The sequence below is a fragment of the Crocodylus siamensis genome, chromosome 6, assembly GCF_052110815.1.
Source record: "Crocodylus siamensis isolate JL-2025a chromosome 6, ASM5211081v1, whole genome shotgun sequence".
Lineage (NCBI taxonomy): Eukaryota > Metazoa > Chordata > Crocodylia > Crocodylidae > Crocodylus > Crocodylus siamensis.
The window spans coordinates 87,626,651-87,915,008 of record NC_143400.1 but is presented as its reverse complement, the minus strand read 5'-3'; the positions used below and the strand labels follow the sequence as shown (position 1 = coordinate 87,915,008).

General features: G+C 43.9%; 1 long non-coding RNA gene across 3 annotated transcripts; it reads left to right on the top strand.

The window, feature by feature from the left end:
- The first annotated feature begins 103,384 nt into the window (after nucleotides 1–103,384).
- Nucleotides 103,385–207,740, top strand: LOC149863119 (uncharacterized). 3 transcript variants are annotated; one of them, XR_016443242.1, is made up of 6 exons: nucleotides 103,385–104,414; nucleotides 127,898–127,965; nucleotides 140,905–141,061; nucleotides 201,670–201,726; nucleotides 202,258–202,384; nucleotides 206,197–207,740. It is a non-coding gene; the product is annotated as an uncharacterized LOC149863119 (long non-coding RNA). The 3 variants fall into 3 exon arrangements; XR_016443241.1 differs by lacking the exon at nucleotides 127,898–127,965; XR_016443243.1 differs by lacking the exons at nucleotides 127,898–127,965; nucleotides 202,258–202,384.
- Nucleotides 207,741–288,358: the final 80,618 nt, after the last annotated feature.

Here is a 288,358-nt window from a genome sequence, read left to right as displayed (position 1 = left end):
TGGACTCAGCAGGCTTTGAGTTGTATCTGTGCTATTGATTTGTTAATAAATGTACAAGCAGGGAGCCTGAGTTAAGACTTTCTGTTATCCTTGTTACCCAGTCATCCTGTAAATCTGCACATATACCCAACAGTCTTAGTTGACTGTTTGATAGCAAGGGTCACATTTTTAAAGGTGTTTAGGCAAAAAAAGAATTTGGGCATTTCTGAAATTGCATGAGGCCTGTAAGTCTCATTGAAATTGATGGGACTTGGGTACCTGGACACTTCTTGAAAATCCTACTAGGAACCTATTGCTTTTTTTAGGTGCCTAACTACTTTTAATAATCAAGCCTTAAGATCTTTGGGGGGAAAATTGTCACATGGGGAGATATTCAAGATTGAAATGAAAAGTTTGGCTTCTACTGACTTTCAAAAAGTGTTGGATGGCTAATTCTTAGGGATCTCTGGAATTTGCACTGGAAATGCATGATGCAGCACCTTTTTTAATCTTGGAGTTTTCCCCATGGGCCCCTGTGCTACCGGGGCCCCACTGTTTGCCTCCCATGCCTGATGGCCAGGAGGCAAAACCTGCAGAATATTTAAAACTGCGGTTTTCACCTCCCAGATATGAGGTGGTGTTGCCGAGCAGTGGTGCCCTTCTGCCAATCAACGGGTGAGGTGCGCATGGGGGAAACTCCAAGATTAAAGAAGCCGCTGTACTGTGCACTTCCAGCACATATTCCAGAGATCCCGTCTAATCATGTATCGCACCTTTTGGCCCCATATTATATTTGTACGCCTGGCACAGTAAGTCCTTATTTGGTTCAGATGCTGCTTCATTATCGACAGTGCATTATAATATAGGCAAATGTTAATGTGTTATGCACTGTTAAGACAAAATATGAAAGGGAGTGAATTGGAGAGAACTAGATAGAAATATCTAGGATATATTAACTTACGTTAGGATATATTAACCTTTCTTTATCCTTTTCCACCCCTGCACTATGAAAAAAATCAATGCATCTTTTAAAGTAACAACCTAAGTTCCTAAAAATGAATAGATAAACTTAGGCTTGATAGTGACACTGTCCTCAAGGCACTTTGCAATTTAAGAGCTGAAATGTGTCATGGTAACAAATACATCAGAGAAATGCTCTGATTGGAAAGGAGTCGCACCTAACTTCATCTTAGGTTATCCAGGAAAAATCAGTCATTCCTCATTCATATTAAAATAAGTATAACTTGATTACAGTGTGGTCCTTTCTGGTGTAACTCCATTCTCCTAAATGGAGGTAACTTCCCAGTTAAACTGATATAAGAAGAAAACTGGGTTCATTGTTCTTTAATACCAGAGTGGAAAATTCACTTTTGCATGTTGTGCAATGATGAGTATAACTCAAATAATCTGGATGTTCAAGCAAACAAAATATCATGCTGTTTTTATTTGTCGGTTGGGCAAAACTGGGCTGTACCTTTTGAAAAACAAACATCTGTCTTGTAAGAATGTATATTATTTCTGGTTTATGAGCTGGCAGCAGGAGTAAAAGGGGAAAAAAATAACCTTTTGCATAATCTTACCCCAGTCTCTCCCCTTCCCATCTCCATATCTCCCAGTTTTTTGGATGAGTAATATTCCTATTAACTCTTGTATTAGCTTCTCTTTGGTATTGAACTGCTCAGAGCACAATGAGTGGGGCAAAGCCAGGGGCAGCATGACAAGATAGACTTAAAAATGCACTATTTTTGTTGGTAGAAGATGTGGTGCTGGCCAGCAGGACTGTGGGAGAACAGCCACTTGAGCTTGAGTAGGAAGACTTTTCCAAACTGAGGAGTTCATTGGGGATCCTAATTGGAAGTGATGTTAAAAAGGGGAGGGCTGAGCATTGTTTGAAAAATCAAGGCTGACTGGAGTTCAGACTAACTACACATCAAGCTAAGGCACTCCTCATTGGCGGTTGCTCTTGATGTGCTTTGAGCCTTTGTTTCAGGGTGCTGGCTGAGTCAGCGAGCAATGCTTCTTGTACGGCATGCAATATTTGGTACGTTTACCTTCCTTGACACCGCCGTGGTCTGGCAGTGATCCACTCCACACCATTCACTATAATGACACGATACAACAAGGAATATGCCACACACTTAGGCCAAATAAATACATTTTTGGCTGGTTAATAATTTTGTGGCTGGTTCCTATCATGCCATAAATTATATATGTGGCCAAGCTGAGGGCTTCTAATGACATAAGGATCAGCTGACAGGGCTCCCAGATGCCAGGACACGTGGTATGCTCCTGAAGCTCGCAGCCCTGAGAAGCTGGGGCTCCCAGCTGCAGGAGTGCATGGTGCATCTCCATAACTGGGAGTCCAGAGTAGCTGATGGCGTTCCTAGCTAGGGGACCTTACCACTTGCTGGTGCAGAACGAGCCCAGGATGATTATTCTTGGCTCCCTCTGCACCGGCAATAAGGCATGATGGGATCTAATGCTAGATCCTGCAATCATACCTTCTGCTATGCATATGTCATGGCAGGAAGTATGATTGTGAGGATCCCACATCAGACCCTACTGCAGCTTGACTTGCATGTCTGTCATGGGCTTTAGAAGAATTCAAGCAAGCCTATTAAATAGGGATGTGACAGAGGCCAGATGTGATGGGGAGGGAAATATTATTTTTGGAAGCCTCTCTTTAATATACATACAGGCTTTTCAAAGGCTTCTAACTTTGTCAAATTTAGGCAGATTTTCCCGTGGGGAAATAAAGGCTGTCACCTTGCAAATTTCTTGTTTTAAGGATGAGCCTTTGCCCCTTCTGAAAATCTGCCTACGTTTGACAAAGTTAGAAGCCTTTGAAAAATTACAATTTGTTTGTGCTCACTAGGGAGTTGCTAGAGCTTAACACCTAAACTTCCTGAAGTCTCCCACCCCAACATCTAAATGCCATCCACCCCTTACATCTCTGGTCTGTGACCAGACTGTGTGTGCACCATTCATAGATGTCTCTCCACTGGCTGCTTGGTTCGTGAGAGGGCTGGGCACTAGACCTAAGCACTGTCTCTGTCTCCTGTATTATCAGTAAAATACTGTCCCCACATTAGCCCCAAGGATATGTGGAAGAGGAAGTTGTGTATCAAATGTAAAAGGGACAAGAGCTAGGAAAGGGGAAGAAAATAGAGTGGGACTAGATGGGGGCAACAAAGCTTTGGCTGGGAGTTGGAGAAGGAAGACTGAGGCTAGGCGGGCAAGGAGATAGGGGCTGGAATCAGAAGTTGAGAATCGGAGCAGAAGAAGGTGCCAAAGGTGGTAAGAAATGGGACTGAAACCAGGTTGGAGGGAATAGGGCAGAAGGGGGAAGGGAGATCAGGTTTAGGGGAAATGGGCGCAGAAGTCGCTCCTTGCCTACCAGAACACAGTCCCCTCCCGAAGGCAGAGCGGAGCTGATGTCTTGCCATTCCTCTGCTGCCCTCACATACTTCAAATGTACTCAAGAAACCAAAGTCATTCCCCTCTAGGGCTGGTCCATGCAGAAAACAAGCGGTTGTGTTATCGGTTATTGCATGAGCACAACCAGTAGAAGTCTATGAGGTGGAGCTAAAGGCTCCAGTTCTGTTAAATGACCACCGTTGGTGTCATACAGTGATATTTTGTGATTTTTTTCTGTTTGCTTGTTTGTTTTCAAGTAGTTGTTTCCCAGGGAGGAAACTGTATGTGTGTGCACACGCATACACACAAGGTTAAAAGGTCACTAGTAATAGTTAGAAAATGCCAGCCTTCATTTTCTTGTACAACCAGGATCCCTTGCAGCATGCATTAGTCTTCAGCTGCATGATCACAGTTTATTTGGCTTCCACAGGGTTCCCAGTTGTCTTTCTTTTTTTTACCTTGTTCTGAGCAATATTCAGCAAACCTTGGAGAGATGAGCTGTACCTTAATGCCTCATCCTTAATGCACTTCACTTCCATTGACCTCTCTGGAAGCGGAGAATGAATAGTACTCGGTCTCTGGCCTTCAGTGAACAGCTCTAATGAAATTAATGGGACGACTCATGGAATTGGGCGCTAATCCATGTGAGTAAGGGTAGCAGAATCTGACATTGTGTTTTTGAAGCCATATTGCTGTGTGTATCATTAATGTTCCCTGCCAGCAACAGAGAGCGGCTATAGGATGAGGAAAAAGTGCGCGCGCGGGGGGTAGGACATAGGAAACGCTGCTTTGACTGCCTGCCATTTCCCAGTGTCTGAACGTTTGAGGCTAACGCTCTTGATCTGCTTGTCTACCCACTTATCAAGAGTGTCTGTCTCCAAAACATTAGGTAGAGGAAATGAAGAGAAAGTAACTTAAACTATCAAGGGTTTGAAGATTTAGCTTTTTGATTCTGGGGTCCTGTGATAGCCTGTGAATATATAGCCACATTTATTATGGACTCTGGGTGGTATCATTCCTAGCTGGGGAAGGAATCCCTAAGGGGGAAGTAGTTAGGTTGAAAGTCTGCCCAAATGCCAGTTCAATCTATTTGCTTCTCTAACTACGTCACATAAACTTTAATGAAGCAAAATGCCTATCAAACTTTGCAACTCACATTAGGCTCTGTAAAGGGAAATGATTGTAGATTCAGAACAGGGGCAGCTATCAAGCTTGTTCCATTTTATTATTATTATTTTTTGTCTTGCTGTGTTAAGGCTGGATACTTTTTTAAAAAATAGATTCTTCTTCCTCTCTGTACTTCATAGCCTACCCCTTCGTGAAACCTAGGGAAAAAAACCCCTGTGATTAAAATTTTAAAGTGGAATGTTTTCAGAAACCAGGGGAAGTAATGATTGGGGGAAATGATGTGAGATGTCTTTTGACAAGAAGATGACAGCAGGCTAGGCAGCAAAGATTTATGCATACTCTTGAAGAAAAAAAAATCTAAACTGATACATCTGATAGCTGACTTGGGATGAGTCATTCACTCTTTATTTGCAGTGACGAGCTACTTTAATGATTTTAACATTTATCCATTAAATTTTTCTTCTTGATCTATAATTCAAAACTCTATATCAACCCCTTGAAGGTTAGGACATACTTTTATTTTAATATGGAAGTGGATTGTCAGATTTTCAGTCTTTTGTGTCGACTCTCCCTGTGTTAACTCAGTGTTGGGTGTCAGCAGGGGTGGAAGGTTTTTAGAAGAGACTTTGTATGGAGAAAAGTCTGTGCCAGGGCACTTGTGAAAGAAGATTTTGAAACGGTGACTTTTAGTGGTGATGATGATAGACAGAAAGAACATTGGATTTGCCATATGGCTATACAATCCAGTATCCTTCCTCTGGTAGTAGGCATCATTATTGCAGGAGCCATGTGTGAGAGCTCTTGTCCACAGTCTGTCTTTTCTTTTTTTAGTGCCTGGCAAGTTGTAAGACAGCTTGCTTTTCTGCCTTTAATATCTCTTCTAAGGTAGATTAGTTAGACTTCATTAAACCCTTGTGTATATTGCATATACATCCATATTTGACATTATGGATTTAAAATGACCTGATTCAATTTTAGTCTAATACATTCTGGAAATGAAATAAGCAAAATTGAATTAAAGTCACTTTCGTTTTAAATATATGCGTCCACATAAGGTTTTAAAACCATTTACATAATCCACTTTGAAAGTTAATTCAGATTAACTTTCCTGAGCATTCCTATGTGGGTCCATCATAAGAGCGGTTCAGAACAGCTATTTATACAGAACCCTTAAGGAGTTGAATCAGAACCTGAATTTACAGGTCTGTCTAGATTAGAAATTTTGGCCGAACTATGACCAGAGGCATTTGTTGCCCATCTGTATTGGGTTGGGTGGGTGAATTGGAGCCCCCTCTCCCCCCCAGCAAGGTGTGTATGGGGGGGGCACCCTCCAGCAGGGGCTGAAAAATTCCCAGACTGAATTCCCTCTACTCACTTTCCATCCTCCCAGTCTGAAAACAGTGGCAGGCTGGCAGCAGGCAGACAGAAGTTACAGACAGTAAATATCATCTGTTTTGAAATGTCTTCATCTGACCCCTCATGCAAATGAAGGTTCGGATTTTCACCCAATCAGCCATTTTTAAAGCGGAGTGCAGCCGTGCACTTGTATTTGGTCATGGCCATAGACCGCTTTCTGTGGCCAGATTGGGTGAAAATGGTCACTTCTGTCTGTGCCCAATTTATCCCTATGTAAAATGGGTACAAGAACTGCCTGCTGCTCCCTTAATTTTTAATCAAATACAAAATTCATGGACATTGAACTATACACAGCCTTGGAAGTAATGTTATGTTGTGCAGTCCATTCAGCAGAAGAAACCATACTATGAGAAGTGAGCATAAAAGCAAGTCTTCATGATAGGATTCACATAACCACTAAAAGCAAGCAATGCTGTTCCACCAGTCATGCAAAGACAACCTTCAAACCACATTATGGATTAAATCCGTGATTCTCAACCTTTTCTTGGACATGAGGCATTCCTTCATAACTTTTGTGAATTGACTGGCACCGACTTAAAAAACTAACATTGTGTATTACAGTGCTTACCTCCTTGAAGAGGGGCTGGATGGTGGGGGGTGAGGGATCATTCAGGCAGGGATAAGCCTGAGCCTGCATTGATCTATTTTAGCTTATTTGCTTATCTTCTCATAACTTGCAGCACCCTTCAAGGGATCTGGCTGCACCTTCAGGTGCCCCAGCACTCTGGTTGAGAATAATTTCATAGTTTCATAGTAGCTAGGGTCAGGAGGCACTTGAACAGATCATCTGGCCTGACCCCCTGCCACAGGCAGGAATGAATGCTGGGTTCACAAGACCCCAGACAGGTGATCATCCAACCTCCTCTTGTATTTGCCCAAGGTAGGGGCAAGGACCGCTTCCCTGGGAAGCTGGTTCCAGATTTGGGCCACCCTAGCTGTAAAATATTGCCTTCTGATCTCTAACCTAAACCTGTTCTCCATCAGCTTATTACCATTGTTCCTTATCACCCCAGGTGCTGCTCAGGAGAAAAGGGCTCTACCTATTTGCTGTTGATCTCCCCTGATGAGTTTGGAGGCAGCCACCAGGTCCCCCCCCAGCCTCCTCTTGCTGAGGCTGAACAGGTCCAGGTCCCTCAGTCTCTCCTCGTAGGGCCTGCCCTGCTGCCCTCTCACCAGGCAGGTGGCCCTCCTCTGAACCCTCTCCAGGCTGGCCACATCCTTTTTGAAGTGCGGCGCCCAGTTCTGGACGCAGTACTCCAGCTGCGGCCTGAACAAAGTTGCACAGAGGGGGAGGATCACCTCTCCGGACCGGCTTGAGGTGCATCTTTGGATGCATGACAAGGTATGGCTGGCCTTGCTGGCTGCGGTCTGACGTTGGCGGCTCATGTTCATCTTGGAGTCAATAATGATTCCAAGGTCCCTTTCCGCCTCTGTGCTTTCAAGAGGGGAGCTCCCCAGCCTGTATGCATGCTGTGGATTCCTTCTCCCAAATCCAGCAGCCTGCATTTGTCTGAGTTGAACCTCATCCTATTCTCGTCTGCCCACTTTTGTAGTCTATTTGCCCCCTCTCTCTCCCTTCAAGTGTGTCCACCTCACCCCACATCTTAGTGTCATCAGCAAACTTGGACAGTGTGCTTTCGACCCCCTTGTCCAAGTTGCTGATGAAGATGTTAAACAGTGTGGGCCTGAGGACCAAGCCCTGGGGTACCCCACTGCTCACATCTCGCCAGTTTGAGTACAACCCATCCACCACCGCACTCAACTGAACTACTGTACTACCCGGGTGTTGGCGTCCTTTAGCACACTTCTGCTGTTCACTTGACATAGATACTCATACAGATCTTAATATATTTCTGTTCCAAAGAAATTCAGGCATATTTAAATCTGCTCAATTAGGTTGTCTTTCCAGATAAACATCTCTGTACCATTTCTTCCTGAGTGCAGCAGCTCCAGAAAACATTCACTTACCAGAAAACTTATACCAACAGAATATCTTACGTCTTCAATAAATGTGGCTACTTCTGCTTTTTAGGTGCCTTGTGGGGTTTTTTGCCCTTGATAAGGACAGCTTTGTCAATCTCTTCATCTTGCCCCTGGAGGAAGATTTAGTTTCCTTTCCCACAATATTTCTATCTCTACATTTCCCAATAGCCTGCCTCAGTACTATTTAGGTGCCAAATATATTAATATATTGTAACAGTTTTTCCATATAACATTCTGCTTTCCTGGTGGTTTGGTCACTATCTTGATATAAGATAACTTGAGTATTGCCAGCTTTCGCTATCAAAACGCCTTAAAATAATGAAGAATGCATTTGGGCAACATAGCAAGTAAAGCAAAGATCTAAAATAGAAATGCATTAAGGATAAGGTTGCTTTTCCCCTCTTCCCCCCCCGGCCTTTCAAATATGATTGTTAAGTGGCTATTCTGACAAATTCTAAAATACTCCTTGTATTCTTACAATGAGACGAGATAAAGGAGATAGATTTTTAAATCAAGGGATTTGCCTTTCCCATTTTTTATCATCGCACCCTCTTTTTTGCTGATATTTTAGATACCTCTGCACAATATAATTAGAACACTACACGTATAGTTGAGGACTTTAGCATCCCACCGCTGCCAGATTTATTAGATGTGAATAAATCTAACTTCCATGTCTTTGGAAATCACTAGTGGGAAAACCTATTAAAATAAGGTTAGCTGAATTAGGATTTTATGATGTCTGAGAAAGCTGCAAACCAGAGATAAAGAATTCACATTTTATTCTGAATAGGCACAACATGTAGTCTCGCCCTGTGATACATTTACTTGAGTGAAATATGGACTTAAATGACGGTGGATGGGAAATTGAAAATATCACCACTTCAAATCATGCTGCCGTCTCATTACCCTTACTCATTAGTGATAGACAACATCCTGATTCTAATTGAGAAATCATTTATTTTCGGTTGCAAAAGTAAGAATGTGCAGTCTGGATGAATGAAATTCTCCTTATAAGAATACTTCAGTGCTGACGATAATAAGGAAACTGGCAATACAGTACTGGAGGGTGCTGCTGAGGCAACATTGACATAAGGGCACATAATTAGCACCTCTGCTTCTATTAAAATAAGAAAAAAAATCAAATTGAATCACTGGAGCAAACGGGCTTTTAAATTGCAAAGAAGTCTTATTTATACTGTGAATCCAGCTGAACTAAGTAAGCTAATCAATATGATGGGCAAATTCTATTAATGGTACAAAAACCTCCTGAATGAATAATTAAACTACAGTAAAAGAAAGTAAATATTTTGAGAGAGGAAACTGAGCTGACACAATCTGCGTTGGTCAGTGAAGCAGAGCTACTCTTCTTCGCTTCCCCCTGCTTCCCCTATGCAATGGAAGATATAATGCTATGTTATACTGCTAGCAGCGCAGCACCATAGTCTCATCTGGAGCGCAGTTACTAGGCCTGTGCAAAGCGGCTAGTATTTGCTTCAGATTCGGCCGATTCGGGGGACAGTGATTTGATTTGGTGATTTGAATCACTGTCCTGATTCGAGCTGGCCGAATCTGGTTTGGAGATTCGTCAGCAGTCAGATCTCTGAATCAGCCAGGCCAGGCCCATCCCCTACCCCTCTCCCAGCCCAGGAATGGCTGCCTCGCCCGCCCCAGATCCCAGCACTTGTGGGGAAATAAAGCCCCAGTTCAGCAGGTGCTGCCAGGTGGGGGGCGATCCCTGCTGCCGTCCACTGTCCTGCACTACACGGGGGGCTCTGAATGAGTCCCCTGAAGCCCTGAGGCTGCACCAGGAGCGGTCCTGGACTTTTCTCGGCTTTTTTTTTTCTTCTTAAAGGGCCAGAGCCCTGGCTGGTGGGGCAGCCGGGGGGGAGGGGCAGGGGAGTAGGGGGGGCTGAGGGGCCTCATGCAGAGCCCCCCCATGCAGCTTGGGGCAGTGGGGATTGCCCCCCACCCAGAAGCACCTGGTGAGTACTGGAGCTTTTCTTTAAAGTACTGGGAGCTGGGGCAGGCAGGGGCAGCCATGGTGGGATCGGGGGGGCTGGGGGAGCAGGGGACATTGGGGGAGCTGGCAGAGGTCCCCCCACAGTCCCCTCCCTCAGCCCCCTTTCCCCTAGTATTTACCAGCTTGGAGTGGCTGCGGCTCCCTGCTGCAGCCACCAGGGACTGCCCAAATCACTGAAGCTCTCCAAATCTTTGCTGAAGATTTGGAGAGCTTTGAATCAATTTGGATCTTTAAATTGTTCCCAATTCGATTTTGGATTCGGAAATTTGGCCACCGAATCGGGCCAAATCTCCCCCAAATTGAATCGCCACCTGAAGCTTTGCACAGCCCTGGCGGTTACCTAGTGCCAAAGTATCATGGGTGGCTTACAACTGGCTCTGATCCATGGCTGCCCTAACCTGGGCAAATGAGGCAATGGCTAGAGCAGTTGGCCTTTGTGGCTGTGTGGGAATTGGTCGTCTATGGGAATTGGCTGGCTGAGAGCTGTTCTTCTGATTTTGGGTGTAGCACTTGGCAATGGGGCTTGGGCTCACTAACTTGTACCCATCCTGCTCCTGACCCAGTCTTTTTGTTCCACTTGATTTTGATGTTTGACTGTTTCTGTGGCTTGTTCCTTTGGCTCAGCTTTTGGCTGGCTCTGGCCTTTAAATGCCCCTATGTTCTAGTCTGTTGTAATTGTTTTTGGCCCTTAGGTTGCATCTTGTTCTTGCAATATGGCTCTAGCCAGTTGGCTTGACAACTTACTCACTGATCTTATACATGCAAGAGAGATGGGGAAGAAGAAAAAAGATTTGCTTGAACACTACTGAGGATTTGATTCAGTTGAGATTTGAGGGAAATTTCAGAAGTGGCTTGTGGATCCTTGGCAGATAATTATAAAAAGAGAGCACGATGGGCATGCCCACATCTTCAAAGGGCCCTTCCTCTTCCCTTCATGGATGTAGTGTGGGTGCCTTAGTGTGTCTGTCAAGATGGTGGGTTTATTGGTGTGTCCCCAGTATGCAGGAAGAAAGCTACAATTTATTCATTCTGGCATGTAATATGTGTGCTTCGAGATGGAACTCCTTAGAGTCTTTTTTGGTATAAATTAGTAAGAGTCAACCTTTTTGGCTATCAATCCCATTCTGATCCTCTTTGCAATCTGCTGCTCTACTTTCTGCTCCCTGCCTGATTTCTGTTCTTCTTTCTAGTTAGTGCCCTATCTGCTACTGTGCTGCCTGTCTCCTTCCCAGCCCACTGTGTGCCACACGCACAGACTGCCCATGCTACTTTTGGCACATGAACCACTGTTCAGCCACCACAGGTATAGGCATGTCCAGGGAATTAATTTTTCCTCTTGTGTAACACAGTTGAAGGTAAGGGAATTACATTAGGTCTACACTCCTGAATGAGTTTATATGGTGTTAGCAAACTATTCTTTTCCAAGCTTCACATATTTATGTGAGGGAAATACTTTTCTGTTTCTTGTTTAGAAATACAGCTTTGTCCCATGTTTCGTAAGAAGGGATGAGACAGTCCAATTTTAACTGGAGCTCTTGATCTCCTTTTCAGGGCTGGCGTAGTGCTTAAAACAACTGGGTTGCTGACCTTAAGTGAAGCTGGCTTGTATATCGGACAACCCAGAGCCGGCTTTCTTATTTGAACATTTTCTCTGTGTAACTGAACAACTGGCTGTGTCTATCACTGCCTTTGGCAGTGGTGTAACTGTGGTAGCAGCCTTGGTCACCACCTCTTGGGGGGCAGGGGAAGGGGGGCATGCAAAAAAGGCTGCTGCCATTTGCCCTGTAGTGGCATGCTGCACCACTGCCTTGGGTGTGGAGGGGCTCTTATGCCTCTGAGTATTGGTACCAAGGTCCAAATTCAGTGTTCTACAGGGCTGAGTGGAAGGAATTGCACTAGAAAATTGAGCATGTATAAGGGAAGGTGGCATTTGGCTTTACAACGTTCACTGTCAGCGAGCGAGAGGGAGAGAATCTACTTAGTATAGTCTCTTTCTCAATGTCTTTCTTGCTGCAATCAAGCAAAAAGGGATTTAGTTCCGTGTCTGCTGCAAATTAATTAGCATAAATTGTAAACCCACTCTTTTTCCGAAAGCGGTATACTTTCTCCTTATTTCCCTTTTAAATGGAATCCTGGGGGACGGGGGAGAGAAATCAGATACTTTGGCATAAATATTGCATTATACTTAACTGATTTATATTTATAAAGCTAATTTCCACTTCCTAATGCAATTCAGACAGGAAAATGAATCTCTGCTCAGGCTGTTTAAAAGTTGGACGGCGCATGCCGATACAATCAGGATGAACTGGTTGCTCTGGCTTGATTGCCTAATTTCTACATGGCCTCTTCCTATTCTCTCATGTTGTTTTTCTCATCTCTACATATGGAGATTGAGGAGCTTTTCACACTGTAACATAAATTGCTAGCACAACAAGATACATTGTCTGTAGTCGCCCTGGAATGAGATATGTTAGATAGGGTCAAATTTATCCTCTGGCATAATCTGAAGTGAGTCAGACTACATCAGGGATCAATGAAGCCTCAAGAGGGTTTATTTTTCTATTACCTCTTCCGTTCCTAAATGGAGCTGTTAATACGTTACAGTTTCCTGAGATCAAAACAGGAGAAGCTGTAATTGATGTATGTTGTATTTGGAGCCACTGTTGAGTATGGAGTAGAGCAAAATGGGTCAAAATGTTCATACAAAAAATTCTTGAACCACCTGAGGTAAAGGCAGCATGAAAAAAGCTAGATCAAACTGATTTGGCAGGGATTTCATCCTTATCAGTTCACAGGAAAGATGCTAAATTATAAACATGACATTAGAATAAGATGTGATTTACTCACTGTTGCCAGAAGGAGCGTAATAATGTCTTCTGTGTTTGCTACCGTTGTTGGGGTGCAGTCTGTTTCCTTACAGCAGTTTCAGAATACTGTTCCCAAAATTAGGACAAGCGGATTTGATTTGTGTTTAATTGCTCACGGTGCATATTGCTGGGTTGTAAAGTGAAATGAATTAGAGCTAGAACCAAACGATCTGCTCATTACAGAACCTGAAGCTGGCAAAACTATAGTTTTTTTGTACGGCCCAGAGCCTGAGGAGCACAATCGCTGAGAACTGTAGATACTCAGGGCTTCTGGAAATCCTGCCACAAACCAACATGTGTTTCCAGTTTTCCTATATAGTTCATAAGGCTGCTGAATGAATTCATCTTTGTAAAACAGCTGAGATCTGCTGGAACTGTGCAAAGTATCATAGATGATAGGAAAACAACACGATGTCTTGCTGTTCTTGCATTCGACGTCCTAATGTCCAGTCGTGCCTTGATTTCAAGGTTCTCAAACTTTCCCAACTGTACGGTCTGTATCATACCAGTGAGAGTGTTGGGCAAACCTTTCTTGTCCTGCTTATTATCCCAAAACATCCAACAGACAATGGTGGCAATTCTTCACATGGAACGGTATCATGAAGGGTGTGCTTATTTCTGGTGCGGCTGCTTCTCATACAATGCCTTAGTCTCCATGTGGCCTTCCCGCTCTCAGCTGACCAGAAGCAGATGCTCTATAGACCCAGGAGCATCACCGGGCACTTTCACCACTTAAATTTACCATTTGGATAAGCTACTACATTAAGGCAATCTTTCTGTCTGATAGCAGTCCTCTTTTCCCATTTATAAAGAAAGAACCCCACCCCCCAGCTAGAATGGACTGCATTGTTAGATTTATAAATCACTGAAGGGTTTCTTACCCTTCTCAAATGAACATGTATCATCTCCAGGACTCACCTGATTATGCCATATGTGAAGACAAATCGTAGATCCTCAAAATTCAATCTAATCAGCAGAGCTAAAGGTACCATTTGAAACCCATGATCCTCGTGGTGTTTAAAATCTCCAGTGATACAGGAACTAGCTGTTTGAAATCTATTTTCTGATCTAATTATCCAGTTGCTAGACTAAACAGCTAATTTTTCTGTTATTGGCTGAAGTGTGTTACTCTTGGATTATGTGTAATAATATGGTGGTTTGAAGCTTTTACTAGGCATCACAAAAGTAGTAAAACAATTGTCACAAATTGGCCCATCTGTTAGCTGCTGCAGTAGAAAGACGAGAGGTAAGTGAGCCTGGAAAAGCTGTCTAAGGAAATTAGGTGCCCTGTTCCCATTAAAATCAATGCAACTTGAGCAGTTGATATCCTCAGGCAATGTTGAAAATCCCAGTTTAAATGAGCACAAAGACAAATAGACACTTTAGCAATTACTTCATTCAACAATCATTTGCAGACAATTACTTGAACCAGGAAAAGACTTGGTTGACTCATATTCTACAAATGATGTTTGTTGTGACTCTTAATAGTTTTGTTTTCATTCAGTAATTATTCATTGACGAATTCATATTTTCCCTTCAACTACCTCTCTCTCTCTCCCTCCAAATTTAGTATATATTGAAGAAAAGTTCCCTCTTCCCTAAGGGCACGATTTTCAGGGCAGTACATTGCCTCAGGCCATTAAGTTGACATCTCACTTTTCTCAGTCCAGAATAGCCTCTTCTCCGTTACTGGCTGGACACGGTGCCCATTGATCTGACAACGAACAATAAGTGTCTAAAGACCATGCTGTAAGTCGAGTGCTTCGTTGAGCACTGGATCTTTCTGTAGGCATGTGCAGCATGCTAGCCTCCGGAGTGGCTGGACATGCACCCTGTTTAACTTCGTCTTTCCCCAAAGTGCAAAATGTCTCTGCCCACCACTCGGCTCCTTCTGGCCACCTGTGGCAGGAAGGCAGAGCTTCAACTTTCACTGTCTGGGGGTCTTTTAGTACTAGGATAGTTAGAGAAATATCTATCCCGGAGAGCTATTTTCTTCTTTTGTATTACACGTTACTCTGTTTGTTTATGCTACCTAGCCACTTTTTAATTTTCATTTTTAATCTCTTTTTGGTGCCACCTGGCTGAATCTCAATCACATTCTCTATGTATGCACTGCTTAACATACCCACCATCTCTGGTACTAATCAAGAAGAGGTCTGCCTTTCCTCGTTCTTATATTTCCAAAGGAGCTTCTTTCAAATTAGGTTGGCACTGTGTCCTCTTTGACAGTACCCTGCTGTCCACCCTGTTGAAAACAAGGACGTTTGGGATGCACAAACTTGACTGGCAAGGGCTTTAGTTGGTCTTTTGTTTTTATAAAAAAAAATAATGCTGTTGTTTGGAAACAATTCAAATAGGTTTTTAATCAGGTCAGAGCGGGGTATGATGAACTTGCTACCAAACACAGCTGTACATCTGTCGAGCATAGGCCTGCTAGGTACCAAATTCAATTTAGGCTGTTTAAACACAGGCATGTTGTTCCAGAAAATAGTGAGAAACCCCAAATAAGGGATAGTTAAGGATAGACATACCTCAGATTATTGTTACTAAAGATGTCAGGCAGACAAGAACCATCTGTTTTGAAGCAGGGTAGGGCTCCTCTGGGCCTTGCAAGAAGAGAGGTTTTGTTTGGCTCACTGCTTGTGGGTCCTCTTGGGTCTCCTCTGCAATGTGTGCGATTGTGTGGTGGATTTGGTACCTTCTTGTGCTGTCTCTGATCCTAACTAGAGCAGGGGTGCCTAAAAACCTCACAATGATAAAAAGCACCTGGAACCTTTCTGTGCTCCTGAATGAACTCCTTTTCCATTTAAAGGTCCAAAGTTGTTCAGTTCATCGTCTTTCCAGGCCATCTGCCCACAGACCTGTGATATCTTGCCCTGGATTACTTGCTTCCTCTCTAGGACATAGAGCCATTAGCTTCAACTATTATTAAATCATGCTTTTGCTCTACGTAATGCTGCCCAATTCATCCCTAGGGTTAATAGTTAACTAGGCTTTTGTAATGGTTTATCCCAATCACAAGTATGAGCTATTCATACAGATAACATTTCACAAGTGTAATATAAAAGTCAGAAATCAGTTATTCAAGAATAAGTACCTAACAAAGCCTCGGCTGCTGTAATATTAGCTTAGCACAGCCTTTTTGTCCAAGGTTACACTAGCTGTTGCCTTTTACTTATAACATTGCACCAGCCAGAGCATCATTATTTCATTTTCCCATTGCAATTTAGAAGATATTGGAGCCATGGGACCAGGGCATACACAGCAGTGGCTTGGTAATGATGTTTCACCTCCTCTACTTCATTTGAACTGTAGCATGTTCTTTAGAGAGTTCCAGTGTATAGTAAATCGGGGGAGTCAGCACTGATGGGTTACCCATACTGAGAAAAGAGCCTAATGCGCCCACTCCGGGTTTAGTGATGTGCAGATAATGGCTGAAGAATCCCAAATTCGGGTCAGAGAAATGTCCTGCCATTTCAGATCCCAGATATTGCTGCATGGTTTGTACTTAGTGCTTGTCTTGGAATATTCCACAGAGAAATGCAATTTAAAAACAAATACACTGATAAGGAAGGAGGGGGCTGGATGGAGTCTCTGGCCTTGGCTCTGTTTTTGATAGTTGGCCAAAGGCCAAGGACTGCATTCTTTATCATTTGTGGGTGTGTAGTGCTCAGTGCATACCAAATTCAGTACTTGGCTGTTTTGTCTAACCATTTATTTTGTAGTGGCTGTGCAGTATATTGGATGCATCTCACATTTCGGGTGTGTGTCATTATGAAACACTCTGTGGACTTGCTCCTGCATGGCTCTTAGACCTCATCTCTTCCCCTCTCACCTCCTGCCTCCCTCTTCTGTGCCGGTTCGCTCTCCTTTTTGTCCACGCTGCCTTGCTACTGTTAGCACGGGAGTCTTTACCCCTGCCATACCTGTCACCTGGAGGGGCCTGCGGGTGTGTTATTCCACCTCATCAACCTTAGAGAAAATCTCAGCTGTAAATATTTTTTCTCTTTTAAAGGCTCTTGGTTTCTCTTTCCATCTCTGTTAACTCTATTATCCTTATAATTGTATTATTTAACTCAATTTGGAAGGCTGCTAGTGTCATATAAAAATTCAGCTGTGTGGAATTTCAGCAACATTTTAAAAACAATTTAAATGAACACAACTGATTTAATTCTTCATCCCACAAAAGCTTTTCCAAATGCAGAGCCAGCCTGCAGTAGTGTGGAGGAAGGCAGAAATGTTTAACTGCTTCAACACCAGAAACCCATACTGCATTGTTTTTTAACTGTTTCACCGGGCTTTGTAATATTTGCATATCAATTTTACTTCCAAATGAGGGATAGCTCCTTTGTGGTTAAGGCAATGGATTGTTGTCAAGCTGTTTTGGGCTGTGTATAGAAGTTTAAGCAGCCTGTCACAGAGGAGCTCTAACTAGGGCTCTTTATACAAAGTGCCATGAGTTAGAGTGCCATTGAAGCCAACAGAAGTTCACCTGTTAGGTCGGGGGGTGGGAGGGAGCTTGCAGCTGGCTTGCAGTACCCCAGGCCAGCAGGCAGGGGCTCTCCAGTAGCCTCTTCAGAGGCTGATGTACTGCCCCTCTCCCCAGCCACACCCCTGGCCAGCTGAGGTGTTGTGGGGAGCCTGGGCAGCTCTGTTTCCACTCCCCACCCCCCACCCACTCCAGGTGTGGCAGCCAAGACACTACCATGGTCAAGATGCTCACCTGGGGGCCAAGGGAAGGGAGTCCCCTCCTGCCCCGTGGGCCTTGTCCAGCTCCCCCCCCAAACCCCAGCAGGAGTATCTGGGGGGAGGCACATATGGCAAGCGGGGCTCCTTTCCCAAACCCCCCTCCTTTTGTATGCACAGGAAGGGACAGCCCTGGGGGCCGGGCCTGGCCGATGCTTGCCCATGCAAGAACCAGCCCAGCCCTGCAAAGCCTCATGGGATGTAGGTGGAATTGCCGAAAATTAACCTTCACAGGGAACCCGTACATAGGTTCCCCAAGGCAGTCTGCCCTAGAGCGTCTCTATCTGATATTACATCAGACGAGGGTTAAATGTTCGTGTAATTGGCCACTTTAAAAGTGCCTTGAAGTTTGAACGGTTGTTGCGTTACAGCTGCAGAGTGCTTTCGGGGGCTTCATTGTGAAATAAAATGTAATTTGTGTACACACCCTTGGATTCAGTTTTCAGCTTTGCTACAGACCTTGGGCAAATCATTTGATCTATCTGTATCTCAGTTTTGTATAGGTGAAATATAACTTGTCTGTTCAATACAGGTGCTACCTTTTAGACTTCGACCATGGACACACAAGCAGGTTTACCTGTGGTAAAAACAAGCTGCCCTGACTTAAAACTCTGAACATTTGATGCCGAAGTAATGTCATTCCAACCCCAATTATGGTAAATTTGCCTCTGATTTGTCAAGGAGTTTCATGTTTTGTGCCTTATTGCTCAAGTGATTTGCTCCAGATTTCTGTCTCAAGGTTTACTTTCCATTCGCATATCTGTATCCACATCCATAAACAAATCTAAAAGGTATGCTTACATAATGCCTAGTATAGGGGGACCCTAATTATCTTTGACATGTTAGGAATTCCTGTAGTATAAAATGTAAATATTACTTTTCTAATTTGATACTAAAGGGCTGCCGAAAATGCAGCTCCCAAACTGAGACTGAGATATGCAAATACTGAAACTGAGAAAATAATTCACGATGAATAATTTGACAAATTTCTCTTTCTGTTTTCAATCCACAGATTTTGTCCTAACAGGGTTTTTTTTTGTTTGTTTTAAAAAATCCTCTCATTTTTCAATTATTTTTTTAGCTTCTTTGATGAATAATTTTAGGCTACAGGTGATCTGTGAACAGTTACTTAAGTCGCATGGCATATTTCCTGTTCCCTAAGCTATAAAACTAAGACATTTAGCTGGAATGAGCAGATATCACCTTCAGAAAGAGACAGAATTTACCTTTGAGCTAGTTTTTAGACTGTTGCATTTTTAAGTGTTCATGGTAGTAAATACCAAGTGCTCAGATGTTTTGTATTGTATAATTTGAAATGGCCCCAAACAGAGTCTAATTAAAATGTGCTTTCAGGTTCACCCAGTATCCTCAAGACCTCCTTCCTTCCCTCCAGCCCCCACACAGATGGCTTGGTTATAATAAAAGTTCACCAGCTGAAAAAATTGCTGCAACCTTCACAGCCTCCCCATGTAATGATCTGGGCTGCCACAGCCATTGTCTAAAGATCCATGTCTGAATAACCACTTCTGTACTGTCAATAATGCACTTCCGGATGCTAACACGGTCACAGCTGCTACAGTGACAAAGACCATCATTACTGTAGCTCCCAGTACTCCATCCTTGGAGCAAATGTGTGTCATATTCTTGGGTACAGCAGCCATCGGATCGCGCCGCTCTTCTTTAGAGCCTGAGATGTGACAACAGCTGTTTGCAGCCTGTCCAAGTTCAAAGCAGGCAAGAGAAAGTTGTGGAGTCATTTATAAACTTCTCTCCTGCTGGTCAACTCAAAAATGGTACAGCTGTATGTTGGTTCTTCAGCTATTCATCTGAAATATTAACCAGCATCAGCTGAAGCCAGGAAGCCCATTGAATTAATTATTCCTCTTCATCTACTATGATAGCCTAAATTCCTGGCCTCTGAGTTAGTTTTGCTTAGTGAAATGAGCTGAAAGAAGTGTCGGCTTTTTCCATCTCATTCATTTATCTCAATTAGAGTTGTGCGGAGCTGTCCAAAAGAAACCTGAAACTGGCATACGGGAGCAGTATCGCTTTCCTCTCCCTTCTGTGTCTTATCCATGTACAGAGTGGACTGACAAAGGGCTTACAAGGTAGTGTGGGTAACTGATTTCTTGTTTGGCTACCAAACTGAAAAAAACAACAGAAACTTTCATTCAGCGGCCACCTTCAGCGAATGGTTTTTTCTTTTGGCAAATCTCCTGACAGAGGAAATTTGCCTCATTTTAGTGCTAACTATAAATTAGGATGGCAAACTCACCCCCTGAATAGTGAAACATCTTGCCTCACAAGCATTTTGGCTTAAATACTCTTCTGTGATGCGCCCAGCATGGTTTTGTCTCAAATTTCAGATGCATTGGCATTTCTGATTCCCCGCCCCCAGCACTTTACTTGGATTCAAAGAATGATAATTTGTGTCAACAATTCCCTACTGCTTCCCTTGAATTAAACTCAGCACATCACTTTTCTTGGCACTAAAGGTCACATTTTTGATTTGATTATTTCACTGGAGTTATCTGACATCTCTCTCTTTCCACAAATGCTTACCGATCACTCTTTAATTTCTTTCCCTCTGCCCCTTTTTCAAAGTCAAGACTTCGGTGGGATCTCACTACCACGACCCCTGTTGCATGTTAATACTTTTTTACCCCAGCTAGAAGAGCTCCTAGTTTCTCTCAGGGTATGCAGTCACTTGACACTGCACTTGAACTCTGCGAATACTCTTTCACACGCGAATGCCTGTTTACATAGCAGAATGCTAAATACTGTGAAAACCATCCCAGGGTTCAGTCCAGAATGACAAGATCTCTAAATTAATTGCTGCCATTTTGAAAATCAGTAACTAGAAACTGGCGGTTCTCTCTTTCCAGTTTTTGGAAAATGAACTGTATTATTCTAACTTAATTGATATTCTTCAACCATAGGAAACCTTCCTTGCCTAACTTATTAAATATGGAAATGCATCTCCTGGCTTTTATTTTTAGAATAAAACACACCCACCAGCCGTATTCATTTTTTGTTTTATTTTACTCTCATCTGCACTAGCACGGTGAAGAATTTTATTCCTTCCTGAATATTAAGTGGTCACTCTGTAAAAATATGCTTCTATTTCCTTGTTCTGTGTTTACCAGTGCTACTTGTCCTTATATCAGTAACCACCGCTGAAGATAACTTGATATGCTTAGATGACCTCAGATACCAGATGACTTCAGATTCATTAAGTACCACTGAAATTTAGTCCTAATACTAATTTAGTACTGCATACTTATTTAATACTAATTTAGTACTAGTGAAATTTAGCAGCTATTTAGTATGTAAATAAAGAAACCAAGGCACTAAAGCTGAACTGCTTGCTTAGATTGCTGCTCAGTGCAGTGATGGTAATTGAATTAAACCATCCACTGGACCACGGTAGACCAATTGGACCTACTGGATATATCGCATTAGTTGGTGTTCGTTGTTTGTTTTCGTGTTAGATCGTGGGACTGCAGATATACTTTTTCTTGTTTCATGAATTAGAACAGCCTTAGTTATCTCAAATGTTCTCTGACCATTCTCTCCCCTCTTTCCTGTCTAACTGTTGTTCCTTTAGAGAAAACGCAGTTTTAGCCAAAAATGACTAGCTGATCCTTCATGCAATTCGAGAGGCAATGATCTTGCAAATAATTTTTAAAAAATGTTATCGCCTGCATGAACCAAACACTGGGACAATGTTATAAGGGCGGGGAAGAGGGATATGAAGCTGGGTTGCTGCAGATTTCACTAGCACTCGTTATTTTAACATGGAATTCATAAACACTTAAGGCTGAGTTGCATGGTTTTTTCTGTTTCTACTATACTATGACTATCATAATATACCAGGAATTCAGGCTGCTTACAGATGTGAAAAAAAACCCCAAAATGGTTCTTTACATTCAGCTCAGCATGCCCCTGCACCAAGTGCAGCACATGCCCGCAAGAGGCATAGCGTTAGTTTGAATCAGCTATTACATAAAAGTACTAAAAAGCCCTGCTGAAACAACTGATCTGCACAGATGCTGGTGAGCCACGTCCAAATAACATGCTTTCTCTTCCAGTAAAGCGCTGTTCTTGGTTTTGTTTTCCCATGTCTGTCTGTGGCCTTAAACGAGTAATAGAACTGTAGGGATCCCAGTTTTCACAAGCTTGGGATCCTAGATTATCATACCAAATTAATATTTTGGAGCACCCAGAAACATACTAGGTGCTTAAAAAAAGTAGTATGTTCAGCAAATGTGTCGCTACTTTTACAAATTGTGAGAGGTGACCAAGGGATGAATGTCATTTCCACGCATACAGTTGGGTGCTCCAACTTGGCTGCCCAGATTTGAAAAATATAGGCCCACAAAGACGTCTGCCGATTACTCTTTATCATCAGCATTCTGCAGGGTTAGACTTTAACTTCAGTGGGATTGCTCACTGACTGTAAGATATACACATGCTTAAGTAGCCAACTAAATTAAGGCTCAAATGAGGATTCCTCTTTGTAAAGATCAATGTATTGTAGTATCTAATTATCTTGACTTTTTATTGCCCTATCTCCAACAACTTAGAATTTGTTTCTTTTACTGATTACATTTGTAACAATGTCTTGTAGGTTTGTCAGACTGAAGCCTGCTGTTAAATCTCTCTATTTATACCATTTGACAGTAGTTCTGCTAGTACTTAGCTCTTCTGTGTCTGCTTTTCTCCCAGAGGCCTGGGGAAGGGGATGCTACCCGAAAGCTTGTCTGTGTTCATCCCAAACTTGCAGCTGGTTCAGGAAAAGATACCACCCACAAGATTGCTTGCCTCTTGCACATTTTCACTATAACTTTAGCACTACCAATGGTACTTTGTGGTAATTTGTTTGGGTGTACATACCTAAGATTTTGTAATTCAATCCAAGTACAATGGAAAAAGTTCTTGCAGTCCAAAACTTCTTCAATGACATTTCCATTTCCTCAATGTCTTTACAGCCTTGGGTTGATATTTGACTTTATTTAATACATAGCACTAAACCATATCAAATATCTATTGGGTTAGAGACAAATAATAGCAATAAGCATGCCCTTTACTTCAAGCATTTGTGTTATCCCATTGAAACCTGCAGAGGCAGAAAAGGATCTTGGAGTCATCATTGACGCCAAGATGAACATGGGCCGGCAGTGTGGAGAGGCAGTCAGGAAGGCCAACCGCACCTTGTCATGCATCCACAGATACATCTCGAGCAGGTCCATGGAGGTGATCCTCCCCCTCTGCGCGGCGCTGGTCAGGCCGCAGCTGGAGTACTGCGTCCAGTTCTGGGCGCCGCACTTCAGGAGGGATGTGGACAACATGGAGAGGGTCCAGAGGAGGCCACTCGCATGGTCAGGGGGCAGCAGGGCAGGCCCTATGAGAAGAGGCTACGGGACCTGAACCTGTTCAGCCTCCACAAGAGAAGGCTGAGAGGGATCTAGTGGCCATTTACAAACTAGTCAGAGGGGACCAGCAGGCACTGGGGGAGTCCCTGTTCCCCCGAGCACTGCCAGGAGTGACTAGAAATAACAGTCACAAGCTGGCAGAGGGGATATTCAGACTAGACATCAGGAGGCGCGACTTCACTGTCAGGGTGGCTAGGATCTAGAGCCAACTTCCAAGAGCAGTGGTGCTGGCTCCTGCCCTGGGGGCTGGATGAACACCTAGCTGGGACTTTTTCCTGCCAGGGCAGGGGGTCAGACTTGATGACCTGCTCAGGTCCCTTCTGACCCTACCAACTATGAAACTATGAAACCAATGGGATGATGCATATACTTAAACTTTAAGTATATGTTTAGTGTTTCGGTGGAATTTATGGCCACAGCACTCAACACACTGGGCAAGATCATGCCCTTTATGAACACAAGTTTACACCCTGTGAGAGACAGGATACTAGGTAAGATCCGACCCAGTAAATGTTAGTTCTTATATATTCCCTTTTACTTATGGGAAATATGGTCGGTCCTCTTGCAACTGCAACATTGCATAATTTTTTGCTCATAATTGAGAACAATGAAGGCTACTGAGCATGGTTTCTATATGTATCCTCTCTAAAATAAGATGTATACATATATGAAAATCCTATTAAAAGAATTTGGGAAAGTAACTAGCAATTGGAAACCCCTTGTATTTAATACATTATTTCTCCCTGATCACCCCCCCCCCCACACACACTTTTCTTTTTCAAAATCATAATTCCCTTACACTAAAGGAAACCTTCTGCTTTGTAACTCACTGGGCTTTAGTAGCTGGTTTAATATAATATTTTTGTTGGTGAGCCATACTATTACTGGCTAATTTGTAAAATGGCACAGCTTGTCAGGCTGATCAAGCAGGGCTAATTTTGGACACTTACATTTTCAACTTCAATGGCTTCTATTTCTTGATTGCAAAAATTAGTCTTTTTAAATAATGGAGGGTTTCTGCCCTGTAGATGGCAGTGTTACACTGGTATACAAGCTGATAGGAACCAAATATCCCTTTAATTTCAGTCTTTACTAAGCAGTTAAAAATTGCATTAATACCAATTCAAGGTGAAGCTACTGGAGATGTTGTGCAGGTAAATATCTATAAATGTAACATTTACATGAAAAAGTGGGTAGGGAATATGTTGGATCACTTATTTGCTCTCAGCTCGGCTCATTGGGGAGAAAGTGTTGACTGTCTACTATGACTTTTCACGTTAGGGTCAGCAACAGTAATAACAAATAGGGCCCAATTCAGAGCTGGTATAAGCAGGTAGAGTTCCTTTAAAAGCTCCATTGCTTTCAGGAGAATCTTAGTATATTAGTTAAGGGGATGGCGTCTTCTAGTCCCAGCTCTGGATGCAGGCTGGAAATGCATCTATTTCCACAAGAAGGTACCAAACATTAAGATCCTTATGAACAAAAAGCAAAGAATATTCATAACTATCATTCACACCAAAGCACTTTGACCTTTTCAAGGGCATATTTCCTTGAGATTTCCAATCCTATGTACTTGGGTTTTTTTTATGTAAACAGACATTGATATCATCTAATTTGTGTATTGAGGCAGGGGCTTATATACTCACGTATTAATTAATCAATCTGTAAACAAGAAACAATGTCATCAAGCCTGTAAATAGTTCTGTTCGCTCCAATGTTACGGGCTAACTTGAGTACTTTTAACTTGGGCCCTACACTCTTATCCAAAGTCCTCTGAGATTTTGAATTAGGCTGCTAACAAGGTCCGTACCGTCAGTTTTCATGCAGCCATTCTGTGGATTTGGGAATCATTTCAGTCAGGCCCCAAAAACAATTGTCACGTGATGTAAGAGTTCAATCACAGCACGTACACAGTAAATACTTGAAGCGTTGGCCCTGGCAAATAAATTGCGAGTGATCATAAGGCAGAAATATATTTGAATAGACCATCTGTTCAGTAACTTCAAATAATGAACAAATTGGTGCGGCTGGGGGGGGGGAGGGGGGCGGAGTCTGTGGAAAGGAAATATGTAAACCAACAAAGGACCTAAATTAATCAAATAAATTATTCACTGTGAAATGTTCATCCGGCTCAACAAGCATAGAACTAAAAAAAAATATATTTCTGAAGGCAAACATTTCAAAACTTCATATAAATTGGCCACCACAGTTCTTCAGGCATCATCACGCTGTGCCATGGTTTGCAGGCATAAATATTAAACTTTTGACATCTAATTATTTTATTTGGCGGCCACGGTGTTATTTTGAAATGGGGGAAGCTAGAAGTGAATAGTCTAATTGTTGTGCCTATACATGAGTGCATTCAGGAGAGTATGAGTACTAATTTTACATCTGAATTTAGATCACTGTCTGAAAATGTAATCCACAGGATATATACGGTATAGCGACACCTATACACCAGGAGGGAAAAGCCACTTTTTAAAGTGACCTTTTATAAGTATCCCAAGGGTTTCTGTTGCAATTTTATTTGACCTTTAGTTAAAAGCCAACCTTTTCTAGGCAACTGATATTTCACAAGGTGATTATTTAAGAGAGGTTTCATTGGGAAAGGTTTCTAAAGGGGAAAAATATTTAAAGGGGATGTGACTGCGTAAAGAAATAAGGAACAAACAGAACAACTACCACTTTGTGACGTGCTTCACTGTATATTGGGGCAACTTATTTCAGCCTATCAAAAAGTGGGGGGGAAAGGGTGAGTAATTATGTATGAGAGTGACAGAGCCAACCGCTCAGCTGGAGAGATGACGGGAAGACAAATTCTCAGATGTCTCACTGAAAGCAAACAAACACTGAAGTGTCTTACATGTGGATAGCTGAGGCGACAAGGAGTTGTAGCATCTCCGTCTTCCCTCTGGGAACCATATTTGCTTCCATGTAAGCTCTGCTAGAGATAACGACCCCCTAATACAGCCAGATATTATTACTATAAAGGTTAATCTGGACAAATGAACCCAGTGGGCCTATCATTTGGAAGTGAAAGGCAAATACGTTGAATATTCAGCAGCTAAAACTGGAAAAATAAAAGAGAAAGAGAGAGAGACTATGAATCCCTGTGACACTGGATATAGTAGCCTGGTGCCCAGGAGTCCAAGGATGCGATAGGGCTATGCCATCTATGATCAACTTCAGTCGTTTTTCCATAGGATGACATGGTTCTGCTCCAATTAAAGTAGATGAAAAGACTCCCAAGGTCAGATTGCCATTTATACTAAGACCCTTTTTTATTCCACTCTGGCATTGTGAAAGGGTTAAAAGGTGGGAGCAAACTTTGAGGCACCCATATGGTGACAAAATGTTGTATGGGAGATTTAAACAAACCACCTTCCCCCTTCCCCCCCCCCCGCCCTTACAATATTTTTATTGGAAGTTGAATTCGACCCACATTAAAGCAACAGCCAGTCGAGACACGACTCTTCTTGAAGAGAGGGGAAGAATAAGACAGTGGGGAAATCTCTCTTCTCGGTCGACTCAAATCATGATTGTTCGGTTACAAACGAATTGTTTAATTATGTTCACGTGCAAGCCAGTTTGAGAGAGGTCTTTTAAAATAGCAATTGGACCATGTAAATCAGTTCACAATTAAACTGATTTAACCTAGTCCAAAACTTGGGGCATCAGACTTGGAATATAAAAATGACTTCAGGGTTAGACAGCATTCAGAAGCCCTGAGCCTCAGTACCAAGGAGAACCATATCCACAGAGAGAGAAGCAATTGGCTGCCAATTACCCAAATAACTCTTCACAGAAGAGAAGTACACTTTATATTTATAGACTCTAATGCAGATGATAAAGACAGGATAATTTCTTCAGCAGTAAGAAATGCTACAAAAACTGTATAATAGTGGAGGTTGTTGAAATCTGTTGCCTACCTGCTTTTCATAATGCATTAATGCACTAAGTTGTGTTCAGAGGAGTTATGCTTTCAAGAAGTATGTAAAGATCGTGTTTTACCTGATTCAAAATAGTGTAGGCACACCCAACCCAGCCTACCTGATGAGCCAATAGGAGCACGGCCACATCTTCAACATTGAGTTTAGCTTACGCCTTTGGAGTCTGCAAAGCCATTTGTTCAGGAGGAAAATAAATCCTGTTTGGAAGCTGTTGGCAGGTGAAAAGTTAGCACAAAATTAACGGTGGCAGTAGCTTGTGGAAGTGTGAACTTGACGGGAACGGTGGCTGATGATCCTAATAAGGGAATTCAAATTTTTTCAGATTATAGATTTTATATCCCGATAAGAGTGTGTTGAGTCATTGAACTGTTGCTTCTTCACCTGAAATCCTGCATTTGGAAGAGCTGCATCAGATAGCTAGAAAGGCTCAAATATGGACAGATAATTCCTTTTTTGCGGGAAGGGGGTTTCCATTCCCTGCTTGTGTAACTCGTGACACCCTGAAGTAGGTTTTCAGAAAATGTCAGTGCCCAGAGCTCCAGTGGGGTTTGCTTAGCGCCTCTGAAAACTAGACATGGAGCATATAGAGCAGTCCAAATGGCTTTTCTGAAACTAGCATGTATGTCAGGGGTATCAAACTCCTGTCCTCACGGGCCAGATCTGGACAAGGAGACAATGTGGTGAGTGGCAGTGGCAGAGTGGGGGTTAATACAGCCATCACTTTCTGCCCTTTGCTGCTGACATAGATCCTCAACACAACTCTGGGCCCTGGATTTCAGTGGTGGGCCCTGTGCCCTGAATTCCTGGTCCCTCTGGGAGCTCTTTGGGCAGGTGACGTGACTCTGTGGGCTATATCTGGCCAATTGTGGCCATATCTAGGCTACAGGCATTATGTTTGACAGCCGTGATATCCAGTGCAAAATTAGATCCAGATGTGAATGAACAATATGTGTCATCTGTGTGCTGTGAGTCTTCACACATCTTGGGGTTGCTGCCAGGGACTAGTGGCAGTCCCTATCCTCTGCTCCCTGCAATCCACATGTACCCTGACAGTGGAGACGGGTCACCTGTATGGAGTCTGGAAGAGGCATGCTCATGGCCTTCTCTGTACAGCAGCTACTGAGGCGGCCTGGCATGTGGAGCTATCCTTCTGAACATACAGCATCTCAGGGGATGTGCCGAGTAGTTTGAAATACCCTGCAGTGGCGTAAGTAGAGCTCTATACTGCTGTTTGCATGTTGTTGTTGGCTAAAAACTGTTAGATCCCTTGGTTGCTACAAATAATATGTGTATGTATGTCTGAGAGAGAGCGACTGAAAGGGGGCTCGAGATAATTAGGCAGCCGGTCTTTCACTCATGGCCTCTGGCTTCATAGATTCATAGATGTTAGGGTCAGAAGGGACCTCAGTAGATCATCGAGTCCAACCCCCTGCCCTGGGCAGGGTCAGACGACCCCAGCCAGATGCTTGTCCAGTCTCCTGTTGAAGACACACAGGGTAGGGGAGAGCACCACCCCCCTTGGGAGCCCATGCCAGATCCTGGCAACTCTTACTGTGAAGAGGTTCTTTCTGATGTCCAACCTAAATCTGCTCTCCTCCAATTGTGGCCATTGCTCCTAGTTACTCCAGGGGATGCCCTAGTAAATAGAGCATCTCCTATTCCCTGCTGCCCGCCCCTGATGAATTTATAGGTAACCACAAGATCACCTCTCAGCCTTCTCTTTCTTCAGGGCTAGCGAGTCTCATTTTTGGGATAGAATATTTTTTAGGCTTTTTTTGTCTTGAAATTTGAATTGCTATTCACCCTCCGCAAGAAAACCTACCCCAGTGATGCTGGGAGCACAGCTAGCGAGTCTGTGATTAAACATTGATTCCTGACAAAATTAAACATCTCTTCTTTCTGTAACTCTGAAAAGATCTAGGAAATAAGGCAGGCACTTTTTTGCAACTTGGAGGCTTGTGGCTGATTCCCTTATGCCTTTTGCTTGTTTTACTGTGTTGTATCTCCAGTTTCCTCAGTGGACTTATTTCAGTGCAAGCTTGGGATTCAGACCCTTTTTTCCATTTTGTCTTCACCTTTTACTGTTCTTATGGAGATATGTTATTGTTGGAAGCACGTGGAAAAATGTAAGGTTTCTGTCTATGATAATGCAAGTATCTTTCTCTCTCTTGATTACGTTACATACTTTTGCATCTAGTGGATTGACTGGTAGGAAAAAAAAAAACTTAGCAAACTAAAAAGGTTTAAAAAATTCACTAAACATTATTTAGTTCTCCTCTGTGATCTGACCATTAATATTATTCTCTTGTTGCTAGGAGACCTCCTAATGGAGAGAAAAAAGATGAACCATGAGCTGTTGTCATGATGTGCCAGCAAAATACCCATAGGCTATGTTAAAGGTGGTGCATCTTATAAGTAATACATTCAAAGTGGTGGTTGGCCGAAGTCTGGTCAGGTAACAAGAATACAATGTATGTTACTAGTTTAAAATTTCTCCATTTACCTCTTCCCCCCACCCTCCCCTCCTCCTCTCCCCCACAATGTTGCAATTGTCAATCAGTTCTTTTTGGATAAGTATTGTATAAGAAACCAAGCCTCTGTGGATTTTGGGGCATACCAGTGCTCAGTGAGGTTGATACAAATCTCTGAATCTGAATTAAATCAGGAAACCCTTTAATCTCTCTAAATCGAATCAGAACCCTCCAAATTGATTCGGAGAGATTTGGAAAGATTCCACAATTTAGATATAGACACAGCTTTAAATGTTTTTTCTGCATACCTCAAGGCACTAGGTAGGTTGTGTATACAGTGATGGTGGGAGAGATGTAGTATCCCACAGGAGCATGGGAGGCTCTCCAGTGTGCTCAGCAGCAGACCCAGAAGTGGACCAGAAGCATTTCTGGTCCACTTCTGGGTCTGTCGGGGAGCATGTGGGGGTCCCCTCAACCCCCCGCTCGGTGACAAGTGCCTCCTGGGTCTGGGGGGGCACTCAGGGTCCCCCCGCAACCAATCACTGAGCAAGTGAGACATGGCGGGGCCCCCCAGCACGCTCTCTGGCGGTCCACTTCCAGGTTTGCCACCAAGCACGCAGGGGGCCCTCCCACACTCCCGTGGGATGCTCCATCTGCCCCAGCATCACAGCATTCACCAGCCATGGCTGGTACCTCAAGGTATGTAGAAAAAACATTTAAAGCTGTGTCTATGGCCAAATCACTGATTCTCCATATCACTGATTCAGATAAGGCTGAATTGAATCGGGGACAATGATCTGAATCAACGAATTGAATCACTGTCCCTGATTTAGGTCGAATCTGAATTGAATAGGGCTCATTTTTGCACACCCCTTAGTAAATGACTTCGTGCATGTGACAGCCCATATTTGACATGTACTAGCTGTGATTAGTTTTGTTCTGCTTCTGTTCCCTTACCAGATAATATTACTTAGGAGGGTCTGGATTAGTCATGGGGACTCTGAAATACTCAGGGAGAGATAACAGCTTGGAGAAGGGACAGGGACATTTAGAAAACATTAAAACCACCTTCTTCTCAGGACCACATAGACATTGCCTGAGGCATAATTCCTAGAAAAATTGCTACTGCAGAATTTATTGGCTGGGTGCAGAGTTCATACTTAATTTTTTCTTGTCACATTACACATAATAATTGCATTTGTGAGTGCTCTCCTCATGAATGTACAACAGGCCCAAATCTGGCTCATTTAATTTCTGGCACAGTTCTGGTGCCAACTTCTGGAATGCTGTATTAGCTTGCTTGCTTCTTTCTAGGTCAAATATACCCCGTGTGTCATCTGTACTTGTTTGTGTGGGTCTAAAGGTAATCATCCAAATTTTACCATGGAGGAAAAATCCACATTTTAAGTCATTTATCCTCACTTGTTAGTTAAAATGAAACTGTATCTCACAGGAAGCAAAAAGAATGCAGATATAAGCATGGGGAAAATGAGATTACTTTTTGAATATGGGTAAATGCTCTGGGAAAACTTGCTGGTTGCAATTCCTTTACAAAGCACAAAGATGCATCAGCTGCTCACACAATGCAGATAAACTGATCCTATGATAAATGGACACGAGAGCAAACTTCAAGTATGGTGCATAATGGAGCCATAGGTAGGTCAGAGAGCCATGGCAATGAAGGGCTAGAAGTTATTGTTTCATTAAGCCCCTGTACCAAGGCACGATTAATTAGATTATATAAACATCTGTCAGGGAAGTCTAAGTAATCCTGCCTCAGTTGGAAGTTATATAATCTGTTTTTTAAAAGCCTCCAATGAAGGAGATTCCAAAATAGTCATAGGTATGGGCTGTCCTGGTACTTCACTATCATTCTCTTTAAGAAGTTTTTCCTAATGTCAAGCTTAAATCCTTTTATTTTTGCTGATTTCTTCTTGTCATTCCTCACACTAAATGTGGAGAACCATTGTCCTGTTACGGAAACCTTTAATGAGGGAAAGACTGCTACCACATTTTTCAAACCCGTGTTCTTGTTGCTCTCTTCTGGACACTCTCCCATTTTGTCTACACTTTTCTTAAAGTGTGGTGACCATAATAGACATCATAATTTCTTTTTGAGTATTTATGAGCCAAGGCCACTTTAAGGTCAGTCATTTTAGCCTATGAAACCAGGCAAGACTCCTTTATAGGTTTCTTAATTGACTCATCAAAGTTATGTACAATCATTAGAGATTTCATAGACATTAGGGCTGGAAGGGACCTTGGGAGATAATTTAGTCCAGCCCCCTGCCACAAGGGCAGGAGGTCAGCTAGGGTCAAAGGATCCTAGCAAGATAAGCGTCCAAATGTTTCTTAAAGGAGTCCAGAGTAGGTGCTTGCACCACCTCTGGAGAGGAGCCTATTACAGGCCTTGGAGGCTTGGGCAGTAAAGAAGTTTTTCCTTATGTCCAGCCTAAAATGGTCTTGAAGGAGTTTGTGACCATTGGTCCTTGTCATCCCTTGGGGTCCTCTGGTGAACAGACGTTACCTCAGATCCTGATGCACACCCCTGAGGTACTTATAGGCAGCCAACAGGTCCCCCCTGAGCCTGCGCTTTTCCAGGGTGAAGAGTCCTGTGGCTCTCAGCCTCACGTCATAAGGCCTGTTCTCCTGCCCTCTGATCATGCACGTGGCTCTCCTCTGGCCTTTCTTAAGCTTCTCCACATCCTTCTTGAATTGTGGAGCCCAGAATTGGATGCAGTACTCCAGCTGTGGCCTCACCAAGGCCGAGTACAGCAGGAGGATGACATCCTGAGATTTACTTGAAAAGCATCTACGGATGCAAGCCAGAGTTTGGTTTGCTTTACCAGCTGCAACATCACATTGGTGGCGCATGTTCATCTTGTGGTCAATCATGACCCCCAAGTCTCATTCGGCCTTGGTGCTAGTGAACGTAGCTGAGCCTCTAAGCATGCTCTGGGTTCCCCCCCCCAAGGTGGAGTACCTCACATTTGTTGGTATTGAATATCATCGGGTTTGTATCTGCTCACTTTTTCAGCCTATCCAAGTCAGCCTGGATCACCTTCCTATCCTCAGGTGTGGACGCTGTACCCCAAAGTTTGGTGTCATCAGCAAACTTGGCCAATCCACTTCTGACACCAGAATCCACATTGTTGATAAAGACGTTAAAGAGAACACATCCAAAGATGGAGGCTTGGGGGACACCACTGGTCATGGAGCACCATGATGATTCACTTCCATCAACCACCACTCTTTGAGTCCAGCCTTGGAGCCAATTCCCCAGCCATCAGACTGTGGATCACATTTAGATTTACTTGGTTAGGTATATGTAAATACACAGTTGTATGAGCATTTGCAGGACTTATATCATCCCCAGAAATGGCATACCTGTTCTAAGTTAGTTCACCTCCTGATTCTTAACATATTTAGATTGATAGGGTGCATCTCCATGTGCCATTAATGTGCAGCAATAAAGTCCAGAGCTTATTGCTCCTGAGTTTATTGCACAGTTTACATATGCATTTGGACCATAGCACTTTGAGCCAGGTTGGAGCAGCCTCGGCTGGCAGTGAGCCCAGGAGTTCAGCCTGCCAGCCCAAGGCTGCTCTGACCAGATCCAGTGTGCTGTGGAGGTGCTGGCTGGGGCACAAGGGTGCTTCAGTATGGGGCTAGCCAGCAGGCAGCCCCTGCACTGAAGCACCTCTTGCCCCAGCCAGCCGGGTCAGCATCTACACATGTGCTGCTATGCACAAGAAAAGCTCTGCAACAGGCTAGTACTTGTAAATACAAGTACTACCCTGCTGTGGAGTTTATTAGTTTCCTGTGCCCTAATAGGGGTGCATATGTAGACACTGAGACATTTACTGCAGAGCTAATTAATAGGCACTGCAGTAAACTTGTAATGTAGATGCTCCCATAAATGGTTAACCCAATCTAGTAAATGCCTGCATGCATTCACAGCACAGCCCTGCGGCTGGGAATGTACATCCATTCATCCCAGCCCTGGGGCTGTGCTGTTTCTACCCTCCAGCCCTGGCCTGGCTTTCAGCCCTCTGACTACCCTCCCTGTAAGACTGGGGAACACCCACTTGTGGCCCTAGCAGCAGCCCCTCCCCACCTCCTGAGCCCATTAGCCCTTCCCCTTCCCCTGAGTTACTTAACTCAGGCTGCTCGCTCTGTTCCTGGCAGTGGCGAATGCTTACGTGCGCCTCTCCTGCCTTAGTTTTAGGCGGCTTAAAGTAGCCCACCTAAAATGAGACCAGGTATGGTGAACACTTGTTCACACCCCAAGATAACAAACGTCACTTGTTTAGACTAATGGACTAATAGGTTTCAGCTGCTGAGGTCTCTCATGTCTTTTGCAGGAAACTCCTTTTAACAAATCCTAGAATGAGATTACCTGTTTCTACCAAAGCATAGTAGATTGATGCATATTTAGTATGTTACATACTGTAACCCCTAGACCTTTTTCTACTATGCTTCTCCCTAGCTGGATATTTCATCTTTGTGTATTTGGTTCTTCCTTGTGGGTTGCTTTGCCCCGGTCTTTGTTGAATTGTGCCATGTTGATTTTTGGACAGTCTCTCCAATTTGTCAAGATTCAGTTTTTGGATTTTTCTTTAGTCTTCCAGAAAGTCTACAACTGCCACCATCTTAGTGTCATTCCACGACTGAAAAGGCCTCTCTATCTGTGCACGTAAAGGTGTGATGGGATCTAATGCATGATCTATACAATGGCATCTCCTGGCATACCACAATTGTGAGCATCCCACAGCTGATGAGACTGTCAGCCTCGGCAGTCTCTCATGGCTTCCAGGGCCGAGAGTCCCATCAGCACCCTACAGCTGCCAGGGCTTAAAGTCCTGCAGCTGTAAGACTCCCAACTCTGGCTGCACATGGTGTATCCCTGCAGCTAGGATCCCCAATCAGCTAACAGGGCTCCCAGCCACAGGATAGTATGAATTAGTTATCAATTTATTACACATTTTCCAGTTCTAACTTTATAGCTGAATGGACTTTTTATGGCATGACAGTTAATTTGCATGTGTAGCCAGTCGAAATTAGTCACACAGTTAACTGGTTAACTGAGTAATATATGTAACACATAGTGGGGGGGTCAGAGGTGCTAGAGAGTTGCAACTCTTGTATTGCTAGCCATGCCATGCCAATAAAGTTCCACTCAATCAAACTAATTATGAGCCCAGTTAAGAAGTATTTATAATCTAAAACTTCAGTCCTACAAACTGCTCTCCTCCAGGCTGGAACTCTACCGGATTCAATGCAGTAGCTGGAGTCCAGACACCTAGCAAACTTTTAAGTCAAACATAGATTCATAGATTTATAGATGTTAGGGCTGGAAGGGACCTCAATAGATCATCGAGTCCAACCCCTTGCATAGGAGGAAAGAGTGCAGGGTTCAGATGATCCCAGCCAGATGCCCATCCAACCTCTTCTTGAAGATCCCCAGGGTAGGGGAGAGCACCACCTCCCTCGGGAGCCCATTTCAGACCTTGGCCACCCTAACTGTGAAGAAATTCCTCCTAATGTCCAGTCTAAATCTGCTCTCTGCTAGCTTGTGCCTTGGCACTGTTAGTAAAACTCCATTTACAAAAGTCTTTATTTGCAAGCTTTCAGGCACAAGCAACCTTTTTGAGGCATAGGAGAAAAGACTGGAAAAGTTCTCCTAGGTAGAAATGAAAATTCATATTTTACAGGAGAAATGAAGGTGTGGTAAAATCTCCTGTTTGGGACAGTTCATTTTATTCAGGTTAGGTTTGGAAAAAAGTTGGAATAGTCGGTTTACCTCAAAGTTGTTTGGTGGCAAGCAGGGTGTAGAGTCATATTTGCTTCTGGTTATGATGTTTCATATTTCACAGAAAGGTAAAAGATGGGCTGCTCTTCTGGGCAGGAATTTCTTATGTGGTAAGGTATCTCTGGGCTCTGTGATAATGCAAATTACCTTGAACAAAGGCAGGAGCAGGGTCTCAGGTTTCAGGTGGTAAAACTTGCTTCCTCCTTGTAAAATTATAAAGATTTGAAGTAAAAAATCAGCTAAAATTTGATATCCTCCATATGACAGGTATGCAGGTTGTAGCTGTCTTCGTCTTTCCCCAAGACGCTGTTGCTTCTCCCCACCATTTTGATTTGTTATTTTTCCTGTCTGATGTAAACTTCAGCCTCTCTCTCCCTAGCTGAGAAATATAAGATCAAATTGAGCTGGGGTATGCACAAACTTGGAATAGACTAATGCTCCTAAAACTATTTTAAGAACCATAGTAAATCCCCCAAAAGGTCTCCTGTTTATTTGCCTGACTCGCCTCAAAATCACCTTTCTGGATTTGGGGTCTTACCTTCCCAAGCAGAATCAAGGTATAATCAGGCTTATAATCAGGTAATTTATTCCAGAAAGTAAACTGTAATTAATGCAATTGAAATGTACATTTTGTATCCAATGAGCTGTAAATGTTGAAGTGCAGTCTTCTGTGTGAATTCATCACTATGGACCAGGCTAAAAGATAAAAACCTGGAGATTAACTGTGTAGGGTGGCCACATCAAGTGAATCTATTAAAGATTCAGAATAATTTCTCATGCAAGCAATCCTGTTACATACTGTGTGAATCGTGAAAATTTAATATACTGTAGATGGAAACTCAGTGAATAGCTTGCAACAAATAATTTATGCAACAAACTTAGCCTCTTTTTCTGCTCAGTGAATATCTGTGCAGAGATCACCATTTCCTCATCTGAAACTATTCGGTGAATCTTTCTGCATTTTTTAATTCCCAGAGGCACAGTGTCTCACAGGCCACTGTGGATAAATGATGATTTTAATGGCAGCTACGCAGCACTTCTGAATCTGACCCATTGACAGAATCATCAGATGGAGATCGATGACTGATTTCAATTCAGTTGCACCCACTTCAAGGCTGATTGTAGTCCTAAGTGGAATGTTATTCTTGCAATTAAAGTATAATGCATCTTTTTTATAAAAATAGAGTACTTTAAGCATGCAATTTACTTGCGATGCATGACATTGGCATACATAACAGTAAAGCTGTAATGCATTTTTGTAAGGGCTGTTACTTAAATATATGCGTTTCTGATTTTATTTTTCTATCCCTTAAATTACTGTTTTATTTACTAGCAACAACTGGAGAGCCATGAAAACTATATTAAAAAATCCATCTGGGCTAGTGAGTGGTAGAAATCTAAATTACAGTGCTGAAAGACCATATATAAGTAAAGATAGAGGAACAGCAAGGCATTAGGCAAAAAGACACCATCTGAATAAAAGATATGGCTCACCTTGAACCAACTCTCATTGCTGGATTTGCTTTACATTTTTGTTGTTTGACTGTAATCTACTGAAGTATTGCATGCATTTTTAATTCAGGGTTTTTGTCTGGAGACTGTTCAAGCCCACTGCTGAGAGAAGGCAGAAATTACATAGTTGGATTTTCTGCTTGACTTTGTCTACACATGGCAGGAATCTAAACAGTTCATGTTTTGGAAAGTTTATTCAACCTGGCTTTATTTTTTAAGTCTCTGGTCTTAATGGTTCATGGCAATGGTTCAACTTCTCAACTTTGTTAAACTCTCAAGGCAGAGACTCCACGTATGCATCAGAAAATGCTACCTCCTAATTTTCATTCATTTTTTACTATAGAAATATGATAGCACAATTCTTATGTTGCAAAGTGGTGAGAGAGACCCCAACAAGTTAGAACTGGTTTACTTTTTAGGAATTCCTATTTGAAATCTCTGGGTTTATCTTGTGAAACTTATCTGCGCACCAGTGCTAACATTATGTGGCAAACTGGGACACTCTTGAAAGGATCTCAAGGCACCGCAGGGCTCAATGGCACCCTGGTTGAGAATCACTGGTCAGTGGCTCAAAAGCTCCATGATAAGAACATCAACTGAAAGGCGATCTTCAGTGGATTTTGGCTCAGATCCCTACCTCTTTTCCTAGCCCGATACTTCCTTCACCCTTTCCCTTCTCTCTCTTTTTCTCTTTGTCTTATCCCCAGATTTTATTCCTGCTGCATGGAGAACAGCGGTCTCTCTCTTTGAGCCTCCACTTTAAGAACAATGAGGTTGCAATGTTGGCAAAGTGGCCTGAGCATTTTGGCTCAAAGCCAAACAAGGAGGCTGGGTTTTGATCCAAAAGCCAATTTGACTCAACAGACACATCTCTGATTGCATTTTGTCTGCACTTTTTTTTTCTTTCCTAATGTTCAGAATTTGAGGATTGTGCCTTGGCACTGTTAGTAAAGCTCCTTTTAATAATGCGAAATCTTTAGACTAGCCCCCCCCCACTTTTTTCTACTGATTGTACTATTTTCCAGTTAATGATGAATCGGCCTTGCACGGGGGAGGAGGCAGTAGGGGGCCAGATGATGTGGGGGTTGGGAAGTGGAGGTTGGGAAGCGGTGGGACAGGTGGTAGGGTTGTCAGATGGTGGGGGGTAGGTGGTGGTGGATTCAGGCAACTTGCCCCTTGCCCCCTCACACCTTGCCCCATGCTGCCTTCCCCCACCCAGCTTTCGGCCCCTGAGCTCCCTTCCCTGTCTCCTCACCCATCAGCCTCTGCACCCCGTCTGCATCCCTGTCCTTACCCTTGCTCCTCTTGGGAGCCTCCAGCTCCATGCCAGCCTTGGACATGGAATATGACCCCAACCCAGCCCAGCAGCAGCAACACGGGTGGGGGGGGGCAGGTAGTCATGCCCAAAGCCACAGCAGCTGCCTACCCTGCCATCACCTTGTACTCAAAACCAAGACAAAGGGCTTTCTTCCACATGTTAAATGGGAGTGCAAGCGGGCAGCTCATAGTGGATTCAAATAAATATGGTATATATAGAAATGATGTGTGCTATCTATTAATGACCTTGTAAAACTTGATCAGTATAGCAAATGGATAATAAGATGTGCTTAGAAACACTCAGAGCTTTACCAACACACTTGAATCTAGAAAGCCACAGGAATAATTACTCATACACACAGCACAATACTTGGAAAGCATGTTAACCTAGAGAATGACGGGTTCTGGAAAGAAAAAGCCAGCAAAGAAACCAATGGTCCAACAAAATAATATGCTTTCAATACCAACAAAAGCTTGACTAAACCCTTGGGTTTTCTTTTCATATTTCTTTTACTTTCATACCTCTTTGTAATGCAAGAAAGGAATTTTTTTTTTCTGTAGAAGAAAAAGTGCCTGTGATATACAAAGATCTCCCACATGAATTTCCACTCCTTAATTTTATAATATCCTATAAACAAATACCCAGGTTTGTCTTGTACTTCTTTGCACTGGCTAGAAGGTGATAGCTGTGTCCAAAGGTCTGTGCATCTCAACAGCAAACAGGACTGGATTGGCATAAAACTTTATAGTAATAAGGGTGTGAAGCACAGTTCTTTCTAGGCTTGCAGTCTCATTGACACGATCATGGTTACAAAAGAGAAAGCTCCTATTATATGCCCCAGGAAAAAAAATCAAAAGTAAATAAAATATTGCTACAACCAAAAATGGTCCCCAAACCTAACACAGTCATTATTAGAACAGTTATGTCAGAGGGAGATTAGGGCTAGGACCCTTTAGCTATACCTTTATCATCTCTGGATCTCAATGGCTTTCTAAGTAAACATTATTTTGTGATTCCCTAAATAGTTCTTTCCCCTGTCTGCTGTTCGGCTGCTTTAGCAAAACTACTCACTTGAACTAGTGTTTGAGGCTTCTGACACTTTTAATATCAGTGACTGAATCAGCCGGTGCTATTGCTTTGTATTGGGGATATCTTTAGGAAACACAGTCACTATCATCCTTCCTTTTGTTTCATAGGTGTCCTGTCTTCCTCTTGGCTAGGGGCAGACATTACACATAAACTGGTTTAAGTGATCAGAAACTGGTTTAAACCTGTAACGGAAGAGAGATTCAGTGCACATAAATCAGTTTGAAAATGGCTGAAACTGGTTTGAGATGAACCTGGGTGAATGTAGTATATCAGACTTAGCTGATTTGGCTCAAACAGGTTTATGCAATGTCTCTCCCAGACCCCTGGCTAGTTTAAGCAAAATCAAACTCTCCTAGCATCCCGATGTGCTCTCTGGGATGGGTGGGGCTGTCTGGTCCACAGCAGCCCTCCGCTCCCTGGCTGCAGCTGCAGCAGAGACTTGCAGGCATAACAACATTTGCCTGGTTTCCTCCCGCTTTCCCCTTGCTTTCCCCATTGCCTCCCCACGCCCTGCTAAGCAGGGATTCCCCCCATCCCCTCTGCTTTACACAGACACAAAGCATTAGCTAGCAGACCACATGCTGGCTATGGTCCATGCTGTGGTAGACAGCAAGGCTCAGCTTAAGGCATTTTGGAGCTAATCAAAGCTCAGCTGGTAATGTCTCTCCATTCCTTCTTTGTTTAGGAAGAGTTTGAACTAATGAGAGAGGCTGTTTGTTTTCTGATGGGGGTGATAAGTGCTGATAACAGGGGTGATAAATGCTCTGTTATCAAGGAGGGGGGGAACCCCTCCCTAATCCTGCGGGGGGGGGGGTTGGTCACACCCACCCTCAGCTCAGCCCTGTGGAAGGGAAGCGAGGGCTGCTCAAGTGTCCCCCACTCCTTCCAGCTTCTAGCCTGAGCCACTGCAGGCATGTGCCTGCATTTCTGGGATGTCTGTGCAGTTACAAAGTGATTCAGCCTAGCCAGGTTAGACTAACCTGCATAGGTTGAATCATTTCAGGCTCAGGCTTTTTGAATGTCTGTCTCTAGCCCATAGGGCTGACCATTTGGGATGATTATGATGTGCTATTTGACGGTTCAGGTAATAGAGATAATACCCAGCCACTTTTTGTTTCAAAGACCCTCACTTACTTTCAGTGGTGGTAACTGTTTGACAGTTCTTTCAGGCATTTATTCTGTTTTGAAAAAATGGGTGCTGAGGCGTGAGGCAAAGTCCTTCCTTGTTCCCTCCTGGAGGGTCTCCTTGATGGCCGCATAGAGCTGAAACGGGTGCATGGATGCCTTAAAGAATGCTGTTGGCTAGCCAAAATGTTTTGTGTTTTGGGCTGCTGTGGTTATGCTGATAGCCATACCCGACCCAGCTAGCTTAAAGCTAATTCATGTACATGTACACAAGGTGAAGTTGCTGCAGTGTAGACTTAAAGGGAAATGCTCTAACTTGATGTGACCACCAGATTGGTTTGTCACAACGTTCTCAGTTCTTTGCCTCAAAATATCTACTGCATATGGCCATAGTGGGTGCATCCAGGTCTGCATGGACATTTGGTTCCCCAGGCACAAGTAGCAGCAGTGCACTTTGCACCACTGCTGCTTGTCTCTGGGGAATGCCCGTGCCTGCACTCTTTGGCACACAGCAAGTTGCCTGAGGTGGGTTAGGGGAGGCTGGGGCCAGCCCAGTGCTGGCCTCAGCAGCCTTACCTGGGGTCCTGAGGGCCTCCTGGGGCTGCAGCCACAGCAGTTCTTCTGTGTGGAGCCTGGCTGGCAGTAGAGCACAACTACGGGCAACCTGGCTCCACTTTTCAGCAGCAGATGCTGGCTGAGTGTGCATTGCTTCATTTTCCGCCTCCCCCACCCCCCATGGCTATCCAGGTATAAAAAAAAAACCTGCAGGAAGAAAACCCAGCAAAGTGCACGCTCAGGCGGTGCACCCTTGCAGCACAGAGAACCCGAGATTGTGTGGTGCTACAAATGCCCCCAATGTGTCTGCGGCTTGGTAGGTCCTGCAAGCCCTTAGATTTTTGGAATGAATGTTACTGTATTATTGAGGGGTAAGCAAAGTAAGTTTTCCAGTGATCAAATTTGCTTCAACTTCCACAGAGTCTTGTAAGTGCAGGTTGTTAGGATCCGAGACCATAGGGTTAATGCGTTCAGAAAGACAGCCATTCATTTTGTCCCTTTCTCTTGGATAATGCAATCTCATTTTTTAAACTTTTATGTATGCTAACGTACTGTCATTACTTCCTTTCTCAAAGGATGATCAGTGTCATGTGCATTTCCCCAGTTGTTTACTATTCAGCGGCTCTGAGACTTTCAACTACCACAACATCTGGCCTTTTATATCGCATTTCACACTTACATAACAAACTGTGATTCTGTATGTTTCAGACACTACAGTCTCAAGCAGTGATCAAGCCCAGGATCTTCTCTATCAGAAGTATAATGCTTTCTAGCTGAGTCAAGAATAAATTATTTCAATACTGAATATGTATCGGGCTATTGTATTTGCCAAGACTGGGATGGGGATGGGGATGGGGATGGGGACGGGGGCTGAAAACTTTGTTACACCTTATGCTGTGAGCCACATAAATATTGACAGGTGTTAGTGCCAGCTTGGAGTTTGGAGCAATCACACCCTTCATCTGATGGTGCCCCACCTGCACAGCTGTGAGTTGCCACTAGCAGGTTGGTGAGCAGGGGCAGGACTGGGTGCTGTAGCTGTGAGTTGCCACTAGAGGGGCTGGTGAGGCAGGACAGGCTTCTATCCCTGCTCCACGGGAGGGACGTGAGAGATCCTGGGATACTGGAAGACTTCAACTTGAGCAGCACATCTGTGGAGGGTGGCTACACATTAATGGAGCAGGAGCTGGGGAGTGAGGATCCAAAACAATCCTGTTTTGGAGTGATGTAACTTTCAGCTGCATAATGAGTGCTTGAAACTAATTTTGGTGTTAATGTGCAGGCAATCCAGGGGTTAAGAGCTCCAGGACCTGCCCAAAATTACCATGTAACAAGGCCCTGAGACTGAGACAGAGGACCTTGTTGCACCCATTTTGGGTGGCTCCTGGAGCTCTTAACCCCTGAATAGTCCACATGTTAACACCTGAAATTAATGACAAGAACTCATTGTATAGCTCAAAGTTAAACCGCTCCAGGGCAGGTTTACTTCTGACCTGTGTTACCCAATTTATGTAAACAACCCCTTCCTTCTGCTGGTCTGGATTGGGCTCACTTCCCCCCAACACCCCAGATCCCTCCTCCCTCTTCCTCCTGCCCTGCTTACTTGTAGCTGCCCATGCTATTTGTCCCCAGGGATCGGGCAGGTAAAGATGAACCTGCCTGCCTGGCCACCACCTCCGCTGCTGCTCTCTGGGAGCGGGGGCAGCAGTGGCAGGGCAGCATCCAGGCAGGCAGGTTAACCCTTCCCTGCCTGCTCCCCTGAGACAGACAGATGGGCAGCCACAAGTAAGCAGTGGGTGGGGGAGGGGAATCCTAAGGCATGGGGGCAACTGGGAGAGCTGTAAGGGGGAAGCTCAGAATGGGAAGCGGGTAGTTCTTGCCTTTCAGTCCTCCAGGCCCCTGCTGGCCTGAACATATAAACTACTCCAAACTTGAGCTAGCACTAATACTGATCAACATTTTGGGGGTTCATGGTACAAGGTGTAACAAGGCTCTGAGATTGACGCTATCATGATCCAGTGTACTACATTTTTTTGCGGGAGGAGGGGGGGGAATTGGCCTTCTACTTTCAGGATAACATTTATGTAATCTAAGCTTCAAATTTAAAAAATGGTCGCCTTGAGGAAAATGGTCAGTGCTATCTATACTTTAAAGGTACAGTGTCAATTTGACTTTTACGCTGTCTAATAAAAGAATCCATGTTACGATATAGGTCCCCCATACGCTCTGCAGTTAAAAAAATGCATAACCTTTTTTACAATTGTTTTCCTGCTCCTTGGTGATAGTTATTTTTAAATACTTTATATGGGGACCCCTGGAGCAAGAAAACTAGACAGTTTAGACCCACCTATCCTAACTCTGCTTTGTGTACATGTCTACTTGTTCTTTCCTGGTGTATTTATTTTGTCAGCTTTTGAGTTGCTCCCTTTGGCACTAGTTAAATCTCTTGCCCAGCCTAAGTAAACACCCGTGAGTGAGGTTGATGTTGTCAAGCTAATACCTGATGATCAAAAAATAGTGAAACTAACCAGACACAAAATAGTTAAATACATCGGCAAACCCATCAGCAAAACAGAGCGCCCAACTCAAATCCAGTTATCTCACCACGTAGGTACAGTGCATTCTGAGGAATATGTGATTTTCAGGTTGAGGAGTTTCCCTTAAAATGTGGGCACTGAGCACTGTTTCATGTTGATTTTCTGTCAGAAAAGTATTTAATTACTTTATTTCTTTACAGGAGGATCAATTAATAGGACTCTATAGCAACAGTTGCTTACTGGCTTATATGGTCTGTTACTGAGCCATTTGAATGAAGCTGTGGTAAGAAACTCTGAGTTTCATGTAATTACAGTTCCAGGCAGGGCATTGCTCAGTTATTTGACTTTACTAATGCCCTTCACGTTCTCAGATTAGTGTTACTGGAGTGTGTGCTGTTCTAGGAGAAAGTTGAAATAAGGATGTTTCTAAGAATTTTTGCTAATGGTTCTTATTGCCTTGTTTAACTCAGCTGTTATGTTCTTTCTTGGGTGGTAGAGTAGGTTTGGCTCATTTTTCTTCACTCCAGAAGTGTTAACAATTGCTTCTCCTTTTTATTGGACTCAATGCTCCACTAACCAAGCTTTCTTAGGGAAATTTTGCTGTCTGCTAGCTGTTTCTGGTCTAGAACTTCTATTCTGTAGCCTTGGAAACTCTCGTTTTTTTCAAAATCATAGACCCAGCCATAGACACTAGTCTTCAGCAACACCTAAGGTTTGAACTTTAGTTAAGCAAGGAAGAAAAGATGTGTCAGCTGAAGATTAGATGCTATGCTCTAGAAACATCTTTTTTTCTTCATTCTGCCTTTAAAAACCAAGGTGCATATTACATTCCAGGGTATGTTGTATGTGAGAAAATACAGCATTTCAGAAAATACGATCTTCTTGCATCCACTGAGTCTTTCATGCATGGCCTTCTCTGTATAATGTAATATCTTAAAACATTAACAAATATCACAACAATATCATCTAATGTCATCATGACTCCTGATTTAGATGTGTTAGATCAACTTTACAACCACTGCAAGAGAGATGTCCATTGCCATCAAATTACCATTCTAAATTAGATCTGCCCTAAATGTTCTGTGCAGATTTATATATAATGGTAGATATTTTGGAAATCGGGACACTATATATAAACTTTAATTATGGAGGAATCTGAAAGCAATTCCGAACTTCCATACCAGTGATAAGTAGGAGTCATTAAAGTGCTTTATTTTCCATGCACTGAGGCAAACAGGTGAAGAAAGAAGATGAAACCCTTTAAAATGAAAACCTAGAAAAGGAGAGAAACCTTTAAGTGCATGCTAGGACTTAATACAAATGGAAAATTGACCCAGGTGTTTCAAAATGAATACAATTCCCATGTGCAGATATACTCCCTAAAGTAACAGAAGAGAAACTTTTTTCCCTATTTTTAGTACAACTTTCCATTCCTCAAGCTTCTACTGTGTGTATAGTATAGGGATGCTGAAAAGGAGAAGCCAAAATTATATCCTGTGTCTTGACTGTGGCCATCTTAGCATCTAAGCTCAAAAGCATTAGCATAAATTTGTGGCTGAAAAGAAAAGTGCCATGTTATTCCAGCACAAGTTCAACTACTAGAAAGAGAAGTTTTGAGAATAAGCGGTGGTTATAACAGGTGACCTGCTACCCTGAGGATCTGGTGTAAACACTAGGCTGAAACAAATCTAGTCATTCATGTTGGGCGCGTCTACATGAGATGCTGACTGTGCAGTAGCCGAATAATACTGCACAGTAGCACTGCACAGTATTATTAGGCTACTGTGCAGTAGCATCACTTAAAAAGTGTTCCCTATTGCTACTGCACAGTAACTGCAGTTACTGCACATTTATTTAGTACTTGATTATACAAGTTCTAAATAAATGCACAGTAACCAGTGCACAGTAGCATCTTGTGTAGATGTGCATAGTGTCTACACAAAAAGAAAGAAAGAAACAAGAATAATAGAGAAAATGCATGCAGTGGACTGGGGTTAATTAGAAACAGGCAGCAAAGGCAACAAAAATAGCATGAGAGATGGGGAGGATCATACAGAAACTTATGTAACATTTAAGCTGTTGGCCATTTTTAAAATGGATCACTCAGGCAAAAGGAGTTGGCTTTGGCAAATTAAGACGACTGTTTGCACTAGTCCTTGAAGTCCGGGCCTCTTGTTCCTTTAAAGGGTAATCCGTCTCCATCTCCTCTTCCTCTTCCTCTCCCTCTCTCTTTTTTGGGGAAATGGGAGTTTGGTTTCAATATACAATAAAATATTTGAAACTTTTCATTCAACTATTGCTTTCTCTGGTTTAATATTATACCATATGTGCATTTCCACAACCTATTGCAGCCCAGGACCTCACTTCATTTTGCTAATGTTAACCTTAGGTTGTAACTTGGACTATACACCTGTGGTGGACAGTGAATCTGGGTAAAAATTCTTCTTTTGCACAGCCAGGTCTTGAGTGCCTGCATGCATGACAATTTACTCAGCTCTGCAAAATGTCTAGATGAGGATGAGCATCAGACCTCCAGTGCTGTTGCAAAGATTGTATACTGAAATCGTGAAGCTTTCAATGTAGCTGAGTGAACTGGGTTTGGGACTGGACTGGACAACTAGGCCCTTATTCCTGCCACTGACCTGTGGGGTTGTGGGCAGTTCAGTTCACCTCTCTGTGCCAGTTATGGTTCCTGCTTCTGGTCTGAATTTACATCGTAAGCTTGTGCTGTGACCTTCTTTTATCAAATTTACTGTGCCTAGCACAAAATGGCTTCACACCCATTAGGTTGTGTAGATGCTATTGTGATGCAAGTGAAGTGCACATAGAATGACTTATTATAGCAAAGGTACAGCTAGCACTTCTGCCTTTCAGGCTGGCTTTGAAGAGGAACTTAGGACTGAAAGACCTTCATTGTAAGTTAAGGCAACCCCTGCAGTCTCTCACCATGCTTTCTTTTCTTTTTTTTTTTATCATTCCTCTTCTTTTCTCTCCACAACTTTCCATTGTTTTCTTCCATTTTTAGCTTCATTTTGCTGCTTAGCATTGAAGTGTATTTGTTTCCCCAAGACTTATGGTCTTAATACCATGAGCAACATTTTATAAACAGAATATACGATTTCTGTTCTAAGTTTAAACAGTTGTTTAAAATAGCTTCTATTTTTAGAAAACACATGCCACTGCTAATGGAAAATAACAATACTTCATTTCCACCCCAAATTGAACCCTTTTGCATTTCTATATTAAAAAAAAATTCTTGTATCCAATAGCTTCATAGAGAGACATTTTACTTTTCTGTGTAGTTATCTATCCCTGAGCAAATTATTACTGAATGCTTTATAAAAGCAAAATTAATTAACAGTTTGTATAGTTGTCTTGGCTCCTGGAGCACCAGTAACGACTTCACTTTTTTTTTTTTTAATAGAACTGTGTCTATTACATACATATTAGACAAGCCTGGACAAAATTTCTTTGCACTTATTACTATTATCACTGCCCACGATTATGTTTTTTAGTGACCGCAGAGAAGTTGGATGTTCAGACTCTAATCATCAGAATCAGAATATGGTTGTCTCTTTGCAGAAGAGCTTATGATTTCAGCCCATCTCCATCAGTTATCAAAGAACCAACAAAATGAATGATAATCACATTTTGGGGGTTAATAAAAACAATGGAGGAGACTCCCGGTTCCCAGCGTGGTGCGAAGCTGCCCAGGCAGCCCCACACTGCAGCTTTTGGCTGCCATTTACAGGAGGGTTGGGCTGGGAGGAGGCAGGGGAAGGGAGTCTCCCTCCTGCACGGACCTGTCCTATCCACCTTTGAGACCCAAGGTAGCAAGCTGTGGGGGGGGCTCCCTTGCCCCCTACCCCAGCCTCTTGACAGCTGCAGGCAGAAGGTGCAGCATGGGGTTTCCTGTCCAGCTTTTTGCTGCACCAGGAACTAGAGTCAGGGGAAGGGAGCCCCCTCTGCAATGACAGTCTCCCCTCCCATCCCCTCAGCTTGCTGGCTGGGGTCTCAAGGTGGGGGGGGCAAGTCTGCAAGTCTTCCCCCCTGACTTCAGTTTCCCGTAGAGCAAAAAGCTGGTGAGACAGCCCTGTGCTGCAGCTCCTGGCATTGAATAGCAAATGTCTGATTCATTCCCACTGTAATTTACAGCACTTTAAGTAAAGTGAGAAAGTGCTTCCACCAGGGGCTTTTTGAACATCTGTACTTAGTGTAAATTCCCCAAGAACTCCAGGCATATCATGGTAACTTCCCTGGCACTGCTGCTCCAGGCGCCTTAGTGCCTATTCACACAGTCTTGAGCCAAGTAGCAAACATCCAATTACCTAGTACTTTTGAATACTGATTCATCTTTGAATACCGATTCATCTTCCCTGAGATCTTATCTAGGATCTCAGCTCCCAACCCGGCTTATACAGAGCTGCCAAATTCTGACCAACACCATGTTTCACCCTGCTGCTATTTGACTATAAGTTACAGGAAATCTTTAGTCACAGGCCAAGAGAGTTCAGTTATCAGATACCAGGAGCTTGCTTCTCTCTTACAGATGCAGCAGCTTCTCTGCTGGTTCTTTAGGGAGGTTCGTTATGCTCCTCTGACTTTGATGCAACTGAGAAAAACCCATCAAACTGGAACTGGTCCAAAAATTTAACCAACCCCAAGAGCAAGGGAGAGATGGATGTTATGAATTGATGGTAAGATTAGGGGACCACAAATGCTCATCCAGTGGTTCTGCAGAGCTGGGTTGTAGCCGTGGCTCTCTTGACTGACCTCCTCGGTACCTGCCACCCACTGAGCCTCACTCTTTCTATAGAGCCCAGTGATCTTGACCCAATGTGCTGCTTGGTTTCCTACTTCTGCACCTTCATTTCCCCTGCCACGGCTCTGCTGGTCTCAATATACAGCTCTTGCTGGGGCGAGGCATATAATTTAGTTTGCCTATGCATAAATGAAGAATAATGATTCTACTTTTCTAAATCACTGTGAGAGTTACAGATGAAAAAACTCTATATAAGAACGAGATGGTAGTAACATTTGTGAAGTACACACTGGTGTGATGAAGGCTATGTAAATATGTAGTTAGGTATTAAGGAACACAAAGACAAGGCAAATTGAATTTTAAGCCCCTTTGACTTCAGTAGGAACTCTGATGAAAGTTGGTAGGATAATTTACTCTGTGTAAATTGTCCTATACTGTATTGAGTGGGAAACTGTATCTCATTCTCTGTGTCTGGTGCGGGAAAAACAGGCACAGGGAGAATGGCAAAAGCTTTCTCTGTGTTAAAATTATCCCCCCTCATTTCCTTTACTGTTCTGTGTTAAATTGTTTCTAAAATGAATCTTACATAGCTGAATACAGGTAAGCTTGGACTCCTGCAACCAGCTAGAAACTAAATCTAATGTATACACTTGTCCAATAATTCAGTCTTCCTTGTTGCTCAGAATGTAACAATAGAAGGAGAGGATTGTACACGTTCCTTGAACCTTTTTTGTTTTTAATGCAAATAATAGCAAGAACCTTTCATATTAGCTTTGATGCTATCCTGATAATGAGGTCTATTATGCAATGTAATCCTCCACAGAAATTATATGAAGGAACTAATTTGTATTAAAAAACCGAAGAATTTCACTTGCCTGTTTTTGAGATTTGGGTTTCATTTGGCTTCATTTGGAAGAGTAGCAATTCCATTTTTAAAATGTGGTGTTGTTATTAATATTTAAACTTGTTGTTTAAAGAGTGTAGGGCATCTGTGTGCATGAAATTCAAATAAAACCACAAGTCTGGGACAATTACTCCTTCCAATTTTTAATTTTTGAAGTATAACCTTCATCAGACATCAAGGGGCAGATCTTTGGATCCCACTGAACTTAATGGAAGGAGGAGACTGATCCACAGCAACTAGACAATATGGCTCCTAATTTCTAAACAGGACAGGAAGCTTAAGGTTATGTGATTGTGGGTGCACAAGCAACCACCCGTTAACCGTCAGTTAAGCTAGATTTTGAACTTCCAGCATATCAGTGACTAAGTGATAACTGTCATTGTGTAAACTTAGGCAGGCAAGGGTCTTTGCGTAGAAGGGATATCTTTTATTAGACCAACTGAGTAGTTGGGTGGGGGGCAAAAGTTCATAGCAAGCTTTTGGGCACAATCAACCTTCTTCAGGCAAAGGAAGTCACTGCTGTTCTTCCTATGCCTGAAGAAGGGTGATTGCGCCTAAAAGCTAGCTAAGAACTTTTTTCCGACTACTCAGCTGGTCTAGTATAAGATTTCACTTCTACTCAAAGAACTTTGTCTACCTATGTCCTTAGACCAACATGGCTACAAGCAAAAACCCAGCATTGTATAAACATTTACATTTACCACAAGGTAGTGTGCCCCACTTTCACTAAGGGGAGACTTTGCCTTTTTTTCACCAGATAGGTGCACACACACAGGCAAAATACACTATGAACCTAATGCTGGAGTTCTCACTCAATGACTTGAGTAAAGTGCAGGTCTGGACCTTTCTATATATGCTGGTGTCTTGCATTTTTAATTCGCGGGTAAGTTCCCTTTGTTGTCAATATATTACACTGTTATTTGGCTACCGTGCATTTGGTTTTGTCCTGTTGTGAGAGGTGCACTTAAGATTATTCTTCATTTCTGTGCTGTTCTGAGGAAAGGTGATAAGTGTCTTTCATACTCTCTCAGGCATCTGGAAGAGTGGTAGTGTAAGGAGCTGTGTTTATCTTTCTGTATCTTCCTAACTTTATAGGTGTGCATAGAAACGGCATACAGCTGTAAATCTCTCAATACGGCTTACTGATTCTTCTTTATCCTTTGCCTCTTTCTGTCTTGGGAAGTTCACAGTTTCCACTCAGTTACCTCTCTCTAAACTTCTTAGAGACAGAGGTTCTTCCCAGGGCAAGAGTCACATCGTTGAAACAAATCAACGTCCTCCTCATGGGCTCAGACTTTCCTATTACCTCGTATATTCAAGGTTGCCCTGACACTCCTATAGCTCCCTTGGAATTTTTGGATCCTATTCTATTAGAGTATTGCTATTTTAATGGGTGCTTTGAAAGAGAAATAACTTCTACGATCACAGCACGGTGCCTGCTACTTTGGTATCAGACCGACGGTGACTTTTACCCATTTCAGAGTTGACACATTATTATAAAAGATTTCTTTCTAATTCCCATACCAGCTATGTTACCCTAGTGTTAATGTTAGTATTGCCAAGAATCATTAGAGGTGGGATTTGCTTTCTTTGTCTTCTGGTTTCTATGCCATTAAAGTACTGTTCATGTTTTCATGCTATTCTAGGATTGAGGAGAAATTTCTTCTGTATAAAGCATATTTGAGAATTTCAGCTTGATCAGTCACCTCCTGAAGAGAGGGCTGTACTGTCTGCATTTGAAAATAACTGGGGTTTTGAATAGTATTGTCATTTGTTTGGTCTTTTTGTTTGTCAGATTAAATAGCCCGTCTCTGCCTCTTGTAACCCACAACAGCTGGTGACCCTAAAAAAATAGACCTCATCATTAGACTTAGATGTCGAATCTCAGATAGGTAAGAAGTCTGCCCTGGAAGTGGTAAGTTCAAGTTAAGGCTGACTTATATGAGCATTGGTATTATAGAGAAGCTTGCGCAAACCTCTGTGCCTGTTTTGTCAACCCATAACTTTCTCCAAAATCTCCCCAGAAAATTTCCCCTTCCCAGACACTACAGTCCCTCCCAGTTCCCTTCAACTGGCCTGCTGCTTTGGCCTCCTTGCTTTTCTCTTGTATCATGCTGCTAGTTTTCCCTTCTCTAATGATTCAGGGACAAGCTCTTCTCCTTGCTTTTAAGGCTCTTCATCATTCAGTCATGTGAAGAAGAAGACATGGCTGATTTCTTAACCTCTTGTCATCCCTGCCTTCACGCAGCCAGTGACACTGGGTTTGATTGGCAGACTGTCAAGCCCCACATTTCCCCGGCACTTCTGCTTTATCCTGTGCTTCTGCTGTTGCTTATACCTTGGGAGGACGTGCAATCACTATTCATAAACCATCCTCACTTTCAGCTCTCCTAAAAACCCAACTGTAACAGGGAACCTATGGCTCCTGGTCCTGAGAGAGAGAAAATGAGGCAAACTGTGCTCAGGCAGTCATGAGGATAAGCAGCCAGAGCCCTTTTAATGAGAGGTGTCTATTGCTGTGCTAGGCTGGTAGCACAGCAATAGTACAATAGGAGAGTAACCTGGGGAAGCAGCAAGAGAACTAGAGCAGTTCTAGCTCTGTTGCTATAGACCATCCTGAAGGATGCTGAGCTGAGCATGTTAAATGGCACCTGCAGACTGCCCAGGGAGTTACAAGACTGGAAGGGGGCAGGGCTCTGGGGGCATATAAGCCCAGGTCAGAACCAGAACAAACAGTCTGGCCTTGGAGACAAGGGAAAGTCTTCCCTCTGCAGGGAGATGCCTGCTGATGATAGGTTGAGTGAGATCCTGCTATGCTTACTGAGCCACAAGTAAGAAGCTGAGGCCTGGCAGACGTTTGGCACTTCTCTGGTTAATGATTGCATTAGAAAGCCAGAAGGCTTAGGATGGTGGTCTCCAACCTTTTAAAGTAGGATATCATCTTTGGCATTTAAAAGCTACCCAAGATCTACCGTGTGCCACCACCCCCTCCCTCCCTCCTCTCCCCTGCCCAGCAGGTAATTCTGTGGGGAGGGAAGGGTAGGGGGAGGTAGATTGAGGCAGAAGGAGAAAAAATTATTTGGGGGCATGCTGCTCCTGTGTCTGCAGCACTGTCCCTCACCACAGGGTCCTCGATCTAGCCCTCACCCCTTTCCTCCCCCACAGACTAACCTTCAGGGCTGGGGTGCATGTGTGCATGCACACAGGCACTAAGCCCCCCATGCCAGCCTTGGATCAATTCCAAAATGCTCTGAGATCTACTGCAAGAGGCTCCAAGATCTAGTGGTAGATTGAGATCCACTGGTTGGTGACCACTGGCTTAGGGGATTAAGTTACAGCCAGTGCATTTAGGTTTTTGGTTTAAGTTAGATCAGTGGTTTGGTAGGACTAGAAAGGATGAGAGGAGGTCCCAGTGGTGCCTAAGGGGCATGTGGCTGTCTTGAGTCTTGCCAGAGAGTAGGGGCTTGATAGCGGCAAGAGAGTAATAGAAGTCTGGAGAAGCAAAAAAAGCGCTGAGGACCCATATCTTATGAGGGGCAGGAACAGGGCCAGGGGCCCCAAAGCTAAGAGCGGGGTGGACCAGCAAGAGCAGTTGGGGTGGAAGATGGGAAGGTCGAGGCCCCAACAACAGAATTATTCTGGTACATGTTCATGAGGAGCCAGCAGGGGAGATTATGCTTAGGGGCAACCAACACGGGTTCATCAGTGGCAGGGCCTGCCAGACCAACCTGGTGGCCTTCTATGACCAGGTCACCAAATCCTTAGATGCAAGGGTAGCAGTGGACATAGTCTTCCTGGATTTTTGGAAGGCCTTTGACACTGTCTCTCACCCCATTCTCATTAAGAAACTGGGGGACTGTGGTGTCGACACCCACACAGTCAAATGGGCCACCAACTGTCTGGAGGGCCACACCCAGGGAGTGGTGGTGGATGGGTCATTTTCGACCTGGAGGGATGTGGGCAGTAGGGTTCCGCAGGGCTTGGTCCTCAGGCCCACACTGTTCTTCATCAGTGACTTGGATAAGGAGGTAAAAAGCACCCTGTTCAAAGTTGCTGATGACACTAAAATGTTGGGGGATGTGGGCACACTAGAAGGAAGGAATTGGCTACAATCAGACCTAGACAGGTTACAGGGGTGGGCAGATGAGAATAGGATGGGATTCAACACTGACAAGTGCAAAGTGATGCACCTGGGGAGGAAGAACCAGCACCATACCTACAGGCTGGGGAACTCCCTTCTCATCAGTACAGAGGTAGAAAAGGATCTTGGAGTTGTCATTGATGCCAAGATGAACATGGGCCGGCAGTGTGCAGATGCAGTCAGGAAGGCCAACAGCACCTTGGCATACATCTACAGATGCATCTCAAGCAGGTCCAAGCAGGTGATACCCCACCTCTATGCAGCACTGGTCAGGCCACAGCTGGAGTATTGCACCCAGTTCTGGGTGCCGCACTTCAAGAGGGATGTGGACAACACGGAGAAGGTCCAGAGGAGGCCACTCGCATGATCAAGGGGCAGCAGGGCAGGCCCTACGAGAAGAGGCTATGGAACCTGAACCTACTCAGCCTCCACAAGAGAAGGCTGAGGGAGATCTAGTGGCCATTTACAAACTAGTCAGAGGGGACCAGCAGGCACTGGGGGAGCCCCTGTTCCCCCAAGCACTACCAGGGGTGACTAGGAATAAGTCATAGATTTCATAGATTCATAGACATTAGGGCTGGAAGGGACCTCGGAAGATCTTCGAGTCCAGCCCCCCGCCCAAAAGGTAGGAGGTTGGGGGGGAAGGAAGCTGGGGTCATAGGATCCCACCAAGATAAGCATCCAATTTGCTCTTGAAGGTGTTCAGAGTAGGTGCTTGAACAACCTCTGATGGCGGACTGTTCCAGACCTTGGGGGCTTGGACAGTAAAGAAATTCTTCCTTATGTCCAGCCTGAAATGGTCTCGCAGCAGTTTATGACCGTTCAACCTCATCATCCCCTGAGGCGCTCTGGTGAACAAACGTTCCCCCAGATTCTGGTAGTCACTCCTGATAAACTTATAGGTGGCCATCAGATCACCCCTGAGCCTGAGCTTTTCCAGTCTAAAGAGCCCCATGCTGGCAGAGGGTAGATTTAGGATAGATATCAGGAGGTGCTACTTCACGGTCGGGGCGGCTAGGATCTGGAACCAACTTCCAAGAGAAGTGATGCTGGCTCCTACCCTGGGGGTCTTTAAGAGGAGGCTATATGAACACCTTTCTGGGGTCATTTGACCCCAGTACTCATTCCTGCAATGGCAGGGGGTCAGACTCAATGATCTGCTCAGGTCCCTTCTGACCCTACTAACTATGAAACTATGAAACAAGGGAGTAGAGGCCTACTGTGGCCTAGTAGTGTGGGACAAGGTGCCCACCTAAGTGATGATGACTAGAACACACCTGTAAGGCATAGTCATGGCTGTAGGGAAGGTTCAGAGGCCATGATTAACTTATTAGGCAATGGGTGCCTTTGGGGCATGTGTAGGTGAAGAGTGTCCCTTCTAGTGGGAAAGAGTGATTGGGAACAGTAGGGTTCAAGAGGGTTCCATGGGGAAAGAGTACAAGTTATGGCATGCTCTAACACCCTTGGGCAGTCTTTCTTTTAAAAATTTGATAATAAGATCAAGGTGTGGCAGGAGAGAGCAAGGGAGGGTACCTTAGTGTAGTGCAGTAGTAGAATTGCCATGAAGAGGGTGTGATGGCCACCCCTGAGCACCAGTCCTGTTACAATACCTTTACCATGTTCCTTTGCAGTCCCTTCTATCTGACAATGCTAAGTCAGCAACTGAGATCCCCAGCTATGTATTTGTTGGCCAATTATATTTGCCTCTCCTCGTCTGTCGACTTGCTGCCCATTTGTCTATTCTTTTTTCTTTTCTAAGTCATGTAAACTTCTAAAAACCTAGATCTCTATTTTCCATTAAGTTGTATTTGAGGGCTATCTATTAGGGCTGTGCAAAATTTTGCCAACATTTTTTTTTGACGCTGTTTCAACCCGTTTCAAGGTCAAAATGGCAAAATCAAAATGGAACAGATATGGTTGAAACAGCCTCAAAACAAAACAAGGCAAGTTGAAACATTTTGCTGTTTCGATGTTTTGCCCATAGGCTATAACGGAGAAGGTTGAAACAGCCTATAACTTTGTCATTCTGGCCAGATTTAGACAAAACTTGCAGAAATGGTAGCCCCTTATGAGGGCATGAAGCCAGCCAAGTTTCAAGAAGATAGGTGCAGGGGGTTCAGAGAACCTGCACCCCAAAGTCTTGAGAGCAAAACTCATGTCATGTGTATGTGTTAAACCACAGTAGAGTCAAAACTTCAGGGATGGTAGCCCCTGAGGAGGCACCAAAGTTTGCCAAGTTTCAAGGAGATAGGTGCAGGGCTTTGGGAGAAACTATACCTCAAGCTGTGGACAAGCAAAACTTGTCACATGGATGACACTGTGTGTGTGTGTTAAGGTGTGGCAGGATGAAAACTGCAGGCCTACTAGCCCCTGCTGAGGCAACAAAGCCCACCAGCCTTCAAGGAGATAGGTGTAGGTGTTCTGGGGCCGTGCACCTCTAGCTGCTGACAGGCAAAACTCGTGTCATGGGTGCTTGTGCAACTGTGTCCGTCTTGGGGCGGGGGGAGAATTATGGCAGGCCTAGCTGCTAGGCCCTCCTGCAGTCACAAAGCATTCCAGCTGTTAAGGAGATAGGTGCAGGGGGCTCTGGGGCCCTCCATCCCTAGCTGCTGACAGGCAAAACTCGTGACTTGGGTGCTTGTGCAACTGCTGCCTCTCATCAGGCAGGACTGAAGATTCCCCATTACTTGCCACCACAGACCAGGGGGTAATAATTGACCATAATATGAATATGAGCTAACAGTGTGATGCTATAGCCAGCAGGGCCAACACTATGATGGCCTGCATCAATTGATGCCTGTCCAGCAAAACCGTTGCAAAGAAGAGATTTTCCTACTCTACTTGGCATTGATGAGACCACAGCTGGAGTACTGCGTCCAGTTCTGGGCACTGCACTTTAACAAAGAAATGGTAAAGCTTGAGAGAGTCCAGAGAAGAGCTACCCAAATGGTTGGAGTCTTGCACGGCAAGCCATACAAGGAAAGGCTGAAGGACCTGGGACTCTTCAACCTGAAAAAGAGAAGGCTGAGAGGGGACTTTGTAGCAGCTTACAGCTACATCAAAAGTGTACATCTAGGGCTCGGTGAACAACTGTTCACCAGGGCACCCCTGGAGAAAACTAGGAGTAATGGTCACAGTCTGGACACCCTAGTTGTGAAGTAGTTTTTCCTAATGTTGAGCCTGAAACGAGCCTGAAAGACAGACACAGTTGCACAAGAACCCACGTCATGAGTTTTGCCTGCCTGCAGCCAGAGGTGCAGGGCCCCAGAACCCAGAACCCCCCTGCACCTATCTCTTTGACAGCTGGCAGCCTTTGTGGCCTCAGCAGTGGCTAGCAGCCCTGCAGTTTTCACCCTGCCGTGCCTTAACACACACAGTGTCACCTATGTCATGAGTTTTGCTCGTCCGCAGCTTGAGGTGCAGTTTCCCCAAACCCCTGCACCTATCTTCTTGAAACTTAGCAAGATTTGTGGCCTCACCAGGGGCTACCATCCCTGCAGTTTGGACTCTGCTGTTGCTTAACACATACACGTGACATGAGTTTTGCTCTCAAGATTTTGGGGTGTAGGTTCTCTGAACTCCCGCCACCTATCTTCTTGAAGCTTGGCTTGCATCATGCCCTTAGAAGCGGCTACCATTCCTGCATGTTTCATCCAAATCGGGCCAGAAATGACAGTTACAGGCTGTTTTGATCTTCCCCATTACATTCTATGGCCAAAACGTTGAAATGGCAAAACGTTTTGATGGAAAGGAGTGGCACAACCGTTTCAACTCAAAACAAAAGTTGAAATGAAACACTGTTCTGTCCTAATGTTGAAAAACTGGTCAAAATGGAACGCTTCGCGCAGCCCTACTACCTACTGCTGAACTTAAAAGTAGAAAAAAGGCTGATGTTCATCTAAATAGTCCAAGGCAAATAGTTGGTATTTTTTTGCTTATTTTGAATGGTTATTTTACTATTTTCGGTTTTTGCCACGCAACTTCGAGTAAAAAAGAGCGTTCCATCTAAATTTCAATTTTGCTGATTTTTCGATTGGGATTTGTGAGTTGTGTGTGTGCGTGGATATTAATTGCTAGCCAACTAGAAACCCAGCCCTTACTAGTAGTATCTTACTAGTAATGATAATGATGGTTGGAAAAAAACAGTAATTTTGCAAATCACTGGATGTTTTTATGTAAACTTTCTACATCTGTACCTACATAAATCCCTCTCCAGCAAGTAAGCAAAGTGACAGATGCATCACTCTTCAGAAGAAGCTTAGACGGCTCTGTAAATAGAAGTTTCTCTCTGTACGAAAGACTTTTTTCTTATTTAAGACTCGGAGAGGTGGTTTATTGCTGTGCTGTAGCATTGTGTGTCTGTTCTCTCCTCGGTAAAGTACATAAAGGACTCCCTGTACTCTGATTCTCCGGTCAGACCCTTTCATCTTTTGCCTCCTCCTAGTCTCTCCCCCACAAAGTCCTTACCATACAACTAAGGGTAACTTAGAGGGGATAGAAGCTTCACCTTTCTTTGAAAGGCAAAGATGATAGATAGCAGGCAGGAGGGGATGGATGGAAGCTTGCTTTGATGTCATGAACTCTGCCATCAGCAGATGTGACAAGTGAGGAGTGGAGAGTCAGACATAACAAGAGATCAAATGCTTGGCTTGCACGGCCTCCCACTGCACATGCAAACAAACTCTAAACCTATGGCAAAATGCTACCTGAAGGAAAAGCTAAGCCAATAATAAAAAGATATTGCCCATAATGAAAGGGAAGCTGAAGGGCACAGCAGCAGCTCACTTTATACATATACTTAACACTGCTGGAAATATGCATTAGAACTAACTGATTTTAATCCTACCTTTACTGTGTACACAGTAAAACAGGAAGATTTCAGGTTTGCAGAATGTGTCATCCTTTGCCAGAGATTTAACACCATCTCTCCATAATTGAGACCAGACATTGGAACCCCTCTAAAAATTGATAATTTCGGCAAATTCTGCTCCCCTGGGATATGTGTAGAAGTTTGCTACTCTGGGTCTACAATCATGCGGCATACTTTAAGCCACGTGATTGTAGATTGGAAACTGTATATGTAGACGTTTTCTGGTTTTAGAAACGGTGCCAGGAGCCTGGTGTAAGTAAGTTGAGGTGTGGGGGGGCCTAGCAGGTCTATAGGAGGGGGTTGGTTTGGCAGGATTGGGGAGGGCTGGTAGGTCTTGGGTCAGGGTAGAGGGCTTGGTGAGTCTGCAGGGGGTATTGTCCATCCATGGGTGGGGAGCTGAAACTAGCCCAATCAGGGTTGAGTGTGGGGGTAGAAGAGCTCAGCCCTGGGGCTGAGGTGAATAGCTGAGGTTTCCCAGGCCCTGGGCTTCGTTCCAGATGTGTCTAGATGTTCAGAAGATCAGGCTAATCTGCTCCCAATATAAGTTCACCTCCCAGGTAAATTAATCTGGATTGAGCCCACCATTTTTTTCTGTGCCTAATTTAACCTCCCTGAACATCTGCACGTATTAGACTTAGCTCAATCTGATCCCAGTTAGGTTGATCTAACTGTAAGGTCTGCACGTACCCCTAAGGTACAGCACTGTTGCTTATAGAGCACCCCTTTGCATACAGCAAATTCAGTTTTCCAACCATCTGTAAGCAAAGGCTATCTTTTACTATTTGTGTAAAGCCCGGAGCTCGTAAGGCCAAATCTTTGTTGAGGACACTAGGAACTACTACAGTGCAAGTAATGACAAATGTATCCAGGGTATGACATGAAGCTTAAAAAGTTGCAGTTCCTGCCCAAAAAACCAACAAAATGAATTAATACTAGAAGTCTCTGAATGACTAGCTATTTGTTGATCATAGCAGTGTCTGTTTTTTTGGTTTGTTTTATTTATTTTTGGTTTTTTCATCTGTGAATTAGTTTCTTCCTTTGGGAAGAGGTGAGAGACCTTCACATAACAGATATTAGTCGTGCCCGTTAGCGCACTGCTGGAAGATGTTCATGTTACAGTGATGTAGACCTGATAAATATCAATTTAGACTAAAATTGCCTGAATTGTTTGTTGGTTGCAAGTAGTACTAATCCTAATGATGAAAAACTTAGTAGCAGCACAGCGGGGATAAAAAAAAAAAAATCTGATTCAACAGGATTGACATTTTTCACAGGAATGTTTTGATTTCCTCAGCTTTCAGCAGAAGTCAAACAGGTAGGAAGACTAGAGCAGATAGAGAAGGCTTGTCTGCTGCCCTGGGATCCCATACCTGGTTACTGGGAAGCAGGGGATCCCAGGGAGCTGAAAAGTTCTCCCAGTATGGGGTGACAAGCCTGGGAGACAGAGAAATCGTTGTGCTAGCCTACTGCCTGCTCTGCCAAGCTTTCCGGGGACCAGCTGCCCAGCTGACACATGGGGGCTTGGCCTGCAAGTCCTGAATCTTGCCAGATATTCCATTTTGAGGTTTCCAAAACAGACTTTTCCAAAACTCTGTCCTTACGGAAAAGTTCCCTTCCTGATTCAAGATGGGAAATGTTGGGAATACGGGCATTCCCAGAGGATGGAAATTCCTGTTCCCACACAGATTTTTTTTTCCTCATGCGTCTAAACTGCTTTTCCAAAAATGAACATAATTTCAGATTTAAATGGATTTCAAACTCACGTATAGAAATGAAAATTGTTTTCCAGAACACCGAACAGTATAACATTTTGCTTCCATGCATGTACTAAAAGAGTGAGATTCAACTACACGCAGAGAGAGCTCACAGGGGTTATGTATCATTTCAGCCTCCCTCTAGCCCTATTTCAAGGGGTGAATTAAGAATAAAGTAGCACACAGTACTGATCTTCTATATCTTGCCCAGCTCTGGCTAATAAGCTAGAGTGCTGATAACAAATGGTAGGGGTGGAAGGAAGCGGACATAGAGCAGAAGCAAAAAGCTTATGTAGCTAGTTGCTTTGATAGATAATGGATATCATTTCAATGGGAATTATACATGAGGAGTTACAGCAGAATTTGTAATAGAGATCCACTGTGCAGAATAAGTATTTGAAGTTACAACTACTAATCCAAAACTGATTTCAGTGCTGCTTGAAATTCAATAATGTTAATGTTGACTGTAATATATGGGAACATTAGGAAATGGAAAATTTGCACTATATTTCTGTTCTAATAGCACCAGGAATGAATGAGCCTGAAAGTATGAGTGTAAATGCCTTGGCTAACTAGTCTTCATGATGTATGTGGAAAGCACTTTATGTCAGGAGCAGAAGTTACAAATGAGTAATCATGATATGCTGACAAACTGAAATGCCACAATGACACCATTATAGATAGTTTCCTTTTAAAACAGGTGTTATACTTTTCTGTAAACTTGATGATAGTTTGCTAATATTAGGATGACTGTTAGGAATTGAAGGGCAAACATGAATCTGATGAGATTCAATAAGGACAAGTGCAAGGTCCTGCACTTGGGACAGAACAGTCCTATGCACTGGTTTAGGCTGGGGCCAACTGGCTAGGCAGCAGCTCTGCGGAAAAGGACCTGGGGGGGTCCAGTGGACAAACCGAATGTGAGCCAGCAGCATGCCCTTGCAAAAAAGACTAATGGCATACTGAGCTACATTAGTAGTAGGAGGGAAGTGAATATTCCCTTCTATTCAGCAGTGGTGAAGCCACATCTGGAGTACTGTGTCCAGTTTTGCAGAAAGGATGGAGACAAATTGGAGAACAACCAGTGGAAGTCAACAAAAATGGTTTGGGGGCTGGGGCACATGACGTATGAGGAGATTTTGTGGGAACGGTGCTTATTTCATCTGCAAAAGAGAAGGATGAGAGGTAGGGACCTGCCAAATTCAAGTCAGGAGTGTGGTGCACACCAGATCTTTTAATCTTGCAGGTTCCCCCATGCACTCCTCCACTGCTGATTGGTGCAGGGGCTACTCTTGCAGCTCACTCCTGATCAGTGGGGAGGCAAAAACCAGTTTTATATATGGTGCTGTTTTTGCCTCCCACTGCTGATTGGCTGAGGACCCTAAGCAGTCCCAGTGCTTGTAACTGCTGGCATGGAGGCAAAAACCACACCATGTTTAAAACTGTGGGTTTTTTGCCAGTCAGGAGGGAGCAATGAGACCCCTCTGCCAATCAATGGCAGGAGGAGGGGCACATGGGGGAGCAGAAAAGATTAAAGGAGCTGCTATGCACCCCACTTCATTAGGCTCAAGTTGCAACAAGGGAAGTTTGGGTTAGAGATGAGGAAAAACGTTCTCATTAGGAGGGCAGTAAAGCACTGGAGTATGTTACCTAGAGAGGTGGTGGAATCTCCATCCTTGGACGTTTTTAAGACTCTGCTAGACAAAGCCTTAGCTGGAATGATATAGCTGGGGGCTGGTCCTGCTGTGAGCAGGGTGTTGACCTTCCGAGGTGCCTTCCAACCCTGATTTCTCTATGAATCTATGGTTATTTTACTCATACAAATGTATTTCAGTTTTGAAAACAACTCATTCTGGAAAGAAGGTACACAGCTTTTTGTGCTATTTTAGCTCATGCTCCCGAAACAGATTGTAGGAGATATCCCCAGGGCTAAATTTTCAAAATTTTGCATCTGCTCCTGTGCGTTTCGCTAGTAAATTTGTAAAGGGCTGGTCTAACGCTGTATTTCAGATTGGCTGCTAATCTCATGTCAGAGCCCTCAATCAATTTCGAAGTGGCTTTCAGGATTACTTTCACCAGGTTTGATGTTGCAATAAATTTGATCACTTTTGAAAAATCTTGAAAAATCTGAGTTTATTTCATGATCCCTTTCCATTCTTTTCTTTTTTTTTCCTTTTGATAAAGTAATTACCTTTTCCTTTTCCCCCATCTTTCTCTTTCCTGACACCTGACTGGTTTTGTTTTGTGAGTGAGTAGAAGTTTTGTGTTGGGATGATGGAATTTGATTTTTTTCTCTCTCTCCTATTTTTGGTCATTTTGTTCTGTAGTTCTCCCTTCTTTCTCCCTCCCTCTCGCATCTTGGAAAATCCTGGAAAAATGATCAACGAATCCATTATTGATAGGCTAACAGAAGGCGGTATTCTAAAGGACAGACAACATGGCTTTGTTGCAGACAGGTCATGCCTGAACAACCTCATTTCCTTCTACCATCAGTAACTTGACACCTGGATAAGGGAAATGAGGTTGATATCATATACTAGGCCTTCAAAATGGCCTTTGCCTTCCATTATGTCCTCATGGTAAAATTGGGATAATGCGGCCTTTACTACTTTACGGTCTGGTGGCTAGGTAACTGGCTTCAAGGTAGGACCCAGAGAGTACTAACAGACATGGCAGAGTTGAAATGGCGGAAGGTGACCAGTGGTGTCCTCAGACCAGTACTTTTCAACATGTTCATCAATGGTTTAGATTTGGGTGTTAAAAATGTATGGGCAAAGTTTGTGGACAACACCAAATTATGTGGGAGTTTGGTCATGTTCGAGGACAGACTGGGGATACAGGCTGACCTGGATAGGCTTGTGAGGTGGACGGATCATAACCTGATGTTGTGCTCCATCTGGGGAAGAATAATCTGCAACACACAGGCTTGGCAGTGCTACACTTGCCAACACCACAACTGAAAGAGATCTGGGTGTTGTGATAGACCACAGAATGAACATGAGCTACCGAAGTTTTTGATGCATGAATCAAACACTAGCATGCATCTACCAATGCATCTCAAGCAAGACTAAGGAGGTCATCCTCCTGCTCTACTTGGCCTTGGTGAGACTGTAGCTGGAGTACTGCATCCAGTTCTAGGTGCTGCACTTCAGGAAGGATGTGCTGAAGCTTGAGTGAGTCCAAAGGAGGACCACGTGCATGATTAGAGGTCTGGAGAGCAGGTCATACAAGGAGAGGCTGAAAGACTTGGGGCTATTCAGCATGGAGAAGAGAAGACGCAGAGGGGGCTTGAGGGCAGCCTATAAGTATATAAGGGGCGCACATCAGGGCCTGGGGGAGCATCTGTTCATCAAGGCACCTCAGGGGAAGACAAGAAACAATAGACATAAACTTATCAAAGATCTCTTCAGATTGGACATAAGGAAAAACTTCTGTATGATTTGAGTGCCTAAGGTCTGGAACAGACCTCCCCCAGAGGTGATACAGTCAAAAAAAAATCTCGATGTGCACCTTGCTGGGGTCAGATGACCCCAGCAGCCTTTCCTGCCCAAGTGCAGGAGGGGCTGGACCTGATGATCTCGTGAGATCCCTCCCAGCCCCTAACATCTGTGAATTTTTTCTCTTTCTGTCATCCTTATTGCTCACTTGCTAGTTGCCATTTTTGATTTACCCTTTCAGTTCTTTTCCTTGGTCTGATTTAATGCTTTTTTATCTCTTTTTCTGACATGGGCTAATGTCACCTAGTTAGTCCCTTTCATGTATGATACTTAGAACAGGCTCCATACTCCTTACTTTCCACTTTCTTTGTAGCATTGCATTCGAGTTACTCCCTGGACTTCCTTGTTCTATCAAGCCACATCATTGTTTTCCCCAGTGCTTCCAGCATTAATTGTTAGGGCTGAACATGGAGCTGAGTTTGCAAATTATGTGCAGAGATGAAAATTCCATATCGACAAACGAAGGCTTTACTGGTACCTAAATTCGTGTGTTAACAAGAATAAGTGGGACCAAAATCGAGGTAGTGGACTTTTGTTTGCATCTTTTAGGAACAACTTTCTAGTGCAAAGGCAGATCAGATGGATTATTATGGTGCTGTATGCCTGGCATTTATTACAGTTCATTGCTTTGAAGGGGAAAGCGCATATTGGTTCAGATGTGTTGAGTCTGCTCTAATTCCAGGACATTCATTGGTTCCACAGTAGAAGAGCTCTAATGTAGGAAACAGGCACACATCCAGAGGGATGCAGTGGTTCAAATCCCAAACTCATCTCATTTGGGTTGATTTGTCACATCTATTGTTGATATTGCTTAAATGAAGAGAGCAGACTCCCCATCTCCCCATCCCCCCCCCCCTTTAAAATCGCATGCTAGTTTCTCTCTGTTCTGAAGGAGTGGAGAAAACTTTAACTCTGAGTGGGGAGTGGAGAAAACTTTAACTCTGAGTGGGTTCAGACAAAGCCTTTTATTTTTAACTACCCATTTAAATGTTTCCGTGTTCTGGTATCCAGGGTGTAGACATAATAAGTTCGGAAATTGCATGTTGGCTATCCAGCAGCTTAAGTTCACAGGGTAAGGGAGGCAAGATAAATCTGTCCTTATCTAAATATAAGTTAAAAAAGCAGATGGGAGAGAATCTCTCCTCCTATAAAGACATGAACCAAACTGATAAAATCATTTTGAAGCTGTTTCCACCATCATTTCTCAGCTAAAATACTACATTTTTTAATATCCATACCCCAATGTGCTTGCAACGATAGTGCCAAGATTAGATCAAGTATTGCCTTTGTCAGTTTTCCATGCATACTTGCTGAGTTGCATAAAAACTGCATTTAAAGGGGAAAAATCCTTGCAAAGCTCTTGACTAGTATATAACTTACTGGGCTTAGACCTTTATGAAGTGCCACAGAAGTACCAATGGTGCCTGGGGTTCCTAGCCCTAAGCCAGGAGAAGGGTTAGCAGACCCCAGGCATTTTCATAAATGCCTATCTTTTATGTCTCCCCTCTGTCAAAACTTACCAGCAACTCCTGCTTTTCCACTTTAGATAACACAGGAAATTGTTTTCTTCTCTGGTACACATTGGCAGCTGATTGTTGCATAACTTGGATTTACACATGAAAAGCAGTATTGCCACCATCTTTATCACCATCATTTACAGAGTAATCTGGAAAACTGGTGACAGAGTAGAGCTGAAGTGCCAACCGAAGCCGGTGGCCAAAACTTAAATGACCCTGAACTAGATCTTTTAGTGCCACATCCCTCCCCAGTGAACCTGTCATAAATTACCAGGATGATTGTATTCCACAATGGTGATGGTCATATAAGTATATTGATAGATGCCTTCCAGCTAGGAGAGGGTGGCTACCCCCATTTCCCTTCCCATGGCTAGTCTTGTATAGGGAAGTAGCGTATTCTCTATTTGTCTGTGGCCTTCCCACTGACCATGCAATCTATGCCTTTACATCACATTACGTTAGCATGCAGCATCCCGCTCTGTCCCTCTTCTGAGCGTTCTTGGATTTTATAAGCCTCGTGAGATGTCCCGCAGTCCCTCTGAATGCTGTGGTATTTTAAAAGCAGAGTAGCTGACCCGCTGGAACATTTATTGTGTGCTGTTGCAGCGCAGAGGCCTGCATTTGAGGAGGTGATCCAACAAAGGAAGGCATGTAATGCGGCTCCTCACATGCTCCCAGAAACTCTAGCTCCGAGTTTTGCAGTAGAAAAGAGGGAGAGTACGTGGTGTAAAAGATTTTAGGTTCACGCGTGTCCAAAGATATTGATGTATCCTCAAGGCCTTTTCTCAGAATTCAAACAATCTTCTGAACAGGTATCTTTTAGAATCATAGAAAATGAGGGCTGGAAGGGAAGGCAGCCCAACCTCCTGCTCAAAGTAAGACCATCCCCAGCTAGATCATTCCAGCCGGGTCTTAAAAACCTCCAAGAGTGGGGATTCCACCACCTGTCTAGGTAACCCCTTCCAGTGCTTCACCACCCTCCTCGTGAGAGAGTTTTTCCTAATATTCAACCTAAATTCCCCTTGCTGCAACATGAGGCTGCTGCTCCTCGTTCTGTCATCTGCCACCTGAGAACAGCTTAGCTTTATCCTCTTTGTAACCCCCCTTCAGGTAGTTCAAGGCTGCGATCAAATCCCCCTTCAGTCTTCTCTTCTGCAGACTGAATAAGCCTCAGCTGCTCCTCACAAGTGATGTGCCCCAGACTTTTGGGCAAATGAATAGCTGTGCCTCATCCTGCCATGCCCAGATCCTAAAAACATATATGAGTTATTGGTGCATTTCCTGCTAGTACAAGCAACCGAGGATTTTGACTTCTGGTTTGTTATGTGCATAGTTAGTGTTGAATGTACCAGAAAGAGCAGGAACTTATCAAACGTTGGAAATGGCAGGAGCATCAGTCTATAACAGACAGTGCTGAAACAGTAACTGCCTTTCAGCTCAATGGGGCGTTTTCCATTGCCTTTAAAGAGGGCTGGGTCTTGAACTAAGCTTTGGTGTATCCAAGCATTTTACCTTGTACTCATCAGTGCAGTATACGAGTACCTATGAAATATCTATTTCTGTGATATAGTCAACAAAAGGCAACCTGTGACCCATCTCTGTATTCGAAATCTGCTGTTTGGCAACTCTTACCTATAAAATGCCAGCAATCTGCAACAGATTTTGGGAGCTCTTTTCACCAAATCTGAACAGCTGATAAGCCCAGCGTGTTGCATTAAAAACAAAAAACCCCCACAGATATGTAAATCCAGTCTTTGTATAAAAGGCCATAAGGTATCCACTTGAACATGGCGTTTTGAGAGCAAACCGTGACCTGAAAGAAATGGAAGTGAAGTACTCCAAAAATTTCAGAGGGTGTCTGTTGCTAAGGAAACGTTTTAACTGAATGTTATGGGAATGGCTGCCTTTATATGTAGTCTTTCTCTTAGCTGCCAGATCTTCCTAAAGAGGAACAGAAGCCATTTTAAAGGGTTTGGGGGGGGGGGGGGGTTGGTGGTTGTTTTTTTTAAACAGAGCCCCATGTTTTTTCTTTAAAGCAAACAACAGATAAGAGTCAAAGCTGCCTTAAGCGTAGCATTGTGGAAAACAGTGGTAACAGATGAAGGTAAGGCAATTTGGGACCGAGTGTACAAAGTTAGTACTCCAACTATGAAATGATAAAATTAGCACCCCTGTCACCAGATGCTTGAAATATTAGGACCACTAAGCCAAGGTCATAACCTCCGTTCCCGTTGTGGCGTTGACCTACGTGAGGACAACATAGAGGCCTTTCCTGTGCCGTGTAAGACCGCCCCGGGTGTAATGCAGGCTAACAAACGAGCTCCGTGTTCCCCTCTAGCACGGAGAAGCATTTCAGAAGAAAGTGAACTTTCTTTCATGCCATGCTGAGTCGACCCAAAGCGATCGTTTTCAGACTGAAATGGGAAACTGAAGCAAAAAGTATTATGGATCAAACAGAGCATTTAAGTTTTAGATTTTTCCACTTGTCTCATATACATACTCAGAGAAGGAGCTCATATCTTTCAATCTGTCTTCTTGCATGACGCTCTCGTTCTTGCCTCATAAACTTTTATATCTTGTGAGAGGGCAAGGGCACTTAAACATATTATCATTTTGCCCACTATTAAAATATCCATGTCTGGCAGAGAAAGCAGAGCTTCATTCTAAAGGTACCTCAACATGATACAACCCTTCAGTACTCTAATAGATTGGAAACTAATTGGGAATTTTAAGAAAAAGCAATGCCCATTCAAATGTAAAATTAAGCCGAGCTGGTCGAGGTAACAGTCCTACTCAAAATTGTCGGATTTCAAATAACTACAAACAAAACCTTTTTTTACATTTATTTTAAAACATGGCACCTTCACTAGGATGCCATCGCCTCGCACTCCACCCTTACATTTTGCATGATGTTGTGATATTGTTATTATCTTGGCCAACAAATTACGTGTTAAAGGTCTGTTCAGAGTTAAACAAATGAGGAGCATAAAAACCAATCATGATGAATGTATATGGAGCAGTTGTTGGGCTATGAATGTGAAAATCAAATTGTATTCTCTCTATTTATATATAGGAAGGATTTTTAAGGAGACAGAACAATAACAAATCATGGTAAAGCAGTTTTATTGTGCGTCTATGAATGGAAAGATAATGTTTTGAAATATTCATGGAAAAAATGAACTCAGCATGTTACTTGTCTTGACTAGAGCTTGGGTAGGTGGCAATCAGACTACAAATGTGAAAGACCTTGCCTTTGCTTCTCAGTGAATCCTTGACCTGTCACTTTGGGGGTCTAATCCCTTCCCAGATAATTTAGATGCACGTGGCAGGTCCCTCACACACTTTCTCCCCTCTTCTCTCTTCTGTGATAAACGAAAGGTCTTCTTGAGCTGTACAAATTGGATTTTTTTCCCCTTCTTTCTATGCACTCTCCCATCATTTATTTCTAGTTATAGTAGAAAGGCTTAATGGAAAGGTTAATACTTGCTGTGATTGGGGTTATACTCCTAGTAAGTCCAGTATCCTATAGTTTGTTCTGTGGCCTTAGCTTACTTGAAAATGCCTCGTCTCTGCTCTCAGTGTGACTCAACTATGGGAGCTGAATTCTGCAGGAGGACTGTCCCAATCCTTCTGAATTATAAATGGAGATGGACTACAGGAACAGTCCAGTCATTTCCTTTGGAAGGCTTTCAAGATCCAAAGCCTCAAAATGACTTAATTAGTCAGATTCTCCAGAGCTGGCAATAGTCCAAAACCAAGAATCATTGTGACAATAAGCAATTGCAACATAGATTCATAGATGTTTGGGTCGGAAGGGACCTCAGCAGATCATCGAGTCCAACCCCCTGCCCTGGGCAGGAAAGAGTGCTGGGGTTAGATGACCCCAGCCAGGTGCATGTCTAGCATCTTCTTAAAGACCCCCAAGGTAGGGGAGAGCACCACCTCCCTTGGACGCCCATTCCAGATTCTGGTAACCCTTACTGTAAAGAACTTCTTCCTGATGTCATGAGGCAACCCAAGGTGATTCTTGGTTTTGGACTATTGCTTTGGATTGGCTTCGTTGTGATACTGTAGAGAAGGACTTGGGGATTATGGTGGACCACACGCTGAATATGAGCCAACAGTGTGCTCTTTCTTGAAAAAAACGAAACAAAAAAACCCAGCAGCTTCCTGGGTTGTATTTACAGGAATGTCACTTGTAAATCAAGGAAAGTGATTCTTTCACTCTATTCAGGACAGTGTCCAGTTTGGGACACCTGGAAGACTCTGTCAAGTCAGGGGCCCCACACTTCAAGGAAGGTGTGGAGAGTTTGGAAAGAATGCAGCACAGTACAGCAAAAACGATTAGGGGCCTGGGAGGCAAGACTTATGAGGAAGGGTTGAAAGAACCAGGGTTATTTAGCCTGGAGTACAAAAGACAGGGTTGGGGGTGGGAGGGAAGGTATGGTAAGAGTCTTCAAATACCTGGAGAGTAATTGTAGAGAGGACAGGGATGGGTGTTTCTCTGTGGCTGTAGAGTACGGGACCAGGAAAAACGGTGTTAAAATGCAGCATGGGAAATTTAGGTTGGAAATTAGGAGGAACTTTCTGACTATGAGTGTTCAGGGAGTGGAACCGGCTGCCTAGAGAAGTTGTGGTTTCTCCATGCTTGGAAACCTTCAAAAGCAGGTTAGACAGACACTTGACTGGGTTGGTTTAGTCAGGGATGATCCTGCCTTGTGCAAGGAGGCTGAACTAGATGATCTTGTGAGGTTCTTTCTAGCCTTACTTTCCTATGATCCTATGGTTTTTTTCCAGCTAAGTAATGCTCCCAGGATACAGAAATTACTGTGTTAAACTTACAAGCAAGCTTAGATCCCATGGTTTTTTCCAGCTATCATTTCAAAACAAAGTGAAGAGGAGCTCAAGTCCACGGACTGGGCTGGCGCGCTCCACAGCGTTGTATTGTATTTTGTTGGGTATTGAAAGCTTATTGCAAAGCGCAATGCCCAGCTGGCTATGTTGCAAGCCAAGGATACTCTGCATCGTTAAGTTTCCTCCAGATTTTAAATACATGCATTTTCATTTATTTAAACTGCCTACGTAACACCCTGGGATTCTTGCATTAACATCTGTCATGTCCAGTGCTAGTAATATGTATTGCTAATAGCCTAGATCAAACAATCAATGCTACTAAGTCAAAATCATCCGGAGATCCAAATTCACTGTGGCTGCAACAGAAGTGGGAGGTAGAAGTGGTGAAGAGATTAATGAGATGGCTTATTTAGTAGCCTAGAACTACAATGATTTTCCTCAGACTATCATCTATCATCTCTGTCGCCTTGGGCAAAGAAGATGCTATACACTTGCTGGTAAGTTTAGCACATGTCTATGTTCTATAATCTCTGTAGCCTGGGATCATTACTTATTTCATTAATTTATGGTGTCTAAAAGTAAAAATAAAAAAATTAACTTTATTTTTGGCAGTGGAGTGTCCCGCTGTGGCACTCAAATGTCAGCTACCAAGTTGTGCTGTCGCTTTGTTCATCATTACATCGGACTTGGCAAGAACAAAGGATTCAGCATTTTCTCCCAGTCCTCATTTATTATTCTATAACTTTCTGACTAGCTTCAAAATCTGTTACTCTCTGCTGAATCTTTCCTCCAAGAGGAAGACTATCACCTGCTCTTTGCTGACCACTATCTACCTTATTTTCACTTCCTGGTTTTGTTTTTTTTTCAATCCCATGCCAGTTTAAAATGTGCAAAGCGGGGTTTATATTAACCATTACTATTCAGTCTGAGATACTCTAGTAACTTTAACCCCATCTTCTTTGCAAATGGAAAGCAGGCTGCAGGACTGTTCCTAGCTGAGGATGTTTTTTCCTGGAGAGAGCCGAATGCAGTTGTCTGCTTTGCATCTCAGTTCTGTGTATTCAGGTAGCGCAATTTGAGAAATGTGAAAAAGTAAATAGAATAAAGGAGAGCAGTATGGTCTAGTGCATAAGGCATTAGGCTGGCAATCAGGAGACCTGTATCTAATCCTAGCTATATCAGTAATCTGCTGCGGGAGCAGGCAATTACGAGGCTCCATGCATTTATGGTACTGCAGCAGTCTAGTCTTGAACCTCTTGTCTGATTTTGACTCAGTGCTCTACTAGAATCCAAGGGAATTCTTCTTTAATAAAAACTGAGTCAAGGCTAAAGGAGTTTATCCCTTAGTTATTACAATTTTAGACTTTTTATTAAAATACTGCATCAAACCCATAGACCTTTATTAAACCAAAATGAATCTTTGTTTTTGAGAGGCCTTAAATTAATTCTTCTGCCCAAAGAACATATATATACTAGTTAAATAAAGTTCTGATGTTATTTTATATGCTGGGACCTATGATTTGTCCAGATGGGAAAAGTAAATGTAGTTTTATAAATGAATATAACAAAATGATCATGTTTTTTGCAAGACATGACGGGGCTTAGACTTGCATTGAGAGAGGCCTCTTGGACAGGGCAACAGGTTAAAAAATACAGATATAAAACATTTCACTCCATCTAATGAGTTAATTTCACTTTTACTGCCTGTGCTTTACAGAGCTTTTGGCCAGCAATGAGGATAAAATATTTCTTTCAGAGTGTATTTTCTTCACGTTCCTAATAACGATAGATTGTTCTCCTATCTACTGTCTTACAGTGTCTGGTCTTTCCTTGTTTGTGTAGCTTTAATTACACACACACACACACACAACCACACACACACACACACACAGATCTATTTTGGTTCCTCTAGGCATTCACATAAGGGCATTATAGGATCTAATGTGCAATCCACACAGTTGCACCTCCTGCCATGCCATATGTGCATGGCAGGAGGCATGATTGCAGAATCCAACATCAGATCCTATCACACCTCATTTCTGGTGTTCAGGGAGCCCAGGATCATGACCCCAGGCTCCCCCCTGCAGAGACTCCAGCTGTGCTGATGGGAGGCACATCAGCTGGTGAGACTCCCATCTGCGGCAGTGCCCCACAGGCTGCCACAGATGGGAGCCCTGTTAGTTAATGAGACTCCTATCCTCGGCAGAAGATTCGTCCGTCTGCAGCAGCCCATGGGGCGCTGAGTGGATCGGAGCCCCGACCGCTGACAGGGCTCACAGCTGTGGGGGATAGCTATGATACATGTGCAAATTAAAGCTGGATAGAAACCAGCTATAAGGTTAGTACATGTTTCTATTTCTAAGTTTCTAGTTGGATGGACCTTTTAATGGTGCGATAGTTAGTTAATTTCCCTGTGTAGCTGGTCTAAATTAACTGTGCAATTAACGAGGTAATTGTGTAATATATGTAACATATAGAGGGGGCCTTCACGTACAGCAGGATGAAAATGAGGAGCAATTGGATTACTAAATGAATGTTCCAGAGAGGAATGCAAAAAAATGGTTTGGAAAACATTAAAACAGTTCTCTGGTCTATTTCTAAGGACTAAACTGAGTCTCTGAAAGACATTTCAAATGTTGGGATCTATAAGGGAGGCAGGGATATATTTTAGTGCCATGCTCAAGGAAAAACCAGCACAATTTTTTATGTCTTTGCTGAAGAGTGCTAAGAAGAGTATAGGCCAAGGACAAGGGGACCCCTGTGACTGAGGCTGGTTGAGGGTCAACTCTAAATATCACTCCCAAATTGCCTTGCCCAAGATGTTCTTGTACGCTATAACAATACAATTACATTTTTTGCCGCCTGAAATGATCAGTTTGGCAAGTAGCCTACAAAAAACCCCACCTTTCACCACTTCAGGAGATGGGCTACAATATTTGAGCCACGCATGATGTCACTGGCTTCAACAGCAGGACTTCTAATGATGCGTGTTTAAAAGCACTCTATTGTACTTGTAAAATGACTTCTCTGTATCATAAAGGATCACATGACAAGGTGGCATGTTATACAGCTGGCATTGGCTCTGGCCTGGGATGACCTGATTTATTTGCACTCTCAGGTAATGCAACCATCTTAAATTCATGCTGATTTAATCCTCCTGGTGTGAAATAAATCAGCATACATGTGTGCAGGTGCATACACAGTAATCATTTGTAAAATATGAAAGTATGCAGTAGGCTGTGAGGGGTCCTAACTCTCTAATGGGGAATTCAGCTCAAACTGATAGAATCTTTGAAAGAGGTAAATGGATTGTGTGTAATTTCAGGAGGATAACAGTGTGCAGAAAATTAACTTATTTGTTCAAGAAAAAGTTTTCCATCAAGTGTCTCTTCTGGAATTTAATTCCATATGATACTAGTATTACTTTCCCCAGGCATATTGTATTTCCTTTAATCCCAAGCCTCTAAAAGTGACTTGCAAATGAGGTAGTATTATCCTTATTTTACCGACAGGCAAGCGAGGCTGTTTTAAGTGGCTAGTTGGGAAATCAGAGTAGGTTGGTGATTGTTAAACAGCACCGTTCTCCTGATTCCCGTTACTCTATTCTTAGTGTTAGGCATACTTCTGTCGTCTTTAACGACTCCGTGGTTTGATACGGAAGAAGGAAAGTTGCTTCTAGAGAGGTGCTACATTATAAAAAAGTAATAGCCAGACAAAAAAAGAGAATACATGCATTCAGCTCCTATAACACATACTCAGTACTTTGTGTTGTTAATAGGTATGTGGTATGTTATTAATTATCTTGGGTGTAATCTAAAATCTCTTTTGTTGCTGACTAATTTCTCAATGTACTGCTGCTTATGCTTTACAGTATTTTTCCAGATGTTCTCTTTAATACGAAACAGAAACGTTTGCATTATCTTTGCACATTATATATACATATCAAGCTTGATTTTCCCATGCGAATTACAGCTCTTTTCCCTGGGTGTAGTTTCACGTAAGTCAGTGGAATTATTTCCAAATTAGAACTGTAAGATAGGAGAACCAGGCACTTTATCTCTATTGCTGTTAAAATACAGTGCATTAGTGTCTCTTTAACCTGTGCCATTTCCCGAATTGAAGGCAGTAAATGGGAACATCTTACTATTGCAAATATGGAGGTTATCTCTGATTATTAAGCTTTTGTGGCTGATGAGCCGTAAGTCATATTGTGAAAAATATATTGCCTGGAAATCATGCCACTGAATATTTAATCTTACTGGCAATAGGCTGCAAAAATGGACTGAATCCTTAATCAAGTATATTATGAAATGCGCTTTTAATCCTAATATATTACATATTAGGGACAAGGATGTATTACAGTGAATAAGCTGCCTGGATAACCTGCCAGAAACAAATAACTGGTTATTCAGCACAATCAAATATACAACAATTGAGTTGATCTGTTTGACTTCCCATCCTACCCCTATGCTGCCTCCCCCCTGGAAAAATGACTGCATAGGAGAAATTGTATCTCATTACAACGTGCAGGTGTAGACAATGACTAGAATAATCATTCAAAGTTTAATTATTTTTTCAACCTATTGTGTGTTGCTTGCTTTTACACTGCAGCTTGGCTGCAGCACCTCTGTGCTGAGTCTAAGACTGTAGCCAAGAAGCATGCCCTATGCACCCACTCCTGATCCAAGGTTGCTAAGTCCTGGAAATGAGCAGTGGACCCCTCGGAGGGTGGGTGTCCAGGGCATGTTTATTGGTGCACACTCCCAATGGCTCAAAGGTGACTACTTTGCCTCACCTCTGGAGTGGGGCACACACAAAGTAGAAGCAAATGGGCAGGCTATACTTTGCAGTAGTACTTGTAGGCTGAACATGGAGGGCAGTGTAGATAAGCCTAAATACCAGGTTCTCCTTCCCACTTCTTCCTAGTTAATTGTACTTGTGGAGATGGAAAGCTGAAGCTTAGTTTACAACTCTGAGTGGCATCATTATTCAAGTCCTCCAGACACCTTGCCAAAATCCTCCAGGAAAGAAAAACTTGTGGACCTGACATCTCTAATATAGAAAACAAAAAGTTTACCTTTTAAAATATGGAGTCTTTACAATTCACAGAAAAACAAAATGCTGATCAAAAAAAACCAGCCAACCTATCATTCCACCGACCTTCTTGGTAGATTTATATTCATAGATTTTTAGGCTAGAGGGATGATTATCATCTTTTGCCTGACCTCCTGCATCAGAGAAGTCATAGAATTTCATCCAGTAATTCCTGCACCAAAACCCAGCCCATCATTCCTGGTTGAACTGAAGCATATCTTTTAAAAAACCTTTCTAGAGTCTGTGGGTTGTTAACAACTGTACTTAGCTTGATGTCTTTCAGCGCTTCCTTTGCTATTTGCAAATTATAAGGCAATTCTAATGGAGGGAGGAATATTCTACCTGAAGTTCATAGAGTTACATGTTCACACCAGTGGGAAACCTGAATTAGTTCCACAGTTTCATATCTTTGCCTCTTCTCCCTCAAATACCCTCTCCTGGAGCTGTGTTAGATGGGCAGGTGTCATACTGGCCACATCTACATGAGAGACTAACTGTGCAGTTGTTACTGTGCAGTCATTTAGTACTTACCCAAGTACGAAATGACTGTGCAGTAACCAGGGTTACTGTGCAGTGGCGTCCCCACACGGCTTCCTGGTGACGCTGGCTGTGCAGTAGCTCATTACTACTATGCAGTAGCTCGTTACTACCATGCAGTAGCGTTGTATCACAGTTCATTCCTGGCGATGCTACTGCACAATAAACTAACGTGCTACTGCGCAATAAACATCTTGTGTAGATGTGGCCTCTGATCCCTATTTTGCATATTTAATTGCATCTTTCTGGGAAGTTCTGCTACATTAATACTACATTAATACAATCATTTTGAAAGGTTTATGATGAAAGAATTAGTAAAATGGACATTACAGAGTCCTTTTTAGATAGATGACTTTAAACAAATCTTTTTTGGGGGGTAAATATTTCCGATTTCTAAATTTAGATTAAAATCCATTCATAAAAACATTACCGAAAGGGACATTTGAAAATGGGGTTTTATGTGCTATTTGCTAAAGGTGCTGGAAAACTGGTGGGCTTTTGTGGTGGTGACAGCTGCTTGCGGAGAAGGTTAGTGGGCCTTAATGATCTCCCACACTTGCTGTGAGCAGTTCAAAAGCACTGGTGCATCAGAAGATGTCAGTCAAGTGTTTCTTTAAATGTGTATTTGGGGCTTGTTTTTTCTCCCATTGAGCTCAATGAAAACAGTTCTTTTGGCTGAACAGGAGCTGGATCAGACCTTGATATACAAACCAGGAAAGCATTGCCGCTTAGTGATTTCAAGCCCCTCTGCTCCCCCTGACCCTTGACTTGCTGAGTTAGATCACAGCTGTAAATATCCCACGACTAAAATCTACTCTCTTGGGGCATAACCCAGCCCTGATTGAAGTATTGGATGGGAGTTGAATCTTAGTCTGCTTAATGACAGTGGTAGTTTTGAAATACTTATTTCTCACATGTACAGCCTTCAGCAACACGTTGCTTTTGCAGGGAGATCTAGGTGTACTATTCCTTTTATGCGTGTTTCTCACTAGGCTGCATTATGCCACGTGGTTTGGTATAACCTTACACAACCCTGTGTGATGGAGAAATATAAAGCAATTGGACTCTTCTGTTGAGGCCAAAAAGACCTGTAGGCATCTGCAACAGATGTTAACACCCTTGATTTTCTGGCCTTATTTTCACCACAGAATTATGTGAAACCTGCTTTGCTCTCTGCTGTCATTGAGACCGGCTGAGTGAGCTGGCTCTTCAAACAGAAGGTGGATGCAGGCAAATAGGATATTCAGACAAGCTGTTCTGCACGTAATTCAGGAGCCCTGTTACGAATGGCTATCCATTTGCTTAAATTTCCTAACCGCATTCAAAAGTAAAAAGGTAAATGGGGACATTGTGTTGTCTGGTGTGAACAGTGCAAAGGATTCCAGAGTGAGGTGGTGCCGGGGTCTAACTCTGACTCTCCCTGAAATTCAGGAGTCACTCGCTAAGTGACCTTGGAGGCCATCGCTTGACCTTGTTGTGTCTCTGGCAGCTGCCCTCTCCAACAGTGGGCAGCACCTCACTGAAAGCATAGATGCTAGGGCTTTGGGTGGTGATACAATTCGGAGGAGATTCGGCCCAATTCGGCGGCCGAATCTGAATCAAATCAACAGACCAGTTAAAAGGTCTGAATCAATTCAAAACTCTCCAAATTGATTCGGAAAAGATTCGGAGAGCTTCGGTGATTCGGACAGTCCCCGCTCACTTCCACAGGGAGCTGGACCCGGACTCCATGCTGGTAAGTAGTGGGGTAAGTTGGGTGAAGCACCGACTCTGGGGGGTAGGGAATGATAGCAGGCAGAGCTGGACAGGTTAGAAAACTGGGCAGTACACAATAGGATGCAGTTCAACAAGGACAAGTGCAGAGTGCTGCACCTAGGGCGCAAAAAAATCCAGCACACCTACTGGCTGGGAAGTGACCCTCTCGGCAGCACAGGAGCAGAAAGGGATTTCAGAGTCCTAGTGGACTCCAAGATGAACATGAGTCATCAGTGTGACCAAATCATCAGCAAAGCTAACCACGCTTTATTGTTAATCAGCAGATGCGTGACAAATAGATCCAAGGAGGTGATACTTCCCCTCTGTGTGGCATTGGTCAGACCACAGCTGGAGTACTGCATCCAGTTTTGGGTGCTGTACTTCAAGAAGGATGCTGATAGACGCAAGAGGGTCTAGAGGAGGGCCACTCGTACGGTTAGGGGCTTACAGGACAAGCCTTATGAGGAGAGACTGAGGGACCTGGACCTCTTCAGCCTCCACAAGAGAAGGCTGAGAGGTGATCTTATGACCGCCTACAAATTCATTAGGGGGATGAAGCAAGGGATTGGAGATGCTCTCACCGGGGCACCTCTTGGGGTAACAAGGAACAATGGTTACAGACTGACAGAGAGCAGATTTAGGCTAGATATCAGGAAAAAAATTTTCATGGTAAGGATGGCCAAAATTTGGAATGGGCTTCCAAGGGAGGTGGTGCTCTCCCCTGTCTCGGGGGTCTCAAGAGAAGGCAGGATAGGCATCTGGCTGGGATCATCTGACCCAGCACTCTTTCCTGCCCAGGCAGGGGGTTGGACTCAATAATCTATTGAGGTCCCTTCGGATCCTAACATCTATGAATCTATGAGCTGGGAGAGCAGGTGAGGCAGCCGTTGAGAGCAGGCAGGGGATGGGGCTGATTCGGCGATTCACCCAATTCAGCAGTTGTCGAATCTCTGAATTGAATTTGGGTGAATTGATTTGGGACACTGATTCAAATCACCAAATTGAATCACTGTCTCCCAAATTGGCCAAATCTGAAGCGAATACTAGCTGCTTTGCACAATGCCGCTTTGCACAGGCCTAATAGATGCTACCTCTCAGTTAAATGCTCCTCAGTAAACAAACTAGCATATATCATTTTGATCAATACTTCAAATTTACCATAAAAAAAAAATCCAAAACTTTAGGACAGTCATGCCCTCAGAAAAAGAAACTACTGCTTTAAATACAACAACATACACTTGTGTAGGGAGTGGAAGATTTTCTTTCCTGAAAAAATATACAGTAAAAGCTCCAGTAACTGGCACCTTACAAGCTGGCATGCTCTGTTAACTGGCATGCCGGCTTGTAAGGTAAAGTGATCCGATTTGTTTGAGCCCCCACGGCCCGGGGCAAAGCAGCCTGCTCTGCTAAGCCCCACAGCCGAGGGCCTAACAGGCTGTGCAGGGACCGCCTCCGGTCCCGCAGGGCCCACAGAACCTGCAGGAGGGTTGGAGATGCCACGGGAAGGGCGGCAACGACCTGGATGCAGCCAGAGAAGCGACAGCCTGAACAGGCAAGGACACCTGTTTGGGCTGCTCAGTTAACTGGCATATTTTATTATCTGGCATCCCCCGTTCCCAGGGGATGCCAGATAACAGAGCTTTTACCGTATTTATAAAGACTGTGCCTTGAGCTGGCATAAACCTGAGCAACTCCATTAAAAATAATAGAGCTATGCTGCTTTACATCAGTTGAGGGGTAGGCCCAGCCCTTTAAAAAATGATGGTCAAGATCTCTGAAATGGCAGAGATGCCATACCATTTGCATGCAGCGACTGTATTGTAATGCTGTAAAGCACATTTGAAAAAAAGTCTAAAAAATCAATACACTGAAATGCTGTTGCAAGAGCCTGGATTTGACCTTTCATAAAACCCTGAAGTATTGCCGATCACCATACAGAGAGGTAATTAGCCAAGTTGGTCTGAAGTCTGTCGGAAGGCAGGGTAGAGATGTATCTTTGATTTAGTTGGTCTGTAAGGTTCATCTCTACCCTGCCTCATATAGTAAACATCATTTTTTAAAGTTTGCTTTTTAAAGGGATCTTAAATTAACAGTTTTACCTCAAATCCTACAATACTTCCCTATGCATTCGTGGCAATAGCAGTGTTTATCTAGTTTATAGGTTCGTATCTATTATGGATTTCTGATAAGAACCTAGAAAGAAAGGGCCATGGTAAAATAAGGCACTCTAAATTGAAATAGTTTATGTTAAGTTAGGCATAGTTTAGAGGATAGCTATTGGTTGATCATTGACCAGGTGTTCCTGCAGGCGAATCCCATATCCTTATCTGCCCAGAAAGATGCATGTTATTGAAGGAGCATTTATCTAAATGAAATGTAGTTGCTGTCACGTCGTGCAGAGAACCACTATTCTGTCTCTTGTCTCCTTTTGCAAGGGGCATACATCATAGAGCCCATGGTTTTTGTTCGTTCTTACTCAAACAACAGCTGTTTTTCAGTGTCTGCAAATTTATATCAAAATCCTGCAGACTCCTGAAGATCTCAATCTGCCTTGTAGCAGAGCTGTTTAGAAAATGGAATTTTCTCCCCTGAGAAACTGTGACAGTTTGAAATCAGTCTTCTGTCCCAATCAGAGTGGGAAGTCTAAATGCTGAAAAAGTTCACGGAGTAATAATTAACACAGATTCGAAAGTTTTGACTTGGTGATGTCAGAACAAAAAAGTTGACAAAATCTAACTTGGCTACTTTGAAGGTGTACTTTTCATTTCAAATTAATATTTTGAAACAATGTCTTTTGTTTCAAGTGTCCCACTTGGAAAAGCAAAGTCTTAGAAACTGCTACTTTCCTCTGTAGAATATTTTGGTTTTGTTGAAATCATGTTTTCCAGTGAAAATGCTTTTTCTATGGGGAAAGAAAAAAAATCAACCTGCTCTAATCAGAAGGAGGACAGCAGTAGTGGGATCTTCAGCCACAATTCAGAAAGCTACTCAAGCATATGCATATGTCTGAGATCATGAATAGGCCTGTTGGGTTTGAGGTCTGTTGTCCTAGAACTTTGATTCATACCCAGTCGCTCTATGCCATTGGGGATTGATGGTTGTGCATGCATACTGCATCCTGTAAGACCTATTTTTTTAGCTAAGAAATATGCAGGTTAAGATTTTCTTGAGACTAAAATGATTCAGTGTATTTTTTCCTCAGGAGGACAGATATATTTTGTAGGGGTGTGTGGAATGGGCCCTATTTGATTTCAACTTGGATTGAGCCCAAATCAGAGACAGCGATTCGATTTGTTGATTCGGATCACTGTCCCTGATTTGATTTGGCCAAATCAGCACCTGAAGATTCGATGCTGATTTGGTGAATCAGTGATTCAGAAATAAACAGAGCTTTAAATGTTTTTTCTACATACCTCGAGGTACCAGGCATGGCTCCTCGTGAATGTTGCAATGCCTGAGCAGATGGAAAGTACTACAGGAGTGCAGGGCGGCTCCCACATGCTTGGTGGTGTACCCAGAAGTAGACCGCAAGTACTTCTGGCCCACTTCTGGCTCCCCCAGGGAATGTGTGGGGGCCCCCCCGAAGCTTCCCAGCTTGGCTGTCAGCCATGGGGGGACCCTGGGTGCTCCCCAGACCCAGGAGGCACCAGTCGCTGAGCCGAGGGAGCACAGGAGGCCCCTTGTGTTCTCCCCAGTGGACATGGAAGTGAACTGGAAATGCTTCTGGTCCACTTCCAGGTCTGCTGCCGAGCGTGCTGGGGAGCCCCCCATGCTCCTTTGGGGTGTTCCATCTGCCCCAGCATCACAGCATTCACAAGCCACCTGGTACCTTGAGGTATGTAGAAAAAACATTTAAAGCTGTGTGTATGTCCAAATCACTGAATCTTTCCAAATCTCTCCAAATCGATTTGGAGGGTTCTGATTCAATTTGGAGAGATTAAAGGGTCTCCTGATTTGATTTAGAAATTCGGCCTCCGAATTGGGCCAAATCTCTGCCAAATCAAAGCAGTGACTGAAGCTACACACGGCTCTAATATTTTGTCCATTTTTTGTTACAACTCTTGTAATAGGAATAAGAATGTTTTATGAGAGAATACTAAATATTCCCGGATAACTCATTTTTTTGTGACAAAGTGCATAATGAAACTAGATGGGGTACACGTTTATAACATTCCTATGACACACCTAATAATATGATCTGAGGCTTTTCTTCAAGACTTCTATCCCCTTTTTGTTTCTGTTAATTTAAACAAATAACTAAAGGAAGCATCTCCTTTGAAGAAAAACTTTGAAGAACCTATAGGTCATGAATTCCTTTCAAGAGATGGACAGCAAACTGGTTTTGTATTTTTCTTTCTGTTTTTAAAAATTTCAGCACCTGGAATAAACAAGAGATTCATTGTATTTATATATATGATAATAACAAAAGATGCATGAAATCGAGAAATACCGTGTAACAACTTCTGTTTCACAAAGTAAGTAGTGGTAATTTTTCAGGACTCCTTGACCTTTCTGAGGAGGTCAGACTTGTTACAGAAAAGGACTTCACATTTATAAAAATTGACAATGATTTGTATTTATCCCACAAATGTTTAACAAGTGATTACTCCTTTCCAGGTCAAATAGCTTGAACATGTAATATTAAAATAATATCAATTTCCTAGTTGAGTTTAATTGGTATCAGTATCCTTTCTGTATTTTCTTAACATTAAAGTGAATTTCTTTTTTCACTGGGGAATCCTGGCCCAATTGATGCTAAAGGGAGCACCATGCTTGATTTTAAGGTAGAGTCCTTATATCTCATTTATTTTACTTTCATGTTAAGACTGAATAGAGGATCATGACAATGGTGGACAGACTTTGAGGTTCTTGCCTTCAATATTCTCCCCAAGTGTAGAAGAAACTCCTAGAACCTGCCTCCACAATTCAATACTCTTCTAAGAGGATCTAATTCTTTTTAAAATCCTTGAAGAAAAATTTTGCAGGTGCAGGTGCAGTGGATCTAGGCAGTACATAAGAACTCAAGGTAGGGGGTGCCCACCTTGCTTTGAATACCTGTTCACACGCTGCCTTAGCGCGTGTGCCTGGTGGTGGGTGTGGTAAAGGTTTGTGTGGCCACTGAGAGGGACCTTGATCACCCTGGAGAAGGCCCCTAAACTCATCTGCCGTGACTCTGAATGTATTTTCAGTGGAGGGGTTTTCTTTGTAGGTCCCTTGCAGTCGGTCACTCCTCCCGGCAGATATTCATGGGGCTCCACCTCTCTAACACCCCTTCCTTACCTCCGGCGAGCCACCTGATTTTTAATGCGGCCAGCCTCCAGTCACGGTGACTCTTACCCATCACACATTCCCCGCTAACGTGTCGTCTTCTCCTCCCAAGAAACTATGAGTCTGTTGGATCTTTCTTTCTTCTGCGGGTCGCTCTTGCTTCCTTTTGGATGTCTACCACTTCCTGTGAGTGGTCCTTGATGTTTGGCTGCTGCCTGGACCCCACAGTACAGAGTCGTCAACCTAATAAGAACTATAAAGTCAAAACCAAAAGACAACTGAGGAGTAGGCACAGGTTAGTATGAAATGAAAGGGGAGACCCACACAGGAAAGAAAGAAAAGAAAATGCAGGTATGGGAGAATAACTAAAGATCGGGCTGGACTGCTGCACTAAACTGGCTTTACTCTAGAGCTTGTACCTATCTGCATCCCCGAATGCTGTACTGCTTTCTGTCTTGCTCTCCTTTATTTCTGCATTGAGGCTAGTTATTCTTTCAGACCCGGTCCATGCATGCCTAGGGTGTGGAGTGCTCTCCAATCCCAACTTCTTCTCTCTGTTCTTCCAAGAATGGGGCTTCTCCCCACATGCTGGTGTTGCCTGTGTCTGGTGTGGGGTTCTTCAGCAGCCATTGCTGCCCAGGCTTCCCTTACCACTCGGTGTTTCTCTCATGATGCCGGCACTGACCGCTGCTGGTGGGGAGAGCATCCACAGCCTCTGCTGCCTCTCCCACTCTCCCTGGCTCCCAGCTGGTGCTAGTTTTTATCCTTGCTGGCCGGTGATTGTCCATGACCTATATCCTCACTGGCCCCAGCTGTATATAGGTGCGGCTGACAAACCTCATGGGTTTTTCTTGTTGGCGTCCCTCCTCAGGATTCCAGAGCCCTGAAGTGGGTAAGTAATCTTTATTTTCGAGGTTTCTTCCCCGGGGTTGCATGCCCCCCCGCGCTTATGCCCTTGGGATAGGTGGTTATTGTTGTTTTAAAGGAGTCACCTAGCTTTCAAATTTATCAAGTATGACATAAGTCTTGTTGTTTATTTCAGTTCTCTATAGATGTGAAATTAAATATTTCTTTTAGAGAAGGATCTTGCAAGGATTATGGTGGTTTTATTACAAGATTAGATGACTGTATGGAGCTGTACCTTAAATATACCTGCTTGCATGAACAAACAGTACAGTCAAGCAGTGTAAAAAAAGTGAGCCACTAAAGAGCCAGGAGAACATGACACTAATGCTCTGAGAAGACCATTGGCTGTCTTTTGGTTTCCATAATGAGTGTTTAGTGGTTAACTGCATATAAAACCCTAAATGGGTTGCTACCACATTATCTGAGATCTTCCTTCAGAACCTGTGAAGTCTATCAAACGTTTAGCCCTTCTACTACTTTAACTGGAGCTGTCTTGGTAAGAAAAAGGAGGGAACTGTTTAAAGGCAAGTTTTGTAAGAATACTTGGACTTTGGAATGGCTTTCAACCCTTTCTAAAGATTTTCAGGAATTATTAACTATTGCCCATGCTACAAGGCCTGTCCTCTTCCCCCCACAATTTTGGGTTAAGATGTAAAGCAAGGGGACAGCCTTTGGGATGCTGAAGGTCATTTTCGGTTGGCCACTTATTTTCTGACTTTGTGGCAAGGCTGCTGGCACTTTAAAAAAATGTATGATGCTGTCTTGGAAAAGTGCATGGGACAAGCCTTGTCATAGTCAATCTCTTCTATTGAGTACTGAGTGACAAGTAGAAAGGTGGAACAGGGGGACCTCTACAGAGGGTTCCTTGATAGGTAGCTGGATGAGGTATCCCTCTGGGTTTCTTTTTGAAAAACCTTCTTGTGCATTTCATTTGGCTTAATGAGCTCCTACCCATGTGTGCAACACCTGCTCTGACATTTGCTAATTAGCACTCATTGGAGCAGACTCAATTAATTGAGTTGATTAATGGAGTCTGCTTGAGTGTGCTAATGAGCATGCTCCAGCAGACCTCAACATTACATGTATTCAGCATGCCCATGCTTCCAAATGGTGGTGGGAGCACTTTTTAAAAAAAACTTGTCAAATGAGCTTTAGTTAAAGAGCCCCTGGCGCCATTTTGAAGTGCGAGATGGTGAATACACAACACGCTATGGGCACTTTAATTAGAGCGGTCCCCAGGAGCCACATTAATTAAAGCATATGCCCCTCCCCTCACCCAAATCCTGGAGCATGTGTAAAGATGCCCAATGTGACATATGCCTGATGTCTCTGGATGCAACTCCTATAATGTGCTCTTCATTACAATTCTTCCTGTTTAAAGAATCCCCTGATAAAAGCTTTCTTTATACTAGCTTTTCATGTCACCGATGTCTGTTGCATGGAGCATTTCTCTCTTCATAGTGGAAGTGCAGTCATAGTGGAAATGGTACCCCACAGCAGAAGTTAGTATTTGCATTTGTTTTGGATAAAAGGCCCATCTAATCGGAGTGGATACCATGTAAATAATAATAAATAGAGCTGGCTTCATACCACCATGTGAGTCACAATCCACTAAGCAATCCACCATCCACTATGTTGTCACAATCCACAAAGCAGCAAAACTTTGAAAAGGGGTACAGCTCAGGAGAAATCAAACTTTGAAAAGTTACATAATTGTGAAGAGAGGGAAAAAATCCTGCCATAAAAACAATACAAGACTTCCTTTGCTGTAGTTCAGGAAAGAAGAAGTATTTAACAGAAACCAAGGAAAGGAAACATTTTTTGGAATATACACTGTAAATGTTTCATGCTTCTAGATTAAAATATGATTGATTTTTTAATATTTCACTTGCCATGATGTGTGACCAACATTACCAGATTCACATCAGGTCTCTCAGAGTACTTTATTCCAAGAGCACTTATCAGCAATTGCAGTCTATAAAATGTATGAAGTACGTCTGTTAAATACGCTGACAGTTAATAAGTTCTCAGCTGGTTTAGGAACTAGCCGTATTTGCTACTGTTCAGAGATGAATACTGTGGTAAATTTTATCATAGAACAAAACCCCACAGTTTATTCTAATTCCCGAAGACATTAGTTCCTAAGTTTGCTTAGTTTAATTTTGTCTTTAAAATTGAGTTTTACAAGTCCTGCTTACCTACATGTTTTACTGTGGTAGAATCTGGAACCCCACAGCTAGAGAGGCCAAGGAAGGTGTCAATCTCGTATCAGCCAGTCGTGGCCCTGGAGCTATAGGAAACTGTGGAGCGCAGAAGAATGCTGTGCTTCCATTGCCTCGGCACGCAGAAGCTATTCAGTGCCATAACACATGCACAGCTTTTCCTTCTTCTCTGTGGGCACAAAAATCAAAGATGTAGGCATCATTCTAATTAAACTTTCCTAGAGAATACTTCTGTGCCAAAAATGTTAATTTTAATAGTTCGGTTGTAACCTTAGGCACAGCCCTGAGCAAAAGGTGGGAGCAGGATATTCTACTGTTCCAGGAATAACATCAGGAAACATTGTGATGGATGTCTGAAGCTCACTTCCCCCATGGCTGGCTCCTTACTCCCTTGAAAAATAAAATGAAGCTTTTAAGATTCCTTAGTTTTCTAGCCCCTAATTCATCAAGTTGTCTGCTTTTTACTTGAAGGCAAAGACCTACTCCTTCATCTCACTCTTTAATAATAGTGCACCCACCGTTTAATCCCATAAAGGGAACTTTAGAACTTCAAACACCTGCTCAGAGTTGCATTTTCTTTTGTATCCAAAGGTGCCCCAAAAGGTACATCAACATTACTTCTTAGAGATGACCTCGTGTCTACTCTTAGACCTGGACTCACCAGCCGTGTACGCTGAAAAGCTCAAAGTTTAACTCTGGGCAACTCGGCCCCAGAACTGCTGAGGTTAAACCTCACACCAGCCTGCCTCACCTTGTTATGTTTGGAACTGGTGGACAGTAGGCCACAATCAGAGTAATCCTACAACTTCTTTTTTCCAGCCTTTCTGCAGCCCACTTTCCATCTGTACTGCCTTCAGTTAGAACAAAGCACAGGGAATACAAGTCAATCACAAGCTTAATTCCTTGGAGAGCTCTGCTTGAGAAGCAAATTTGATGCGAGGAGTGCAAGGTAAGATGGAGATGGTGAGTTGCTGTCATGCATATCAAGCTGGGTAAGGATGACCGTAGGAGTGATCCTAAATTTCAGAGTAAATATATCTTGAGACCACTCAACCCATACCTCAGGCCTTGTCTGCAGTACCATTCTTTTTCTTTTATTTTCTATCATTGTTACCACAGACTCTTTTTTTTAACAATGGCAATGTGATTGTTGGCATCTTGGTCAACACACCAAGAGCTGAATTGAGGACCACTGGAGCTAAGTGGTAGAAAATCAAACACAACATTTTTCTTTTAAATAAAAGATGATGCTGAGACTTTGGTTACCATCTTACAGTATTTTTAATGAATAGCTATAGATGTGAGAGAGCAGAAGACAAATTGTATAACTTAACTGCTAAATGGTGGGTCTTTAATTAGTCCTATATGTGGTGCTGGTAGTTTTGCCTAGGGCCAAACCCCAAGATCTTTGTACACTCATTTGTTGTTGCACCTTTGAAATGACTGGCATAAAGGAGCTATTTCAAGCTTTCACCCGCTACTCATATTTGGCACCATCCAGTGTCAGAACCAGACATTGTGAGCTGCTCATTTTGAGGCATTTCTGAATCTGGCGAGGGGTAGGATTGGGAAACAGCCCTGGAATTCCAATGAGAGATTGTTCTAGACACAAATAAAGTTTCAGAGACTTTGGATAAGTATTCAATGTAAACCTCTAAAGTATTTAGGTTATTTAAGCCTTCCATCCAACCATATTCAAGACTGTCTATTGCTAATTTTTAATGTCATCTGTCATCTTTTCCCCTTCATTTACCTGCAGCTTCAGACCCAACTCTTTCATGACCTTTTTCTCTTGATTCCAAAGTATGTTCTTCCGGCTTCTGCATTTACTTCTGATCTAACTCCTATAAGCCTACCCTGTTGCCTTTGTTCCTATATTTTCTTGGTGTCTCTTTCTGTTGTCCACTGCTTCTTATACTTGGATCAGTCTGGTCATAGAGCAGGTAGGTATAGTGCAAAACAATTTAACTCACCTCTGGCTGTTAACTGAAGTGACTCTAGAGGAGAGTCTACTCATTACTCATCATCCAAAGGTTAAGTCTTTTGAAAATAATTATATGGAATTGCAACCTGGGAGACATGCATTTTATGTAGAAATCTGAAATCTTCTGACACTTAATGATACACTTGTGCATTTAATTATATTGTTCATCCCTGTATCTTGTTTTCCAAATCAATTTTTCTTTCTTCCAATTGCAAGCCATTCATTTTGTTCTCATTTGTCCGTCTACCTAGGATTCCTCACTTCAGAAACCTACTGTATTTAAAAAACGCCACCAGTATTCTAACATTGCCTGTTGCCTTGGTAATCCTGTTGCATGGGTACTTGCTGATTATCTGTGTTTGAGACTTGCATTGTTCATGCTGCACCGCCTCTGCTATGTTTAATCTGAGATAATGGCAGCCTGAAAAATGTCTTTTGTTCCCAGCTTTGCCATTTTGTTCAGAAGAGTTTTGAGGTCAGTGACTTCTACAATAAATTGTGAACTTCTTTGCAGGTTGTTATTACTTTTGACCCCACTTCTGCCAAGCTAACAGTATCCAGGCAGCCAATCACAAGGACACATTGCTGAACTCCAGTAATGTTAGAACTTTGCAATTGAGAAAAGTGAGATGGACCTGTACTGCATGTATTGTGTCAATAGGAGAGGGATAGTTCTAGTTATGAGACGGCTGTCTCAAGCAGATTTTTTTAGGCACTATTCATGCTATAAATGTCTGGTATTGTCATGCTGGGTCAAGGGCAGCCAGGTTTGGGGATCATCCAGAGTTAGAAGAAGTAACCAAGGTCTAAGGGGAGCGTGCATAGTTCAACTACAGGGGAACCAGGAAGCCAGAAGCTAGAAGATCCATCTGGGGAACTGAGTTATAGAGCCAGAGGGTTGGGCAGAGAATGGGGCCAGAAGGCTTGCCAAGCTGGGTGTCTGGGAGATCAACCCGGAGTCAGGTTAGGGAGCCAGAGGATCAGGCCAAACTTGGAGTCCATGGGCAAGCTGGGTCAGGTAGCCAGAGACTCTGTTGGTAGAGGCACAAGCCAAAGGTAAGGCATCCTGGGTACAAGGTTGAGCCTTGTTGGCTAGATGCTTCCTCTTCTGGATCAGGGGGTTTTTTTTATGGGAAGGTTAAAGGGTTATATGACCTTGGCTGGCCACTCCAGCTGCAGGGGGTGGGCAGGTAGCTAGGCCCAGATAGCGAGTTCTGACCACCTGTGTCTCCCCTAATGCTCGGCTGAGGAGGTGGCAGGCTAGGATGAGTGGCTGTGCTGGGCAGGCTGAGGCCCCAGGTTCATGGCCTCGCAGGTATCTTGTGAAATTGTCTTACCCCTCCGCTTCCCACCCCCCCACCCTGTGACATTTACTTAAGCGTATAACTTTCAGTTTAATGTAGCTACATAAATCTTGAAGATATATGTATATAAAAATGCAGGAATAATCACTCCTCCCTACCTTTCCTTTTTAACTTGTAGTACAGTACCAATTCTGCTACTGAAGTTGAGAGCCCCTTTCAATTTGAAGGCTGACAAAGTGTTGTGCCTCAGGACAGGGAAGGCTGTGTCCTAATTTTGGGGACAGTTGAGCAAGGAGCTCCTGGGTTACAACCTCTGGAAAGGAAAGAAGAGCGTGTGCGCAAGTGTGCGTGGATGTGTGTGCGGAAAACCTTTCCTTAAGGCTGATACATCTACAGCTGTGTTTCATAGAAGCAAACCATGAGGCTGAACATGTCCAAATTGTCTTAGTCAATATTTTCACCATGCCCTCCAATTTTGCTTTCCTAACAGTACTCTTCCTTCCATCCCCCAAATTTTGGGGGTCTCTTGATCATGTAATGTCCATGAGCTAAACTAATTATACTGAGCATGTGCAACTGGAATTGTCAGTTTTCATGTGACTTGAAGACATACTAGTCATTGAATCTCACCTATACTTGGCCAGTTTAAATCTGACCTTTTAGATAAAACTTATGTAAAAAAGCACATGCTTCTTAGAGGTGTTATTTCAATTTTTTTTTTTTTATTGAACTGTGATCTGAGTACAGAAGGGAATTCCAAAGCTTTCTCAAGCTATTTTTCATGCATGTGCATGATTTTTGGGAGGTGATTAATGGATGGAGAAAGTAAGGAGAAGTAGGGGAGGGAAGGTCTTGTGCTAAGTGGAGAAAGGGTTATGACTGAGTGGATAATAGGAAGAAAGAGACAGGAGGGGTGAGGAACCTACTCAGGAGAAGGGATGGGGAATAATATGATTGAATTATGGAAATGTAATATTGAAATGGTGAGTAGATAATAGTGGAGGAATCTATAAATCCCACAGTTTCCTCCTGTATGTAAGGATTTGTAAAAAAACAGAACTGTCCCTCTAGAGAGATGTTTATGTTCCTCTTCCCATCCTCACAAGAGCCAGAAGCTGAGGATACCATGCCTCTTTGTTTGGGGAGCTAAGAATTGGCATCATGCTTCTAGGATAAAGACCATGTCTGATTTTCCTGGCAGCAGTGACATATACAAAACATTTCCAAGCATGACTATAATTTTGATTCCCCTATAACAAAGCTTACAGGAAAGGAGAGAGCTCTTGAGAATTACACAAAATATTTATACCACTAGTAGAGTCCCATCTGCTACCTGCAGTTGCTAATTCCAGTTGTGTAGCTGACTACTGGCTTTATGGAAGGGATAGGAGAGCAGGTTCATTCATCAATAATTAGTGTATCATATGTAGGTTAAACTAACCCCCATGTTGGGGTTGAGAGGTAATCTCTGTGCAGAGGGGTCTGGTAATCCTATGCTACAGAGTTTCTGCTGGTCACTTGTAAGGGCTCTGAAGGGTTTTTTCTCCCCTTTATGTTTGTTTTCTAAGCTTCTAAGATTCCCACCCCCCTTTCTTCTGAAGCCTGGGGAAGACTGGGCTACAGGTATAGATGGCTATATCCTGTACAGGCATGATTGTGCAGATAAAAGGGGTGGGGGTGTATCTCTCTATGTCAAGGACTGCTACACGTCCCTGCACATTGACATTGGCACCCAGGAAGGATGACTGGAGTCCCTCTGGGTTAAAATACATGGGGAATGTGGTACAGGGGACATTATGGTAGGAGTCTACTACAGACCTCCTAACCAGAAACAAGAGCTGGACCAGGAATTCACCAGGGAACTGGCTGAGGCGGCACGCTCTCTATGCATGATTGTCATGGGAGACTTTAACTACCCAGACATCTCATGGGAGGAGCACTCGGCCAAATCCAATCGGTTGCAAAGCTTCCTCACATATGTGGATGAGCTCTACCTGACCCACAAAGTCTACGGGCCAATGAGAGGTAAAGCATTGCTGGACCTAGTACTGGTCAGAAGGGGATGATCTAGTCAGTGACCTAAGAATCGATGGACAGCTGGGTGACAGTACTTTCAAGCTGATCTCCTTTACTATCTATCACAAAGCTGGCAAGTCAGTCAGCAATACAGAAGTCCTTGTCTTCAGGAAAGCTGACTCTGACAAGCTCAGGAGGCTCATTGTTGAGCCCCTAAGGGACCACAACTCGACAGGAAGAGAAGTGGTTGCTCCTCAAGGGAGAAATCCTGACAGCACAAGGGATGGCCATCCCATGTTGAAGGAAGGGTAGCAAAAGAGTGAAGCAACCCCCTTGGTTCAGCAGGAAACTTAAAAACCTCCTACACCTCAAAAGAGAGACTTATAAAGAGTGGAAGGCTAGAAGTACCACCAAGGAGGAGTACTCAGCACTCGTCTGTACCTGCAGGGAGCGGATCAGGAAAGCCAAGGCTGCAACCAAGCTCCATCTGGCCACACATCAAGGATAACAAAAAGTCCTTTTTCAGATTATGTAGGGAGTTAGAAGAGAAACAAAGGTAACATTGGACCCCTGCTGAACCAAACAGGACAGCTGATACCCGACACTCAGGAAAAGGCCAATCTGCTCAATGGGTACTTTGTGTCAGTCTTTCATCAGTCCAGTGGGACTGCCCTGCCTAGCAAGACACGGGACAGCCCGGGTGAGGGCATTTTTATACACAGCATTGGCATACAAGGAGTTGGCAGGTGTCATAGCCCAACCATTGGCAAAAATATTCAAAAATTCGTGGTGCTTAGGTGAAGTACCTGAAGACTGGAAGAAGGCCAATGTGGTACCCGTCTCCCAGGAATTACAGGCCAATCAGCTTGACCTCAATCCCTGGTAAGATATTAGAGAAAATTATCAAGGTGACTCTTATAGATAAGCTGGCCGAAGGCAACATCCTGAGGGATAGCCAGCACGGGTTTGTCGTGAGTATGTCTTGCCTGACCAATCTCATCTCCTTCTATGACAAGGTGACATATCACCTGGACAAGGGAGAAAAGAATGATGTCATATATCTGGACTTTAAAAAAGCTTTTGATCTGGTGTCCCATGACCTCCTCATGGAAAAATTGACCAACTGTGGCCTCGGCTTCACCACAGTCCAATAGCTGGGTAATTGGCTCCGAGGTCAGACCCAGAGAGTAGTGGTAGGTGGTAGCAAATAATCATGGTGCTCGGTGACCAGTGCTCCCCCCCCCCAAGGCTCTGTCCTTGGACCGGTTTTCTTTAACACCTTTATCAACAATGTGGATATTGATGTCAGAAGCACACTAGCTAAGTTCGCCGATGACACTAAACTTTGGGGCATAGTGTCCACACCAGAGGACAGGCTAGTGATCTAGGCTGACCTGGATAAACTTAGTAAGTGGGCAGATACAAACCCGATGATGTTCAGTATCAACAAATGTAAGGTACTCCACCTTATGTTTGTAAGGTTTTTTTGGGGAAAAAACCCGCAGCATGCTTATAGGCTCAGCAGTGCTATGCTTGCTAGTACCACAGCTGAAAGAGGCTTGGGGGTCATGATTGACCACAAGATGGACATGAGCCACCAGTTAGATGTCACAGCTGGCAAGCAAGCAATACATTGGCTTGCATCCATAGATGCTTCTCAAGTAAATCTCAGGATGCCATCCTCCCGCTGTACATGGCCTTGGTGAGGCCACAGCTGGAGCAGTGCATCCAATTTTGGGCTCCACAATTCAAGAAGAATATGGAGAAGTTTGAGAGAGTCTAGAGGAGAGCCACACATGATCAGAGGGCAGGAGAATAGGCCTTATGACGAGAGGTTGAGAGTCATGGCACTCTTCAGCCTGGAAAAGCACAGGCTCAGGGGGTACCTGGTGTCTGCTTATAAGTATATCAGGGGTATGCATCAGGATCTGGGAGAACGTCTGTTCACCAGAGCATCCCAAGAAAAAACAAACTCCTCCAAGACCACTTTAGGCTGGCCATAAGGAAAAATTTCTTTACTGTCCAAGCCCCCAAGACCTGGAATACACTTCTTCCAGAAGTGGTGCGGGCCCCTACTCTGGACTCATTCAAGAAGCATTTGGATGCTTATCGTGCTGGGTTTCTTTGACCCCGGCTGATTTTCTGCCCCTGGGACAGAGGGCCAGACTTGATGATCTTCAAGGTCCCTTCCAGCCCTAACGTCTGAAATCTATGATGCGGGCCATGCTGATGGGAGTGTTGACTGGATGTACTGTCAATGCTTAGAAATCTTTCAGGAATCTGGCTAGAAAGTCTTGTTTGTTTTATTTGGTCAACCAATTTGGACACAGGAAGTGATTTTTCCACTAGGCTGGACTGGCAAAGACTGTGATGGCTTTTGCTTTTCCTCTGTAGCATAGGGCACAGTCTTTCTAGCAACTCCTGAATTGACTTTACATCTCTGCTATTGCATGGTCATAGCATTGGCAGGGCCCTGGGCTTCCCTGTTTTCCACCTGTGGCGTGTGTGTAGGGCACTGTTGGTTTTGCAATATGCTTGTGGTGTGAGCAAGTAGAGGACATGATTTTTAGCACTCTGAATAAACTGTTGCCTTCAATACAATGTAAATGTTTAAAGTGACTTTAGAGGCTCATTCCAGTCTTAACTCCTACAAGAAATTTTCCTTTTTATTTAAAAAAGAAATCTAAGTCAGGTAGAGTGGTCGGACCCACTCCAAATGGCACATATCGTAATCCCAGCTTTGCCAAGCTGCTCCAACTAATCCCTCCATCATTCAGCATAGTTGCATCAAGCACAATGAGTGCAGCTGGTGTGCTTGCAGATAATTTGTATTTGCTGTTGCCAGCTCCATGGGTGCAGAGTTGACGGGGTGTGACTGCGTACCTTAACTCTTCATTTCCAGCTTTTGAGTTTTGCTGAACTCTGTGTTCTGGAAGGCTGTTTGATACCACCAGACAGCCATAACACTCTGTTAAGTGAGTTTTTGTCTTGCAATACAGATAGGCTGAATAATACATAGAATGAGTTATGTCCAAACAAGACGGGTAGTGAGCCAAAACGAAAGATCAAGGCAGATGGAAAACCCCAGGCATCTACTCTGTGGTCACACAGAAGTAACTAAATGCCTTAAAGCATGAAAGAGTTTTGTTACCAGTGTTGCTGGTAACACACAACAGCTAAAAGGGCGCGACGGAGGAAAGATTATGCACAATATGATATTCTGAAATGGACCTGGATCCCCAGAAGGGTCTTCCCAGAGGGGCTGATCTAGACTGGCCAACATGGTAATGCCTGAATTGCCTGTTCACACAAAGTAGAAGTTCAAAAACAAACATGATCAAATGGGGCTACATTATGACATGAATATATGTGAGTGAAGTGAAGCGCAGACTATGGAGCACCTGATTATTTGCTGACTCCTTGGTGAGATCTATATGAAGGGGGACGTTACTGCAGCATCAGAGAGACCCATTGCTTGTGCATGATTCTGGAAAAAACATCTAGTTTATGACAGGGACATGAGAAGAAGAAAGACTTTTTGCAAGTGCTGATTAGTTGATAATAACTATGACATAGTGCAGGGGAAAAGGCAGTCTTTTATATAGCTAGGACTTTTGATTATTTTTGAATACTAATCAATATTTATTTTAAATCTTGTCTTTCTGTCATTAATCCTGTCAGCAAAATAATTCACTGGAACATTTGTTGAAAGTGAACATAAATGAAGCACATGTTCATCTAAAAACATAATGGTAGATTTTCAGTGCTATTGGATAATTGTACTTATTGTCTCACTGTTTGTTTGCTCCTTTGTGCTCCCCTATCAGTCTTACCCATTTGTTTCTTGACTTGTACATAATTCATAAAGATTGTAAGATCTCTGTCTTTTTTTCTTTTTTCTTTTTTTTTTGGGGGGGGGGGTTGCATAATGGTTAGCTCAGTATTGTCCTAATACATGTCTACAACTTCTAGATGCTTTAGTAATATTAATAATAGAATTAGCCTAGTATCATTTGGAGACTATTTAGGTTCAGAAATTGAAAAAAGTTGTGACTAAGGCCCCTGGCACATGTCTAGTTAAAGGCACAATGTGATCTGGTCTCTGATCCCAACCATCTGACTGGAGCTGACATTCATCCAATTGTTGGCCTTGGTCCCCAACCTGCTGCATAGTGGGCACATGTACATGTGTGCTTTAATGCGCAGTAGCCTATTTTACTGTGCATTAAAGCATGACATAAAAGAGCATACTATTATGCTAATGGGCAGTAAAATAGGCTACTGCTCATTAAGCATCACTTAAAATATGCACACATTCATTACTGCCCATTAAGGCAGCCCTATATGTATTTGTTTAGTACCTCATATTGGAGGTAGCTAATTTAATGCATATTAAGAAAAGCACCTTAATGCACATGTGGATGTGCCCAATATGTGCAAACCAGCCATAAAAATGTTCTACATACAATGTACACATATGCTTATAATGTAGAACATTTTTATGGCTAGTTTCCCACTTTATGATGCCTTACATTGGTATCAGGTAGCACATGTAGCACCCTTGCCATTTATGCTATGATTAACACAGTAATTGTGGCAGAAAGGTAATGTGTAAAGGGAGCCTTAATCCCAAACCTTGGCAGCTTTCCCATGATTGATGAAGGCCCATACTTGAATATACCAAATATCTGCTAGAAGTTCTTTTCTAAGAACTATAGAAGAAAACCTGGGCAGAGATTCAGTTTGTACAGGGAACAGAAATATTAAATGTACATTAGCATTAAATATACATTAATGTGGTCTTAATATCTAGTTATCTTTGCAGAAGAGAAAAAGTAGGCTAATTATTACCTGGTGCATATCTTTATTGCCTGAGGAGTGCTCTTGGCAGTGCCTAAGTGAAGCACACCATGCTCACTTTGTGTGCCGTTCCCCAACATGAATTGAATGGAGTGGCCTTAACATGGCACAGAGCATATGCTGGAATGCTCACTGGAGAGCAAGTTTATTTGTGTGTCATGTGGTGTGCTAATATGGTGGCATTTAAATTATTTTGTAGACTAGTGCAGTGATTCTCACTTAAACTCAAGACACCTTTCGTGAGACTCAAGGCACCCCTTAGAAAATGCCACTCTTAGTTTTCACCTGCTTTTTGACTGTCATTACAGTAATAGAGCATATCTGTTCCAAAGAACTCAGAAATCCCATAGAGGGTCAGACTGTTGTTAGCACTATGGACTCTGATTTGGAATCCCTGGGTTTATCTTGTGAATTATGTTTGCACACCCAACCCTGCTAAAATTGCATGGTACCTCACAGCAATTTTGAAATGATATCAAGGAACTCCAAGGTGCCACACACCTGGAATAGTGTTTATGGAGGTATTGTGTGTTGTCCCCCACCCCAGGCAATTACACAATTATGCGCCCATGCAGTTTTGTGCATAAAAGGCATGACCACACAAAATTGTATAATTTTGCATAATTTAATCCTGGTGGGCTCTGTCTCTCCATCTCTGTGAGGCTCCTAGCACTCCAGTTGGGAGCCTGTGTAGAGGCAGTGAGAGTGGTGGTGCGTGACTTGATAGCTGGTAAGTGGGGAGGGGAGCTCCTGCCAGCAGGAGGAGGGGGAAGGTCATTGGGTTTGTGGATGGGCATGGGGGTGTGTGGGTGGGTGTGGGGTTTGTGGATAGGTGTGGGCCACATGTTGTGCTGGGTTGACCTACTTCATGCTTCTACATGGTGTTTCCGTTAATCCAACAGGAAGTTGCATGTGGAGGCACAGATCTGCCATTGATGCATGACTCTGTGCCTCCATGTACAGCTTCTTGCTTCTTGCTGGAGTGCTGGAAGCCCCACATGAAGGCATGGAGCCCACTCAACCCAGCTTCCTGGTGCACAGCTCCCGCTCCACACACCATGAGGGCCAACGTGGTCCCCATCTTCAAAAAAGGCAGGAAGGAGGACCCAGGAAACTATAGGCCGGTTAGTCTCACCTCAATCCTAGGCAAGCTGTTCGAGAAAATTATGCTGGCACACATCCAGGAGGGGCCAGCAGGGGACTGCATGCTTAGGGGCAACCAACATGGGTTCATCATTGGCAGGTCCTGTCAGACCAACCTGGTGGCCTTTTACAATCAGATCACCAGATCATTAGATGCAGGGGTAGCAGTGGATATAATCTTCCTGGATTTCTGGAAGGCTTTTGACACTGTCTCTCACCCTGTTCTCATTAAGAAACTGGGGGGCTGTGGTGTCGACACCCACACAGTGAAATGGGTCGCCAACTGGCTGGTGGGCCGCACCCAGAGGGTGGTTGTGGATGGGTCCTTCTCAACCTGGAAGGATGTGGGTAGTGGGGTTCCACAGGGCTTGGTCCTTGGGCCCACACTGTTCAACATCTTCATCAATGATTTGGACGAGGGGGTAAAAAGCACCCTGTTCAAATTTGCTGATGACACTAAGATGTGGGGGGACGTGGGCACATTGGAGGGATGCAACAGGCTACAATCAGACCTAGACAGGTTACAAGGGTGGGCGGATGAGAATAGGATGGGTTTCAACACAGACAAGTGCAAGGTGATACACCTTGGGAGGAACAACCGGCACCATACCTACAGGTTGGGGAACTCCCCTCTTGTCAGCACGGAAGCTGAAAGGGATCTGGGGGTCATCATTGACTCCAAGATGAACATGGGCCAGCAGTGTGGGGAGGCAGTCAGGAAGGCCAACAGCACCTTGGCATGCATCCACAGATGCATCTCGAGAAGGTCCAAGGAGGTGATCCTCCCCCTCTATGCGGCACTGGTCAGGCCGCAGTTGGAGTACTGCGTCCAGTTGTGGATGCCACACTTCAAGACGGAAGTCGACAGCATGGAGAGGGTCCAGAGGAGGGCCACTCATATGATCAGGGGACAGCAGGGCAGGCCCTATGAGGACAGGCTGCGGGACCTGAACCTGTTCAGCCTCCAAAAGAGAAGGCTGAGGGGGGGATCTTGTGGCCTGTTATAAACTAGTCAGGGGGGATCAGCAGGAATTGGGGAAGTCACTGTTTCCCCGAGCACCGCCAGGAGTGACCAGGAATAATGGTCACAAGCTGGCAGAGGGTAGGTTTAGGTTAGACATCAGGAGGCGCTACTTCACGGTCAGGGCGGCTAGGGTCTGGAACCAGCTTCCAAGAGAAGTAGTGCAGGCTCCTACCCTGGGGGTGTTTAAGAGGAGGTTAGATAAACATCTTGCTGGGGTCATTTGACCCCAGTATTCTTTCCTGCCATGGCAGGGGGTCGGACTAGATGATCTGCTCAGGTCCCTTCCGACCCTAGAAACTATGAAACTATTAAACCATCAGGCTAAGCTGGGCGGGCTCTGTGCCTCCATGTGGTGCTTCCATCACTTCAGCAGAAAGCTGCATGTGGAGTTACAGAGCCTGCCCAGCATGAAGGCACATGATTCCATGCCTCCACACATGGCTTCCTGCTGGAGTATTGGAAGTCCCACATGGGGGCATGGAGCTGGCCTGGCCTGATGGCATGCAGCTCCCATCTGCAGTACTATGAGCACCACGTGCTGGCATGGAGCCAGCCTGGTTTGGTTTGAAGGTGTGTGCTGGCAGGCTGCACTGGACTGAGCTGAGCTGGGCTGGGCTGGCTCCATGCCACCATGTGCAGTCCCCAGGACTCAGCCAGAGCTCCATGCCACTGGGGCTCTGCCTGCTGCAGCCATGAACACCCTGAGGGCCCACCACCTGCTGCTACTGCTGAGTCGGTGGCAGTGGGGGCTGTGCACCATGGGTAGGGGGGAAACATATGGTGGGGGGACCCACATCCCCCATTACCCCCCCACACTAGTCCACAAGCCCCACACACACACTCACAACCCTCACACCCCTTCACAACCCCCACACCTTCTCAAGCTTCCCCAAATCTCCCCCACACCCACCTCCAACTATACAAAGCATGTGCATATATTTATTAAAAAAAGGTTCAAATAGCATTTTATTTAGTTTAATATGTAGAAATAAATAAAAAGTAATTAATTTTGCATAATTTTGAATTTTTTGCTCATAATTCTGTGGGGTGAAAGCCTGATGGTTATAAGGTGTTAGGACACAAACATCATATCTTTTTTTTTCTTGTTCCTGGGAATGGCACTTGTATTTTGACTGGCTTCCTTTTGGAAGCATAAACTATGATAAATGGCTGAAATTATTCAAGAAATTAAACTAAGCCCGCTGGGGGATGGGGGGACTACTGCCACTGCTGGCCCGCTGAGCAACCCTTGCAAAGCCAGCAAACCAAGGCACTTAAGGGAGCCCAACCCTGCCCCAGCCCTGGCACAATCTCTGGGCAAGGCAAGAGCCCCTAAGGGGACACTTGCCTGCCTGTACACTAATGCCAGGAGCCTGGGAAACAAGCAGGAGGAGCTCATCCTCCTGCTCAGTGCAAAGAATTATGACATCATTGGGATAACAGAGACCTGGTGGGACTCCACGCATTATTGGACCACGGGTATAGAGGGCTATACCCTGTACAGGAGGGATTGTGTTGACAAAAGGGGCGGGGGTGTAGCTCTCTATGTCAAGGAAAGCTACGTGTCCCTGCAAGCTGATGTTGGCGACCAGCATGGACAGCTAGAGACCCTCTGGGTAAAAATTCGTGGGGAATACGGCACAGGGAACACAATGGTGGGAGTCTACTACAGACCTCCCACTCAAAGTCCTGAGCTTGACCAGGAGCTCGCCCGGGAACTGACTGAGGCTGCTTGCTCCAGGACCTTGGTTGTCATGGGTGACTTCAATTACCCGGACATCTCGTGGGAAGATCACTCAGCAAAATCCGAGCGGTCACAAAGCTTTCTCTCGTGCGTGGATGACCTCTACCTGACTCAAGAAGTCTATGGGCCAACAAGAGGCAAAGCACTGCTTGACCTGGTACTGGCTACGGGGGATGATCTAATCGGCGACCTAGTGATGGGGATCCCCTACCCTCCATCAATGCTGACCTCGTGAAGGAACACCTTGAGAAGCTGGATACCTTCAAGTCAGCCGGCCCTGACAATCTGCACCCCAGGGTACTCAAGGAGCTGGCGAGCGTCATAGCCCAGCCCCTGGCACGGATCTTTGAAAACTCCTGGCGCTCTGGTGTAGTGCCCGAAGACTGGAAGAAGGCCAATGTGGTGCCGATCTTCAAGAAAGGGAGGAAAGTGGATCCGGCCAACTACAGGCCCATTAGCCTGACTTCTATCCTGGGGAAGATCTTAGAAAAGTTTATTAAGGAGGCCATCCTTGATGGGACTGGCCCAGGCTAACATCCTAAGGGACAGCCAGCATGGGTTTGTTGCGGGTAGGTCTTGTTTGACCAATCTCATTTCCTTCTATGACCAGGTGACCTATCACCTGGACGAGGGAGAAGAGATTGATGTCATATATCTTGACTTCAAAAAAGCTTTTGATGTGGTATCCCATGATCACCTCTTGGCCAAACTGCCCAGTTGTGGCCTTGGCTCCACCACGATCCGCTGGCTGGGAAATTGGCTTCGTGGTCAGACCCAGAGGGTTGTAATTGATGGCAGTCACTCATCGTGGTGCCCTGTGACCAGTGGGGCCCCTCAAGGCTCTGTCGTTGGACCCATACTGTTCAACATCTTCATTAATGATGTGGACATTGGAGTCAGGAGTGGACTGGCCAAGTTTGCCGATGACACCAAACTTTGGGGCAAAGCATCCACGCCAGAAGATAGGCGGGTGATCCAGGCTGACCTGGACAAGCTCAGCAAATGGGCAGACAAGAACCTGATGGTGTTTAACACCGAAAAATGCAAGGTTCTCCACCTTGGGAGGAAAAACCTGCAGCACCCTTATAGGCTCGGCAGTGTTACGTTGGATAGCACTACAGAAGAAAGAGACTTGGGGGTCATCATTGACCACAAGATGAACATGAGCCTGCAATGCGATGCTGCAGCTAATAAATCGACAAAAATGCTGGCTTGCATCCATAGATGCTTCTCGAGCCAGTCCCGGGACGTCATTCTCCCCTTGTACTCGGCCTTGGTGAGGCCGTAGCTGGAGTCCTGCATCCAGTTTTGGGCTCCACAATTCAAAAAGGATGTGGAAAAGTTTGAGAGAGTCCAGAGGAGAGCCACACACATGATCATGCTCCTGCAAGACCGTTTCAGGCTGGACATAAGGAAGAATTTCTTTACTGTCCGAGGCCCAGAGGTCTGGAACAGTCTGCCAGCGGAGGTGGTTCAAGCACCTACATTGAACACCTTCAAGAGTAAATTGGATGCTTATCTTGCTGGGATCCTATGACCCCAGCTGACTTCCTGCCCTTTGGGCGGGGGGCTGGACTCGATGATCTCCCGAGGTCCCTTCCAGCCCTGATGTCTATGAAATCTATGAAACTGATTTTCACTTTCTGATAAAAGTTAACTACCTGGACTATTAATGGTCTTAATGGGAATTCTGGAACCAAATTGATTCATACTTTTAACATCTGATCCTTACCTTGTATAAAAAACACAAACTAACACTTGTTTTGGCATTGTTTTTCTATTTCCTGTTTCACAGGTATATTTTTTAATCAAAGTGTATACTGTTATTCCTGTTTGTCTTTAATATCCACAATGTTAAGGCTGCTGTTCTTACACCCATCTTTCTTCTAAACAAACTCAGGAAGGAGGTCAGAATTGTGTCATTTCCCTGCAGGCACACACCCAACCTTAATACTGCTGTTTGCTTTAAAAAAAAAGAAACAAAAAACAAAAAACTTATAAAGTCATCAACATGCAAATTAAAAAAGTAGATGCTTCCCTAGATGTTTTGGCTTATTCCAGCAGATCACTGGAAATAAACCTGCCTGTCAGCTGAGGACAGCTATGAAAGCTAAAATGACCGAAAACAAAGATCTGGGATAGTGGGGTGGAAAAGATTCAAAGATTACTGTACCAGCAACATGGAGGAAAATCCTTTTCAAAGTAAAAAAGTTGAAGAGAAATATTTCATAGTTAATATTTTGAGAGCAGTAGGTTTTAAGGAAGCGAACTGCAAAACTGATGATTTTTTCAAACGATCTTTTAGCAGACATAATTCTGATTCTCTAATTCTTTCTCATGAGTATTTTACGTCTCATTGGAACATCTTCATATACGACTGGTCCCAGGATTTAACTTAAACTGTCCTATGCTGTGAGGGAAAATGCTACCTTCTGTGGAGACCAAGCCATAAACATAGTTTTGAGTCCTGGTATAATATAGCCCACTTCAGCATAGCAGCTGCTTATGCTAAGCACCTGCTTTAGCCCTTTTTATTTCACCCCCAAAGCTGTTCTTTTGCTATAAGAGAATGTTAACAACACCTGTTCATTATTTCATAATAAACTTTTCCCAAACGCCCAGTTACTGTAAGAGATGCTCCAACCTGTCATCGCCATATCAGATGTGGGCGGCAGCAACACCTGCACACTTTTAAAAAACCCAGTGTACTTTTGTTTTTTTTATGTAAGTATTGCACTATCATAAAGAAGTGTCTGACAAAGTTTGTAGCTCTATTATCTTAAAGATATGGTCTCTTTAGTAGGAAGAGTTTGGTGTACTTAGAAATAAACAAATAAATAAATAATACGACGAAATCAAGGAAAAAACCCCACCAAAACCTCCATTGGTAGAAGCTACCTTATAATTAGGCATGGCATAATGGAAGTGGATGTCACTGAGTTGCTTATCATGTTTATAAATGGACAATTCTAGAATAACCTAATGACTTTCAGATTTGACTGTGCTTAAATGTGCATTTTTACATTTATGGTTGTAGGAGAGACCCAGCCAAGCCCCATGCTTGCCAGGGCGATGACAGCTGGTGCACTCCCTAGGCGGTGGATGCTTGCAGAAAAGTGGTGAGCCCCTGAGCCAATAGCATCCACTGCACCACTGTCCCCTGGGCCAGACAGGCAGTCAGCCGCAGTGGGCTCTCCCTAGGTTCAACTCCCAGGCCGGGATGAGAGCTGGAGCCCTGGCTCCAAGTGGATATGGGCTCCACCCTGACAAGAGTGCAGGCAGCTGGCACAGGAAGCAGCTCCTAGGGCCCAGTAGTCACAGGTGCAGGGGCTGATGAGCCCCTCTGGGGCTCTTGGCACCTGGCAGTGGCCGCAGAATACATAAGAGTCAGCAGGGGTCCAGGCTGGCTCAGACCAACCCAGAACTCCCTACTTAAGGTGGCATCAACCACAGAAAAGAAGGAACACCAACATAGGCACTGGTCCATGATATATCCCTCCACCGCAGCCAAAGACCTGGGATCATGGACCAGGATGGCTTCACGCAGCCCTAACTGATACCGAATTAGACTTTTTGGTTGACATGGTTTGCATGCACTTTAACAAACTTTATATGTATTCCAATATTCAAATTCAATCCAAACCTACTTCTATTTCCCATGAATGAAATGGACATAAAATGGAAAGAACTGCCTAAAAACTGGCTAAAATACCTTTCAACCTGCCTGTTCAAGCTGCCCATTTGTTATGTCTTTGAAATTTAGGACTAAATTTATCCTTGTTTCAAATTCTTTCAGAGACCATGGTGATGACCCATGTGAGGGGGCCGGGACCCTGAGGGGCCCGGCCCGAGCGGGGAATCCCGGAGTTCCGCCCCGCTTCCGGGTCCGGGCCCGGAAGCCGGGTGGGGAACTTAAGGTTTCCCGGAACTGGAACCGCGCTGACGCGGGCCCGGCGCGGGGAGATAAAAAGGAACCGCCTACCCTGAGCAAGGGAGGATGGAGGCTCCGGCGGGAGCCTGCCCCGGGAGCTGCGGAGCCGGGAGCAGCGAGGCCGGGAGCGGCGAGGCCGGGAGCTGCGGAGCCGGGAGCGGCGAGGCCAGGAGCGGCGGAGCCGGGAGCGGTGGAGGCAGGTACAGCCGCGCCGCGTGCCACGCGGCGGGAGCCGGCAGCGGCGAGGCCAAGTGCCGGGGAGCCGGCGGTGGCGAAGCCGGGAGCCGGAGGTCCAGAGGCGGCTGGGCCGGGTGCGGTAAAGCCGGGAGCCGGGCGGCAAGGACCAGCGGCAGGGAGGCCGACCGCCGCGAAGCCAGGAGCGGCGCAGCACCAGCCGGCCAGGCCAGAGGCGGCGGAGCCAGGGGGCGCAGCAGGCCCCAAACGGACGGAGGTACAAAAGGGACCGGTGGCCATTGCACCGGAGGAAGCCGGGAAGGGAGGCTGGGTCGGAAGGACCCTCCTCCGGCGGCTGCGGGCCGCTTGGCCGCGGGGAAGACCCGCAGGCCAGGGGGCAGAGTTGTAGTTCCCCCGGGTCGAGAGAGTGAGCCCCTGAGTTAGAGACACCTCAGGACGAGTGGAGCGATCAGCACCAGGGAGACTAGGTGCTGATAGGACTCCTGGGGAGGGCCCAGCGGTGTGGGGTACCCCCCCCACTGCGGAGCTAAGATGAAGACAAGGGAGCCCCAACGGAGGGTCCCCACCCGGAGGACCGGGCGAGGGTGTAGGGGAGGAGGAGCCCTCAGGACCCCTGGACCTTGGAGGTACTGTACCCCACGTGGACCGCCAGCTTCCCGGCAAGGGTGAACCCCATATTTCCATCAAGTCGTGGCAGGCGAGAGCGGCGAAGCGGGACGGTCCAACGCGTACCCCTCCTCTCCAGGGGACATCTGGGGATCGGGGTCCCATGGTAAGTGGCACACCCCCATCCCCTTACAACCCAGTATAAATACTAGGAAATAATGAATTAATATGACTTTTGACTACAGGCATGGTCAGAGGTTTCACAGTTTCGAGGGTCGGAAGGGACCCAAGTAGATCATCTAGTCCGACCCCCTGCCATGGGGTGAAGTAGTACTGGTGACATCAGGCTCCATCCGTTTGGATTGTCAGTGAGTAGTAGGATACCGTTGATGAGAGTATACTACTATTCCTAAATATCCTGTTGTGATAGAGACCACAGGCTTTGATTCTTAGAAACAAGGGCTCTTGGGTTTTATTGTTCCCAAACACTAGACATTAACATCATGCCCCATTCAGGCATAGCACTAGCTAGGTCTATTGGTTGAATATGACACCAGCATAAAGTATGGCTCCTAGCTCAGTGCACAGTATTCAGGGTTACCAGATCTTTTTTATATGTTGTTCAGAACAAGTTATATTTATATTATCTACAGCGGACTTTTCACCAAACACCCAAACATCTTGAGGTGACATCATGCACATCTAGTCTCACCATATAGGGGAACTTGTTTATCAGGTTACTCCGATTTTTGTGTTGCTGTCCTTTACCCATTTTATCCATTGCTTCCCATCCGTTGGCCTTCTGAGGTGTCTAGAAGCTTCTACTGCTAACTTTCCCAGCCCTCTCACTTTGGCCATATGTGGTCTACTTTCCGGTCACCAAGATCTACTGTTCAAGCTGTTACTGAGGCCTAGTGTGGTTCATGTGCTAACAGGTATGATTTCTGTATTCACCGGTCCATGGTTGCACCAGTCCATGCTCCAGCAAGGCCTACATAGTGGTTGGGAAACAAAAAGTAAATGTGTTTCTGCACCCTAGAACCACTTGATATCCCGTCAAGAAATCTTACAGTAAACCTTCGATACTTGGATACTATTGAGGTAATTTGAGGACGAAAATAGAAAATTGATTGTAATAAGATATGACAGACGTGTACATTTTCCAACTATGGGAACCAAGTTCCTGGGGAGAATTATTTTACAAGACTTCAGAATCTATGGCCTGGAAAAATAAAATTTGCTTCCAGTCTGAAACTGGAACTTAAAGGAAAGCCTGTTTTAATGTTCTCCATTGATATATAGAAAATATTTAACCCGCTCTAGCAACTCGCCTTTCATTTTTTTCTTCCGGTCTTCCTGTCTTCCTGTCTAAATTAGACACATGAAGCACGTTCAGGAAGAAAAATTTCATATAATGTTTCATCAGTTGGGTATGTTAGTAGATAAACTTCAGTTCTACTCCCAATGCTGGTAATTTGTTTTATCAGCATTTCTTCTGCATTTGTTTTGTTTCTTTTTCCTATTTAGCTTTAGTCCCTTTATAAGTCTCAGACTGTGAGACACTGAGGTCCTGTGACTGTTTAATTCTTGTGGCATCCTTTTTCACGGCACTCCAGGGAAGTATGGCTTTTTTTTCTTCTTTTTTTTTTTGGTTACAGTTCTATTTTTTTCTGCTGAGGGACAATGCAATCCATTTCACTCTAGCATCCATCTGCTGTGGAGCATACCATCTCTGACACTGGGGCAAGTTTATGAGTAGAGCGCTGAGAGCAATTAGCATTTGAATTAAAGCTACCTGTGGATAACAACAGGTGATTACCCTATTTAACAGCTGCTAAGTGGTGTTATTTGCCAGCTATAGACCACAGACTGGGTGAATTGTGTGCATACAAATGGGAGTTGCTGTGCATACAAATGGAACAACATTAATTAATATTTTTGAATTGCATTTCTGATAAGTGGGCATTCATTCTAAAGATGCAGGCACTGGCAAAGTGATGGTGTTATGGGATTATGGAGGGGAGGATGACATACTAAAGGTAAAAGTTTTTTAATGCATTTTTGCCATCCAGCACTTGGACCTAAAAGTGAAATAAGCTTGACATTTTACAACAATTCAGTGAAAAGGGAAATGGGAAAATACTAAGAAAACAAAGCACTTAGAGTTATTTTCATTCAATCTCAGCTCTGTGTCTAACAAAGCAGGCTTATCAATTATGATCCCTTTAAAAGAATTATGTTTTTCCCAGTGTAGCTTGCCTAGCTTCCTCCTCACATCTGTCAAAAAAAAAGAGCTAGTAGACTGTCTTGCTCTCTGCTGTACACAGGGTTTTTCTGACTTTATTTTAGCACACAGACATTCAATTTCCTTTTGAATCCATGCAGGATCAGTTCACAGGCTCTGTACTGTTGCTCCTCCTGAACCTCTCATTTCATCTGGTTGTGCCAATTTTTTATGCGCCACTTTGCTTAAAATTGTCCCTGCAAACCTCTTATCTGGGGCATGAATTTTCCATTATCTGTTTGATAAACAGAGCACCAGAGAAACTATTCTCTAATATAAGTTGCAGTTTCCTTCCTCAACTGTTTATTCACATGCTTTAAAGAGGTATTCAATGCCAGTGCGAGCACGTGAATTCCTGAGCTTGCTACAGACAAAATCCTCAGAAATGATAGCTAGTTAAAACGTATTTGTTTTCTGGGAATAATACACCCACACTTATGGGATTCCTAGGATACAGTGTGAGGCTTGGCCAAAAGAGACTGTTGCATCATGGAATATGTAGGTCCATCAGCAAACACGCACCATGAGGGAATCCATGGGAACTACAAGCCCTTGCTGCGGGATGCCAAGAGAGCATACAGGTAGGGACAGAAGTGACTATTTTTGCCTGATCTGGCCTCAGAAAGTGGCTTACAGCCATGGCCAAACAAAAGTACACAGCTGTAGGCTGCTATAAAAGTACCCAATCCTATAAAAATCTGAACCCTCATTGCATGAGGGTTCAGATGAACGTGCTTCAAAACAGAGTGCCTTCAGTAACTTCTGTCTGCAGAGCTCTCAGCCTGGAAGTGTTTTCAGAATGGGAACAGGGAAAGGGAGCGGAGGGAGTTTGGTTTTGGGGTGGTGCTGGAGGGTGGGACGGGTCAATTGGAGCCTCCCTGCCTCAGGGGCTGAAATCCCCCCAGCTCAAACTCTCTCCGCTCCCTTTAGCGCATCCCATTCTGAAAACAGTATCCTGCCTGGGAGGGAGCATGGCATTACTACAGAGATAAGGCTGCAGGCTGGCAGCAAGCAGCTAGAATTCCCAACTCCTGGGCCCAACAGTGAACTTCCTTTTGGTCCAGGGAATCACTGCAACTCATAACATTTCCTGCGAAGTGCTATGGATTGCTATGGGGAACTGCTCTTCTGTCTGCACCCAAGGTGTTTCAGATACACAAGTGTCTGTTTGGTTCCTTCGGAGAGACTAGTTTCTCTTTCCTTATTAGATGTTTACTGTATTGGATCTTCAACAAATTATTACAATATAAACCACACTGCCACCATGTCTGAAAAAGAAAAGCAGCAACGAAACCTCCCTAAAATGTCAATAGGCACATGATAGTAGGCTCTGCATCTCACACTGCAGACAAATGTGATCAATTTTATTTATTTGGCATCTTTGAGGGGAAGAATGAAGATGAGGTCATTGATCTTTGATGAGATTATTTCACATGGTCCAAATCTCCAAGCACCTGCCTCTTTTTGTCTTTGTTTCTTATCTAATTTTTAAGGTAACCAGCTAGTGTGTGTGTGTGTGTGTGTGTGTGTGTGTACACAGTATTTCTCATTCAATTAAAAAACAACTTGAAATACAGGTAGATCAGTGTCTTATTGTTAGCTGTAGCAACTTTAGAGTTTAATATTTCATGAATCAACTCATGAGTGCAGCTCATCAACCATGAGTTGAAATGAGAGTTTGATATATGCAAACTAGACAGAATACAGATAGCGCCTTTGAAGACTGTATATATAGAAGCCACATGTGAACTGCATGCATGCCTTTTATGCTTGATTGTCAAGTTTACACTTTACCTGTTTGTTACAGTACAGTATACCTGACATTTACTGTCGATATTTCAATTTCTTTCATTGGTTGTATTTTCAAATCAAGTCCTGATTCATCATAAACAAAATATAGAAAATGCAAATACACACTAACATAATTAATATATGAAAGAAATATGGCATTTGTAGCACTGTAGTAGTGCTGCAACTCATTTTTGTATTATTGTGGCATGAAAGCCTGATAAATAAAGCATGAATAGGAACTTGCCTCATTTAATTAAGCAACTACATTGTACCACCAGAGCTATTGATAGAATAGCCATTTAACAATCTCATAATGAACATTCAATTGTCACAGCTTTGGCAGGTTTAATGTGGTAGTTTAATGTAGTATTATTTTTCCTTATCATTGTTCCTGAGCAATATTTAATACCAGCCACATTTATGCTTAAATGTATCTAACATTAAAGAAGGAATAATAGAGGAGTAATGGGTTTTTTTTTCTTATATAAAATGAAAAACAGTGATTATGTAAAAAAAAAATAAACTTAGTAAGAAGTAATAAGCTATCCAATTGCGTGGGTTGTTTTGTTGTTGTTTTTTTTTAACACAGTGCAGTTACATAGGAATTTCTGCATTAACTAAACTAAGGATGAATAACTCATGGCAAATATATCACCCTAAATCATGTACAAAACTTTTTAAAGTAGGGCCACACTGAAGCACTATTTGGATATCCATTGGTTACAGTGTAAGTGATACGTGTGATATATGCAAATGTATTGGTCCAAACCGTTCTCCATCCTAGTACAACTCATAGGAAGAAGGAAGTCAGAGGTTTTTCTGATATTATGCATCAGTTAATATTCATGTTTTGTTACACACTGGGTGCATCTACATGTGCACTTTACTGCAGAGTTGACTAATTAGCTCTGTAGTAAAGTGTCACAGTCTACACATGCACCAGTATTAGGGTACAGTAAACTAATCAACTCTGCTATAGGATGCTGGTACAGTAAAGTAAATAACTGCAATTAAGCACTCATTTAGACAGAGACTGCGGGTGGAAATTGCACTTGGTCAGTCCAGGCAGCACGGAGCCAAACCCTTGCCTGCCACGTGGTTCTGTATGTTTGGCACTCTCATGCCCCAGCTAGCACCTCTGCTGCCCAAAGCTACCACTCAGAGCCTGGGACTGACCCCGGAGCCTACTGCCAACCCAGGCCTGCTCCACCCTGGCTCAAAGTGCTGCTCTTCCAGGTGCACATGTAGATGCTGTGCCCAAGAGCTGCTGACTCCAGTGCAAACTGCATCCAAGTTTATTGCTTCACTTTAATTGAATGTGTAGATGCACCCACTGTATCTCAATCTCAGGCGTTGATAAGAGGAAATACAGAGGAACCAAACCTTTGGGCACTCAGAGGAAGTTTTCACTGGAATAAATCAGTTTGATACTGAATAGAACCACAAAGTGATTGTGCTGAAATGATTTAGACATAAACTGGGATGCTTGCAAGTGGGAGTTTTAAAGCATTGTAAATATAATGGACAGACACACTTGTGTTTTACTGTTTCCCCTGAGTGTATAATTCCATGCGGGTTGTCCATGTCAAAGGACTGCAAACCCTAGCTGCCGAATATGTATAGCTAAAAAAACGTCTATAGGACTCTCTTATAGTGGTGTGTGCACACCTTGTGTGTCAGGAGCAGCAAGAAAATATTTTAAAGAAGGTTTTAAGAATTGAATGATGCTTGCATTACTGTCTGTTGTCTTTTATACCAGCTACAATTGCATCACTTCCAGATTTGCTGCTTCATGTGTTTTTGCAGTGTCACTCTCTTGTTGTGGGTGTATAGTCAAATAGGAAATATTCTTATTCTCAGACAGTTTAGCATGCCAAACATATGTAGTATTCTTTGTTATGCTTGCTATTAACTTATAGTGAGTATCCCTTTTATGTCAGGTGCCATCCCACCTGGTTGCTATAGAATGTATTTAAAGAGCTCAAATTGTGCAGTACCATGTGTCATATGTCCTTTTCGTGGTTCCTCATGAGATGAAGCAATTTAATGTCTTTACCACTTGAACCATAGTCACTTCATGCTTTTCTTCTTGCTGCTTATTGCTCAAACACTGTTTATAGTACTCTCCAAAGTCTGCTTACTGTAGGCTTGCTTCTAAGTGCATTGGGCCCTGTTCAGCAAAGCACTTAAGTGTACGCTTTACTTTAAAGCCTTCAGTAAGATTACTAGAGCAGATTAAGGACATTTAAGTGTTTTCTAATGTGCTCCTTACCTTGGAGGATTGAGCTCAGTAGGTCCCTATTAAGGAAGTATTGGAGTACTAGTATAAAACCTTTAAATTAAAAGAAGCTCTTTGCTAGACCACTGTTTTCCAGGTACCTAGGTTTTTGGTGATCTTAGGATCATTAGGACAATAGATTTCAGCAATGAGTGTAACAAGCCCCATTAACTTTGAAACTGTAAAATTGGATTCTCAGTGCTTAGATTCTTTCAGCTGCAGTGGTTTTCATCCATGTTCTTAGCTCTCTAACTGATATAACTTCAGCTGATGATGAATTTAACTATATATGCACATCAATGGGACAGTTCAGCTTTGTAATACATAACATATATTAAAGGAACACAACTTCTCTTTAATAGTTGGAGAGGGGAGTTCAGGATGAGTGGTTGCTCCTCAAGGGAGCAATCCTGGATGTGCAAGCACTGTCCATCCCATCTCAGAGGAAAGGCAGCAAAAGGGCACAGCAGCCCCCTTGACTCTCCAGGGAACTGGCGGACCTCCTTTGTCTTTAAAGGAACACCTAAAAAGGATAGAGGGCTGGAACCGCCACCAAGGAGGGATACTCTGCTTTAGTCTGGACTTGCAGAGGGCAAATCAGGAAAGCCAAGGCTGCGATGGAACTCCAGCTAGCTACAAATATCAAGGAAAATAAAAAGTCCTTTTTCAGATATGTAGGGAGCCAGAGGAAAAGCAAGGGCAACACTGGACCCCTGCTAAACCAGACAGGCAACTGACAACTAACGCCCAGGAAAAAGCAAACTTGCTAAATGGGTACTTTGCGTCAGTTTTTCATCAGCCCCATGGGACGGCCCTGCCCACTATGGGTTAGGGATGCCTGGGCAGAGGAGGGTCCTTGCCCTCCATTGAAGCTGACCTCGTGAAGGAACACCTTGAGAGGCTGGATACCTTCAAGTCAGCCGGCCCTGATGGGCTACACCCAAGGGTACTCAGGGAGCTGGCGAGCATCATAGCTCAGCCCCTGGCATCGATATTTGAGAGTTCTTGGTGCTCTGGTGAAGTGCCTGATGATTGGAGGAGGGGCAATGTGGTGCCTATCTTTAAGAAAGGGAGGAAAGTAGATCCAGCAAACTACAGGCCCATCAGCCTGACCTCTGTCCTGGGGAAGGTCTTGGAAAAGATTATCAAGGAGGCCATCCTTAACAGACTAGCTGAAGGCAATACCTGAGGGATACCCAGCATGGGTTTGTTGCGGGTAGGTCTTGCTTGACCAATCTCATTTCCTTTTATGACCAGGTGACGTATCACCTGGACAAGGGGGAAGAGATCAATGTTGTATACATTGACTTTAAAAAAGCCTTCGATCTGGTATCCCACATTCACCTCTTGGCTAAACTGGCTAACTGCAGCCTTGAGATCACCATGATCTGCTGTCTGGGGAACTGGCTCTGCGGTAGGACCCAGAGGGTGGTGGTCGATGGGAGTCAATTGTCTTGGTGTGCTGTGACCAGTGGGGTCCCACAAGGCTCTGTCCTAGGGCCTATACTGTTTAACTTCTTCATCAGTGATGTGGACATTGGTGTCAGAAGAAGACTGGCCAAGTTCGCCGATGACACCAAACTCTGGGGTAAAGCATCCACACCTGAGGACAGGAGGGTGATCCAGGCAGATCTGGACAGACTCATGAAATGGGCAGAGGAGAACCTGATGGTGTTCAACACTGAAAAATGCAAGGTTCTCCACCTTGGGAGGAAAACCCTGGACCACGCTTATAGGCTCGGTTGTGCTACACTGGCTAGCACTACAGATGAAAGGGACTTGGGCGTCATGGTTGACCACAAGATGAACATGAGCTTTCAGTATGATGCTGCAGCTAGTAAAACGAGCAAAACACTGGGTTGCATCCATAGATGCTTCTCAAGCAAATCCCGGGACGTTATTCTCCCACTGTACTCGGCCTTGGTGAGGCCGCAGCTGGAGCACTGCGTCCAGTTTTGGGCTCCGCAATTCAAAAAGGATGTGGAGAAGCTTGAGAGGGTGCAGAGGAGAGCCACATGAGGGTGGTCATCAGGATCTGGGGGAATGATTGTTCACCGGAGCGCCGCAAGGGATGACAAGATCTAACAGTCACAAACTCCACTGTGATCGGTTCAGGCTGGACATAAGAAAGAACTTCTTTACTGTCTAGGCCCCCAAGGTTTGGAACAGACTGCCACCTGATGCGGTTCAAGTACCCACTTTGAATGCCTTCAAAACACATTTGGATGCTTATCTTGCTGGGATCCTATGATCCCTGCTGACTTCCTGCCCCTAGGGCAGGGGGCTGGACTCAATCCTCTGGGTCCCTTCCAGCCCAAATGTCTATAAAATCTATGAAGTTTTGGTTTGATTGTATAATTAATTACCTTTTGACTTGTCTGAATTCATCGTGATGTTTGTTATACATTATAAGTATGTGTTGTTATAATAGTGCATGGAGGAGTGTTGTGGTTTCTGCAAGGGAGAAAGAGAAGGTTCTTTTCTACACAGACTTCTAATTCTTGAACTCCTTGGAGTTTACAGTGTTTTGATAAAATCTAATCCAACTGTGCAGAGGGTGCTTGGCATTCACTGTTAAAACCTCCCAGCCATCTTAAACCTGGAGATTCTGTGGTTCACTGACTACCTGAATGAATTATTTTCAACTAATTTGGCTCATCTTCAGAGGAACAGATGGCTCCATCTTTACTGCAAAAACAATAACTAAGAAAAAAGATCCATGAATCTCCCTGGAAACTCTTCACATCTAAGAGAGATCTTGATGACCGTCTTAACATTTCCCACTCAATTGTCTCAAGAAAGGAGTATGTTTAACAAGAAAATAACATGTATAATTTACTAAGCAAAGTATCATATACATGGAGCAGTTGGCTGTGTAATAGAACTGTTATGCATGAGGTTTCTAATAGGACTTCCCTTAGAGTATAGCAGCTGGAAAGAGTGAAATTATGAAAATGTGATGTGAGAAATTTGGAGGAAACCAAAGCTTAAAGAAAAAAGAAACAAGTGAAGGAGCATAACACAGGGAATTCATAAAATAGGGACAAAGCTTTAAAAACCCACAAATGTTGTGTGTGGGGGGTGGGGGAGTGGGGACGGTCATGCAACAAAAAAGGTCTTATGCTTTGATTCCTAAAGTTCAAATTTCATTTAAGCCAGAACTGGTCAAAAATATTTTCATCAAAGTGGCTTCTTCTGGGAAATGGATTTTGCATTTGGCACGTTTCAGCAATGTTTTCCTTTTTCTTGCAGAATAGTATGGGCGTAGGCAGGATATAGGAAGTTTGGTTAATTTCTAATATTTTAGCAAAGAGTAGATCAATTGAACTGACAAGTTATTTTCTCATTTAGACAATAAAATAGAAGCAGTTAGGTATTTAAGACCAATGACTATTAGAAGCAAAATAATAAATAGACACAAAATTATATGTAAATATTGGTTAACTAATCGTGCCTGGTTTTTTTATCACACAGGTGATATATGAAATTAAACAAAATGATAACCTGAGCTTTAGTATTGGCTCTTATGGAGGCTAGTTATATAGGGTGTGTCAGGGCACTGGTAGTGCCTGCCACTTTAAGGACTGGGCCGGGGAGGGGCAGGTGCTTGATTAGGGTGGCCATTTTAACGTCCAGCTCCCTGAGCTGAGGGTAGCTCTTGATCAGCCAGCAGAGGAGAAACCTCTCTGCTGAGCTCTGCTAGAAACACCTTGGAGGTAAGAGTGAAGCTAGGAGGATGGCTTGGAGGCCTCATTGATCCTGAGAATGACCTAAAACTGCACCCTGTCAGGGCAGGATGGCCTTGTGGGGCTGCTGGTGGCATGGTAGTCCCCATGTAAATGCCAGGAATGATCACCTCCCTAGTGTACGATGGGTCAGGGCACCTTTACCTCAGCCCCCACCTTTGGGTGGGTTATAGAATGCAGGGAAGGCCAGGATAACTTCTTGAAGTGCCTAAGCCTGCTGGGATGAGTGACCCTGCGGGATAGGCATGCTTTGTGAAACACCTGAGCTGGAAATGGAAGACCCCGAACTCTGGGGGCAGGCAAGCAGCCTGGGCGTGTCCTGAGGGATCCTTGACTGGGCCATGCTGGGGCCAGGACCCAAAGGGGAGACTGAAAGGCCAAGGTGGCCCACCATGAGGGATGGGCAGACCAGAGAGTCCCAGGATCCTGACTGGCCTGTGATGGAGCCAGCGCCTAAAGGAGAGCTGATGGTCCCAGAGAGGGGACCACAGCTAAAAGGGTGAAGGGTACAGCTGAGTTTAGCTGCCTGGGATGCCATCTGCAAGGCTTGGGCCATAGTGTAGGGGTGGAATGGAGCTACGGATATTCCCCTTAACATCAGGGTTCAAAATGAGCAGCCTCCCACCCAATTAACATCTTAATATTATTACATCAAGGTGTAGCAGATGACTAAGGTGGATAGCTGGCCCATAGACAGGAGGCGCGCCAGTGTTTGCACCAGGCATGACAGTTTGCTCCTGTCACATAGGGAAATATGGAAAGTTTACTTCCTCCAGGAAGGTTTTTAAATGACATGCCTCCATGTCATTGAATTCATAAATGCTGTGCCCCCAGAGGCTTGGGGGGCATGGTGATCACCCACAGGCGGTGGTGGTGTTGGCAATGGGGGCATGTGGTGACGAGTGGAGACGTCCCACAGGTAGCCATGGTGATGTTGGTGGAGTGGGGTGGGGGGGTTGCAAGCAGCAACTGGCGGTTGGCAACCACCCGCAGACACCGCTGGCAGTGTTGGTGGCAGATTGGGGACTGCCCTCAGATGCCACTGGTGGTGTCAGTAGCAGGGGGGAGGTTGGGGTTGAGCAGCGACCACCCACGAGCATTGCTGGCAATATCGGAAGCACTTTTTGCAGGGGGTGCACCACCAAGCTCAGGGGGTGCACATGCACCCACATGCACCCCCTACATATTGCCATAGATTGAATTCCAACAATCCGTACTTCCCATTGAATCCCATTGTTTTCAATATGAATTCCTTTTTCCAATTAAGGATTGTGTAAGGTCCTCAGTTTTTGGTACACAGTTCAGGACTATAAATTATCATGAAAATGTAGCTCCTAGAATATTATCCTACCTACACATCTTCTGTAAAATTTTTCCTCCTTCATGAGGAGCTTTTGTTGTTGTTTTGGGGGCACTCTATAACAGAGTAGGCCATAAACACAGAAATTGAATTGATTAGATGCCAGTAGGTGGTCTAAGAATTGGTAATTGTTAATAGTTACACCACAGAGGTCTTTGTTGGGTGGCAGTTCATATTGCATGGCATGCAGAAATGGAGCTTTGAACAGTAAATAGTGCTGTCACAAAGTTGGGATCTGTTGGCTTGAGTTGAACGGCTCAATTCAGGCCTGGGTGACATAGGTGACCACATGTATGTGAGTAGGAATCCTGAAGAAACTATTGTAAGAAGCTAGAGGCTTTCTTTTTTTCCATTAAGGTAGACCAGGAAGCAAAAGAGAGTTGGGGTTGGAAAGAGAACTCTGCAGGAAGGGAAAAAATCTGGTCCAGGAAGAGCCAAGACCTGGGAATCAATAACAGGAACCTGGGAATAAACCCATAGTAACTGCTGGAGCCAGGTGGAAAGGTGGCTCATGAACTGAGTCAGGCAAAAAGCTAGGGATTAATAGATAGTTATTATCCAACCTGGTGGTAGAGTACAGGTTGGAGATATAGATGGACTCACCTGAATAAGAAGAATAAGGTTGGGCCATAAGTGTAAATAAAACCTTTATAATAATTTGATGTTGAAAAGGTTATAGTTAGTCTACTAAATTCTAGCTTAAACATTCCTTTCTATTGACCACATTTCAATGAAAAAGCAGATAATGCAAAGTTTAAAAGACTGTGTTGCCAGATCAACTGATTCTATGTTTAAGTCTATTAGTTAGAAGAATTGTGCATTGTACTAATTCATTCTTGGTGACTTCTTAACTAAACAACTTTATTAGGCCTGTCTATAAGGGTTTTTCGATAATTTAATAATCTGGTTTTTTACATGAGTTGTTTAACACCAATATATCCTTCTACTTAATGAACAGGGTTTTTATTAAAAGCCATTTCAGAATATAACAAAAGTGATGATATAGAATAAAACTTCATAGTTTTCCTTTTTTGGTATTCAGGGGTTGGAAGCTGTTAGGTTTATTATTCTCTATGTTTTACTTTCTGTCATTTTTCTTTCTCTGCTTTTAAATGAGTTATAACTTTAAAACATTTTGTTGTCTATCAAAATCATTAAGTAGAGAAATCTCACCAATTGCAAACTTTTGATGCTAGTGTTACCTGCTCTGTCATTCTTGGAGAGTGTTCAACCTCAAATTTAGGATTTCTCAGTGGGAGAAGAAGATGGGTCTTTGGTGAAAAGAGTCACTTTGTCACAGCTTGACAACACTTTATTATATACCGTTAAGTCCTGGGCTTTGATGTTCTGTTTATTTACTTTAAAATTCAAAACAAGTTACAGTAAGTACTGCAGGGTCAGCTCTGTTATGAAAGCTCATTTTTGTGCCTGTTACATCCTCTCTGCTAACTGAACGTTAAAAAGAAAGAAAGAAAAAACCTACTCAAATGTAGAAAAATTAATGATTTAGTTTCTGTAAAATGATGGCAAATTGGAATCTGAAGCTCCTTAGTGAAGAGCAGTGGGAAACAACACAGATTCGCGAAGTCAAACAGAATAGTGAAATGGGGCCTGAGGTCATGTTGTATATGACAAGTTGCCAGAGCGCTGTGAAAGAGATCACTCATGCTGTGATCAGCCTCCATATTTTGCCTGTGTTCAGAGATTCTTGTATTGCCTGTATTTTGCTGTATTCCGAGATCATTCTTCTACTGTGAAGATAAAACTTACAATAGCCACCGGAATTCAGATGGGTCAGTTGTGAAGATACAAGTCTTCCCTACCTTTTCTTTGTACCACTGTTCAAGGACAGTGTAAGCCAGGGGTGGGCAATTTTTTAGCCAAAAGGCCACATAGGCTGTTTTGGCAAGTTGTCATGGGCCGAGTCAGTGAACCTCTCCCCCACTTGCAACAACTCACAAAAACTCCCTATGTGGGATGGGGTCTTGGACAGCAGTGTTCAGGAGCAGGAAACACAGGGCAGGCAGGCAGGCAGCAGATAGTAGCTGTGCCCCACCCTGGCTCCGTGCTGTCACTGACCCATGATCCTGGCCGTGGCCCCAGCCTCGGATGCAGCTCCTCACCTACCCATGAACCCTGCCTGCACAGCACCCCAGAGCTGCATCCAGAGCTGGGGTTGGGATCTTGGGGCAGTGACAGCATGGGACTGGGGCAGAGCTGGAAGCTGCCACCAGGCCTTGCTGGGGGGCCGCAGCACCCATGAAGGGGAGTGAGGGCTGTGAGTCTTGCAGAGGAAGCTCAGGAGGCCCAGCAGGGGAAGCAGGGGCAGGGGACTGTAACATGTTACTGCTAAGCCTGCTAAGTGTGGGGAACTTAGCCTCCCTCCCCCACTCAACGCTTCTCCTGTTCCAAGGCATGCAGTCCACAGGCAGGGGAGGGAGTGGGGTGGACCCTGCAGGTATCCATGCTCCACCATGTACTTGGAAGTAGCAGCCAGGGCCAGGGCTGGGGGAGGAAAGCAGTGCTAGGGCACCCTCACCCCGTCCTAGCCCGCAGCTTCCAACAGGATACCTATGAAGTGGTGACAGCTTTGCCACCTCAGCACAGGGGAGAGCAGAGTGGTTCCAAGTGGTTCCGGGTGGGGGAGATCCCCTACCCTCCATCAGTGCTGAACTTGTGAAGGATCACCTTGAGAGGCTGGATACCTTCAAGTCAGCTGGCCCTGACAATCTACACCCCAGGGTACTCAAGGAGCTGGAAAGCATCATAGCCCACCCTCTGGCATGGATCTTTTAGAGCTCCTGGCGCTCTGGTGAAGTGCCTGAAGACTGGAAGAAGGCCAATGTGGTGTCTATCTTCAGGAAAGGGAGGAAAGTGGATCTGGCTAACTATAGGCCCATCAGCCTGACTTCTATCCTGGGGAAGATCTTAGAAAAGTGTATTAAAGAGGCCATCCTTAATGGACTGGCCAACACCAACATCCTGAGGGATAGCCAGCATGGGTTTGTTGCAGGTAGGTCTTGCTTGACCAATCTCATTTCCTTTTATGACCAGGTGACCTATCACCTGGACAAGGGCGAAGAGATTGATGCCATATATCTTGATTTCAAAAAAGCCTTCAATCTGGTATCCTGTGATCACCTCTTGGAAAAACTGGCCAATTGTGGCCTTGGGCCCACCACGATCCGCTGGCTGGGAAATTGGCTCCATGGTCAGACCCAGAGGGTGGTAATTGATGCAAGTCACTCATCATGGTGCCCTGTGACCAGTGGGGTCCCCCAAGGCTCTGTCCTTGGACCCATATTGTTCAATATCTTCATTAATGATGTGGACATTAGAGTCAGAAACTCACTGGCCAAGTTCGCTGATGACACCAAACTTTGGGGCAAAGCATCCACACCTGAAGACAGGCGGATGATCCAAGCAGACCTGGACAGGCTCAGCAAGTGGGTGGATGAGAACCTGATGGTGTTTAACATTGAAAAATGCAAGGATCTCCGCCTTGGGAGGAAAAACTTGCACCATCCTTATAGGCTCGGCAGTGCTACACTGGCTAGCACTATGGAAGAAAGAGACTTGGGGGGTCATGATTGACCACAAGAAGACCATGAGCCTCCAGTGTGATGCTGTGGCTAGTAAAGTGAGCAAAATGATGGCTTGCATCCACAGATGCTTCTCAAGCAAATCCTGGGATGTCATTCTCCCCTTGTACTCAGCCTTGGTGAGGCGGCAGCTGGAGTACTGTGTCCAGTTTTGGGCTCCACAATTCAAAAAGGATGTGGAGAAGCTTGAGAGAGTCCAGAGAAGAGCCACACACGAGATCAGAGGTCAGGAAAAGAGACTTTACGACAACAGGCTGAGAGCTATGGGACTCTCTAGCCTGGAAAAGCACAGGCTCAGGGGTGATCTGATGGCCACCTATAAGTTTATCAGGGGTGACCACCAGGATCTGGGGGAGTGTTTGTCCACCAGACCACCCCTAGGGATGACGAGGTTGAACAGTTATAAACTACTGCAAGACTGCTTCAGGCTGGACATAAAAAAGAATTTCTTTACTGTCCGAGCCCCCAAGGTCTGGAATAGCCTGCCATCAGATGTGGTTCAAGCACCTACGTTGAACACCTTCAAGAGTAAATTGGATGCTTATCTTGCTGGGATCCTATGAGCCCAGCTGATTTCCTGCCCTTTGGGCAGGGGGCTGGACTCGATCTTCTGAGGTCCTTTCCAGCCCTAATGTCTATGAAATCTATGAAATTAGGATGCTAGATTCCAGAAAGGTGGATTTCATCCAATTCAAGGAGTCATGGTGTCATGGGAAGATATATTGAAGGACAAAGAAAGACACTCAGAAGGGTTGGGAGCTTCTGAAGACCATATGTGATGTGTAGGGGAGACACAGGGGGGCATGTGAACCCCCCTGAGATTGGCCACCACCAGCTTCTGTCACTGCCAATGTGTCCACTAGCAGCTGTGGGTGGTCCCTGCTCGTTGCATGTTGCTCACCACCCCCTTTCCTCCTCAGCAACCACTGCAGGCAGTGACTGCAGGCAGTTCCCACTTGCCACTCACTGCCATGGTGCCCTCCCAGTCATGGGTGGCACCATTCATTCATGCTAAAGAGCACAGTATTGGAAGCCCAACAAGAAGACATGATGGAAGCTCAAGAAGAATGGCAAAAGACCAGTGCAGCTGCACAAGGAGCTTCCAGAATGCCTCAAGCACAAAAAGAAAGAATGCAGGCAATGGAAGAATGGGCTGGTCACCAGGTAATAGCAAGAATGTGCAGGGACAAAATCAGGAAAACAAGCTGCACCTGGCAAAGGAGGTTAAGGACAATAACAAGAGGTTCTGTAGGTATGTCAGTCAGAAAAGAAGGACCAAGGAAGCTGTGGATCCTGTGTTAATCCAGGAAAACTCCTAACAGAAGTTGCAAAGAAGGTGTATATGCTCAACAGCTACTTTGCCTCAGTCTTCACAAAATAAATTAAGCTACAGCCAGACAGCTAATGAAAATTATCTGGATAAGGAAGGGGCCAAGCTGACGGATAACATAACAGAAGTGTGTCAGAGAGCTTTTGATAGGGCTGAATGAACTTCATCCCAGGGTCCTGAAGGAACTAGCAGAGGATATCTTAGAGACTTTGGCAATGATCTTCATGGAGTCATGGGAGATGGACCAGGTATGTATGTATGGGCCAGATACCAGAGGACTGGATGAGGGCCACCATAGTGTCCTTCTTACACTTTTTTTTAAAGGCAAAAAGGAGGACATAGGGAACTACAGACCAGGTAGTTTCACCTCAATAATTGTGAAGTTACTGGAACATATGCTAAGGAAGACCATTTGTAAGCATCTGGAGAAGGAGAGACTGAACATAAGCTGCTAGCATGGATTTATGAAAAACAAAGAGTCAAATAAATTCAATCTTCTTCTTTGACAAAGTAACTACCTGGGTGGATGAAGGGAAGGCTGTAGATATAGTATAGTATAACTGGATTCAGCAAAGCTTTAGACAAGATTCCATATGGCCTTCTCAAACAAACTAGAGAAATGTGGGCTGGACAAAACTACTAGGGCTGTGTGAAGCTTTGGTCCCTGATTCGATCTGGCAGAGATTCAGCCCAATTCGGCCACAACTCTGAACCCAAATAGAAGCAAGGGGCCCTTTAATTTCTCCAAATCAAATCAGAACCTTCCAAATTGATTCAGAGAGATTTGGCAATTCGGACATAGACATAGCTTTAAATGTCTTTTATACATACCTCAAGTTATCAGGTGACTCATGAAAGCTGCTACGCTGGGGCAGATGGAGCATCCCACAGGAGCATGGGGAGCTCCCCAGTGCACTCAGCAGCAGACCCAGAAGTGGACCAGAAGCACTTCTGGTCCACTTCTGGGTCCACTGGAGAGCATGCAGGGTCCCCCCATCTGTGCCCCCCCAGCTCATAGAATCATAGAAGTAGGGCCAGAAGCAACCATGTAGATCTTCAAGTCTGACCCCCCGCCTGGGCGGGAGAAAACCTGGGCTCAAATGACTCATGGAGCCTCTTCTTAAAGACCCCAGGGTAGGAGCCAGCACCACTTCCCTTGGAAGTTGGTTCCAGCTCCTAGCCACCCTAACTGCGAAGTAGTTCTTGTGGATGTCTAATCTAAATCTACTCTCCAATAATTTGTGTCCATTATTCCTTGTCATGCCAGGGGGCGCTAGGTGAAACAGTGTCTCCCCTAAACCCTTCTGGTCCCCCCTAGTGAGTTTATAGACAGTCACCAGGTCCCCCCTCAGCCTTCTCTTGTGAAGGCTGAACAGGTTTAGGTCCCGCAGTCTTTCATTGTAGGGTCTGCCCTGTTGTCCCCGGATCATGCGGGTGGCCCTCCTCTGGACCCTGTCAATGTTGTCCACATCCCTCCTGAAATGGGGCGCACAGAACTGGATGCAGTACTCCAGCTGTGGCCTGACCAGCGTCGCATAGAGGGGGAGGATCACCTCCCTGGCTCTACTTGAGATGCACCTGTGAATGCACGACAAGGTCCGGTTAGCCCTGCCAACCGTGACCTTGCATTGTCGGCCCGTGTTCATCTTGGAGTCAATGACTCCAAGATCCCTTCCTGCCTCCGTGCTCTCAAGAAAGGAGTTTCCCATTCTATAAGTGTGCTGCTGGTTTCTACTGCCCAAGTACAGCACCCTGCACTTGTCAGTATTGAAACGCATCCCGTTTATGTTAGCCCACTCCTGTAACCTATCCAGATCTTGCTGCAATCTTTCCCTCCCTACTAGCGTGCTCACCTCACCCTAAATTTTGATATCATCAGCGAATTTAAACAGGTTGCATTTCACCCTGTCGTCCAAATCGCTGATGAAGAAATTGAACAGCACAGGCCCAAGGACCGAGCCCTGGGGGACTCCGCTGCCCACTTCCCCCCAGGTCGAATATGACCTGTCCACCACCACCCTCTGATTACGACCCTTGAGCCAATCTGCAATCCATCTGACTGTGTAGGCATCAATGCCACGGTTGCCTAGTTTTTTAATGAGGATGGGGTGGGAGACGGTGTCAAAGGCCTTGCTGAAGTCTAGAAAGACTACGTCCACAGCAACACGTGCATCCATTGCCTTTGTGACCTGATCATAAAAGGCAATCAGGTTGGTCTGACATGACCTGCCCCTAATGAAACTGTGCTGGTTGCCCTTGAGCATCATCCCTGAAGCCAGCCCATCACAGATGTGCTCCATGAGGATCTTCTCAAAGAGTTTCCTTAGGATTGAGGTAAGACTGATGGGCCTATAGTTGCCTAGGTCCTCTCTCTTCCCTTTTTTGAAGATGGGGACCACGTTAGCTATTTTCCAGTCATCTGGCACCTGACCTGTGCAGCACGAGTGCTCGTAAAGCCATGCCAAGGGCCCTGCAATAACCCCAGCTAGCTCCCTCAACACCCTGGGATGGAGAGCATCTGGACCTACTGACTTGAATACGTCCAGCCCCTCCAGAAGCTCTCTAATCTCGTCCTCCCCAACCTGAGGTCTGGAGGCGTTCCCCTTGAGTCCGTCTGGCATCACAGTGGGGAAGTCCCGGTCCCTGCACAAGAAAACGGAGGTGAAGAATTGGTTAAAGAGTTCCACTTTCTCCTCTGGCGCAACCACCAGGTTGCCCAGCGTACTTTGCAGGGGCCCCACATTACCCGGTGCCTTGTTCATCCTCCCTATATATTTGAAAAAGGACTTTTTATTATCCTGGATCTTGGACGCTAGTCCTAGCTCTATGTCTGCCTTAGCTTTCCTGACAGCCCAAGCAGAGGAGGTATACTCCTCTTTGGAGATAGCAACCCCCTCCCACCGGGTGTACGCCACTTTTTTGGTAAGCAGGCATTCCTGGATGCCCTTGGTGAGCCGGGGGGCTTTCAGGCACTCTTGCCTCCCTTGCTGCTTGTTGGGATGGACTCCCCTTGGGCCCTGAGTATCGTTTCCTTAAGGAACGACCACTCGTCCTGGACACTGAGTTCCCCTGCCCTCAAGGACCCCAGTGCCTCACCCACTAGTCTCCTCAACTTGTTGAAGTTGGCCCTCCTAAAGTCTAGGGCTACCGTCTTGCTGCAGGCCCTTGACACCCTGCGCCAGATGATGAATTCCAGCGAGCGATGATCACTATTGCCCAGGTGGTCGAGGACCTGGCGGCCCCTTACCAGGTTGTTGCCTGTGGCGAGGACCAGGTCCAACAGGGCATTTCCTCTGGTGGGACTGTGCACCTCCTGAATTAAGTGGTGGTCCTGTATCTCAGCCAGGAACCTCCTGGAACAGTCCGTCCTGGCTGACTGTTCCTCCCAGCAGATGTCCGGGTAATTAAAAACACCCATGACAACTATATCCCTTGCCTTAAGTGCCTCTGCAAGCTGGCCCAAAAATTCCCGGTCCAGCTCCTCCCCTTGGTTGGGGGGTCTGTAGTAGACCCCCACCATCAAATCGCTCTCCCCATGGCCCCCTTGAATCTTGACCCAGAGCACTTCAGCCTGCCCCTCCTCTGACCCCATTCTGCTGGCAGAGGATGTGTAGTGCTCCTTGACATAGAGCACCATACCCCCGCCTTTCCTTCCTTCTCTATCCCGCCTGTAAAGCCTATAGCCCCTAATACTAACATGGTGGACAAATCCCACCACGTTTCTGTTAGCCCTATGACTTCTGGGTTTGAACTAGCTATTCTGAGGGTGAGTTCCTCCTGTTTATTCCCCATACTGCGAGCATTGGTATATAGGCATTTAAGGCCTTGCAAGACTGTGTGTGCCACCCCCCATTTAGGGAGACTGTCTGGCCTCCCATTCCTTACCTTAGCACTCCTTGCCTTTGTCACCTGTCTTGCTCAGATGGCGTCTCCTCATCTTCTTGCAGCCCCCTCCCCCGGCAAGGCTAGTTTAAAGCTCACCGTACAAGATCAGCCAACCTGGAAGAGAAGACATGCTTGCCTTTAGGAGAGAGATGAAGTCCATCCCACCCCAGCAAGTCCCCCGCTGGGAAGCATAGGTCAAGGAACCCAAAGCCTGCCTGGAGGCACTAGCTGCATAAGTGCCAGTTGACCACGCCAATGCAGGCCTCCTGTCGCCGTCCCCGCCTACTCACTGGAGGAAGAGAGGAAAATACCACCTGTGCCCCTGTCTCCTTCAGCTCGTCTCCCAGAGCCTTGAAATCCTTCATAATGAGGTCAGGGTTGCCCCTGGCTGCATTGTTCATAGCCACATAGACGACAACCATGGGGTACCGGTCTGCAGGTCAGATGTAGGCCGGGATCCTTTCCGTGATGTCTCTGACTCAAGCCCCAGGCTAGAAGCAGACCTGTCGTGTCAAGGGGTCGGGCCAGCAGATGGGACCTTCCAGTCCTCGTAGGATGGAGTCTCCGATGACGAGGACCCGGTGTTTCTTCCTGCTGGTGTTCACTCTCTGCCCATTCCATGTTGTGTGGGGAGTGGCATCATCCCCACCAGAGGCCATTCCACTGTCCTCCTCCATCACAGCTGCCAGGGCATCAAACCTGTTCCCCAGCTGAACCTAGGGATCTTCCACCGCTCTAGGCCTAGCAGCTCTGGATTTGGGCACCTTTTTCCACTCCTGCATTGGATACGTCTCCTGTGGGGGCTGTACAGTGGGCGACTGGGCCTGCAGAGAATAGAAAAAGGCATCAATTTTGTCCTCTGCATCCCTGATCCCCCTCAGCCTGCTCACTGCAGCCTGGAGCTCACTTACCTTCTCCTCCAGGGCCCTAAGTCATGCCCAGGAGGGACAGGCAAGGAGACGTCCAGGCCCCACCCCCAGGACCCCACCGAGCCCCCTCCACAGACAGGGGGGCAAGGGGCCACCAACCCCACCATGAGCTCCATCTGGGTGGAGTCCTCAGAAGAGCCCATGGCAGGTGGCAGCACCAGGACGGGGCCCCTGGCAGCTGCGTTCCGCGTCTGCATCACCATGCTTGCAGAGGTGCTCCCGCTGCCTTGCCTCCTGGAGGTGCCGCTCTGTGCAGCTACCTTTGTGCAGCTACCTCGTGCCCACCTTATGCAAACGCTGGCACGCCCTTACAGAGTGCACCTGTTTGCGCACACTGTTTGTGCATGCTGCCCGCGCACGGCTCAGGAGTGTGGCTCCCTGTTGGGTGAGCTAAGGCAGCACCGAAGGGCTTTCCCTCTGGATCCACCTAAGCTGTGCTGCACCCTCTGCGCCACTTACCTTAGGGGGAATCAGCTGTTGCTGCCCCTGTGGCTGTCTCCTCTGCTGCTGCTGCTGCTGCTACCTCCGCCACCGAGGTAAGGGGGTACTTGTGTGAGTGGCAAACATGCACCCTGCTCCCTCCGCTCCTGCTCCCCAGCCTGATGACTTGTGCCTTCTTAATCTGGGGGTGTGTATGGGAGGGCCCCCAACACACTCCCCAGTGGGCCCAGAAGTGGACTGGAATTACTTCCAGTCCACTTCTGGGTTTGCTGCTAAGCATGTGGGGGGTTCCCCATGCTCCTGCGGGACACTGTCTTCCCCACCATCACAGTATTCATGAGCCACACCTAGTACCTCGAGGTATGTAGAAAAAACATTTAAAGCTATGTCTATGGCCAAATTGCTGATTCTCCAAATCAGCACTGAATCTTCAGATTCAGATTTGGCTGAATCGAATTGGGGACAGTGATCTGAAGCAACAAATTGAATCACTGTCCCCTGATTTGGGCCAAATCTGAATTGAATATGGCCCATTTTGCACACCCCTAAAAACTACTATAAGGTGGATAGATAACTGACAAAACCACTGCAAGCAAAGGGTAATTATTAATGGGTCCATGTCAGAATGGCAGGAGGCTTTGAATGGAATCCACAGGCATCTGCCCTGAGCCTTGGGCTGTTCAAACTGTTTATTAATGATTTGTATGCTGGAATTGAAAGCTTCTTGAGCAAGTGTACAGAAGATACAAAACTGGGAAGGACTGCAAACACTTTGGAGGTTGTGAATGCAATTCAGAAGGATCTAGACAGACTGGAAAGTTGGGCTACAGCTAACAGGGTGAAGTTCAATGTGGACAAATGCAAGGTGCATTTCCTCCTGCAGGAGGAATAATCAAAAATATAAATACAAAATGGGGGCACCTGGATGAGTGGAAGCACCATGGGAAAGGATTCAGGAGTTGTAGTAGATCACATAAAATGCGTGGCACCTGGCTGGATGGCACCACCGTGGAAAAGGATTTGGGAATCTTGGCAGATCACAGACTCGATATGCGTCTGAAGTGTTTTGCAGCTGCACAAAAGGTGAATGTACTTTTGGGATGCATCAGTAGAAGCATTAGGTTCAAGATACAGGTGCTGACAGTCTCTCTTTACTTGGCATTGGTTGAGCCTCATCTGGAATACTGTGTTCATGGGTGACTGGTGACTCCAGAGTCTGTGGGGGGGCCGCGTCCCCCCAGCAGCAAATCGCAGTGCCAGTGGCAAAACTCGGCACCCCGCTCCCCAGCCAGTGAGGGCCAGTCTCAGGGAGGGGCACATACCCACCTGTACCCCTGCTACACATCGCCTATGACTGTGTTCAGTTCTGGGCTCCATGTTTTAAAAATGATGTGGAGAAGTTAGAGAGGGTCCAGAGGCAGACAACAAAAGGTAATAAAGGGCTTGGAAAGCAAGTTGTATGAGGAGAGGCTGAAGGAGCTAGACATGTTTAGCTTGTAGAAAAGGTGTTTAAGAGGGAACTTCAAATACTTGAAGAACAGCTGCCAGAAAGAGGGAAAACACCCTTTTCTCTCTCACTGCAGAAAGGAAGATGTGGACCAATGGCTTCAAGTTGCAGCAAAGTTAGTTTTGGTTGGATATCAGGAAAAACTTCTCCCTGCCATCTTCCAGGTCATTGATGAAGACGTTGTACAAAAACGGCACCAGGACCAACCTCTGGGGCATTCCACTTGATACTGGCTGCCATCTAAACATTGAGTCATTGATTACTACCTTCTAAACCCAATGCTTTAGCCAGTTTTCTATCCACCTTACAGTCCATTCAGCCTATACTCCCTTAGCTTGCCTGTGAGAATGTTGTATCAAAAGCCTTGCTAAAATCAAGGTCTCCCCCCATCCACAGAGCCAGTCATCTCATCATAGAAGGCAATCAGATTGGTCAGGCATGACTTGCCCTTGGTGAATCCATCATGACTATCCCTAATCACCTTTTTCTCCTCCAGGTGCTTCGAGATGGATTCCTTGAGGATCATCTCCATGAATATTCCAGGGACAGAAGTGAAGCGGATTGGTCTGTAGTATTCTTGGATCCTCCTTTTCCCCTTTCTTAAATATGGGCACTATGTTTGCCCTTTTTCAGTCATCTTGGACTCCTGATTACCATGAGTTTTTAAAGATGATGGCCCAGGGCTCTGCAATCTCATCAGCCAACTCCCTCAGCACTCTTGGGTGTACCTCATCCAGCCCCATGGATTTGTATATGTCCAACTTTTCTAAATAGGCCCTAACCTGGTCTTTCATCACTATTGGCTGCTCACCTCCTCCCCAAACTGCGCTGTCTGGTGCAGTAGTCTGGGAGCTGACCTTGCCTGTGAAGGCTGAGGCAAAAAAGACTAAGGCACTGAGTACTTCAGCCTTTTCTGCATCCTCTGTCACAAGGTTGCCTCCCCCATTCAGTAATGAACCCACACTTTCTCTGATTCTCCTCTTGCTACTAACATGCTTGTAGAAACCCTTCTTATTACCTGTCATGTCCCTTGCTGCAACTCCAGTTATGCTTTGGCCTTCCTGACTTCATCCCTGCATGCCCAAGCAATGTTCTTATACTCCTCCCTATATATTTGTCCAAGTTTCCACTTCTTAGAAGCTTCTTTTTTGCGACTTCATTTACTGAAGAGTTCCCTGCTAAGACAAGCTTGTCTTCTGCCATATTTGCAAGTCTTCCTGTGCATCAGGATGGTTTGGTCCTGCACTCACAGTAAGGCTTCTTTCAAGTATGGCCAGCTCTCCTGGATTCTTCTCTCCCTCAGTTGCCCAAGTTGCCATCTACCACTACCTTCCCCACCAATTCATCCCTGTTTGTGAGCAGCAACTCAAGAAGAGCACAACCCCTAATTGGCTGCTCTAGCACTTACACCAGGAAGTTGGCCCCAACGCTGTCCAAAAACTTCCTGGATTGCCTGCTCATTGCTTTATTGCCCTCTCAGCAGATGTCAAGGTAACTGAAGTCCCCCATGAGAGCCAGGGCTTGCGATAGGAAACTTCCACAAGCTGTTTGAAGAAAGCCTCATCCGCCACATCCTCCTGGTTTGCTGGTCTATAGCAGACCCTCACCACAACATCACTGTGGTTGCTCTTCCCCCTAACCTTAACCCAGAGACTTTCAACAGGCCTATCTCCAGTTTCATACTGGAGTCTGAGCAACCATATGGCTCTTCTACATAAAGTGCAACTCCTGCTCCACTTTTCCCCTGCCTGTCCTTCTTGAACAGTTTATATCCACCCATGACAGTCCTCCAGTCATGCGAGCTCCCACCACATCGCTGTTATTCTAATTACATCATAGTTCTGTGACAGTGCAAGGCCTTCTAATTCTTCCTGCTTATTTCCCAGGCTCTGTGCATTCATGTACAGGCACCTGAGGTAACTAATTGATTGCCCTGATTGCTCGGGAAGAATGAAAACACCTCCCTTGTTGTTCCCTCCTACTTGCTCTTCCTCCAGGGCTTCCACTTCCCTATTTGCCTCCATACTCTGGGCTTTTCTGACTCTCCCCCACCCCGCCACCCTCTGCCCTTTTCTGCTATGTGTGTCATTATGTTGCTAAGCTTCTCTCAGGCACTGGGTGTTGGGTGCAGCCAAGGCTGGAGACTTTGACTGTGGTGTGCCAGTGCTCTTGCTGAGACCAAAGCTAAAAGGAAGTACTAAAGTGTGGTGCCACAGCAACATCACCCTATGGCAACATGTCGATGCACCCTTGGTGGCCTAAAATGAGAGACGTCATTTTGTTCTTTGTTTGAGCACCAGAGGCACATGCCTATTTGATTTGGAAAGTGAGTCTCGTAATTAGAACCAAGGCCCTGGGGATATCTGTCCTCTCCTCCCTGCCCAGATACTGCCCCAGTGGTTCATCTAGATTCTCTTTCCCAAGCCCATGCAGTCAACGATACTTTGCTTATAAATAAAGTTCTGTGTTAACATACTGCAATGCAGATCCTCAGTCTGTGATCTTAGTAACTTGCTTAATGTTTCTATGCGTTAGTTTACTGAGCAATGAAAGGGATAGATGATGACATACTTACTGGCTTTATGGGGATGCTTTGAAGATTAGTTGATTGCTGTGTATAACATATTTTTGGTTGCGTGCATGAAGGGTACTACATAAAATCAAATTGTAATATTTTAGTCATATAACTAGTGTTCTGCAAACTCCTAATTTAAAACCTGAACCAATCAAACCAGAGGCTGTGTATAGGATGGGGGACACCTTGTGACCATGTTGTGACCACCAAAGAGGATATGAATAGTGAGTTTTTGGTCATTACTTTACCTGGGCTGATATTTAACAGCCCATCCTATGCATGGGGAAGTCCATATTTCATTACCGATCTGAATCGATTTTTATAGTGACTGCCTCCTTAGCTTTTAAATTTGCTTTCTGTTATGTGCTGCTGTATAGAGTAGACTAGGTTCTAATGGAACCATTCCAGATTTACACCAACATTATTGAGGTCAGAATAGGTCCCACTTTTATTTTGATATTAAACTAGCTTCTGCCATTTTCATATTATGTAAATAATATGAAAATTTTTTAAGATTAAAAAATATTATCTCCAGTCAGAAATTATTGGAAAGATTAACAATGACATTCAAGTCAAGTGCTTTGCTAGCTGACACAGAGCTGGGAGGTTGTGTGGACCGGGAGATAAACATTTGGCTTATGAGTTGGAGCTAAGTTTTATTCCCACACTTTCTGATGACCTATTGTGTGACCTCTGGCAAATCACTCTCTCTGCCTGTTTTCCTTCCCACACATTTTCTGTTTCATCTGTTTTAAATAGTAATTAATCTCCATAGAGTAGAGACTCTCTTCATATGCATTTGTACAGGTCTAGAATACTGCAATCCCACTGAACGTCTCTAAGTGCTATTGTAATATAAGCAATGCTAAGTAGTTCGCTAAAGCCACATCTACACCGGAAACTTACTGAGGCTTCCTTGAACATGCCACATTACTCTACAGTGGTTGCTTCCCAAACTGCAAGCTGTGGGCAGGGGTGTTACTATAGGGTGGGGTTAACTGGCATTATGGCTCAGCAGTACTCACCAGCCCACCTAAAGTGCTGCACAAACATAGCTACTAGGGCTGCGCAAAACAGCACCCTGTCGTTTCAACTTCCATTTCACCATTTTGAAGGGACAGTGTTTCATTTTGCTGTTTCAAAGTACTGTTCCATTTCATTTCATTGAAACTGTTTCTTTGTTTTGATGCCGTTTCAGTGCATTTCACCATTTCACCCATAGGCTATAATAGGGAATCATGAAAGTGCCTATAATTTTGTCATTTCTTTCCTGATTTCAGTGAAACAAGCAGAGATGGTAGCCCCTGCTGAGGCCACAAAGCCTGTCAGGTTCCAAGGAGATAGGTGCAGGGGCTTTTGGGAAACTGCACTTCAAACTGTTCAGAGCAAAACTCGTGTCACTTGTAAGTGTGAAGGCAGAGAGAAAGCTCAGTTCAAACAGTATTATTTATGCTGTTTTTCTGTCCCTCCCCCGGAGCACTGGGATTGGAAGGGACTGTAGGGAAGGATCACAGTCACTGGCCAGCTACACATGCCAATATCAGAGCAGCCCTTCCCCTCTCTTCCCCCTTTCTTCCTCTCCCTTGTTTCTGTCTAGCTGCAAGCAAGGCCGGCCTCGAAACGTTTCAAGCGCCCTTGTTTCATTTCGAAGCTGTTTTGAAGCCTTTAGTTTCATTTCTATTTCGCTGTTTCAAGCTCAAAACTCATTGAAACAGCTTGAAAATGAAACACCCATTGAAATTTCGCACAGCCCTATCATCCATGTGAAGCAGTATGATGTGCTGGAGGGCACTGCTGCCTCCCATAGTGGGTGTACCATGTAGCTAAGTCCTCAAAACCACGTAGCCACACTTACTGCAAAGCAAAAACAAGAGAAGATTAAAGACCGTAGCCAATGGGGAAGTTTAGAGTGCAACATGCTGAATAAACAGAGAAGGTAGTTTCCCTCCTCCTGTTACCTACTAGAGCAACGCCATAAAATTTCTTTTAATTTAGTTTTGTGTTGTGAAAATTAAAGCTTAATTGAAGTGCTGATATTAAAAACATCTTGAAAGAAGAAAGAAACCAAGAAAAAATAAAAAGGCTTAATTATGGTCTGGCAAATACTTCTTTCTCGTTATGCAGCCTTGGAGCTGGTGAATGTCCTCTCTCACTTGAGTGCAATTTTATTCCAATCATAAATCTAAATGACCAAAACAACGTAGGATCATAGCAGCTTATAAATTAATAAGGCCAATTGTAAGAACTATGTTAGGCAGCTCATGGATTATGGTATGAAAGAGAGATAAACACTAGGTTTTATTTGTTTCCTCACCTCCCTAAAGACTTATTTTCTCATACCAATCAGGAAAACATTTTGAGAGGGTAGGAAACAAGTAGGAGATTGAACTGCTTAAGCAGCTTGCACAGAAATTATGGTTTTTGAGAAGGAAAGGTTTGTTGTTTCACTTGGTTGCTCACAGCACCACACTGCATTTTGACAGGCCCAAATCCTCAGGAGGGGCAAGTTGATACAGCTCCATTGAGCTACACCTGATACCTCGGTAGTCTTCAGAAATATGCCCAGTGATGGGGCCATATATTTTTCACTTGGAGACTCTCCCCTTCTGTGTAATACACCTCTGCATTCCTTTGACTATTAACCACTTGACTTCTGTATTTCCATTCATCATGTCTTATGTAGAATAGGCTTCTTGTAATGTTGAATATGGCAGCATAGCAGCGGCAGTGGAAAATGAATGGGTTAAAAATCAGTCTTCTCTTTAGGTCATTTGACCTCTTTAAACTGAGCTTGTGCAAGTCATTGAGCAATCTGCTTCCTCCAGCAACTCAACCAAGTACTCTTAAAAAAAAGAAAAGAAAAGAAAAGGATCAATTGTTGAGTTATAGCTCAAGCAGAAATTATGAGCTCGATATAAAAATTACTTGCTAAGGTTTTATGGGTTTTGTTATGCAGGATGTAGGACTAGGTGATCATAACAACTCTTTCTGGCATTAAAATGTATCAGATGCCAGTGGAACTTGTTGTAGGACAAGGATAAACTTTGCTTGTTAGAGGTTCAGGTTCCATTTGGCTCTGGCAAAATATGAATGCAGTGCTACTTCCTGCGTTTGCTTTTTTATCTAGTTTCTTTAATCATTTTATGGACTATGTAAGGGATTGTTTTACTTTGGCCTCCCCTGCCCTAAAAAAAAAATTCATTTTTGCAAGCAGAGGATGAAGAGAGTTATGGCATACATAAAAAATACGGGAGAGAGAAAAAACTGTTGGAAGTCAGGACAGAATAAAGTGAAATGCATTGCATGTAGGCTATTTTAGGTTTGGATCATTGTCCTTCAGGAGCTATAGCCTCTGAGGACATGGAGGCCTTCATAATACAGTCTCATCCATGAGCAGGTGCACTTACAAGATTAGGGTTGCCCATCTATAATGCAAATGAAGGCTTTTTTATGTCACAAAGAACTAACAGTGTCAACTCCCCCCCCCTCCTTTTTTTTTTTAAGTCCACGTAAGTTTATTCAGAAATGCCATTGTACAAGTTACCCTGCCAGGGGCTCAGGCTATTTATGCCTTTGACTTCATACTCTTTACTGACTTAAAACAAGAAAAAAAATCCATGATGACTACTGTATCAGACTATAGACTCTACTTACATCTTTAAGGAGGCAGACAGGTAGGGAGAAAATACACCCTGGACTATTTTTACAAAATTAGATTTCTCTTCCTCTTAAACAAGAGTTTCTTTTAAAGAGTCCCTTTTACACTTAAAGGACACAACTACACGTTGCCATATGGTGCACTACAGTGACATAGCAATCATATGGGTCTACATGTGATAGTCAACTACATCGCCATCGCAGCATATTCCCTTGGTACAGCGCTCTGCTACGGTGACGTAGCTGCAAAAATCTAGCCACGCACAGCGCAGTAACCACCTGTGCTGCACTGTGCTTTTGTCCTTCCAAAAGTAAGGACTAAAACGTGGCGCCATAGCAACGTCACTGCAGGGCTAGAGTACCATGTTTTTTCACATATAACACACCATCAAATATAATATGCACCTTGTTTTTGAAAGGCATTATGATGAAATTTTTCTCCAGAGTTATGCCTGCATAGAACAGGGAAAGGGCTTCATCTTCAGCTGACTCACCCTTCCTTTTCTGCTTAACTGAAACTGTAGCTGCTACTAAAGACTGGTCTCTATGGGTGGACTATGATCTTGAAAACAACTAAAGAGCTTTGAAATGGGAGAAGAGACCAGAAGCCCTAGCAGGCAACAAAATTTCCCTAAGAAAGGTTAGTTTGATTAGTGGAATGACCATTAAAAAGGAGTGATGATTGAATTGAAGAACAGTGGGCCATTAACGGGCCACTGAATCTCAGCTGCCTGAGCAGCAATACTAGAGCTGCTGCTTTGAGGAACACCAATCAAAGGTACTTCTATCTACAGCAGAAAATCAGCTTCACTTAATACATGCACTCTAATTTGGGGTGCTGATTTTGGGGGGAAAAGGTATGTGCTGTATGAGAGAATATACAGTAATTAACTAGAAGGAAACGTGCTTCATCTTCTAAGAAATGACTTGTTAATTGAAAGGCAAGCCTAACAAAACTAGTGTTAGCTTTCAAGAAACTGTTCTATCATGTTAACCTAGTGTAATACTCGGGCCATTAGAGCAAAAAGTGCTAGAAGTGGACTGGAAAATGGACAAACTGCATTCTTGAATTCTACCTTCCTGCTATTACACTCTTCTGGTTTCTCCTTGTAGTAAAACCAGAGTTTTATCCAGATAGTTCTTAGCAAAATCAGTCACAGCCCACCTTTCCTATTGATTTGCTCCATCTGTATTCTATAGAGATCCTACTTAATCCATCCTAATTCTCAATTGCAACTATATGTATTCGTGTGCATAGATTTAATGCTGTTCCTCACCCCTTGGCTGTCATGTCATCTCCAGGGATCCTGGTTTTCTCTGATTAAAAATCGCAAATTCTCTGATAAATATTGTGGATTATCTGATTTAAAAACCGAAAATCTGTGATTAAAATGAGACCCTCTGAATTGATTCAGTAAGATTCAGACATATTCAGCAATTCAGATGTAGATACAGCTTTAAATGTTTTTTCTACATACTTGTAGGTAGCAGGGACTCTGAACACTACAGTGCTGTGGCATATGGAGTGTCCCACAGAAGTGTGGGGGTCTCCCCAGCATGCTTGGCAGCAGACCTGGAAGTGGATCAGAAGCACAGTACTTCTGGTCCACTGGGGAGCATGCAGGGGGGCCCATCATCCTCTCTAGCAGACCCAGAAGTGGGCCATAAGTACTTCCGGTCTGCTTCCGGGTTCACTGCCGAGCACGCTGGAGAGCCCTCCATGTTCCTGTGGGACGCTCCATGTGCCCTAGCAGCACAGCTATCATGAGCCGCACTGGTACCTCAAAGTATGTAGAAAAACTTTTACAGCTGTGCCTGTGTCTGAACCGCTGATTCGCCGAATCGGCATTGAATCTTCAGATTTGGATTCGGCTGAATCAAATCAGGGACAGTGATCCGTACTGTCACTGTCCCCTATTTGGGCCAAATCCAAATCGAATAGGGCCCATTTTACACAACCCTAATAGATAATTCTCTATATAGAGATATAGACATACATATATAAAATCAGTTGAACACGATGTTTTATTGACATACTTACAATTTTAAAGCCATTTGAAAGCCTACCAGTGACTTAATTACTATAATAAAATAAATTCTAAATACCTATAAACTTTGGCATTTTATTTTGCATTTTTATCATGGAAAATCAGAGCTCCCCTGCCCCCTTTGCTCACCAGGACACAGTTCTAGCTGCAGTTGGCCCTCTTTGCCCCCCACTGCTTTGTAGCACTGAACAGCCCTAATATGTCAGTGCCCTGCCCAAGCCATCACCCCTCACTTCCCACCCACAGCTCCCCTGGCCCTGCCAGTGCCCCTCAGCCCTCACCCAGAGCCATGCTGGAAGGGGGCCCCATCTGCCCCTCTTCCTGTTCCCCTCAGTTGAACCCAAGCCCCAGCTGCTGCCCATGGGAGATGTTGGCTGCTGTGGCAGAGTGGAGCACAGAACCCAGCTCTCCTTCCCCCATGGGTGGCACGGCCAGAGCAGAGCCCAGGATCGGGGTGGATAAAGGCTGCCCTCTGTGCACTCAGGCTCCCCACCCCCCTGGGACCTCCACAGTCCAGCAGGTGGGACTCAGCATGGCAGGGCAGAGTGGGACTAGGCAGGGAAACTCTTTGCAGCTGCAAGCCCTGTACCACCCTGGCGAGCTGCCCTCTGCCTGCCCAGCAGCAGTGAGCGGCACAACTCTGTGCTGCCACCCCTGCTGCTTCCGGGTGGACAGAGGGCACTTTTCCAGGGTGGCATGGGGCTTGCAGTGGCAAGGACCTTCCCTGCCTAGTCCCACTCTGCCCTGCCATGCTGAGTCCCTCCCACTGGGCTGTGGAGGCCCCAGAGGGAAGGCAACAGGGCTGGGAGCCTGAGCCTGCAGTGGGCAGCCCACATCGACCCCCGGCTGTGCACAAATCTGGGGGGCACGTGCCCCCCCTACCTCCCCCCAGGAGCGTGCATAGCAGTGAAGAGCCCCCTGCTCCCTGGATGAGCCACCTGTTGCCCCATCCTGCTCTTTGCTGGGGCCCTGCAGCCACACATTCTGACCCCGGTCCCCAAGTCCCATGTACCATCTGGGCTGGGCAGCAGCCCCAGCCCCAGCCTCTACCCTGCTCAACTTCCTCCCCCGCTTCCAACTGGGGCCTCAATCCTTCCTCCCCCCCTTCACCAGACTTACTTGTGGAAGCTGGTCTCCAGGCTGCCTTGCAACCATGTGCATGTATGGGCACGCACATGCCCATGGAGCCCCCCAGCCCCTTGCAGGCTAGAACTCTGCCAGCCTGGCAGAGAGCTCTTTGCAAAAGTGGAATATCTGCGTCTTTCTCTGTTAAAATGAAAAAAATCCATGTTTTTATCAGTTGAACGGGAAAATGCCAATTTTAAAAAATTTTTTCACAGGAAACAGAAAACTTGGATCCCTGGTCATCTTGTACTCTAATGCTATATTATGATCTATTCTGGTAGACTTCAGCATAGGTTCAGGGAATTGAAATATTTTGGGATAGAGACTTTGACTTATTTGGTTGTGACAGTGGACACCAATTTGTATGAAGCTTAGATGCTGCTTAGGGTTTCCATGATGAATTGTAAGAGTCTGTTGCATACCAACAAAAAGAAAAAAGCTGTGTTTCAGAAAGGGCCCATTCTGTGCTGAGTAGCTTGGTGTTACCTGTGATTGATGTCATCAGGACAGTTCCTGGTGTATTTGGTGTGAAGGAGGGTACTGTAGTCTGGTCCCCTCACTCTCACTTGCAGCCTTCTGGTATATTATACATAGCTTCTTTCAGAGGAGACCTTTTCATAACCTGGTTTGTTTAAGAATCATTTTCCCACGGGAATAAACAGAGAGGTTATGGTTCCATCTCCCCCACACTGTGGGCGCCTTCATTTCTTTGGCATGCAGAGCTGCTTGCCAAGAGTCAGCCCACAGCAAATTTTTATGATTGAGTTATAAATCCTTGAAAATATGAGTTTATAATGAAAACGCCAACACAATATTAAAAATAGTGGCAGTGGTAGGCACTGCTGTAATGACATTCTTCATTTTTGCTTAATGCTTAGTGAACACCAGCTCCACTCCCTGCAGCACTAAAGATAAAAGACATCCTGCCTGCCTGACTCCTGGAATACCACGCACACAAGGGTACACAGTGTGCACTGCCCTGTTGGATTGACTCAGTGCCTACACTCACCCTGATCCACAGTATTGCTACAGCGTTCTAGGAGCATTTTTTTCATGTCAAAAGATGGCGATTTCTTCTTGAGTTACTACTTGTTTACATCCCACAGAGAAGGATGGTTGGCAGGAGCCATAGAGTTTTTGCCTTCTTCTGCAGTGAGGAGTGTGAGTTTTCTGGTCGTTGGGGATATTGCAGGGGTCTGGTCATGAGTGACTTCTTGGTCTCTCTGCTGGCACATATGCTAGTGTCCTCAGGATAGAAATGTCTTCAGGTGAGACTGAAAGGCTTGCACTATACAGGAGGTCAGACTGAGTACACTGATCCTGTGTGGATTTACATAGGGATTGCCATGTGCTAGGTCACATCATAGGTCCATCTAGCCCAGCAACTTCCAGCATTCAGAGTTTTAGGAAATTCTGATTCGGAGACTGCCCTTGCCCCCACCATGTTCTCTATGTTTTGAGGACTTTTCTTCCATGAATTTGTCCAATTCCCTTTTGAACCCAGTGAAATGATCATTTCTCACAGCATTTTGTGGCAATGAGATCCACAAGTTTATTACATACTGGGTGCATTTACACATGCACTTTCCTGCTGGGTTGACTAGCTCTGCAGTAAAGTATCATAGTCTACATGTGCACCCATATTAGGGTGCAGTAAATTACTTAACTCCAATGTAGGATAGTACGGTCTGGGACTATCTTACAGTGGAGTAATTACATCCACCAAAATGCATGTGGAAACTGTGACCAGGGCTGGCTGGGGCATGAGGGTGCTGGGGCGGGGGCTGCCTGTCTGCACTATAGCACACCCATGCCCCAGCCAGCTCCTCCGCTGCCCAATGCCTCCACCTGGAGCCCAGGGCTGACCCACCATGTTCACTGCCAGGCTGTGGCTGCTCTGCCCCAGCTCAAATTCCTATGGTCCCTGCCATACGTGAAGATGCTGCATCTGGGAAGCAGCTGGCTCTAGCACAAACTGTGCTGGAGTTTATTCAGGCTCCTTAATAATACAGCCTAATCCTTTTATTTCATTTTCCTTAGTTCTAGTATTTTGAGAGAGCGAGAGAATAATAACTCTGCATTTACTTTCTTTTTACCATTTGGTATTTTGTAAACTTTGTGTGAAACTATAAAATTGCTAAACTACACATCTTACTCTGTCAGCTTACCTCCATTTTCCCCTGGTCCCTTCCTTTTAATCTACATTCTCTTTGTGAATAATTTATTTGATTGATGGTGGGGTGGAATGCAGTCAAACATATTCCAAACACCAGCACTAGATTTGAATTGCACTTGTCATTAATCGTTAATGCGCATTAGATCAATATGTCCATCAAGGGAAACTTAGCTACAGTTAGTCATTCTTGACTGGAAATGATTATAATAATAACTGTTAAGACATTGCTTTATCTGAAGGGATATCTGGCATCACAACCCAAGAAGAAGATAGGAAGCAAAGGCAGAGATTATTCTAGTAAAGTAGAGCAATACTGTTTTAGTAAAAAGTTACTTGTTGCTTCCTTTATTTGTTAGTGATGAAAGCCAGTCATGGATCTGTGCGACTCAATGGGTGACTCCAGGAGAAAGATATAGTCCTGTTGTGCGCACACATGCATGTATAGGAATATAAAACATCTTTGTGGCTTCAGGACTCATTGGATGTTATGTAAGGACCCCTTGACCACATAGCATGTAGTCATTCCTCCCCCCTCCCAGTTGTACTAGGGTAGATGGGTGCTTTAGATGACCCCACTGACTACCAGCAGCTTCTGGCAGATCCCTCTTCTTTGTGTGCTGCTATTTATGTCTTCTGCATCTTTCCTGAATGAATATATGTTGCATTGAATGTTGAATGGAAAAACTGGAAGACTGCATACAAAAATGGGAAGTCAAGCTGGCCATCTTCACATTGATGCTCCAGGGAAATGTGGGGAGAGAGGAGACCTCTGGGGAGGATTTGGGGAGCATGAAGAGGAAATGTAATTGAATTTGGAAGCAAGCAATATCAGGACTTATCAAATAGCCAGTATTTTTGGTTTACCCACCAAAAATGGAGCTTTGGGTTGACTATATTTAAAAATGAATCCCAACTTCAGCACATAGCTGTCCAGCATCCAGCAAACAATCGTGATGAAACTAAAATGATTATTTTTTCTTATATTTTTCATTGTGGAATGAGTTACCATATCCAAATCAGGTGGCAGAAGTGCAGAGGGTCACTAGAAGGAAATAAACATAGCGGGGACTGACAAGACAGCCCAAAATACAAGAAAGCGGGGGCGGGGGGGAGTCTAAAGAGGGAAAAGGGCTGCATGCTGTACTTCCCTAGCAAAATATACCACAGCACTCTCAAGTCTGAAGGAAATGGAGGAACATCTTTACAGTACATTCAGTTGCTTTGAGCCTCGTCTATGCTATTTCCCCAGCATTAGGAGACCATTTTAAATAACAGTTTCTAGCTCCATTGCTATGACAACCAATGTAGAGAGAGTAAAACTTCAAGACGGGGGTTTTTTTTTTGGTTTTTTTTTTTAAAGCCTGAAAAAGACAGTGACTAGGGAGGCAGCAGATAGTCTTGAGGACGCTCTGCACTGGAGGACGCTGCTCCAGTCTTTAAGAACGCTAGCAGGCCCGCAGCCAGTTGAGGATGCATGCAGCCAGCTAAGGGGATACGCACGTTCTGCATTTAGTGAGCTCTTGTCTGCTTCTGTTCGATATCAGGGTGGCTGCGGCAGACAGAGAAATACTCTCGTTGGTTTTACCTTTGTTCTTTCTTCTCCCCTTCAGTCTAAAATACCTATTCCTCAGTGCATGCGTGCTTCATCACTGGGTTACTTTGTTTCTGTAGCCAATTTCAGTAGAATTACCTTAATTACCCGTACCTTAATAATGAGCTGATTCTGATGATTAATTCCGTGTTTTCTCTTTATCTGCAGAGAAACATGCTACTAGTTGTTCCACAAAGCGCCTAGGCTATAAATGGAAACATTAGTGAGACTTGTATCCCTTGTACCATGTAAGAGGCAAGGCATTGTGGGCATTTCTGTTGATATTGCTGTTTCTACATTTTAAATAATGTGCTCTTTTTCCTTTTGTCAGATGCTTGATTAATAATGGAAAGAGAAAAACCAATTTCCTGCGCCCTCCGTGAAAAGACTGTTCGTCCTTGGCCTCATCATTAGGGGACCAAGAGGAGAGAAGGGAAGACCAGTAGCCTACCAGCAGAGTGAGGACCCAGAAACAGTATGGGCATGAGGTAGGCAAGCACGACTTCCCTTCGTAATTTCTAAACCTACCGAATAGGACAGGTGCCAAATCCAGTGATGACAAACCAGAACTAAGATCCCTGCATGATCCTGCTTAAACATTTTTTAAAGATCATTAGGAAAAGCTTGAATTTCTCCTTTGCTTCGGTGCTACAGACCTCTGTTTTTGGAGCAAAATGGTATGACTTCTGTTTCCCAGGTGGCCATTATCATAAAATCATAGGGAAGTAGGGCTGGAAGAGATCTCTAGAGGTCATCTAGTCCAACCCCGTGCCTGAAGCAGGATCATCCCTATCTAAACCATCCCATACAAACCATAATCTACACTCTACATAAGATTACCGTGAACCCTGACACAACACAGACCTAAAACCCTAGGTGTTAGGATGCAGTAGCATAATTAGAGGTGAGAGAGGGGGGACATCAGCCCCAGGTGCCAATGTAGGAGGGGTGCCAAAATCATCCACCATGCCCACAGAGTCTGTGCCCCAGCAGCAAGAGTGACCCCAGGGTATTGCTCTTGCAGCAGCCGGTGCACAGACTCCTGTGCTTCCCCCTGTCCCTGCTCTAGGAACCGCATCCTCTCGCCCCCGCTCTCTCTTAGCATTTGCCCAGAACTCAAACCCTGCCTGTTATGCCACTGCAGGGGGGTAAGCCAAGTCTTTAGAAATTTAAGAAGGGAGGGTGACATCATTATTGGTCCCATGGGATTACAAATCCCTGCATCCCCCTGGATGATGCTCTCTGTATTAAGTATCTGCCTGTCTACATGCACAATGATCTCTTTTACATGCAACTCTTGTAACAGCGAGGTCTCACTGACTGCTAGCCTGTCAGCTTCAACTGTGTGCAATCAGCTGCATGTAGAAAACCAGAGCAAAATAAATGGAAGAACCGAAGTCTCTGCAAGCAACCTGGAATACTTAAACAAAGCCCTTGAAAGAATTGTCATTTGAGACCTGGAAAAGTGATGAGTTGTTGTTCAACTTGGTGCATACATGCCACTCTTCTGTTATTGCCCTAATTAGCTGCTTTAGTCAAATAGTCATCTTAAGTGAAACCACATTTTTTAATGATGCAGAGCATTGTGCCAATGACTATAGCTGTCATGACTCACAAAATCATCCTGTGACACTCTGGTGTTCAATCATACGGCATCAGCTTGGTAAGTAACTCTCAGGCTGGATAAAAGTTGTGGAAAGACTTCCTTAAGACTTGTCATAAGGACATGTGAAATGTGCAGTTGCATTTAGTGCCTGGTCCATTGCCCATCAAGGTCGACAAATAGGCTGCTGTTTACATTGGTGGGTACTAGGTCAAGTCTGCAATGCAGTCTTCTGTTGCTGAAATGCATCAATAAAATATGCCTTGCATTGGTGGGGCAGGGAGACTAACGACAGAAGCAATGATGGGAAGGGCAGGAGACCTGTAGAGGGGAGTGGGAGGCAATTCATAGAGCTAAATGATGGAGAAGCAGGAGGAGGATTAAAGAATTGTGTGCCCTCCAAGTTAATTCACTTACCTCTGCTAAAAATATGTAGGTAATAACATTTAGCATGGAGAGAGCACTGCATACAAACAGCCCTGGGAGGTAGGCAAATATGGTCCCCATTTTCAATCCTGGGAAAACTGGTGCACAGGGCTTTTCTGTGTGGGGAAGTCATAGAGAAAGTGCTGTGAGATGGCAAGTGTGTGACTATAGAGCTATTTTGTATTGGCTCTTTATGTGAATAGAATAGCTTTCCCACCCCAGCAAGCACAGAGTATAACAAATTGTTTTCTATGTTTGTACCAGTATAGTGAAGCTAAAATGTGGACCAGGGAAGTTAGGGGATGTCCCCCAGATCGCATGCCATTTGAGTGACTATCTCTCTGTTCCGTGATTTGGCACACAAATATAAATGTTAACAACCTTAAATAATGACATGTTGCTCCAACTGAGATTAAAAGCTAGAAATTCCTGGTGTCCAATCCGCTGGCTTGAATATTAATGCACATATGATCAAATAAGCAGAACCAACAGACATTCTGAGCCAGATCCACAATATTTTGTACTTTGCTGCAGCAGTGCTAGCAGCCAACGGAGGGGCCTCCCAGAGCTATAGTGAATTTGATGGCATTACACAGACTCGGACATATATTAAGCAGAGCCCTGTTTACTTGTGCTGCATAAGAATCACAGGGGGAACAAAAATCAATGCTTTCCAAATGGAAAAGAACGGAACTGTTAGGGAAAGAAATGGTATTTTCAAGTTTCTCTGAAAGGTAACACAAACAATGCAGAAGGGTAAAAAGAAAAAACCTTTCTAGCAAAAAAGCACTTGCCAAGGTCCTCTTCCAAATTTAGCTTGCTTTGGAGGGTTTAAAGTACTGTAGACCCTTAGTATTATTTTAAGAGAGTTTTGTGCATGTGAGAGTAGATAGGCTTTGGAATTGATTTGTTTTGAATTGTAAGATACACAAAGCATCTTATATCTTGACAGGAACAGAAGACACTTAGGTTTTATAGAGGGGCACCGAGATCACACTCAGAGTGCATGATACAGTGGTGTAATGAAACGGAGATCAATGTTAAAATGAATGTAGCACCACTGAGGAGTACACACAGATCAATACTCTTGTAAGCCATAGAGTATAATCCTGCTCTATAGGTCTTGTTAGATAGTACAGTCAATTCTACAAAGACACATTTTTCTACATTTCCCCAAATGCAACTTTGACTTATCTGTCCCAAAGACTATATTACATTGTACTTCTTCTGGCGTGTAAAAGCTAAAGCTCTGTCTTCCCATCTGTAAACTGAAGGACAGGTCACCTAACATGCCAGGCATAATGGCAAATTCTCAACTCTAGGGCATGTAAGAATTTGGAGGACACAGACTGAAAGTTGGAGACGGCTGGAGTTTCACGACACCTCTGGACATGCTACCTCCATACTTCTTCTTCTTCTTCTCTTCCTTTTTTTTCTTTTTTTAAAGAAGCCCCTTTCCAAGCACAACCATTATGAGTGGAATTGGATATCCAAATTTTGCAGCCTTTTATCACTCAGTGCTCAGGGCATGTGTAGACAAAACAGGGGCCCTAAATTGAAACGATGGGTTTTAAAAAATAGTGCTTCAATTTAGGGCTGAGTAAACCCCCATGGCATGCACACACCCTCTCTGGTGTGGAGGCAAGGACGAGGTGCTGGTGGGTGGAGCGGTCCCTGGGCTGCAGGGCGAGGGGGGGAGTTGGTGCTTCCCTCTGCGGTAGCAGCGGCCCCCGCCTGCAAGCACCTGGCTCAGGCAGTCCTGGGGGCACCGCAGCTACGGAGGGAAGCACAGCTCAGGCAGGCTCCAGGGGGGGAAAAATAAAGATCAGGCTCATTACTTTTCTTGGGCAAAGCCTGCTTTTCCGGACTACTGCCAGGCTGCCTGCAGAGCCGCGGAGCTGCATGAAGCCCGGGGCTTTGCTCTGCAGCTGTAGGGGCGGCAAACTAAAACTCCAAAAAAGAAGTTATTTAAGGTGCACTATGCCGCTGAATTTCCTACAGCGGCTGCAATTAACATGCAATACACTGCTGAGGTGTGCAAACACCAACACCATTAAAGTGGTGCAAAAGCATTTAGCCCGCTTTAAGGTGTTGTGCACACACGCCTCTCATTTCGTCTACGCACGGGCTCAGAACTAGCTTTGGGGTATCTGCCACTCCAGCTCTGATTTGTAGAGTTTATGGGTGGCATTTTAAAAATGTGTCAAGTTTGTGTCACTTTCTGATGGATAAATCAAGAAAAAAGAACCAGGTTGCCCTATTTTTATTCCCTAAAGATCTCAGGTTATGCCCATTAATCCTTATGTCCCATCAGGACTGTTCACCGGGCCCTATGAAATCTGCAGACAGAATCCCTGGTAGGAATTGATGACAGCGAGCTGCCGCTAAGGACTTGAGCAAGCCAAAACAAATTGCTTCCTGTGAGGGAACAGGCAAGGCAGATGCCTTTGGCATTGCCTGCTCTCCTAGTGAGCAAATTAACAGTGGGGATGTACACATTAAAGCAGCCCTAATCTGCTTTCATTTGGACCTCTGGTGATGGCACTGACCTCTGCAGGCTGCAAGTTATAGCAAGATCGCCAGGCAGTACTCACTAGTTTATATGTGGCCTGCTAATGTGAAGATTAATCACTTCATGATCAGTAAGAGCCAACAGAAAGCCATGGGTCAGTGGTAATATGTGTCTGTTGCTGCCACTCAGCATAATTTTAGATAACATTTAGACCTCAGTTCTCATATCTTAAGTATTGGGGTTTTCCCCCTCCAGATGGGGGTTGTGCCTTGCCCCCAGAAGACTCCCACACACTTCTTTTGTCCTGCTTTCTAGATAATTGGGGAATTTCCCTGTAACTTGCTACCCTGTGCTAGCATTCTCCAAGATCTACCACTTTTCTTTCTGGTATGTTAAAATTATTCTAAATAAGATGGTCCAACTCCTGGGCTGGAGGTGATGTGGATACTGCAAATGCAGTGAGCTCTACCTCTACCATTTACAGAGGGTCAGGTGTTTTTTTGTACTTTGGGTCATGTTATATTAACCACCTGTTCCAGCACTTGCAATCGCCCTTTCTTTGATTTCTGAATAGAAAGGCCCATTCATTCATGACTGCTTTGGTAATCATTGTCTGCTCACTGATTTAAAACTGCAGTTGCAATAATGCTGCATGGGTGATGAGTAATGGGACATTTCAGGTTGGTCTGACACTTCAGAGCTGCTTCTGTTGCTGAGGAGAGCCACATAGGATTAAGCCTCTATAGCAGTTCAGTCTCCGTTCCTTCGTTCCTCAGGATATGGGTATATCTAGGACATGCCATTGAGTGGTGGAAATGCCATTCCCCCTTTTCAATATTTCTTTCCATCTAACTTTCCTCATTGCATGCACATTTTTTTCCATACACTTCAGTGGGCCTGTCCTTGGATTCCTTCTCTGGGCCCAGGGTGCTCTAAGGCCACTTCATCTCAACACTTCTTTTCAGCAGGAAATATTTTACTAGTAGGGAGCAGCAAATAGAAATTCCATTAATAAATACTGGATTACAAAGTTCGTTCAGGGAACAGCGCTACAAGGCTCCAGGGCTATCTACTAACAGGCTGGAAAGCCCATCAGCATTATGTTCAATTCCATCTCCCCCAGGACAGTTCAGTTGTCTTATTGAGCTACTGCATGTCTTTCAATCAAGATTCAAATATATTTTTAAAAGAGTTATCAGTGGAGATTCAAAAATGTCCCTTTGCAAGCTGTTCCAGTGTGTATGAGAAAATCAGTTATTCGATGTGCATGTTCAGTAAAGAGCATGAAAGTGTAATTGCTCTGCATGAAAATGCCCTTGCTGATTTTGCACAAACTGTAATCCACTCTGCTCTGCCCTACATCTGACTCAGGTCCTGAATCCCTGAAGATTTTTACAGAGGCTTTACTAATAGTCCAGGAGAACAAAAGTGCTAGCACGGTTATTTCATGTCCTTATAATTTTTGCTGTGAAGCCTGATATCATGTCTTATCTAAGTGTGTATGTTGAGGTTTCATTTCAAATCAAAGATAGGCCCAAGGTGCAAAAGCTTAGATATACAATAGATATCTCTTATTAAAGTAGTATGGCAGTACCTTACAATATTTTAGCACTTTTAGTTTCACATCCCCCAATGGGGTATAGAAATGTTGTTCTCTGTATTTTAAAGGTACGGGAAACCAACGTATAGGGATTTTTGTCTGTGCAATTTGAGACACAGGAAGTCTTTGGCAGAGCTGGGCTTGAAGCCAGGTTTCCCAGTGGACTATCCTGCCTTTCTCTTCAGATCTGGAATTGAATTTTGAGGAGCTGAACCTGAAGAAGCATGTAGGCATGGAGTTATTGTTCAGACCCTTTGTAGACAAGTTTGTAGATTTAGATTCAAGATGCCCTTTAAAGCTGGAGACAGATTCTGGGTGTTGGTGCTAACACCTGGGAAGTGGGCATGAAAGGACTGAAATCAACTGCAAGCTGTTAATAATTGGATACCAAATGTTGCCTAATTTTTACATCTAATCGGTAACCAATTGCAGATCATATCCTAAACATATCCTATAATCAAATGGTTAGAAGTGACCGCTAGTCCAAACCCCTGCGCAAATGTAGCTGTCCTCTTCCTAAACCTCCGAAGAAGGAAATGTCACGACTACCCTAAGCAGCTCGTTCCATTGTCCTACTGATCAAACAGGGAGATTTTTTTTCTGAGGATTAATCAAAATCTGCTTTGCTACAATTTAAATCCCTAGCCTCCTGTCCTGTGGCAAGGGAGAAACAGTTGTGCTTTATCATTTTATGGCAGCCTTTCAAATATTCGAACCTCACCCAATTGTTAAGTGTGTGCACCTACATTTGAGGCTGAGTTTATTGAGTCTGAATTCCTAGTCTGGCTGGGAGATACTGAAGTGAAGGGGCAGCGTGATTCTCTTAATTAAACTTCTTCTGAGTGTTATTGCTGCATATAGCATCCCTTTAAGACCTCGTTCTCCAATTCATGCCAAGACGCCCACCTCTTCCTAGGGCCCTCCCAACTTCACAGTCATCACTAGGCCTCAGTTGTGTTCTCTCAACTAAATCTGTACTAGCACTTCACTATGGTAACTCTCACTTCCACTGACACTCACCCGTGCTTATCCTTTTTCTGCTCTTCTTCCAAGGCCACGATTAAATCTGTCTACTGCAATCTGGCTAGCTGGCTGGTGAAAGGAAAGGAAGGGAATTGAACTGTCACCATCACAAAAAGCACCATAAGGAGATGGCTTTCCCAGTAGAACTCTAGGTTCAAAGCTGCAGCGCTACCCAAATGGATCGAACCCAAATGTCTTCCAGAATTAATTTTTTACCCCAATGCAGAATCACAAATACTATTGGGGGGGCGAGGAAGGGTCATTTCTCTTTAGGATTAACTCCAAATCTGTGCCGATAACGTGGTAATAGAGATGCAATAGCCTTTTTCTTTTCCTGTAGAAAGAAGCCTTGGAAAAATAATACAGAGACAAAGCAAAGCACAAACTGCTTAGTGTATTAGACTAATCTGTCAGTCCTGGCCGGACGCCTGTGAAATTTATTGCAAGTTAGATAGCATTTCTCTCCATATACTGTTTTGATTGAACGGGTGATTTATCAAGGCTCAGCATCTCGTCGAAGGCTGCACTTTGGTCTGGAGGGTAATGAGTTGTAGCCACATCTCATTCTCCTTCTTCACATGACTGTAAGAGATTGCATGGCAAGGTGAGGCTTTGCAGTCTTTGACATCGGATGCAGAGACAGCTCTGCTGCCTGCTCGGGGTGGGACCCTTCACAATAGCTTCAGAATCAGCCAATTTGACCCTCTCAGCAGGCAGAGAAATATATTAATCAGGAGCTCTCAGATAGCTGCAGAAAGACAATGGAAGTAAGGGTAGTAGGGGGCAGAGGGAAAAAGAGAGATGAGGGGGAGGGAATATGACAAGAAAGCAAAAAAAAAAAAGGACTTTAATATTATTCTCAAAAACAGGAGAAACTGAAAAGATAGATTATTGTTATTCTTGCTCTTATCCATGCCATCAGCTTCATTATGTGGCATGAAGCTGCCTGACATTTTGCTGGCTGACTACAATAGCACAGCCACATATTTTGTCTGTCTCTCATCAAAATGCATTGCAAATTAATATCTTCTTATTGAGTGTGTGTCTGTTTTGTTTTTGAGGTCTTTTTTTTTTTTTAAACTGTCCTGGTATTTGTTTCAATCACAAGACTATCCATCATTTTGCCTTAACTTAAGAAGGCATAACGAGCAGTATTTCTGTATGGTGTAAAGACTGAGTTGGAACAAATGCCACTATTTATCAACTGTAATGCAGTTTTATAAAGGTCTTATGTGAGCAAAGAATAAAAATTCAATGATAGTCTCACAATAAATACCCTAAATCCTTTATTGCCTATTTATGGTGTAATCTCTCTACAGTTGTACAATATATGGGTGTTTAGAAAAGGCTTCAGAATGTAGTTATATGGTTTATTTACCAGGAGATGGCAATGGTGATCTACTACAGCATTAACCTATATACACAGGACCCATATAATTTTTTTGCTATATATCAAACCTCCATATGAATGGATCTGAAGTATTCCAACACAGTTTTTTTTTCCATTCCTCATTCCTGAGTTGTTACTGCTAATCATTGTAAGACTTTTTTTGTGATTGAAACTGCTGTCACTACAGTTTCTGGACGTGTCTAAATAAAATCATTCTCAATATTCTGGAAGCCAGAATATTACTTAAAAACAAAGAAATAATACTACTGAATTAAATATGCCATGTGTCAGAAAAATCAAATTGTCTTTGAAAGCTGCTGTCTAAAAGAATGTGCTCAGGTTGCCTGCGTCACCTCCCAACTTGACTGGTTAATGAATGGAGAGTAAATTGGGAGAGAACCTATTAAAAGTTGTGCTGTCTTTGTCTGCTACACTGACTTGTAGCCTTATAGTCCAGACATGGTAACCATATTATAGCACCTAAAATGGTTGTGGCTTGCAGTATAGTCTGAGTTGTTACATTAACCACCTTCTGGAACAGTTAAGTTAGCAGATGACGGGCATGGTAAGGGCTGCGGTACTGATCCCTAAATAATCATTGCAGTGTAGTTCTGTGTGCTCTGATTCATATAAAGGACGGCAGGACTGTTTTTAATTTTTACAGGACAACTTCTAAATATTGTCTAAAACATTAAGGGCCAGATTGTGAACTTCTGTCGCTTGTGAATGGAGATTTGCACGAGTAGAAGTATTGATTTCCATGGGACGGTTAATCCGAGTCACTGCTCATGAGGGATTTAGGTATTGAAAATGTGGCCCTAAATTAATTTGCTTAAACCGTGTTCAGATACCTTTGCTTTCTGAAAACATCAGAACAATCCAATTAGTCTCTCCATATGTTCAAAGAAAGCTCATGCATGTGAACACTTGCACAAAGCAAATGATAGCTCCTAATCCTACAAAGACTTCGGCATATACTTAACTTTATTCGCTGTGTGGGGCATCACTTAAAGCAGTAGCATGACTCACTACATAAAATGAAGCCTATGAATAGATCTTTGAAAGGTAGTGTTACTCTTAAAGCTAATGTTACCCTAAAGTTACTCCTGTGATTATTTGTACTGGAACAAGGGCAGGCAATTAGTTCGGGCAGAGGGCCACTTAACCGGTTTTGGAAGGCTGTCAAGGGCCGCATGGGTAGCCCCACCCCTTGACAGGTGCCTTGCCCCCTGGTCACCATCTTGGGACCAATATCCCAATGTCTTGGGACCACTTGCCCAGCGTGAGCACCGGTGGGGCACAAAGCAGGCCACAGGGGACTGTAGAGCTAGGCTGGGCTGCACCAGCAGGGAGAGGGGGGACCTGGCCCAGCTCCAGAGCCCCTGCGGGCTGGGACCCTGCGCTGCTGCCACCCTGCTCTGGGCGCCACTGGCACTGGCCCCAGGACACTGGTGCGGGCCCTGTGCTCCTGCTGGATCCCCACCCTCTTACTCCCAGTGCCCCCCAGCCCCACAGTACAGGTTGAGGGCAGCAAACAGCCCTGAACCCCTGCTTACTGGCAGGGAAGAAGCTGGTGCTGAGCATGGGGAAAAGTGGCCCCTCACCCACCCCATGGCTGGTGCTCCCTACTGCAGGCACTCACAGCCCATGCAGGGCTGTTTGGAGCAGGCATAGGCAGCCCCATGTGGGCTGCAAGTGGCTACAGCATGGGGTGCTGGCCATAGGACGAGTGAGGGGCCACTTTTCCCTGTGCTCAGCACCAGCTTGTAACCCAGCCCTGCTGCCAGCCCAGGCTCCAAGCTGGCTCCAGGCTCACCCATCAGCAGCAGCAGGCCCTGCTGTTGTGGGAGCCTGCCAGGCTTCCCTTCGGTTCTACTGCCCCTGGTTCCTGCCATTTTTGACAGGAACAAAAAGAAGATCAACATTAATTTTCTAAAATTTCTTAGGGGCCCTGTGGGCCAGAGAAAATGGCCTTGTAGGCTGAATTTGGTCTGTGGGCCATATTTTTCCCACCCCTGTACTAGAAGTATCTGAATGTTCATCAGGAAACCAGGCCATCATGTCATCACCGCTCAAAGAGCAAATAATGAGAACACTTAGAGAAGCTATTTATGATCAAGTTACAGAATTAAAAAAAAAAAACACAACAAGATTGGGTAAATTCATAGATACATTTCAAATAAAATAATCAGTGTCTCTTTGTGGATTTTCCACGAGAGCATATTTCACTAGAATGCAGCATCTTGTGAGTTGGGATATGACATCTGTATGTACCTCATGTGGTCATACCTGGCCTTTAAATCAGCTGGCTCATCTACTAGTAGCTATGTTGTCATGGTAGCATGAAGTTCAATGCAAACTAACCACCTAAGGAATTAATTTAACTTTTTGGCAAGTTTTGCAGCACACAATGAGATATTTTGAGCTTTAAGAACAAATGGGAAGATTGCAAGGGGCGTGTGCAGTTTGTTTCATTTCCTTAAAGACAGCGTGGCTCCCAACAGCTTGGAAATAACTCTTTATTGTATTTAGTTCTAAAGAGTTATCCTCCATTAATACTATTTATTTATCTAAGGTACTTATGTCTCCTATTACCACAGTGTCTGAGCACTCAATTCTAACACAATCTATAGTAGGACAGTGCTACCATCCCCATTTTGTAGACAAAGAACTGAGGAACAGGGTTTTGACTGAGGTTCTACAGGATGTCTGTGGAAGAATAAATTGAATCTAGGTCTCCCATTCAATGCCCTTACTATGAAATCAACTTTCCCTTCTCACATTCTGTATTGAAAGTCACTCACAGACCACTAGCACGAGAAAGAAGCTACAAAATTAAAGTTTCATCCATTATTCACAATAATATTGAGCCCCTTTCAGATCTAAAGCCTTAATTCTGTAATGGATTCTATAAGGGAGTAACAGGGTCTGCCTGTTTTGGAGCTTGTTGCAAGGTGTAGTCCCTAAAGCAATGCCTCCACCTAGTCACCTAGAATGGAGAACTGTTTCACAAGAGTAATTATACTGCATGTGTCCATGTGCGTTCCAAATTGGGACCTTGGAATATGTTGCTGAGGCAGGTAATTCTTAGTCTTTGGAAGATGGGGTAGCTGAAGAATAGAGAGATAAGAGGGATAGCCCAAGACTACCCACAAAATTAGGGCCAGAGAGCAGTTGAACTTAGGTCTCAGGAACCCCTCAGCCTTGTAGTAAAGTGCTAGACACTTTCTCTCCTTGATGTAAAGAAGTTTGTGATATTCTCCCATATGTCAGTACAATGTAAATCATGTAGACAATGGGTGTGTCTACATGAGACACTAAGTGCTCAGTAGCCAAATAATACTGTGCAATAGAGCATCACAGAACAAACAGTGCTAATATGCTACTGCACAGTATTATTTGGCTGCTGCACAGTAGCATCACTAAAAAGGCATCGCTGATTAGGGTTGTGTGAAGCTTTGGTCCCTGATTTGATTTGGCAGAGATTTGGCCTGATTCGGTGGCCAAATCTCAAAATCCAAATCTAATCAGAGGACCCTTTAATCTCTCCAAATCACATTGGAACCCTCCAAATCAATTTGGAGAGGTTCGGAAAGATTCGGCAATTTGGACATAGACACAGCTTTAGATGTTTTTTCTACATACCTCTAGGTACCAGGCAGCTCATGAATGCTGTGATGCTGGGGCACGTGAAGTGCCCCACAGGAGTGTTGGGGGCTCCCCAGTGCATTTGGTGGTAGACCCAGAAGTGGACCAGAAGCACTTCTGGTCCACTTCTGGGTCCCCTGGGCAGCACACAGGGCCCCCCCCCCCCGCAACTCCTTGGCTTGGTGACTGGTGCCTCCTTGGTCTGAGGAGGCACCTGGGGTCCCCCTGTGGCTGATCGCTGAGCCAGGGGGGTACAGGGATCCCCCATGCGCTCCCCAGCAGACCCAGAAGTGGACCAGAAGCACTTGCCAAGCGTGTGCATGTGTGTGTGGGGGGGGAATGCGCTTCTGTGGGATGGTGCATGCGTCCCAGCATTACAGCATTCACAAGCCGCGCTGGTACCTCGAGGTATGTAGTAAAAACATTTAAAGCTGTGTCTGTGTCTGAATTGCTAATTCTCTGAATCAGAATTGAATCTTCAGATTGGGATTCGGACATATCGAATCAGGGACAGTAATCCGAATCAATGAATGGAATCACTGTCCCCGATTCAGGCTGAATCCAAATCCAAATTGAGTAAGGCCTACTTCACACACTCCCATTGCTGATGCTACTGTGCAGTGATGCTGGTTACTGCGTATTAATTTAGCACTTGATTATACAAGTACTAAATTGAATGCACCGTAACTATGGTAATTAATGAATGTGCAGATGTGTCCAGTGTCTCTCTGGAATAACTATAGGTTTCACCTTACAGAGACCACCAGCTTCAACCTTAAAAAAGACTGTGAATACCTCTGGTAACCACTCTTTGGTGAGGTACCTCTCATGGCAAAAAGCAAAGCCCTACTCATGATAGCTGTTTCATGACCAAAACAGCTTCTCCTCCCTGCTGGATTTGTTGTCATGCCACACTCCTGGCATATGTATAGAAAGAAGTTTCTCTTAACCTACTTCTCACCTGTAATTCTTCACAGCCATGTCGCTCCTGTTTATTTAGACTGTAAGCTCTTAAAGAGATACTCTTGCTTGCATCTTTTTACATTGTGTAGCATACCAGGGCCTCAGACTGGTGGAACTGTAGATGCTATTGTAGTATGAATAATTATCAAAGTGACTTATATACAGAGAAAAGACAGAGAATTGAGACTAGGCTCATAGGTTAGCAACTCACACTGGACAAAGTAAAACACTGAATTATAAAGTTGTAATAAAGATTCAAAGAGAACTAAGGGCATCCTCAGCCCACTCTTTGGTAGTACAATACATAAAAAATAGATTTTGTAGGAGTATAATAAAGATTGTATAGGAGTATAATAAAAACCAGACACAAGTCTGAAAAATTCATTAGTTCCTGCCATTACTAAAATAAGCTCTGTCTATGAAAAATACTTTGCAATGGCAATGCAAAGATGCTAAAAAAAAAAAGTGTTAACACTACTGCTGCAAAGTGAAATAATTTCTGTATATTCAAATACATCATGGCAAACCATTTTTTTATTATAACCACGTCAAATTTTCTGTCCCCAAAACAATATTCTATTTTACAAGATTCCCATAAATTATGAAATCAGAAGCATGCTATCTAGCTTTACTACAATTGACATGAGATCAACTGTAGCCTAATATTATTTTTCTCTGTAATGCCAACTTGACTGGGCTTGTAAACAACTCATGGTTTTTTACTCCTAGCATTTGATAATGATGAATAGATTGATCTGTATGATAATTGTTTTTAAAAGAACTTTGAAATAATTTAAGATCAAAGTTGGACATGCCACACTTTATATTTGTTCCAAATTGTTGAAAAGAGCCTTCAAGATTTGAATTTGTTTTTTATAGATACTTTCTTACAACGTAAGTGTTTATGACATGAAAGATGACCCAACCTGATTGTACTACAAACAGTTGATAAAGAACAGTTTTTATATTCAACAATGTATAAAGGTTATGTTAAATCAAAAAATGTTATTGGGTGTAAGAGTATTGGGGTTCTCAGACTTATTGCTGCAGTAGAACCAGCAGTCCCCTTTCCATCAGGCCATAGAGTCAGTGGGTTTGTCCTAGAAAATGGATGTGGTGAGTTTTTCACACAGTGATATTATTTATTTAGTGTCAGAAAGAGTTTGAAGAGGTGGTATCATAACCACCAGTATTAGGATGTCTTTTTTTTTGACAGTTCTTTTTGGTTGCAGCTGTTGCCTGGTAAGAATGTATCTCAACTGTTCTGTGGCCAGTCAAAGCAGTTTATTAAATACAATCATAAAAAATTCAAGGGACCTCAGAAGGTCATCTAGTCCAACCCCCTGATCAAAGCAGGAACATTCCCAATTATACAATTCCAGCCATGGCTTGATCTACCCAGGTCTTAAATACCTCCAAGGATGGAGTTTCCACAACCTCTCTGTTCCAGCGCTTTACTACCATCCTAGTGAGAGAGTTTTTCCTAATCTCTAAACTACACTTCCCTTGCTGCAACTTAAGGCTATTGCTCCTTGTTCTGTTATCTGACATCATTGAGAACAGTTTAACTCAGGGTTGGGCAATTGCTCTGTCTGGAGGGCCACTTAGCGAGTTTTGGTGAGTTGTCAAGGGCTGCTAGGGTAGTCCCATCCCTTGACAGATGGCCCACCCCCGGTCACCATCTTGGGACCAGAAGTCCTGCCCCTAACTCCTGCCTTTTGCCACCAGAAGTCCCTCTTCTTGTCTCGGAAGTACTCCTTTTGGAAGCAGACATTGCCATCTTGAAACCAGAAAAAAAAAATACTAAAAAATCAAAAATCTACTATAACTTATTTTAATTTTATTTTAAAAAATATTTTTCCTGATTTGTGTGTTTGTGTAGTATATCTAGAGGATATTGCATAATAGTTCAAAATACAGCCTACACTTGTATATTGTATGAGGGGGTAAGGAGATGTAAGTGGGGTGTGTGTGGTTGGAGCTTGCGTGTGTGTGTCCAGGATGTGAGTTTGGTAAGTGGGCTGTGTGGCAGAGGATAGGGGTGGCTATGGAGTGGTGTGGGATATGTGGTTGGGGTTGAGGGTGTGTGTGTGGGTATGGCAGGGGATGAGGGTGTGGGAGTGTGTAGAATTATAGTGCGAGGGTAGGAGTGTGTATCGTGGCTGTGGGAAGGTGTGGGTGTATATTGAGGGCATGGTGGGGGGTGGGGGGTGTCTGTGTGTGTGTGCAGAGGGGGATCCTTGGATTCCCTGAAGTGTTCGAGTCCCTGGAGCTGCATGTGGTGGCAGCAAGTGGGGCCAGCCCCAACCACACTCATACCATGCATCTCCTGCCCAAATCCCTGGCTGCAGGTGGCGACAGCATGCAGAGCCATCCCCACCGAACCCAATAGCACTCCCACTCGAGTCCCCAGCCACGTGGTGGCAGCATGCAGGGCCAGTCCCACCTGGCCCCATTGAGTGCAATTCCTACCCCAGTCCCTGGCCACACTTATTTTCAGTGTGTGGGGCCAGCCCCACCCAGATCCACAGTGCACACCTCTTGCGGTTCTGCAGTGTGTGTGGCCAGCCCAGCCTCACCCCAGAGTACACAGCTTCCTGCACTCCTGGCCCTTTTCCTGCAATGGGAGTCCCTGGCCCTGGCCTGTTGTAGCCTATATCTGAATTCCCAGTCCGCCAGGTGGGGAGGCTGGGAACAGCCATGGGGTAGCCAGGCACAAGCTCTGTAAGGAAGAGGCTTCTTGTCTCTAGTGCCCTGTAATGGTGGGCTGAGCCAGGTTTGCTGGTCCTGCAAAGGGAAGGAGCTTGAAGGCACAACCAGCTGCTGGTGGAGTGCCACCAAAGCCCGGGAAAGGCCAGAGGTAGTCAGCACTCACCCGCAGGTGTGGAGCTGATGGTGACAGAGTGGCAAGTGAAACCACTGCAGCAATTTATGAGTAACTGCTCTGTGCATGCCAGGCAGCAAGCCAGGAGCGATATCACACCCCATGACCTGGCACAAGCAGAAAAAGAGAAGCTGCACAGAAGGGCAGAGCAGAATCCCTAGAGTCCCTGGAGGCCCACTCCCGCGACCCCTGACCAGAGGGGTCTCCAGTCAGCCTCCAGCACTGAGCCACGCAGGGAGTGGCACCTCACGAACTGAGGCACCGGGATTCTGAGAGCAGATCGCATGAGTAGGGCAGCTGCAGGAGCCTGGAGAGCTGGATGCAGTGAAGACCCTGCTGTTCCGTTTTCTTTAAATATTAAATGTTTTTAGTTAAGGGGATGTACCTCATAGAGGGGTGAGGACCTAAAGACCCTGGCACTGAGGGATCTTTTGAAAACTAATTGGGGAAAAAAGAATTGATAGATGTGTGTTTTTCTTTATTTTGTAAATGGATTACTGAAGGAACAGAAGAGCCACGTGGCTTAATCTCAGTTCGGTTAGCCTGGGAGGCCTCGGGGCAATTGAAGCCAACCTGATATGGGATGCAAACTTTATTGATTTGTGGTAAGTGCTGACTACCTCTTGACCTTCCCAGGCTTTGGTGGCACTCTACCAGCAGCTGGTTGTGCCTTCAAGCTCCTTCCCTCTCCAGGACCAACAAACCTGGCCCAGCCCACTGTCACAGGTTGTTTTCTGGCAGCCAGAATTGGATGAGCACTGCAAAAAATATTCCCAAGCATTAAGTAGAATAAAAGCTATTAATATATTTTGATAGAAGTCACAGGCCCTTTAGTTACTATTACTGTGTTAAGTTCATTTTATATGAACTTTTGTACCAGCAATTTTTAATATGTAAGAATGTTCATGGAAAGCAAAAGTTGCATTTGTAAACACAGCCATCTTAATCCATGTCCTTATACTACAGGTGGTCCTCGGACTTATGACACAATTGGTTCCTGAAAACTGCGTCTTAAGTCGAAACATTGTAACTTGGAACCGATTTTTGCATAGGAATCAATGTTATAAATGGGGGATTGGTTCCTGAACCCAACACCCTATTTTCCAAAAATAACCCAGAATTTTGTATTCTATCAGTTATAGATGAATAATATAGCTACATTAATGTATTTATGTTGGAAATAGCAATCATATTTATTTGGAAGGACTTCTTTGAGGTGACTTCTGGACTTTTGGGGAGCTTTTGGTTGGACTTTTTGGAGGGTTCTTGGCTGGAGTCTTCTCAGAAGTCTTGGCTGCAAGTTTTTCTGGAGTCTTGTTTGCTTTCTTAAAGCAAGTCTCCAAGGAAGTTTGGACAGATGTTCTCTAGGGAGATGGGCAATGCAGTTTACTTGTTCACTGGTGTGGCATGGTGTCAGATCATGGGTTGTAAAGCCAAAACTGATGTCAGAAAGTTAAAAAAGGTGTCAATTTATAAATGTTGTAAGTGTGAAATGTTGTAACTTGAAATGTTGTAAGTCGAGGCCTGCCTGTATTTTTGTTTTTGTTGTTGTTTTTGTAACAGGTATCCAATTTGACTAGGAAGTAGAAACAATACATAGTGATTTACATGGCTAGTCCAATAACACAAATAATTCATGGAGAATGATAAATAGTTATGAGTATGATTGAAACAATGGGGCCACAAAAAATCTGTGGTCTGAAATATGTTTGTGCAACTTAAAATAATCAGTAAAAGAATAAACTCTTGTGTTTGCACAGCTTTGAATAATAAATTATTTTAATTCAAAGGAACAATTGAAAAATCAAAGACTGGATGGAATTTTCAAAAGTTCTATGCTGTTACTATCATATGCACATATATATACTGCCATTGAAATCAAGAGTATGCACCATGGGTGTATGATACTATGATACATTTGACGTGATGTGACAAATAATGTATGTTCTGTGTGTGCATTACCATTGATTTCAGTGAGGGCTTTCGAACAGCCCACCTTCAGTGGTAATTTGTAGACAGAAACATGTCTGAACTAATTCTGTAAATTAATTGCTTTGAATATTTTACCCAGCTCTCCTGCTGGACAATAACATTCCCCCTTTCATTTCATATTTTATTTCATTTCCATTGACCTTGTTCACGCTTTGTGATACCATTGTGACTGAGATGTACATCTTCGGCTAATTGGATACTAATGCTTCTAGAGATTCAGCTCAGTAATGCAGGCTTGGTACAGTTATTGGAAAAAAATACAAATGGAAAGAGAGAGAACCCCATCGGGTTCAAACGTTGTCAGATCACTTCACCATCACCAGTATAATTAGTGCTGCTACTAATGAGTTTTCTTACATATTGCATTTCATTTCTGGATATCTATGGATTTTACTGGAAATAAGAATGTCCTTATTTCAGTCTTACAGAGAAAAGACGTTTGTTTATTAAAGTATGTACAATTAGTAACTTAAATATATGAAAGATTATAGTTTTAAAAAGGTTTTTTTCTTATAAATTTTAATATTGGGATTTAAAAAAAGGCTTTGCATTGCCAAGTCTATACTTTTGGAACTGTAGGATGGTTTATTCAAATGCCCATCATAATTTCCAATTTATGATCAAATTCTCACCATAACTTTAAGAATCTCATCCAAAACCATTGAAAAAAAACAGTCTGTAGAAATCCTGAAATTTCTTCCACTCATTAAGTACGGAATTAAATAAAACAGGCCTCATGGCACTCAACTCAGCAAATCTTCATAGGTAAGATTACTTTACTAAAAAACATTAACATGTCCTATTTAAAATCATTATAATTTTGCAAGTCAAAACTGCTAAGATTCTTAAATCTTAAGATTATTTAGAGGATAGTTAAAATGTTGACTAGTTTTATTTTAAAAAAAAAAAAAGGAGAGATGTCTCTAAGTATCGATTCTCTTTCCGGCTCATGAGATGAGGCAAATGTATAAATTTTCATGTTGCTCTTTACAAAGCACCTCTATCCTATATAAGAAAGGTCAGCACTTTTGAAACCAATTAAGCCTTTCTTCAGGGTCTTTTCTTTTTGTAGAAGCAAATCTGTTGATGTTATAAACATGAAAAATCACCTTTTCGTGTAACTGTGTATTAATAGTACTGTTACATCTTCATGAAACACCATCTTAATTAACATTGCTATGTTGCCATTTAACTGATGCTAAGAATTACTCAGTTCAATTGGTGGGAGACTTTTTTCTCCAGTCTTGCAACTTCTGTGGTGATCTATGCCCATGCAAAGGCCAAAAAATAATATTGTCGGCATGAGTAGATGTTTCTGACTTGTTAACATTTCGCATTAGAGCTAACCAGAGGACAGTTCTGTCTCTGTGGTAAACTTTAAGCTATTGAAATGTTGTTTTCATTCTGGCTTTTGATATCAAACAACATTGAATGGTTTTACAAAGAGAAAAATGCTTTGGGAGATTGGTTTTTGCATCCCCTATTCTGTAGTCTGGTAGTTTGGGTACTGGCCTGAGATACGGGTAACCCAGGTACAGGTCCTTTCTGTGCTTGATTGTCATCCAAGATCACCACAGATCAGAGAGAACAAAGGCTTTAGAATGCCTTTATCTCGATAAGTGCTCTTACCACCCACCTCTAGATGACTCCACCTTGTCCTCTTGTTGGCCCAAAAAATATTTCCAGTGAAAGTTTTGCAGAACTTTCCATACATCTCAGCTTTAAGTCCAGAGATCATTTCAGCAAGAAGGCTTCATGCAGGTCTGTCTTAGGGACTTTTGTGTAAGTATGTCCATGAGAACTGAAAGGTAATAGACAGCGCAGACAGAAGTGCAGCTGCCAGCTGTAACTTTGAACAATTTTTGCAAAGCATTCTCAGCTACAGGGTTATCCCAGACCAAACAGGAATATACCTCCATTGCTCGGGTCTGTAGAGGGGCTGTTAGGAAAGCTAAGGCAGATACAGAACTAGGGCTAGCATCAAGGATCAAGTACAACAAAAAGTCTTTTTTTAAAATACATAGGGAGTATGAAGAAAGCATTGGGTAATGTGGGGCCCCTGCAAGATATGCTAGGCAAGCTGATGGTTGCACCAGGGGAAAAAGCAGACCTTTTTAACAATTTCTTTGCCTCCATGTTTTTGTGTGGGGACCAGGACTCCCCCACCGAGATTTGAGATGGACTCAGGAGAGACTCTGCCAGGCCTACAGTCAGGGTGGACTGAGTTAGGGAACTTTTGGAGGGGCTGGGCGCATTCAAATCCGCAGGTCCAGATGCTCTCCACCCCAGGGTGTTGAGGAAATTGGCAGGGGTTATCATGAGGCCCCTGGCACGGCTTTATGAACACTCATGGTGCTCTGGCCAGGTGACAGACAAATGGAAGAGGGCCAATGTGATCCCCATCTTCAAAAAAGGGAGGAGGGAGGACCCAGACAACTATAGGCCCATTAGTCTTGTATTGATCCTGGGGAAGCTCTTTGAGAAGATTATCAAGGAGCACATCTGTGAAGGGCCAGCAGCAGGGATGATGCTCAGGGGCAACCAGCATGGTTTCATTAGGGGCAGGTCCAATCAGACCAACCTGATTGCCTTCTATGATAAGGTCACAAAATCACTGGATGCAGGTATCACGGTGGATATAGTCTTTCTGGACTTCAGGAAGGCCTTTGACACTGTTTCCCAACCCATTCTCATTAGGGAACTCGCTAGGCAACTATGGTACTATGGCTGACTACGGCTAACCGCACCTTGTTGTGCATCCACAGATGCATCACAAGCAGGGCCAAGGAGGTGATCCTCCCCCTCTGTGTGACACTGGTCAGTCCGCAGCTGGAGCACAGTGTTCAGTTCTGGGCGCCGCACTTCAGGAGGGATATGGACAGCATTGAGAGGGTCCAAAGGAGGGCCACTCACATGATGCAGGGACAGCAGGGCAGACCCTATGAAGAAAGGCTACGGGACCTTAACCTGTTCAGCCTTCACAAGAGAAAGCTGAGAGGGGACCTGGTGGCTGTCTATAAACTTACTAGGGGAGACCAGCGGGGAATGGAAGAGACCTTGTTCCCCCAAGTATCTCCCGGAGTAACAAGGAATAACAGCCATAAGTTGTTAGAGAGTAGATTCAGACTAGACATCAGGAAGTACTACTTCTCAGTCAGGGAGGCTAGGATCTGGAACCAACTTTCAAGGGAAGCAGTGCTGGCTCCTACCCTGGGGGTCTTTAAGAGGAGGCTTGACAAGTACCTAGCTGGGGTTATGCGAGCCCAATTTTCTCTCCTGCCTAAGGCAGGGGGTTGGACTAGAAGATCTGCAAGGTCTCTTCTGACCCTACATCTATGAATCTATGAAACACAAGTTCACTGTTGGTTCCTAGAAGCCAGGTTGCCATAGCAATGTCCAGGGCTTTCTGCCAGTGCTTGCTGCTTTCAGAATGGGAGGGGGGAAAGGCAGTAGAGGGAGGTCATTCTTGGGGCTCCACAGCTGGTGCTGAAGGGTGGGGTGGATGAATTGGAGCCTTCTGCACTTTGGGAAGGCTGCAGTACACTCAGACCACCCTCCAGGGAGGGCTGAAAACCCCCCAGACAGAGCTCCCTCTTCTTCCTTTCCCCCTTCCCATTCTGAAAATAGTGACAGGCTGGGAGTTCAGCAGACACAAGTTAGAAAGGACACTACATTTTGTAACATCTTTATCTGATACCTCATGAAATGAGAGGTCCGATCTTCACCCTGCTGGCCATTTTTTAAGCTGTTTGCAGCCATGCAGCTATAATCTGGGGAGTTTTTTTGTGGTCAGACCAGGTAAAAATTGCCACTTCTGTCTGCGCCCAGAGAGTCTTTGTCACTTCTGTTTGCGCCCAGAGAGTCTAGCTTCTCGTGCTTGCATTTATACTGATCTAAGTCAGGAGGCAGACATGTGAGGTGGGTTTAAAATGGATGGAAGTGAGAGGAGACTTGGGCCAAGGCCCTCTCCAGTTTACATAAATAACAGGAACTCAAAAGATAACCTTTCCCCACCCCCCTCAAATAAACGTTAGATCAGGATTAGCAGAACCGAGGAGCCAGCTGCTCAGACTACATACCTCAACAATGTCAGGAGGCAAAGAATATTCCACTCAGCCGTTAGTACTCTCATTATCAGGCTCTCCTGAGCGTACATGAACTTTCCCAGTTTATGGAATCTGGCAGTGAATATTTTAAACCACAAGTGTGGAAAGCATATCTCTATTTTATCATCTGTTCATTGAGGCTAATTTCTTTTTGACAGGGTCATTATTTACATTACTTTCCCTATAATCTCTCCCCCTTCCTCCCCCCATGCAAATACAATATAAGGCTCCAAAACTGAAGTTTCCCAATGCTGAAAATAAGATTTTTATACAAACTGATAAAAGTTCTTAGCTTGATTTATCTCTCTAAACCAAAATAGTCTGGTAGTTTGCCTTGAAGTTAAAAGAAAAAAACATACTCTGTCAAATCCTATATATTCCTTTTTATGTTTTTTGTCATTTCCCCTCTATTAACTCTGTCCTAAGGTTGGAAAGAAGACTGCACTCTAGTTTCTATTTACATACTGTACTTCAGCTTTGACTTTTTGGTTGCAGCCTGTTAAATTTATTGACTGTAAGTCCCTTGAGCTATTGAAAAGTATATGGCTTACATTGTATATCTTTTGAAAGATGCTACTGGTAGCCTATTTTAATGTGTTTACTTTCTCCAGATACCATTTGTCTTACATATTCATCACTTTTTTATAGCAAGGAGCAATTTCTTCATTGTAGCTATTGTTGGGAATTCTTACTGCATACATTAAGGTTTAGGTTTTTCAATGCTGCCTAAGGGAATTGAATGTCATATTAAATAATTAATTGCTATGGGCATCCAAACCCCCATAAGCAAATGGCATTAGAAAATATGACCCTGAAAGAGAGAGAAAAATAATTTGCGGTAGTATGAGAGACACCAAGTTGGTGCTACATGTTATACTTAAGACTACAACTAGCCAAAAAGGAAGATTCCTGGTGTGGGAGAATTATTTGTTTTTTCTTTTCTTTTCCTTTGTTAATTTTTTAAACTTTCCTCCAAACGTTATTTAGGAACACCAGTACTTGGTATTTAAAAAAATGAAATCTGAAGCGTCTGTTCGTAACGTTAAACCTGATAAAATGTCATTTTCGCTGAGCAGTTGCCTGGAATCCCAGCATCTGTAGCTCTAATTCGATTGTTTCCAGGCTGCCACATCATGTCTACCCCAAGTAAGGGCCAGGCTTCCAGCTGACCCACCTTTCCTTGTCTACATCACAGTGTGTAACCTATACCAAAGCTATCCACATAGTGTTTTTTATTTCCCGAGCCAGGTCACAAGTTGTATCCCTAGGGTCCCTAGTCCCATGCCCTTCTAAGAACTGGTCTATGGATCACTTACTTCTAAGTGAGAAAGCTCCAGTGTCCAAAAGTAGTTATTGCTGTAGAATAGCATTTCAAGGGCAGAACCATTACAGAATTTCTGCATGTAGACTTTTCTGGACATTTGGGAGCACTCAAATGATGGACTGGAGACAGGCATATGGTACCCTTCACAAAGGATGGCGCACAAGATGTTGAAAGAGCTGTTATGATATAGTGAGTATAGCTGCATGCTCCTGTAGTGGAAAAGTAAAAAAGAAGAATGAATTTCTGAACAGAGAACATGACAACTAGAGGACTGAGGTAGGAAGTGGTCCAGGTTGTGTTTGTATGTGTGGGCTGTGGGTAGTGTTAAGCCTGGTGTGGCTGTCCTCACTGTGGTCCTGGGTCCTTCTACTTCAACCACTTTTTGTGTGCAGAGGATACTGTTACTGCCACTCAGTGATATTTGAACCGTGTTTGCAGCTGCACTGGATGCTTTTGAGTGAGTGCTTTGACAGAAAAAGACAGTAGGCACCCATGCTAGCTGAAGGGACAGTGAGCTGTCTGTAGACGGAGCCGGAAAGATAACCAAATATCTTCCTACTCCACTTTTTCTACTGTCTTGGGCTAATGGGGTGTTGATTCATGGATTTGGTGTACTCTTTTCTCTTTTATAGTTCTTCAATAAAATCTTTTTTGCAAGGCCTCAGTTTCCCTTTTATTAGAATTGGGCAGTAAAAACATACGGTTAATGGTTTAACAAGGCAAAGAACTTAATTAAATGGAAAACACAAATAAATTAACAAAGCGTTTCAAGCAGAAATAACAGCATGAATAAAAGCAAAACATGAGGTACAAGCTGAAGCTGATGGAATTAGAACGAGGACAGAGTGGGCTTTACTTTTCAAATACCCCAACCTCAAACAGTCTCCACGAAGGACAAAAAGTCCCATATGCCCCCGATCTGATTGCCAAAAATATTCTGTGTAGAACACTGCACTATAAAATGTATGCATTTTCAGTGCAAAACTAATGTGTAAAAAAAGTCTAGTTTTAGTCATTTCGTATGCAAATAAACAAATATATTTCTCTAATGTTTCTCTGAGGTTGACATATAATACAGGGAGCTTGTTTCAGAATTTGGGTGTCGCTTGAGGATTTGAATAGACTGTACAAAAGGAAATTTCCAGAGGCTGAAAGTATGCATGAATTGTATTTTACTGCAATGTGCCACTGATGGGTTAGGACTAAGGCAGAAAATCTGTTGCCTTTTGCAATATTTATTTTCTGGGTTTGCAAGGTTCAGACTGTAAGACACAAGGGAGAGATCAGGCCCCAGGAAAGGTACTGAGAGCTTTCTGGATGCCAAATAATGGTTTTTCAGGTTGACTTATTTACTTTAGGCTTATTCTAGGGGAGATGGGCAATTCCTTTCTTTTCTCTCTTAAAGTAGAACTAAAAATGGATGAATGTGGTTTGGGAAGGACATATCAATCTCAGATGGGCCTCCTCAGTCATCCATAAACTCACTGCTGGCTTCCCTATTTACTGGAAGACGGTCTTTGTAATGAGGGACTGTCACCGCTGCTGTCAACCTGGTAAACTTCAAAAGCAAAACTTATCTCTCCTTTTCTCTTTCTTTGTTGAAAAGATGATAATTGCTTTAGTTGTCCTGTAAATCAATTATTTTCTTTAGCTACCACTTATAATGGAAGTTGCCAAGGAGCAATTTATTTGTGTTTAAAGATCGATGTGGCCCTCCTGCAGGTTCAATGATTATTTAAAATGTATCCAGGTTTGTGCACATGAGAGATTTTACCCATATTCAGGATACTTTTAAACTTGAAGTCTAAGATACCCATCATTATCATAGCCAGAGTTCCCCCTCCTCCCTATAAAGATTGGTTAATTTGTTCCTATAACCCCAGTGTAAGTAGGACGGTATTAAGTAGGCCTGTGCAAAGTGGCTAGTACTTGCTTTGGATCTGGGTTCAGCTGATTTGGGGGACAGTGACTTGATTCAGTGATTCGAATCACTGTCCCAAATCGATTCAGCTGAATCTGATTCAAAGATTTGGCTGCTGCTGAACCTCCGAAACACCCAAGCCAGGCCCATCCCCCACCCACCCCAGCTCCTGGCACTCTGGAAAAAAAAAAAGCCCCAACTCACCGGGTGCTGCCAGAAGCGGGGGAATCCCATCTGCCCCCCCTGCCCTACGCTGCATGGGGAGCTGTGCATGAGCCTCCTGAGTCCTCCCCTGCTTCCCAAGCTCGCGTGGCTGTCCTGCCCACCCCAGCTCCAGCCCTTTAAGAAAAAAAACCCAAGAAAACCCACTGACTTACTGTTCCTGTTGGGTGGGGGGTGATCCCTGCTGCCCCTTGCTGCCCTGCACCACATGGGGGGACTCTGCATGAGCCACCTGAAGCCCAGAGGCCATTGCAGGTGTGGTAAGTCCTGGGGTTTTTCTCATTTTTTTTTTCTTAAAGGGCTGGAGCTGGGGCAGGCAGGGCAGCTGTGGGGGGGGGGGAGTCAGAGGGCTCATTCAGAGCCCCCCACACAGTGTGAGGCACTGGGGGTCACCCTCCCACCTGGTAACACTTGGTGAGTGGAGCTTTTTTTTTAAAGCACTGGGAGCTGGAGCAGGCAGGGCAGCCATGGGTGGGCGGAGGGATAGGGAAGCAGGCAGGACTGGCAGGGGTCCCCCCCCATGGTCCCTCCCTCCCCTTCAGCCCCACCTCCCTTGCCCCCTACTTACCAGCTCCAAGTCTGGTACAGCTTCCTGCTGCAGTGGGCTGGGACTGTCCGAAGCATTGAAGCTCTCTGAATCTTTTCCAAAAATTCGGAGAGCTTAGAATCAACTTGGACCTTTTAATGGGTCCCCGATGCAATTCAGATTGAGAGATTCAGCCACCAAATTGGGCCAAATCTCCTGCGAATTGAATCAGCATCTGAAGCTTTGCACACCCCTAGTATTAAGGTCCCCATTTTACATAGGGGAACTGAGACGGAGCCCTTAAAGGGCAGATTTTTCTAAGGTATTTTGGGGCTAGGTACCAAAAGGTGTCAAAGTTCAGTCCTTAATCCCGTGCAAATTTTCACTAGTAAAGTTTCCTAAATTCCTGACTTTCTGCTTCTGCATGTGCAGGGTCATCTGAGCCTGATCAGCGCTGAGCAGCTCTGAGTCTAAGCTCCATCAAGATTCGCAACTAGGCAATCCTCTGCTTATCTGCCCTTAGAGATTTGATTCAGTAGGTGTGTTCAGAGCATGGTTAATGCACACCTTTGATGGGTCTCCATGCAAAACAAGGCGGCAGCAGCTGTTCCTTTCTTTGAAAAACAAAGGAGAGAGTAGTGTGAAAGTAACGGTCCCTTTTATATGGCAGCCTATTAATTAGATCCGTCACCCAGGAAGTGGTGATACCTGTGTTTAATTCCCACCTCTGCCACCATCATAGGCTAACACAGTCTATTTTGGTGTGGGGAGAAGACACACTCAAACTCTTGTTGAAGCTGTTCCATTTTGTGTAAAAAAAAAAAATTACAAATTTATCCACTACAAGGGAGGAGGCAATAATAAACTATTTTTTCTGAGAAAATCTAGGCACAACATTTAAACAAGTGTCTCAGAAGTGACCAACAAATGCCGCCCACTTCTAACTTCCTAGTCCTGTTAAGCCCCAGGCTTTGGTGGAGATCATTGGGATACATGTACGCTCCATATATGGATGCCGGGGCTGACTCGGGCCAAATGAGCTGACAACCGCTGTGGATGTTTATTGTTTCAGATAAATATCTTGGAAGCACATGGTTGCCAGTAGCAGGGGAAGCATTCATGAAATCTGTCTGGAAATAAGGTACATGCGGTGTATGTGAATGTGGGTGAGGTCCTGGTTTACGGCATGCACGTCTAGTAAAAATAATTATTTAGCTCAGTATCTTTATGGCTCCCTTCACAATAATTAGCTCGAGTGAAGCTGTATTTAGTTTACATAAAGTTTCAGTTTGCCGCAAAGCAAATCACTGAAATAAATCAATAATTCACCACCTAACAAACATTGAGAGCCCCATTGTGTTTGAGAATTTCCAAATGCAGCGCGCCTACTTGCTCCGCTTCTCCAAGTGCGTTGTGACAGTTTGAGATACCAGATATTTTCATGCAAGAGACACAAGGCATGTAAAACCAAACAAATAACGACACCAAATGAAGCTCTGATTAGGAGGCTATGACATGATTCTTTGAAAATCTTAAGTGTCTGGCATGTTTTATATTTTAACTGATTCGAACAAGTTACACTGATTAGGTTTTGGTGGTGAGGGAAGCGCACTTTATTAAAGAGGGAACGTGTCAGGGCTTGGTGCCAGTCAGCTTCAACTACCTCTGTAACAAACACATCAGCCACTCTCATTCTAAGAGAAGCAAGAAACAACATGTTTCATATTTTCCACTTTCCTTCTCTATTCTCCTACCAGTTCATGAGAGGCAAGTGCTAATTCTCCCTCGGTGCCAACAGTGAATTACATCATCATCATCATCGTCATCACAACAATAATAATAATATGCCCATTGTCTTTCTCATGTGAGGAAATCATAGGCCTAAAAGTGTCTTCTGATTTCTTAGTAGGATGACAAATTAATGAATGGTAAGGAGGGGTGGATTGGGTGTTCCTATTTGTCTCTCCTCCTACTGTAAGGAAAAGATGATGTTCAGTGAGTTTGGAAAGTGGCCATTTTTGGCAGGAATGAAAGGAAATACCCTTCCCACATATGAATAACTAGTCTGTGGAATGCATTACCATAATACACCACTGGCACCTTGAGCTTAGCAAGACTGAGTATTTATCGGCCAATGAAAATGTCCATTGTTGCACTGGAGAGGATTTAAAAATAAAGAAAATCCAAAGGTTAGGCAATGAAGACACAGAGAGGTTTTAGGCTAGACTTTGCCTGATGGGTATGAAAAAGGAACCTTGCCTATGTATTAGGTTATTACATAATTATTTAGTGCGGGGTTTCTTGCACCTGCCTTTGAAGCATCTGATTCTGACTAGTGTCAGGAACAGGATACTAGACTAAATGGATCACTATTCTCATCTGGTACAGGGCTTCTTTTGTAAAACGCATATAATAATCTAATACACACAAGCGCTGTGATTGCTAATAATGCCTGTAAAATTCTCTCACATTATTTAATGAAAGCTGCTACCTACCAGATTTCTAGAGTGCTCTGTTATGTTGATTCTTAACTTTCATATTACAGTCCAGTAGTCAAAATGTGCTTTCTCTTTGTTTCGTGACACACGGGTTAACAAAAATGCATTCATTTGCCTGTAGGCATGGCCACAAAAGGGAACGAATGAATACCACGTAGGTTAAGTGACATTTGTTCAGTTTTGTGTTTTGTGTTAAAAGTTAACATACAGAAGAATTAGAATCTTTATTAAGTTTCACGGTGGGATGTAACCAACTAGAAGAAGCCGGGACTTGGTAACCAGCGTTGTACCTTTCTGAGGTTAAAATCACACTTTGTTTCTGTACAGCAAGAGATGTTCATGGTGCATATAAATAATAAGGCCGTCATGTTCTGCATTTGAGAGAGGCAGTGCCTATTGTGTTTGGTTTGGAATGAATACGGTTTCAAACCTTTTGTGCTCATCATTGTGCGGCGCACCATTATCTCAGCTGAAGACTCCAGGTATTGGCAGAACACACAGCAGAATTATGTATCGCTGTCTTGGCATTCTTTTGTACCATAAATAGACAGAGATGAATTAAAACACACCAGGAGAAAAAAAAAAAAAAAGGTCTTTCATAGAGGATCCATCAGAGAATCTGAGAAGTTTGCTTCAATAATTCATAAGACGAAGTGGAATGAATTTTGCAGGTTTGAGGCTGCTTTGATAACAAGTAATTATATATTGCTTATTTTGAGTAGGATGGAGGGGGTATTTTTTATTTTTGCTGTTTAGAGATGTTGCAGACCATACATTCCCACTGATGTTAATATCTCTGAAAGCCAGGCTCAGGGCTCTTCTATGCAAGAGAGCTTTACTAGAAATTCTTCGTTGGTTAGGCTTGTGCTGGCAAAAGTCCCATTGTAGAGACTGTTATGTCAGGATACTTGCCTGGAATGAGGAGGACTGAGATTCAAGGCTCTGTTCCCAATTGAGAAGAACTTCTACATCCCTGCGAATGTCTGCCTCCTAATCACTGGGTTATTGGCTCTCTTGCTTTCAGATTGAACATTTTATTTGAGCTGCCTTAGTAGCTACAGATTCTACAGGAAGACTTGGTATTGCTTGGTGGAAAAAAACCCCCCTGCAGATTCTACATTTGACTATAGATTGATTTATACTCAAGCCTTCTGTCAACAACATCAACATGCTGTGTGCACATGGAGCTAAATGGGCAAACACACTGCCCGGTTACAGAAAATAGCCCAAGGATGAATTAATTAGCTAATGTTTTAAAAACACTTTGAAATTAGAACATATCTTATTCATGCTAAGTGTACTTGAGCCCAGGCTTCCTGCCATAAGAAAAAGAGACAGACACGCAAAGACCTCCTCCTTGCCAGGGGCATTTGGGTTATTGAACTGAAAAAACCATAATGTGCATCAAAGATATTGCTACCTGAAGATCCAGGGCAGGTGCTTTCTTCAAAGTGAGCAAAAGGAAACTTTATGCAAGAGCCTTTGATAATATGAATCAGCCTGTTTTACTGACTTCAGTAGGCCCAAGATTTATACTAGCTGAAGGTTAGACACACAAGGCATCTTTACACATTTTCCGGGGGGGGTGGTTATTAGAGCGGATCTCAACAGCCAATTAGTTAAAGCACCTCCATCTTCATTGTGAAGCATGGGGACACTGACTACATGCGCCACTGAGGCTGCTGGAGCATGCTGTTAGCATACTCCAGCAGACTCGATTAATGAAGCAGGAAGGCACGTACGGGGTATAGAATGCCTTCAGAGTTCAGTGACAGCTGAGCAGGGGTTTTTACAAGTAACAGTTTGGGGTTCGGTTACCTAAAGTCATTTTCAGGATCTGGCTCGTGGCCCTTCTTCATCTCTCTAGCTTATGCCTAGGATATTTTTTTAGGTGCTTCTCTCCAGAGAAGGCCAGCAGGCCATATGCTTTCTGCTGTGTTAACTGGCAAAGTAACAAGGGCCATCTACCAAGCAAATACAGTTGTGTAAGCTTTGTTAGTCCTGGATAAAGCTCTGTTGGAGGTACAGCAGGATAGATGGAAAGAGTAAAAAACAGAGACTCTAGAATAGACAACACAGGCAGTGCTATTTTGCTTAGTGATACTTCACTATAACGCTCATTTAAAATTGGTACCCGATTCCATTTAGCGAGTTTCATTATAACATTCACGGTCGCCATCTTGTGTTGTCAGATACTTTCAGTTTCGCTTAACGCTTGGTTTGCTTAATGTTCAGTTTTTCGGGAGCCAATTAAGAGCGCTAAGTGGGGGTTGCCTGTAGTTTACTGTCTATTCTAGAGTGAGCAGCAGGGGGGCTGGGCTATAAGCCCAATAGAGCTCTACAACTGGAACACCAAGAGCCTATATACATTCTCCAAAGCCTTAAAATGGCTATGGAGAGGAGACAGCCTTTTATAATCAAGCTTGTAACCAGCTTTCCACTTTAAATTTAGCAGGGGGAGGGGAGTCCCACTCTTAATATCCTCAATAAAAGACCCTCTAGTCTTCATGTTTGAGTGTCCCATGTGCATAGGAGAACTAGTGATACATTGGAGATTCTGTTTCAGGGAAATGAGATCCAGAAAAATCACATGTACCTCATAACTAGCAAATGATTTTTTGTTTTCACAAAGCTCCAAATTTACTTGCTTGAAAGAGATCATGTTTGGATCAATCAAGAAGTGTCTGGGAGATTTAGGCCAGGGACAGCCATTACACTTTTACCTGTATGAGCGATCAGAAATTGGTCTATACCCAAAACAGAACAGAAGTTCGGTATTGATTTAAAAATGGTGGAACCTTGTCTAAGATTTGCACCACCCTCGCCAAAGGGTGAACGTGTGCTCTGTTCACTACTGATCTGAGCTACGCCCCTTCTGGAAAACTACGTAACTTAGATTAATTCTACCCCAGGCTTTTTGAATGGTTGTACCTAGCCTTAGTGAACATGACTGTGTCTGAGAAGCTGAGATGATGGTTGCAGTTATTCACCTCAGAAACAGAAATGGCAGCAGCTGCTATCAAGTCCTGCTGAATATTAAGATATTGGTGTGGTCTGGCAAACTCTGTAAGGTTCATCAGAGCTGGTACATGGGATTTGTAAAATTCACAAGGAATTGGACGAAGGCTGTAGTTGTGAGGTTATTGACTGAGGTTAAACTTTATCAGCATTGGTGTAGATATAAGATGTTCAACTATTGGTTAGACCAGTGGTTTTCAACCTGTGGTCTGCAGACCCCTGGGGGTCCACAGACTTTATTTAAGGAATCTGCAAAAAATGAGTATGATCAATCAAATGTATATCCACACAATTCAAAGGAGTCCACACCTCCATTCAAAATATTTTTTAGGGGTCCACAAATGAAAAAAGGTTGAAAACCACTGGGTTAGATGAACTTTAGAAACTTCCAAAGGGTGTGGAAGGCATGCGCATTGTCTTGGACTCAGCTAGAATAATGACTCTTTCTTAATCTAAGACAGACCCACAAATACAGACCTCAGAACCTTCCTGCCTTTTCTTACCCCTACATATGCCTTTACTTACAGACTTTTGAGGAGCCTTTTGAGGAGCCATACAACTACCCTGATGTACTATCTAATGCAATTCAAATGCAGGGGCCTAAGACTTGATGGCCTAGGAAGCCTCTTCCAGGCCTGTACTCATCTAAACTCTAATCTCTATAGCAAAGACTATAAGGACTCGTCCGTATTTGATCCCACCCTCTCTTCAGCATACAAACCCCTAATCTTTCACACCAATCCTTAAATTTATGAATAGAATAAATATGTGGAAAGTGATTGTCCAACTGCCTTTGTCTGTTATTGGAAGACTTGAACAAGCTAAAACTTTTGAGGCACACATAGGCTAGACTCACTTAAGTCAGAGGCCAGGGTATAAATGGCTTGAATGAAAGAAGTTCATTCCAGCTTAGAAATGACTACAGTTCAGTTCCACAGGTAGCAAGCGGGAGATGAATACATGTTAATTAACAGGTTTTAATACAGTATATGCTTCTAATTGACTTGGCAGAGAGATCGTTGCCATGATTCATAGGTTCACAAATTTTAAGGCCAGAAGCAACCATTATGATCATCCTGCTCAACCTTCTGTATAACACAGAGCAAGGAACCTCACCCAGTAATTACAGCATTTAGTCCCTAATTTCTGTTGACACTATTTCATAGCTTTTTTTAATTTAAAAAAAAAAGAATTATCAAGGCTTGATTTAAAAACTTAGAGTAATAAAAAGCCCACTGTGTCTCTGACTCTTAAATTTGCAATTTGCTTCTAGAATTATCTTTATGCTTATATTCACATGGCAATTTTTTGCTGACAATTCTATCAAAAACACCAAGAAAGCTCCAGACAAAACCTTTAGTTTTCCTGGGTGTATATGTTGTAGCACAAGAAGGACAGTCCTCTAGAAATCACTAAGCCCTCTGCCTTCTCTTCAATCTCTCCCCTCCAAAAAAATAAAAAAGGAAGGAAGGAAAGCACAAGAAAGCTAGAACATTCTAAATCTGGAGGCAGGTCGTTTGCACGTTGTTGATGAACATGGACAGGAATCTGTTATATTTTTGGAGGAGAAAAAAGTAGCTTTGGAGGAGAAAATACAGCTTTGCAGACCTCGCCAGAAATGGTGAGGCCATCTCTGCCAAGATGAGACAAAAGATCTACAGAATTTTTTTTCTGTTGTAGTTCTTTTGCACCTTACACCCACTTGCACCATTTTTCCTGTTTCGCATTACCAAGCCTCAGTTAAGTTTTGTTGGACAAAAGGGACCACTTCAAGTAGGTCAGGATGGCTGGGACACCTGGGCAAAAATAACAAAGAGAAGGCATGTTTCTAAATCTTACTGCAACTTGCAGCTATCTTTGGGCAGATGGAGTTTACTCATCCTGAATTCAGTGGCCGTACCCGCTGTTAAGATCCAGCCTATGATAAGATCCAAACTCCGCCATGCTCTATCATGTTAAGTAGAAACTTCCTCCTTAAATAGTCTCTTTGGTGGGAGTAGTTGCAGACTAAATGTATTACAAAAAGAGCCAGGCTGTGGGCGCATCTACACATGCCACTTACTGTGCATTTGGTACTGCGGAGTCTTTAAGATTAGGAAGTACTAAATGACTGCGCAGTCCTGGCAGTGCATGGTTATTTTTAGATGCTATATTGCTGTAGTGACAAGCTGTGGTGACGTTGCTTGATACTACAGTGACATAGCACCAGCATCACTGTTTGTGCCTGCCACTGCTACATCACCATAATGACGAACTATGTTGCCATAGCTTGTTGCTACAGCAACATAGCGTTTCATGTAGACACGTCCTGTGAAACCCTAATTCACTTTGGGCCCAGTTCTAAGTCAATGACAAATCTCCCATTGACATGAAAGGCACTTGGATGTCACCCAGTGAATTACATCATGAATAGTCTCATTAAAGTCAATGAGGTTACTTGTGGAGTGGAGTAAGTTATGAATCAATGGGAATAAAAGTATCATGATTAACATGGTAGCAATAATACCATAATTTCATTAGTAAAAGGCAATTTTAGCTTGGGCATTTATCTAAACTAGGGATAAGGTAATGAAATCCATAGGTTCAAGGAGCTTAGAAGAAATTCTTAAGTGTTTTTGAGTAGTCAGAAGTGCAAGAGTTGGTGTTTGGACTTGTATGTAATCCAGTAACAAGCTGATATGATTAAATGGTTACTCCATCAGTGAATTGGCCCCGCTCTTTTCTCCATCTGGTAGGCAGGCAGGCTGATTAAATTTATGCCATGTGCTTATTCTCATTGTAGCAAAATGAGTTTTGTTGATATTTCTAGTCACTACAAGGTGGTAACAACCTTGCAAAATACATTGATTCATGTTTTAAAAAATAGGATTTATCAGGAAAAGAACAAAATACACAGTACACAGTATTTGTACTTAATGGAAATGGCAGTAAGCAAACAAAATTCTTGATTGCAATCCTTAAGGAAAATTAAATTTATAGTTGAGTCTCAGAGTTTGGGAACTACCAGTTGTTTCCTGGAAGTCACTATTCAAAATGAGTTTTGGGAAATCAGGTTAGTATTGACTTGGTCCATAATGCTTGGCTGTTGCTTTTTTTGTTGAAGATTGATTAAATTACTCTGAACAAGCTCAAAGTCTGGGTCCTTATCTGAAGCCATTTGTGAATCTGGCCATAACACATTCCCTGAAAAAGTATTTCAGAGAGTAAATAATCTTGGAAGCTGGAAGCATGTTGTTGTTCCCATTATAAAAGGACAAATAAATTGAATTTGTGTCCTTGTCTTAATATACATCTTTTCTTTCTTTATTCCACAACATTTTCCTAGGCTGAAGGGCCCTGAGGTTATTTGTTCAGGTTTCTATAAGATGCAATAAATGATAATTTTGGCTGTAGCTTAATGAAAGAACTAGTTGAAGAATAGGTAAATAAAGAGTAACAAATATTGGCAACTCTGCTTTAGAGCTTGGTTTTCACATTTATCTCCCACCTCTCTACCCAAGTTATTCTTCTTCTTATTATTTGTATTACATTGGCCCAAACTAAGATCATGGTTCCATGTCAGGCACGTGGTAAGAAAAGGTCCTAGTCCCAAAACACTAATGGAAAAACTGACATAACAGATTTGGCATGGAAAACAGATATATGAAAGAATTTGTCTGGTTCACCTAGATCTATGAGTAGAACCCATTTCTCTTGAATCTCAAGCTGATGCCCTATTCAGGGGATCAAGTTGCCCCTTGATTAGCTGAGTTCAAGTAACTCTCAAAAGCCCCAATCTGAATCTGGGTCCCAATCAATGGTGCCTGACAGTTTAACTCTACAGCAGAAAACATTGGCCTGTACATTTATACACATAAAGTGACTAGGTGATAACGAGTACATATCTCATCAATTGCAGTTATTTATTACGGGGAAGGAAAGGGGTAGAAAACAGAAGGAAGGGGATGAGGAGCACATTGGAAAGTTGGAAAGTTCCAGCTGGGCCTCGTCCAGTCTTGTTGCTTTTGCTTCTGATTCTTGCCTTTGGAAATCCCTGCTACTCTTGGAGCCTGGTGCTGCCAAGAGAGGACACTTGTACATGTGACACCATTACCAATTACACATGACAAAAAAATCACTTTGTGTGGCTTAATGGCATCATGCTGTGCACATACAAGAGTTTTGGGGCTTTTGAATGAGTTTGCTGGTTGGCGAGATTGGCCACGGGGGGAGGGGGAGCATGTACCACCCCCTAAGGTGGCACCAGTTGCCCATGCCCAGGGTGCTGGAAGCCCAGCTGGGCTTCTAGCTGGGTGGGTGTTGCCCCAGCTCAGAGGCACCCAATCCAATACTTCCCCAAGCCCGCCCCCGAGCTTCCAGCACCCTGTGAACTGTCCCCACCACCTTCTCTGGCCACCACCAAACCCAACCACCCTCTCCTGCTGCCTTCCTGTGCTGCTCCAGGGGCAAGTCAGCCCATTGCCAGGTGGCCTTAACCATCTTGCCAGCCACAGGAGCCTGCTAAAGGCAGAAGTGGTAAGAGGTCCAATTCTTTTTTTTTTTTTCTGGTGGAGCCTGCCTGCCTTTCCCGCAAATGGGGGGTCAGATGCTGGCAGGCTGAGTGGCTCCTGACCAGGGGAGCCCTGGTCCTTCCTTTCATGATGGCGGTACCTCTTGGGGTCAGCTGGGAGGGCTGCGAGCAGCTCAGATGCTGCCCCAGCTCGGGGGAAGCCTCAAGCCCAATCCAATTCTTCCCTGAGCCTGCTCGCTGGAAGCCTACCAGGTGCTGCCCCCAGGCAGGCTCAGGGAATTGTTGGATTGGGCTAGGTGCTGCCTTTGAGCTGAAGCAGCACCCATCCTGCTAGCAGCCTGTCCGGGTGGCCCCACAGCTCAGGGATTGAAAAATTGAAATGGTGGGTTTCAATTAAAAACCCACCATTTCAGTTTAGGGGGCATAGAATAAAACACTGAGGACTAAACCTTTGTCACGTACAAGAGCCCAGAAACTCTGCTCAGTTTCTCGGATCTCCTTTAGCTGGTTTCCCTTCTAGAGACTGGATCTATGCAGGGCTGGGGTTTGGAACAGACACTCGTCCTACAAAGCTGTTGCCACTCCTGTCAGTTTTGTGGACGGCTTTACCTCTTCTTGGGTATAGTTTTGTGTGGGGGAATACTGGTCTGTCTCATCAGCTCATGTGACTTGGGCGGGGTGCCCATGCACAGAGGTTATGATTTGTTTTCCTGTTCTTTTCACCTTTTCTCATACCAGATTAAGAGTTCACCTAGAGACTCATGAGTCTTTAATTAAATAGGAAATGACCCGAGCCCACGTTAAACATGCGATGAGAGAGACTCAGAAGTAGCCTGGTGCATTATGCATGTGGTCAAGGTGGATGGCTCTAGTGTTTGCACATCAGCTCAGAGAGAGGGACGACACGTTCCCTTACGTTCTCAGCTCTCCAGCTGACCTCCTCTAGTTCTTGAGGTTGAACACAGTACCTTCCCAGTCCAAAACTGAGGCAATATGGCTGAGTTGATATGGCAAGGAAGGCAAGCCTGTTTCAGGCTTTTTGTTGTTCTGTTTCTTTATTTCTCTTGAGTTTCTGTCTTGGGTAGACAGAAATTCATGTAATGTCTTGCTTAAGTTTTAGCTGCTCTCGTACGTTTTTTTTTTAACCACCTAGTTTCTTTGAACTTGCATAAGGAGGAGGAGGAATGTTTTCATGGTGACTGTGCTGATTTGTTCTGTATTAATTTGAATACATTACTGATAGACTGAATTTATTTCCAATCCACAAACAAGGTGGATACAGATAATTCTCTCTGCCTCTCTCTGTTTCTTTGCATGTGTTGGGAAGCATGGGGTTTCAGATAAAGAAAGAATATTTCAGTTTGTTAAAGGCAACAGTTTTAGTTAGCTGCCATGAATTCTGTTGACGCAAGAATCTGGGATATTCACCACTGCATTATTTTTGTATCCGATTAGTACTTAACAGGTCTGCTTGGGTATTTATTGACAGGATCTCCACACCTAAAGGTGCCTATGCAAAACTCTGATTAATTAACTAATTAATTAATGCATCAGTGCTTCATCTGCCTGCCTTATCTCCCATCGGTTAGTAGCATGACCAATGGAGCTCACCTAAAAAGCGATATTGTAAGTGAACAGAGCAGTAGGAAGAGATAAAGCATGCAAGCAGATGATTGAGAACAGGCATCTTCAGGTTCCAGCTGAGCAAGGTAAGTAATTGCTTAAATGCTTATCAAGGAGCAGTGCTTGAGATTTAGTTGTAGTGAAGTATTTGATCCGGGCCACGCAGGGAATCTGTGGCAGAGAGGACTTTTACATCCACATCTCACAAATTCCAGACCGATACCTTAACCACTATGATGCTTGCTCTATTACTCCATAATGCACTTTGCAATCCTGGAGAAAATCCTAACAGATTCAAGAGCTTGCTTTTGAGAACAGCCTATACTGAGAATGCATTAAAGAAAATATAATTCCATTTGGTTTAGGTGTATGTGCAGTCGCACTGCCAATACAAAGGGGGAAGCTGCATCAGTAAATAATCTCATTTCCTTGCCTTGCGTCCTGTACAGTGTGCGTGCCCTGAGAAGTTTTATGGCTATGGTGGTTATATAATCATAAGAATCTCTGACACAGCGGTTGCCTGGTTGCTTTCCCTACTTTAATAGCACTCCTTTTTTTTTTCTTTAGGTGGTAAGAAAACCTCATTGTTTTCATAGTCCTTTGGCTCCATTTCCTTTTTGCAGGTGCTAACTTAATTAGAATCAAGGGGCAGAACTGAGCAAGAAATTTTCTGTGGGAAAAGCTCCAGGATAATACTGGATTATTATTTATCGATCTCTCTTTCAACACCTACGTTCTGCCAGGATAGGGGAGGAATGTGATATGGGAGACAAGAATTTACACATGAACGGCGGCCTGCCAAAGCAGCAAACCTTTTCTAGAGATTGGAAAGAGCTGATGAAAAATTTTCTGTCAAAGCTGTTTTTCAGTAGAAAATTGGTGTGTGTGTGAAAACGATATTTTTTTGTGCAAGGTGTTTGCTCTTTATCTTTCTCACGACGTCTCGCCAAAATTTTCCATGGGGCACGGGAGAAATACTCCATTTTCTAAGCAGCCTGACTCTGAAGTGATCTTTTTGAAAAGAAATAAAGAAAAAGAGAGGGAGGAGAGTCTTGTTTTAATGAATGTTTTGCCGATGCTCACAAGTAATGGTGTTTTTGTCTCCCATTCCCCATGGCAACCCCTTCTGTTTCTCCGCTCACAAAAATCATGACTCATTTGAGACTTTGGGGAGGCGGGCAGGTAAATGTCCAAACAGGGAACATCCTTTAGTTCTCTTTTTATTTCCCGTCTTCATAAGACAGAAGCTTGAGATCCAAGGCACCGATTTTTGCATACAGATGATCAGTGCTCCTTGCATAAGTCGTGCTAATGACTTTGGAGGCTCTACTAGTTTTCTCCCGTCTTTCCTTGTCTCCTTACCCCTTCCTCACTTCACTAGGTCTGCTCCAGTGAGGGACAGTTTGTTAGACCCGGCAGGGACCCGCACAGGTTCTCAGGTAATATCCTGAACAACTCATGTTTTACTACCTCTGGCGGTGCCCCAGTTGTGAGTTGTAACTCTGATGTAACACGTACAGCATAAAACACCAACATGCACAACATATATACTGCCGGGACTCTTCTGGATACAAGAAGGATATAAATGATGGCAGTTTAGTTTCTGGTGAAGCTGCAGCCCTTTCCCAAGCGGGAAAAGAAAGCGGGTATATTGCACACGGCAGCGGCAGATGTATACTATGCTGGTGCTCTCTTTTGCCATTTAGTAATTCATTCTGTGACCTTTCTCATAACACCCGATTGTTTTATTTCCCTAGGCTAAAACCTGTGATCATAGCCAGACTTATTCCCTTCTCTCTCTCCTTTTCCTTTTCCTTTTCCTGGGAGGCCCCCTCTATCTTACTGTTTGCAAACAACCAGTAGCAGGCGAGTTGTTTTCAACCAATGCTGAACAAAATCTCCATTGCAGGTAATACTTATCACTGATTTAGCTGACGCTCATATACAAATGGATGCATCTGTATGGCTTACCTAAATGCTTGTGAGAAGCAATTAGCAAGCAGCATGAACTGGTTTGAACCAAACTATTCATAACCTGGAAAAAAGCTCATGGAAATATTTTTGCAGTGATCAAAGGTTGTAAAACCAGAAGGGATCTTTGAGATCACTTCATTTGACCTCCTACATAACATACATGACAGAATTTCCTGTATCAAGTCCCATGACCTGTGACTGAACTGCATTGTCTCCTTCTTGGAAGGACACTCAATTTTCATCTTCAACCCAGTATACTTGCAAGACACTTTATAATATGATAACCATGAACTTTAGTTGTGATTTATGTTTATAGTAATGATGTTCGTGAGGGGAAAACCATGAAGTCAACATCTTTATTTTCTTTCTTATGTCCTATTTATGTGGCTACAGTACATCTTCAGGACATTGCCAAAAAAAAAAAAAAAGAGGGTTTTAAAAATCAATGATGAATTTAAAGAAGATTAAGTGACTTTGTTTTATTTTATTTTGATTTGTTAATGCAACATCTAGTTTATCTGGTAGATGATTTTGCTGCTTTTTCCATGTATTAAAAAGAACTCGTGCATCAGTTTTACTGCCAGCTTCCTATATAGCACTTTTGTTTGATGACTGAATGCACTATGCTAAAAATCAGGGTGATCATATTGAATACACACACACACACACACACACACACACACACACACACACACACACACACACACACACACACACACACACACACACACACAGAGCTACCTGAGATGAAATTATTATATTTTAAGGCTGAGACTTTGAAAAGCAAAGCATTAAACCTCTCGACACAGGCTTTCCCCAAGCACCTATGTGTGTGGGGAAATGTTTCAAAGGCATGACTGGCAAGTAGGTATACTCAGCCCTTACTGACTTTAGCTGACAGTTAAGTACTAATGTGCCACTTGTGCCCTAACTCCCATTGGTGATAGCCCATTTTTTTAAAAATTGAGGCATATCAAACTCCCAAGTCCATTGTAGACACTGGATGAGTTTTTTACGGTACTTTTGCTCCTACCTGGTTTAGGCCTGGATCCTAAAGGTGTTTAAATATGAGGGGTATGCAAAATGGGCCATATTTGATTCAGATTTGGCCTGAATCAGGGACAGTGATTTGATTAGTTGATTCAGATCACTGTCCTGATTCGATTCAGCTGAATCCTAATCTGAAGATTCGATGCTGATTCAGAGAATCAGCAATTTGGCCATAGACACAGCTTTAGATGTTTTTTCTACCTACCTCGAGGGACCAGGCGCAGCTCATGAACGCTGCAGTGCTGGGGCAGATAAAGCGTCTGACAGGAGTGTGGTGGGGGTTATGTGCGTGCTTGGTGGCAGACCCAGAAGCGGACTGGAAGCGCTTGTGATCCACTTCTGGGTCTGCTGCGGAGCATGCTGGGGACCCCTGTGCATGCCCATGGGACGCTCCATCCACCCCAGCATTGATGAGCCACCTGGTACCTTGAGGTATGTAGAAAAAAATTTAAAGCTGCGTCTATGTCTGAATCATTAAGTCTTTCTGAATCTCTCCAAAATGATTCAGAGGATTCCTGATTTGATTCAGATTCAGAGATCTGGCTGCCGAATTGGGACACAACTCTGCCAAATTGAATCAGCGACCGTAGCTTTGCACAGCCCTATTAAATACCTCCTTCCCATTATTACTTTTGGGAATATGATCTGGGACTTACTTTCATCTGCGAAGTCCACATTTAGCTGTGTAATTGCAGATTTTGGCAAATGACAATTCCGAAAAAGGTGCTCTAAGGCACTTTTGAGAATCCCACCAATAGTTTTCAACTCAGTCCCCCTTGAAAATCCCAACCTTTCATTTCAGTACTAAAAGTCTCTTATTGCAATTAACAACTTTAAATTGGAATTCAACACCTAAATGTCTTAGCGTGTATTGTTTTGTTGAAAGTATAAAAAAGAATAACTAGAGAGAATTATGTGGATCTTATCATTGTAGTATGTTGTACGTTTGTACTGTAAAGGAAGTCAATAATTCCTTATGCCTCACCCTAAGGTTCAATGAATGGGCCTTTGTAGACTGATTTTGAAAAAGAAAGAAGAATAGGCTTTATTTGACTATTATGGCAAGTGTGGAACTTACTGAATAATATAGGATGATTGTGTAGACATTTGAAGAGGAGAATAGTATATGATTAGTGATAACTCCACTCTTTAGCTTCCTCATTTCTCTGTATGCAGGGCTTTTCTTAGTGGAGTGCACTTCAAGTCCTTCTGTCTTTTTAGCAGCAAAAATTTGATCCAAAAATACAGGTCATGAATAATCATTGGATAAATTTGCTGCATCTCAGTTGCTTTTTTTACTCTGTTTTAGAGCCTATACATACAAATTCTAAACCATGTAGACTCATTATGAACTGCTGTTTTGGGGGGCAGGAGCTGCCTTAAATGTTAGCAAAGTGCTAAATGCAATAGAGCACCAATCTCTGATGAGATGTTTATGCAGTACTGAAATATACTGTATTTACTCAAATCCAAGGTGAGGTTTTCCCCCTCCCCATTCAGCATGGGGGAAAAAGAAACCTCATCTTAGATTTGAGTACAGTCCCGGGCAGGTGGATGCTGTGATTCCAGCTCAGACTCCGGATCCAACCTGGGGGAGACAGCACAATGAGGGCAAGAGTGAGTGGGAGAGGCCATGCAGCAGCTGGGGAGCTGCTCTGGCTCTGGCTCTGGCTCTGGCTTGGGGCTAGGCCAGGGCTGGAGCCAGAGCTTCTGCATAGGGTAAGCAGTGGTGGAGGTGGAGGAGCCAAGTGGCTGGAGGGATAGGCACCAGGGAGGAACAAGTATCAGGAGAGACGGACATTGGGGAAGCAGATCTTAGGGGGCACGGGCACTAGGGGTACAAGTGGCATGGGTATAGGTGGGGGGAGCAAGGGGCAGGGCCAGACTGCCTCCCACCCTCCCCCACTACTGCTTGCACTTGCTCCTCTGCTTCTACATTTCCTGCTGCGGTGAGGGAGAGTAGGGGGCAACAAGTTTAAGATGACGCTCCAATAATTAGATTCTATGGATCTAGAATTAGATCCATGGAAATTTATAACAAATTTGTGTCCTGTCCCCCATCCGCTCCACCCACCGCTGTGACAGGCATGGTTTATAATTTTCCATGTATAGAATCTAATTACTGGGGGTCGTCTTACATTTGAAGTCATCTTGGATTCAGGTAAAAATGGTAAATAAGAAAGTTATATTACTTCCATCATCTCAGGTAATTTTTTCCTTTGGAAATTTCTGTTGACCTTTCAGGATTATTTGTTTGTGTATTTAGCTAATGTTACTGGGCCACACTGACCCCCACAAACTTGTTTGTAATCATATAGAAGTAGCACTAAAGGCAACTTCGTAAGACCCCATGCACTTGCACAGCACTAGCTAGGTTATCCCCAACAGATGTTTGCCTCACTTGTTGTTAACCTCCAGAGGTTACCTGCTCTAGTGTTCTCACTTGTTCTTAACTCCCTAGGTTACCTGCGCTAGTGTTTCACCACCCATATTAGAAAGCTTTGCCTAAATTATATTTGCTACTAACAAAGTTTACTTTTTCTTATTCTCTACTGTGCAGGGCAAACAGATGATTTCTTTATAGAACCATTAACTTATTATAGGATTCATAGGATGTCTGTCTTTAGTCTTTTCTTGTCCAGAGCAAACAAACTCAAATCCTTTAGCCCTTTCTAGTCTCGCTTCTGTAACTTTTACCATTCTTGCTGCTTTCCTATGGAGTCTTGCCATTTACTACTCTGGAATCTCCTCTCTACATGACATATTTAGAGTGATGCCTAAAACTAGACACAATACTTCTGCTGACATCTTCTCGGTAAAGCAAATTGATTACCTCCTATTTTTTTAATGTATGGCACTCCTGTTAATATATCACAGAATAGGACAGACCATTTTTGCAACAGCATCATATTGTTGACTCCTACTTAGTTTGTTAAAACATTTCCAAACCATATATCCTTTCCTGGAGCACTACTGCCTAGCCAGTTAGCCCTTTGCATTTGTGTTTAATTTTTCCTCCCTGAGCATAGTCCTTTGCCAGCTGTCCTTACTGAATTTAATTATCTTGGTCTGAGAGTGTCTTTCCAATTTGTCAGGATGATTTTGAATTCTGTCTTGTCCTCCAGAGTGCTTATCTCCCTTCCTAGCCTGTTGTCATGTGAATTTTATAAATGTTCTTTCTATTCCATCATCCAAGTATTTAATGAAAATATTGAATAAAACCAGTCCCAGGATAGACCCCTGAAGGGTGCACATTGAAAGGGCCTCACAGTTTGACAGGAACCATTGATAGCTACCCTTGATTTTTTTTCCACCTGTTGGGCACCTACATTATGATTTCATCTTAATCAAATTTCCTAGTTTCCTTGTGAGAATGTCATGCAGCTGCACTAAAACTAAGGTATCTTTAGCTCTCCCTTTTTTTCGTAGGCCAATCACCCTGTCAACAGATAACATTAAATTGGTTTGATATGATTTGTTCCTGAAAAAGTTCATGTTGACTCACTTCTTTAATCATCCCATTATCCTCTTGATGCTTATAAATTACTTGCATAATAATTTGTTCTAGTATCCTTCCAGGATTAAAGGTAGCTAAGATGATCTCTGAGTCCTGCTTCCCCTGTTTTTAAAAGGTTACGGAGTTTGCTCTACAACAGAACAAAAACAATCACTGCTGGATCAGAGCTAGCCAGATCTGCTTCCTTAAGTACCCTAGGGTGAACTTCTTCAGGCCTACCTATCTAAATATTCTTTATCCTTTCCTTTCCTAGTTCTGTCCAGCACTCCTCTTCCCAAATTTTAATTGCTTTGGTTATGTATCTAGTCTCAAATATATATATATATAGTATTGAGGGATAGTATTAATTATTTAAAGGAATAAATAGACGCCCAGAGGCATTGAATAGTTTAGCTCCCTTTGCATCCTCAGTTATTTGCCCTCTTTCCCTGTTAAGTAATGGACCTTTATTTTCCTTTGTCATCTTTTTCTCACGCCTTTATAAAACCCTTTTTCTTTTTGTATCTGTGAGCCTTGCTAATTGTGATTCATTCTGTGCTTTGGCCTCATATGACTGAAAGTTTTTATTCATATCATAGCTTAATGTTTTTGTTCTTGTTCAGGGCTTTCCACTCTAATTTCCAAATAACGCTTAGAACAGGGAATAAGAACCAATTCTGGAGGAGCCTATTACTGAGTCCAGCACTAAATGTTTGGGGGAATGGGAACACATCATCATCTCTCAGTGCTTCTGCTTGCCCATCAGAAACATGGGGCTTATACTGACCTCCCTCACAATGGTTTTCTGAGATTTAATTAGCTTCTTTTTTTTGAAGTGCCCTCAGATGAACTGACCCCTTTGGATTATAACCAGTTATTATCTTTTTTAAAAAGCATTTAATTGCTTATTCAATGACAGCTGCCTTTACATGGAGGAAGGCGCTACGATGGAGACGTGATCCAAGTCTTAGCACAAGGCTATATATACATCTTTCAAACCTCAAATTTTGCTCTGCTTTCTACACTCCACTTTTTGCCACAAAAGGGAAAGAAACAGCAGGAGGTCATATGGAAATGCAATCAATCGGACCAGCAGAGGTGATGGCTGTTCTCGCACTCCCCTGCCAGCTGCCTGCTAATAGGCTCTTCCATCATGATGTTTGTGACGAGGGGAAAAGAACACAAAGTAGGCATCCTTTCCTTGTAGACCACTATCAGGCATCAAATTGTTACACTTTGCCCCATTAACTCCACCTTAGAGGGGGAAGCAGAGTAAAGCCACAGTAGTGGAGTAAGTCACTGCAATTAGCCAGCTGTGCTGCTTGTTGTAATAATGGGAGGCCTGAAACATTAGTAATGCAGCTATCTGCAGAACTGCTGATGGATAATTCCCGGGCACAAAGTAGATGCCTGCGCTCTTTATCCCGTGCCCTGCTTATGTAAGAGGCAAACATTTCCCGCATGTCGAAGCCAGAGTTGTGAATGTCGGCTTTACCTTTTGCAGAAGACAAAGCGCATTTACCATATTCTGGGTAAAGATTAGCTCACAAATGAACAATAACGGCAGGCTCATTTTCAGTTCAAGAAAACAACCAATCATGGTCCCATAAGGGCTTGTATTTAAAATACTTGCAGTCAGTTCATAAACACTAACAAAATTATTGTTTGTTATGGCTGCTTTGAGCTTTCAGATGGAATGAGATTGAGGAGCCGACAAAATTGTGCAGAAGTATTGACATTGTGACAAATTATACACACACAAAAAAGGGAGAAGGATTTATGTTTCTAATTACTACTTTGTTGTTCCGTCTTACTGGTTAAAGTTGTTCAATGATTTCAAGATAATGTTCGTGAGTTAAATTGGGAAGGGGAAAGGAGAGAGATTTAATGTAGTATGCAAACTGTTTAGATCTGAATAGCTACATTGCTATTTTTTTCCTCTAGCTGATAATATTAAACACAAATGGGTTGAATAGTTATAATAACAGATTTTAAGGAAAGAAATCTGTTCCGTTTAAACGGTATAAAACCATACATCAAAGAAGGCCAAACGTTTTGGAAGGTGTGCTGCAAATTAAGTTGTGCTCTCCCCAGATACCACTCTGATCCCATTCTCCTGCCTGATCCGTTGCTCTGCTTTCTGCTTCATGCCTGACCTGCTGCTCTTCTTTCTGTTTCCTGACCTTATGCCTGCCCATTCCCTGATTTGCCCCATGACACACACAGAGCTACCCCATCCCACTTACAGCATGCCTGCTGCAGGCTGGCCTAGCCCTGCCATAAATAATGGTATACAAGGAACATAATCAATGCTACTGAGCACAAGTATTTTAATACACTGGCCAAACTCTGTGGTTTTGATTTCAAAGGACTTAATTTAGAGCTGTTGGCCAAATCCTCGGCTGATATCAAGTGCTGTACTTCCATCAAAGCCATGGAGTGAGCATCAATTTATACCATCTGAGAATCAAAGAATTTTCATAATATACTAAAAATCTCTAACCGTATTTCAGGATTATGCTGTAGATTATCTGATATCCCTGCCAAAATAAGACAGCCAGTTAACCAAGTCTTCCTCATTAAGAATGACAGGATGTAGGTCAAGATCCTTTCATGGAGATGTGCTGATATATGACACTTGAAGATCTGGACCTTCACCTTCAATAACTGCTGTATTGCTGATTCTGGTGTACCACCTGCTTCCTACCCTTGCATGTCATTGCAACACTGGTCCTCCAATGATGGCCCATACATTACTTGTTCACTGTAAAGCTGGGTAACTTGTGTCACAAAAGTGAAGCATCTCTTTGAGAACTGGAGACGCTAGAGAGAGAAAAATGCAAACCCAGGTATTCCCAAATAACAAGTACATTCACTTCCTGAAATTCTGAAATTCATTTAAAAAATCATGAGATTCTGGGGAAAGAAAAAAATCCCCAGACATATTTGCCTTCTGGTGACTGAGCCTTTAGGGTTTGCAGCTTCAAGCCTTTTTTTCAAACTATTAGAAATAGGTATCTACTTATTTACTTAAACCTAGGGTTCTCCTGCATTCACATGACTCCAGGAGGTTGACTTTTAAAAAGCACATGCAATATTGCATGTTATCAATGCCATTTTTTTACAGTTGTAACACCATAGGTATTCTGGTCCCAGACCAGGAGTCCATTGCCCTAGGGACCCTTCACAGAATAGAAAGTCTCTTTCCCAAAATTGGCCACACTAGAAAAGTCCTCTATTTGTTAAGCCATTCAGTAAATCTCCCACCTGATACAAGGCTGTACATTTTTTAGGGTAATGTTATATTTTCAAGGAAGCTAGCCATTTTTAAATGCCACAGTTAATTAGCAAATACAACAGCTACTTTACAAATGTAAGTGAGAGCGTTTTGGCTGTTTCATAATCGGAAAAGGTGGTGTCTAAGGCATCATGTCTTTCCTATTCACCCTTTTTCTGTTAATTCATTCTCTAACCTGGTCTCCATAGCAGCCTTTCTTCCCCCAAACTGCCTTCAACAATACCATTTTTTGGTATGTTTTTAAAGGGGTTTTTTTGCCTGTCTTTCTATTGCTTGCATGATAAAGAACTAAATACCCCTTTAAGGAAACGAATGTCAGAAAGACCTTTTGGGGGTTAGGAGGAAGCAGGCAGTGAAGCAGCCGCTGAGTCACTTCTTGTGCCGGGAGTCTTCAGTAACTCAGTAAGCCTGTCAAAGTGGAGCCTGTTCTCCACTGCTGTAGCACACCTACCTGGTATATCAGCTGAAAGCTTCCTGACAAACCTTTTGGGGGAAGACAAGATAATTAAGAAACTGACTTTAGAATGTGAGTTGTTAACTTGAGCACAGAGCACAGAGGAGCAGGCAACTTGTAAATGTCACAGTCAAACCAGATATTTATTAGTTTAAACTGACATGCTTTAACTTCCTGGGAAGAAGAAAAAAAATATTCCCAGTCGCATGAGACATTTAAAACTACAGTTGATTGAACACAGAACTGGAAACTGTTCTCTCTGGCTAAATATTCCTGCACTGAGAGGGGAAGCAGGGAAATGAACTGTTTAGTTGCTCCTTCTGCTCGTATCTCAGGAGTGCTAGCTTTATTCCAGGTCAATCTTTTTGCATAATGCTAAAGAGTCAGTAGATAACTCAACTTTCCTACTACTTACAAAAAGGGGGATCAAGTAATTTGTAGGCCAGCCTGGGTTGTTACCAATTTTGACTTTCTGCATGATCTTGGGCAAGTAACTTATTCTCTCTAAATGAAATCCCCAGCACTAAAATGGGGATTTCATAGACTTCATGGACGTTAGGGCTGGAAGGGACCTCGAAGAGCATCAAGTCCACCCCTGCCCGAAGGACAGGAAGTCAGCTAGGGACAAAGGATCCCAGCTAGGCTCAAAAGATGATAATAGTACTTCTCTACCTCCCAAAGGAGTTAGAATCATAGAAAGTTAGGGTTGGAAGGGACCTCAGGAGGTCATCTAGTCCAACCCCTGTTCAAAGCAGGACCAGCCCCAGTGATATCATCCCAGCCAAGGCTTTGCCTACCCGGGTTTTAAAAACCTCCAGGGACGGAGAGTCGACATTCTTTCTGGGCAACCTGTTCCAGTGTTTTACTGCCTTCCTAGTGAGAGTTTTTTCTCATCTCTAATCAAAGCATCCCTTGCTGTAACTTGAGACCATTGCTCCTTTTTTTGTTATCTGCCACCACTGAAAACAGTCCAGCTGCATCTTCTGTGGAGCTGCCCTTCAGGTAGTTGAAGACTGCTATTAAATCCCCTCTGTCTTCTCTTCTCCAGACTAAATAAGCCCAGTTCTCAGAGCCTCTCCTCATAAGTCATGTGCCTCAGCCCTCTAATCAATGTTATTGCCCCTACTATTGCTGCAGCTAATGCAGCCCCGTATGCCTTTAGCCTTCTTTGCAACAAGGGCACACTGCTGGCTCATATTCAGTTTATTGTCCGCTGGAACCCCAGGTTCTTTTCTGCAGAGCTGCTGCTAAACCAGGCATCAAAGAAGCATTAGTTCAAGTGCCCCTGCTACCATTTTGAAGCGCTGGGATGCTGATACATGAGACGCTGAGGTGCTTTAATTAGAGCAGCTCTTGGAGTTGCTCTAATTAAAGTGCCACCCCTATGCCTGGAGCATGTGTAAAAGTGCCCTCTGAACCCTAGCGCTACCTTCCAGCGTATCTGCTACTTCAACCAGCTTTGTGTCACTTGCAGACTTGCTGAGGGTGCAATCCATCCCATCTTCCATGTCATCGATGAAGATATTGGACACAATTGGCTCCAGGACTGACCCCTGGAGTGCTCCACTTGATAACAGCTGCCAGCTAGACATTGAGTAATTTGAGCCTGACGTGCTAGTGAATTTTCTACCCAGTTTACAGTCCATTCATCCAACCCATACTTCCTTAGCTTGCTTGTGAGAATGTTGTGGGAGCTGTTATATATGCTTACATGAAAGATGGTGTGGTTCTCAGACACTGCAATATTAGGGGTAGCTTAAGTACATCATTTAGTGGTTAATAATAATAATAGCGGATAATATAATGGATAATAATGAATAGATTGTAGGTCGGATCATCAGCTGGTATATATTGACTGCTGTAGGAGGTATAGCCAGTGCATTTACTACTCAGACTTCATGACTTAGTTTGTATTTGAACAGTTCACTAAACATGAAAAAAGGGGACGATCTAGACTCTAATTATGGTTCCAAAATAATGGGAATGGTCATTCACATTCTGTTTCTCCCTTTTGTTTGTGATTGTTTCAGGACTCTTGTATATTGACAGTTAATTAAGTCCCATGTTTTATTATCTTATATTAGCAATCTGAGAAGATTAAACTATGCTGACACACAGATCTCTTTCACAAAGAGAAAAATCTATGAATACATAGCAATGCATTTGTGTGGATAACTTTCCTGTGTGGTAGTTAATGTAGTCGGGATTATCTGTTGTGAACCAATGCAAGTGAAATGTAAGCAATGTTTCCAGAGCTTTCAAATAAGCTTTTTTTTTTTTTTTTCCTGATTTAGCGCTTCTGATAAGGTTTATTTTAAGTTTTGTTTTTGGCCAAATACAAAGCTTAAGCATATGTCTAATGTTGGACTTCATCGAATCTTTATGGATTTCAAGTAAAGGCAGGGGGACTTGAATACATACTTATATATTTATCATTGTTATTTTGGCTAAGTACAGGCAGTCAAAAAGCCCAAGGCTGAATTGATTCAGTCTCTGCAGGTTAATCTAAGCTACAGAGACTGAACCAATAAGTAAATGAGCACACATTCACTTTTGATTTATGAAATGCAGCCACATGCCTGCAGTGGCTCAAGACAGAAGCCAGAGAGTGCTAGTCCTCCAAGATTTCCCCCCCTCCCTGCTGGAGTGGAGGAGGTGTGGCCAGGCCCCAGCCTGTGCTCTGCTCTAGGAAGTGGCATTGAATTCATAAAAGCTTGAACAAGAATTGTTCTTTCTCTGAAAAACTATAAACTGAAGAACTATAAACACAGCATGGGCTGTGTGTTTGCTTACTCTTCCTGCTTCCCCTGAGCTCTCTGGGATTTGCAGTCCAGAATAAGAGCAGCGGGACTTTGCAGGGTTGCTCATCATTTCTTCTTCCTGCTTCCAGCTGCCTCTGGGATTTGCAGTCAACAACCACAACTAGCACTAAGGAAGCTAGCACAGCAGGTTTTTACTTATGGGAAGGTGAGTTTAACCCCTCTCCCTGGCCCCAGCCCCCAGCCTGGGTTTGCTCGGGGGTGGGCAGTGAGCCAGCCTTCACTGGTCCAGCTCTGGAGCAGACAGCCCAGCCCAGCCCAAGGCTGCAAAGCATGCTGGGATGCAGGGGGACTCTGATTTAACTTGAACCAGGAAGGGGTCTGGTACAGAAGTTTCATAAACTGGTTTGACCTAAATCAGTCCAGTCTGATACTACATGCAACCAGGTTTATCTTAAACCAGTTTCAGCTATTTTGAAACTGGTTGATGTGCACTGAACTTCTGCTCAGTTACAGGTTTAAACCAATTTCTGATTACTTAAACCAGTTTATTTGTAACTCCTGTCCATAGCCTAAAGGGTAAAACAAAATGGTGATGCAAAATCCAACCAAGATATAAAGAACTTTTCGAGAGTAGAAGTTTTTTCTAACTGCTTTACTAATTTCAGAGTGTGCAACAAGATCAGTTTAATCATGGAATTGTTCATAGAACCTAGAGGTGAAAAAGACCTGCAAACCATTTAGTTTCTTTCCTATGAATTGCAGAATTATTTCCTACAGCATATTTGGATATTTGCCTGGTCTAATTTTCTGTGGTTTGAGCAGCATGCTCTGATAAATCTCAGCATTAGGGGTTGTAATTTGTAAATGTCTGTCTCGTCATTTTAGCCAACATCTTGCAGGTTGTTTTAATACAGTTTGAGCAAAATTTTTCAAATATTTTTAGCTTAATAGATATTCAGATCCTGCCTTGGTAATCTTACAGTAGGCATGTATGTGAGTGGGAAAAAAAAACTATTAACTTTCTTATTTTGCGCTATAGGTATGCCATGTGTTCTTTTAAAGTCCTTTGTTTGAAAATTGTCTCTCTGCATGAATATGGTGACTTTTATGCTCCATAGGATGAAGTCCTAGTTAGCACTCTTTGTTCTGCACAAGCAGCATATTAAAAGCCTGGAGCCATCTCTGTCTGTCAGTTCAGTTGGAGAAATCTCTTGATTTTAGTACTTATATAACATAAATCAAGCTGAAGTAAGAATTCAGTACCTAGAAAAAGCTGATCTTATTGAGGCCAGATGAATCTCAAAAGTTATGTAGCTTCAGTTAATGTGGGGAAGCCCAAAGAAACCAGGTTTCTTCTTGAAGCCATTTCTGGAATGAAGAAACGGGCTGGAAATTTTGCAAAGACGTGCTTTATTTACCACCAAAGAGACATCTTGGTCTCCTTTTGTAAAATTATTTATTTCTAAATGTTGCTTAGCAGAATAATGTCTGTATCCTTGCTTTGGGTTTCTGGGTGTCGGCATAAAAAGTAACCATCTCTATTTTATTATTTTAGTTTCTGATCCTGAATGGAACAAATAGTTAAGAGTAAATGATTATTGACAAACCTTTTCTGAACACTAGAAAAAACAGTTGCTTAATGGGACGTGCCACAATTCGGTCTTATGTTTTTCCAAACTGTTTCATCCATCCTTAATCTTACATTGATTTCATACCTGAAGCTTCAGAGAAGTCCAAAAGGCAACAGGGAGAGGAGACACAGTATAAAAACTATGTATTCTTCAGTAAAACACTTTCTCCCATGTTGAGTGCCGAGAGAGGCACACACAAATATGCTGTGCTGAGAACACCACGAGGCATGAACAAGAGCAGCACAAGAAAACAACTATTAGCTCAAATAATCTTCCACAAAGAAATATGTCTAAGAAATAACTCTGAAAGACTTTTGGTAATTCAGTACCTTCACCTCTGGCCACCAAACTGTTAGATCAGAAAAGAAATGTTCATATCTGTTCTTTAAATTCCATCTTCCCATAAAAACAGTGCTATAAAATGTATGGTATGTGGCAATCCAAGGCTGGATTATTGTGAGACTTGACCATTATATGGACAAAAGAGAGAAAAAATTGCACAACAGCTCCATAAATTCCATCTAGCCATGAAATAACTATCACATTTGTATTTGCATTTCCATTATACAGAATAGTCTACCTTCTGAGTTACCCAGGCAATGGTATTGTTTTATTTATTTAAGCTGGGTGTTTTGCATTTTACTGTATGAATGGCTGGTAGGAAAAAAGTAGGATTCAATAATGTGGACATTTCACAGTAAATGAATTGCACTAATACAACAATATAAAAGGTAGTGCTCAGCAGTTTCTCTAGGACAGGTTCTGTTCCAGAACGGTGCTCCTAGCCTTTTAAAGACTCACTTATGAAATGATAAAGGTTACATTTTGTTAAATGAAATAATACAAACATCTTACAGGATTTCCACTTTAGGTTTTATTTACTCACTTTTCCCTATGGAAAAGAGTCATCTATTCAATTGGTTGTTCTCTTGCAGACTGTTTTTGTCATTCTGTTTCATACTCTGTACTCAGTACTGCAGCCTCCAAATTGTAAAAATGTTGCTGGGACTAAAGGCTAGAGAAAGAAAAGAAAAAAGTGCATGGAAATCAAATATAATTTGAATAAACCACATGTGAAGGTAGTTGAAAAGGTTTTGCAGAGTCTGCAGATCTCTGTGAAGATTTGCACTACATGTGAAATGCAACATTTGTAGGACCTGCAAAAATTCTTAGCAAGTTCTGAGACTTTTTGTTTTTAAACTGAGTGCTAAATTACTGATTGAATGTTAACAGCCAAAGTCAAAACTAGTGTCTATTATAATATCGGAGAGGTTCATGAGTCCTGTATCCAAAGGGAGGAGCTAGAAGTTACTACGCTCCTATCACTATGACTGTCTCCTCTGAGTGCTGTTCTAGAAATATGCACTGAGCCTTTTAAACACTGAGCTGTTATGTGAAAGGAGGACCATCTCTTCTGCTTTTCAACTGGCAGAGCAGTGCAGCCTTGCTATCTCTCATAGAATCAAAGAGTCATAGAAAAGGGGACCTCCAGAGGTCATCTGAGGCAGGATCATCTTTATCCAAAACATCCCATACAAATCATAATTTAAACTCTACGTGCATCAACCCTGGCCTGACACCATAGCCTGCCACAAGTAAAACAGGGGATCCATGGCAGTCGGTGTCCTGCTTTTATGAAATGCTGTCCATATGCTCAATAGATCCTAGATAGTGGGCTGATCGGTAGCAGAAAGGGAGGGGGAAGGGAGCAAACAGCAAAGCCCAGAACCATGGTGAGTACCCATAGTAGAACATAGACATAGTTATGCATTAGCATTATGCATCCTCTCTCTCTCCCCTAAACAGAGGTAGAATTGAGAATAAGTAATTTAGAGAACAGAGAAAGATGGCAAAATGGTTTGATATCACCATTGGCAGCAGAAGACTTACCCTTTCCCACCTTTGCTGAATGACCTAGTGACATATGAGGGTAAAAACTGAGGGGGCCATAGTTAAATTCTCTTAAGGCAGGGTGTCAAATTTACCTTGTGCCTCAGGCCAGATCTAGACCACAAGGCTCCACGTGAGCCAGATCCAGACAAAGGTATGAAGAAGCAGTGGTGGCAGCTGTAGCTCTGACCTGGAGCATGTGATGATGGCAGCAGCTCTAGCTCCAACCAAGAGCATGTGGCAGCGGCAGTGGCAGTGGCAGTGGCAGTGGAACTCGGTCCGCAGCACAGTGGATGGATGAAGCAGCTGGATTCTGACTGGGGCTGTCACCCTTGCTTGGTCACCAGCTACTGATTACCATTTCCACTGAGGCCACACCCTCTAGACCAGGCCAATAATCTGGCAGGCCATATAGAGTAGCTCCACAAGACAGATGCTTGACACCCTGTTTTAAAGTATATAGAGAAGAGAAAGAGGAAGAGATTCAAAGTAGGGGTGTGCAAGACAGGCTGTATTTGATTCAGGGTTGGATTCGGGCCAATTCAGGGGACAGTGATTCAATTCACTGATTCAGATCAGTGTCCCAATTAGATTTGGCCAAATCTGAATCTGAAGATTTGATTCTGATTTGGAGAATCAGTGATTTGGCACAGACACAGCTTTACCTGTTTTTTCTACATACCTTGTGGTACCAGGCATGGCTCGTGAATGTTGTGATGCTAGGGCAGATGGAGCATCTCACAGGAGTGCGGGGAGGGTGGGGGGTCGGGGGGTCATGTGCTCAGCGGTGAACCTAGAAGTGGAACCCAGAAGTACTTCTGGTCCACTTCTGGGTCCACTGCTGAGTGCGAGGGAGACCCTCCCCTCACCCCTGCCAGCTTGGTGATCAGCCACAGGGGGACCCTGGGGGTGCCCCCAGACTCAGGAGGCACTAGTCACCAAGCTGGGGGGCAAAGGGGGTCCCCCGTGTGCTCTGTGATGGACCTGGAAGTGCTTGTAGTCTACTTCTGGGTCTGCCACCAAGAGCACTGGGAACTCCCCCCTACAATGCTCCCATGGAATATCCTATCCACCCCACCACCTCAGCAATTACGAGCCAGGTGGTACCTTGAGGAATGTAGAAAAAACATTTAAAGTTGTGTCTATGTCCAAATTGTCGAATCTCTCCGAATCAAATCAGAGGCTTCTAGTTTGATTTGGAGAGATTAATGGGTCTCCTGATTCAATTCAGATTTGGAGATTTAGCTACTGAATCAGGCTGAATCTCCTCTGAATCAGATCGGCAACCAAAGTTTTGCACAGCCCTAATTCAAAGTGCATTGAAAAATAACATGTGGGAGAGAGGGAAGTGCAAGGAGTACTCCAAGAGGACTTGGAGGTAGGGACAATTTTGAAAGATGCTAGAAAAGTTGCACGTCCCAAGGAGGAAAGAGAGAGATGGAGGTAGGAAAGAAAGAGTCTGAATGGAGACTTAACTAGGTAGGAGATGCTTTGATAGGAAAAGAAGATAAAATGTCTAGATCAGTATTAAGTAGCACCTGCCCTTAATGTGTTTTTTTTTTTTAAATAGTAGTAATAGAATATTGCAATTATTGTTTTATGCTGTCAATCTTGCACGTTTTGCGGTGTTGCTATTTACATGTTGTAAAATTAAGTTAAAAATGAAAAGCATGAGGCAAAATAAAACTTGAAACAACATTTTGAAATTCTGAAAATGGATTTAATTTAGAAACAAAAGTTTTCTCCATCCAAAGTTGTTTGGGATTTCCATATAATGGGAATTTAAAAATGTCCTCAGGATGAGAGATGCTGAAATTTCCCATGAAATGAAAATTCTATGTTGTGACCATCTTTACCTGGAAATGTCTTACTTTTGCGGCAAAGATTGATGTAGAGTGCATGTAGTGTGGTATGTTTTGCTGTATTGGTAACTACTCATCCTGTAGACATGATCCATATAACTCCTGCTCCACACTTTTGCTCTGTCTCTCGAATGTAGATTATTATCCCTGGTTCAAAAAGTTGTCATAAACTACATTTCTACTTTTGAAACTTCCTGCTATTTTTACTTTAGCTCTGATTATCCCACCCTCCATCTCTCATCCATTTTATCACTTTAATTGGCATCCAGCAGGCAATTATGTGTGAGCCAGCAGGCTATGATGCAATATTTATATTGCTCATACTTCATATAAATACAAATGGCAATTCAAGCCTGAATGTTATATTCAGAAGAGAGCATCTATACCCTGAAGAATCTTTTTGCCATTACACTACAGTAAAAGTATTTATAGTCATATAGTTTATACTGATTCTTCAGTTCAAAGAAAGGGCTCATGGACAGATGATAGAACCAGTCATAAATTCAGACTGTACTGTGATAAATTTTTATTGTTGTAGCAGACATAACTTTACACAGGAGAATTCCCTGTACTTAATTTACCAGAGGGAGAAAAAAACTAGTTTTCTTAGAAAATGGGGGAAAACTGTCACAGTAGATCACCCCAGGATCTGATTCTGCAGGTGCTTAAACTTAGGAGCTCTGTGGGATTACCTGTACTTGCATAAGTGGTTACAAAATTGGGGCAGTGATCTCTATATATGTTATTGTGGGAGAGAAAGATATAGGACCCAAAACCCTTGTGCAAACAGGGTGCATCCCCACATGCAGGCATGTGCGTTTGCAGCAGCTCAAATAGGAGCAGCACAAGTTTGAGCTGGGGATTTTTGGTGTGGGGCAAGTTGTGTCACTTGGGACAAAATAACCCTGTCCAGTTCCTCCCGAATCAGCCAGGGGGAGCTAGAGCCTGGGGCCAGCACCTATGGGTCTGGCAGTGGGGGCTGCTGCCTAGCTGTGACCTGCTGCCACCTGCGACAGTATCTGCCCCCTTGGACTAGCGACCCCAAGGCTGCATGCCGCCCGGACCTGGAAGGGGTGCCCCCGCTCAGCTATCACCCAGAAGATGTGCTCATTCTGGTGGTCCACTCTGAACTGTCCAAGTGTGTCCTCTTGGCCCCAAATGGCCAAGAGGTCAGCCACCTCATCTGGCCTCCAGCTAGGTCCCCAGTGCTGGCCCTGGACAGGCTCCTCTGGCCAGGTCTCACCACTTGTCTCATAGCAGAGAGCCTGTTGTTCCCTGTTTAAAAATTGCAAATTCTCTGATAAGAAATTAGCTCACTAAAATACCCAAAATAGTGTTCTATCACTATTAAAATGAAATTCCACTATATAGAGAGACATCAGTTGACCAATGTTTTATTGATTGATATATTTACAAGTTTAAAGCAATTTGGAGGACTACCAGTGCCTCTCTCATCAGAATAAAATAAATTCTAAATATCCAAAGACTTTGGCATTTACTTTGCACTTTTTTTCAGAGAAAAATCAGAGCTGCCCCTACCCCCTTTGCTCACCAGGATGTACAGTGCTGATCAGCATTGATATGACAGTGCCCTGCCTCTGCCCTTGCCCCTCACTCTCAACCCAGAGCCTTCCCCCCACCCCAGTCCCCTCACTCCTGACCCTTAGTATGTGGGCGAGGGCTTTGTGGGGGTCGCTTGGGGGTGTGGGTTTTATGGGTGGACTGTGGGTGTGGGAGGGCCATTGTGGGGGTGGTTTCTCAGGAGTGGTATGTCCCCTGCCCCCCATAGGGTGCAGTCCCCTTGCACAGCTCATGAACTGCCCCCCTGACAGGGGCCACAGCCCCCCCCTGCAGGAGCCAAGCCCCCACCTCAGGGATCAGAGTCCCCACGCAGGGGCTATAGCCCCTCCCCACAGGGCCAAAGCCCCCTGCAGGGCCCAGAGTCCTCTTTCAGGGGCTGCAGCCCCTCCCCACACAGTGGCTACAATTCCCCTCCTCACAGGGCCCACAGCTCACTGGCAGCAGGAGCAGCCATCGGGGTGCTCGAGGCCTCCTGGCACAGCCCCCACTTGCAGTGCAGGGCAACGCAGCTCAACCCTGGTATCCAGTGCTGCCTCTGCCACATTGCATGGACCCACATGGCACCGTGCACTTTCAGGCAGTACTGGGCCACTCAGGCTGTCACCCGGGGCTGGCGCTGCTCATGGGGACTACCTGTCATGCCAGGTCAGGTTCTGTGTTTTTTCAGGCCCCATGTGCTGTTGAGGAGGCCATTTTTTTGTTTCCAGCATGCCTCTTGCAGCATCTCAAACTGCTTTGAGATGCAGTAAGAAGCACATGCAGGCTTGCCTGGATGCACCCACAGTGGACAAAAAATGTTTTCAATGTAACCCCAAGCTATGAAAAGTTCACCAGGTTGTCATGCTGGTGTCAGAGCAAGATTTTGAGTATATGCTGCCAACACAGAAGAGCTGGACTGACATGCGCATTTAACTCTGTGAGTGGAAAGTTCCAAGGCTCACCCAGCCCTTGCCCCCCTGGGTGACCTGCGGACCTGTCAATCATTGTTGACCTACTTTCCCCACAGATGCATGCTCAGACTGTGTCAGCTTCTGACTGAGAGCATGCTCAGTCAGAACCTGACATGAGGTAATTTGGCTAGAAATTTCTCTGCGGAGAGCATTCTGATTGGCCACCAAATTTATATAAAGTTCAGTGAGCCCCTCCCTCGGGGGAAGAGATCGTGCTGGCTGGAGAGAGAGGCTGCCCTAGCAGGGACTGTCTCTCAGTCAGGCTTAAGGGCCTATTGATCTCCTCCCTCGCCCAGCGTTCTGTGTTGTGTATTGCCAACATATTGTGGTTTTGTATTCTGGTTCTTGACTTACCTTTGCTCTGATTTTCGGCTACGATTTTGGATCATCCTTTTGGACTCTGTTTGTAACTCGGTTTCGGATCATTGACCTCGGATTTCTTCATCAGTTACAACTCGGTTCGCATCCACTGACCTGACGTCTCCGTTGCATCACCTCCTGGCTTTCAACCTCGGCTTTCTCCCTCGACCACTCGATTGTCCATCACCTTGGACTGGCGTCACGGCGTTTCGTTACAGTTTTGTTCATTTGTGTTTCCTAATTGATGAGCTGTTGACCAGCCCTGGGACTTATCCGACAGGCTTGTCTTGTCAGTGAACCTCGTGGGCCAACAAACCCCTTTGTTGGTTGTTGTTGTAATCATCACTGTAACTGAAAAATATCTCACCTGCGCTCTACTAAGCGTAAGTTCAATAAAACCACCCCTTGTTTTTACCCGCTGCGAGTCTCCTCCTCTGAACTCCATGCCAATAATCCCACCTGTCCGTATCTGATTGCCACCCCGGCCCACCGTGACCTTGGGGCCCGATTCATTCTGTTCGGTTTACCCCGACAGCTGGTAGGAAGTTTTACCAACTGTTACAAAGTGATGTCCAATTTTGATCAAAGCTCAGGTTGATTTATGTTTTTGCATAGAAATGGCAAAATTCCATTATTTCCAGATGACTTCCTATGTAAAACCAGGTAAAAGTTGTTGTTCTGACTGCATGTCTTTTAAGGAGGTTGAAGATATGGGTTCATTTGAAGTTGAATTTTAAAGCAAAACACAGAATTCAGACCTTTGTGAGAGCAACCTAGCAGAAAAAGGCTTTGTGCCAACCCCCAAAAGCATAACCACTGTGTGTTGTGCTATTGTAGTTTGGTGTCCTTGTCTCTTTTCTGTTGTGCAGATAGAGACCTCTTTTGGGCACAACATGATCACTGCACTTCTTCATTGCATCTGGACATAATGGTTTGTGACTCAAAAACCCTAGTGTATTTATCAAACTATACTCCCTTCTGAAATGCATACCTGGAAGGGATTGATATGGGATTTGGCTCATAACATTGTATTAGTTATTCTCTCTCTCTCTCTCTCTCTCGCTCACTCTCTCTCTTTTACATTTTTAAAAGTATGCCCTGGAGATGCTGCCATATGTAGACTAAGGTTCTGCTGAACTTACTGGAACAAATTCATCACCACCGCTGAATAACACATCTTCAGTCTATGGGCTGGAAAAGTGATGTTCAATCTCTGGGCCATGGCTTCCAGAGTCATGGCAGTTATAGTTGCAATTGCTCCATTGCTGCCAAATTTCCAGACTTGTGGGGTGTCCTGTGGACTGGATGATACTGCCCTGTGCACTGGGTCATGTAAGGTTGCACTGGTCCGTGTGCTATGTGCATCACCTCTCACCTTGCCCATGGAGCCAGGCAGGTGAGGATCACTGAGCTCCAGTTCTCTGGGGGTTATGAGAACACTAGGTGTATACATATCTGTAGCCCCTCCTTTGGCCTAACCTCTAAAAACTCCATTTGTGGCCTTCTGCGTGACCCCATGTAACATCCCATGGTGTTCACTTGAGTGTTTCACCTTTTCTGGCCATCTCCTTTTGAGTCAACAGCTTTCCTTCCAGTAAGATACCTCAAAAGGTCCCCAGGGATTCTCACTTGCCATGTCTTGTTTTTACAGATTATTGCTGGGAGGAAGTTCTTGAATCCTGCCTCTCCTGGTAACTTCTTTCAGCTTCCTTGCCTGGATCTCCGTCTCGGGGCTCCGTCTCCCCTACACCCCACTTTGCGCCAACCAAAAATTATGATAATTCTTGACCGAGGCTAAACAAAGTCCACCAGACATGGTTGGGCCTTAGCCCATATCTAATCACAGTCCTAGTTCTGACAGTGTACCGTCCTTATTCGGGCCTTGCGTCAGCCTGATTAGTTCTAATGTTCGCCCCAGAGTGCCTTCATCCCAGGTAATCTCCTTTTCCCCGATGGCTACTTACAGATTCATGCTCCTTTCTTCTTTCTCTCTTTACAGACTCACTGCTGTCCCAGTCTCCACTGGCTTCATCCTGGATCCACGGCCTCGAGAATGGTAAGTATCCTGGTTCCTCCAAGTCAGCTTTAGCTGGGCATCCCTCCTCTTGGGGTTGCAACCACTTGCCCCTGCCAGGGAAGTTGTTTGTTTCCAGCCACTTCGGTCCATCTGGAGGGCTCACTTCCAGTCCTCCTCAAATATCAGTTGCTGGGGGTTTTATCCCTCTCCAATGACCAGTTGGAAAACTGGCGTCAGCACACAGCTGTAAAGCATGTCCATGCTGGTGTGGATGAATGCGCGGTGCATTGTTGCTGCTGTTTTTCCTTTCCCCCTGGCACTGGTGAGGCTTGCCTTCAAGTGGTAGCATCTCCACCACTGTGCCTTTGATCCTTGGCGGCGTCCTGTGACCTCCACATCCCTCTCTGCTTTAGTGTCGGAACTAGGTTTCAGTCCTTGGCGGTGTCCGTGCCGCACCCCAATAGGTCATTTCCTGTTTGTATGGGACATTCAGGTACCCTTCTACATCTTCTTTCCCGGCAGAACCCCTGTAGAACTCTGTGCAGTGATCACATTTTTCTTATAACACAGCTATGAACATCGGCTAATAAGAGGCTAGATCTTTGTCTAGTACGCATTGGTATAGCTCTGTTGCCTTCTGCAAATATATATAAATCTGAGCTCACCTGAGGATCTGACTGCATTTGGCAAAATGGAGGTAAGTGGCAGGCTCTTGAAATAAGAAAGCATACATATTCTGCGGTCTCTTTGTCTGCATTAATATATTCTCTGAGTTAATAAATCCAGTGCAGTTCTTCCACTCCAGAGCCCAGTTTAATCACAGTGAGCACCAGCAAGCCATTTATTGTATTTTGTAAATACCATCTGTGCACAACCTACACTATTCAACAACAATGATGACCATAAGAGAAATCCAGTGCATTATTGCTTTGGCACTTGAACTTGTTTGGCCTTCACAAGATAATGAATTTTTTATATACTGCTTAAAGAATTATTTTATCATTTTACTTAGGCTTAATAGATATACTAGACTCTCTCAGTATGAATGGAAAATCATTGCTGAAGGAGAGAACACAGTGAGGTCATGCCTTACTTTGATGGGTAGCAGAAATGAAATGAAAATAAAAACACTCACCAGCTTTTAACGCTCCCAATTGTCCTGTTTCTCCTTGACTTCTTTGTAACACTGCAATCTTTTTTCATATTCTATTATAAAAAGCCTTCTTGAAAAGGTGAGGCTTGAATATGGATGGGCTTGTATTTTCCTTTTCTCTATACAGCCACCTAAATATTTAAATAATATGTCTTGGATAGCTTATTTTTAATAAGAAATAGGTATTCTGACAATATTGCTTGAGATAATGGGTCTTTGTTGAATTAGATTGTACATTATGAACTGGACTACTGGGATATTAATGATCTGGTGAACTCAGTGGTGTTATCTGGAGACTTCAGAGGAATAGATAGTTTCTACTCTTCCGGCTGAAGGATGACTGTTCAGTGAACATGCTGTGCATTAGTTATATGCATTGGGTTTAGGGAAAGCAAGGAAGGTATTGGGAAGATGTTTTAATACATAAATGATCAGGGATCTCATACAATCTCATAGAAAATTACGGTTGGAAGGGAACTCAGGAGGTCATCTAGCCCAACCGCTTACTCAAAGCAGAACTACCCCCAACCATTAATGGTATTTTTCATGCAGAGACCTGTTTTAAGATTAATTAAGAAATGCTGGACAAAACTCCAATGACATGTTAAATAATTTAATATTTATATACTTCCACTCAAAACTGGCAAATTTATCTCAAATACATACTCAAAAAAAGCATGGCAGGTCAGATGGTATGGACCGTTTAACGTACTGGGATGCAAAATTGGGCAGGAAATCTCACCGGTGAAGATGTTGCAGTGAGTCTTCTGGTTTTCTACAGGGTCAAAAATACAAAAACTATGTTTATACCACTTGGTTTTGTCATGTTTTGATATCTGGAACATAACAAAACAAGATCTTCAGAGAAGCCAAACATGACAAGCTTCGATGACAAACAAATGCAACCACTTCTTGTTTTGGTGGGTTTTTTACTCTAAAGTTCAAAAGATAAGATTCATTTTGGGCTAGTTTGAATTGCTCTCTATCTTGCTGGCTCTCTTGATTTTCAACCCAATTTCCTTGATATCTGGTATTCCTCCCAAAGTTCCTGCTCTTGGAATCTTTATATAAAAATCTCATTTTTCATATAGCTATTTAATAGTAAGTTTTTAGTTCTTCTGGTTTCAGAGGAAAGCTTGAAAATCATGATCATAGTGTGCTGCGAAGTCTGGAAAGCCAGAAGACCAAATGAAAAAAACCAAAAAGTTCAATGTTTTTTAAATTATTATTTTAAAGCCATGATGTTCATCTTGGGCCTCAGTTGTGATGTCTGCACGTGTGGCATGGCAGGATGCACAGTTGTTTGGCTCAGGGACCAGATCTCACGGTGCCCTTAAGTGAACATGTGCTGAGGCAAGGGCCTTAGAGTCATAAGACTGCTAACTGCATTTCATCTTCACTGACTGCACTAGTATCTAATATTGAAGTGCTCAGTATTACCTGGCTTTACAGTGGCATCAGTTGTTCTGAGTGAAGATGTAAAGCTAAAGAAAAAAAATAATGTTTAAACCAAGTATCCATATCTGTTTTTATTTTGAGAATTCATTTCTGCATGGCTCTGTGAATACCAGAAGTATGGAGTACTGTGCAATAACATAAAACACTATAACATACAATAATAAAAGGGCATTTCATACATTGGTTCTTAACTTGTATAATATTCATTATAAGTGTGTACTTTTCCACAACATATAGACATTGTCTCTCTCTTACTAGGAGCAGTATTTTAGAAATGATGCATTGCATGTAGTACATAAAGTGTAAAAATATTGTTGTTATATTTATTTTTATCATTATGAAGGCAGCACAAAACTTGCATTCTCTGTTGATTACAGTTAACCTGAATGGATAGGAATGATAACAAACAATATTTTCCAGCCCATGGTGCAGCAGCTGAAAATTAATTGTGTTTAAATGTTCATCAGCCTCCCCAGAAAAACTTGAACCAATTAAATGTAATGAGGGGTCTTAATATGTTACTTTTTATTTTAAGTCAATTATCCTTGCTCTGATGGGCTTTTGTAAGTAATGGTGCTTGCTTTTCGGAAAGAAAATGAAAACTTGAATCCCCTGGTCTTAGCTTTAATTTTTCTATAAGTCTATAGTTAAAAAGATTAGTTATTAGTACTTGTTTGGGGATGAAATGGTGAGCACTATATGATACCATGCACCACTGCAGACAAATTTGAATAGACACTTATACAGACCCCACAGCTGTAGGACGAATTTTACTTCAAGGTCAGATCTTTGCTGATTTACAGCAGAAATTGTTCCAGTAATTCTAATGGAGCTGCATGTTGTTCTCAGCTGAGAATCTGGCCTTTCATTTTGAGCACAAAGTAGCTACAGTGCTGTAATGGTTCTTGGAAACTTGAGGACTTTTGCAACAAGCATGCATTTCCCCGGCACCCTGTTGTATTGATCCTACTGGATAATGACTCTTCTGCTGACAGTAAACTAAATATTGAATACCCCTTTCAGCACTTTGTCTTTTTATTTCTGGGATTTTTTTTTTTTCAAGGAAACTCATAAATTATCTCATTATTTGAATAATCAAGGCAATGAATATTTGATTGCTAACATCAAAGATGCAGCCATAATTTCTCAGTTGAAATATGTGCTTAATACTGAAGTATTTATAACACAAAGAACATGATAATTTCCTAGCAAATGCTTTTGTTAAAGGTGGCTTTTCTTCATAATCTTGTTCTTTGAACATAATGTAGCCCTGATGTTACTGCACTGCGCTGACAAGCTGTTGGATAGCTAATGAAATGGATTCCCGGATAACTCCACGAGGAGATAGATAGATAGACCTTAAATCACAGAACAACACCAGATTTAGATATGTGGACTGGGAGTATAAAAAGGCTGAATAAAAATTAAACCCTGAATAGCTACTGACATGGAACCAGACACTTGTATTAGCCTGGAGATTGGATTGTCCTCTTTGACAGAGTGACAGCGAGAGAGAGAATGAGGGTCACAACATATTGGTTCACCAGTGTGGGAGATTTGCATTGTTACTACCTGTGTTATTCCCATTACACCTGCCCTTTGGCTCCAGACCCAGTCTAGGGTAAATGCCCAATCCTGACTTCATCATACCACTTCTTCAAGAAGTTCTTTGTCTTTAATCTTACCTGATCTAAATGGAATTGGAGAAAAATCACAATCTTTCTAGTTCAAGCAACTTTTAGGCAGACAAAAGACGTCTACCTAGAAACAGTATTATTCAAAGAGACACTGTAACTTTAAAAGGCCTGTAAAATTCCCTTTGTTGCTAGTTTACCATGTAATACCTCGTTTCCATTGTGTTTTATTTGTATGACTCAAGAATACCTTTTTCTCCACAGGAAGGCAGGAGCATGGCTTGCTTGGACTCATATGACTTGATTTATTGGTGGTATGAAAAGAAAAGAGACTTATATGAATGCTGGACATCGGGAAGAAATTTCCTTGCAAATACCAGGGCCCCTGTTACTATGCTGTCTGAATGTCCTGCGTGCTCACCCTCACGGTCAGAACATTTATGAAACTAATGAGTGCTGTTAATGCACGGGCAGGCAAAAAACAACTGATGGGCTGCATCCAGCCCATCAGCCACTTTCATCTGGCACACGGCACCCACCAGCAAACTGTACCCGCCCAGTCCTTCTGCTCACAAGGGTGGGAGCAAGGCACCCATGCATAAGCACACTGCCCAACATATCCTATTGCATCTCACTCCAGCCCTTGTGGGCGGAAGTGCCCAGCCCAGCCAGCATACAGATTCTGGGTGGGGCTGCTGCCCTTGCTGTGGCCGCTGGGGACCTGCTTGGCTTCCCCAGCATCCAGCTCACTCTGGGCAGCAGGTAGGGAAGTGGAGGGAGCTGCAGCTGGGCAGAAGCATGGAGCGTACAGCTGGGACTTGTGGCAGTGCGTGGTGGCAGGAGTGTGGAGTTCGGGTAGGCATGGTGTGCGTGAATGAGGGTGGAGGATGTGGGTACCCCCTACGTACTCCCTCACATGGTGCGCAGTCCTCACTGCCGGCAGCAGCAGTAGGCAGGGGCACTCCAGGCACTTGTACCTGGCACAGGCACTGGTGCCCTGTGGTGTGCAGCTCCGGCCAGCCTTGTGTGTGGGGCAGGGAGTGCAGCCTACTCAGTCTGCCTGTATTGTGGAGTCTCCGCATGACACACCTGCAGCTCCCACACTCGCACAGCGGGAAGCCCCACGCTGGAGCTGGTTGCCTATCCCACCCCCTGCTGCACAGGTCCTGGGACTCCACAGGGAAGCAGGGGCAGGGCTCCCTCCACTCCCCGCGGAGTCCTGGGGCCTGTGCAGCAGGGAGCGGGGAAGAGAGCCAGCTCCAGCACAGGGCTTGTCCTGGTGCAAGTGTGGGAGCTGCAGGTGTGCCACGAGGAGCAGTGGTGATAGAGGCAGGCTGGCCAGGCTGTGCTCCTCATCCCTGCATGCAGCGCAGGCCCGAGCCACACACCACCAGGCACCAGCGCCTGTGCTGGGCATGAGCACCCCAAGTATCCCCACCTGCTGCTGTTGCTGGCAGCAGGGGCTGCGTGCCATGTGGGGGAGTGTGGAGGGTTCCCACACCTACACCCTCCCTCTCACCCCAAAAACCTCACACATCCACACCCTACCCCCACAACCCCCACTGACATATGCACACACCCCAACATATCCTACGCCTCCCCCACACACAGCCACCCCGTCACCCCCGCTCTTCACTATACACACATACACACTCACACCCCACCATACACCCCCAACCACTCTCCACACCCCTGACACCTTATACAAGACTTCATTTTTTGTTATTATGCAATCCTCTCTATATATGGTATGCAAACAGAAATCATGACATATTTTTTGTAATAAAATTAAAATATGTTATAGTAGATGTTTGACTTTTGGTGTATGATTTGGTGTTTTTCTGGTTCCAAGATGGTAACCCCCCCCACAAAAGGAATATTTCTGGGGGGTAAAGAGAGGGCCTTCCACTGACAAAGGTCTGGGGTTAGAGGTTGTGACTTCTAGTCCCAGTATGGTAAACAGGGGATGGGGCAACTGTCAAGGAATGGGGCTACCCATGCAGCCCTCAGCAGTTCACCAAAACTCATTAAGTGGCCCTCTAGTCAAAATAATTGCCTGCCCCTGTGTTATACAGGTAGAAAATAGAAACATGGAGAGCCTGAGTGATTTCCATTCAGTTACATAGGACATCTATGGCGGAGAAAGGACATAGGCTAGTCTCCCTATAACTACTGCTCTAGCCTTCCTCTCATCCAAGGAATATAAAAACTGCACATATACAAACTGAATCAGATCAACATGCAAGGTGGGACTAGAACCACAAAAGTTTCCTTTGCACACAAAATTTGGCAAATACTTCACACTTGTTGGGCCAGATCCTTGAACATTGTAGTTGCTTTCTCTTTTGACTGTCAAACCTGGATGACTGGTTAAGGGGTAATTGCCCCAGCATAAAGTGATCCAGATGTGCCAAAAAAAATTGTGGAGGTTGGTATGTCATATATGTTTCTGGCTGTTGGCCTAGCAGAGAAGGAAATGTTGTGGTCTGGGGGTCATTACACCACTCAGCTTTTTTTTAAGAGAATGTGTAGGTAAAGGTATATTCTGAATATCACCAGCTTCAGAGTGATGCATTACATTGGCCTTGAGTACCACTGTGTAGAAAGCAGGATTTTATCTGGTTTTTTACAGCATCCATATTCATAGGCATAAAAATCAGAGATATCTATTGAGATGTATTTACTTAAAACGTACCTGTAGGGGACAGCAGTGCTTCATTATTTACTACAGATCTATAGATGGTCAAAACTGGTTAAACAAAAAAACAAAGGAGGATTTTTATTTATTTTTTTTTTACTGCTGTTGGGCTTTTTAATTAAAATAAAATGGCAAATTCTATAGCTGAACAATATGCTTTGATCATAAAAATTTTTTTCAACTAGCGATAGAGTGGGCTGAGGAAAAAAACACAAAAGCATGAAGGGTTTTTGTCCAAAAAAGGAAACTTGCAACTATTTTTTTGTTAAAAAAGGTGAAATTCAGGAAACTTCTGTTTATTCTACTCCTGGGTGGATTTGCCTACAGCAACGTCAAGCAAATATAAATATAGGCAAAGGTAGCTAATTGGTCAGCAACACAACAGGTTTTAGAATTTGCATGCCATACTGAAAGCATGGTATCACATTCACGTGATGATAATGCATATGCCGAATGGCCTCATGATAAGGATGAAGATGAAATCCATGTCATGTATAAGTCATTGTCTTTTACAAACTCTACATTGCATTATTTTTCTCCTTTGCACTAGTATCTACAGTAAATAAAAGACCTGGGTGCAACACTAAATAGATTAAGTAGGAAAGTCTTTTCACTCAAAGGGTTCTGTTATTTATTACCGATAAAGTATTTAATTTCACTGAAATATAAAAGCTAGCCATAGTTCATCTGAGGTAAATAATTTGAAATACAGATATTCAGTAGGAAGGAACAGGAAAAATGAGATGGAGACCTAGGAGGATAATGCTTAGAACATTGTTGTTGTATATTTTAATTGAATTGGTGCCTGTAGGCTGCTGTCAGGAACCGGGGCCAGAATGGGCTATGCATAGGTCTCACATGTAATGTCAAGTCAGTCACTGTTCAGAGAAATTAATTTATAACAAGATTCACCATCTGAATATTACAGACAGTGCAGGGAGGGGAGACAATATAACATTGAGATCATCATTATTGCAGTAACACATAAATATGAGATTTGGTATAACAAATTGAAAGCAAAAACTAGTGCAGGGGCAATGATGTCACGTGATGATCCAGCCATGATACAAAGATGTCTCCTTACAGATACTGTAAAAGTCCTGATGAAATATTTGCTGAGCTCTGGAAACCACATTACTCAAAGTATATTGAAAATCAACGAAGTAATGAACAAACTAACTTATGAGGAAATAGCCAAAACTGAAAGCTATTTAGTTCTAACTTGGCTAATAGAGAGCTCAGGCTAGGAGTAACAGCCTATGAGGGCATAAATCCTAAGAACAGAGAAGAGTTATTTAGGTTTGCATAAGGGCCTTTTTACAGCTTAATTTTAGGCATCTCCTTGAACTCTTAACCCCTGGATTGTCCACATCAGTCCTAGTTTTAGGCATACTTTAGGTGGCTTAAAGTTACACTACTTCAGGGCACGTTTATCTCTGATCTGTGTTATGTAGCTTGTGTTCCATTAATGTGTGGCCACTCCCCACAAAATAGCTGTCCAAGTTGCAGTCCTCCAGCATCCCAGGATGCACTGTACCTTCTCCCACCTTCCTGTCCTGTATGGGCAAACTTTCCACCCCCTAAATGCTACTGTCCAGGGGATGGTTCCAGCACCAAGCCAACTCCCCCTCCAACCCCTGAGGATGTGACTTTTTACCCCCAGGGGTGCAACCTCATGCGAAGAGCCTGTGGAGCACATACCAGTTAGCTTGGTTACAGGCCATGGATGGGTCCAGGAGTGGGGTTTCAGGGGGTGGGGTCAGAGAAACAAGGTAGAGGGGCCAGATTAGGTCCCCATGGCCTTGGACTTCCTTCCTTGAGCAGGGGAAACACCTTCCACCCCTGCTTCCCTCCCAAAGCACCTTCCACCCCTACTTCCACCTCCCAGCCACTCCGTGACCAGCACGTTCTATATCCCAATTCCAAATTCCAATTTATTAAAACATGAGATCTTGTTTAATTTACTTTCTGTTTATTTCTTTTAAATTATTACTATTATTTCACTACTTTTAATTTTATCCTTCAGTGGCTGGCTTCCTTCATTCACCCTTCTCTCCCACCCCCATTTCCTTTCCACTTCTCATTTCGTTACCCACCCCCTTCCCATTAACTCTCTGCCTCCCAGCTTCCCCCGACCCACCTCTCACACACCCTCATGTAGAGCAGGGATAGAAGTCTGTCCTAATTCATCAAGCCTGTGGTGGCATCTACTAGTCAGGCTTTGACTTGCCAGCCCTCTAGTGGCAAGTCATAGCTGTGCAGGTGGGGGAACCTTAAGGTTTTTAGCCTTAAGATGTGCCTGCTCCAAACTCAAGCTCGCATTAGCACCAATCAACATTTGAGCAGTTCATAGTGTAATGTGTAATAACAAGGCTCTAAGTAAGAATGATGGGTTGAAACAAGAATAAAATAAAAGTATGACTGCAAGGACTAACGCATTAAAATGGATGTCCCTACAGATTCAGCAGAACCTGGATTACTGGAGAAGTTGAAAACCGGAGAGAACAAAACACTATAAAATGTGCTATAATGAATAAGGCAAGGCTAATAACATTATTATAAGGAATATAGACTGGAATTCCAGAGGGAGAAAGTGAACTAGGGGCAGAATCAGAAAGTTGCTTAGGTGCATAAAATCATTAAGATAAATGAGATTTTAGCCACCTTAGTAAGTAGGAGGTGCTTTAATACCTTTACCGACCCAACCCTATATCTTTTCCCTCTCTAAATGACCTGTTCTTTATGTTGTTGAAGTACAATGAACCTTCTTCCTTGGGAACATTTAAATCTATCTGTGATGCAGGGGTAGCAGCGGACATAGTCTTCCTGGACTTCTGGAAGGCTTTCAACACTGTCTCTCACCCCGTTCTCATTAAGAAACTGGGGGACTGTGGTGTCGACACCCACACAGTCAAATGGGTCACCAACTGGCTGGAGGGCCGCACCCAGAGGGTGGTAGTGGATGGGCCTTCTCAACCTGGAAGGACGTGGGCAGTGGGGTTCCTCAGGGCTCGGTCCTCGGGCCCGCACTGTTCAACATCTTCATCAGTGACTTGGACGAGGGGTAAAAAGCACCCTGTTCAAATTTGCTGATGTTGCTAAGATGGGGGGGGGGGATGTGGGCACACTAGAAGGAAGCAACAGGCTACAATCGGACCTGGACAGGTTACAAGGGTGGGCGGATGAGAATAGGATGGGATGCAATACAGACAACTGCAAAGTGATGCACCTGGGGAGGAACAAACAGCACCATACCTACAGGTTGAGGAACTCCCCTCTTGTCAGCACGGAGGTGGAAAGGGATCTGGGGGTCATCATTGACTCCAAGATGATCATGAGCTGGCAGCATGGGGAGGCAGTCAGGAAGGCCAACTGTACCTTGTCATGCATCCACAGATGCATCTCGAGCAGGTCCAAAGAGATGATCCTCCCCCTCTATGCGGCACTGGTCAGGCCACAGTTGGAGTACTGCGTCCAGTTCTGGGCGCTGCACTTCAAGAGGGATGTGGACAGCATGGAGAGGGTCCAGAGGAGGGCCACTTGCATGATCAGGGGACAGCAGGGCAGGCCCTATGAGGAGAGGCTATGGGACCTGAACCTGTTCAGCCTCCAAAAGAGAAGGCTGAGGGGGGATCTAGTGGCCTGCTATAAACTAGTCAGGGGGGACCAGCAGGCATTGGGGGAGTCCCTGTTCCCCTGAGCACTGCCAGGAGTGACCAGGAATAATGGTCACAAGCTGGCAGAGGGTAGGTTTAGGCTAGATATCAGGAGGCGCTACTTCACGGTCAGGGCGGCTAGGGTCTGGAACCAACTTCCAAGAGAAGTGGTGCTGGCTCCTACCCTGGGGTTTTTAAGAGGAGGTTAGATGAACATCTTGCTGGGGTCGTTTGACCCCAGTACTCTTTCCTGCCATGGCAGGGGGTCGGACTAGATGATCTACTCAGCTCCCTTCCAACCCTAGAAACTATGAAACTATTTAAGGGCCAAGGAATGTTGACCTTGTTTCTAGTTATACCAAACATGTGGGAAGATGGTTACTCCATTAGGTTACCAGTGTTGATCAATCCCCATTAGCACAACTATGGGAAAAAAATCCAATATATCAGTGCCTGCAGTACGTATCCAGAAATCAACTGTTTTCTGAATGGGTATCCATGGCCAGGTTTCATAATCCAACAGAAAAGTCCCCATTTAACTTTGTAACTAGGTTATTACTGAACATTTAGTTCATGATGCTAATGATTATGTTGTATTTGTCTTTGCCAGAGTCCTCAAAATGATGAACACCTGTCTAATCATTAACATAGAAGAACAAGTTTTCATTATGGAACATAATAACAAAATGATAATTTGTGGTGTTCCTTACCTAGCCTGAAACAGATGGGAATAGAAAAAGAACCACATAACTGACATTGTATCCCAGGATCATTGTCACTTAATAAGCCTGAGACTTAGAGAATGAGATTGTAGCATAAATCCCAAAAAGAGACTTTCATAGGAATAACCTGTGATTATTAGGAAAGAGAAATCAACTTTCGGTTCTAAATCCCTCTTCGTCTATAGAAAAGAGAAAATATGTAAGCCCAAATCTTAAGGCACAAGAGTCACTCATGAGTAAGGCTGGTCAGGAAATCAAACTTACATTCCAATACTCAGAATTTTTTTTTGTCCAGAGCAAGAATAAAAAGGCAAAATATGAACATTTTTATAAAATGAAAGTATTGCAATACATTGCATTGGCAATACTGAAATACAGAATATGATCCCTAAGGGTGCGTTCCCACAAGCATGCACACGTGGTTTGCAGCACCTTGAAACTATCTGAAGGACCACAAACTGCACGTAGTGCACATGCACCCATGTGCCACGCTGCTTTTTTGTAGTGTGACCTTTTTTTTTTGACACTGGGAGATCCCGGTGTTACAGGGTTACCAACTCTGTTTGAATTTATTCCAGGAGGTTTCCAGAATGCCAACATGCCCACAACACACAACGCAACCATGCCTGTGTGCTTGCGAGTATCAGTTACGGATTATAGTGTGTACTCTTTACATCAGGAAGACAAATGCACGTTACTATTACATTTTAAAAATGCACTGGGCTACTGTATAAATACGATTCAACATTTAATATGTATTTTCATGAATACCCTATCATTTATCTCCTGGGTGACTCTTGGCAGTCTCCTGGAGGACTCCAGGGCAACCCTGGAGAGTTGGCAATCTTACGGTGTCAGAAATACGGCAGCTAAAAAAAAGCAGCATAGTGCACATGGCAGCAGCGTGCGCCACCAGAAACTGGAGCCTGGTTGGCCAGAGGCATGCTGTGGCTGCCAGCCAGGCTCCGAGCAGCCAGGTCGGTGCTGCTGCTACCCTGGGAGGCCCCCAGGACCCCAGTAAGGTTCCCCTATGCCACCTGGGTCCCTTTGCCACACACCAGAGTGCACGTGCCAGGGCATGGCTGGGGACAAATAGCGGCACAAATATTGCCGTGGGAAGTGTGTGCCCCTGCAAGTGTGCATTCATGGGGACATGGCCCAAGGTCTCTGACAGCTGGGATTGACCTTGGTTTCACTAATGCAGTAGTGTGAATCTGACCAGCCTGGTCTGTTGTATCGCTGCCGTTCAAGGTTAGGCAGCAATGAAACTCAAAAGACTCGTATCTATTTCAGGCATACAGCTTCTGTGTGGCCTGTCCTGAGGCCAGACACCTGGATGGCTGGGCCTGCTTGCTCCTTATGCTTAGGCAGCTGGGCAGCCCAGGGAATCAGGTGGCCTAGCAGGCTGGAAGCCCTGGGATCCCCAGGCCAGCGTCGCCTGGCACGGTTGCTTCAAAACCAAGGATGCCAGAAGCCCTATGTTGTAATCTTGCGGCAGTCCACATAAACTATCTCAGAGCCGTAAGTGATGCAAGCCTATCCCCGGGCTTCCAGTTTCTTCACTCTATAGCAGGGAGCTTGAAAGCCTTGGCAGCTTGAACCAAGGCTTCTAGGTTTCACATTGCAAAGCCGGAAGTTGGGCTGGATAGGTCCCAGCAGGGCTGTCCTAAAGCTGTAGCATCTGGAAATCTCTTTACTAGTTACTTCCAGAGCCTGCTGAATGAGCTGTTAGGAAACCAGTCATGTTTCCAGTACAACCCTGTCTGTGATTTCTTGGAATTTCATTGAAACAGAGATGTTTCCATGAAACAGTTCGATTTTGATGAATCAGTGCTTCCCCCACCGCACCCCCCCCCCCAAAAAAAATACTGACTAGCTATAATTGCAACCTAGCTGATGCCTGCTATTGGGGGAAAATTACCACAGCTGTTGTAGTTCTAAAGAACAGATCTCACACCAGGACTTGGTTTTAAATTGCCTTCCTCCTCATTTCATTCCAAGTTCACAACTCTGAAAAGAGCACAGCAGGCTATGTGGGAATGAAAGAAGCTCTCTGAGGCTTAGTGCCCCTAAAGCCAATATAGGAAGCTCTGAAAGGATCATCTCTCTGTAGCTGAATTCCCCAGAGGCACAGAGCCAGGATAACTGCTTCTGGGATATTTCCTTTCATGCTGCCAGCCTATGGCCAAAGTTTCATCACACTGTGCTGATGCCTCGCTGTTATATTAGGTCCTTTAGCCTCCAGAGGTCTGAGTAGATCCAGGGGAGTGAACTATGGCCAAAATTACTCAAGATGGGAAGGAGGAAAAGGTGGTTTAAAGCTATGTTAGCATGGCACTGCTTCCTGAGTTTTGTCATGAATGCCTTTCCTATACCCGAGGATCAGAGCCTTGCTCTTAGACTCCCGTTGACTTTAGTGAGCTTTGCATCAGCTCTTATAACATAACTGTATCAACGTTTATGTCAATCAGCAATATTTCTAACTCTAGATACCTTGTTCTCTGTCGAAACCACCTACGTGTTCCCTAGTGAAGTACTATAGAGTTTCAATTACTTCTCTTAAATTGCATGAGGATAAGAGAGAGATAGAGAGCAAACAGAGTAGACAGGATTACTTTTGCTGCTGTCATTTAGAAGAAACCCCCAGAAACAAGTGGCTGAGCACAGACCAAATGTGACAAGGACTCTCAAGAGGGCTTTGAAGGAGTTAGGTAGATGGAAATTAAGTCTAATACTGAGGAATAGGAGGTAAGAAATGTTGCTGAGAAATAACAGTTAATTTTATTCTTAATTTATCTAGAAAGAAGGGGGCACTGCCGATGATAATACCTAGGATGGTCAAGGAAAAAAACCAACCACATCTATAAACAATAGAATTTTGCAAACCAAATGTTGCATAATTAAGGGAACTACCATGAGGTCCAGAAAATACAATAGACCAAATTCACAGCTGGAGACCTGACTGCGGCCGTATTGCTTTGCATCAGCTGAGGCTCTGGCACATTATAGAAAGATTTTAACAATAATTTATATTACTAACAGCTGGCAAAGTGGCAACTGGATGGACACATTATGCAAACAGGAACTCCTCCTCAAGTATGCATAATTATAATGGTTATTATTTATCAACAAATTCTGTGCATTGGTATCCCTGATTATGACACTGTCTTCACCAGAACCTTGTTTGATAACCTGTTTCTTTTATCCTAAGCTTTTTCAGGGGTTGGGATGAAGTTGGCTTTGATGACCATGGACTGGAAAGGGAAGAGAGGCAAGGAAAAGAGTTTGCCGTATTAGTTTCAAGTCAAAGCAGCAGGCAGGGTAGAGATGCACCTAAAAGACTAAGGTCGTGTGTAGACGAAATGCGAAATGTGCGCACGGCACTTTAAAGCAGGCTAAATGCTTTTGCGCTGCTTTAATGGTGTCGGTGTTTGCACACCTTGGTGGCATATTGCGCATTAATTCCACCCGCTGTAGGAAATTTAGCAACGTAATGCACCTTAAACGCTTTGGGGCTCAGAAAACTAAAACTCCTTTGAGTTTGGCATGAAGTCTGCTGCTCCTACAGCCTGCCTGCATGAACGGTGTGGGGGCCCGGTGCTTCCCTCCATGGCTGCGGTGCCTCCCAGGACCTCCTGAGCCGGGTGTCACCAGGGTGGGCACTGCTGCCACAGAGGGAAGCACCAGCCCTACCCCCCACAGCCCAGGGGCCACTCTGCCCGCCAGCAGCTCGCCCTCCCCACCCCACAGGAGCGGCAAGTAAGTCAGCAGGGTGTGACATGGGAGTTTAATCAGCCCTAAATTGAAGCAGTGTTTTTTTAAAACCCACCGCTTCACTTTAGGGCCCCTGTTTCATGTACACACTCCCTAATTATATCTATAATGTATAAGCTTTCATTAGATGTTGTAGAAAGAGATACACAGATTAGTCCTTCCACAGCAACTGATGGGAGCTTGGGCTTATGAAAGTTTATACAACTTTGATTTAGTTAGTCCGTAAGGTGCATCTCTGCCCTGCCTTCTGCCTGTGGAGAAGAAACCACGACAGTATTTTGATAGGTGACTGGAAAAATCACTCGTAGGTTTGTTTTCAGAGACAGTCTATTCTATGTATTTTAAAATTACCAGGTCAGATTCTTGTCCAGGATCAGGCTGCATTGATTTCAGAAGGTTCCAAGCCAATTTAAACTAGTCAACATTTGGCCTTGTCCTTTCCAAAATTTGTGGTGTGGAATACAGGAAATAAGCACGAATAAGAACATTTGGCCAGATACCCCTGGATTGCTTCAACCACCCCTGTTTTTTTACTCAAGTGCCAAACGAAAATTGTTTGCGAGATATCAAAGCTTGTTGATGAAAGATGCTGACACTGATGATTAAGTAAATATGATTTCCCTCTACCTGGCAAATCTTCTGATAGGCAAGCTGACAGCCCATCAGCAATACTTACTGTAACTAGTTTGCCTTTTTTCATGCTGGGGATAATTCTGCCCGGGGGACGCTTTTGGGTGATCTCCTTCCCAGTGACAGATGCTTGCATTGGTATTTTCTCATGGATCAGAGTGAAAATAGACACAACATCAATTTATATTCAGTGGAAACATGGTCACATGGCTGGAAGTGGCACAGACTTAGCTCATTTCCCTTGCCATTTTCAGACAGTAATTTTGTGGCCCTGGATATGGTAATGCAGGAATAATTGCTTGTTACATTACTGCTGTAATATACAAACATTGTCTAATTCAGCACTAATGTCTGACAATCCAGCTGTCATCTTTCCAAAATACTTGCTGTCTGACTACCACAGCTTTGCTGCTGCAGCAGCGTCAGACTAGAGGAAGTGATTCTGCTCAGGGGCATTTTGACAGGGTGATAGCGGTTGGAGTGACAGATGTTTGCGCTGGAACTGTCTGATGTTTTTAAGGCCTATGAACATGTTTCAGTGAATAACTACTAAATTATTCGGTGTGTCCTGGGTTAACATTTAGGTTTGAAAGCCTCTCCATAAGATGCATGTCAACAACACACAAAAATAAGAGCAGCGTTCCCATGCCAGAATTTTCAAATCAACTTTAAGACATCAGAAGTTGGGAAGATCTAGCTCAGAGGCTTACATATGTGATCATCCCCAGAGGTCCTGTGATGTACGACAAGGCATCGATCATTTTGAGGACGCTTGCCTCACTGTGAAGGCAGATGAGAAACAAAGGGAAAAAGCTGCGACCTGACATCACTGGGATCTCAGATTGGCCTCTTCACTCATCTCCAAACTCACCAATTACTTCCCTAATTATGAGGAAGACACTTTTCCAGTATCGAGGGACTACTGACAATGACGTATGTAATAAAGACGTGGAGTGGATGTAGCTGCCATTCTCGGATGTTACGTTTCCTCAGAGCAGTTCTTTGTGGTGGGCAGATAATTCCTGATCTTATAAAGAACTTTACTATTTCAAGTGGTAGCATAGTCTGCATTTACCCAAGTTTGATTTTCAAGCTGATGGTGAAATTAATTTGGCCTTTGGTATAAACACAATTAACTTTTCTGGAAGGGATGTGATGTCTTGGAGTACCATGCACCCCTGCGTGAAGGAATACTACTAGACCTATGCATAATTTAAGCCTTCAATAAGTTTAAGTGAAGCGTAAGTAGTGCCTTTTCCTTGTGCTGGCCTTCCAGCCAGGGCTACATTACACTGGAGAATAAATTACAAAAAGTTTTTAAAACTGGAATGACTATCTGGTGGAGGTGTTAAATTCCTCATTCAAATGATAGGCAATGGTCCAAACAAAGGGAAGAAGGATGACATGGATTGAACAATGTTTAATATTCTTTGGTTAGAAAATCTTTTTAACCTGTCACTGCTAAATGAACGAAGTGTGGTAGCTTTGTGTACTCTGGGTTCAGCCATATATTAGTAAATGGAAGTTAGATAAACTATTTGAGCTTTGGAATGACTTAATACTGAAGATGTGTAAGGGTTGTTCTTTCTTTTTCTTTAAATTGGAAATTTATCTATTGATTAAATAGGTAAAAAGCGAGGGAAAGCAACATCCCAGGCCGGGGAAGAGACTGGGTAATAAAAATAAGGAAATTCAGTATGTTGAAGCAAAAATGCAAGTGTTATAGATAGATCTCAGGCATGCAGTTGCTCTTTCACTGAAAGACTAGTGTTGCACCTTTCTGGCAAGAAAAGCCCACACGAGTGGAACAGCTTGCAGGACTGAGAGCTTAGTTACAGAGGCCTTCAATTAACAACCTGTTCCTTTCCAGCCAGGCACTTAAGCACATGTTTAATTTTCAGTATTTGGGTGAGTGAGTGTGTGCTAGATCATTTGATGGTGATCTGTGCACCATCAAATCAAGCAGGACTTGGGAACAGCGGTATCTCTTTTGAACAGTCAAAATTTTTCACAGAAAAATTTCTGGTTTTTCACCCCCCAGATTTCCATTTCTCAGCCAGGAAAATCAATATGACAGCTCCCCAACTGTTTGCCTCTAAGGCGTTTTTGTCAACGTAACTTTCTGCTTGGGGGCTGGGGGCGGGGGACGCTACATGGACAAAAGCATCCCAGGCAAGCAGCCAGGGAGGGACAGCTGAGTTGGCATGTGGAGGGAGGCAGGGGTCTGAGGATTTTGGGTCTCTGCCTGCCCAGTTAGGCTAGTTGCTTCTCTGCCAGGTGTGTAGCAGGGGAAACACAGGAAAGCAGAAAGCCACTATACCGGGGCTTTTGTAGCCTGCCTGGGAGATTCGGGTCTATTTCACCTTCTGCCTGGTGGGGGCGGGAAACGAAATTGATGAGAGCTGTCCAAGTGGTGAGGCAGCAAGCTACACGTTCTGTCTTAGTTTTTACAATAAGGATTTTTTTTCCGGAAATCCTTTCCCGTTAAAAACAGCAACGTTGTTTTATTCTTTTTAAAAACAATTCAAGATAAAAAAAATTGAACTGCAATCCCCTCCTCGCCCCCCCCAAAAAAATGCATTTCTGTTTTCGCTGCACCTTTCTTTCACAGCTCCCGACAGCCTTGTTGCCAGTCAAGGGTATGCTTGTTTTTATGAAAAATAATCTTAATTTTTTTTAAGCAATGTAATTTCTTAATTGAGTAGTTTTCATTAACGTGATGAATCAAATATAAGTTCTAAACCGGTTGTAATAAAGAATATACTATGCCTGTGAATTAAACTATATTAAAATGAAGATCAAACGTGGACCAAATTTGAGAGGAAATAGTGTCTAAACTGTCAGAGATCGTAAGTGATAGGTTGACCAAGTTCTGCAAGTAATAATATATGTAGCGGGACCCTGATAAAAGCAAGGGATGGGAAATTAAAATATGTATTTCAAAGAGCAATGTCAGTACAATTCAAGATGTAAAATTAGTGAACTAGAATCACAGCCTGGTAGTATCTGCAGTATTTGCATGCAGATCCATGGGAAGTTCATCAGTAATGAACCAGAAAGTGTAATTTTTTTCATAGATTCATTTTTCAAGATCACCAGGGTGGCTGACCGTAACACCTCTCAGGGAGTCTGTTCCAGACCCTTGAATTATAAATACGTTTTTCCTTATGTCCAATCTGAAGCAATCTTCATTCAGTTAGTGCCCATTGTTTCTCGTCTTCCCTGGGGTGCCTTGTTCAATAGATGCTCCCCCAGGCCCTGATGTACGCCCCGTATATACATATAGGCTGCCACCAAGTCTCCTCCGAGCCTCCAGGCTGAACAGTCCCATGCCTTTCAGCCTCTCCTCATATGACCTGCTCTCCAGACCTCTAATCATGTGCATGGCACTCCTTTGGACTCTTTCAAGTTTCTCCACATGCTGCCTAAAGTGCGATACCCAGAACTAGACCCAGTGCTCCTGCTGCAGTCTCACCAAGGCCAAGTAGAGAGGGAGGATGGCATCCTTAGTTTTGCTTGAGATGCATCAGTAGATGCATGCCAGTGTTTGACTTGCTCTGCCAGCTAGCTGGCAAGCGTAGCACTGCTGAGCCTGTAAGTGTGTTGCGGATGATTTCTCCCCAGATGGCTCACTTTACATTTCTCTGTGTTAAATGTTATCAGGTTAAGATCCACCCACCTCACTGTCCAGGTCAGGCTGTATCACCAGCTTGACCTTAAGCATAACCACACACCCCCATAATTTGGTGTTGTCTGCGAACTTTGCTGGTTCACTTTTAATACTGGAATTCAAATCATTGATGAACAGGTTGAAAAGCACTGGTCTGAGTACTGAACCCTGAGGCCTGCCACTGGTCACCTTCCACCATGTTGACTCAGTTCTGTCTATCAGTACTCTCTGGATCCTACCTTGGAGCCAGTTACCTAGCCACTGGACCATAAAGAAGTTGAGGCCACATTTTCCCAATTTTACCATAAGTACACCATGGGAGACTAAGTCAAAGGCCTTTTTTGAAATCCAAGTATATGTCATCAATCTCATTTTCTCTATCTAGTTGGTGAGGTACCTGATCATAAAAGGAAATGAAGTTGGTCAGGCATGACCTGCCTGCAGTGAAGCCATGTTGGCTGTCCTTTAGAATACTGTCTGCTGTTAGCCTATCAATGATGTATTCTTTGATAATTTTTTCCAGGATTTTACCAGGGATTAAGGTCAAACTGATTGGCTTGCCATTCCCTGGGTCCTCCTTTCTCCCTTTCCTGAAGGCACCACATTGGCCCTCTTCCAGTTTTCTGGGACCTCTCCCAAGTGCCATGAGTTTTCAAATAGCTTTGCCGTAGGTGACGTGATGATGTTGGCCAATTCTTTGAGCACTCTTGGGTGTAGTTCATTTGGTCCTGCTGACTTGTAGATGTTCAGCATCTCTAGGTGTTCCTCCACAAGATCTTTGCCAGCTATGGGAGGGTGATTACCCCTACCTTGATCACCCTGTATTGTCAAGCAGGTTAACACCCTTAGACTGGTGGAACAACGATGCTAAGTATTTGTTTAGGAGTTTGGTTTTGGCCTGAATGTCAGTTATCAGCTGTCCCAGTTCATTCATCAGGGGCCTTATGTTTTGCTTGTTTTTTTTTCCAACTTCCTACATAGCTAAAGAAGGACTTTTTGTTGTCCTTGATTCTGGTTGCTAATTTGTATTTGGTTTGTGCCTTTGCTTTCCTAATCTGCTCCCTACAGGTGTGGGCTATTGTTGAGAACTCCTCTTTGCTGGTAATTTCTGACTTGCATATCTTACAAGCTTCTCTTTTTTTATTTCAGGAGGTCCATGACTTCCTTATTGAGCCAAGGGAGTCTCCCAGCCCTTTTGCCACCTTTCTTATGAAAAGGAGTGGATTTATATTGAGTTGCTAGGTTCGCTTCCTTGAGGAATGACCATTCTTCTTGTATTCCCTTCCCCATTCCCCAGGTCCTTCAGGGCCTCGTCAACCAATCTCCTAAATTTGTGGAAGTCAGCTTTCCTAAAATTAAGGATTTCTACCCTACTGGCTGATTTCTGTCTTGCAGTGGATGGAGAAAGTGATTATCTCATGGTCACTGTCTCCTAGTTTCCCTTCAATCCTCAGGTTTCTCACTAGATCAACCCCTTTGGCCAGAACCAAGTCTAGGAGTGCCTGACCCCTGGTCGACTTGTAGACTTCTTGAGTCAGATAGAGCTCTTCAGTACAAGTGAGGAAGCTTTGTAAGTGATCAGATCTTGCTGTGTGCTCATGCCATGAGATGTTTAGATAGTTGAAGTCACCCATGACAACCATGCCCTGACAGCATGCAGCCTATTCCAGTTCTCTAGAGAATTCCTGGTTGAGCTCTTCCTCTTGGTTCGGAGGTCTACAGTAAACTCCTACAGTCACATCCCTTTCCCCATGCTCTCCCCATATATTGACCCAGAGGGTCTCAAGTCACCCGTCTTTGCTGCCAGTCTCCAATTCTAGGGAGGTGCAGCACTGTTCCTTCATGTAGAAAGCAGCTAGCTACTCCACCCTTCTTCCCAACACAATCCCTCCTATGCAAGGTGTAGCCCTCTATACCTATGGTTTAATTGTAGATGGAGTCCCACCATGTCTCCGTAATCCCTATGACATCGTATTGCTTGTTGGTTAGCAGGAGGGCCAGTTCCTCTTGCTTGTTACCCATGGTCCTGGCATTTGTGTGCAGGCCACTATGCCTGCCATTGGAGGCCCTAGGCTTCCTGGTGTGCTGTGGGAAAAAAATCTGTCTTTCAGCTAGTATCAGAATATGCTTCCTATTGTTCCCTGGTATGCTGGTTCCATGGCTGTGATTTCTTGGGCTTGTACTAGTAGATGTTAGTCTATCCTCTAGTGATCTCAGACTAAAGCCCTATCCAAGAGGTTTGCTATTCTAGCTGAGAAAAGCTTCTTCCCATTTGGTATGAGGTGGATGCCATCCCTTCCCAACAGGCGGCAGTCTCTGAAGTGAGTGCTGTGGTTGAAGAAGCCAAAGCCCTCACAGTAGCACCAGTGCTGGAGTCTTCTGTTCACTTCTTCTATGCATCTGCCCCTCCTGTACCTGTGACCTGTAACTGGGAGGACTGAGGAGAAAACTATCTGCATCCCCCAACCCCTTGAGCCCAGCCCCCAGAGTCTGGTAGCCATTCATGACCTGGCCAGGATTTTTCCTGGCCATGTCATTCATGCCCACATGGATGAGGAGCATGGGGTAGTGGTCAGAGGGCTGGATGAATTTAGGAATCCTTTGAGCCACATCCCAGATACAAGCCCCTGGGAGGTAGCAGATCTCATGGGTTAGGGGGTTGAGGCTGCAGATTGCTCCTTTAGTCCCTGTGGGGGGTTGGGGTAGGGCACCCGAAAGTGAGATCCCCAATTCCCCGAATGTCCCCTGGAGAGGAGGGGGTATGCGCCGGACCGCCGCGTCGCCGCCAATCTCGCCTGCCACGACTTGATGGAAAACAAAAGGGGTTCACCCGGGCGGTGAGTTGACGGTCCACGTAACAGGGTACCCCGACTCCAAAGTCCAGGGGTCCTGAGGGCTCCTCCTCCCCTACACCCTCGCCCGAGCCTCCGGGATAGGGGGCCCCACTGGGATGCCCCCACTGACGGAATAGTCCGGCGGGATACCCGTCCACTGACGAGCCCGCCTCGGAGTCCCCCCCAGTACCTAGTGTCCCTGATACTGGGGCTCCTTGAGTCCGGATTTTTCCGGCCCTAACGGGCCTGAGTCTCTAGACCCGGGGGTGGCTACCTGCCCGCGGGTCCTCCTCCGTGACCAACCGGCCACCATCCGCCGGAGGAGAGTCCCTCCGGCCGAGGTTCCCTTTTCGAGACCCTCCGTCGGAACCGCCACCGGTCCCTGTGCTACCTGTGGCTTGGCGGGACGCCTCGCTGCTCCCGGCTCCACTGTGGTCCCCTCTGCTGCCGCCGGGGTTCGCCGCGTGGCTTCCAGTCCCGTTGCTGCACGCCCTGTTGGCGCCGGCTCCGCTGCTCCCGGTTTCGCGCTTACCGGTTCCGCGCCTCTCGGCTTCGCTGCTCCCGGTACCGCCGCCGCCGGCTCCGCCGCAGTCCGCACCTCTCGCGCTGCTCCCTGCTTTGCTGCTCCCGGGTCTGGCTCCCGTCGGAGCCTCCGTCCCCCTCTGCACAGGGTAGGGGTGCTCCTTTTATTTCCCCAGGCCGGTCCCACGCCGGCCCTGTTTACGTTCCGGGAGACTTCAAAGTCCCGACCAGACTTCCGGGTCGGGTCCCGGAAGCTGAGCAGAAACCCGGGCTTCCTTCCTCGGGCCAGGTCCCCTGTGGTCCCGGCGCCCTCACAGTCCCCCTCAGGAGGGAGTCATCTATTGTGACCACTCTGTGTCTCTTCTTTGGGGTGGTAGCTGTCTGCCTGCCTCCAGAGCCAGTGCTTCTGCTGACAACTCTGATGGTGCTGTGAAAAGTTCATAGCTTTTGCACAGGTCCAGGAGAGGAGTGACTCTGGCACTGTATGCATTGGGACCAGAGACAACCATCTTCCAAGCAACCTCTGGATGGGACACCAGGTGATTTGATGATGGTTTCCAATCTGTTTTGAGGCAATAACAAGCACATTCTTTTGTTTGAAAAAACAAACGACTTCATGTTTTCAGACAGAATGAACTTTGGAGCCATGAGGTCAGAGAAATTACTGATGTTTTCTCTACGTATAAACTGATTTTTTTTTTAGTTGGACTAAAAACAGGCTTAAGAAGTTAAACTGGTTCCGTTGATGAATCTCTTTTTGCTTATGCCTGTGTACATAAAGCCACAAAAATTAATTGAGTTAAACCAATATGAATTCAGTTTGGAAGAGCATGAGTACATGAACAAGAAATCATGAAAAAAGAAAAACGGGTATTTACAGTGTATCAGATTCTCTGTGGTAACTGCCTTTGTGCAGTCTCCTACCCCATGGTAAATGAAAGCTCTTTCAGTGAAGCAAAAACTACTATCTTCCATACTAGCCTTTGTCTACCTTGAATTGAGTGAATATACCATGGGGTTACCAAAATGTTACAAATTCCTGCCTGCCTTCACCTCACAGTAACTATTTTCCATGCCCAGAAAAAAGAATCCCACCACAGACTATTCTAATCTATTTCCTTGGTCTTTACTGTAAAGGACACAATGATCTCTCAGGATAGGGCCAGAAGTTACACATAAACTGGTTTTAGTGATCAGAAACTGGTTTAAAACTGTAACAGAACAGAAGTTCAGTGCACATAAACCAGTTTCAAAATGGCTGAAACTGGTTTAAGATAAACCTGTTTGAACGACTTAACTGATCTGGGTCAAACCAGTTTATGCCAGTTTATCCCAGACCCTTCTTGGTTTAAGTTAAATCACAGTCCCCCAACATCCCAGCATGCTTTGTAGCTCTGGTCTGTGCTGGGATATCTGCTCCAGAAAGCAGGACTGGCCCTTCCCCTCTGCTCCCTAGCTGAAGCAGTGAGGGCTGGCACACTGCCCACACCCCCAAGGCAAAACCAGGCTGGGGTCTGGGGCCAGGGAGAGGGGTTAAATACACCTTCCCTCACTCAAATTTACTGCTGACTGCAACTGTGGACTACAAATCCCAGAGGCACCTGGAAGCAGGAAGCAGACATGATGAGCAACCCTGCAGAGTCCTGCTACTGTAATTCTGGACTGCAAATCCCAGAGACCTCAGGGGGCAGCAGGAAGAGGAAGTGAACACACAGCCCATGCTGGCTACATGCCAGAGAGCTGTGCTCTAGTGCTCCCTGGCTTTTGGCCTGAGCCACTGCAGGCATATGGCTGCATTTCCTGAATCAAAGGTAAATGTTTGTCCAATTGTTTTTCAGTTTAAACTCTGCAGCTTACACTAACCTGATTCAGCCTTGGGCTTTATGACTGTCTGTGCTTAGCTCCAGTGAGAGAATTAGTTTAACTTGAGAAGATACTCCCAAATAAGAGTAGACCTTCTGGCTACTTTTCTACTAATCTGGTTAGTGAAAATTCTACATCTTCTACTTTCCTTTCTTTTCATGTGTCCAGTCATGTGTTCCCTTGCAGAATGAACACTCGTAAGGGAATATGAATAATAGTAGCCTAATAATAATCCTTAATTATTTCCCTACTTAGACAATTAATAAGTAATAAATCTTATCTAATCAAATAGGAATTAAACTCCATGTCCTTAACTCAATTTACTAAGCCTTTACGGAGGCACTTTTTTTCTCTCCTCCTTTCCCTGAAGAGACCCCATTCCTTGAGTTCTGGGAGGTGGAGATTAAGCTGACAGATGGTATCAGTAAAAGAATGATTATGAGTTTATAAAAACCTGATTTTTTTGGCTTAGTGCATTGGTTTTCATGCAAATATGAAAATGGATATTAGCATCCTATTACGAATGCATGAAACTGTATCCTGATGTGAGCCTTTACACTACAGTAATTTAATGTTCCAGTGAAAACAATAAGAAAGGCTGATTTGAAGGAGATAAAATCAATGATGTACTTATTACTTCAGCTGCTTTTCTGTTCAGGTACCATGCAAGAACGGACATCTGGCACTGTCTCTCTTTCAACTCGCCCTTTCAGCTGGCAGGGTGGCTGCAGCTGCTTTGTGGTCTATTGCCAAACCAAAAGGAATGATTTATGTCAATTACCAACCTCCAGCACTGCACTGGGATATTGGTCTCTTCCAGACTAAGACTCTATGTATTTATAAAGTCACTGTAACATGCTTAGAGATGAAGAAGTACAATGGACCTACAGGGGTAATAAAAGATAGACTTTTTTCTTCCTGGGATCCAGGCCTGAATGCAGTACAGGCCAGCAGAAGTCAAGATTTGGCTCCTCAGCTATGATGTAAATTATTCTCAATGTACTGATTTTAATGGAGCTGCACTGATTTGCATTAGCTGAAGATTTACCTTTTAAGTGGAATGGCTGCTTGGTGGTTTGATGCCAAATGAGTCTTGTAGCTTCTGTTTTATTTTCAGAGAAGGAAGAATAGAAAGATAAGTCAAGGACTGAGCTAATGTGGGAAAAAAATTTCCCTTAGCCTAGAACAATGAGGAACAATGGTGGGTCTGTAGAGTTGAAAAGTAGAACTGGTTGACATTTTCCCTTCAATCTATTTTTTTTGGGGGGGGGGGAGGTTAAAAAATGATTCATATTCCATAGAGATAGCCTTCTTATAGAGAAAAAAACTAATGGAGGGGGAGGAAGAAGCAAATGCCAGAAAAATGAATATGGATATCTTATGCTGGTTCTGCTGTTGCTGCTGCTTCTCCTTCATCTCCATGTCCTGTTACCGTATTCACAACTGGATCTAGAAGTGGGCAAATACTATTGCTTGGTATGGAGCCTTAGTGAGGTTCTTGTTGGTGCATGATTCCCCTATACTCAGGCAGGCCAGGCGGTGCTTGTAATCTGAAAGTTTCCTCCGCATTTGCACATGGTGTCGGTGTCACTGGAGTATCTCCATATTTGCATATAAACTTCAGTCTTACTGACCCTTGCTTAGAAACGGTTCAAGCTTTTCCATATTGGCCAATCAAGCTCTGTGCCTGCAGAGAGGTGTTTAGCAGTTTCAGTAGTCATCCCGACTCCCTCCTGGGTCATCTCTAATTGTGATTTTAATATTTTTATTCATGTAGGCTGTTGGTGTTTTATTCAGTGTTGTAGAGAGGAAATTTTCCATGATTTTTAGTTTATTGGGAGGTGCAACGTGGCTATTTAGTGAATGCTCCTTGTCTTCAATCTGCTGGATGCATTCTGTTTTGCTGTTCCTCACCTGATGTCTGATGGAGCAATTCTAGAAACTAAATGGAGTCTATTGACAAATCATTGGTTTAAAGCATGGAGTAATGCACCTACAAGTTTCATTCAGCACAGCATCTAGCTTCTTTGCATGTGCAAATCTTTCCCAAAGTGGGAATGTATATTCAGCTGCAAAATAACAAACTACAAGCACAGTAATTCATAATGTAGGGTTGGCCTTCCCACTGTTTAGCTTCTTTAATGTGTTGTTCCAGGAACTAACTTTGCACTTTGTTTAATCTACGTGCCCTTTATATGAAAGCACACAGTCTAGTGTCACTCCACTGTAGATAGGATTTGGATAATAGGCAATAGTTATTCTATTGCAGATTGGGCTGAATTGCCAACTAGTATTTTGGTTCCAAAGGTAAAAGAGACTAATCTGTATCTTACTGTTGGTGTCACTGGGCATAACCCTGGGTAACTCAGAGGGATGGAAGACCACGAGTGTCGAGGAAGTCCTTCTGCTCCAGGCTCAGACGAGCCAAACCCCTCCCCCCACTTGCCCAACCTTTGTAACCCTTTCTATGGCGCCTGCAATCTCCTGTCCTTCTGGAAAGCAGGCAAGCTAAAACTGTTATCTGTGGAATGCAAGGGCACCACTCGGAGAGAGAAAGGAGGAGGGAAAGGGGAGGAAGAGGGGGGCCAGCTGGTGGCAAATCACGGACAGTGAAACTGACCGGGGTATAAAGATCCCGCTGTTGCAGGGTTAAGTGCGCAGGATTTGAGACAATACGGTCTCCCTGTGCCTTTTACTTGAGCTCAAATAAACTCTGTCTGCTTCTCCCCCCAGTGTGTTTATTTGGCGTGACGCACACCAGGCAATGAAGGCAATTGTTGCCTCCCTCGGGCACCTTGTGCCGGCAACATTACTTAGATTGGCGTGTAGTTCATTTTTGATGTAATAGTCTCATAATCTCATAACCCATTGAGCACTGATACCAGCATGGCTTCAACCTGAGCAAAGTTCTTAGCTTGGGCAGTGGTACGCACATAATCTGCATAAATAAAACTTCTCATGCCTGTGTGAATTGGTTGATCATTGGTATAGATGTTAGCTAGTAGAGGTGCAAATATGCTCCCTTGATATAGGCCATTCTTTTGTTTTCACCATCAGGTCCTCTTCCTGTGTAGACAGAGAATTGTCAATTTTTCTAGGAAGGATTGCTTTATTCATAGTGCAGTAGTTTGTAATCTGTCATATATTTTCATATGGAGCCACCAGTTGTTCACAGTATCACGAGCTGCTGATAGGTCTATGAGTACAGCATCAGTAACCATTCCTTTTTCAAAGCCATCTTTGATGTTCTGCATGGTTTAATATTTGACCAATGCATGATTTCCCTGGATGGATGGAAGTCAGCTCACTCAGGGTTTAGGTGCTCTTTGACAACCAGTTTGAGATAAGGCATTCAAAGAGTTTCAAAAGATAGCATAGTAAGGCTATAGTGCTGAAGTTCTTTGGATCTGAGGGATATTTCCCTATTTTTAGAAGTGTTGCAATACATGTGGTTGTGCATATATTTTACAACCGGTATATCCAGAAACTTGTCATGGGCCTGAAGTGTTTTATTTGTTTTGTACAGATATCAAGGCCAGTGGCTTTGCTGTCTTTAAGAGTGTTTATTGCAGTTGATAATTCACCCATTGTAAAATGTGTTCCAAAGTGGTGAACCTCCTGATCTTTTCTCTTGATTCAAACCTTGGGTTGTTTGTTTGGTGCCCTACCATTTTCAGTGAGGTGATGTGAGACCTGGTTTGCAGTGACACTGTAGTGTTGTTTTTCTGTCCTTTTTCTGTCTCTGGTAATCTTCTGGATGGTTGTCCAGGCTTTTTTGCTATTGTGTGTCATAGCCGTATTCTTGCTGAGGATCTTCTATGACTTCTTTCTTCCACTAATATAGCAAACAGTTCTTCTCCTCCTCCTGCAATGGTTTACTCAGCAAAGGGCCCTGCTTTATACAGTGTGTTATACAGTGTGTTTTATCTTGTGTATCTATTGCCTGATTCTGGTGTTAGTTCTGGTACTTAGTTCATTCTGCAGCCTCCTGGGATATGGCTTTTTGAGAAGCTACTTAGCTGGGTGAAATGCAGGATTTCCTATTTGTGAGACATTTCACTTAAGTTCTGCAACAGACTTTCCATACAAGTCTAAGTCATTTATTCTGTATTTATTTGAGTGCCCCCTTCAGGAGAGGGGGCAGTTTTATGCCCTGGGAAGCAGTAAGCACAGGGCAATAGCAGTGGCTGGACCAGCAGCAGTTCACATTTTTGTGGTCCCCTAACTTCGGGCTAAAGGTTAGTACCCCATTCACTACTGTCCTTTGGTAAAAGCAAAAGTAAGAAATTCATTAAATTAATGAATAAACCTGCACAAAAAAAAATACTTTCCTATCTCATAACAATTTTAAACTGAAAAAAACCCCGGTTTGCTAAGCAGCAAAAAGACAAAATCTTTTGAAATTTTCACAAACTAAGGAATCTGAAAAAAAAAAAAGTGTTTAAGGTTAATCCAAACAGTTATTTTTGATAATTTAAAAAATGTTCAGTTTAATTCTGGCCATTTTAATACAACATTTTACTATAAGAAGCTGACATTTAAAAAAATAACTGTTTTGAAAAAGAAAACATTTAAATGGATTCTTTTACCATTTTAACACATTTTACTAAGATACATGAGTTGAAAAAAATTAGGGACATTGACCTTTTTTTTCTAAACAGGCTCAGTTTTGACAAATTCACATTTTGAACAGTAAGACTAGGTACAGACAGTTAAAAAGCCTGAGGCTGAATTGATTCAGTCTTTGTAGGTATTAGTCTAAGTTGTGTAGGTGGAAACAATGAGCAAATGAACAGACACTCGCTTTTGATTCTGGAAATGCAGCCCTATGCCTGTAGTGGCCTAAGTCAGAAGCCGGGAGGAGCAGGGGTTAGGGCATACTTCACGGCTGGGCTGCAGCAGGCAGCTTGGTTCAAAGCTAGCCTGCCTGCCCTATGAGAGGTTGCAGGGGAAGTGCAAAGCATCCTGGGATACTGGGGGACTGTGAGTTAACTTGAATCTGAAGGCGATCTGGGACAGAAGTTCAATAAACTGATTTAACCTGAATCAGTTAAGTTTGATACTACATCCATCCAGGTTTATCCTAAACTGTTTCCAGCCACTTTTAAACCGTTCATGTGCTCTGAACTTACGTTGTGTTACAGATTTGCTTGTAAAGGTTTCTGATTGCTTATACTGGTTTATGTGTAATTTCTGTCCCTGTCTTATAGATTTTGTTGAAAATGTCCTGGTCAACTGTAATAATAGTTATCATCCGCCGTGGACTTTGAGATCTCTAAATAAGTCCCTTATCCCTTGTCTCTAAGAAACCTCTGAAAAGTTTAGTAAGCAAGCATATGCAGGAATCTGTAGAAATTGCTGCATTCATGTAAAATATATACATACATTTTTGTTACCCTTTTTAGGTCAATGGATTAAAAAATGTATGCCAACTCTGACTTCTTTGTTTTTATCTTGCTAATATAGAGACTTGCCTATGAAGAATCACATTCTATTGCCATCTTAATCATTTTGCTGAGAAAATGGCAGTGGATGGACTGCAGGTACTGCATGCAGGTTTTTCTGTATTCAGAGGAATCAAAACCTCCTGTGGGTAATTCATCATGTCTTTAATCCTATTAGCACTAATGGAGAAATGCCAAGCCATTTTCAGCAAATCTTCATTACCTCTCTTTAAATTCATATTGCATCTAGGATTAAAGTGCAATCTTAGTCAAAGAGCAAACACTGTCTGCTCATCGACCAAAAACCCCGGCCCTGTATTGACCTGACATAAAGGGTCTTGGATGTAAAACACAAGGGCAGTACAATATTAGAATGAAGGTTTTGTTGGGAGACTTCTAAACCTACTTTTGTCTCATTAGTGAGTGGCTCATTAACAAGATTGTAATCAGTATCTGTACTATCAAGGCAAGTTTCTCAGGAACGGTTTGTGGCCATTACAGTAGGAGTTATTCATTAATCTGTGATGTCAGTGTCTATTTTTTGGCTGCTAAATTTATGGGACAACAACATAATAGTCAGTAAGGTAGCTAATTTTTGCATAGTAGTCTCCTAAAGCTTTTCAAGAGTAGCATGGTGTTTTATAGTAGACAGTGGTTTAATTTTAGTGGCACAGCAAGAAGGCATAGCAAGATCCAATGGCTGAAACTTCCAGACTAGATTTAGAGGTACTTTTTTTTAAAAACAATGCAGGTAGTTAACTATCAGAGCAACTTGTAAAGGGGTGTGGTAGCTTCTCTATTACCTGAAGTCTGTCCTTTCATTTTCCTTTTTAAAAGATATGCCCTTGATCCACCAGAGGTGAGTACAGTGATGCAGAAGCTGCTTAGTATAATTCTATGGCCTCTACTATGTTTTTATGTTAGTCCTTATTTTTAAAGCCTATGAACATACAAAATATGGAAAGCAAAGTCTTAAGTACTTGCAAGGTGGCAAAGATGAAACCCCTCTCAAATTTGGGTTGAATTTCATAGTTTCATAGTTGGTAGGATTGGAAGGGACCTGAGCAGATCATCAAGTCCAACCCCCTACCATGGCAGGAAAGAGTACTGGGGTCAAACGACCCCAGCAAGGTGTTCATCTAGCCACCTCTTAAGGACCCCCAGAGTAGAAGCCAGCACCACTTCTCTTGGAAGTTGGTTCCAGAAGTTGGTGAAGAGTTTCACCCTTAAAACAAATTATATATATATTAATTATCAAAGATATTTTTAGAAAGAAAAACTGTGGAATGACATTTTCATTTTGAAATTGATCTCATTCTTCTATAAATAATTCCCAAATGAAATTCAACTGGGTAGATCTTGTTCATTTGGTTTTTCAGGGGGATAGGAGGCTGGATTATGGTTGGTCTTTTGGGTTGAAATAAATTACTCAGGTCACCCTGAAACAAAATCATGGTTTGCTCAGCTTTTTGTAATGGCTATACACACATACCTCATGTATCTTATATTTAAACAACTTACTACAGCACTATGTGTACAAAAGGGTTAGTCTTTACCGCTGAAATCAATAGGAGGTTTGCAGTTTCAGTGAGAGGAAGATTGTTTTCAGTATGAGAGCTGACAGAAAATCAAAATTTCTGCCCAGTGATAAATCCCAATATTTTAACTTTTGTTTTCCTAAATTGGACTAGAACCCCCAAATACTGAAAGTCTCTGAGGAATCAAAAATGCAAAACCATTCAACATTTCTAGAATTAACTCTGGGTTACTGAACTGATCAAGATATATTCTGAGTCAGTTTAACATTAACAATTAGTACGGCAGTAGAGGGAAATGCAACGTAAAGTTGTAGTTCTGGGAATTTTTTCCCCGTTATCCTCCACAGGCCAGGCACCTTGACCAGACCACCTAATCATGAACCCATTATATACTGTCTTGCACTAGTGAAGATCCAGTTAGTTTAGAAAAAAAAATCCCTTATGACTTTTCCTAAAATACTGATTCTTTTTCATGTGCAAGGCAACATTATTTCTCTTTTTAAACATGCATGATTCAGATTGCTCCTGAGAAAACCTAAAACCTGAGGTTCTGGCTGCAAAACTGTGGGCCATCTACCCTCAGCTGCTCCCTCCCAAAAAGTCAGCACCATCATGATAGGATTTAGCCTCACATGATTTACTTAGCTTTTATGTTCTTGATCCCAAAAGGTGCAGGGTCCATGAGGTAGTTCATGAGGATGAAGTTAAGGGCATGCATTAGTGTTTTACTGCATCAGCCCCTTCTGACCCCTGTGCCAGATCGAGGCATGTGTGTGACCAGGGATGTGTCTGTCCATTTACTGTGCACCATACTCCAGGAACCTAGGGAACGCACATCAGAGAATAATCAAACTAATGATCTGCAGAAGATCCAATGTTAATGTTATCACTGTAAATTAAAAGAATAGTTTTCTGCTAAATGATTTTTTTTTTGTTCTCTTCATGACTATCTAAATGAATAAAGGGAGATAATGACACTCATTATTTTAGGGACGTATTTGCATCTCTAATGAAAGTGTTCCTATAGGGCATGCACAATGCAAATCAGACGCAAGTGTCTGATTTAATAGAAATAGTTTCATAGAATCATAGAAGTGGGTTGGAAGGGACCTTGTAGATCTTCAAGTCTGACCCCCTGCCTGGGCAGGAAAAAAACTGGGCTCAAATGACTCCAGCCAGGTATGCATCAAGCCTCTTCTAAAAGACCCCCAGGGTAGGCGCCAGCACCACTTCCCTTGGAAGTTGGTTCCAGATCCTAGCCGCTCTAACTGTGAAGTAGTTCTTACGGATGTCTAATCTAAACCTCCTCTCCAACAACTTGTGGCTGTTATTCCTTGTCATGCCAGGGGGGCGCTAGGGGAAACAAGGTCTCTCCCAAACCCTTCTGGTCCCCGCTAGTGAGTTTATAGACAGTCACCAGGTCCCCCCTCAGCCTTCTCTTGTGAAGGCTGAACAGGTTCAAGTCTCGCAATCTCTCATTGTAGGGTCTGCCCTGTTGTCCCCAGATCATGCGGGTGGCCCTCCTCTGGACCCTCTCAATGTTGTCCACATCCCTCCTGAAGTGGGGAGCACGGAACTGGACACAGTACTCCAGCTGTGGCCTGACCAGTGTCAGGGGAGCATCACCTCCTTGGCCCTACTTGAGATGCACCTGTGGATGCACGACAAGGTCTGGTTAGCCCTGCCAACTGTGACCTCACATTTTCGGCCCATGTTCATCTTGGAGTCAATAATGACTCCAAGATCACTTTCTGCCTCCGTGCTCTCAAGAAGGGAGTTTCCCATCTCATAAGTGTGCTGCTGGTTACTACTGCCCAAGTGCAGCACCCTGCACTTGTCAGTATTGAAGCGCATCCTGTTTTTGCTAGCCCACCCCTGTAACCTATCCCAGTCTTGCTGCAGTCTTTCCCTCCCTACTAACATGCTCAACTCACCCCAAATTTGGTATCAGCAGCAAATTTAAACAGGTTGTTTTTTACCCCGTTGTCCAAATCGCTGATAAAGAAATTGAACAACGCGGGCCCAAGGCCTGGGGGACTCCGCTGCCCACTTCCCCCCAGGTCAAATATGACCCGTCCACCACCACCCTCTGAGTACGACCCTTCAGCCAATCTGCAATCCATCTGACTGTGTAGACATCAATGCCACAGTTGCCTAGCTTTTTAACGAGGATGGGGTGGGAGATGGTGTCAAAGGCCTTGCTGAAGTCCAGACCGACTACATCAATGGCGACACCTGCATCCAGTGCTTTTGTGACCTGATCATAAAAGGCAATCAGGTTGGTCTGACATGACGTGCCCCTAATGAAACTGTGCTGGTTGCCATTGAGCATCCTCCCTGAAGCCGGCCCATCACAGATGAGCTCCTTGATAAGCTTTTCAAAGAGTTTCCCTAGGATTGAGGTAAGATCCTAGTTTCCCTAGGATTGAGGTTTAGTTGTTCAAAGTGCATTTAAAAATGCAAGTGTAAAGCTACACATCATCCTAAGATATTCTTTCATCTTCAGCTTAAATAAAAATCAAAAAGCTTCTGAGTATTTTGGTTTTTACTGTATAGCGCTGGAACGTCCAAATACACAACTACTTCATTCTCAATGTGAGTTATAAAGTTATGAAGCAGAAACTTATCGTATAGCTTTTGGACAATAGGTTGCTAAGAATAGTTTAGTTTCATTAACAAAATCACAATATTTTCTTTTCTGGTAAGATCTGATAAAATGATGCCTATGTCTTCCTGGTCTATAAGATTCTCCTTCTACATTCAGCAGAAGTTTTAAGTGATCTCTCAATAACAAGAAGGGAAAAAAATCCTCTGGATTTATTTTTCAGATTTTCAAACCATTGCTATTTGTTAGGTACCTAATGGATGACATAAGACCAGGCTTCATGCTATGAAATATGTATTTTATTAATTAGGTTACTATGTTTAATTCCATTTGAAACATAGAGGGATTTTTTTTTTCCTCCAAGGCTAAAAACATGTTGGATTTACCCAGGTCTGATTATTCCATTTCTGTATTGGTACAAAAAGAAGACTTTAAACATGCTAAGAAGAATTAAGATTAAATGCCAAAATTAAAGAAATTGTTAAACACTCAATAGTGTAGTAGATAAGGCACTTACTTGGTGGAAGGGGATAAGGGAAATATAGTTAAGGGACCGCTCTCAGGACAAAGTTAAATTGCTGGTCCAAAACAGTTCCTTGAACCTGTAACTTCCATAGCCCAAGTGACTTCACTGACACTTCACTCTTGGTAATTGTGGCCAGAGTCCGTCTCTTTCTCCTTCTCTCCCTTTCTTGGTGAGAGTTTTATCAAAATTAATGTATTTTCATGAAAAGTTTGGGTTTCAACTAACGTTGTTATGTATTGCTTATGCATGTGCCTTTGTGCATCTCCAAGATTATTTCCAAGATAACTATACTGGGTTGTATAGTTTCATGGACCAGAGTATATGCCGACACAAGTCATAGTTTCTGATAATGCTTTTAAGTGGAAGGATTAAATAAAGCAAAAGTGCATCTGAAACTGGATGAAGTCCACATTTCAGATTAAAAGACCAAAGGGGAATATGGTGTGCAGTTTTGGAAAGTAAACTAAATCCATTGCTTGCTTCTGTACTTCAGATACAAACTCTGAGAGTTCCTGTTAAACGAATCAATGGTATCCTCTGTCTTTGTTCTAAAGTACCAACATTGGGTCAGCCACAGAACATGGCGATCTGCAAGTTCTGCATATCTGCTTCCCAAAGCAGCCAGTACAGATAATTTTCACTGTAGCAGAAAAATCATTGAAGAGAAAGTCAATCTCTCAAGTCTGAGTCCCTGACACTTTTCAATCTGCCCCTACTCTGTCTCCCCTCTACCCCAGAACTTCTCTTTGAGGCTTTTCTATATCCCCATACAGCTAGAGCTGTTGCTATTACCTTGCAAGATATCGGGGCGGACAGTCTGAGATCCATCAGGGACCAGAAACCGTTTCAACTGTACCACTTAACAGTGGCCTGAAGTCTCCACTGTAACATATTCATTAACTTTACCACCAATACCCTGTCAAGACAAATCCATTTAATTGTCACAGAGCTACTTGGTAAGAAAGCAAGATTGGCTTTGTCTGGAAGAGGTGATCAAGGTCATGGAGCATTCAGAGTTTGTCTACCTGCTTTGGAGGCTGGGAGATTTTCCACATTAGATCTTGACTGATAAAGCTGTGCAGCACCCTAAGGTCTGCTCTTGCTTTCACTGAGGCCAATACAAAGACTACCCATGACTTCAAGGGGGTCAGGTTTAGGCCATAATAGAGATGTAGTCAAGTCCAGGAAACCACTAGATAGCAGAAAAATGTAAGCAAAGCAGAGAAAGGTATTTAGCAGGCAAGAAGGAAAGGCTGAAAGAGATTACTGCATTCACTGGAATATGGTGGCAGGTAGAACTGGCCCTTTCCTGGCTCTTTGTGTCTTTGTTTTTGATTTTCAACTATTCAGTGAAACTCTTCTAAGTATGACTCATTGATGCATCTACACATGCCCCTGACTGCACATTTGGTGCTGTGCAGTTATTTAGTAATCAGGTTAGCAGTAGATTATATCACCTGTGGGTGCTATTACTCAGTTTTGGTAGGAAAAGCAAAAAGATTCTTAAAAAATATTTTTAAAAAGATTCTTAAAGCAAACATATAATCTTCTCATTTCCAGGGACCAAGAAAAGAAATATATAGTGATAAGAAATTATTTCAGACCCACCAGAGCCTGTGAAACACCAAACACATCTGCTTGAAGGAATCCATCCTTAACATAGAGTGCCACTCCTGAGTTCATGTGCAACTCATTCCACTCCTGAAGTTTGCTTTTTACTGCAAGTTCAAAAACAGATTTCCACAACAGCAGCTTCCTATCTGAGCCTAGCCAACCCTCATTTTACTGTCCTCTCCTACTTGCTTCTATGTAGATAATCCTTCATATTGATCCTCTATCCAGGATGGAGATAATGGGTGGGTTTACACAAGATGCTAGTGTCTAAAAGTAATCATGCACTGCCAGGACTACACAGTACCCATGAGTACTGTACAGTCATCTTATATGTTTCTTTTCTTGGTCTCTGGAAATTAGAATATTGTATGTTTGCTTTAAAAATATTTTTCTATTTTTTAAGAATCTTCTCGCTTTTACTACCTAAGCAAAGTAATAGTGTCCACAGGGGATACAATCTACTGTTGTGAGTGTAATATTTGACTGTTTCCTACAAATGAAGTGTAGTGTCCATATTAGTTTATCAACTGAGTATTTTTACTGCTGAAGAAAGAATATCGGTCTCTTGTGCCTTTGTCACTCAAAAGATAAAGAGCTCTTTGTGGGCAGTATGAATTGATATCAGACATAATTATTTATTATATTGCATTCCAGTATGCAAAAAAAAAAATGTAGCAATGCAGGGTCACAGGTGCATGGTCGGCTCGTTTTTGAGGATGATTCTTTATTTACTATCCAAAGTGAATCAGATGCATCAATAGATAAATAAATTAGATGCTGCCTATTCCAAATAAAATAAGATAAAAATAAAAATAAATATATAATGCATTCTAATTCTACTTGCATAGATACCCAGCCCCCTAAGACCATAACAAAAGCCTGAGAAAAAGGGCTTTGACCTGTCACCCGAAGTATTTAGTTATGGTCAAGATTAATCATTAGAGATGCATGAAGCTTCAGTAACTGACATGATTCGGAGGAGATTCGGCCTGATCCGGGGGCTGAATCTTCAAATGGGAATCAAATCGGGAGACCAAGTAAAAGCTCCTAATCGATATGAAGCATCCGAATCAATTTGGAAAAGCTTCAGAAAAGATTCAGCCAATTCAGAGATTTGGCCATAGACTAAACAGGCAGCTAACTCTCCAGCTGGTCAGTCTGTTGGGGTTGGGGGAGGGTGGAGAGAAGGTGCGTGGGGGAGGGAGAGATTATCCGCATCAGCTGGGCAAGCGGCAGCAGGGCATAGCCCCTGTGGCTCCTGCCAGAGCAGAGGCAGGCACAGGTGGAGGAGCTGCAGGAGAAGCCCCCCTGGTTGCTCTGCCAGGCCCCATCTCCCACCCAGCCCCAGCCTCCTGGCACTTAGAAACAAAAAAACAGCCCCACATTCACTGGCCCCATACTCACTGGCTCTGGCAATGGCAACTGGGGCCTCTGAGGGCTTGTGGCATAGCGCCCCCATGCAGCGTGGGGCAGCAGGGATTCTTCTCACCTGCCTGGCACCCACGTGGCAGCTGCCCCGTGACACGGGTGCAGCACAGCTCAGCAGGGTGCTGTGCACTGTCTGGGAGCTGAGGCAGCTCCACATGTCAGCTGGAGCCCAGCAGCGCTCATCCCCAGTGGCCCCAGCTCCCAGACAGTGCACAGCACCCTGCCAAATCATGCTGCACTCACGCCACGGGGCAGCTGCCATGCAGGTGCCAGGCAGGGGAGGCAGGTGCCAAGGTGCACAGAGTGGAGGGCTCTGCCACAAGGTCCCTGAGGCCCCAGTTGCTGCTCCTGCAGCCAGTGAGTTATGGGGCTTTAAAGAAAAAAAAAAAAGTGCCAGGACTAGGCTGGGGTTGAGCATGGCAGCAATATGGGCTTCTCCCATGGCTCCCCCTGCCCGGGGAGAGGCAGGCACAGCCAGAGGAACTACAGGAAAACCTACAGTTGCCTGGCTGTGCCTGCCTCTCCCTGACCGGTACAAATCACCAAATCTCTCCGAATCAGTGCCGAATCTTCCAAAGCTGATTTGGCCAGATCAATTCAGGACAGTGATCCAAATCAGTGAATCAAATCTCCGAATTGGCCAAATCTGAATCTGAATCAAATACTTCCTTATTTGCACAGTCCTATTAATTATGACGTTGGGATTGTGACAAGTGATATAGCCATAATATCATAAAGCTTGCCCAAAGGCCTGCACCAATGGATTATAGCTCAAGATTGGTGCCTCTATGTCTGTTCTGAATCTTCTTTTACTGCCTGTAGAGACAGTAAGGTGGGATAGCTTTGTGGATTCAAGTATGCTTTGACTTGCAGCTAAACTCAGATTGGTTGTAAGCATTGGGTGCCTCTATAAGAGACAGGCATATGTCCCAAAATAAAATAGAATTTGCAATTTTAGATTAGTCTCACATAAATCCACAATTTTTAAAGAGCTGGTTATGTCTGAATTACAGGAGCAGGGATGTTTTGGGTACAAATGTAGCTATGCTGTATGGAGATGACTGTTTTAGCATTATTCTAGTTGTGGTTTCTCCTTTATTGAACTCAACATTTCATCCAAAAATAACATGACCTGAAGTAATAGGTGCTTGCTAAACTTTTGGTGCTAATATATAAAATACTTTAGACCTACAGGAGTTAAAAGATGCAGTTATGCTAACATAACATGGATAATGTGGTAATGAAAAAAGAACCAGTGTGGCCATGATAAATATGATCCCTTGTAAAATCTAATTGAAATGCATTCAATAATGAAAGACATAATATGCATGATAAGTGAAACTATACCTTGGTTCTGGGTAATGACCTTCTCAGATTGCTACTAAAGTAAAACTAGTGAAACTACACAGGAACATGAGCTTATAAATTTACAGAAAAGCTTTTAATCAAACCCGGTAATAATGCAATGCACTAAACTTGCATACCTTTGCATTTAGAAAAAATAAAAAAATCAAAATCTCACGTTTGAAGTATTCTTCTTCAAGAGGGTTGCAGATCTCAGGAACATGACATCATATAAATTTATTTCACAACAAAGAGGACTGCCTTTAAGTTGTTTCCTTTCTTGCTGTACCATGATTAAAAAGCCTATTGATTTTTTCATTCATCTGCATCAAATTAAGTTCTAGTCTTTTCAGGAATCTGACCTGGTTATTGAATTTGTCTGTGTGGTAAATGTTGAAAATATAACTTCCCTAATGCAGTTTTTTGACAAGGCATTCTCATTTTATATAGTCCTGCTTCTCTAGGTTATTGAAATCTTCTCAAATTAAATCTTTAAAGGGAAAAGTAAAGTTAAAAAAAAATCCCCTACTAAGTTACCAAGATCCATTAAACTATACATACATTGAACAGCATAGTCATTTAATTGCAAATAATCGTATGTTCTGCTTAACTAGTAGCTTAATTGCCAGATAACTCACCAGTCCACAAAGGTGGACCATAATGACTGGGATGTATAGTTTCTTTTTTCTTTTTTGTATAGTTTCTTTTTCTTTTTAGTAAGTTAGGTCTTTGGCTTTTACCTTGTCATCCTGTGTTCAAAACAGTTGTATTTCATTGGCAGGTAACATGACTCCTGCGTGGATACGTCTTCCAAGTTTGCTTGAGATTAAAAGCACTGTTTTAATCCAAAGCTATTATTATAGTGAGGTTAAACAGTTATTAATGACACTCACTGAACGAATTGTGGAGCAGGGTAGAAGAGAGGGAACAACACATTATTGATCAGGATCAAAAATATGAAATATTAGCCCTATACAAGTGAAAACAAAGGGTGAAATCCTACTTCCAGTGAAATCTATGGTAAAACTCCCATTGACTTCAGCATTGCTCAGGATTCACCCACAGAGCAAATTATATTCTGATGTCCTATTCAGCAAAGCATAGTTTGTGTTGTTCTCAAAAGACCACAAAGTTAAGCTTAATCAGAGAGCAGTACCTTGCCTCAGCTCTGCTGTTGTCTCCTGCAATCCCTGGGGAAATGTAACAATTTATACCTAATACTCTTAAAGGTATCCACACATCTTCCTACTTTACATGTAACATATCCCCATACAATACTAACGTTGGCAGTTCAGTTCAACCCATAGTTAAAGCACATTTTAACAGGTCTCTATTAGTCTTTGTGTTGGCTTTTTACCTCTAAGTGATCATCTCAGTTTCTCTGCATTCGCAGTCCTTATTGGTTCAGTTCTTGTTTGGTTTCCTTGTTCGGATAGCTCTACTTTTGTATCATTTTCAATCTTTTCTGTCATTTCTTGTTGCTTTGATGTTAGCTTTGTTTCCTTTGGTGAATCTTGTGATGCTGCTTCTTTTCTCCCCCTTATGAGCTTCAAGTGTCATCTGTTCCTTCTTCACACCCGTCCTTCTGGTGTTACTACTTTATAGGATCTGGGAGCTACTTGATGGGAAACTAGTGGTTTTTGTTTCCACATTCGTCCATCTGAAATAAGCACCATGTCTATGTCGTGCAGTTGTGGTAACTCCCTGGAACCCCTGTAATAGTACCATTTTTGTTTGAGTTTGTCATTTTTTCAATGTTTTCACATCTTGCTTGTCATCCTGGTGAGCATCACCTGCTAGATTTGGCAGCCTGGTTTTGAGTTTTCTGTAAACAGCATTTCTGCTGGGGACAATTCATGTTTCATGGGCATTGCCCTATAATTTAAGAGTGACAGGTAAACATTCATGTGTGAATCTAGCTTTTTTCAACAGTTTCTTCACTATTTGTACGCCATTTTTCACCACACCATTGAATTGTGGGAATTTAGGACTTGAAGTGTTGTGACAGATTCCATATTTGTTTGCAAACTCTCACAATTTGTGGAATCCCGTATCTAGCAAAAATGGATTTGATGTGAGTTATGGCATGGTTTGCTGGTGTGCTTTTGAGCAATGCAATTTCAGGATGGTGAGAATAATAATTCAGCTAATACATATTTTTTTCCATCTGAATAAGTCAATGCCCTCTTGATACCATGGAGCTATGGGCTCCTCCATGGGCATCATGGGCTCTTTTCTTTGTGCTGATCTGTACTTTAGGCATGTTGTACAAACCTTTACAGCATCTTCTAAGTCATTATTTATGTTGGGCCAATATAGCGCACCCCTTGCTCTCCTTGTGTATTTGTCAATGCCTAGCTGCCCCTCATGTATTCTGTTTAACATATCTTTCTTTAGCACTGCTAGAACAACAAGACATGAGCCTTTGAACAAAATGCCATCCAGTACCGACAGCTCTTCCTTGAACTGAGATTTGGGGCTAGGTATATATTTTCCAGACCAACCAGCTTAAATAGCTGTTATCACTTTTTGCAATGTGATGTTTTGAAGCAGTAGCTTCTGCAATAAGTGTCCACGTTTTATCTGTGATAGGAATCACTTGTTTAATTAGATGAACATGTACTATGTCTGAGTCTGGAATCCTGTCATTTTCCATTGTGGCATACTCTCTGGACAATGTATCTGCTATAAGTAGATGTTGTCCTGGTGTGTGGTGTATGTCTGGGTAGCATGTCTGATAACCCTTTCTTTGCTATAGTTACCAAAGGTTTATGACCAGTTTCAGCTATCCCAGGCTTCCCATATATGACATTTCTTATAGCCATATAGTGGAGCTAAACTCTCTTGCTCAATTTGTGCATATAAACGCTCTGACTTAGAGAGTGCCCTAGATGCATATGCTACCGGTCTCCAGCTATCCCTATATTTTTTAAGTAAAGCTTCTCCAATGCTTTCTTTAGAAGCATCTGTTGACAATATAAAGGGTCTTTTAGGGTCTTGGTATTTTAGTGCCTGAGGTTTCATTATTTTTCCTTCAAGTTTTTAAATTCAGCTTCATGTTCATGTTCCCATAGCCACTGAGCATTCTTTTGTAGGAGTGACCTAAGGTGTTTGGTCTGCTCTGCTAATTTAGGTAGATATTTCCAAAAATGATCCTTCCCCAGAAATCTCTGCACTCCTTCCTTATCTGTCAGGGGTGGTGTGTTTGTAATGGCTTTAATCTTTGCGGGATTGATTTACACCTCTTTCTCAGAGAGCTTTTCTCCCAGATACGTTATTTCTTTGACCCTAAATTTGCACATTTGTTTGTTCAGTTTTAAACCTGCTCTGTGAACTCTTTCTAGTGCCTTCCTTAATCTCAAATCACATTCTTCCATACTATTACATCATCAATAATAAACCATAGTTCCATCAAGATCATTTGCTGCACCTTTCTGTGAAACACTTCAGATGTAGAACACAGTCCAAAAGGAAGCCTACAAGGGCATAATGAAGGGCATATTGAAGGTACATATCCTAGTGCTATTCTTTTCTAGGGGAAAGTGTTCAAAATCCAGAAGAGGCATCCGAAGTGGAGACATATTTTGCTTCTCCCACATTGCCAAAAACCTCTTCCCTTGTGAAAATGTTCCCTTTTGATTTTGATTTTGATTTTGATTTACTTAGGATCCAGACACAATCTCAAGGATCTTTTTTTTTTCCTTTCTATTATTACCAGTGAATGAACCCAAGCAGTTGGTTGCTCTACTTTTTCCTAGATTCATAGATGTTAGGGGCTGGAAGGGATCTCATCAGATCATCAGATCCAGGCCCCTGCACTTGGGCAGGAAAGACTGCTGGGTGAGATGACCCTGTTGCCCTTAGGGGTCAGGCCAACACTCAGGATCTCAATAATGTGCTGTTAGACAGGAGGGTGTGGTGTACAATTGCACATGCACACATAAAAATCAATTAAGCACACATAAACTTACTAGGTGCATACACCCCTACTATGCATACACACTCGCACTAGCAGCTCAGATACACACATGTTCAAAATAATTAGTCTAGGCTCATGCACACCTATCACCAATTTAAGCCCATACATGCTACACACACAACATTTAGACAGAATCAGTTACCAGTTACTAACACCTCCACATCCAGTACACATACGTGGATTACTAACTCATACATACACACACAATGATATATATACTTCATAATACATACAATCTATAATTCATATACATACACAATGTTATCTACATCTATACACACACACAATGACATCTATATATTATATATATGTGTATTCACTAAGTTACACACTTACCACTCACCTACACATACACACAAGTGAGTTCCTAAGTTGGGTATTGTGATATGTATGCATGTATGTGCTTGGTGTACCTGGGATACCTGGGGAAAGTTTCAGGTAAGAAAGTAGAACTGTAGGGGGTTAAAGTTACTAGGACTTGGATTAGAACCCATAGACTACAGGGGCCTGGGCTGAAGAACTGAAGCTTGGGAGTAACTTTAGGTTAATTGATCTTAATTGATTACAAGACAACACCCAAAGCAGGCAGAACAGGGAAGCGTGCCGGCACACAGAGTCTGGGACTGGAGCCAGAGCTATGGGGTAGCTGAAAAGGTAGATGGGGAGGGGAGAAAATGGGACTGAGGAAAAGTGTGGATGTTAAAGAGGGGGTCTGGGTGTGGGGAGCCAGAGGATGGCTCCGGGGCAGCTAGAGAGGTTGCAGAGAGCATCAGTAGGTGCTGGAAGCTGGAGAGAACTGCAGGACAGCTAATAGGAGCTGGGAAGCTTCAGGAGGGGGAGATTACAGAAGGGTGGGGGGGAAGCCTGAAAACAGAGAGATGGGCAGCAGAAAGTCACAGGAAAAGCAGCAGGCAGCCAGGACAGCAGGAAAGCAAGGAGAGGTTGAGAGGTGGCAGAAAAGGGGAGGTGGAATTGGGAGGAGATGGGAAACAAGCAGAGAGGGTGGGAACTGGAGCTGAGAGAGAGAGAGAGAATGAAGCTGGAATTTAAGATAGGGAAGGGACTGGGATTCAGTAAAACATGACCCAACTCAGGGTTGCAAATGACAGTGGTTTTATTGAACAGGAGAGATGGAGACACAATGCCAAATAGGTTCCCTTACACCCACACACATGCACACACACGATCGCAGCAGGGGTTAAAGAGGCTTGGTGCAGGGGCTGAAGTCCACTGAAGTCCAGGAGGAGAGAGAGACAGAGAGAGAGTCCAAATTGTAGGAGGAAGTATGCAGGTAATATCTACCTATCCAGGCTGGAAATGGGTCCTTGTCCAGTGGATGTTGTTCAGAGGGGGTTTGCCAGCAGGGCCTCTGGGTGGATAGGTGGTGTGGCATGGTGCTGGTCCAGATGGAAAGGGTGTCCCACTGGGTCTGTCTTCACTGCCCCTTTTTATAGGGGCAGACCTTGTGCGACCCCAGTGACAGGAGGCATGCCCAGGCAAAGGTCAGTCCCTGGCATACTGAGCATGTGTGCTCCATGCAGGGATGTGCAGTTTCAGATGTCTGTAATGGTGAGAGTTGCTGGTTCTGCAGGGTCTTTTGATTTTCAAATGCTGGTCTTGCCTCTGCTCCTGGGTGAGGTCCATGGTTCCTGGATGAATCAATGCAAGGTGATGGCCCAGTCATTGCAGGCCATTCAGCAGAGGCCTGCTACCAGTGTATTTCAGTCACGCCCAATCATTCTCATTTATCGGGGAACCAATTTACATGGGAGGGGTACAATGAATCATATTGTTGCAACATGGGATGCCCAGGCAGAGGACAGAAGATAGAGGCTTGACATATAAAATGGAAACTTGACTTGACTTTGGTTCACTTACAAACAAAAGCCTAAACCATACAATATCCATATGAAACAATAAAAATCAATACAACAATGATAATAATACACTATACAACAGTAAACATCAGTACAACCCTAATAATTATACACTATAAAACAGTGGATATCCAAAACCAAAAACTTGCTACCAAAATAAAAATGTTTAAAGCTTATCCTACGTTTGACCTCACTTATACTTATCTATAGGGAATAGAGAGGGAAAGAAAAAGTCAGAAATGGTTGGGGAAGGGGAGGGTATGCAATAAAAAAAAAAAAAAGAAAGAAACTGGGGGTTTTGCTACAACCCCAGCATGGTGCATGTCTAATCATTTTTTAAAGATGTCCAGGGTAGGTGATTATACCACCTCTCGATACTTGAACCATAAAGAAATTTTTCATTATGTCCAGTCTGAAGTGATTGTCTAGCAGTTTGTGTCCACTGTTCCTTGTCTTCCCCTGTGGTGCCGTGGTGAACAGTTGCTCTCCCAGGCCCTGATGTACACCCCTTATATACTTATAGGCTGCTACCAATTCCCCTTTGAGTCTTCTTTTCTCCAGGCTGTATAGTCCCAAGTCTTTCAGCCTCTTTTTTTATATGGCCTGCTCTCCAGACCTGTAATCATGCACATGGCCCTTTTTTGGATTCTGTCAAGTTTCTCCACATCCTTCTTGAAGTGTGGCGCCCAGAACCAGAGGCAGTACTCCACCTGTGGCCTCACCAAAGCTGAGTAGAGTGGGAGGATGACATCCTTAGTCTTCCTTGAGATGCATCGGTAGATGCATGCCAGTGTTTTATTTGCTCTGCCAGCTACGGCATCGCATTGGTGGCTCATGGTCATTCTGTGGTCTATCATGACCCCCAGGTCTTTCAGTTGTGGTACTGTCTAGTGTAGCACTGCCAAGCCTGTAAGTGGGGTGAGGATTATTTCACCCCAAATGGAATACTTTACATTTCTCCTTGTTAAACATTACAGGTTTTGATCCGCCCACCTTGCAAGCCAGTCCAGGTCAGCCTGTACCTCCAGTACTTTTCCAATATCGGAATCCAAATAATTGATGAATATGTTGAAAATCACTGATCCAAGTACTGAACCCAGAGGGATGCCCCTGGTTACCTTATGCCATAAGGTGTCTATTATGTCCATGTTAACTAATCTATCTAATTCCTTTTTCAGTTTCTCCCTTAGTAAAAGGGGAACACTTCTTGGAGCATGTCCGGTAAGAGTATTTGGTTCTCTTAATTCTATCTTGTACTCAGTTGACAGTTTCCTTATGTCTTGAAACGCATCATAAAATTCTTCTAGTATGTTCTTGCTTTCTAGTCCCATCCATTCTCTTAATCAAGCCTAGAGTTTTACACATTTACAACTCAGTAATTGGCACCAGCTTTCCTGGGACTGTTATAAACTGAATTTTTACTATACTACCCTTGTGTCTAACTTGCTGTGCACAAACACGCTTGGTTGCAGTCATGTTCCCACTGTATGCTCTAAGTCTCACTTTCTTATTCTCATAGTACAAAATTTTAGTTTTCTTTTTTTGAATAAAGTATTCTGGTGTTACATTGACCTGTGTCCCTGTATCTAATTGAAAAGTTACCATTAGTCCATTGGTGTCCAGGGTGATTGTCAAATCCTCAGAAGAATGACTGTCTTCTTGCATTGGGCCAATGAGGAATTCTTCCTTTTCCTCATTGCATAGAGCATACACCTGCTGTTTCTTGTGTAATGCATCCTTCTATTTTCTGCAAACTCTTACAAAGTGATTGAATCTTTTGCATTTGTTGCAGAGTTTATCAAATGCAGGACATTACATGGGTTTGTGGTAACCCCCCACAACATCTGCGCTTACAATTGTTTCTTAAGGCAATTCTCGTTGGGCTCCACTTGTCTGCTTCATAGTGAGGTCTTCCTTTCTGTATTGTTTGTTTGTTGCCTTAGGTTTTTACAGTCTTGTAACCCTGTCTAGTTCAGCTTGTTCTGTTTTTATCTCCAGCTTCTGCTGCCTGGCATTTGTTATCTAAGCCTCTTAGCACATTTTAACTGCCTTTTCCAAATTAAGTTCAGGATCCTCTAGCAATCTTTTCCTGAGGCTTGTGTCCATTATACCCAATACTATTTAGTTTCTGATCATGGACTCTTTTAGGTCTCCAAAGTTGCATATCTGGCTCAACAGTCTGAGGTCTCTGACAAACTCCTCTATGGTCTCCAATTCTTTCTGCTGTCTCACGCAGAAATTATACTGTTCAAAGGTTTCATTTTGTTTCAGTATACAATATTCCTCAAACTTTTTTATTACTGTGCCATAGCTTTTCTGTTCTGATTTTGACAGTTGTAGGCTACTGTAAAGAGACAGAGCTTCTAGGCTTCCAATATTTAAAAAAATAGCTACCTTGAATGAACCTTCTTTCTCTGTAGTTCCACTGGCCATCATATATATGGTGAAGCTCTGCTTAAATTTCTTCCAGTTTTCTGCTGCATTGCTGGACAGCTTTAATTCCTCAGGAAATCTGAGATGCTTTGTTCTTTGCCTTTCCTTGCATCCCACTCCTTGCACCATGTGTTGGTCTTAAAAGACCAAGGAATTAAGGTTATAGAATAATAAAGCTTGTTTATTCGAAGAGCAGTACCTTACCTACAGTTCTGCTATTCCCTCCTGCAATCCCTGGGCAAATGTAACAACTTATAAATAACACTTTTAAAGGTAGCTTGAAAGCTGATTTTAATGGGTCTTACACCTGTGTTTGTAAGAAAAGTTAACCACCATCCTATTGTAAGGGAAGACCTATATGCCTATTTAAAATGGAATCAAAGAAACTTCCTGTTTGTGGATTTCTGTAGTTTTCCACTCTCAACAGTTTTATATTTCCGTGCTTTAAGGTTTTAGGAAATCAGTTAAAATATATTCCTTTCATTTTTTTTAGAAGAATGAGAAATGGGAAACTTAGCAACTGCTACTGAATATTTTCTTTTCATTGCACAGTTATGACCTTATGGTATGGCTTCTGAAATTGAGACACTTTATGTGGCACTCTTTCTACTTCTAGTGTTTGTGATATTTACAATACAAGGTAGTTTGCAATTTCTTTGTGCTCAACCCCCTTTATTATTTTGCTTTTTTTTGAAGCACAGAACTGTTTTTAATAAGACTCCATAAAAAAGATGTCATAAGGGCTACCATACACGACCATGGGATTGCTGATATGTTCATTATTCTGCTGAATTATAGCGGATAGTCTCAAAACTGCTTAACTGTTTCAAAGTTTGATTTAAACTGATAAAATTGTCTGTTTTCCTATTGGTACATTGTGGATATTTTTCTGGATTTTTGTAGATATTTATTCATCCTTGCTATTGTAAAGATTAATTACATGATGTCTTAATGCTCTTCATATTCAAACCATTTTAAACATTTATGTATAAATGTTAATTACTGTTGGTGTCTGTCTGGTATGTAGTTATAGCAGATACCTACAATCTTATAGGTTGGCTTTCCAGTGCGGGAGAAATGTGACACCAGTTCTACACTTCCCTCCAAGAAAAATGACTTGGAAGATTTGCTGACATGTGACATAACATTTTGGGGAGAGATTTGATCCAAAGTGAAATGAAGCCAATGTAAGCCACTTTCTTCAGTGGGCTTTTGGGACAGATGTGACACTGCTTGAAATTTAAGATGTAGGTGTTACCTTCACCATCTGTAAAAACAGGCTATCAGTGGTGGTTGTTGGGATTTAAAGAAGGAAAAATGCTAATACCAGAAACACTGGGCATATACTCATGTCAATTTTCCACACTGAATCAATGTGAATCAGTGTTGATGCTGTTGTTGGCCTTATTATTTGCAATAAAGTCAAGATGCATAGGCCTTCCTAGGCAACAGTCACACCTTTATTTTGCTGCAAGTGGGATCACTTTGGATTTATCTAGTATTATTTAAATGAGAAATGGGCATTACATGTGTTTATGTTGTGACTAAATCTTGCTTTTGTTGTGTACCTAGAGTTCTTTGAAGCTCCATGCATCTGTTCCATAGTCGCAATATTTACTTCCATTTTATTTGTATTCACTTTACATTTCTTATTTCTTCATTTTAAATTGTTTTAGATTTGCAATTGGGATCATTATGCTAAATTCTCTCTGGCACATGGAAAACTAACAAGTTTTTACAAGTCTATTGGCTGCTTCATCAGTGCATCCTTTTATTTAGAAAATCACAGCTGGTGAAATCTGGCACATCACAGGAAAACACAATAGCAAATTGGCATTAGGGAAAACAACAGAGAACCTTTATCAAACAAAAAAGCATAGATGTGAAGTAAATTTGGTAGTGTGCAATTCTGCAGTCATTAGCTATCTTTAAGAGTCTACACATTGTATTGGAATGCTCTCTTAAAGCAGTTTGAAATAATCACTTCTGAAGAAAGGCCTTGTGATATGACATCTTGGCATGCATTGACCATACTTCAGCACTATTCTTGAACTAAACTCACTAGGAAAGTTTAATAACATTTGTGAGGCATGTGGCATTGTTGTAGATACATTTTACCTGAAACGGTGAAGTGATTTTTGCTCTTTTAATATTTACAGAATTTAGAGACCTTAAAAAGAAGTATTTAATGGTGAAGAAAGACGTGGTGAAACTGCTCATCATTGTTGCTGTTTTTTGAATGTCTTGTAGTGTAAGATGATGGTGCTAAAGTGGAGGTTTACAGTAGAGGTGTGCTGATACATCAGCCTGATATTGGATCGGCACCAATATGAAGAAAATTGATTGTATCAGAAATCAACTTGATGTGGCCAATAAATGCCTGTGTAAGTCTGCAGTTGCAGTGCAGCATGCAGGCAGTGACCAGCACAGCCCAGCAGCTTGAAGAGCTGCATGGAGCTGGTAGGTCTGTTGTGGGGAAAGGGGTGAAGGGGAAGGGAAGGGACATGGGGGGCAGAACAATGCCCCATATGATGAGGGAGGGAGTGGGGCAGGGGTTGGGGTAGGCTCTGCCCAGCTGGAGCAGGACAGGGCAGGGCAGGGGATGGAGGCACAGCTCATCCAAGGGCAGGCAGGGTGTGGCTCCCACCACTGCACAAACCCCAGGAGAGTACAGGGGGCAGGGATGGCAGGGTGGGATGCAGCTGTGGGCTGGGGCCAGGGCCATGCTGGGCTTTTCTCAGAATGTGGGGGCTGTGCTTGGGGCTGCAGGGCCCTACTCAGGGCTGCACTCCTGGCACATGGAGGCTGTGCTTGAGGCTGCACTCAGGGCAGGTGGTGGCATTGCTGGGAAGGGGCTACAGTGAAATTTGGGGTGGCTACAGTCCCCCTGGTAACTCCCCTCCCAGCACCACCACCACTGCCTGTCCCAAGCACATCCCCAGCCCTACCCGCATCCTCCCCACACACTAGGAACAGCCCAGCACCACCCTGGCCCCAGCCCACTGTTACAGCTCCCCCTACCCTCCCCGCACAGATCTTGGGGCACATGTCCCCCCCATGCCCTACTGGGATGAGCACAGTGGCAGAGCCACCCCCCCCTCCCACCCTGCACCCCCTGGATAAGCCAAAGCTCCATCCAGCACCCTGCCCTGGCCCTTGCCCCACTCCCTCCCTCACTGCAGGGGCCTTGATCTGTCCCCCCACACTCCTGCCCTCCCCCTCCCCATCCCCCTCAACAGACTTAGAAGCTGCACACAGCTGTATCAGAAATGGGATCAGTATTGGGTGATATGACTCCTTAAAAATCAGTTATCAGTATTGGCCCCCAAAATCTCTATTGGTGTGCCCCTAGTTTACAGCCTATTTGTAATAAGCAGTACCTTGTATCATAAACCCACAACACTACTTAGCATGTAAGCTACCCTGCTGCTAACACATCCTTCATCTAATGCACTTTTCCTGCCATGGCTATTTGAAATGGCTTCTGCCTTCCCTGATCTTGGTCTTCCGTTGCTGACTATTGACAGCTCAGCTCAAAAGAGTTAGCCACTTGCACTTTATAAAGGGTGCCTTTAGGATGCCGTTCATATGCATTCTTGGGCAAACAAATATGCTTTTTCTGCATTCCAGTTTACCATAATGGAGCTGCTTGGGCATTCATGAATTGTCCATTACAGTCACCTGTTTGTCCAGCCCATCACAGATGAACTTTCATTTAATATCTTGATAGATATACAGTTAGTGTGCTACAGGATTCTGTTATTGATTCACTTTTTGTAACACCTCTCAAAGTAGGTTGTGTAGCTGCCTTTGGTGGAACTTCTCCATTTAAGAGATGTCTTGATATATCATCCACATTTCATGCCTATAACACAATGGCTTTGTACACATATTTTGATGGATTAATTGATCCCATATGGGTTCCAACTTTACTTCCTAAACATGAGGGAGACAAAATTAACCTTTCTTGATGTGGGAGAATATCTCCCTGTCCATGCTAATATGAATTAGTAGAAGCTCATTTTTGCCAATGGATGTAAAAGGAGTGATATGTTTTTTTCTTAAGGGATGAGTGACACATAACCTTGGCTTTCCTTAAACTGCAAGAAAGTTATCTGGAGAGATGGGGGGGGGGAAGTAAAGCAAGAGGCAGAGACAGCAAAAACCAACAACTGAAGATCTTGAACAGAGGGGGGCCACCTGTGCAGCATCATAAACACACAGGAGTTCCTGGCAAGTCTGTTGGTCAGCCTTTGACCAGGTGCACAGTTTGCAACTTAATCATCTGTCCTATATGCAAATCCCAAAGCCATTTTAAAGGTTACAGGAGGCTATTTTAGCAGCTCTGTGTAGAAAAGAGTGAATGGGATTAACCCTATGACTCATCCTTTTCTGATGCACAGAGGAGGGAACAGATAAAATGCTACTGACTTTTACTCTGCCACATGTACTATCATAGAATCATAGAAGTCGGGTCAGAAGGGACCTTGTAGATCTTCAAGTCTGACCCCCTGCCTGGGCAGGAAAAAAACTGGGCTCAAATGACTCCCGGGTCCCTCTTAGCTGAGCCGGTAGGGAGCCGCGCTCCCGAGCCGCGCGAACAGAGCGCGCAAACAGGCGCGGTCTGTAAGAGCGCGCCGGCGTTTGCGGCGGCGTTCGCGCCGGCGGGCGAGCAGGCGGGGCCCAGAGGCTGACCCCTGCTCTGCTAGTAAGGGCAGCAACTCCTGCGATGGTGTCGACATGGAGTTCTGCCAGGGCCCCTGCCCGGGGGGCGCGGCCTTCCCGGGGCTTGTCCGAGGCCTCCACCCAGACAGAGCCCTCGGGGGGGCTGCCGTCCTCCAACCCCCTGGCCTGCGGGAACTGCCTGGCAAGGTCTGGGGGGGCAGGGACTGGGGACTCCTGCACCTGTCCTGTAAGTATCCGCCTTAGGACCCTGGAGGAGCGGGTGCAGGAGCTCCTGGAGGAGGTTAGCAGGCTGAGGGGAATCCGTGAGGCAGAGGAGGAAATTGATAGGTATTTTCTTTCTCTGCAGGGTGATACAACAGAGGAGAGGGCAGCCCGGGATGAGCCCTCCACTGCTGAGTGGCAGACAGTCTCCCGCGCCAGGGCTATTAACCATGTTGCGGCACCAGTTCCTCCTGTCCATCTGGAGAACAGATATGAGGTCCTGGCAGCCCTGGAGGAGGAGGGAGCAGTGGAAGATTCCAGGGAGGAGACTTTGTGCACACAATGTCCTGTGCGGGCGGCGGGAGTCAAGAGGCCTAAGAGGAGGAAGCGTCGCGTCATCGTGATTGGTGACTCCATCCTGAGAGGTACGGAGGGCCCCATCTGTCGCCAGGATCCCTCAGCACGTGAGGTCTACTGCCTGCCCGGAGCGAAGATTCAGGATGTGAAGGGGATGCTCCAGTCCATCATCCAGCCCACCGATTATTACTCCATGGTCCTTGTCCATGTGGGTACTAACGATGCGGCCAGGAGAGCCCCTGATCGCCTGATGGAGGACTACCATGCTCTGGGAGGCGTGCTGAGGGAGATGGGCGCACAGGCGGTCTTTTCTTCCATCCTGCCAGTGAGCGGACGCGGCAGACGTCACGAGATGTGCATTGCAGAGACCAACTGGAGGCTACAGGAATGGTGCTTCGAGGCGGGCTTTGGCTTCCTCAGCCATGACCGGCACATCGTGATGAGAGACATGCTGGGATGGGATGGGCTCCACCTTTCCCCTAAAGGTAAGCGTGTGTTCTCTTCCAGGTTGGTGAACCTCCTTCGGCGGGCTTTAAACTAGGCTCGTCGGGGGAGGGGGAAGATGAGGGCGGAGGAGACGATGAACTACCAGGCCCAGCAACAGCCAGCGAGCCCAGACCAATGGTCAAAAGGGAGAAACAGGTAAGCGATGGGGGACGGGGCATTGCTGAGACTAGGGGGTCAGTGGGCACAACCGTTGAAGGCCTCAAATGCCTCTACACGAATGCTCGAAGTATGGGGAAGAAGCAGGAGGAACTCGCCCTCCTCCTAGCTGTCACCAGCCCTGACATAGTAGGGATCACAGAAACGTGGTGGGACTCATCGCATGACTGGGCGGTGAGTGTCAAGGGCTATAGGCTATACAGGAAGGACAGGATAGGAAGGAAAGGTGGAGGAGTAGCAATCTACATCAAGGAGGAATATACTTCCTCGTTAATTAGCAAGGGGGTAGAGGGGGGCACTCTGAGGTGCTCTGGGTTAGAGTAAAAGGCAGTCCAGGGGAGAGAGACTTAACGGTGGGAGTCTACTATAGACCTCCCAACCAGGGAGAAGAGCTCGACCAGGAATTCTTAGGTCAGCTTACAGAGGCAGTGAGGGCTAAGGATGTGGTCATCATGGGGGACCTGAACTTCCCAGACATCTGCTGGGAGGAGCAGTCAGCCAAGTCTGATCGCTCACGTCGGTTCTTAGCCAGAGTGCAGGACCTCCATCTAACCCAGGAGGTGCACAGTCCCACCAGGGGAGACGCCTTGTTGGACCTGGTGCTGGCCACAGGTGATGACCTGGTGAGGGGGCTGCGGGTGATGGGCCACCTGGGAGACAGTGATCATCGCTTGCTGGAATTCACCATCCAGCGTAAGGTGGCAAAGGGCTGCAGCAAGGCAACAGCCCTAGACTTTAGGAGGGCTGACTTCAACAAGCTAAGGAGGATCGTTGGGGAAGCGCTGAGGACCCAGAGGGGAAGGGAATCAGATGTCGAAGGTGAGTGGTTGCTCCTTAAGGAGACGATCCTCCATGCCCAAAGGGAGGTAATCCCAACAAGGGTCAAAGGGAGCAGGAGGGCACATAAACCCCCATGGCTCACTAAGAGCATCCGGGAATGTCTCCTTGCTAAAAGGGAGGCATACACCCAATGGAGAGATGGGGTCATCGCCAAGAAGGACTATGTTATAGTCGCCCGAGGATGTAGGGGGGCAGTCAGGAGGGCCAAGGCAGAGTTGGAGATAGGACTAGCTTCCCGGATTAAGGACAATAAGAAGTCCTTCTTCAAATACATAGGGGGTAAAAAGAGGGTCCCGGGTAATGTGGGGCCCCTGCAGGACACGATGGGCAACTTAGTCATCACGCCAGATGACAAAGCTAACATATTTAACGATTTCTTTGCCTCTGTCTTCCTAAGTAGGGACCAGTTCAGCCACCTCCCTGCTGGGCCCCCCTCGGGCCCCGAGAGAGACACGCCTGGGCCAAGGGTTAGCGAGGAGTTAGTTAGGGTACTTCTGGAGAGGCTGGACGTGTTCAAGTCCGCTGGTCCGGACGATCTTCACCCTAGGGTTCTACAGGAACTGGCTGAGGTCATTGCGGGACCCCTGGCACGGCTCTATGAGCACTCGTGGTGCTCTGGCGAGGTGCCGGAGGACTGGAAGAGGGCCAATGTGGTCCCTATCTTCAAAAAGGGAAAAAAAGAGGACCCGGGAAATTACAGGCCAGTTAGTCTGACCTCAATCCCGGGTAAGCTCTTTGAAAAAATTATCCTGGCACACATCCAGGAGGGCCTTGCAGGGGAATGCATGCTCAGGGGCAACCAACATGGGTTCATCAGTGGCAGGTCTTGTCAGACCAACCTGGTGGCCTTTTACGATCAGGTCACCAAATCATTAGACGCAGGGGTTGCTGTGGATGTAGTCTTTTTGGACTTCCGGAAGGCTTTCGACACTGTCTCTCACCCTGTCCTCATCAAAAAGCTGGGAGACTGTGGTGTCGATGCCCACACGGTCAAATGGGTCGCCAACTGGTTGGAGGGCCGCACCCAGAGGGTGGTAGTGGATGGGTTCTTCTCGACCTGGAAGGATGTGGGCAGTGGGGTTCCGCAGGGCTCGGTCCTCGGGCCTGCACTGTTCAACATCTTCATCAGTGACTTGGATGAGGGGGTAGAAAGCACCCTGTTCAAGTTTGCTGATGACACTAAGATGTGGGGGGATGTGGGTGCACTAGAAGGGTGCAATAGGCTACAAACTGACCTTGACAGGTTGCAACGGTGGGCGGATGAGAATAGGATGGGGTTTAACACTGATAAGTGCAAGGTGTTGCACATGGGGAGGAAGAACCGGCACCACACTTACAGGTTGGGGAACTCCCCTCTTGCCAGCACGGAGACGGAAAAGGATCTTGGAGTCGTCATTGACTCCACGATGAACATGGGCCGGCAGTGTGGGGAGGCAGTCAAGAAGGCCAATCGTACCCTGTCATGCATCCACAGATGCATCTCGAGCAGGTCCAGGGAGGTGATCCTCCCCCTCTATGCAGCACTGGTCAGGCCGCAGCTGGAGTACTGCGTCCAGTTCTGGGCGCCACACTTCAAGAGGGACGTGGACAATATGGAAAGAGTTCAGAGGAGGGCCACTCGTATGATCAGGGGTCAGCAGGGCAGGCCTTATGAGGATAGGCTACGGGACCTGAACCTGTTTAGCCTCCACAAGAGAAGGTTAAGGGGGGACCTTGTGGCCTGCTACAAACTGGTCAGGGGGGATCAGCAGGTATTGGGGGAGTCCCTGTTCCCCCGTGCGCTGCCAGGAGTGACCAGGAATAACGGTCACAAACTGGCGGAGGGTAAGTTTAGATTAGATATTAGGAGGCGCTACTTCACAGTCAGGGCGGCTAGGGCCTGGAACCAGCTTCCAGGGGAAGTGGTGCAGGCTCCTAGCCTGGGGATTTTTAAAAGGAAGTTAGATGAGCACCTTGCCGGGGTCATCTGACCCCGGTGCTCTTTCCTGCTAAGGCAGGGGGTCGGACTAGATGATCTACCTAGGTCCCTTCCGACTCTAGCTACTATGAAACTATGAAACTATGACTCCAGCCAGATAGGCATCAAGCCTCCTCTTAAAGACCCCCAGGGTAGGAGCCACCACCACTTCCCTTGGAAGTTGGTTCCAGATCCTAGCTGCCCTAACTGTAAAGTAGTTCTTATGAATGTCTAACCTAAACTTACTCTCCAACAACTTATGGGTGTTATTCCTTGTTATGCCAGGGGCGCTAGGGGAAACAAGGTCTCTCCCAAACCCTTCTAGTCCCCCCTAGTGAGTTTATAGAAGGTCATTAGGTCCCCCTTCAGTCTTCTCTGGTGAAGGCTGAACAGGTTCAGGTCTTGCAGTCTCTCATTGTAGGGTCTGTCCTGCTGTCCCTGGATCATGTGGGTGGCCCTCCTCTAGATCCCCTCAATGTTGTCCACATTTCTCCTGAAGTGGGGCACACAGAACTGGACACAGTATCCAGCTGCATGTAGAGGGGGAGGATCTCCTCCTTGGCCCTACTTGAGATGCAACTGTGAATGCACGACAAGGTCCAGTTAGCCCTGCCAAACATGACCTCGCATTGTCGGCCCATTGTTCATCTTGGAGTCAGTAATGAATCCAAGATCCCTTTCTGCCTCTGTGCTCTTAAGAAGGGAGTTTCCCATCTTATAAGTGTGCTGCTGGTTACTACTGCCCAAGTGCAGCACCCTGCACTTGTCAGTATTGAAATGCATCCTGGTTTTGTTAGCCCACCCCTGCAACCTATCCAGGTCTTGCTGCAGTCTTTCCCTCCCTACTAGCGTGCTCACCTCACCCCAAATGTTGGTATTATCAGCAAATTTAAACAGTTTGCTTTTCACCCCATTGTCCAAATCGCTGATAAAGAAATTGAACAGCATGGGCCCAAGTACCAAGCCCTGGGGGACTCTGCTGCCCACTTCTCCCCAGGTCGAATAAGACCTGTCCACCACTTCCCTCTGAGTATGACCCTTCAGCCAATCTGCAATCCCTCTGACTGTGTAGGCATCAATACCACAGTCACCTATGATCAAGCTGTCTCAAGATCAACAGAAGCATTCTGAGGCAGCTGAGTTTTGGAGTGCTGAAGGGTTGTTGTAGCCATTTTGGTTCAGGAAATATGTAAGAAGCCACTTTTATTGGACTGGTGGTACAGTTGGGAGAGATGGTAGATCATCTTTCTGGCACAAAATGCCCTTTAGCAAGAGGCAAATTTCTGGGCAGAAGCTCTACACTGAAGTAAAGGAAAAGCCTAGCTTTAAAAATGACATTTCCATTTTTCTAAAGCTCTTTTGTCAGCATTAAAAGAAATGTGTAGGCAGTTTTCTTCTACTATCTTGTCCTGAAAATTAAATTACATTTCAGACTAGATCCATAAAGGTGACCAAGAGCAAACCATACAATGCAGCCTTTGCAAGCCTGAACAGGAGTGGTTATTCACACTTCTTGGGGCTGTTCTTTTTAAAATGAGCAATAATGTTCACTAGCCTTTATGAAGGGAGGTTGGAGGGCAAAAAGCCGTAGTTGGAATTTGGTCTGTACAAGGAGCTGCAAAGGTTTACTCTGGCTAGAGTTCATCAACTGACCCTTGTCAAAGTACCGGAGCTGGCGAACCACGCTCACGGTATTGGTCAGGGTGGTGCGGCTGGGTGATGGCAACTGGAACGAACAGGCGGGATTAGTGGCGGTGGAGTTTTAGCTGCATGGGACACACGTAAAAGTTGAAACAAGGATGATTTATTTACTCACGCTTGGCAGCGGAGGCCCAGATGATTTCTTCAGTTACAATATGTTACAGAACGAATAAACGGACAAACAACAAAAGGGGTCTGTTGGCCCACGAGGTTCACCAGCGAGCCCTTGCTATCTACCCACTAGGGATAGGGGCGGCTGCCCACTGGCTAGTCCCAGGGCTGGTCAACAGCTCATTAAATGGGGCTACAAACAAACGAAACTGTAACGTGAGGGACGATGAACTGAGGATCAAAGCCGGCAATGTGACGCCAGTCCAAAGGACAGTCCGTAATCAAGAAGAACAAAGAAGACGAAGATGAAGTCGGAGATGGGAGCCGAGTTCAGGAGCCAAACAGGTAAGCACAAACTTGCTGCCAAGGTAACGAGGACAATCCAAACTCGAAGTCAAAGTCCAGGCCAAAACAGTCCAGTAACCGAAGATATCAATATGAAGAAGACCGAGACCGAAAAGACAAGTTGCACACTCACACCAACAACACCCCACGCCTCTCCGAGCTCTCTCTCCCCCCTTGAGTAAGGGTCCAGGACCCTTTATAGTTTCCCCTTAGCCAATCAGGGAACTGCTTAGGAGGAAGGTTCCAGACTCATTACCTCACTGAAACTCTGGCTAAGCCTGCGCGAGAGTGAGAGCTGTGAGGCCCCTGAGCCTGCGCAGAACCAGAAAGTAGGTCACTTGTGATTGACAGCTAGCAGGTCATTCAGGAGGCACATGCTGGAGGCCTGTCTGTGCTTGACAGTTTCAACTCCCTGTAATGGCAGCACCAGCTTTAAGATATTTCCCTGACAACCCTGAAACTCCTGATGCAGGAACAAAGCTCATGGGAGCTGCCATCCATGGCACTCTTCCAAGCTGTGTTCATATTCACAACTTACCACTGTTGTGAGTACTGAAGTAGCTGAAGGGCCCCCATTAAAACCATTACTGCTAACATAATTATTGCAAATTTTAAATGACTAAATAATAAACTTCAATATACACCTGCCAATACTCATATCAAACGACCTGATGTCCTTTTAAAGTATATCCAGATAAAGGCTTTGTCATGCATGGGTAAATCTGCTTACTTAAAGGTGAGATTAGAATCAAAACAGACTCTACTACTCCCCTTAAACCATATGGTGAACATCGGGCTTTAAACTAATTTCAACGGGGGACAGGGATGCAGGAGCTGGAGAGAGTCTAGAACCTACAAACTTTGAGACATGCAGCAGTACGCTGCAGGTAAGTACTAAGGGACCCTTTAGGCATCAGAATGGGAGGGCACCAAAGCATCATTTGGAGGGCTCAAGTCCCTCTATACTAATGCTAGGAGCATAGGAAACAAACAGGAAGAATTCGCACTTCTGCTTGCAGATAATAACTTCAATTTAGTGGGGCTAAGAGAAACCTGTTGGGGCCCTACCCATGACTGGGCAGTACACATTGAGGGCTACTGGTTGTACAGCAAGGACAGAGTAGGGAGGAAAGGGGGTGTGGTTGCTCTCTATGTAAAGGACCATTATACATCTACCCCAATGAAAATGGGATCAGAGGAGGAGAAAGTTGAGGCATTGTAGGTTAGGATACATTGAGGCCATGGGAAAAGGGACTTACTTGGTGATGGGGGTCTACTACAGACCACTACACCAAGAGGAAAAGCTAGACTTGGAAAATCTTGAGGCAGCTCTCAGAGGCCGTACAGTCTTGGGACATGGTTGTCATGGTAAACCGAAACTACCCTGACATCTGCTGGGAGGAGCAGTCAGCCAAATCTTAACCTGTGTGCATTACCTTCGCCTAATGCAGGAGGTATACAGTCCCACTAGGGGGAACGTCTTACTGGACTTGGTGTTGGCTATGGGGGAGGACCTGGCAGGGGAGCTGCAGATTCGCGGTCACCTTGGGGAGAGTGACCACTAATCAATCGAATTTACCATACAGCATAGGGTGGGTAAGAGAACTAGTAGGGTGGCAGTTCTTGACTTTAGGAAGGCTTACTTCAGTGTACTTAGGAGTCTAGTCAATGACACACTGCAGGAGAAAAATATTGGTGAGCTTGGAGTTAAGGTAGGGTGGTCGTTCCTAAAGTCCAGGAAGGGTGGTCATTCCTAAAGGAAGCAATCCTTTGGGTTCAAAGGGAGAATATCCCAATACGAGGGAAAAGGGGGAAAGGAGCCAAAAATCTTCCTTGGCTAAACAGGGAAATCCAGGGGAGCCTAAGAGACAAAAGAAGGCATACAGGCAGTGGAAGCAGGGGGAAGCTACCAAGGAGGAGTATACCTACTTGGCCCACACTTGCAGGGAGGCAGTTAGAAAAGCCAAAGCAACTACAGAGCTGAGGCTGGCGACACAAATTAAAGACAACAAAAAGTCTTTTTTTTTGGTATGTAGGGAGTAAAAGGAAGGCGCAGGGCTGCATAAGACCCCTGCTGAACAAGGAGGAGCAATTAGTGACAGAGGGGGGGAACAAGGCTGAGCTATTCAATGAGTTTTTTTGCTGCAGTATTCCTGAACAGGGCTCAAGATAAGTCTCCTAATTGGTTCTTAGATGGGCATCAGAGGGACACCAGCCTACCAACTGTCGACGCTGACTTGGTGCAGAGTCCTTTGGATGGACTGAATGCGTTCAGATCAGCAGGCCCAGATGAGCTGCATCCAAGGGTATGGAAGGAATTGGTCAGTGTCATAGCAGAACCACTGGCACAGCTTTGAGCACATGTGGCGCTTGGGTCAGGTCCCAGAGGACTGGAAAAGGGCCAACGTCATCCCTATTTTCAAGAAGGGGAGGAAGAAGGATCCGAGTAATTATAGGCCAGTCTGTTGCACCTCCATCCTTGGAAAGGTCTTTGAAAAAATTATGAAGAACCATATTTCTGTGAGGCCAGCAGGAAAAAAAATGCGGCAGAGAAACCAGCATGGATTTGTAGCAGGTAGATCATGCCTGACCAATCTATTTTGTTTTATGACTGGGTCACAAAATGCTTAGATGCAGGAATAGAGGTCGATGTCGTCTTCTTGGACTTTAGCAAGGCCTTTGATACAGTATCTTGTCCTATTCTCATAAATAAAGAGGCTGTTACATAGATGGTTACACAGTCCGGAGGGTGGCAAATTGGCTTAGCAGTTGCACCCAGAAAGAGGTAGTAGGTTGGTATCAGCCTGGAAGAATGTGGGTTGTGGGGTCCTACAGGATTTAGTCCTTGGACCTGTACTCTTCAATATCTTTATCAGTGACTTGGATGTGGGTGTGAAGTGTACTCTGTCCAAATTTGTGGATGATACTAAATTGTGGGGTGAAGTGCACACTCTAGAGGTTAGGGAACAATTGCAGGCAGAGCTGGACAGGTTAGAAAAGTGGGCAGCACACAATAGGATGCAGTACAACAAGGACAAGTGCAGAGTACTGCACCTAGGGCACAAAAATATCCAGCACACCTATTGGCTAGGAAGTGACCCTCTCGGCAGCACAGAAGCAGAAAGTTATCTCAGAGTCGTAACGGACTCCGAGACAAACACGAGTCATCAGTGTGATGAAATCATGAGCAACGCTCACCACACTTTATCATGCATCAGCAGATGCATGACAAATAGATCCAAGGAGGTGACACTTCCCTTCTATGTGGCACCGGTCAGACCGCAGTTGGAGTACTGCATCCAGTTTTGGGTGCCATACTTCAAGAAGGATGTTGATAAACTCAAGAGGGTCCAGAGGAGGGCCACTCATATGGTTAGGGGTTTATAGGACAAGTCTTATGAGGAGAGACTGAGGGCGGCTGAGAGGTGCTCTCATGGCCACCTACATATTCATTAGGGGGACGCAGCAAGGGATCAGAGATGCTGTTCACCAGGGCACCTCTTAGGGTAACAAGGAACAACGGTCACAAACTGACAGAGAGCAGATTTAGGCTAGATATCAGGAAAAACTTCTTCATGATAAGGGTGGCCAAAATTTGGAATGGGTTTCCAGGGGAGGTGGTGCTCTCCCCTACCTTGGGGGTCTTTAAAAGAAGGTTGGATGGGCATCTGGCTGGGATCATCTGACCCCACTACTCTTTCCTGCCTAGGCAGGGGGTCAGACTCAATGATCTGTTGAGGTCCCTCCTGACCCTAGCATCTATGAACTATGAATACCATCTGAAAGGGAAAGAGAAAGGGTTCGTGTCTTGTCTTTGAGGGTACCATTGGTATGGGGAGGAAATAAAAGGAACGAGAGAGGCAACACTACTGAATATATCACATCAAAAACTGGTGTGCCCTCAGCAACAATATTGTGTTCACATTTGGTCATGTCCTTTCTCAAAACATCCAGTGAAAAAGAGGTAGAGACAAGTGACAAAAATGATTAGAGGCACAAAAAGAATTCCATCTGAAAAGCGATTGAAAAGATTGCATCTGTTCAGTTTAAAGAGGAGATAAATCAGAGGGGAAATAATAAAGATATATAAAATAACAAATGTCATAAAGAAGATAAATTGGATTGTCCTATTTATTCTCTCTCACAACACAAGAACAAGGAGATATTTTATAAAAATAAAAGGCAACACATCCAGGACTTGAGATCAGTGGGAGTTAGTTTGTTTTCTTCCATGAGTTTTGGGTTAAGCCCCTAAAACAGGTCAAAGGGAACACATTTTTACATTGTGCATAATCAGCCAGTGAAGCTGATTAATCGAGGCTAAACAACTGTGCATGAAGCACCGTTATGAGGGCATTACAAGTGGATAGTCATTTTTGTTCTACAGTATATTGAAATCTTAGCACGTAACGTTTAAACTCATTTCAAATATGGCTTAGATGCTTTTATGGATATCCAGAAGTTTAGTTAGATAAGATGCTGTAATATAAAACCACTTTCTTCAGGTCACTAGCCAACCACTTACCAGGAAGGATTAGGAAGCAATTGCCCCTAGATGCATGCTATGTCTTAACAGTCCTCTACTGAGCTTTTTACATCTTCTCTTTGAAACAACAGGTGCTATCCCCAAATAGAGGGACCACTGTCTGTTTAGAGCTGATAACTCTGAGACCTGTTGCACAAAAACATTCCACTAATAAATAGACCCTGGAAATAGAAAGGTTTATATGGTCTGTTCATTTTAGAAAAAGTTAACCATAACTGATCCTTATGAATGAATACGAAATAGGATTTATTATTAATAATGAATAATAGGGATGGATTGTAATGGTTTGTTTATTAGAATATAAATAATTAACAATGATCTGCCATTTATTGTAAGTACTGTTGCTGTTCCTCTTGCAGATTTGGATGGTGTAATTTATATGGTAATTTTGTAAGAAACAGCACCAATTACAGTATGGCTATTACAATAAGGAAAGAGAAAATGATGGTTTTATCAGTTTTGCTAACTTTTTCATTTTGTTTAACATTAATGCAGTCTGCAAAGTGAACAGAATAAAGCAAACAGAGTTTTGGTGCTGTTTCCTGTGGCTGTATTTAGAATCATAGAAAATAAGGGCTGGAAGGGACCTCCAGAGGTCATCTAGTCCAACCCCTGCTCAAAGCAGGACCAGCCCCAACTAGACCATCCCAGCCAAGACTTGGTCTAGCCAGGTCTTAACAACCTCTCTGGATAACATATTTCAGTGTTTTACTCCCCTCTTAGTGAGAAAATTCTTTCTAATATCCAACCTAAATGTCCCTTGCTGCAACTTGAGAACATTGCTCCTTGTTCCATGATTGAAAAGGAACACATCTTCTTCCAAAGGTATTCCTTGTGGCAAGAAATCTATTCCTTGGGCAGAAGTAGGAGCCAGGGAAATCTTCTAAATGTATGAAGCATTAAGAATAGCAGGCCATTGGGCCTTCAAGAAACAAGGTGATAGGGAGGAACTGGATGGAGATAGGCGACTGTTTAGTTTAGTGGTGTTCTCTAGAGTTTTGAATCTTGAGATAAACATGCAAGCAGTGACTCTTTTATGGCTCTGTGATCAATATATATTTGGGCTGTGGAGCGTATGGTTCACAGAACTCCTGGTCCAGGTGAAAGTAACAGAGAACAGCACCAAAACTATGGTAGGTGACTGGTTTGCTTAGATCTTGACACTTCCTTGTCACTGCTGATGTTGTGCAGTGGGAGCTGCCCCACCCTCCCCGCATCTCCCAGACAAGCCGCGGCTCTGTCCCACGCCCTGCCTCGGGTGGGTAGTGCCTGCCCCAGCCCTTGCCTCAGCCCCAGCCCCAGCCCCAGCCCCAGCCCCACTCCTTCCTTCACTGCAGGGGCCTTGATCTGTCCCTCTCCTTCCCTCTCCCTTCCCCTTCCATTACAACAGACTTACCAGCTGCACCGCTCTCCATGCTGTATCAGAAATTGAATCATATCAGCCACTATGCCTCCCTTAAAATTGGTATTGGCCCCAAAATCTCTATCTGTACACCCCTACTAATTGTATATCTCATGTATACCTGTGACTCTTAATGCAGTACAGTAATCAGTATGCAAGGGAAGAAAAGAAAGGTAAACAGTTGCTGCATACTGAGTTCCAGAGTTAACATCCACTTCCTTTTATGCAAGGTACTCACTTTTTTTAGAAATTCATTGCCTTTTTGCAGAGGCCATTGGTCTCTGGAAACTAGTTAGAGCTCTCTGGACAGATTTAATAGATTTCATAGATTTTTAGGGTTGGAAGGGACCTCAGTAGATCATTGAATCCAAACCCCTGCCCTGGACAGGTGTTTGTTGAGTCTCCTCTTAAAGACCTCCAAGGTAGGGGAAAGTACCACTTCCCTTGGAAGCCCATTCCGGACTCTGGTAACCCTTACCGTAAAGAAGATCTTCCTAATGTCGAGTCTAAATCTGCTCTTCATCAGTTTGTGTCCATTGTTCCCTGTTACCCCAAAGGGTGCCTGAGTAAACAAAGCATCACCTATACCTTGCTGCCCTCCCTACCCCTGACCAATTTGTAGACAGCCACCAGATCCCCTCTCAGCCTTCTCTTACGGAGGCTGAAGAGATCCAGGTCCTTCAATTTCTCCGTAGGACCTTTCCTGCAGGCTCCTAACTATATGACTATATGAGTGGCCCTCCTCTGTAACCTCTCAAGGTTACATCCCTCTTGAAGTGTGGTACACAAAACCGGATGCAGTACTCCAGTTGTGGCCTTACCAGTGCCACACAGAGGGAGAGTATCACCTCCTTAGACCTGTTTGTGATGCACCTGTTAATGCATGACGATCATTCTGGTGCCAGACATAGCTTGCCCTCATTGGAATTAGGCTTTAGCAAACCTAGAAAACTTTAAAGGGAAACACTGATTGACATTACAAACCCAATCTCTTGTGGTTTGTTTGTGGTTTTGTTTTTTGGGTTTTTTTGGAGCAGGGGGTTGCACTCTAGAGACTGGTATAAGATAAGGTATAAGATGAGATGCTGGTTAGTTCAAGCAGTAAAGATTCTTGCTTGCAACATTGAAAATCTAAGATTCAACCCCTTATGTTGAACCAACTTGAGGGCAATGTGTATATTGGGAAGGTGTGTGTGTGTGTCTATAAATATATTTATGATTTATTGGATCGTATACATATATATAGGTGTGTGTATGTAATCTATATATGAACCAGTGCTTATACACACTGCCCAATATATATATTGCCCTCCAGTTGGTTCATAGATTTCATAGACGTTAGGACTGGAAGAGACCTCAGAAGATCATCAAGTCCAGCCCCCTGTCCCAGGGGCAGGATGTCAGCTGGGGTCAAAGGATCCCAGCAAGATAAATGTCCAAATGCCTCTTAAAGGAGTCCAAAGTAGGTGCTTGCAGTCCTTGGGCCTTGGGGGCCCGGATAGTAAAGAAGTTCTTCCTTATGTCTAGCCTGAAACGGTCTTGGAGGAGTTTGTGACTGTTTGACCTTGTCACCCCTTGGGACACTCTGGTGAACAGACATTCCACCAGATCCTGATGTATGTCCCATGTATAATTATAAGCAACCACCAGGTTCCCCAAGCCTGTGCTTTTCCAGGCTGAATAGTCCCATAGCTCTCAGACTCTCATCATAAGGCCTGTTCTCCTGCCCTCTGATCATGCGCGTGGCTCTCCTCTGGACTCTCTCAAGATTCTCCACTTCCTTTTTAAATTTTGAAGCCCAGAATTGGATCCAGTACTCCAGCTGTGGCCTCACCAAGGCTGAGTACAGCAGGAGGATGACATCTTGGGATTTGCTTGAGAAGCAAGCCAGAGTTTTGCTCACTTTACCAGCTACAACATCACATTAGTAGCTCATATTCATCTAGTGGTCAATCAAGACCCCCAAGTCCTTTTCGGCCATGGTGCTAGCAAGCGTAGCACTGCCAAGACTATAAGCATACTGCGGGTTTTTCTTCCCAAGGTGGAGTACCTTGCATTTTTTGGTCTTGAACACCATCAGGTTTTCATCCGTCCATTTTCTGAGCCTGTCAAAGTTGGCCTGGATCACCATCCTGTCCTTGGGTGTGGACACTTTACCCCAACACTTGGTCATTGGTGAACTTGGCCAGTACACTTCTGATACCAATGTCCACATCATTAATGAAGATGTTACAGAGTATAGAACAGAACCTTGGGGAACCCACTGGTCATGGTGCATCACGATGATTGACTTCTATCAACTACCACTCTCTGGGTCTACCACTCTCTGGGTTCACATATATATTCCACACACACACACACACACACACACACACACACACACACACACGATCCAACAAACCATAAGCAGTAAAACCACAGATGGTAGACCAAAGAACCTACATTTCTTAATTTAAAATAAGCGGAATCAGAGAAGTTCCAAGTGATAAAGAATTTACCATGTTTATCAGTAATTTTTCAGTTATTAGCCACTCTCTGTATTAAAGGTTTGTAACCCATCTTAAAGGAAAAACAGTTCTGACAAGTATTGCAAGTATAATAATTGCCATGAATTAGGTTACAGGTATACAATTAAAAAGAGAAGGCATAACACAAATGTTCCACTCCACTTAAAATTATGTTTTGTCCAGTGTATCAAGTCTATAAAATATTACCAACTTAATTTTATTCCCACAAATATTGGATTAGTTTATTAAACAAAACCCATCTTTAAAAATAGATAGGGGAAAAAGAAAAAAGAAGTTGTAAAATAAATACATAATCTTCTTGGATTCTGCAACTTCTGATATTAATTATCAGTATTTTCAGGACTGCTATGGATGAAATTGAATGACACACAGATGGGAAGTCATTTACAAGGGAAAAATTAGAATTGGCCAATAGATGGATCCCTGATGGGTGCCATGACCCATTAGCAGAGGAAAAAAGACCTTTGATGAATAATAATTGACAACTATTACTAAGATAATGACAAAACCAATTCACTGCCAGAAGGCCTAGACCTTGGGTCCTCAATTTGTACAGCAACTGCTCTCGAACTGCAAAGAAAAAGTGCTCAGGGTTCAGAAGCATTATAACCTCAACATCTGCCTACCATCTAAAAATAATGATTTGATATTAATTAATGTGAATAGTGCAGTCACTGGAGAGCTAGACTGCATCAGAAATGAGACAGTTAACATCACTTCATTCTTCATGTTAGTTACCATTCAGCCTGGACTACCCATTAGAAAGGTTTTGAAGCGAGTTCTTGCAAGAAGAGCAAATCCCAACACCAACATGAATTTATTTAATTCTGCTCCACATAGTGCTTCTCTAGTTTAAGAAAGATTATGATTACCACTCTGTGCTGATTATGTTTTACTTGTAAACATTATACTCTAATTAGGGCACTCCTTAAGCTGCAGTTTTCCAAAATGCATCTGTTTCAGCAGTTTTCGTGTAGACATATGCAAGCATCTTCAGCAAGTTTCTCACACATTTTGAACTGGGATAATTGACACATCTTTCTCCTAAGGAGTTGGATCACTAGCGTTGGACATTGGCACCAGATGCTAATAGCACAATTGGCGTGCCTAAGCAAATCAATAGCAAATCTCCTACTATTTTTCAATGGACATAGTTTCACCCTGCCTTCCCTCCTCTTCACCATATCTCTAATATGTACTGTGGTGTTTAATAACTGCTAGTACAGTTTGCATTTTTGAATACTAAGACCAGATTGTATTTTAAAGAGGATTCTGATTTTGAATGCTGTAAATTTTGCATGCCAAACTTCTGACACTTTGGACCTGGTATTCAGCAGCGATGACCACCAAACAACTCAAGCTGAAATCAGGCCTTCAAAAATCAAGCAAAATGGACCCAAGGCAGGACCCCAGAAATGGAGGCATTCAAAATTGGTGGCCATTTCTTTGAATTTTTGCTTTCATATGTTAGTAGTAATGGAGGTAGGAGAGCTGCATCTTTCATGTGAATCACTCATTTGGAATGAGAAAAGCAGTTTGCAGATCTGGCAAATAGTTTCAGCTAGGAGAAAATGTGGAAAGATATCATAAAAACTAAAGCTTTTCAGTTTCTCATGCTAAACCAGTATTCTGAGACAGTTTTTATTATTTTTAAATACGTATATAAACAATATGAAATTGTGCTTCATTTTAGATCAACTGAAACATTTTATTTGACCCACAGTGAAATATATTTGTATTTACATTTGGGTGAGATGACTGATTGTTTTTTTAATTGACCCAAAGCAATTTCCTTTTTTTAATTTGCTTGACCACAGCTCTTGTCATCACAAGCAGTGGTGATGGAAAAGGGACATTTCAAATTGACTTGTGAAAAGAGCAAAAATCCAGGAACTTTATTTTGGATGAGAAAGATCAAAGTATAGCTGTAACAGAAGACAAGAGTAGCAGAAACTGAAGTAGATAAAACCCTTGGAAATGATTGCACTTGTCCTCTCTTCCCCCCCCCCCCGCCCCCCACTCCCAAGTTCATTCAACGGCATCCAGCTTGTCATTGGCAAGAGAAAGTCTGTTGGGTTTAGGGAAAAAGAGATACAAAGTATGTCTTGACTCTTAGAATAGAAAGAGATGTCTTATTTGTGCTACAATAATTGTTTTATGGCAGCACAAATTGCAAGTAAATAGATGTCCCTACTCTTTGTTGTGCCACATTAGTGGTGAAACAAAAGGTAGTATTAAATAGTGCTTCTTTATTGTGGCAGATGTCTATTTGCTCTGTGGTGGGAGAGGCTGGGCAGCCTGGAACTGCCTGCACTCTCCAGCCCACCCCAGGTAGTGCTCAGAGAGGGAGGGGAGGATTTGAGGAACCTGATCCTGTGCACCCCAGGAATTAATATTAATGCAGGATCAGGCCCTTCAAGCCTTGGGAACACCTGCCCAGCTTGCCCTGCTTATAGACATGCACTCCAGGGAATCTCAGACTGCTTCTCTGAAAGGAGAGAAAGTTGGGGCTCTGCTTTTACAGATACCTGCTCTGGGATCTCCAAGCAGTGGCAACACATAGGAGGTGCACAGGGGGTGCACATGCACCCCCTAAGAGTGCCAGTGCACCCCTGACAGCCTGTGTTCACCACGTGGGCGATGGGCGGGGGGGCAGGCGGGAGCGTCGATGCCCCCCCTGCAAGTGCTGGCCGATTGCTGTGATCACTGTAGCCACTTCCAGGAATGGCTGTGGCTGCTTCTGGGAATGGTTGCAGTGATTGGCTGGTGCTTGTTCCCAGAAGTGGCCACAGCCACTCCTGGAAGTCACTGCAGCAATCACAGTGATCCACCACAGCAATTGGCCATTGTGGGATCACCCAGGGGGAACCACCACCTCAGGTCTGCAGGACTGCCCAGGGGGGACCCCCCCACAGTTGGTGGGATTGGCTGCAGGGGGGACCCCCCCAGTCAGTGGGACTGGGCATGGGGGGGGCATGTTCCCCCCGACGAAGGTAGCACCAGGCACCCATGCCTCCAAAGGTGCATCTTCATAAGCAAGGAAAGCCTGTGTGGGTCACAGTAGGAGGCACAGGACCCAGGGAAAACCTGGTTCCTTGTGCCTCCACACTGGGACTCACAATGACCCCGGCCTCTGTGCGAAGCACAGGTTGGCATCGTACCAGCATGGAGACACAAAGCACTGGGAATTCTCCATTCCCAGGCTGTCCTGTGCCTCCTGAGTTGGACCTGCACCATCCCATGCTACATGGCAAGGCGGATTTCAAGCTGGGTTCAAGCATAGAGGCGTGGAGCATTGGGGATTCGCTGGGGCCCACGCTGCCCCATGCTTCAACGGGACCCAAGTCTGAGCAAGGAACACTAGGGCAGTGAGGGACCTATAGAATCCCCGGGCAAGGGGAACACGTTACCCACTGTCCCACATTGGACGCCACGTGTTTCATGCAATAAAGTGGATCAGTGCAAACTCTTCGAAACAGGCACCATCTTTTTTCTACTTCTTGACTACTGAGACTAGCACATGGTTCCTAGCCCAGCAACAGGGCTCTTAAATGACTATCTTTTTACCTGCACCCCTTGTCCACTTGTTTTCATTTGTATAGTCAGTTGCTATACCTGTGTAAGTTACGTGAGAATAGCTGGGAATTCAGCCCAGGAATTTAGCTTGTAAGCAGAGTTATGTTTCTGGAGATTACTGACTTGAACACTAAATAAATAATCAAGAGAAAATGGGGGACGGGCAGTAAGAGGAGAGTGCTTACCCAGTATCTGATGAAGTGAACTTGGGTTCACAAAAGCTTGTGCTCTGAATATATATCTTATTTAGTTAGTCTATAAAGGTGCATTTTTCACCCTGCCTTCTGAGGGACGTGTCCTGCCCCACCTCAGTCCACTTTATTGGGCAACATCTATTTTTACCCTTACAATGTATGCAAAATGGCGCAGTACACAAATCTGTTGCTCTGTGAGGACTAGCACAGGATGATTCACTGAAATTTCACCCTGCTGGATGGCAATGGTAGTATGACTGCTGTGCCCCCTGAAGCAGGGCAGTCTCCTATTCCCTGCTGCTAGGAGAGATGGAATCTCAAAGGATTTTAGTCCCCCAGGGGGCAATGGGGGCAAGAGAAACTTAAAATCAACCTTGACTATAGACGGGTCTTTAAAGATGAAAGAAGGCAATCAGTAACATTTTGCACATCAGAAGCATCGAGAGCTGAAGGCAATACATTTTCAGCCCCGGTCTTGAAAAGCTGAATCAGGAATGAGCTAGTTTGTGCTGCTTGCTCATTTGGTTTGCTAAGAAAAAGGCTCTGGTGACAGAATAGGTTGTACAAAACATCCACACTAATGTACTGTAAGTGATCAAAGTCCAGTCACTCTGTAATTTATTGCAAGGTGTTTTTCACTGTTTGTTTGGTGTATTCCTGTGGTTTGATTAATATAAAAATAGAGGAATTTTTGAAGAGGGGATCAGAAAAATACTGAACACGAGCATCTCCTGGGAATAGAATGGCTTTATTATCACATTAAAAAATGGAAATAAGACTGTACTAACTGAGGCAGAGAATGAAGCAAAACAGGTAGTATAGGAAAGAAAAATTATTTATATAAGACCCAAACTTGGAATAATAAAAAACGCTGGTACAGTGTCTTGATGGGTTTTGGTGGCGAGGCAGTAGAAGCTGTGGGCATGTTCACTTGTGCTCTGGGGGTGCGGGGAGGGGGCACTTCAATTAAAAAGCCGCTCTAATCAAAATGCTCAAGTGTTTCATGTATCAGTATCCCCACACTTCAAAATATTTGAGCTTTTATTTAAAGCTCATTGAACAAGATTTAGTTAAAGCTCCCCCCTCCACCATTTTGAAAAGTGGGGATGGTGATCCACAAGACACTAGGTTGGCTGGAGCATGGTAATAACCACACTCCAGCAGGCTTGATTAATTGATTAACCAAGTCTGCTTCAATGTGCTATAATTACAGTACATCAAAGCAGCCTCCCGGCTCATGTACAGACACCCTGTATGTTATGTGGAGCCTCTAATCTAACTCTGCTCCTTGCAGGGCTAGGATGGTCTCAACAACTTCAGGGTCACTGTGCTCCGATGGCAGTTGTTTATGGATGCCACTTGTTTGGCCCCTCCATATACTAGAGGTAGGCGTTCTCAACCTGATCTTCCCTTTACTTCAGGACTTCCTCTGCGGCACGTGTTTTGGAAGCATCTTTGCTCAAGGGAGAAGAGTTGGGTCACAGAATGGAATATATACAGCTTTAGACACTTAGGTTCTTGTGATAATTTGTAGCCGACATCAACAAAATTGGGTGCTGCTCTGTCAGCCCTGACTGTGTGGTTGGTGCTAATCAGAAAATGGAAATTGCACATTCAGTTAGGTTTGAGGATATATAGTATGTGACAATTCAGTAAACAGTGAAGAGTATTATTTTGCATTCTTAAAGGTTAGTGATGCAACTTGTAATGAATGAAAAGTTTCTTCCAGCCATGAAAGCAAAACAATTTGATACATCAAACAAACATATGCTGATAACATAAAAAATATAGATTCGCAGAATTTAAGCCCATCTGGGACCATCAGAAGATCTAGTCTGACTTCATGTATATCACAGACCACTAGATTTCACCCAGCTACCCCAAACTGAGCCTAACAATGTGTATTTGGCTAAACACAGCTGCCAGAAAGGCATCACATGCTGATCTCAAAACCTCAAGAGATGAAGAATTCAGTACTTTCACCGGTAGCTTATTCCTAAATTTATTCACTGGTACCGTAAAAAGTGACCTCATTTCTGATTTGAATTCTTCTGGCTTCAGCTTCCTGGTGTCAGTTCTTGTCATGCATTTTCCCACTAGATTAAGGAGACCTTTAGTATCTTATATTTCTCACCATGAATGTGCTCATATACTCTCAATCTTTTTTCATAAACTGAAGAGAATAAGCTCTTTAAGTTTCTCCCTGTAAAGCACTTCCTTTAGCCTTTAAAATATTTTTGTGATTCACTAGTTTTTTAACATCTTTTTTTTAAATGTGGACACCAGACATAGTCTTGATATTTCAGTGTTGGTCCACCAATAGCATGTAAGACACCTCTAGTTTCCTCCCCTGTTTATACATCCCAAATGGGGGTGAAATGCTGGTCCCAATGAAGAGTTGCCATTGACTTCAGTGAGGACAGGATTTCAGCCCTTCAATCATAAGGTTGAAAGTGATCTAAAGTGTCTTAGTCCAATCACCTACCCAAATGCAGAAATCCTAAATCAGCTCAGATAAATGTGTTTTCAGCATGGAGTACAAGCAGAAGTGGTAAGACAAGCAAGAAGTGGGCTAGCAGCACAACGATGGTGCAGTAAGATGCAGGAAAAGTGAGAGCAGCAGATAGGGTACGTGTTATAAGCAACCTAAAAAAATGGATAATTTGCAGAACCAGAGAAATTACATGGGCAACATTTCAGTTTTAGTTTTTTTTATCAACAAGATGGAACCATGCAAAAAATTTTGTCTCAAAACTCCTTTTTTTTTTTTTCAAAGACACTAGGCAGCATGTATATCATGAAGCAACTAAACACAAATAATTATTGCCTAACAGTCTAATTCAGAACCTGATGGTTTCATGGAAAGCCAGAAGTGGTTCCAGCCTCCCCAAAAATGAATGATATAAATCCAGATAATTTGATTATTAGGAGGAGATTTTCTTCTGGACTGAACCAAAATTCAGATTGGATTTCTTCACTACAGCAATCTGGTGGCATGAGTTAGCTTGTTTAGGTCTTTGTCTTTGCCAGGCAACATGACAAACCCTAGTTATGCCCTGCTCACCATGCTCCAGAACCAATTAGATAAAGACTGATGAAGAAGACACCCTGAGGAGTCCCTGTGAGGCTGGTCTTGAGATCTTAGTTTAAGTCACTCAGTAGTGAGCTCATAAGCAGATTTATGAGTTTTGACTGAGGCTAAGGACACAGATTACACATAAGCCAGTTTAAGTGTTTGGAAACTGGTTTGAAACCTATAACAGAACAGACATTCAGTGCACATAAATCAGTTTCAAAATGGCCAAAACCAGTTGGAGATAAACCTGGTTGAATATCGTATCATACTTAACTGATTTGGGTCAAACTGGTTTATGTCTGTCCCAGACCCCTTCCTGATTTAAGTTAAACCAGAGTCCCCCAGCATCTCAGATGCTTTGCAGTCCTGGGCTGGGCTGTGCTGGGCTGTCTGCTCTACAGAGCAGGGCTGGCCCCGCCCCTCTGCTCTTTAGCCAGGGCTCCAGTGAGGACTGCAGCTGGTTAAGCAGGGATCCTCCCCCTCTCCTTCCCTCCCATCTCCCACTACATGGACTGCAGCCCCATGGATCTTAGGCATGTGGTATACTAGCTAATGCTGAGAGAGATCTGTGTGTGTGTGTGTGTGTGTGCGCGCGCGCACACGTGTGCATGTCTCCAATTTCACTGGGACAGGCAGACAGAACAGTGTTGGCTTAGGGCTTTTTGGAGCTAATCAGCAAGTCAGCTGGTAATGTTCCACCCTTCCTTGCTTGGAAAAAGCTGTTAAAGAAGAGCTTGAACTAATGAGAGAGGCTTTTGTTTTCTTGATGTGATGATAACACAGTATTTATCAGCTCCCTAATAGCTCCCTTGCCTGTCAGGTTTGCAGACAGTATGAAGAAGCAGAGGGAGACTGAAAAACTCAGTACTGTCAATGGATACATGCACTGCACACACACCCTTTGCCTTAGAGTGCTAACCCCAGGCTGGGGTCTGACAACTCTCCTGCCCCTTGAGCAACAAGAGGGGAAAAGCCTGAGATAGTGCAGGCGGGGTGGGGGTTTACAGCCCTCCCTAATCAGAACTTCCTGCTGGGGCCTACCCACACCCCCTCTCAGGTCAGCACTGTGGAAGGGAAGGGAGTACCCCTCAGCTTCTAGCCCAAGCCACAGCAGGCATATGCCTGAATTTCCTCAGTCCAGAGAGAATGTCTGTGCAGTTGTAAACCAATTCAACCTAGGCAGGTTAGATTAACCTACAGAGGTTGAATCAATTCAGACTCAGACTTTTTGAATGCCTGTCCCTAGCCTGAGTGTTGAGACCAGTTGGGTAGAGTATGCTTGGAGCCATACCACCATGGTGTGGATGTTCCCTTACATAAAGTAGCATTAGTTTCCACACCCAGTTACCTGACTCTGCCCACATATACAGCATTTGTTGCTGAACCTTAGGTGCTTACTTAAAAAATGGAACAGTGACGAAAAGTTAAAGATGGGGAACAAAATCATCTGGCAGTATCAGAGCTACTGTGTGAAGTAAACATTTTCATTTTAAGGTAATAAAATCATTTTCAGAAAGAAGAGTGCAAGTAAAACTGTAGCTGAAAGGGCAAGGGAAGCTTAAGCAGTGTCAAGTAACTGTGGGCAGATTTAATTCCTTCATCTCTTAAAGTATTCAATAAAAAAAACATAATCACTATGCCAACCCTAGGGCAACTGTCTCTCATTGTTCATATGGCACTTCGGAAAAAGCTAGTGCTTTCTCAAAGAAACAGTGGCTCAATATGTCATTTGAATGTTTATGCCCTTACAGTACTAAAACACTAAAATCCTGGTTTCTAGTCTTTGTTTGCATGACAACCCCAGGGTTTTGTCATTGGTCTTTTTATGGGGAAACAAATGACAGTTCTCCCCAGTGGGCATATTTAATTTCCCATTCCTAAATCAATCTAAGCCTAAATCTTATCCACGTGCTAATACTTGTAAATAAAACTTTCACACTTTCTATTTGATTTGTACACAGACATTATCTCCCTACACTAATGTGAGAAGACAAAATATAAAATGAAAACATATCAACAAATCCATTAAAACCATTTTCCACATTAATTTGGTCTTCACAGCCCTTGACATTTTTCTAAAGCAATGTAAAGACCAACTTGTCTAACTTCAGCTACTAGAAGCTGTGAGATGTTTCACATGTAATAACCATATGCCTGGAAGAAAAGGCAATTTTAAGCAACTGCACTTAACTGGTCTCTTCTTTAGCTGGGATGATTTCATTGTTGTAGTATCTAAACACCCTTTCCTTTCCCTGGAGGGATTTCTGGATATGCCATTTCTTCTCTCCAGCCACTACATGGAATATGGTCAGTGAAATGTGCATCCCCAGGTACGAAAGAACAAACCAAGGTCCTTTTCAACAGTTGTATCCATGACGTGAACTCGGGGGATGGCAGGGATGGCATATGCCCCCCAATGGCAGAAACTTCAGCTCAGGATATAGCTGGCTTTTGCTTATTTTGTGCTCCCTAAATGGGAAAAAAGGGTAAGTGGATTGGGATAGAATACCTGCATCACAGAATGGTGAGAGTTTGATTTTTTTAATTAGCCACTAATTACCATAGCCAACCATGTTGCAAGAGCTGTCCTTTTGGGTTTCTTTTGGTTTAAAATACAGTGTGCTGCCAAATACAGCTTTCATAGATTTCATAGACATCAGGGCTGGAAGGGACCTTGGGAGATCATCGAGTCCAGCCCCCTGCCCAAAGGTCAGGAAGTCAGCTGGGGTCATAGGATCCCAGCAAGATAAGCATCCAATTTGCTCTTGAAGGTGTTCAATGTAGGTGCTTGAACCACCTCCGCTGGCAGACTGTTCCAGACCTTGCGGGCTCGGACAGTAAAGAAATTCTTCCTTATGTCCAGCCTGAAGCGGTCTTGCAGGAGTTTGTGACCATTCAACCTAGTCATCCCTTGGGGCGCTCTGGTGAACAAACGTTCCCCCAGATCCCGGTGGTCACCCCTGATAAACTTATAGGTGGCCATCAGATCACCCCTGAGCCTATGCTTTTCCAGGCTAAGGAGTCCCATGTCTCTCAGCCTATCATCGTAAGATCTGTTTTCCTGACCTCTGATCATGCGCGTGGCTCTCCTCTGGACTCTCTCAAGCTTCTCCACATCCTTTTTGAATTGTGGAGCCCAAAACTGGACGCAGTACTCCAGCTGCAGCCTCACCAAGGCCGAGTACAAGGGGAGAATGACGTCCCGGGATTTGCTCGAGAAGCACCTATGAATGCAAGCCAGCATTTTGGTCGCTTTACTAGCCGCAGCATCGCATTGCAGCCTCATGTTCATCTTGTGGTCAATGATGACCCCTAAGTTTCTTTCTTCTGTAGTGCTATCCAACGTAGCACTGCTGAGCCTATAAGGGTGCTGCAGATTTTTCCTCCCAAAGTGGAGAACCTTGCATTTTTTGGTTTTAAACACCATGAGGTTCTCATCTGCCCATTTGCTGAGCTTGTCCAGGTCAGCCTGGATCACCCGCCTATCTTCTGGCGTGGATGCTTTGCCCCAAAGTTTGGTGTCATCGGCGAACTTGGCCAGTCCACTCCAGACTCGAATGTCCACATCATTAATGGAGATGTTGAACAGTATGGGTCCAAGGACAGAGCCTTGAGGGACCCTAGTGGTCACAGGGCACCACGATGAGTGACTGCCATCAGTTACAACCCTCTGGGTCCGACTACGGAGCCAATTTCCCAGCCAGCGGATTGTGGTGGAGCCAAGGCCACAACTGGCCAGTTTGGCCAAGAGGTGATCATGGGATACCAGATCAAAAGCTTTTTTGAAGTCAAGATATATGACATCAATCTCTTCTCCCTGGTCCAGGTGATAGGTCATGTGGTCATAGAAGGAAATGAGATTGGTCAAACAAGATCTACCCGCAACAAACCCGTGCTGACTATCCCTTATGATGTTAGCCTGGGCCAGTCCATCAAGGATAGCCTCCTTAATAAACTTTTCTAAGATCTTCCCCAGGATAGAAGTCAGGCTAATGGGCCTGTAGTTAGCCGGATCCACTCTCCTCCCTTTCTTGAAGATCAGCACCACACTGGCCTTCTTCCAGTCTTCGGGCACTACGCCAGAGCGCCAGGAGTTTTCAAAGATCCGCGCCAGGGGCTGGGCTATGACGCAGATGGGCTGACTAATGTTTGCAATGACAGTAACTTCTGTAGTTTTTGGGCATGACATGAAAAATATTAGATAGAATAAAAGACTTTTGTATTCAAGACTCTTATACCAACCGTCCACCCTCATCATCCATAGCTATAATTGTTCCAGCTGTTAGTTAACTATATGAGAGAACAAATATGTTGGCTCTACAACATATTCTGATTCTGGCATACCTGCACAGGTCTGACTCTTAGTGGTGTGGATGTTATGCTGAAAATGCTCTGCTTCCAGCCCTGAAGAGCTTACTCCCAGACCCAACAGCAAGTGTGACTCAGTAGTCAGGGCACCATCATGATGAGACTTGCAGTGAAAGGAAAGCTAATTCTCCCAGTTACTACAAGACTGCTGGCATTTACTGTTTGAACATAATTCAGTCTTGGGGTAATATGAAATTAGAAAGTACGTCCATAGGTATCTGTGCTATTGAGGTCAGATTAGCTACTTTCAAATGGTAGAGGCCAGTGGTTTGTTAAAAAGGGTTGATGTGTAAGCCTGATCCTCTGCTGGTGGACATATACCTAGTTCCATTGATGTACTTGAATTTGTATCAGTTTATACCAACAGAGGTTCTGGATAATGATTAAATAGTAAGATGCAAGACAAATGGAGTGCAAACATAGCTTAATCTCACAAGCACCCACCTAAATCAGAATCTGCTTACATTCCTGGAAATAGTTAATGTACAATTAAGTTGGTCACAGGCTCAACAAAAGTATTAGCATAGCCACTGCCATAGGGAATTATATGGTTAATGTAGCATTTGCTTCCTCTACTAGTATGTTGACACCAGTCCATATAGCTGGCAACTTGAAATGCTGATCACAATTATAGTGTTACGTATTACTTGTATTGCAGTGATTTCTAGAAGCCCCAGTCATTGACCCCAATCCTCTATGTGCTAGCTCTTGTGCAAACATACTAAACAGATGGCCCATTTCTCAAGGGGTTTTTAAGTATTGATTGAGCTGGACAAAGAGCAAAGTTAGGAACTAAAGATAACTAGGGTGAATAATTTTGAATATGTGGGCATCAGGACTTGTCTGGACATTACAACCTATAATATTAAGGTATATAAATTATTGGGTCATAAATTTACCAAGACAGCATGTGAGCATGAAGGCTTTCTTGCTTTTATAAGAATAATAATACAGCTCCTTCTTTTGTATTCCCTCCTTTGTGTACTGAATTTGGCACATATACTTTTACATGAATAATGCAATATAGTAAAATTGATGGCACAGTCCTTTTGTTAAAGCAGTTATGAAATGAGAAAACAAAATCTACAAGGAAAATTTATGAAAAAAACAACATTTCTCTAACAATAAAAAGATGAAGTTGCCTACCCATTTACATTTGTCTCCTGTGTCATGAATATAAGATCAGATTTTTTTTTTTTTATCCACTGATAGTTCCATAAGGCAACTCATTTTTGATAAGCTTTGTCAGGACTGCTGTAAATATAAAAAAGATTTATGAATTAATTTTCATACCTAAATGACAAAATCCTCTGGTACATTTGAGGTATCTGCCTAGCAGTTAAAATGGAGAGACGTGTGTGCGTGTGCACATGCGCATGTGTGACTTTGGGATGTGTGTACGTGTATCAATTGAGCATCCCAGGCACACACTGCTTTTTTAAAACAGAGCTTAATGCAAAATGCTTTTTTTTCATGTTGGAAAGAACAATAAACCATCAAGATAATTGGCCTTATGGGCATATTTCCAAAGAATAAAATAGATGCCTTTATTATCTAGGAAGAGAGTTGGGACAAGAGTGTAGCTTTCATATTTTTAACCATTTTTTCTCTGCTGTGAACATTTTTACTGTGTTGCATTTATGTTGTTGACCATCACTTATAGGTTAGATGGTATAAATTAAGTGATTTAAACATATTACTGTTGCTACTATTAGTACTATTAACACTACTAATACTACTACTAAATATTGTCTGCTTATTGTATTTTGGGTGCATTTAGGTTCTAAAATCTTTTTGTCGGGCCCCACTGTGCTATGTATTGCACAAATACAGAACAAAAAGACTGTCCCTGCCACAAAGAAATTAGCAATTCAATTTTCCATTCTAAGCAAAGCTGGGACATATTCTGTGCAATCCTTTACACCCACATATCGAATCATAGAAAATGAGGGTTGGAAGGGAACTCAGGAGGTCATCTACTCCAACCCCCTGCTCAGAGCAGGACCATCCACATCTAGGTCATTCCAGCCAAGGCTTTATCTAGCTGGGTCTTAAAAACCTTCAAGGATGGAGATTCCACAAACTCTCTACATAACCCATTCCAGTGCTTTATTACCTTCCTAGTGAGAAAGTTTTTCCTAATATCCAACCTAAACCTCCCTTGCTGCAACTTGAGACCATTGCTTCTTGTCCTGTCATCTGCCACCACTGAGAACAGTCTAGCTCCATCCTCTTTGTAACTGCGCCCCCCTCCCCCGCTTTCCCTTCAGGTAGTTGAAGGCTACTATCAAATCCCACCTCAGTCTTCTCTTCTGCAGACTAAATAAGCCCATTTCCCTCAGCCTGTCTTCATAAGGCATAAGCTGCAGCTCACAAACCATTTTGTTGTCCCCTGCTGGACTCTCTCCAACTTGCCTACACCCTTTCTGTAGTGGGGAGCCCAAAACTGGACACAGTATTCCAGTATATCTTTGCCAAATAGAGGGCAATATACTTCCCTCAATCTGGTGGCAACACTCATATTAATGCAGACCATTATGCTCTTAGCTTTCTTTGTAACATGGGTTGCACAATATGACCTGCAATGTTTGCTGAAAAAAATTGTGATCAACAGCAGCCCCAGGAGTAACCCCTGGAGCACTCTACTTGATACTGGCTACCAACTAGACATTGAGCCATTGATTGCTACCCTTTAAGCCTGACAGTCCAGCCAGTTTTTCTATCCATCTTACAGTTCATTCATCCAATCTGTACTTTCTGAGCTTGCTTGCAAGAATATTGTGGGTGACCATATCAAAAGCCTTGTAAAGTCAAGACATATCACATCCCCTGCTCCCGCTGTATCCATAACATCAGCCATCTCATCATAAGGCAATCAGGTTGGTGAGGCAAGACCTGCCTTTAGTGAATTCACGTTGAATGCTCCTAATCACCTTCTTCTCCTCCACATGCTTAAAAATGGATTCCTTGGGGACCTGCTTTATCCAGGGTGTGAGGTGAAGCTAACCAGTCTGTCGCTCCCCAGATCCTCCTCCTTCCCTTTTTTAAAGATGGGCACTATGTGCCCTTTTCCAATTGTCTGGGAACTCCTGCAATCACCACAGTTTTCAAAGATAATAGCCAGCTCCTCTGTAATCACATAAGCCAACTCCCTCAGCACCCTTGGGTCCATCGCGTCTGGCCCCATGGACTTGTACACATCTAGCTTTTCTAAATAGTCCCTAACCTGTTCTTTCACTACTATTGGCAGCTCACCTCATCCCCAAACACTGCTGCCAGGTGCAGTAGTTTGGGTGCTAACCTTGCTTGTGAAGACTGAGGTGAAAAAGGCATTGAGCACTTCAGCCTTTTCTTCCTCCTTTGCCACTAGGTTGCCTCCTCCCTCCCCCCTGATTCAGTAAAGGCCCCACACTTCCCCTGATCTCCCTCTTGTTGCTGACATACTTGCAAAAATCCTTCTTGTTACCATTCACATCTGTTGCTAGCTGCAATCCAGTTGTGCATTGGCCTTCCTAATTTCAACCCTGCATGCCTGAGCAATACGCTTATGCTACTTCCCAGTCATTTGTCCAAGTTTCCACTTCTTGTAGGCTTCCCTTTTGTGTTTTAGCTCACTGAACAGTTCCCTGTTAAGTCAAGATGGTCTTCTGCCATACTTGCTAGACTTCCTGTGCATCAGGATAATTCCTTCTTGTGCTCCCAGTAAGGTTTCAAACTGAGGCATTGTTCAAAGTACTGCAGAAATCCTCTTTTTGCTGCAGTATTTGGTGGTGATAGCCAGTCGAAATGATTCATAGGGCCACCATTCTTCCTTGGTGCTGTGCAAATGGGAAATGGACTGCAATAGCCATGCAGGGCTATAGTTAGCAACCAGCCAGTAAGTGGATTGTACAGGTCCAGAATTGCATGTCAGGGGACGCAGCAGGCTGAAGCTATTACAACCTTCACTTCCCATCTAACACACAAGTTGCAAGAGCCTGCTGCTTTCTAGTGAATGTAAGCTGGAAAGGAAGAATCTTTCTTTTTGCCTTGCACCTCAAGCGTACTTTACAGGGGAGGCCAGTCATTTTCTCCACTTTACAGCTGGGGAAACTGAGGCACAGAGGGGTGAGTGACATGCCTGAAGAAGCAAAATGATCTAGTCTTATACAGTGAGCCATGTGCTTATCTGATGTACAGGGCCATAGCTCCAAGGACATCTCTCTGTTCTGATTCACACCAACACCTGACGTATACAAATGATCCGCCTCATTGCAAGATAAGGAGACAGCAGGCACCATGCCCTATAAGACTGGGTCTTTGTTATAGTGGTAAATAGCACTTCACTTTTCTCCCTGTAGTATTCCATTTGATGTGGATTATAAGCTCCTTGATCAGGGCTCATGTCTTTTATATTTGCAAAGTGCCGGATCATCTACTGATGCTTAATCATTAATAATTTATATCAAAAGAAATTAGGTTTCTGACTATCAGAGGAGTGATATTTTGGAGCAGACTCCCAATGTGACTAGCACAGGCAAAAACACTTATATAATTTTAAGACAGAACTGTGTTGGTAACAGTGATACAGCTGCCTGCAATAGCAAACTGGGCTTGATGACCCAGGAGGTCAGCTCTGGTCTTATGATCCTAGAAATAAAACCAACCTTTAGAAGGAAAATTACAGGTGAGGCAAGAGCAATATTCCTCCTTTGCCTCTGCTGTGTTAGTCATAAGGACCTGCATAGAGTAAATTGGCAGTTTGAAGAAAAGTAATACTTGTATTGAAAGTAGATTTGGAATTATTAGACATCTCCTGTGGTGAATTGTGTAGTCAACTTGACTTCAATATCAAAGTAAGGTTGCTTTTCTTTTTCCTGGAGCACACAGAAACAACTACATCTGTTGGCTCAATCCATGGCTCAGCAAAAAAAATAAAGAAAATTTGCTGACCATTTCAGTGGCATAATGGTAGCACAAGTCCTAGTTTATCTTAGTATAGTGAGCACTATAACTGGGCATATAAGTGATACTTAACCAAGAGATGTAGAGGAAATAAAAACAGAGTATTTTGCCAGATGCCCAAAGAAGTGTTTCTTTAAGTAGAACCCTCAATTTTTTTCAGCAAACATTGCAGGTTATATTGTGCAACCCTTGCTTGAAAAGGGCAGGGGGGGGAGATGCAGACGGTGTGGCGCATCATCACATATACAAATACATATTTTTCTTGCATTAAAAAGAAACTAGAAGCTTTATTAATAAGCTAGGGGCCTAGGGCTGTATTATTCAGTTTAAGATCAAAGCAAAAAAATAAGCAACTTTATTGGAATGTGCATTAATTTGTTATATCTTTGTTTGGTATACAATACAATAAACTGGGAAAATAGCTTTAAAATTATTTAATTAGACCTTTAGCCATTAGAATTAAATGTATGAATGCAGAATGAAAAGCATGTGGAATTAAAAGCATCTCTTTTTCAGAGTCATAAAAAAAATATAGCCTTTTTGATTATATAGGCCTTGCATCCAGTGCTTCACTAAAAGTTATTTCTACACTGTACCTCCCTTGGATCCACCCCTGCTTGCCACTAATCACCTTAGTAAATGCATGCAACTATTTAAATTACAACTATACATCATTGATTTTTAAATTAAAAACTGTTTGGTTGCATTTTCGTAAACCAACATGTTATCTGGACTTCAGTACTTTCTGGGACTAATTTAGGGATATGTAATATAATCTTATATATAATTTATATATAGCATGTGTATGCACATGCATGCACCTATATAAATACAGTAGCACCTAATTATCACAACTGAGATTGTGTTGGGTTCTGTATATATGGAGCAATTAAATTCCCTGTCCTGAAGAAATGCAGCCTACACAGGACAGAAAAGTATGAGGGAACACAGAGGCATAGCACGGGGGACTTATACAAGGTCACACGACACATCAGTGGTAAATGTACAAGCAGAGCTCAGATCTCCTGAACCTTCCTTCAGTACTCAACATAGTAAGACTATGCTACTTTTCCTGGTAATAATGATAATATACATAATCACATAACCATTACCGATCTTTGGGAGCATCTACACATGCCCATACAATGCTGTTGTTACTGAGCCAGCATTTAGTACTTCCAAAAGGAAGTACTGAATGATGACGCAGTAAGAGCCTGTACTGCGCCACGCCAGTGGTGCATGGTTATTTTTAGCCTCTACGTCGCCATAGCAATGCGCTAAATCGAGGGAGCATGTTGCTATGGTGATGCAGCTGCAGCATCACGGTTTGTGCCTGCCAATGATACATCACCGTAGTGTGTTGCTATGGCGATGTACAGTCTCGTGTAGACGCTCCCTTTCTTGCCCTAATGGCAATACACCTTTCAGCTGTCTGTGAACAGTTTCCTGAACTGAAGTATATCAGGTTGCTTTTTCCTGGCGCTCCAACATACTTAATCGACAACATAAATCCTCGGTTTATTTTCCTCTGTTATAAAATGGTTCAATCACATTAATCTAAACCCATTCAAGCTCCCTGCTCCCATCAAAAATTACTCTTCTGGCAATTGTAGTTGTTTCGAAAAATGGATAATAAAAAGCTAGTTCATTTCAAGTGGTTCCAGCAACATAAAAGAATATTATGCTGATAGATACTATGCCAGAATGATTGTCAGGTCAAGATACTAAAGTTTTCAAAAACTTGACAGGATAACATTAACAAGAAAGGGAAAAAAAGATCTCAGAATGAATTATATGGTGAATTTACACTGATGGCTCTGGTCATTTTGTACCACTGTACTGGAACCTAGAGAAGCGGTCTTAGAAGAATCAAGGAATCAATAAGCCTGCATTTCAGTTATTGAAGATTATTTCAGCAATGATGTGGCTATTATTATTATGGCACTGCTGAGTTGAAATGGAGTTCCAGTTGTGCTAAGCACTGCCTATGTGCATACCAGGAGGAACTCTGTGCTGATGACATTACAGTGGGAGGAGACAAGTAGAATTGGGTTCAAACAGCAAAGAAAAACCAAATGCAATGTTTTGAAGGGGCTTGATCAAAAAGGAGTAGTTGCAAAGTTGATGATTGACCATAGCAAGTGACTATGTGACATGGTGGATAGAAGAGCAGAGGTAGATAGCCGTGATATGATTTCCCAGTGTAGCACAACAGATCGGTGGTAGATTTTGTGACGGTACTCAAAGCTCTTGAGTTCTAGCCAAACGCCCTTTCCACTAGTTCTTGGCCCAAATCTTTGAAATTCAGGCCACCCTAGGAAAGAGTTTCTTATCACTGATGCCTCCATCTTCCCTTATTTTCTTTATAACAGGCAGTTGGTTGCCTGTAACATAGTATATAGCATATAGCACAATAGATGCGTCACACAAGCAAAAATAAATAAATAAAATGAAATCACACTCCCTACCTGAGGGAACCATGCTGACAGAATTTAGCATCTAATACAGGTATAGATGAAGATGTTACAGTGGGGTAACATAATAGTTTTAGAAATAAATGACTAAATGGGAAATTCCCATATGCTTACATTGGTATAACTCTAATGGAGTTTAATGGAGTTCCTTTGGATTTATAATGATCAGACTGAAATCAGAATCTGGCCCATGGTTAACACTACATATAACTGGTGAGTCCAACTGCTATGGGCAAATGCCTGTAGGGTATAACATCACCTGCAGCTGGTATCTGTGATATGGCGTGGAAGGACAGAAAGGTTTCGGTAAAACACATAGCAGCTTCTTGGAGCAGAATGAGCACTCACTGCACACCACATGAGTGAAAAAATTGATGATAATATTTTCTTTTCTTCACTGCTAAGAAATATGCAAAAGTGCCCACAGATCTAGAAAATAGATCTCTATATCTTAATTATTTCTGTCCTGAACGAATTCTAATACAAGTCTCAGCCTGCATTCATGGGGAGAGAGAAAGGAGGCTGAGGAAGTGAGAGGACTTGTATTAACCTATTAACTTGCAGCCCCCCTGAGGGCTTATTCATCATGGTGTCTATCAAAGTGTCAGTCTTTTCTATTACCTCTTCCCACAGAAGATGTCTGTCTATCATTGTCACAGTCTTCTAGTGGGATTATCCATCATTTTGGGTGAAGCCAAATCATTCATTTTCATGGCTGTCTACGTTAGTGAACCAAAAAAAGTGTGTTTTATTCAACAAAAGAAAAATGATGGAATTGCTCTCTTAATCATTTTCTTTTATTACTTAATCCAAAAGGCTGAGATGAGGCTCTGCCATTTATTACAGCAGCAGCCGGCAGCACCATTATACTTCAGGGTGTAGCAATGCTTCCTGTCTTTCAGTGGTTTAAATAAAACTGGCTATAAACATTAACTCTAGGCTAGAGTTTGTCATACAGTACTAGGATCTCTCAACTTGGGAGTGATTGATTTAATTTATTTGTAATTAAAATTGATTCAGGGAACTGCTTGGCTCACTGAATTGGTATTGGTCTAAAGGAGACTTCTACTTTTTTTGTCTGCCAGCTCAAACCCACAGTATGCTGATGGTGACTAAGGATGTCTGTGCTGTTTCAACTCTGCTCTTAAGACCAGGGCCAAGAAGCATGCCCAAACCGCTTATTCCTGTTCCTTGGGTACCAAACCAAGAAATGGTGTGGTAAAGTCTCACTGCGGAGACTTTTTGTCACTGCTCTCAAACTCTTGTCTCAGCATCCTTAAGGGTAGCAGTCAGAGTGGTG